This window comes from Malaclemys terrapin, chromosome 21 (assembly GCF_027887155.1).
Source record: "Malaclemys terrapin pileata isolate rMalTer1 chromosome 21, rMalTer1.hap1, whole genome shotgun sequence".
Lineage (NCBI taxonomy): Eukaryota > Metazoa > Chordata > Testudines > Emydidae > Malaclemys > Malaclemys terrapin.
Window position 1 is genome coordinate 20879239 of NC_071525.1, and position 273451 is coordinate 21152689.

Consider the following 273451-nt stretch of genomic DNA (forward strand, 5'->3'; position numbering starts at 1 on the left):
CAGAGCTCTGCCCCGCCCCAGCCCCATGCACCCCCCCGGCCCCACCTGTCCCTCCAGCCAGCCCCACTGTCCGGCCTCCCCAGAGACCCCCAGAGCTGTGCCCCGCCCCAGCCCCATGCACCCCCCGGCCCCATCTGTCCCTCCAGCCAGCCCCACTGCCCGGCCTCCCCAGACACCCCCAGAGCTCTGCCCCGCCCCAGCCCCATGCACCCCCCACCCAGCTCCACATCTCATGCCCATACTCCCTCCCCCCAGTCTGCTGCCACCCCATCCATCCGTCTACAGCCATTTATATCCCTCTCGCTGCCCCCATCCCGCACACACTCACGCCTCCGCCCCCCCCAGCCCAACTCCCCCCGCCCCCCAGGACGGAGCAGTTTGGCAAAGGTGTTTATTTCCTGGCCCCCTCCCTCGTTAGGGGGACATCCCCCCCCCCTCAGCGCAGGTTTAACGCTTTGCCCGGCGTTTAGGGCCGGCCCCGGCTGCCTCGCCAGGAGCCGGCGTTTGAATCGGGATCTGAGGGCTGAGATCAAAGCCCCTCGTGGCTCCGCATCGAACCTGGGCGGCGGGGCGGGCCCGGGGCTGCGCGCAGCCCGGCTGGCAAAGGGGCCGCGGCGGCCCCCGCCCCCCGCTTTTAGCCCCAGGTTATGAAACAATGAGAGACGGAGCCGAGCGCGGCTCATCCCGCCAACGCCGCCGCCAGATCCCGATCGATAATTAATGACAGTGAATAATTTACATAATCGCCTGGGCGGGGCCGGGGGGGGGCAGACCCCGCTCGAGTGAAAAAGAACTAAACCCTCGGCCCCCCCTTGCCTGCCCGCCGGGAGCGCCCGGCCCGGCCCGGCCCGGCCCTGGGACCGCAACCAGCCTCGCGCGGCAAAGCGTGTGTGTGTGTGAGTGTGTCTCTCTGCGTGTGTGTGTGTGTGTGTGCGTGTGTGAGAGAGTGAGTGAGTGTGTGTCTGTGTGTGAGAGTGAGTGTGTGTGTCTCTCTGTGTGTCTGCGTGTGTGAGAGTGAGTGTGAGTATGTGTGTGAGTGAGAGTATGAGAGTGTGAGTGTGTGTCTGTGTGTGTGTGAGTGTGTGTCTGTGTGTGTCACAGTGTGAGTGTGTGTGAGAGTGAGTGTGTCTGTGGGTGAGTGTGTGTGTCTCTGCGTGTGTGAGAGTGAGCGTGTGAGTCTGTGTGTGAGAGTGAGTGTGTGAGTGAGTGTGTGTGTCTGTGTGAGAGTGAGTGTGTGTGTCTCTGTGTGTGTGTGTGTGTGTGTGTGAGAGAGAGAGAGAGAGAGAGTGTATGTATCTGTGTGTGTGAGAGAGTGTGTGTGTAAGTGTGACAGAGAGTATGGATGTGTGTCTGTGTGTGTGTGTGTAAGTGTCTGTGTGAGAGAGTGTATGGGTGTGAGTGTGTGTGTGTGTGTGACTGTGTGTGTGACTGTGTCTGTATGTGTGAGACAGTGTGAGTGTGTGTCTCTGTGTGTGTGTGTGTTAGAGAGAGAGTGCGTGTGTGTCAGTGTGTGTGTGTGTGTGACAGAGAGAGTATGTGTGTGTCTCTGTGTGTCTGTATGTCTGTCAGTGTGTGTGTTTCCTTGTGCGTAGGTGTCTATAGACAGACTTGTGCGTCTCTATATTTGTGTGTGACGGTGTTTGTGTGTCTGTGTGTGTTTATAGTTGTGTCGATGAGAAGATAAGTTTGTATGGTTTTGATCCCGCACACGCACAGCTCTGTGTGCACACACAGGTGTGTTGGGATCTGGGCAGTGGTGCAATGCGAGGTGGCCCGTGCAGGGCTGTGTGGAGCCGGAGCCCGAGCCCGGCTCGAAGGAAAGCCGGGCAGAGAGGTCAGAGCTGGGGGGAACATGCCCCCCCCCCTTCTGGTTTTTGAACAGTTTGTTTAGCAGAAAAGTGACCTCGCGGGCTCGGGGCTAGTGAGCGAAGAAAGCGACAGGACAGGAGGGAGGGAGGGAGGGAGGGAGGGAGCTGCTGGCGGGCGGGGGCGCCCCAGTCTCTGCATTTGGGGGGCTTGACGCGGAGGTGGGGGGGAGGGAGGGCGAGAGGCAGCAGGCGGGGGGGGGGCGGACGGGGGAAGACAGGGGGAATTCCCTCGGCTACTTATTATAACGTTTCTCCAGGAGGTAGCCGGGAAGTTGAAAGCTTCGGTAACCGAAATCAAAACTAACAAGGAAATGATCCGGCCTCTCATCTGGGCCCGGCTCCTGGGGCCATGGGGCTGGCAGCTTCCGCTTTGATTGGTAAAAAATGCATTACCGCCCCAATCAAACGGAAAATTACTGCAACCCAAGGGGGGGCGGGGGGGGGGCGAGCCCACGGGCGGGGGGAGGGGGGGCAGGTCCTGGCTCGGCGCGGAGCTGTCCCTGGTGCTGACACAGACTCTCCTGTAAAAAGAAGAACAGGAGTACTTGTGGCACCTTAGAGACTAACAAATTTATTAGAGCATAAGCTTTCGTGGACTACAGCCCACTTCGAAAGCTTCTGCTCTAATAAATGTGTTAGTCTCTAAGGTGCCACAAGTACTCCTGTTCTTCTTCTTGCGGATACAGACTAATACGGCTGTTACTCTGAAACTCTCCTGTGAGACGGGTCAGCCCGTCCGTCCCCTACACAGCCCCCACCCCGCTCCCCCTCTCTCTGTACCCCCCCGGACACCCCTCCCTCCCTCTGAACCCCCCTGTACAGCCCCGGACACCCTCTCCTGCTCTCTGTACACCCCACCACCTCCTTCCTTCAGTACACCCCCACCTCCCTCTGTACCCCCTGTACCCCCCACCCCCACCTCCCTCTGTACCCCCTGTACACCCCCGGACACCCCCTCCTGCTCTCTGTACACCCTGTACACCCCGCCACCTCCCTCCTTCTGTACACTTCCCTACCTCCCTACAATCTATCTATCTATCTATCCCCACACACCCCCTCTATCTATCTATCTATCTATCTATCCCCATCTGCCCCATCCGCCCCATCTATCTATCTATCTATCTATCTATCTATCTATCTATCTATCTATCTATCTATCTATCCCCACACACCCCCTCTATCTATCTATCTATCTATCTATCCCCATCTGCCCCATCCGCCCCATCTATCTATCTATCTATCTATCTATCTATCTATCTATCTATCTATCTATCCCCATACACCCCATCTATCTATCTATCTATCTATCTATCTATCTATCTATCTATCTATCTATCCCCATACACCCCATCTATCTATCTATCTATCTATCTATCTATCTATCTATCTATCCCCATACACCCCATCTATCTATCTATCTATCTATCTATCTATCTATCTATCTATCTATCTATCCCCATACACCCCATCTATCTATCTATCTATCTATCTATCTATCTATCTATCTATCCCCATACACCCCATCTATCTATCTATCTATCTATCTATCTATCTATCTATCTATCTATCTATCCCCATCCACCCCCTCTATCTATCTATCTATCTATCTATCCCCATCCACCCCATCTATCTATCTATCCCCACACACCCCCTCTATCTATCTATCTATCCCCATCCGCCCCCTCTATCTATCTATCTATCTATCTATCTATCTATCTATCTATCTATCTATCTATCTATCTATCTATCTATCCCCATACACCCCTTCTATCTATCTATCTATCTATCTATCTATCTATCCCCATCCACCCCCTCTATCTATCTATCCCCACACCCCCCCTCTATCTATCTATCTATCTATCCCCATCCGCCCCCTCTATCTATCTATCCCCACACCCCCCCTCTATCTATCTATCCCCACACACCCCCTCTATCTATCTATCTATCTATCCCCATCCGCCCCCTCTATCTATCTATCTATCTATCGATCCCCATACACCCCATCTATCTATCTATCTATCTATCTATCTATCTATCTATCTATCCCCATCCGCCCCATCTATCTATCTATCTATCTATCTATCTATCTATCGATCCCCATCCACCCCCTCTATCTATCTATCTATCTATCCCCATCCACCCCCTCTATCTATCTATCTATCCCCATCCACCCCCTCTATCTATCTATCTATCTATCTATCTATCTATCTATCTATCCCCATACACCCCATCTATCTATCCCTACGCACCCCTAGTAACTAGCTGTGTATCCCCATAACCTTCTTTTCCCATCACTGTATTTTCTCCACGGCTCAGTTTCTAGCCCCCCACCCGCCACACGTCTGGTGAGCGTGCGTGTCTGTGTGCACGTGCCCGCGTGTGAGAGTTTATAACACACACAACCTGCCTGGTGCTCTCTACGTGTGGCCTTATCGCAGTCACCTGAGGCCAGCAGCGCCGGGGTGTTGTGGACATACACAGCCTGCGGGAGGGGGTTGGTTGTGTATGTAGCCAGGTGAGGAGGACACACGCACTGGGGCAATGACAATTTACACCAAGTGTGTGTCGGGGTGTGTGTGTTGTGTGTGTCGGGGTGTGTGTGTGTGTGTGTGTTGGGGTGTGTATGTGTTGGGGTGTGTTGGGGGGATGTGTGTGTTGGGATGTGTGTGTGTTGTGTGTGTCGGGATGTGTGTGTGTTGGGGGACGTGTGTGTGTGTGTGTTGGGGTATGTATGTTTTGGGGGTATGTGTGTGTTGGGGTGTGTTGGGGGGATGTGTGTGTTGGGATGTGTGTGTGTTGTGTGTGTCGGGATGTGTGTGTGTTGGGGGACGTGTGTGTGTGTGTGTTGGGGTATGTATGTGTTGGGGGTATGTGTGTGTGTTGGGATGTGTGTGTGTTGGTGTGTATGTGTGCGTGTGTTATGTTGGTGTGTATGTGTTAGGATGTGTCTGTGTTGGTGTGTGTGTGTTGTGTTGATGTGTATGTGTTAGGATGTGTGTGTTGTGTTGGTGTGTGCGCGCCCCCTTGACCCGCTGGACCTGGGCATGTCTGCGCCCATCCCGGCCCCCGCGGAACACGAGTCTCTACCGAGATTTGTCTTTATTCCCCGTGTCACTTTCTGTCTCTCCTGCCCAAAGTCACGCAGCGGCCGGGCCGCGTTTCCATCCCGGCTGTAGCGAGTGGGTCTGTCTCTGCCCCGCCCCCCCAGGCTGCGGGGGGGGGGAGCAGTTGGAGGAAATACACGCGCTCGCTCAGAGTTAATGAAGACAAAGTAAGTGGCTGCCAGGCCCGGCCGCTTCACAGAGCGGCTGAGAGCCCGGGAGAGACTCCGAGGCTGGCCGGGCGGGTCCCCAGCGACCCCGACCCCATCCGGGGGGGGGGGGGGGAGAGTTGATGGGGATAGATAGAGGGTGTGTGCGGGGATTAGATAGATAGATCGGGGGGGTGGGGTGGGGATAGATAGATAGATAGATAGATAGATAGATAGAGGGAGGGAGGGAGTTATGGGGATAGATAGATAGATAGATAGATAGATAGATAGATAGATAGATAGCGGGGGTGTATGAGGATAGATAGATAGAGGGGGTGTTTGGGGATAGATAGATAGATAGATAGATAGATAGATAGAGGGGGTGTATGGGGATAGATAGATAGATAGATAGATAGAGGGGGTGTTTGGGGATAGATAGATAGATAGATAGATAGATAGATAGAGGGGGTGTATGGGGATAGATAGATAGATAGATAGATAGATAGATAGATAGATAGAGGGGGTGTATGGGGATAGATAGATAGAGGGGGTGTATGGGGATAGATAGATAGATAGATAGATAGATAGATAGATAGATAGATGGGGTGTGTGGGGATAGATAGATAGAGGGGGTGTTTGGGGATAGATAGATAGATAGATAGATAGATAGATAGATAGCGGGGGTGTATGAGGATAGATAGATAGAGGGGGTGTTTGGGGATAGATAGATAGATAGATAGATAGATAGATAGATAGATAGATAGATAGATAGCGGGGGTGTATGAGGATAGATAGATAGAGGGGGTGTTTGGGGATAGATAGATAGATAGATAGATAGATAGATAGATAGATAGATAGAGAGGGTGTATGGGGATAGATAGATAGATAGATAGATAGATAGATAGATAGATAGAGGGGGTGTTTGGGGATAGATAGATAGATAGATAGATAGATAGATAGATAGATAGATAGAGGGGGTGTTTGGGGATAGATAGATAGATAGATAGATAGATAGAGGGGGTGTATGGGGATAGATAGATAGATAGATAGATAGATAGAGGGGGTGTATGGGGATAGATAGATAGAGGGGGTGTATGGGGATAGATAGATAGATAGATAGATAGATAGATAGATAGATAGATAGATAGATGGGGTGTGTGGGGATAGATAGATAGATAGAGGGGGTGTATGGGGATAGATAGATAGATAGATAGATAGATAGATAGATAGATAGATAGATAGATAGAGGGGGTGTATGGGGATAGATAGATAGAGGGGGTGTTTGGGGATAGATAGATAGATAGATAGATAGATAGATAGATAGATAGATAGATAGCGGGGGTGTATGAGGATAGATAGATAGATAGATAGATAGATAGATAGAGGGAGGGAGTTATGGGGATAGATAGATAGATAGATAGATAGATGTGTGGGGGTAGATAGATGGGGGAGAGAGGGAGGGAGGGAGTGTGAAGACACACGGAGCCATCCAGTGATGGGGACGGGGCGATAGAGGCTGGGAGGGGCAGAGGGGCTGGAAGGAGGGAGCGCGGCACAGCCGGCGGAGGAGGGAGCTCGCCTCTCTCTGGCTGGGGGGGCGAAGCCATGAAGGATGCAGCGGCCCCGCCCGGCTGACAGGCGCCCGGCACCTGCTCGGCAGCGGTAATTATCGCCGGCCGCGGTCTGCGCCCCGGGAGGATGCGGGGAGTGTGTGTGGGGGGGATGGGGGAGGGTCCTGCCCAGAGACAAATAGAAAACTGGGCGGGGAGAGGGGGCAGAATGGGGGGAGTTGGGGTCGGGGTGGAGAAGGGTCTGACTGGGATATTGGGGAAGCGGTGGGGAGGGGCAGATTTCGGGTCTCAGGGTACATGGGGGGCAGGGGAGAGGTTTTGGGGAAAAGGAAACGGGGCGAGGTGAGTTGGGGTAAATTGGCCAGACAGAGATGGGGAGGTCTATGGGGGATGCTGGGGGCGGGGGGTGGATGGTCCTTAATCCTGCCTAAAACTCAGCCAAACAGCTAGATATGGAGTGGGGGAGGTGTCCAGGAATGGGGGGTTGGGTGGAGGGGAACATGGGGGTGCTGGGTACAAGTAGGGGTTGGATGGGGAGAATATGGGGGTGCTGGGTACAAGTTGGGGTTGGGTGGGGGAGAATATGGGGGTGCTGGGTATAAGTGGGGGGTGCGTGGGGGAGAATATGGGGGTGCTGAGTATAAGTGGGGGTTGGGTGGAAGGGAACATGGGGGTGCTGGGTACAAGTGGGGGTTGGGGGGGAGAATATGGGAGTGCTGGGTACAAGTGGGGGTTGGGGGAGAATATGGGGGTGCTGGGTACAAGTGGGGGTTGGGTGGGAGAATATGGGGGTGCTGAGTATAAGTGGGGGTTGGGTGGAAGGGAACATGGGGGTGCTGGGTACAAGTGGGGGTTGGGTGGGAGAATATGGGGTGCTGGGTACAAGTGGGGGTTGGGGGGGGAGAATATGGGGGTGCTGAGTATAAGTGGGGGTTGGGTGGAAGGGAACATGGGGGTGCTGGGTACAAGTGGGGGTTGGGGGGAGAATATGGGGATGCTGGGTATAAGTGGGGGTTGCGGGAGCGAGATTGCTGATTTAAGACACATTAGATGGCAGGCGGGGGTATCTATTGGGGGAGGAAGTTTTGGGGAGGGGGTGATGGGGGAGGAAGTGTCTTTGCTCTAATTAACGAGTTGGGTTAATGTCTGTGGCAATAAAGCCCTCCGGCCCAGACCCCACCCCCACCCCCACCCCCACCCCCACCCCTTTGGTTTGAAGTTTACACTTTAAAATGCGGCCGGTGAGCGAAGGGGATGGCGGGGGCAGACGGGGGGGGGGGGGGCGGACCTGCTGCGTTTGGGTTTGGTCTCTTGGAAATGATTCATTGCTGGGGAGTTGAGGGGATTCATGGCGACCCCTGTTCGCTTCCCATGTTCCTGCCCCCCCTCCCATGGGAGCGATCGGGCGTCACTTTGGGGCTGCACAGGGGGTTGGGGGGGTACCAGAACCACAAATCCAATGAGCACTGGGAAGAAGGGCGCGGGGGGCTCTTAACTCCCCCCCCGACTGGAAAGGGGTCCCCGCTCTCTGCTCCGCGAGCCGGCCCCTCAGTGGGGTTCGGGGTGGGGGCTCCGCGGCCGCGGAAGCAGGAAACTTCCTGGAGTCCTGAACGCGGCCCTCACCGGGGCCTCCTGCCCGCCAGTCCCCCGCCTCGGTCTCTTTCTTTCTTTCTTTCATTCGCTCTCGGTCTTTTCCACCTAGCTTCACTTTCGCTGTTTCGCCCCTTCTCTCTTCCTATCCTTTTCCTTCCGATCCCCCCATCTCTAGCCCTCTTTCCCTCTGTCTCTCCACCGCCTCCGTTCGCCCCCTGGCCCGCTTCTCTCTCTCGATGTTCTCGGTCTCTCCAGCCCCCCACCCCCGCCCCGTATCGTTTGTTCGTATCCAGTGAGTCTCCCCCCTCCTCTCCCGCAGGTCCCACCTCTGCCCAGCATGGATTGTAATTGTGTGTCGGATTTACTGCTCAGCTCCCCGGTCCCGGCCCTCTGGGCTCCAGGTAAGGACCCTCCTTCCCTTCCCCACCTCCTCCTCCGCCCCTCGCCAGAGGACGCAGCCCATCCCCCAGCCGGGGCCGCAGGAATACCCCAAAGAGCGGGCAATGGACCCAGGAAAGGGGAGACTGGGGGTCCCTCAACTCCCGGCGAGTTTTAAACTCTTCATTTCATCCGCACAGAGGGGAAAAATCTCCCACCCCAGCCCGGCCGCCAGGGCCCGTTGGGTTGTGAGGTGGCACCGTGTGTAGAGGAGACACTTCTGAAAATGCGACTTAGCACTCGGCTGTCGGAGTTTGTGATTCTGTCTGTCCACCCCAGACCCCCCCCCTTTATCCATCCACCCATCCCCAGACACCCCCTTTATCCTTCCATTCACCCTATCCACCCCCTTTATCCCTCCATCCACCCATCCCCAGACACCTCTCTATCCCTCCATCCCTCCCCAGACACCCCCTTTATCCCTCCATCCACCCCCAGACACCTCTCTATCCCTCCATCCCTCCCCAGACCCCCCCTTTATCCTTCCATCCACCCCATCCACCCCCTTTATCCCTCCATCCACCCCCAGACACCTCTCTATCCCTCCATCCCTCCCCAGACCCCCCTTTATCCCTCCATCCACCCCCAGACACCTCTCTATCCCTCCATCCCTCCCCAGACCCCCCTTTATCCTTCCATCCACCCCATCCACCCCCTTTATCCCTCCATCCACCCCAGACACCTCTCTATCCCTCCATCCCTCCCCAGACCCCCCTTTATCCTTCCATCCACCCATCCCCAGACACCTCTCTATCCCTCCATCCCTCCCCAGACACCCCCTTTATCCTTCCATTCACCCTATCCACCCCCTTTATCCCTCCATCCACCCATCCCCAGACACCTCTCTATCCCTCCATCCCTCCCCAGACCCCCCTTTATCCTTCCATCCACCCCATCCACCCCCTTTATCCTTCCATCCACCCTATCCACCCCCTTTATCCCTCCATCCACCCCCAGACACCTCTCTATCCCTCCATCCCTCCCCAGACCCCCCTTTATCCTTCCATCCACCCCATCCACCCCCTTTATCCCTCCATCCACCCCCAGACACCTCTCTATCCCTCCATCCCTCCCCAGACCCCCCCTTATCCTTCCATCCACCCCATCCACCCCCTTTATCCCTCCATCCACCCCCAGACACCTCTCTATCCCTCCATCCCTCCCCAGACCCCCCTTTATCCTTCCATCCACCCCATCCACCCCCTTTATCCCTCCATCCACCCCCAGACACCTCTCTATCCCTCCATCCCTCCCCAGACCCCCCCTTTATCCTTCCATCCACCCCATCCACCCCCTTTATCCCTCCATCCACCCCCAGACACCTCTCTATCCCTCCATCCCTCCCCAGACCCCCCTTTATCCTTCCATCCACCCCATCCACCCCCTTTATCCCTCCATCCACCCCCAGACACCTCTCTATCCCTCCATCCCTCCCCAGACCCCCCTTTATCCTTCCATCCACCCCATCCACCCCCTTTATCCATCCACCCATCCCCAGACACCTCTCTATCCCTCCATCCCTCCCCAGACCCCCCCTTTATCCTTCCATCCACCCCCTTTATCCCTCCATCCACCCCCAGACACCTCTCTATCCCTCCATCCCTCCCCAGACCCCCCCTTTATCCTTCCATCCACCCCATCCACCCCCTTTATCCCTCCATCCACCCCCAGACACCTCTCTATCCCTCCATCCCTCCCCAGACCCCCCTTTATCCTTCCATCCACCCCATCCACCCCCTTTATCCCTCCATCCACCCCCAGACACCTCTCTATCCCTCCATCCCTCCCCAGACCCCCCTTTATCCTTCCATCCACCCCATCCACCCCCTTTATCCCTCCATCCACCCCCAGACACCTCTCTATCCCTCCATCCCTCCCCAGACCCCCCCTTTATCCTTCCATCCACCCCATTCACCCCCTTTATCCCTCCATCCACCCCCAGACACCTCTCTATCCCTCCATCCCTCCCCAGACCCCCCTTTATCCTTCCATCCACCCCATCCACCCCCTTTATCCCTCCATCCACCCCCAGACACCTCTCTATCCCTCCATCCCTCCCCAGACCCCCCCTTTATCCTTCCATCCACCCCATTCACCCCCTTTATCCCTCCATCCACCCCCAGACACCTCTCTATCCCTCCATCCCTCCCCAGACCCCCCTTTATCCTTCCATCCACCCCATCCACCCCCTTTATCCCTCCATCCCTCCCCAGACCCCCCTTTATCCCTCCATCCACCCCCAGACACCTCTCGCCATCCTGCCGTGTGTGTGTGTGTGTGTCATGGCATGTGAATTGACATGGACACGGAGCTGTCACGCAGGTGTGTTTGTATGTTTACACACACACACACACACGTTATATCCGTGTGTCCTCGCACTACAGACACTTACACACCAATACATATTGAGCTGGAGTTCGCTCGCTCTCTACACACACGCACACACATGTACACACGCACAGACACACACACACACACTCTCACTCTCTCACACACACGCGCACACACACACACGCGCGCGCGCACGCACACGCACACACACACACACACTTGAGATCACACACTCACCTGCTTGGCCACGTCTAACTGGCTGTCGGGCTGTGAGTCCCCTGGGGGATCTCAGCGGGTTATTGGGAAGGCGAGTCAGTTTCGGGCTGCGCCGGCCGGGCCGGAAAGGGGCTGAAACCTGGGCCCTGGATCCCGAGGGTCCCCCCGTCCCGTGGTGACGTCTCCCAGGGGAGCAGCGACACCCTAAGGCAGCCGAGCCCCACGCCACGGCAAGGACCGCAGGGCTGGTTCATACCCGCCGTGACACACGCTGGAGGTTTGAGAGCAGGTGGCACACGGCTGCCGGGGGGGGGGGGGCTTTCGGGAGGCTGAGGTGTCTCGTGCGCCCCCAAGTTTCACCTCACAAATCGCTGCCACAAACTACCAAAGCCAGGACCCGGGGCCTGACCAATGGGGACCGGCCGCGTCCCATCGCTTTCTTTTCCGCTCACTGGCGCCGGACACGTGTCAGTTCAGCCACACAGCGGCCGAGCCCCCTCGGCGGCTGTAGGAAGTTGTACTTGGAGCTGTCTTGGCTGGGGCTTGTCCTGCAGCCTGATGTAAAACGGGGCAAATCTCCAGGGGAGCCGATGTCCCCGGGTGTGTCCCCCCCCCGGCTGAGAACCAGGAGCTGGGGTTACTGGGCCTTGGCGGAGTGAGCTCGCAAGGGCCCGACCAGCCTGTCATTCCTCTAATGCTGTGTGTGTATGTGTGCGCGCGTGTGTGTGTGCCCGTATGTGCGCGCATGTGTGTGCCCGTGTGTGCGTGTGCGTGTGCCCGTGTGTGTGTGTATGTGTGTGTGCGTGCCCGTGTGTGTGTGCGCGTCTGTGTGCCCGTGCGTTGGGCGTCTGCATGTGTGTGTATGTGTGTGCGTGTGCGTGTGTGCCCGTATGTGCGCGCATGTGTGTGCCCGTGTGTGCGTGTGCGTGTGCCCGTGTGTGTGTGTGTGTATGTGTGTGTGCGTGCGCGTGCGTGCCCGTGTGTGTGTGCGCGTCTGTGTGCGTGTGTGTTGGGCGTGTGCATGTGTGTGTCTGTGTGAGTGTGTGTCTGTGTGAGAGACAGACGCTCTGTGTGTATGTATGTGTGAGTGTGTGTCTGTGTGTAGACATTCGCACAGCATCCACGCATATATGTGTGTGGTGTCTGCATGTGTATCTGTGAAGGGGGCCGTGTGGGTTTGTGATTTACACACCCGCTGTACATCTGTCTCCGGGTGTGTACATGTCACACACACACACGCAGGGCCTCTCTCACGCACGAGGCAGCGGTGAGCGGGTCTCTGGGGCAGCCCAGACCATCAAAGCCGCAGCGGCCTCCCCCCGCCGGGCGCCGCTTCCGGACCGCGGCCCCTGGCGCCCCCCGGCTGGTTCATTGCCGGGCTGCCAGAGTCCGCTTTTCTCTCCGGCCCCGCGGACAGCTCGGCCCGAGAGATCCCGGCCTAGGAGCTCGCAGCTCGCCCGAGCTCCGGCACCCAGGCCCGGGAGCGATTGACCCCCTGAGCGCTGCTGGAGACCCCGCTGTGCCCGGCCTTCGCTTGGGCGAAATGCCCCGGGACACAGCGAAGCCTCGGCGGCCCCGTGAGCGGTTAACACGTCCCGGTAGTGCCAGGGCCGGGCTAGAGAGGCGAGGCGGGAGGTGAGATCTGCCCCCCATGCCCGGACCCACACGCCCCCGCCGCCCTGCGGGAGCCCAGGCTCGGCCCGCGGGACCAGGGGGTTCTGCCGGGCCAGTGCCGGGAGCAGCGCCGCGGTGTGTCGGACCCGCTGCTTACCCCGGATAGCCCCGGCTGGACCCTGGGGGAGGTTCCGCTGTGAGCGGCGGGGACAGGCGGACCCGGGCCGGGCCGGAGCGGGTCACACCCGGGCTATGGGGTCCTTGAGACAAAGACCTTGTCGGACCCGGCACGTCCTGCCCTGCGCGGCTCGGCCCCGGTCTCGGGAAGAGCTGGGCAGAGGAGAGCAACAAACCGGAGGGGCGGATCCGAGCCCCCGAGCTCGGCGGGGGTTAACCCCCTGGCCTGGCTCGTCCTGCGAGGGGGAGTGACGGGAGCTGGACGCAGCCCGCAGCTGGGGCCCTTGGCCTGGCCTCAGGGCAGGGCCGGGGGCTCCCCAAGGCCCCTCCAGCCCCCTGGTTCGATACCCTGGGAGCGGCCACCCGGGAGCCGCCCCAGCCCCTTTGTCCCAGAGCCTCCCAGCACCGCTCAGCATCGGCCTGGTTCACAGCTGGGCAAAGCGAGGCGCAAGGCCATGGCGTGATTTGCCCAAGTTCACTCAGCAGCCGGGACGAGAACCCAGGAGTCCGGGCTCCCAGAGCCTCGCTCCGGGCCAGGGGCCTCCTTCCTGCCTCGAGTGCCGAGCGGTGCCCCCACAAGTGCCTGGCTCGGCCCCCTGGAGTCACTCAGAGCCCGGGGGACCGGGGGGCACTGAGAGGGGGCCGAAGCCGGTGTAATAACCCCGCGGGGCTCAGCCGGGGGTGCAGGGACCCGGGTACGCAGCGCTCTTCCCGGGGGGCCCCGCAACTCAGCGGGAGATTTGACACCAGGCTACGAGCCAAGCGCCGGCCAAGGCAGCCCCGGCTCCGGTGTCACCCTCCAGGGCCGTGTCCACCCGGCTCCGGGCGCTCGGGAATCCGGCGTAACAAGTCGCGATTGTCGGTGCCCGTTGCGGTGACGCGCGGGGGGGGGGGGGGTCTGGCGGAGGCTGTTAGCGAGCAGCTCTTCAGGGAGGGGGCACCGGGGGGGGGGGGGCACGAGAAATCCGCCTCCCGCCAAGGGCCCGGGGTCTGCAGTCTGCGAGCCGCCGGCCTGGAGCTCACCGAGCCGCCAGAGACGATCAGCAAGTGTGTGGGGAGAGGCGAGTGTGATTAAATCCCGACACACACACACACACAGTCTCTCTCTCTCTCTCTCTCTCACACACACACACACTCTCTCTCTCTCTCACACACACACACACACACACACACCGACACACACAGTCTCTCTCTCACACACACACCGACACACACAGTCTCTCTCTTTCTCTCTCTCACACACACAGTCTCTCTCTCTCTCTCTCTCACACACACCGACACACACAGTCTCTCTCTCACACACACACACACACACACCGACACACACAGTCTCTCTCTCTCTCACACACACACACACACACACACCGTCTCTCTCTCTCTCTCACACACACACACCGACACACACAGTCTCTCTCTCACACACACACACACACCGTCTCTCTCTCTCTCTCTCTCACACACACACACCGACACACACAATCTCTCTCTCACACACACACACACCCCGACACACACAGTCTCTCTCTCTCTCTCTCTCTCTCACACACACACACACACACACACACCGACACACACAGTCTCTCTCTCACACACACACACCGACACACACAGTCTCTCTCTCTCTCTCTCTCTCTCACACACACACACACGCAGGCCAAGAATTGCTCAGAGCTATATAAGGCAGTCTGAAGAATTGTGTGTCTGTCGGTGGCCAGCCCGGGCAGGGTTGGGACTCGAACTCTCCCAGCTGGAAGCGTTCTGGGGACTGGACGGCGCGAAATGGTCGGACTGTCCCGTGCTGGCGTTTGCAACAGGAACTGGGCTGCCGGTCGGTTGAGTTGACCGCACGCGGCGCGTTGCAATGTCGGTCCCTAAACAGCGCACAGGGGAGCAGAGACAGGCAGCGGGAAATCAAGGCAGCACATGCGCACTGAGCCCCACCGAAGGCCAATGGCCCCAAACGGACTTTGGTTCAGTTTGTTGGGTCATGAAAAGATTTTTGATTTTGTCTCAGTTTGGAGGAAGAAAAACTTTCAAAGCATCTCGAAAATTCCCACGGGACAGGAAACCCCCCGTCAGTGCACGCGCGCGCACGGACACGCGCACCCGCATGGACACAAAAACACACACACGGACACACGCACCCCCATGGACACACACACACACGCGCGCATCCGCATGGACACACAAACGGATACACACACACTCTGACACACACACGCATGGACACACACACACACACGGACACGGACACACGCACCCGCATGGACACACACACCCGCATGGACACACACGGACACACCCACCCGCATGGACACACACGGACACACGCACCCGCATGGACACACACACCCGCATGGACACACACGGACACACCCACCCGCATGGACACACACACGTACACACACACACTGGGACACACATCGCCGCATGGACACACACACACACACACACGGTCACACGCACCCGCATGGACACACACGGACACACACCCACATGGACACACACACCCGCATGGATTCACACACGAACACACACACGAGCCCGGGATTCCCCCCCCCACACACAGCCCGGGACCCCCCCACACACACACACACAGCCCGGGATTCCCCCCGCAAACACAGCCCGCCCCCGGGATCCCCCCCCCCACACACAGCCCGGGATACCCCCTCCCCCCCACACACAGACCGGGACCCCACACACACACACACAGCCCGGGACACCCCCTCCCCCCCACACACAGACCGGGACCCCCACACACACACACAGCCCGGGACACCCCCCACACACACACACACAGACCGGGATCCCCCCCCCCACACACACACAGCCTGGGACCCCCCCCACACACACACAGCCCGGGATTCCCCCCGCAAACACAGCCCGGGATTCCCCCCCACACACACACAGCCCGGGACACCCCTCCCCCCCACACACAGACCGGGACCCCCCCCCCCCACACACACACACAGCCCAGCTGGAAGGGACCCGTCTCCTCTGCCCCGTGCGCCCTGCGCCACGTCTCCACCGCAAGGCTACCCAAGGGCGCGCTCCGGGCGCTGACGGGTCCGCTTCTCCCACAGGGTTCGCCTTCCCCGACTGGGCCTACAAGCCCGAGTCGAGCCCCGGCTCGCGGCAGATCCAGCTGTGGCACTTCATCCTGGAGCTGCTGCAGAAGGAGGAGTACCAGGGCGTGATCGCCTGGCAGGGCGACTACGGCGAGTTCGTCATCAAGGACCCCGACGAGGTGGCGCGGCTGTGGGGCATCCGCAAGTGCAAACCCCACATGAACTACGACAAGCTGAGCCGGGCGCTGAGGTGAGGGGCTGGGGGGAGCCGGGGGGAGCCCCCCAAAGCGAGACGCACAACAACCGCCTGAGAGCCCACCCCAGCCCCCGGAGCGCCCAGGTCCCAGCTAGCGAAGGGTGGGGGGGCTGGTGGGACGGTAGTTAACGGCTCCAGAGCCGGGACTCCTGGGTTCTTTTCTCAGCCACGGGAAACCAGGCTGAGGCATTTGTCTGGACCCTGCCTCAGTTTCCCCACACATAAAATAAGCGGGGGAGGGGTTTATTTGAAGCCCCCCATGATTGGGGGGGTGGACTCAGCAGGACGGTGGGGGGGGTGGTAGCAGTGTTTGTAACGTCTGTAGCGATGAGTCCAGCCCTGGGCCCCCCCAGCTCCTGGCTGCCCCCCACCCCCCATTGAGAGACGTGATAGCGCATTGAGTCACTTCGGCCGGCCGGGCTCCCTGAGACTCCGCCTCCCGTATTAATATTCATGAGCCGCTAAATGCTATTGAGGGCCTCGGACCCGCCCCCTAGCTGGGAAATCAGTGCTGCCCCCAAGGGGCGCTAGGGGGCGCTGTGCTGCAGGGAGCGGGGTGGGGGGTCAACAGGGGGCGCTCCCCTCTCACTGTCCGTGCTGCCCCCAAGGGGCGCTAGGGGGCGCTGTGCTGCAGGGAGCCAGGGGTCATAGACTTTAAGGTCAGAAGGGACCATTATGATCATCTAGTCTGACCTCCTGCACAAGGCAGGCCACAGAATCTCACCCACCCACTCCTGTAACAAACCCCTGACCTATGTCTGAGTTACTGAAGTCCTCAAATCGTGGTTTAAAGACCTCAAGGTGCAGAGAATCCTCCAGCAAGTGACCCGTGCCCCACACTGCAGAGGAAGGGGAAAAACCCCCAGGGCCTCTGCCAATCTGCCCTGGAGGAAAATTCCTTCCTGACCCCAAATATGGTGATCAGCTAAACCCTGAGCATGTGGGCAAGACTCACCAGCCAGCACCCAGGAAAGAATTCTCTGTAGTAACTCAGATCCCACCCCAGCTAACATCCCATCACAGGCCATTGGGCAGATTTACCGCTAATAGTCAAAGACCAATTAATTGCCAAATACTCATCATACCATCCCCTCCATAAACTTATCAAGTTTAGTCTTGAAGCCAGATACGTCTTTTGCCCCCACTGCTCCCCTTGGAAGACTGTTCCAGAACTTCACTCCTCCGATGGTTAGAAACCTTCGTCTAATTTCAAGTCTAAACTTCCTAATGTCCAGTTTATATCCATTTGTTCTTGTGTCCACATTGGTACTGAGCTAAAATAATTCCTCTCCCTCCCTGGTATTTATCCCTCTGATATACACCTCTACCCCGATATAACGCGACCCGCTATAACACGAATTCTGATATAACGCGGTAAAGCAGCGCTCCGGGGGGGCGGGGCTGCGCACTCCAGTGGATCAAAGCAAGTTTGATATAACGCGGTTTCACTATAACGCGGTAAGATTTTTTGGCTCCCGAGGACAATGTTATATCGAGGTAGAGGTGTATTTATAAAGAGCAATCATCTCTCCCCTCAGCCTTCTTTTGGTTCGGTTAAACAAGCCAAGCTCTTTGATCTCCTTTCATAAGACAGGTTTTCCATTCCTCAGATCATCCTAGTAGCCCTTCTCTGCACCTGTTCCAGTCTGAATTCATCCTTCTTAAACATGGGAGACCAGAACTGCACCCAGTATTCCAGATGAGGTCTCACCAGTGCCTTGTATAACGGTACTAACACCTCCTTATCTCCACTGGAAATACCTCGCCTGATGCATCCCAAGACCGCATTCGCTTTTTTAACGGCTAGATCACATTGGGGGCTCATAGTCATCCTGTGATCAACCAATACTGCGAGGTCCTTCTCCTCCTCTGTCACTTCCAACTGATGTGTCCCCAATTTATAACCAAAATTCTTGTTATTAACTTTTCACTTGTCACTATTACATTTCATCCTATTACTGTGACTCCAGTTTACGAGGTCATCCAGATCTTCCTGTAGGATATCCCGGTCCTTCTCTGTATGGGCCCCCCAGCTTCAGGTCATCCACAGACTTTATTAGCACATTCCCACTTTTTGTGCCAAGGTCAGTAATAAAAAGATTAAATAAGATTGGTCCCAAAACCGATCCCTGAGGAACTCCACTAGTAACCTCCCTCCAGCCTGACAGTTTGCCCCCTTTAACCAGATCCTTATCCACCTTTCAATTTTCATATTGATCCCCATCTTTTCCAATTTAGCTAATAATTCCCCATGTGGAACTGTATCAAACGCCTTACTGAAATCCAGGTAAATTAGATCCACTGCGTTTCCTTTGTCTAAAAAATCTGTTACCTTCTCAAAGAAGGAGATCAGCAGGGGGCGCTCCCCTCTCTCTGTCTGTGCTGCCCCCAACGGGCGCTAGGGGGCGCTGTGCTGCAGGGAGCGGGGTGGGGGTCAGCAGGGGGCGCGCTCCCCGGCAGTCCGTGCTGCCCCCAAGGGGCGCTAGGGGGCGCTGTGCTGCAGGGAGTGGGGGGTCAGTAGGGGGCGCTCCCCTCTCTCTGTCCGAGCTGCCCCCAAGGGGCGCTAGGGGGCGCTGTGCTGCAGGGAGCAGGGGGTCAGTAGGGGGCGCGCTCCCCGGCACTCCGCGCTGCCCCCAAGGGGCGCTAGGGGGCGCTGTGCTGCAGGGAGCGGGGGTCAGTAGGGGGCGCTCCCCTCTCTCTGTCTGTGCTGCCCCCAAGGGGCGCTAGGGGGCGCTGTGCTGCAGGGAGCGGGGTGGGGGTCAGCAGGGGGCGCGCTCCCCGGCAGTCCGTGCTGCCCCCAAGGGGCGCTAGGGGGCGCTGTGCTGCAGGGAGAGGGGGTCAGTAGGGGGCGCTAGGGGGCGCTGTGCTGCAGGGAGCGGGGGGTCAGTAGGGGGCGCGCTCCCCGGCACTCCGTGCTGGCCCCAGGGCACGCGGGAACCACTGACACTCCCGCCCCCCCCCCCCCCCCCCCCCCCCCCAGGTACTACTACAACAAGCGGATCCTGCACAAGACGAAGGGGAAACGCTTCACCTACAAGTTCAACTTCAGCAAGGTGGTGCTGGTGAACTACCCGCTGCTGGAGCTGGGCAGCGCCCCCTTCCTGCTGGCCCCCTGCCCCGGGGGGGCGCACGGCCCGGACTGCCCGCCCCTCACCCCCGAGGTACTGCTGGGGGTGGGCAGCGCGATGGGGGGTGGCGGGTAATGCAGATGCGGGGGGGGGGCAGGGAGGTGTCTGGCCTCCCCCCCAGGACTCACTCTCTCTTTCTGCCCCCACCCCAGACCCTTCAGTCCCTCTTCTCCAGCCCCCGCCTGGGGGACCCCCCCGGGCGCAGCCCCCTCTTCGAGCGCCAGGCCGAGAGCGAGAAGCTGCGGCTGGACTCGGCCATTCCCTTCCTGGGCTCAGGTGAGAGCCGGGGTCCCGGGGCGGGGGGGAAAGCCCCGATGGGGAGGGGGCCCCTCAGCTGTGGGACAGGAAATGGGGGGTACAGAGCCCCCAGTCCCTCCTCGCTGCTGCTGTTCAGACGCAGGGACATGAGTTTGTCGGGTCTCAGCTCAAGGGCCCCAATTCCCCCAGCCCTTCCCCCCTCACAGCAGCTCCAGCAGGCAGGCCACGGGCTGGGGGGGCCACGAGTGACTGAGCCCCCCCCTCCCCTTGGGGTTCATGGGAAGGCGGGGGGAGGGCTGGCTGCTACCCCTGCACGTGCGGGGTGTGTGTGTCACACAGTTAAAAGCCTGATTCAGCCATAGCTGAGGACAGAACCCAGGAGTCCTGGCTCCCAGCCCCCCCCCCAACCCCTGCACCCCACTCCCCTCACAATCCCACAGCCAGGGAGAGAACCGAGGAGTTCTGGCTCCCAGCCCCCCCTGCTCTAACCCACCAGCCCCCACTCCCCTCCTAGAGCCAGGGAGAGAACCCAGGAGTCCTGGCTCCCAGCCCCCCCCCTCAACCCCTGCACCCCACTCCCCTCACAATCCCACAGCCAGGGAGAGAACCGAGGAGTCCTGGCTCCCAGCCCCCCCTGCTCTAACCCACCAGCCCCCACTCCCCTCCTAGAGCTAGGGAGAGAACCCAGGAGTCCTGGCTCCCAGCCCCCCTGCAACTCCTGCACTCCACTCCCCTCACAATCCCACAGCCAAGGAGAGTACCCAGGAGTTCTGGCTCCCAGCCCCCCCTGCTCTAACCCACCAGCCCCCACTCCCCTCCTAGAGCCAGGGAGAGAACCCAGGAGTCCTGGCGCCCAGCCCCCCCTGCACCCCACTCCCCTCGCAATCCCACAGCCAGGGAGAGAACCCCCCAGGAGTCCTGTTTCCCGCTGGGGCAGAGAGGGGGAGGGGAAGCTGAGGTGGGGAAGGGGTTGGCGGGGGTGGGGTGAGCCGGCTGGGGGGGAGGGGGGTGATGGGACCCTACTCTAGGCTGATTTCTCCTCCTCCCGTCCGAGGTGGGGGCTGGTCACTCATGTCTCCCCTTCTCTCCCCCCCAGGTGTCTCCGGCTATTCGAAGCCCCCCTTGCTGGCCCCCTACGGCAGGACGCCCCCCTTCCCCGAGTACCCCTGGAATTTAACCCCTACCTCTCCGGCGCCTTCCCCCTCAGCAGCTCCAAGCTCCCTGCCTCCCTCTACTCCCCCCATTTCTACCCCAACCCTCTGGCCCAGCTCCCGGCCCCCGTCTCCCTGCTGGCGGGGGAGGGGGCCGAGAGGGGGGCGCTGGGCCCAGCGGCCATGCCACGCCTGTGCCTGCCCCCCCACGGTGCCGCCCTGCCCCTGAGGGCGGAGGGCCATGGGCCGGGGGGGCGGGAGAGGGAGGCGATGGGGGACCGGGGGTCGAGCCCCACAGGGGGGCCCAAGGAGGATCCAGGCTCCGACTCGGAGCTGGAGATCACGGATCTGAGCGAATGCAGCTCGGAGAACGAATCCAGCCCGGAGAGCCCGGAGCTCAAACTGGGGGCGCCGGGGGCCGCCGGGGGCCCAGCCAAGGAGGGGAAGAGCCCGGCGGGGACCTGAGCCCCGGACCCCCCAGCACAGGGCAGCTGCAGCCAGAGCCCTCGGGGTCATCCAGCGAGTCCCGGCTCCGCCCTGCCTCTATTTTTATAGGAAAGTTTTATTCATAGAATCTGCCGGATCTGACCCAAACCGAGCCCTGATCCGCCCAACCCAGAACCCCCCCGGAGTCCCGGACACCCCCAGCGCACCCCTCCCCAATCCATGGTGGGTACTGGGGCGTGGCACCAGGGGGTGGCACCACACCTCCCAGCTATGCTGGTGCCCCTCTCTCCTGACACGCAGCCCCTGCTAGCCCAGCCCTGCCCAGCACCCCCAGCTCTGCCGGTGCCCCTCACTCCCGACCCGCAGCCCCTGCCAGCCCAGCCCTGCCCCCCCCGCCCTGCCAGTGCCCCTCACTCCCGACCCGCAGCCCCTGCCAGCCCAGCCCTGCCCCCCCCGCCCTGCCAGTGCCCCTCACTCCCGACCCGCAGCCCCTGCCAGCCCAGCCCTGCCCCCCCCAGCTCTGCCGGTGCCCCTCACTCCCGACCCGCAGCCCCTGCCAGCCCAGCCCTGCCCCCCCCAGCTCTGCCGGTGCCCCTCACTCCCGACCCGCAGCCCCTGCCAGCCCAGCCCTGCCCCCCCCCCCCCGCCCTCAGCCCCCCCGGAGCCCCCCCCCTCCCCCTCCCGCCCCCCCCCGCCAGCCCCCTCCCCAGCCCCCCCCCCGGCCCCGCCCCCCCCCCCCCCCCAGCTCTGCCGGTGCCCCTCACTCCCGACCCGCAGCCCCTGCCAGCCCGGCCCCCCCCCCCAGCTCTGCCGGTGCCCCTCACTCCCGACCCGCAGCCCCTGCCAGCCCAGCCCTGCCCCCCCCAGCTCTGCCGGTGCCCCTCACTCCCGACCCGCAGCCCCTGCCAGCCCAGCCCTGCCCCCCCCCAGCTCTGCCGGTGCCCCTCACTCCCGACCCGCAGCCCCTGCCAGCCCAGCCCTGCCCCCCCCCAGCTCTGCCGGTGCCCCTCACTCCCGACCCGCAGCCCCTGCCAGCCCAGCCCTGCCCCCCCCCAGCTCTGCCGGTGCCCCTCACTCCCGACCCGCAGCCCTGCCAGCCCAGCCCTGCCCCCCCCCCAGCTCTGCCGGTGCCCCTCACTCCCGACCCGCAGCCCCTGCCAGCCCGGCCCGCCCCCCCCAGCTCTGCCGGTGCCCCTCACTCCCGACCCGCAGCCCCTGCCAGCCCGGCCCGCCCCCCCCAGCTCTGCCGGTGCCCCTCACTCCCGACCCGCAGCCCCTGCCCAGCCCGGCCCGCCCCCCCCAGCTCTGCCGGTGCCCCTCACTCCCGACCCGCAGCCCCTGCCAGCCCAGCCCCCCCCCCACCAGCTCTGCCGGTGCTCCTCACTCCCGACCCGCAGCCCCTGCCAGCCCAGCCCGGCCCCCCCAGCTCTGCCGGTGCCCCTCACCTCCCGACCCGCAGCCCCTGCTAGCCCAGTCCTGGGACTAATCTGCCCTGGGCTGCTGCACATGCCACGTGGCAACGCAGCTCAGACATCCCTTCCGCAGCTTTGTTCCAAGCACTCTGTGGCCAGAGCCGGGGAGAGAACCCAGGAGTCCTAGCTCCCAGCCCGCCCCCCCGGCTCTAATCCACCAGACCCCACTCCCCTCACAGAGCTGGGGAGAGAACCCAGGCGTCCTGGCTCCCAGCCCCCCCTACTCTAACCACCAACCCCCGCTCCCCTCCCAGAGCTGGGGAGAGAACCCAGCGTCCTGGCTCCCAGCATCCCGTCTAACCCCCCACTCTCCTTCCAGAACAGGGGAGAGAACCCAGGCATCCTGGCTCCCGGCCCCCCCGCTCTACCTCCCCCTCTCCGGTCCCAGAGCGGGGGGGAGAACCCAGGAGTCCTGGCTCCAGTTTGCGGGGAGGGAGGGGCTATAGCCCAGGCTTTAGGGAACAGATCAGGGCATCAAAGTCTTTAACGTTTCCTGCCCTTCTCCGAACGCTCAAAGTGCAATATGTCTGTGCCCCCATCAGTGTAAAATAGCCCCCCCAGCCTGTGCCGGTCCCGGCCCTTGTCCCTGGGGTGAAATGAGACGAGATTTTAACCAGTAATTCCCCCTTTTTTGTAAATATTAATTTATGGAGTGTAAAAAAACCAACCAAACCCGGCCGATTTCTGGGGCCAGCGGTGAGCTGACGCCTCTCAAGCAATAAACTCCCCCCATGGCGCGTGGGGCCCGGACGCTTCGTTCGGGGAGAAGCCGGAGGAGAAATTCCTGTTTTCTGTCCACCCTCAAAGAGAAATTAACTTCAGGCGCTGGGGCGGGTGGGAAACATTTCTACACAGGCCTGAGCCGGGCCTGGAACCCAGGAGTCCGGGCCCCGAGCCCCTCCCCCGTTCTAACTCACATCTCCACAGGTGGGAGGGGAGTGGGACACGGGGTCAGTGGGGTGCCCTTGGGGTCAGTGGGTCACACAGGGTCAGTGGGGGGCCCTTGGGATAAATGGGGGGCCCATGGGGTCACACAGGGTCACACAGGGTCAGTGGGGGGCCCTTGGGATCACACAGGGTCACGCACACAGACAAACAGAGACACTCGGAGTCCTGAAGCAAGAGCGGTTTTTATTCGATATCTTTACAGTTTCTTTGGTTCAGTGACACCCTCCCGTACCTTAGCACCCCCCCGAAGTTATACTCAGAAGAGCCAGCTGGGGGGGGCACAGTGCCCCCCACTTCTCCCATCCCAGATTTCAGACATCCACCATCCATCATACCTACAAACAGCTCTCCCTTTGGGAGGGGGTGTCAGCCTTTGGCTCCTTGGGGGGGACATTTAAACCCAGATCTCCCCCCTCCATGTTGCCCCCCCACACAAACACCTAGTTAAAAAGCAGAATTGTAAAAATCTCACTGAGCGCGGGGGGGGGGCAGACAGAGAACTGGGGGGGCATGGAGGAGTCTCTGTGGGGACACCCCCCCCCCCAGAAATTCTCTAGGGAATTTCTACCTGCTTTTTAAAAGCAATGGAAGCCCCTGGAAAAAGCCCTATCTTGGGGGGGGACGCCCGTAGGGTACAAGGGAATTAGGGGGCCCATCCCCCATCCCACCTGCCCCCCCTTTTTTTGGTTCCAATGATTCTGTGCCAGCCCAGCTGCCATGTCGGCACAAACCAACCGCTGCCCCCCCCCCCCCACACTCCAGGTTCTGGGGTCCCCCCCTATAAATCATATATATAAAAATATCCCAGCAAAAGTAAAACATAGCTCTCTCTATATAAAAGCGGCTCTCGGGGGTCGGCCCCTAAGGCACATGGCAGGGGATGGGGGGCAGTGGAATGTAACCCCCCTCCCCCAAATACTGATCTCAAGGGGTGGGGAAAACCTTGCAGCTGCAGCGCCCCCTGCTGGCCGATCCCGCAAACAGCACTGGCCAGGCTCAGCCAAGGGAGGGGAATGGGACATTGGGCCGTTCCCCTCGAGGGGGCACTGGCCCCAGTCCGTCCCCAGGGCAGGGACTGGCTGGCTCGGAGGATGGGACAGATTGGGAGTGGAGGGGGACGTGCGTTTGCTGGAGGGAGTTTGGGGGTAACCCCCCCTGAGGGCGGCTAGCGGGGGAGGGGTGTCTCATCCCGGGGGGAGCCACACGGGCTGTGCCCCCGCTGGGGATTTCAGAGCGGGGCAATTCGGGGCCAGGCCTGGGGGAGATTCCCCCCGCCCCCGGATCCCATCTCTACGTGTACACGCCCCCGGCTCCTGGACACAGCACCACAGCGTGTCCTAGAGAACAGAGGTACCCAACCCACTCCAGCAGCGCCCCCCCAGGAGACCCCCGGCGGGAGGGCAAAGACCGCCCGGCCTCTTCCTCCGGGGCGAGGGGGCTGCAGAGACAAGACAACGGGAACAGGGTCAGAACCCCAAACTCAACGGTGGGCCCCCTGCCCCACACCCCCCAGCCCCCCTGCCCCACACCCCCCACAGGCTTCCCAGCGAGCCCCCTGCCCCACACCCCCCAGCGAGCCCCCTGCCACCCCCGGATTCCCTGCCCCACACCCCCCACGGGCCTCCCAGTGAGCCCCCTGCCCCACACCCCCCTGTGAGCCCCCTGCAACCCCCGACTCCCTGCCCCACACCCTCCACAGGCTTCCCAGCGAGCCCCCTGCCACCCCCGGACTCCCTGCCCCACACCCCCCACAGGCTTCCCAGCGAGCCCCCTGCCCCACACTCCCAGTGCCAGGCCTGACGGCCGGGGGGAGCCCCCGACTGGGCCCCTGGCCTCACCTGCAGCAGGGCTCCCCTCATGTGAAGCTGGGGGAGGGGGGGGAGCTGTACTTGGCCAGGAGCTGCTGCAGCTGGGAATAGTCGTCTTCCATGTCCTGGGGGGCCGGGGGGGGGATTACTCATGGGTGAAATGAAGAGAGTGGAGCCATCACAGCAGCCCCTCCCCCCACTGACCCCCTCAGCCCCCCATCTCCCCCCGACACTGACCCCCTCAGCCCCCCATCTCCCCTCGAACCCCCCCACTGACCCCCAGCCCTCACCACTGACCCCCCTAGACCACCATCTCCCCCCAGCCCCCCATCTCCCCAGACACTGACCCCCAGGCCCCCTTCTCCCCCCGATCCCGGACACTGAACCCCTGTCCCCATATCTCCTCGAACCCCCCACTGACCCCCTCAGCCCCCCATCTCTCCTCGAACCCCCCCACTGACCCCCAGCCCTCACCACTGACCTCCCTAGACTCCCATCTCCCCCCAGTCCCTGACACTCACCCCCAGCCCCCCATCTCCCCCCGACCCCGGACACTGAACCCCTGTCCCCATCTCCCCTCGAACCCCCCACTGACCCCCTAGACCCCCATCTCTCCTCGAACCCCCCACTGACCCCCAGCCCTCACCACTGACCACCCTAGACCCCCATCTCCCCCCAGCCCCACATCTCCCCCTGACACTGACCCCCTCAGCCCCCCATCTCCCCCCGATCTGGGACACTGAATCCCTGTCCCCATCTCTCCTCGAACCCCCCCACTGACCCCCAGCCCTCACCACTGACCCCCCTAGACCCCCATCTCCCCCCAGCCCTCCATCTCCCCCTGACACTGACCCCCTCAGCCCCCCATCTCCCCCCGACCCCGGACACTGAACCCCTGTCCCCATCTCCCCTTGAACCCCCCCACTGACCCCCTAGATCCCCATCTCCCCCAACCCCGGACCCTGACCCCCCATCCCCATCTCCCCTCGAACCCCACACTGACCCCCAGCCCTCACCACTGACCCCCAGCCCCCCATCTCCCCCCAGCCCCACATCTCCCCCCAACACTGACCCCCTCAGCCCCCCATCTCCCCTCGAACCCCCCAGCCCTCACCACTGACCACCCTAGACCCCCATCTCCCCCCAGCCCCCCCCCCAGTACCTTCAGCCTGAGAACAGCCTCCTCCAGGTGCTGGCAGCTGACCCGCACGTCCCCCGCCTGCCGGGGCGTCAGCACAATGGAGGAGCCGGGCCCCTCCCCGTCCGGGCACCGCGACCCCAAACCCGGAGAGCCGGGGCCGTTCGGGGCCCCCCCTTGTGGGAGACCAACGGAGTCGGGTCAGTCCAGCAACTCCCGCCCTGAGAGCATGTCCCAGCATGCCCCTCTCCACCCCCATCCCATCAGCCCCTGCTCCCATCGCCCCCATTTCCCAGCATGCCCCTCTCCACCCCCATCCCATCAGCCCCTGCTCCCATCGCCCCCATTTCCCAGCATGCCCCTCTCCTCCCCCATCCCATCAGCCCCTGCTCCCATCGCCCCCATTTCCCAGCATGCCCCTCTCCGCCCCCATGTCCCATCAGCCCCTGCTCCCATCGCCCCCATTTCCCAGCATGCCCCTCTCCACCCCCATCCCATCAGCCCCTGCTCCCATCGCCCCCATTTCCCAGCATGCCCCTCTCCGCCCCCATGTCCCATCAGCCCCTGCTCCCATCGCCCCCCATTTCCCAGCATGCCCCTCTCCGCCCCCATGTCCCATCAGCCCCTGCTCCCATCGCCCCCCATTTCCCAGCATGCCCCTCTCCGCCCCCATGTCCCATCAGCCCCTGCTCCCATCGCCCCCCATTTCCCAGCATGCCCCTCTCCGCCCCCATGTCCCATCAGCCCCTGCTCCCATCGCCCCCCATTTCCCAGCATGCCCCTCTCCGCCCCCATGTCCCATCAGCCCCTGCTCCCATCGCCCCCCATTTCCCAGCATGCCCCTCTCCGCCCCCATGTCCCATCAGCCCCTGCTCCCATCGCCCCCCATTTCCCAGCATGCCCCTCTCCGCCCCCATGTCCCATCAGCCCCTGCTCCCATCGCCCCCCATTTCCCAGCATGCCCCTCTCCGCCCCCATGTCCCATCAGCCCCTGCTCCCATCGCCCCCCATTTCCCAGCATGCCCCTCTCCGCCCCCATGTCCCATCAGCCCCTGCTCCCATCGCCCCCATTTCTCAGCATGCCCCTCTCCGCCCCCATGTCCCATCAGCCCCTGCTCCCATCGCCCCCATGTCCCATCAGCCCCTGCTCCCATCGCCCCCCGAATTTCCCAGCATGCCCCTCTCCACCCGCATGTCCCATCAGCCCCTGCTCCCATCGCCCCCCACCATTTCCCAGCATACTGTTCTCATACCTGGCGCCCCCCCCTCGCTCTCGGCGCCATCACCCGCGTCCCGTTCCTCATCCTCATCTCCGGCGCCCCTGTTCTCCGGCGCCCGCCGCCAGCCGTCCTCGGGGGAGCCGAGGTCCCTGTCCTCCGGCAGGGGGGACCCCCCGACCAGCAGCCTCTTCAGCGCAGACACTGGGGGGGGGGAGGGTCAGATGGGGGGATTCCCTCCACAGGCCCCCCCACCCAACGGGACCCAGCCCAACTTGGGGGTCAGACCCCAGCCCCAGGGGTCAGGCAGCTCACCCCAAGCCCCCTCAGGGAGTGGGATGGAGGGGTCAGCAGGGGGACAGGTTGGGAGGTTCGGGGGGTCTCACCTCTCTCCAGCGCGGCGGCTGCCAGCCCCCCCTCACACCCCACCGCCTGGGGTTTGTGGAGAGCCAGCAACTCCGCCAGGATCCGCTCCGAGTCCTTCTCCGGCTTCTCCAGGCTGCGCTCCTCAAACTCCATCCCCTCCAGCGCACCGTCCTTCTCCCGCTCTGGGGGGCAGGGGACAGTCAGCCCCCGTGGGACCCCCACGGAACCAGGAGTCCTGCCCCCCCCTCGGAGTCACCACGGAACCCAGGAGTCCTGCCCCCCCTCCCTCCAGAGCCACCACGGAACCCAGGAGTCCTGATCCCCACCACCACATAGCTGTCCCATCCCCCCACAAGTCCCCTGTCTCCCTGCCTTGGCCTGGGGGGCAGGGCAGTGGGTGCTGCCCATTATCCCCCCCCAGCTCCCCCTCACCGTCCGAGTGCAGCCTCTCCTTGGACGAGTTCCCGTTCTCCGAGGTGCTCAGCAGCGGCTCCCGGTAACTGCAGGAGGCGGAGAGGAGGGGGAGTGGGGGTGTCAGCAAAGAAAGGAAGAACAGTCCCCCCCACCAAAAAAATAACTCCGCATAGAACCACCCCCCCGGCCCCACCCCAGAGCCAGCCACATCCCATTGCCAGACAAGGGGTCCCGGCATAACCAGCCCCCAGCCCCGCCCCAGCCCCACACGCCCGCTGCACTCACTAGCTGGGGCTGTACGGGGCCGACAGACTCGGGGCAGCACGACGCGGTTTCTGGCGATTGGAACCCGGCAGCTTCAGAGACCCGGCCGTCTCGCTGATCAGAGCGCACCAGCTAGGGACCGGAGAGAGACAGAGCTCTGCCGGTGCCCCTCACTCCCCTGTTAACCCAGCCTTACCCTCCCCTGCCCCCAGCTCTGCCGGTGCCCCTCACTCCCCTGCTAACCCAGCCTTACCCTCCCCTGCCCCCAGCTCTGCCGGTGCCCCTCACTCCCGACCCGCAGCCCCTGCTAGCCCAGCCCTGGGCTCCCCCCAGCTCTGCTGGTGCCCCTCACTCCCGACCCGCAGCCCCCTGCTAGCCCAGCCCTGCCGGTGCCCCTCACTCCCGACCCGCAGCCCCTGCCAGTCCAGCCCTGGGCTCCCCACAGCTCTGCCGGTGCCCCTGTGATGAAGTGGGACTTATTAATGTTTTCACTGAATACTGTGTGTGTGCCTCAGTTTCCCCTATGCATTTCTTAGGTCTCTAGGTGGTGGGATAAGGGGTGTGATTGTTGCAGAGCCCTAGAGGGCAGATGTGATACTGTCTGCACACAGAATGGCCGACACCCTGTCTCCTGATGGCCTGGCCTCTGCAAAGGTGCCAACTGAAGGTGTTGGAGAACAAAGAGATCAGGTGACCTCCTGGCCTGGGAAAGAGACAAAGGCAGAGGAGGGACTGGAGGGGGTTGCAGTTGGGAGCTGGCTGGGGAGATGGGGGGAGGCCCAGCACCGGGGTCTGGGCTCCCTGGGGCCCCCCAGAATGGACCCGGCGGAGGGGTCCCGTTCACTGGACCTACAAGCTCTGTTTTAGACCGTGTTCCTGCCGTCTAATAAACCTCTGTGTTACTGGCTGGCCGAGAGTCCCAGGGAATCGTAGGAAGTGGGGGATGCAGGGCCCTGACTCCCCCAAACTGCATGACACCTGGGCTCCCCCCCCAGCTCTGCCGGTGCCCCTCACTCCCGACCCGCAGCCCGTTAGCCCAGCCCTGCCCCCCCAGCTCTCACTTCTTTCTCTCCGACACCGTCTGGGCCACCAGCTCGTAGATTTGGGCTCCGTTCTCCCAGCTGAAGATGACGTAAAAGGCATTGCGGTCTGGCAGGGGGAGGGGCCGATGAGTGGGGGGCTCCACAGTGCCCCCCCCAGGTTCACAGACCCCTCCGTCCCCCCTCCCTTCCAGGCCCCACCCAATGCCCCTCCCGCCCCCAGCACCATCCGCTCAGGCTGCCTGTGTGTGTGTGTGTGGGGGGGGGGGACTGGACTTCCCACAATGCACTGGGGCAGCCCCCCCGGAGCAATTGGCTTCGCCCTAGGATGACCAGATGTCCCAATTTTATAGGGACAGTCCCGATTTTTGGGTCTTTTTCTTATATAGGCTCCTATTACCCCCCCCATCCCGACTGTTCACACTTGCCGTCTGGTCCTCGCCCACAGTTGGAGCATCGCAGTAGGGGGGCAGGGAGCCCCCCAGGCTGCCCCCCCCAGAGCCCCCTGAACCCCGCAGAGCCCCCCTGGCTGCCGACCTGTGGCCACCTCGCGAGTCATGGCGGAGCTGAGTTTGATGATGGGGCTCAGGACCTGCCGGGGCTCGGGCGTGGGGCCGGGGGGGCGGCTGTGGCAGCGAAGAACCAGCCGCTCCTCTTGCCGTTGCAGCAGCACCAGGATGTCGTCCAGGAGCAGCACGTGCACGTCTGGGGGGTGGGGGGGTCAGCGGGGGGGACGCCTCCTGGCCCCCGGAGCCCCCCATCCACTTCCCGGCCCGAGCCCCCCACCCCCAGTGTCCTCACCCCCAGAACCCCCCATCCACTTCCCGGCCCGAGCCCCCCACCCCCAGTGTCCTCACCCCCAGAACCCCCCATCCACTTCCCGGCCCGAGCCCCCCACCCCCAGTGTCCTCACCCCCCCGTCCTGACCCCCGGAGCCCCCCATCCACTTCCCGGCCCGAGCCCCCCACCCCCAGTGTCCTCACCCCCCCCCCGTCCTGACCCCCAGAACCCCCCATCCACTTCCCGGCCCGAGCCCGCCACCCCCAGTGTCCTCACCCCCCTGTCCTGACTCCCAGAACCCCCCATCCACTTCCCGGCCCGAGCCCCCCACCCCCAGTGTCCTCACCCCCCCCATCCTGACCCCCGGAGCCCCCCATCCACTTCCCGGCCCGAGCCCCCCACCCCCAGTGTCCTCACCCCCAGAACCCCCCATCCACTTCCCGGCCCGAGCCCCCCACCCCCAGTGTCCTCACCCCCAGAACCCCCCATCCACTTCCCGGCCCGAGCCCCCCACCCCCAGTGTCCTCACCCCCAGAACCCCCCATCCACTTCCCGGCCCGAGCCCCCCACCCCCAGTGTCCTCACCCCCCCCGTCCTGACCCCCAGAACCCCCCATCCACTTCCTGGCCCGAGCCCCCCACCCCCAGTGTCCTCACCCCCAGAACCCCCCATCCACTTCCCGGCCCGAGCCCCCCACCCCCAGTGTCCTCACCCCCCCCGTCCTGACCCCCAGAACCCCCCATCCACTTCCCGGCCCCGAGCCCCCCACCCCCAGTGTCCTCACCCCCCCGTCCTAACCCCCAGAACCCCCCATCCACTTCCCGGCCCAAGCCCCCACCCCCAGTGTCCTCACCCCCCCCATCCTGACCCCAGAACCCCCCATCCACTTCCCGGCCCGAGCCCCCCACCCCCAGTGTCCTCACCCCCAGAACCCCCCATCCACTTCCCGGCCCCGAGCCCCCCACCCCCAGTGTCCTCACCCCCCCCGTCCTGACCCCCAGAACCCCCCATCCACTTCCCGGCCCCGAGCCCCCCACCCCCAGTGTCCTCACCCCCAGAACCCCCCATCCACTTCCCGGCCCGAGCCCCCCACCCCCAGTGTCCTCACCCCCCCCCGTCCTGACCCCCAGAACCCCCCATCCACTTCCCGGCCCGAGCCCCCCACCCCTCCCACCCCCAGTGTCCTCACCCCCCCAACTCCCCCAGTCCCAACCCCCAGAACCCCCCATCCACCTCCCGGCCCCGAGCCCCCCACCCCTCCCACCCCCAGTGTCCTCACCCCCCCCGTCCTGACCCCCAGAACCCCCCATCCACTTCCCGGCCCCGAGCCCCCACCCCTCCTGCCCACAGTGTCCTCACACCTCCCAACTCCCGCAGTCCCAACCCCCAGAACCCCCCATCCACCTCCCAGCCCCAAGCCCCCCACCCCTGACCCCCAGAACCCCCCATCCACCTCCCGGTCCCAAGCCCCCCCCCTGTCCCCAGTGTCCTCACCCCCCCAACTCCCCCAGTCCCAACCCCCAGAACCCCCCATCCACCTCTCAGCCCCGAGTCCCGCACCCCTCCTGCCCCTAGTGTCCTCCCACTCCCCGCTCCCCCAGTCCTCACGGCTCCCTGATGACCCCCAGCCCCCCCAACCCCCGTCACTCACCCACAGCCTTGTCCTTACTGACGCGCCAGGTCAGGCCGCCCTCGTGCACCAGGTTCCGCTTGCTGATATCTGTGTTCTGGGGGAGCGGGGGGGGGGGCGGTTAGATGGGAACAGACCTCCCCGATCCCATAGCCAGCCCCCCCGCCCCCAGTGTACCCCCTTACCCCATAGCCAGCCCCCCCGCCCCCAGTGCTCCCCCCAGGAGCCCCCCCCCATAGCCAGCGCCCCCACCGGGCGAGGCCCCACCTTGAACTCGCTGAGCAGTGGGTCCGTGCTCTGCTTCAGGCTGGAGAGATCCAGGCGCTTCTGATAGTCCTTCAGCTTCTGCAGGGGGCGGGGGGCGCATTAAAGCCGGCTGGATGGATGGGGCGGGGCGGGGGAGGCATTAAGGCCGGCTGGACAGGGGTGGAGGGTGGGGGTGTTAAGGCTGGCTGGACAGACAGGGTCGGGGGGGGGGGGAGGGCGTTAAGGTCGGTTGGGGTGGGCGGGGGGGGGGGCGTTAAGGCTGGCGGAGGGCTGTGGAGGGTGGCCGGGTACAGACGGACAGACAGTGCAGGGCGTTAAGGCCGGCTGGATGGACAGGGTCGGGGGGGGGCGTTAAGGCCGGCGCGGGGCTGTGGAGGGTGGCCGGGTACAGACGGACAGACAGTGCAGGGCGTTAAGGCCGGCTGGACGGACAGGGTCGGGGGGGGGGCGTTAAGTCCGGCGCGGGGCTGTGGAGGGTGGCCGGGTACAGATGGACAGACAGTGCAGGGCGTTAAGGCCGGCTGGACGGACGGGGTCGGGGGGGGGGGGGGGGGGGCGTTAAGGCCGGCGCGGGGCTGTGGAGGGTGGCCGGGTACCAGGGCCGGCTCCAGGCACCAGCCCACCAAGCTTGTGCTTGGGGCGGCACCTGGAGAGGGGTGGCACGGTGCTCCGGCTCCTGCCGCCAGGGAGAGTGGGGCCACGACCGGGGCTCGCCGCCTTCCCCCCCGGCACTCTGGCCGCCCTCCCCTGCTGCGCTGGCGGGGGGGGGGTGGCCAGAGGCTTTTTTGCCTGGGGCGGCAAAAAAGCCAGAGCCGGCCCTGCCGGGTACGGACGGACAGACAGTGCGGGGCGTTAAGGCCGGCTGGACGGACAGGGTCGGGGGGGGGGCGTTAAGGCCGGCTGGACCAACAGGGTGGGGGGGGCGTTAAGGTCGGCGGGGGGCTCACCATGAAGTTCTCCATGTGCCGCACCTCCTGGTTGACGTGGTTGAGGATCTGCCGGCAGCACTCGGCCGCCCGCTGCACCTTCGCCCGCTCCTCCTCCTCCTCTGGAGGGACAGGCTGGGTCAGTGCCCCCGCCCCGGCCCCCCAACCCCCAGCCCCCCTCTGGCTGCCAGTCCCTGGCCCACAAGCCAGCCCCCCCACCCCCCAGTGCCTGGCCCACCCCTCCCCTGGCCCCCAGCCAGGCCCCCTTCCTCTCCCCAACTCTTCCTCCCCCATGGCACCTCCTGCCCCCCGCGGCCCCTCACCCGTGTACTTGGCGATGTTCTCCAGCAGCAGCGGGTACTTGGTGAGACGCTGCATCTCGATGGGGATGATGTCCTTCAGCTGCAGCCGCCGGCAACGCGGCTGGCTCTCTGCCTCCTGCGGGAACAGGCCGCTGGGACGGGGGCAGGGCAGGCCGGGGTGGGAGGGCTGGGGGGCAGGCTGGGGGCGTGACGAAGTGGGGATTTTCCCTGGTTATGTTGTAGGTGAGCCTATGTGAGTCGTACTGTTTTGCATGGATGCAGTGTGTGCCTCAGTTTCCCTGTGTCCTGCACCAATGTCTGGGTGGTGGGAATAAGGGGGTGCGACTTGGGGGCTGCTCCAGCTGCCTGCAGGGGGGCTGTGGTTGCCCCCTCGTAACCTGAGCCCCAGGAGGGGGATGCGACCAGGTGACTCTGGCCAGGAAGCGAGATAAAGGCCGGAGGAGGAACAATGGGCCGGGCAGGGGCCGGGCAGCTGGAAGCGAGACTCTCGGCTGGCTTGGAACGGGGACCAGCCCTGGCTCTGGGCTCCCCTCCCCTCAAGATGGACTTGGCTGAAAGTCTCTGATTTGTGCTAACGAGCTCTGCCCTACACCGTGTTCCTGTCGCCTAATAAACCTCTGTGTTACTGGCTGGCCGAGAGTCACGTCTGAGTGTGAAGTGGGGGTGCAGGACCCTCTGGCTGCCCCAGGACCCCGCCTGGGCGGACTCGCTGTGGGAAGTGCACGGAGGGGCAGATGCTGAATGCTCCCAGGAGAGACCCAGGAGGTGAAGCCATGTGAGCTCCTTGCCCTGAAGACAGTCTGCTCCGAGGGAGAGGAGGCTCCCCAGAGTCCTGACTGGCTTTGTGGGGAGCAGGTCCAGAGCATCGCCCAGGGACTCCGTGACAGGAAGTAGGGCAGGCCAGGAGGCAGAGCCAGGAAGGCCAGGGGGCACAGGGCCGGGGTGCTGGAGGGAAGCGGGGCAGGCCAGGGGGCCGGGGGGTGCAGGGCCGGGGTGCTGGAGGGCTGGGGGGAAGCAGGGCAGGCCAGGGGGCCGGGGGGCACAGGGCCGGGGGCGCAGGGCCGGGGGGAAGCGGGGCAGGCCGTGGGGCGCAGGGCCGGGGGCCCCGGTACCTGAATGAACTGGCTGAAGCGCGTCTCCTTGCGCTGCTTGGCCTTGAGCTGCTCCAGCGCGAAGGACTGACGGCTGCAGAACCGGGCCGAGATCTTCTGGAACCAGCCGCCCTCGGTGCCGTCAAACTGGGGGGCGGGGGGGAGTATTCACCTGCCTGTGGCTCTGCCCCCCCCGCCCCTGGCCCCCCGCCCGCCCCCATCACGGGTTCCCTGCATCCAACCCCCTGCCCCACCCCCATCCCCGGGCTCCCCACCCCCACCCATCCTGGGGTCACCCCCTGTGACAGAGCAGGGAGCAGGGCAGATTTGACCTGGGAATGTTGCAGGGGGGTTGCAGTGGGGATGTGGGACTTCCCTTGAAGGAAGCTACCTGAGCTGTAACCTGAGCCAGGAACGGGGGTGGGGAGAATTAACACCTTCTGCCCGGGAGACTGAACAAAGGAGAGGAGCAGCGGGAGGAGTTGGGGAGTTTAGTTTGCGGTTGGGGCTGGGTGGTGCAACGCAGGGAACCCCAAGCTGGGGTCTAAGCTCCCTGAACCTCCCCGAGGGACCTAATTGAGGGGGTCTGGTCGTACCTACACGCTCTGCTTGAGACTGTGTTCCTGTCCTTAAATAAACCTTCTACTTTACTGGCTGGCTGAGAGTCGCAGTGAATCTCGGGAAGAGGGGTGCAGGGCCCTAACTCCCCCACAATCCGCAACAACTGGTGGCAGCGGCGGGATCTACTGCACCCCGTGGACGGCGCTTCCTGCAGTAAGTGACTGGGGAGCAGTAAAACGAAGGGGGATTGACGGGGACCAGGCCTGCTGAAGAGTGGGAGAGAGACGGTTATTACCCCTGGGAGTGTGTGACCAGCGAGAAGGACTTTTGCAGTAACAGGGTCCCCCGGGGGGATCGCAGCGAGTGGTCCCAGGGGCGGAGGAGTCTGCAGCTCGACCCTGGCAGAGAGGTGGTGACCTCGAGAAGGGCTGGCACACTAGGGGGCCCCCTGGGAAATGTGGGGAGCTGTGAGCACACAGGCCGGTGAGTGGCCAGCAGGAAGATGTATGCCAAGCGGCTTAAGAGCGACCTGGTGGAGCTGTGCAAGCAGAGGCGGCTGCGCATTGGGAGGCTCACCAAAGAACAGCTCATTGCCCAGCTGGAGGCGGAAGATCGCGCGAATGAACTGATCCCTGTGTCTCAGGGAAGCAGCCTGGCAAATGCAGCGCAGGCACCAGTGTCTGTCCCAGCTGGGAGTGGTCAGCCGGCTGCTGAGGGCTTCCCGAGACCCCTCCTCCCTATGCCTAGGGGAAGGGTGGGGAGGAGCCCAGCAAATACCGAAGGCGCCGTGACCCCCCCGGCCAGCAGGGGATCCCCCCGGCGAAGCTCGCCGGCCAGCAGAGGATCCTCCCGGCGACGTTCGGCATCCGGGGAGCGGAATTGGCTGGAATGGGAGAAAGAGCTAAAACTGAGAGAGCTGGAGGATCGTGAACAACAGAGACAGCATGAAGAGAGACAGCGTCAGCATGAACGGGAGGAGAATGAGAGACAGCGTCAGCATGACCTGGAACTGGCGAGATTGAAGGGCAGCGAACCCCCGGCTGCGGTGAGTGAGGGTGGACCCAGGACTGCACGGAGCTTTGATAAGTGCATCATGGCCCCATACAAGGAGGGGGAGGACATGGATGACTTCCTGGAGGCCTTTGAGACGGCCTGCGAGCTGCACCGGGTGGATCCCGCGGACAGACTCCGGGTCCTTACCCCCTTACTGGACCCCAAAGCCGTGGCATTGTACCGCCAACTGGGAGAGGCAGAGAAAGGGGACTACGAACTATTCAAAAAGGCCCTGCTACGAGAGTTTGGGCTGACTCCTGAGATGTACCGGGAAAGGTTCCGGAGTCAAGATAAAACCCCTGAGATCTCATATCTGCAACTAGCCGTCTGCATGGAAAGATACGCCAGCAAGTGGGCTGGTGGGGCCCAGACGAAGGAGGACCTGATTAAACTGCTGGTACTGGAGCAACTGTATGAGCGGTGCCCATCCGACCTGAGGCTGTGGTTGGTGGACAGAAAGCCAGAGAACCCGCGACACGCCGGGCAGCTGGCTGATGAGTTTGTAAAGAGCCGGTCAGGGGGTGGCAGGGAGGAGCCCCAAAGGAACAGGCCCGCCGCGATGCAGAGAGAGAGTCACCCTGGGACCTCCCAAAGGGGGAATATGGGGAATCCCCTCCCACGGGGAAGGCCCAGCATCAGGGACAACCGACCGGCTCGAGGGGACCCACGGGACCTGAGCTGCTATTACTGCGGCCGAAGAGGCCACGTTCGGGCCCAGTGCCCCAAGCTCAAAGACAGACTGAGCAGACCGAACCCGCACCGGGTTAACTTGGTAGAGGCCCAGACGGACGAGGGGCAGGCTTCCCACGCAAGAGTGGCTGGCAGCTTATCAACTGCTCAAGAGAGAGAAGGGCCCCCGGCCAGCTTCTCTGGGGGGCCAGATGCTCCGGATTCAAAGTTCTCCGTTTACAGGGTTGGCGCAGGGCTGTCCCTGCGGAGCGAGTGCCTTGTTCCCCTGGAGGTGGATGGGAAGAAAGTTTATGGATACTGGGACACGGGCGCAGAGGTGACACTGGCCCGGCCCGAGGTGGTGGCCCCAGATCGGGTGGTGCCCAACACCTTCCTGACCCTGACCGGGGTGGGCGGGACCCCATTCAAGGTTCCCGTAGCGAGGGTACACCTGAAATGGGGGGCCAAGGAGGGCCCCAAGGACGTGGGAGTGCACCACCATTTGCCCACTGAGGTGTTGATGGGGGGGGACCTAGAGGACTGGCCAAGCAGCCCCCAGACCGCCTTAGTCGTGACCCGTAGCCAGAGCCGGCGAGGGGCACTACGCCCTGACCTTGGGAAGGATGTCCCACCGGAGGCACCGAACCCTTCCCGGGTGGGGAGGGAACACCCAAGGACAGGCCGCGGGGTGGCTGGGGCTTCCGACCCAGCCGACGAGAGGGAGCAGGTCCCCATCCCTTCCCCAGCCGCCGAGTTCCAGGCCGAGTTGCAGAAGGACCCCTCCCTGCGGAAGCTAAGGGGCCTGGCTGACCTCAGTGTGGTACAGACCATGAGGAGAGGATGCAAGGAGAGGTTCCTGTGGGAGAAGGGGTTCCTGTACCGAGAGTGGGCTCCCCCAGGGGAAGTGGAGTCATGGGGGATCAGGAGGCAGCTGGTGGTTCCCCAGAAGTTTCGCCACAAGCTACTGTACCTGGCCCATGACATCCCTCTCGCAGGGCACCAGGGGATCCGGCGCACCAGGCAGAGGCTGCTACAGAACTTTTACTGGCCCGGGGTCTTCACCAACGTCCGGCAGTACTGCCGATCCTGTGACCCCTGCCAGAGGGTGGGGAAGGCCCGGGACAAGGGGAAGGCAGCATTGAGACCTTTGCCCATCATAGAGGAGCCTTTCCAGAAGGTGGCCATGGACATAGTGGGACCTCTCAGCAAGACGACCCGGTCTGGGAAGAAATACATCCTGGTGGTGGTCGATTTCGCCACCCGCTACCCCGAGGCAGTGCCCTTATCGTCCATTGAAGCAGACACTGTGGCGGATGCGCTGCTGACCATTTTCAGCCGAGTGGGGTTCCCCAAGGAAGTCTTGACGGACCAAGGGTCCAACTTCATGTCGGCCCTACTCCGGTGCTTGTGGGAGAGATGTGGGGTCCGGCACAACTGGGCCTCAGCATATCACCCCCAATCCAACGGGCTGGTGGAGAGGTTCAATGGGACGCTAAAAATGATGCTGAAAACATTTATGAATCAGCACCCGCAGGACTGGGACAAGTACTTACCTCACCTGCTGTTTGCGTACAGGGAGGTACCCCAGGAGTCTACCGGGTTTTCGCCTTTCGAACTGCTATATGGAAGGCGGGTAAGGGGGCCCCTGGACCTGATGAGAGACGAATGGGAGGGGAAGGCCACTCCTGACGGAGAGTCGGTGGTGGAGTATGTCCTGACCTTCCGGGAACGACTTGCCGAGCTCATGGGCCTGGCCAGGGAGAATCTGGCCAGAGCCCAGAGGAAGCAGAAGGTCTGGTATGACCGCACAGCACGGGCCCGCGCCTTCGCCACTGGGGATCAGGTGATGGTCCTCATCCCCGTGAGGAAAAACAAACTCCAGGCCGCCTGGGAAGGGCCCTTCAAGGTTGTCAAGCAACTAAACGAGGTAAACTATGTGGTGGAGCTGTCGAACCGGGCACACCACCACCGGGTGTACCATGTGAATATGATGAAGCCATATTATGACAGGGGGAATATGGTGTTGGCCGTGTGTGGACAGTGGGAGGGGCAGGGAGATGACCCTTTAGTAGATCTATTCCCTGGGACAAGAGTTGGCTTCCCCCTGGAAGCAATTCCCCTCTCTGATCGGCTAACCCCTGCCCAGCGAGCTGAGATCGGAGGGGTGCTGCATCTGTACCAGCAGCTGTTTTCCAACCAGCCTGGACGCACTAATCTGACTGTCCACCGGGTGCAGACAGGATCGCACCCGCCTATAAAATGCTCCCCCTTCCGAGCCACAGGGAAAACTGCTCAGGACCTGGAAAGAGAGGTCAGTGACATGCTGGCTTTGGGGGTGATCCAGCCGTCTTCCAGCCCTTGGGCCTCGCCGGTGGTGCTGGTCCCCAAAAAGGACGGGTCGATCCGGTTCTGTGTGGACTATCGGAAGCTCAATGCCATCACTGTAGCCGATGCCTACCCCATGCCCAGGCCGGACGAGCTCCTAGACAAGCTGGGAGGTGCTCGGTACCTTACCACCATGGATCTTACAAAGGGCTATTGGCAAGTGCCGCTGGATGCAGATGCCAGGCTGAAATCGGCCTTTGTCACCCCTCTGGGGCTCTATGAGTTCCTGACCCTGCCCTTCGGCCTCAAGGGAGCGCCGGCCACCTTCCAGCGCCTGGTGGATCAGCTACTGAGGGGGATGGAGAGTTTTGCCGTGGCGTATATCGATGACATCTGTGTCTTTAGCCAGACCTGGGAGGACCACATATCCCAGGTTAGACAAGTGCTGGACCGACTCCAGAAGGCTGGGCTGACCGTAAAACCGGAGAAGTGCAAGGTGGGGATGGCTGAGGTATCCTACCTAGGCCACCGGGTGGGAAGCGGCTGCCTAAAGCCGGAACCAGCCAAAGTGGAGGTGATCAGAGACTGGCCCGCTCCTCAAACCAAAAAGCAGGTCCAAGCCTTTATTGGGATGGCAGGGTACTATCGGAGGTTTGTGCCCCACTTTAGCGCCATAGCCGCCCCCATCACTGAGCTGTGCAAGAAGGGGAAGCCAGACAAAGTGGTCTGGACCGAGGAGTGCCAGGAGGCTCTCCGGGCGCTGAAGGAGGCTCTGGTCAGTGGCCCAGTTCTGGCAAACCCAGACTTTGACAAGCCCTTTATGGTGTTCACCGACGCCTCAGACACAGGACTGGGGGCGGTGTTAATGCAGGAGGATGAAAAGGGGGAGAGACACCCCATCGTGTACCTGAGCAAGAAGTTGCTACCCCGGGAGCAGAACTACGCGGCCATCGAGAAGGAATGCCTGGCCATGGTGTGGGCCCTCAAGAAACTAGAGCCATATCTCTTTGGGCGTCACTTCACCGTGCACACCGACCACTCTCCCCTGACCTGGCTGCACCAGATGAAAGGAGCCAACGCCAAGCTCCTGAGATGGAGCCTGCTCCTGCAGGATTATGACATGGACGTGGTCCATGTGAAGGGACGTGACAACCTGATAGCGGACGCATTGTCCCGGAGAGGGAGCCCTGAACTTCCCCAGGTCACTGGTCAGAGTGACCCCGCTCAGTTCAGTCTCGAAGGGGGGAGAGATGTGACGGAGCAGGGAGCAGGGCAGATTTGACCTGGGAATGTTGCAGGGGGATTGCAGTGAGGAGGTGGGACTTCCCTTGAAGGAAGCTACCTGAGCTGTAACCTGAGCCAGGAACGGGGGTGGGGAGAATTAACACCTTCTGCCCGGGAGACTGAACAAAGGAGAGGAGCAGCGGGAGGAGTTTGGAGTTTAGTTTCGGTTGGGGCTGGGTGGTGCAACGCAGGGAACCCCAAGCTGGGGTCTAAGCTCCCTGAACCTCCCCGAGGGACCTAATTGAGGGGGTCTGGTCGTACCTACACGCTCTGCTTGAGACTGTGTTCCTGTCCTTAAATAAACCTTCTGCTTTACTAGGGTTACCATTCGTCCGGATTTACCCGGACATGTCCTCCTTTTTGTGCTAAAAATAGCGTCCGGGGGGGAATTTGTAAAGCACTCACAATGTCCGGGATTTCCCCCCTCCCCCGGAGCGGCTGGGAGGGCTGCAGGAAAGTCCCGGGCTGGAGTCCGGAGCAGCTGGAGAGGAGCCGGATCCGCCCTGCATTCCAGCAAGTGTCTCAGCACAAAGTGCAGCCCTCCCCTTTTGCAACTGGGAGCGGTTTCTGCCATGCAGCGTAGCAAAACGGGAGGGAGAGCACTTTGTGCTGATACAAGGACAGCTCTCCCCTGCAACCCGGTCCGGGCCAGGGACCGGGTTTTGTTGTGCAGGGCCAGGGACCCGGTTTTGTTGTGCTGGGGAGCATAGCCACGTGTCCGGCTCGCACAGAGCCCAACACCCTGTTCTGAGCAGCAGGGTAAGGGGGGCAGGAGAAGGGGCAGGGAGGTTCTGGAGGGGGCAGTCAAGAAACGGGGGGGGGCTTTTTGGGGGGAGTGGAGAAAGTTTTGGGCAGTCAGGGTACAGGTAGGGGGTAGGGTCCTGGTGGGCAGTTGGGGGGGGGTCTTAGGAGGGGGCAGTTAGGGGACAAGGAACAGGGAGTCTTAGGTAGGGGGTGGGGTTCTGGAGGGAAGTTAGGAGCAGGGGTCCCAGGAGGGGGCAGTCAGGGGACAAGGAGCGGGGGGGTAGGGGGCTGGAAGTTCTGGGGGGGAGCTGTCAGGGGGCAGGAGTGGGGAGAGGGATCGGAGCAGTCAGGGGACAGGGAGCAGAGGGGTTTAGATGGGTTGGGAGTTCTGGGGGGGGCTGTCAGGGGGTGGGGAGTGGTTGGATGGGGCGTGGGAGTCCCAGGGGTCTGTCTGGGGGTGGGGGTGTGGATAAAGGTTGGGGCAGTCAGGGGACAAGAGGCAGGGAGGCTTAGATAGTCCTGGCGGGCAGTTAGGGGCAGGGGTCCCAGGAGGGGGTAGTCAGGGGACAAGGAACGGGGGAGGGTTGGGAGGTCAGGGGGGGCGGGAAGTGGGAGGGGCAGGGGCGGGGCTAGGGCGGGGCTTCTCCCGTCCTCTTTTTTGCTCGCTGAAATATGGTAACCCTAGCTTTACTGGCTGGCTGAGAGTCGCAGTGAATCTCGGGAAGAGGGGTGCAGGGCCCTAACTCCCCCACAATCCGCAACACCCCCCACTGTCCACCCCTTGGACACCCCGCCGGGTTACTAGCCCCCCCGTACCCGGGCCAGCAGCGTGTCCCCGATCTCGGCAATGATGCAGTCGCTCTTCTCCCGAAGCTTCTTCAGGCTCTCGAGGAACGTGGCTGGGGGGCAGGGGGGGTGTCAGAGCCAGCCAGCGCCCCCCAGCTCCCCCTGCCCCTCCCCCAGCCACACCCCCTGCCCTTCCCCCACGACACCCCCTGCCCCTCCCCAGCCACCAGCAACACCCCTGCCCCTCCCCCAGCGACACCCCCTGCCCATGCTCCCTGCCCCCCAGCCCCTTTGTATGTGCCCCCCCAAAGGCCCCCCGCCACTCACTGTGCACGTCCATCAGTTCGTCCAGGCCAGGGAAGATGTTGGCCAGTTCGGTCTCCTGGAAGAAACCTTCGCTGAGCAGCGGCTGGTAGAAAACCTCCAGAAGCACCCGCAGCATCCGCACGTGGGCGTGTTCGGTGAGGAACAGCTCTGGGGGGGCACAGGGGGGGTCAGGGGTGCACGGCTGGGGGCTCTCACTCCCCCTCCCCTGGCAGAGCTGTGGGAGGTTTGGGGGAGACTTGGAGGCTTATGGGGTCTCCACCCCATCTACCATTGGTGGTGGTCTGGGGGGGTGGGAGGCTGGGCAGTTGTTGGGGGACTGTGTGGGCAAACTGGGGGGCCGTGGGCAGGAGTTGGGGGTTGGGAGCTGGGGGGCTGGGGCAGAAGTTGGGGGGCAGGGGTGGGTGTAGGGGGTGGGAGGCGGGGGGACAAGGGTGGGAGCCAGGGTCGGGAACCGAGGGGAGGAGTTGGGGGACGGGAGTCAGGGGAGCAGGGGCAGGAATCGGGGTGCCAGGGGGGGAGTTGGGGGTTGGAGCTGGGGAGTGGGGGGGGCAGGAATCAGGGGACTGGGGGCGGGAGTTGGCGGGTGGGAGCTGGGGACTGGGGGGAAGTTGGGGGGCTGCGGGGATCTGGGGGGATTTGGGGGCCTAGGGGCAGGAGTTGGGGGCAGGAGCCGGGGAGTGGGGGGAAGTTGGAGGGCTGTGGGGATCTGCGGGGGATTTGGGGGACTGGGTGGGAGTTGGGGGGTGGGAGCTGGGGACTGGGGGGAAGTTGAGGGGCTGCGGGGATCTGGGGGGATTTGGGGGACTGGGGGTGGGAGTTGGCGGGTGGGAGCCAGAACCGGGGGGTTAGGGGGGAGCCGGGGGGCTGGGGACTAGGGGGTTGCAGTCTAGGGCCGAGGTCTCTCCCCACCCACCGTTGATGACCTCTTGCCGCTTGACTTCGCCTTTCTTCAGCCTGAGGAGGGTGTCGGGGGGGACCCGCTGGCGCCAGGTCGGCGGCTCCGGCTCCAGCTCCGAAACGCGCGGCTCAGTCTCCTCAGACTGGGGAAGCAGAAAGGACTGCGGGGGCTCCCCTCCCCCGGCCCCCCCGGGCTCCGGGCTGTGGGGAGAGGGTGCGTGAGAGCAGGGAGGGCTGCGCCCCAAGGCCCCCCCAGTCCCTCAGCTCCCCCCCACTTCGCCCCTGCCCCCAGCCCCCCGCCCCGCTGGCCTGCAAAGAGTGAATCCGTGGGCTGGGGGCTCCCCGACACCTACGTGACGCCGCCGGGCCTCGGGCGCCCCGGCCCCAGGGGGGGTCTCTCCTGCAGCTCCCCGGCGCGGGTGGCCGCCTCAAGGTCCACGTCGCTGCGGGAACGCAGCTGCTTCCCCTTGGCCGAGCCGCGCTGCGAGCGCTTCCGCTCGGTCACACGCAGGCTCTCCGATCGGCCCAGCCTCCCCGGCAGCCTGTGGGCGTGGACAGCCACGGACGGGGGGACACGGACCGGACCAGCCACGGACGGGGGGACAGGGACCAGACCGGACCAGCCACGGACGCGGGGACATGGACCAGACCGGACCAGCCACGGACGCGGGGACACGGACCAGACCAATCACAGACGGGATGACACACGGACCGGACCAGCCACGGACGGGGCGACAGGGACCGGACCAGCCACAGACACGGGGACACGGACCGGACCGGACCAGCCACGGATGGGGCGACACACGGACCAGACCAGCCACGGACAGGGCGACAGGGCCGGACCAGCCACGGACGGGGGGACACGGACCGGACCAGCCACGGACGGGGGGACATGGACCAGACCAGCCACGGACGGGGGGACATGAGATGGGTTGGGGCGTGGACAGGGGAGCCCCAGATGGGACCGGCCATGAAAGGGGAGGGGGAACCCACAAACCAACCAGACACAAGGGGGGCATCATAACAAGCCACGGGAGGCAGAATCATCCAATCACAGAGGAGGAGAAGCCACAGAGGGTACAAATGGACCAATGGGAGAAGCGAGGGGGGGATGGAACAGCCAATGGGAAGCAAGGATTGGAAGACAAGATCAGGCACAAGGTGTGAAGATGGGGGGGGCGGGGGGTGTTCATGCTTCAGACCAGGGCCCCACAGCCATGCACCAGGCTCCGGGAGGGGGTCGTGCTGCAGGGAGCGGGGGGCTCAGTAGGGGGCGTTCTCCCTGGCACTAGTGCTGACCCCAATGCAGCACTAGGGGGCGCTGCGGGGGGCTCAGGAGGGGGTGCTCTCCCCGCCAGTCAGGGCTGGCCTGATGCCCCAGAGCGGCGCTGGGGGGGGCAGTAGGGTGGTGCTCTCCCTGGTGCTAGCGCTGACCCCAATGCAGCGCTAGGGGGCGCTGTGGGGCGCAGCAGGGGGTGCTCTCCCCGCCAGTCAGGGCTGGCCCAATGCCCCAGTGTGGTGCTAGGGGGTGCTGGAGGGCAGTAGGGGGACGCTCTCCCTGGTGCTAGGGGGCGCTAGGGGGCCCGGCAGGATAAGAACCGGGTACTTAGCTCAGCCCGTGGGTGTCTCTAAATTATTTTCCCCGCGGAACCAGCCTGTCCCCACAAACATGCAAATTGGGGGGCTCCAGGGGGGTCACCGACCTTTTCCATTTTCTAGGAAGAAACAGCAGGAGAAGAGGAGCGTTAACTGGGGGGGGGGCTGCCTGGCCCAGAAGGGACCCCCCACACGATACAGACAGAGGCACTCTAACCACTAGACCCCACTCCCCCCCCCAAACCAGGGAGAGAATCCAGGAGTCCTGGCTCCCATCTCCCCCTGCCTCCAACCAGCAGCCCCCACTCCCCTCCCAGAGCCGGGGGGCCAGGAATGGGGCAGGGCAGTAGCTGGGGTGCTCCTGGGGTAGTCAAGGGGCCGAGTGAGAGCAGGAGCAGGGTCAAACCCCCCACCCCGCCCACCACTCGGGGGAGTCGGCCCCCCAGTGAGGTCCCCGGGGGAGGGGCATGCAGGGGCAGGAGTGAAGAGCAGGGAGGGGGACAGACAGACAGACAGGGAGGGGACTGCAGAGCATGGAGTGTGGGGGGGAGGCACCTCAGGGTGGCCCCCCTGTACCCCCAGGACTCACCTCTCGTTCTCAGCACTGTCCTCGGGGGGCTGCTCGCTGGGGGGGGCCTCCCCCTGCTCCACGGGGCACTGGGGCTCTGACCCTGTGGGGGAAAGGTGGGGAGAGCAGGAGATGGGGGCTGGGGAGGGGCAACAGCAACCCCCGCAATGCTGTAGCCCCTCCCCCCTTGGACCTTTCCCCAACCCCCCCCCCCATGTCCAGTCCCTTCTCCCCCATGTCCTCCCCCAGCCCCTCCCCCACCTCTTACCCAGCTCCCCATCGGTCCCCTCCCCCGGAGGGGGGTTCACGGTCACAGAAACTCCGGGGGGCTCAAGCCCTGGGGTCCCGGACACGGCCCCCTTGCCCCGACTCTCGCTGCGCTCCAACAACTTGAGACCCTTCCGCTCCGAGGCCACGGCCTTCTCCGCTGGGGGGAGACGTGGGGGTGGGTCAGTCACTGCCGGGCGGCAGCACTCAGAGACACCCCCGCAAATCAGCATGAGCCCCTGCTCTGACCACTAGACCCCACTCCCCTCCCAGAGCCGGGAAGAGAACCCAGGAGTCCTGGCGCCCAGCCCCCTGCTCTGACCACCAGCCCCCACTCCCCTCCCAGAGCCGGGAAGAGAACCCAGGAGTCCTGGCGCCCAGCCTCCCTGCTCTGACCACTAGACCCCACTCCCCTCCCAGAGCCGGGGAGAGAACCCAGGAGTCCTGGCTCCCAGCCCCCTGCTCTGACCACTAGACCCCACTCCCCTCCCAGAGCCGGGGAGAGAACCCAGGAGTCCTGGCGCCCAGCCCCCCTGCTCTGACCACTAGACACTGCTCCCCTCCCAAAGCCGAGGAGAGAACCCAGGAGTCCTGGCTCCCAGCCCCCCCGTTCTAACTACCAACCCCCATTCCCCTCCCAGAGCCGAGGAGAGAACCCAGGAGTCCTGGCTCCCAGCCCCCCCCATCTCTAACCACTAGGCAGCTGAACTCTACACACAGCCAAGTGGTGCTGGACACAGACGCGGGGGGGGGGCAGGCGGCTGCATGCTGGGGCGCTGGGGGGTGAGGTGGGGGGGGGTCAGTGATTCATGGTTGGGGTGACGGGGTTAGTGTATTAGGGGGGGCAGCCCAGACCCCTACCCCCCAGGTGAGAAGGACACACACTGGTTGTGGGGAGAGTTAATGGGGTTACAGGGGCAGGGGCCCGGGCTGGGGTGCCCCGGGGGGGCCATGCATGGGGCTGGTGGGGCCGGTACCTTCACCCTCGGGGACTTTGCTTTGTCTGAAATCAGAATCTGCAAGAGAGAAGAGCGAGTGAGAGCAACAGGCTGAGGGGGGGTAGAAATGGGGGGACCCCGCAGAGCCCCACAGCTCCCCTGGGACTAGTACCCCAGCAGGGCCCTCCCCGGGCCCTGAGCCTCCTCCCTGGGGAGCTGAGTGGGGCCCAGGGCATGGCCTGGCTCATAGAGAGTGGGGGGCGGAGGGAACAGAGTAGAAGTGGGGGGTGGACGAGTTACCCCACAACATCCCAGAAGTAGGGGATTTCAGATGCGCTCAGAGCTTCAAATCTGGGGGCACACGGGAGCCGGGGAGCTGCAGGGCACACAGGGAGTCGGGGAGGTCGGGGGATGCACAGGCAGTTGGGGAGTTTGGGGGGCACACAAGGAGCTGGGGGGTCAAAAAGGGAGCCGGGGGGCGCACAGGGAGCCGGGGGGGTCGGGGCAGGACAATCTGGGCTGGGAGACCCATGGGCACAGGGCAGATCCGGGGTGTGTGAAAGTCAGAGGACACGAGGGGCGGCAGGGGGAGTGATTTGGGGGTGTCGGGGGCGGGGCCAGGGGGTGCAGAGAGGTCCGTGGGGGCAGGGACCCCGGCACCCCCACGTACTGTGCGACTCCCCGCGGTTCCAGCGCGTGGCGTCCAACAGGCTGAAACCCTTCCGCGGCTTGGGGGGCTCCTCCGGCTTCCGGCTCCCCGACATCTGCAGAGTTGGGGGGAAGGTGAGTCTATGGGTCAGAGAGCAGGACTGGGGCTCGGTCCCAAACTGTCCCGTGCTATGCAGGGGACCACGGGGGGGACCAGGTGTGAGCCTCCTCCAGCCGGGGAGAGAACCCAGGAGTCCTAGCTCCCAGCCCCCCACCCCTCGCTCTAATCACCAGCCCCCCCTCCCCTCCCAGAACCAGAGAGAGAACCCAGGAGTCCTGGCTCTCAGCCCCACCCCCAGCATCTCACCTTCTTGCGGAAGAAATTCCCTTTCGATTTCTTGCTCTCGCACAGTTTGGTTTTAACCCCCAGGTACTTCATGTAGGTCACGATGGCGGCGAAAATCGCGGAGCTGGGGGGAGTGGGGCACATCAGTGGGGGCGTGGGGCGGAGGGTGCTGTTCTGGGGGGGTCAGGGCTCTATCTCAGACAACTTGGCTACACCCCAGTTCAGGCAGCTCCAGATTTCCCATGGGGTGTCAGGGCCCCCCGAGGCACTGCAGTGTGGGGCCAGGGGAGGCCGAGCTGCAGAATCCGACGTCACTGCCCAGACACCAAAGGGGTGAGAGGAACCTGTGATCCACCCCCCCACACACCACAACCCCTGTCCTGCTGGGGGGGGCGGGTTCATCCCCCCCCATCCAGAGACCTGGGTGCACGATGCCCCCCTCTTGTTTTACCTTTTTTCCTCGTCGGTGGAGATTGTGGGGCTGTAAAGAAACAGGGAAACAAACTCAGGCGTCCGGGTCAATTACGGGCTCCGGAGACCCCATCCTGACACCTGACCCCCCCTCGAGTCCTGTGCTCTGTGCAGGGCAGCCACCCCCCGCATAACACCCTCACTCCCCCAGCATAACCTGCCCCCCCATCTCCCCCAGATAATTGTCCCCCGCCCCCCCCGGATATCTACCCCCCGCCCTCCCCGCATAACCCGCCCCGCGCCTCCCCCACATAAGCCCCCCACTCCCCCAGCATAACCTGCCCCCACTCTCCCAGCATAACCCGCCCCCCTGGATAACTGACCCTGCCCTCCCTGCATAACCTGCCCCCCCCACATAACCCGCCCCCCGCCTCCCCCACATAACCCCCCACTCTCCCAGCATAACCCGCCCCCCGTCTGCCCCGGATAAGCCGCCCCCACCCCAGCAGGGACCCAGCACTACCTGGCTGCCCCACCCCCCATGATGGCATGGGGAGTTGACCCTGGGGCTGGCCATGGGGCAGGGAAGCCTGTTCCGGTAGCGGGAGGGGGCCGGGGGCGCGTCTGAGCCAGGCCGGGGGTGGGGAGAACAGCTGGTTCCCATCCACCCACATGGGGGGCCCGGAGCAGCCGAATCAGATGCTCTGGGGGGCCCTGGGCAGGCTGGCGGAGAGGGGCCGGGGGGGTCACTCACTGCATCTCGTCCAGCCGGGCCAGCAGCAGCTCGGCCAATTGCTTCTCCTTGGCCTCCCGGATCCCACGATCCCGCGTGTGATACGACTCCAGTTCCGCCAGCTCCTGCTCGCCCGGCGTCATCCCCATCAGCCGCTTCGACCTGGGGGGCGGGCGGGGGGCGGTGAGCCAGGCCCCTGCCTGCCCCCCAATCCAACCCCGCCGCGCCGCCCAGCCCCCCAACCCCGCCCCTCACGGCCGCCCAGCCCCGCCAACCGCACCGCCCAGCCCCCCAACCCCGCCCCCCACGGCCGCCCAGCCCCCCAACCCCGCCCCCGCCCTCCACGGCCGCCCAGCCCCTCCCAACCGCACCGACCAGCCCCCCCAACCCCGCCCCGCCCCCCCAACCGCACAGCCCCTCCCAACCCTGCCCCCGCTGCAGCCCCACCCCCCAACCCCGCCCCCGCCCCCCACAGCCGCCCAGCCCCCCCAACCGCACTGCCCAGCCCCCCAACCCTGCCCCCCACGGCCACCCAGCCCCCCAACCGCACTGCCCAGCCCCCACCCCCGCCCCCGCTGCACCCCCCACCCCCCAACTCCGCCCCGCCCCCCACGGCCGCCCAGCCCCCCCAACCGCACCACCAGCCCCCCCAACCCCGTCCCACCCCCCACGGCCGCCCAGCCACCCCAACCCCACCCCGCCCCCACAGCCGCCCCCCCCAACCCCGCCGCCCAGCCCCCCCAACCCCGCCTCCGCCCCCCACGGCCGCCCAGCCCCCCCAACCACGCCGCCCAGCCCCCCCAACCCCTCCCCCGCCCCCCCACGGCCGCCCAGCCCCCCCAACCCCGTCCCACCCCCCACGGCCGCCCAGCCACCCCAACCCCGTCCCGCCCCCCACAGCCGCCCCCCCCAACCACGCCTCCGCCCCCCACGGCCGCCCAGCCCCCCCAACCACGCCGCCCAGCCCCCCAACCCCTCCCCGCCCCCCCACGGCTGACCAGCCCCCCCAACCCCGCCCCCCCACGGCCGCCCAGCCCCCCCAACCCCTCCCCCGCCCCCAACGGCCGCCCAGCCCCCCCAACCACACCGCCCAGCCCCCCCCAACCCTGCCCCGCCTCCCCAACCGCACAGCCCCCAACCCTGCCCCGCCCCCCATGGCCACCCAGCCCCCCCAACTGCACAGTCCCTCCCAACCCCGCCCCCGCTGCACCCCCCACCCCCCAACCCCGCCCCCGCCCCCCACGGCTGCCCAGCCCCCCAACCGCCCAGCCCAGCCCCCCAACCCCGCCCCCCACGGCTGCCCAGCCCCCCCAACTGCACCACCCAGCCCCCCAATGCCGCCCCCACTGCACACCCCCACACCCCCCCGCCCCCGCCCCCCACGGCCGACCAGCCCCCCAACCCCGCCCCCGCCCCCACGGCTGCCCAGCACCCCCAACCGCACCATCCAGCCCCCCCAATGCTGCCCCCACTGCACCCTCCCCACCCCCCCAACCCCACTCCCGCCTGCTGCCCAGCCCCCCAACCGCCCAGCCCAGCCCCCAACCCCGCCCCCCACGGCTGCCCAGCCCCCCCAACTGCACCACCCAGCCCCCCCAATGCCGCCCCACTGCACCCTCCCCATCCCCCCAACCCCGCACCCACCACCACAGTACCCGACCCCCATTACCTCGCCCACTCCCTGTTCACCCCCCACATGGGAGCCCCCGGCAGGACCCACCTGAAATCCTCCAGCTGCCGGGAGATCTCGGGCTCCTGGCAGTTCTGGATGTCGTTCAGGAACTGGCGCAGGGTCTCATCCGGGAGCAGCTCCGGGCGGCTCCGGTCTGTGGGAAAAGAACAGGGCGCTGCGAGCTTCCCCACAGCAGTGCCTCCAGCCAGGGACCCTGGTGCTGTGAGCTCCCCCAGCAGTGCCCTCAGCTGGGACCCTGGTGCTGTGAGCTCCCACCAGCAGTGCCCTGAGCCGGGACCCTGGTGCTGCGAGCTCCCCCCAGCAGTGCCCTCAGCCAGGGATTGAGACTCTTTTCTGGCACCCAGTGAAGGATCCCGGTTCTGTATTTGGAGGAGGAGACTCCCAAAGCCCCCCAGGACCCGGCCTTTCCCCAACTCCCTGGCTACAACCCCACACAGGACCTGTCCCCAGCCACCCTCCGCCGGATCCGCATCCCCCTCCCCAGCCTGGCTTCTAAATGATTTCATGATCTCCACACACAAAGCAGGGGCGGGGCTGGATATATGGGGACCCCTCGCCCAGGGCTGGGACGTGGCCCCTCTGGGTGGGGACTGGGACCCAGCTCTGTGGCCGTTTGGGACAGGAAGTGAAGGTGAATCCTGGTTCTGAGCAGCAGCTTCAGCCCAGTAAAATCTGGGGCTCTCCTAGGAGATCGGGGGGTGGGGGGGAGTCCAGGGCCAGTGATGGGGGGGCTGTCACGGGGTGTGGGGAGTCAGGGCCCTGCAGCCCCACTTCCTGCGATTCCCGGGACTCTCAGCCAGCCAGTAACACAGCAGGTTTATTAGCCAACAGGGACACAGTCCAAGCAGGGCTTGTAGGTACAACCAGGACCCCTCAGCCAGGTCCCTCTGGGGGGCAGGGAGCTTAGACCCCAGTCCTGGGGGTTCCCTTCGTTACCCCAGCCAGCCCCAAACTGAAACCCAAAACCCTCCAGCCGGCTCTCTCCCTCCTTCTCCGCTCTCCCCTTCTTCTCCCCCTCTCCCTTTGTCTAGTGTCACCTGGCCCCACCCCCCTCCTGGCTCAGGTACCCCCTGCTCTCCCATCCCCCACGCCGACAGTCCAGTAACACTCCAGCCCAGCCGGCTGCAGTGCTGCGCGACGGCCACCAGGTGGCTCCCTGTGCCAGCTCGGCAGGGTCTGCCCCCCCCCCGCCACATCCGGCCTTTCCCACGGCCGCGCCCCAGCTCTGCCAGCCCCCCCCAGCCCTGCCGGTGCCCCCCACTCCCTACCAGTGCCCCCCACTCCTGACCTGCAGCCCCTGCCAGCCCAACCTGCCCCCCCAGCTCCACCGGTGCCCCCCACTCCCGACCCGCAGCCCCTGCCAGCCCAACCCTGCCCCCCCAGCTCCGCCGGTGCCCCCCACTCCCGACCCGCAGCCCCTGTCAGCCCAGCCCTGCCCCCCCCAGCTCCGCCGGTGCCCCTCACTCCCAACCTGCAGCCCCTGCCAGCCCAGCCCCCCCCCCCCAGCTCTGCCGGTGCCCCTCACTCCCAACCTGCAGCCCCTGCCAGCCCAGCCCAGCCCCCCCCCCCAGCTCTGCCAGTGCCCCTCACCCCCGACCTGCAGCCCCTGCTGGGCCAGCCCTGGGCTTCCCCACACCAGCTCTGCCGGTGCCCCTCACTCCTGACCCACAGCTCCGGCTGGGCCAGCCCTGCCCCCTCAGCTCTGCCGGTGCCCCCCACTCCCGACCCGCAGCCCCTGCCAGCCCAGCCCCCCCCCAGCTCTGCCGGTGCCCCCCACCCCCGACCCGCAGCCCCCGCCGGCCCAGCCCTGCCCCCCCCAGCTCTGCCGGTGCCCCCCACTCCCGACCCGCAGCCCCCGCCGGCCCAGCCCTGCCCCCCCAGCTCTGCCGGTGCCCCTCACTCCCGACCCGCAGCCCCTGCCAGCCCAGCCCTGCCCCCCCCCAGCTCTGCCGGTGCCCCTCACTCCCGACCCGCAGCCCCTGCTAGTCCATCCCCTGGATTCTCCTTGCTCCCTGGTCTAAGCTGCTGTAAACATCTACAGGGGTGGTTGGTGAGCCCAGGAGGGGACCCTGAGGACGCAATGGGGTTCAGGATCTCCACTGCCCCATCTGGCCCGAGGGACTCGGGGGGGGCTGGAGGCGGGTTATCTCCATTCACCCCAAGCTCCGAGTGCGACACTCACCCAGTTCAAACTGCACCTGGGCTGGGATGTGGACACGCAGGAGCTGGAGAGAGAGGGGGGGGGATTAGAACAAAGGGTCGATTTCCCCGGGGGGGGGGCACCAAGGGGACCCGGGGCCTGAGAACTGCAGCTGGGGGGGATGGTGAATGAGATCTGGGTGTGGGGGTCGTATGTCTGATGTCCCCATAGGGGGCCCCAATGAAGTCATGGGGGGGCGATGGCTTGGGGGGGGGACGGGTTCCTTGGGATGGCTCGGTCACCCTTGGGAGAAGGAATAGCCGGGGTGGGGGGTTGGGCTCATTCTATAGGGACAGGGGGGTCATTCTGGGGAGTGGGGAGGTCATGGGGGGTTCTCACCCCCGCCTTATCCAGGAACATGTGGTAGAAATCCAGGAAGAGTTTCTTGCCCTCCTTGGGGCTCGCCTTGCGGATCAGCTCCACGTGCAGGTAGCAGAGCTGGAGGGATTGGGGGGGGGGTCAGAACGGGGGGCACCTGGGAGCCAAGGGGGTGGCCAAGTCTCAGCCTGCCTCCCCCGCTGCCCCTCCCCCGCTGCCAGGTACCCCCCAGCCCGCCTCCCCCGCTGCCCCTCCCCCGCTGCCAGGTACCGCCCAGCCCGCCTCCCCCGCTGCCCCTCCCCCGCTGCCAGGTACCCCCCAGCCCGCGTCCCCCGCTGCCCCTCCCCCGCTGCCAGGTACCCCCCAGCCCGCCTCCCCCGCTGCCCCTCCCCCGCTGCCAGGTACCCCCCAGCCCGCGTCCCCCGCTGCCCTCCCCCGCTGCCAGGTACCTCCCAGCCTGCCTCCCCTGCTGCCCCTCCCCCCTGCCCCATACCCCCCCAGCCTGGGCTCCCCATGCCCCTCCCCTGCTGCCGGGATTCTGCCTCAACTCCCCGCCCCCCAGGAGCCCCCCTCCACCATTGCCTCTGCAACAGAGTGACCAGGCCACTGAATCAGCCTAGAGTCCTGGGGGGGGGGGGTCACCACGAGGTCAGTGACCTTTGACCTCCAGCCGGGGGGGGGGGCCCCTCAAACATCCCACCAGGTCTAGGGAGCTGATGCCCCCACCATCTCTGCCCCTCCCCCCTGGGGAGGGTTCACACCCGCCCCCCCCGCAAGCCGCTGTGCGAGAGCTTCCCCCCCTGACACCACCACCCCCCCCCCCCCCCCCCCCCCCCGTGCTCACCACGGGGCAGGAGTCGAACTGCAGAACCACGTGCTGGAGAAAGGCCATGAGATAGGCCGGGTGCGACTTCACCACCACCATGCTCTGGAACACGCTGCTGTGGTCCTCCGGCGTCTGGGGGGGGACGGCCTGGGAATGAGCCCCGCGGCGCCCCGCCCCCGGTCCCCTCCCCCCCACACCCCCTTCCCCACTTCCTCATCCCCTCCCACACACACCCTCCCCAGTCCCCCGGTCCCCTCCCCTAGTCCCCCGTCCCCCCAAACCCCCTTCCCCACTCCCTCATCCCCTCCCACACACAGCCTCCCCCCTCCCCTGGTCCCCTCCCTAGGCCCCTGTCCCCCCCACACCCCTTCCCCACTCCCTCATCCCCTCCCCCACACACCCTCCCCCAGTCCCCCGGTCCCCTATGCCCCCATCCCCTCCTCCATCCCCCACCACACCCCAAATCCCTCCCCCGTGCCCCCATCCCCTCCCCTACACCCCTGTCCCTCCACACAACCCCTCCCCCACTGCCACACACCCCCAATCCCCCCCATGCCCCATCCCCTCCCCTACACCCCTGTCCCTCCACACGCCCCATCCCCCACTCCCTCATCCCCTCCCCCACTCCCCAATGACACAGCCCCCATGGCCCCACCCCTGGGACCCCCCATCTCCCAGGCCCCCCCTCACCGGCTCGATGTCGTTCTCAAAATCCTCATCCTCAGCCCCAATGATTGCCACGCTGGACCCACTGTGGGCGCCCGGTGCCGGGCCCTGGGGGCAGAGAGAGAGGGTGGGATGGGCCCCATGGGGGAGGGGCAGGGGCCCAGAGAGGGCACCAGGGGGAACAGAAAGGCGGAGGGATTGAGGAGCCCAGGGGGGAAGACCCTTGGGGAGCCCCACCCCCAATTTTAACCCCCGACCTGCGTGCGGGAGGGGGCTGGGGCCAAGCAGGCCCTTCAGCAATAGGGTATCGGGGACCCCTCCCCTCCCCCCACCACTCACCCCGTTGTACGGCTCGTCCAGATCCATCCTGCCCTTGGGGGCTCCCAGCTGCCGGCTCGGGGGGGACCCACCTGCCAACAACACCAGGGTAGGTCACAGGGGCGCAGGCAGCAACCCCCGGCCCTGATCCCTCCCTGCCCATATCCCTCCCCGGCCCCGATCCCTCCCTGCCCCCACCAGCCCCAATCCCTCCCTGCCCCGATCCCTCCCGGCCCCCCCAGCCCCAATCCCTCCCTGCCCCCACCAGCCCCAATCCCTCCCTGCCCCGATCCCTCCCTGTCCCCCCCCGTCCCCGATCCCTCCCTGCCCCCCGAGCCCCGATCCCTCCCTGCCCCCCACAGGCCTCAATCCCTCCCTGCCCCCATCCCTCCCCGGCCCCGATCCCTCCCTGTCCCCCCCCCCGGTCCCGATCCCTCCCTGCCCCCCACGGGCCTCAATCCCTCCCTGCCCACATCCCTCCCCGGCCCCAATCCCCACCTGCCCACATATCCCTCCCCGGCCCCGATCCCTCCCTGCCCCCACCAGCCCCAATCCCTCCCTGTCCCCCCCTGGCCCAATCCCTCCCTGCCCCCATCCCTCCCTGCCCCCCCCGGCCCCGATCCCTCCCTGCCTCCCACTCCAGTTGAGCCTGTCTCAGCCCCCCATGGGAAAGGACACCCCCCACTGGTACAAACCACCCTCCCCCACAGGGGATGTGGGGGGGCTGCACATGCTTAGGGGATGTTTAGGTGTATTGGGGGATTTGGGTGTACTGGGGGCTGCGCGTGCTTGGGGGTGTTTGGGTGTACTCGGGATTTGGGTGTACTGGGGGGCTGGGTGTGGGGGGGCTGGGTGTGCTTGGGGGGTGTTTGGCTGTACTGGGGGGCTGGGTGTGGGGGACTGCGCGTGCTTGGGGGTGTTTGGGTGTACTGGGATGTTTGGCTGTACTAGGGGGGCTGGGTGTTTGGGTGTACTCGGGATTTGGGTGTACTGGGGGGCTGGGTGTGGGGCGGCAGCGTGTGCTTGGGAGGGTGTTTGGGTGTACTGGGTGTGGGGGGCTGCGCGTGCTTGGGGGTGTTTGGGTGTACTGGGGTGTTTGGCTGTACTGGGGGGCTGGGTGTGGGGGGGCTGTGGGGAGCAGCGGGGGCCAAGAGCTCCCTGTGTCTCCTGCACACCACACGCTCCTCGCCCGGCCCGACATTCCAGCGCGAGCTGGAGGTGAGCGCATGATGAATACAGGGTCTGTGTGGCACAAAGAGGCTCAGATCCCTGGCCGGGCGGGGGGGCTCCCGGCTGCCAGCTTGACTCACGCCCCACCCCCGGGACCGGGCGGGAGCCCAGAGATGGGCGGGGGCGTCTGCCGGAGCCTGCAGAGCACTAGCCCAGGCGTCGCTGCCCCCCGGTGGCCGGTTCCGGAATAGCGACTCCCCCCCAGCACCAGCCGGATCCTGTGGCGATCAGTTCCGCAGGTCTGGCTGAGCACAAGAGCAGCCAGGTGGGGGGTAATTTCATCCCCTCTTCTCTCTTGGGGGGGTGGAAATTGGACCCCTCGGCTGCTAGAAAATATCAGCTGAGCGGGGGGCAGAGGGAGCAGCAGGTGGGGGGAGCTAGGGGGAGGGGGCAGCAAGTCGGGAAGGAGGGGGATGGGGAGGTAAGGATCGGGGTGCACGGGAGGGGCAGGGAACAGCAGCCCCCCAGCCTCCCCATCTGGTACCTGCCTCCAGGCGATGCCGAGATGTGGTTACAAGCAGCAAATCCCCCCTCCCCGGGGGCTGCAGGGCCCGGATACCTGGGTTCCTCTGCGCGCCCCTCCCTCAACCGGAAAGGCGGCTCCGCTGCGCTGTAACACAGAGCCAAGGCCCCCGATTATTTACAGCGAGAGACTCGGAGCCTCGGCTTCCTGCAGGAAGTGATGAGCCCGGCCACATCCCCCCCGGCCCGACCGACCCACAACCCCCTGGTGCCAGCCACCAGCCGGGCCCCGACCCGCAGTCCCTGCTACCCCCACCCCCCGCTCTGCCGGTGCCCCCCACTCCCGACCCACAGCCCCTGCTACCCCCCACCCCCCGCTCTGCCGGTGCCCCCCACTCCCAACCCACAGCCCCTGCTACCCCCACCCCCCGCTCTGCCGGTGCCCACCAATCCCGACCCGCAGCCCCTGTTACCCACTCCACCACTCTGCCGGTGCCCCCCAATCCCGACCCGCACCCTCTGCTACCCCCACCCCCCGCTCTGCCGGTGCCCCCCACTCCCAACCCACAGCCCCTGCTATCCCCCACCCCCCGCTCTGCCGGTGCCCCCCAATCCCGACCCGCAGCCCCTGCTACCCACTCCACCACTCTGCCGGTGCCCCCCAATCCCGACCCGCACCCCCTGCTACTCCCACCCCCCGCTCTGCCGGTGCCCCCCACTCCCGACCCACAGCCCCTGCTACCCCCCACCCCCCGCTCTGCCGGTGCCCCCCACTCCCAACCCACAGCCCCTGCTACCCCCACCCCCCTGCTCTGCCGGTGCCCCCCACTCCCAACCCGCACCCCCTGCTACTCCCACCCCCCGCTCTGCCGGTGCCCCCCACTCCCGACCCACAGCCCCTGCTACCCCCCACCCCCCGCTCTGCCGGTGCCCCCCACTCCCAACCCACAGCCCCTGCTACCCCCACCCCCCTGCTCTGCCGGTGCCCCCCACTCCCAACCCGCAGCCCCTGCTACCCCCCACCCCCCGCTCTGCCGGTGCCCCTCACTGCCGACCCGGGATCGCTCGGGCTGTTCCTGACAGGTGGCGGGTGGGGGAGGGGTCTCTGTGTCCGCGGGATGGGGGGGGGGCCCCCTGCCCCGCCTGTCCGGGGGGGGGGGGTCAGAGATGGCGGGTAAAGTCCAGTGAAATATTTCACCAATTCCAGACATGGCAGGAATCGGGGGGGGGGGGGGAGGACGGTTGGGCATAACCTGGCCCCGACCCCCCCGGTACCCCCTCTCCATCTGTCCCCACAGGGGGCACCCTCGCAAACACCCCCCCCCCCCATGCAGGGTCTATGGCCCCGCCCCGTGGGGCACAGAGCACGTCCCCGGCAGCGGGGGGGGGGGGAGGGGGATTCCCCCGCTAGGGGGCGCCACCTCTGGAGGGGGGGGGTCAGGACTGGCCTGCGGGGGGCGGACACGGGGCCCTTCCCCTCGGGGGGGGCATCTCAGATCCAGCCCCCCTGGGCCCCCAGAGCCCTCACAGCCCCCAGGCTAGAGAACGGGGGGGTCCGGGGGCGCCCCCCCTCACAGTCCCCGAGAACCACCCCTGCCCCCCAGCGCCCCGCCCCCCAGGGCGCCTCCCGAACCCCCCCAGCCGCCTCCCGGCCACCTTCCGGGAGGGGGCGCGACGCGAGTCCGGGGGATTCCCACCGGAAACGCCACTTCCGCTCCGCGCCCCCTCCCCCCCGGGGCGGGTCTCACCCGCCGCTCGCTCCGCACCGGACCGGACCGGGACCGGTCAGGCCGCTCCGCTGCGCTCGGCTCCGGCGGCGGGACCAGGCCGGGGGGGCGGGAGCAGGAAGCCGCTGCCTTTTCCGGGCTCCCCCCCCCCGGCTCCGTGCAGCGCTTCCTGCCCCTTCCACGAGAGACCGGGACCCCCCCACCGCCCCCCCTGCACCGCCCCGAACATCCCCCAGCCCCCGCCAACTCCCCCCTGCACCGCCCCCAACATCCCACACTGCGCCCCAGCTCCCCCCTGCGCCGCCCCCAACATCCCACACTGCGCCCCTGCGCCCCCTGCACCGCCCCCAACATCCCCCAGCCCCCCTGCGCCCCCTGCACCGCCCCCAACGTCCCACACTGCGCCCCCAGCCCCCTTGTATCCCCCAGTCCCCTGCACCCCAGCTCCCCCCTGCGCCCCCAGCTCCCCTCTGAGTGCTCAACCCAGCTTCCCGCACCGCCCCCAGTCCCCCCACTGCGCCCCCAGCCGCCCGGCACCGCCCCCAATATCCCCCACCCCCCTGCACCACGCTCTGACTGCACCCCCCAGTTCCCCACTGCTCCCCGCACCGCCCCGAGTGCAGCCCCCACTGCTCCCCGCACTGCCCCAGCACCCACAACATCCCCACCCCCCTGAACCACCCCCAACCCCCCTGCACCGCCCCCAACATCCCCCTGCACCCCAGCTCCCCCCTGTGCCCCCAGCCCCCCTGCACCCCAGCTCCCCTCTGAGTGCTCCCCCCAGCTTCCCGCACCGCCCCAGTCCCCCCACTGTGCCCCCAGCCGCCTGGCACCGCCTCCAACATCCCCCACCCCCCTGCACCCCAGCTCCCACACTGCGCCCCCTGCACCGCCCCCAACATCCCCCAGCCCCCCTGCACCACGCTCTGACTGCACCCCCCAGCCCTCTGAACCTCCCCCCTGCACCCACTTCTGACTGCACACCCCGGCTTCCCCGCACTGCCCCCTGACTGCACCCCACTGCCCCCCAGCTTCCCCTGTCCCGGAGCCCCCTGAACCACCCCCAGCCCCCCACTACATCGCCCAGCCCCCAAACCTTCCTGCACCCCCTCTGACTGCACCCCCCAGTCCCCTGCTGCACTCCAACCCTGTACCCCCACTGACTGTATCCCCAGCTCCCCACTTTATTCCCTAGTCCCCCTGCACCACCTCCAGCCCCCCAATCCCACTGCACCCCCACCCTCCAACTCCACTGCAAACCCACTCACTGCACCCCCAGCCCCCCACTACAGCCCCTAGCCCCCCTAAACCTCCCACTGATTGCACCCAGCCCCCCACTACAGCCCCTGCATTCTGTCCAGCCCCCCACCTCTAGCCCTCCGAGTCCCCTGGGGACGCACCCCAGGCCCAGTGTGGGCACCCAAGGGTCGCCCCCGCGTGCCAGACCCGATTCCCCCGGGGGGGGGGTCTGAGCTAGAAATGGAGTCTGCGCCCCTCCCCCATCCTCGGCGTGAGCGCCCCCTGGCGGCGAACCCCGGGTGCTGCGACTCCTGCGCCAGCCCCCGTCTGAAATTACCGCGCAGGGAACTAGCCCTGCGGCCCAGAACAGCTGAGATTTCAAAGACGCGGCCCCTCGGGTTGGGGGCGGGTTATACAGGGACCCCTCGCCCGGCGCAGGACGCGGCCCCTGTGGGGTGGGGCGGGGGCAGGTTATACAGGGACCCCTCGGCCGGCGCAGGACGCGGCCCCTGTGGGGTGGGGCGGGGGCGGGTTATACAGGGACCCCTCGCCAGGCGCAGGACGTGGCCCCTGTGGGGTGGGGTGGGGGCAGGTTATACAGGGACCCCTCGCCGGCGCAGGGATGCGGCCCCTGTGGGGTGGGGCTGGGCGGGGACTGTTTATACAAGGACCCCTCGCCCGGTGCAGGGACGCAGCCCCTGTGGGGTGGGCCAGGGGGTGGGTTATATAGGGACCCCTCGCCCGGCGCAGGACGCAGCTCCGGTGGGGTGGGGTGGGGCGGGGACGGGTTATACAGGGACCCCCTGACCCGGCACAGGGACGCGGCTCCTGTGGAGTGGACCAGGGGGTGGGTTATATAGGGACCCCTCGCCCGGCGCAGGACGCGGCCCCTGTGGGGTGGACCAGGGGGTGGGTTATATAGGGACCCCTCGCCCGGCGCAGGACGCGGCCCCTGTGGGGTGGGGCGGGGGCGGGTTATACAGGGACCCCTCGCCCGGGGCAGGACGCGGCCCCTGTGGGGTGGGGCGGGGGCGGGTTATACAGGGACCCCTCGCCTGGCGCAGGACGTGGCTCCTGTGGGGTGGGGACGGGTTATACAGGGACCCCTTGCCCGGCGCAAGGACGCAGCCCCTGTGGGGTGGGCCGGGGGCTGGTTATACAGGGACCCCTCGCCCGGCGCAGGGACGCAGCCCCTGTGGGGTGGGGCAGGGGTGGGTTATATAGGGACCCCTCGCCCGGCGCAGGATGCGGCTCCTGTGGGGTGGGGTGGGGCAGGGGTGGGTTATACAGGGACCCCTCGCCCGGCGCAGGGACGCGGTCCCTGTGGGGTGGGTCGGGGGCGGGTTATACAGGGACCCCTCGCCCGGGGCAGGACGCGGCCCCTGTGGGGTGGGGCAGGGGTGGGTTATATAGGGACCCCTCGCCCGGGGCAGGACGCGGCCCCTGTGGGGTGGGGCGGGGGCGGGTTATACAGGGACCCCTCGCCCGGGGCAGGACGCGGCCCCTGTGGGGTGGGGCGGGGGCGGGTTATACAGGGACCCCTCGCCCGGGGCAGGACGCGGCCCCTGTGGGGTGGGTCGGGGGCGGGTTATACAGGGACCCCTCGCCCGGCGCAGGACGCGGCCCCTGTGGGGTGGGGCGGGGGCGGGTTATACAGGGACCCCTCGCCCGGCGCAGGACGCGGCCCCTGTGGGGTGGGCCAGGAGCTGGTTACAAATCTCCCCACACAGCAGTTTGCGAGAGACGCTGCAGAGGAAAAGCCTGTATCCCATTGACACGGCCGGGGCCAAGCGCAAGCAGCAAAGTGGCATTTGGCCAAGGGCCCAGGGGTCCCGCCCTGACCCCCCGGATCCCCCACCCCATGCCCGGCCGCACAGCGCCCCCTAGTGCCGCACTGGGGTCAGCACTGGCTGCCAGAGGACACGTACGCACCTGCAGTGCAGTTCCAGGCTGGACCAACAGGGGTCTCCCCTCTGGGCTTGGCCCAGGGGCCACACGGCTGGATCCGCACCCGGCGCTGGGCCCCGCGCTCTGGCCGGCTGGTGAGACGCTGAGGAGGGGCCGGAGCAGAGCCCCGAGGACCATTCGAGGGTTCGAAGCCCTGCCCCAGAGCCGCCAGGAGCTCCCTCCGCTCAGCGGGGCCAGGGAGGGTCGGGGGGATTCGGCCCCGGGGTCGGGGGCTCTTTGCTCCAGCAGCGAAAGGCCGGACGCACCCCCTGCTGGGAGGGGGAGCAGGGCCCAGGGAGGGTCGAGGGGACGCGCCCCCAGCCGCGAGGGAGCGGGGCCCGGTTGGTCGGGGCACTGGGAAGGTCGGGGGGACTCTGCCCCTGGCAGGAGGGGGAGCAGGACTCGGTCGGATGGGGCACTGGGAGGGTCGGGGGGACATGCCCCCGGATGGGAGGGGGAGCGGGGCCCGGTCGGACGGGGCATTGGGAGGGAATGGCCCGTTGGAGCCGCGGGTCCCCCGTCCCTGACCATGTTAAATCCCTGAGTGGCCATTTCTCAGAGATCTGCCCTGGGGATGGTTGGAGGGCCGGGCTGTGGCCTGTGGGGTGCACACAGATCCCTACTGGCCCAGAGTATTCCTGCCCCACTCCCTGCAACATGGACCCCCTCGGCCGGCCCTGGGGACCGGAGAGCCCCCCCCCGAATGCCCCATCCCAGTCTCCTAGCCAAGCGTGAAGCCATGCAGCAGATGTTCAGCGTGCACTGAGGCCGGAAGGCTGCAGGGCTGGGCAGCACCCTCGGGGGCGGGGGCGGGCGCGCAGTGGGGCGCATCTCCTGCTGATGGGCACCGCGGAGAAAAGCCAGGACCCGGACGGATGCTTTGCAAACGCAGAGCCGGCTGCAGCACACGGCTTCTCCTCCGCACCCTGGCACTAGGAGACGTGAACCCCGACCACCATGGAGACGGGGCCAGCGTGGGTCTGTGTCCTGCTCCCCCTCTGCCTCTTGCCGGGTAGGTTCCAGTCAGGGATCCAGGGGGCTGGGGAGCCCTTGGCAATGGGGCCGAATCGTGCCAGCAGCGCTGGGCCGAGAGAGATGGACTGGCTGGGTAGAGCTCTCAGTTCCCTGCCCCCCAAGCAGCCAGGCCCTGCCCTGGGGCAGATCAGCCAGTGCCCCCTAGAGGGGAAAGGCCCCGTGTCCCATCCCCCCCACCCCCAGAGCCAGCCAGTCCCTCCTGCTCTGACACCGGGTCAGGGCCAGTGCCCCCTAGAGGGGAAAGGCCCCGTGCCCCATCCCTGGAGCCAGCCAGTCCCCCCTGGTCTGGGACCAGATCGGGGCCAGCGCCCCCTAGAGTGGAAAGGCCCTGTGCCCCATCCCCCCCACCCCCGGAGCCAGCCAGTCCCCCCTGGTCTGGGACCAGATCGGGGCCAGGGCCCCCTAGAGTGGAAAGGCCCCGTGCCCCATCCCTGGAGCCAGCCAGTCCCCCCTGGTCTGGGACCAGATCGGGGCCAGCGCCCCCTAGAGTGGAAAGGCCCCGTGCCCCATCCCCCCCACCCCCGGAGCCAGCCAAGCCCCTAAACCCCCAGAACAGGGTCAGGGTTAGAATCTGGCCTTTTCTAGACTAGTTTCATTTCCTGTCAACAGAGACTGAAAGGAGGAACTGAAAGTGTCTGGGGGGGGAGGCTCCGGTATCAGGGGCTGCAGCTGAGTGATCCGAATGGGGGGGTGGCCTTCGGGTGCTGGGGGGGGGGGCGTCTCTGAGCCCCTGGCCCCATCCCCCCTGCGCAGGGTGGCCTGTCTCTGGTGCTGGCGGATTGTTCCTGGTGGTTTGGGGCTGAGGGTTAGTTCCTTTTTTTAAATCTCCGGGGTGGGGTCGGATGCAAATTTGTGATAAAACAGACAGAGGGACAGACAGCAACTCACTGATCCATCCGTCACAGAGCTACACCCACCCAGCCCTGCAATGCCTGGCAGCAAAGGGGGGGGCAGCCCGCCCTGCTCTAAACACCAGCCTCCACTCCCCTCCCAGAGCTGGGGAGAGAACCCAGGAGTCCTGGCTCCCAGCCCCCCCGTTCTAACCCACCAGCTCCCACTCCCCTCCCAGAGCTGGGGAGAGAACCCAGGAGTCCTGGCTGCCAGCCCCCCCGTTCTAACCCACCAGACCCCACTCCCCTCCCAGAGCTGGGGAGAGAACCCAGGAGTCCTGGCTGCCAGCCCCCCCGTTCTAACCCACCAGACCCCACTCCCCTCCCAGAGCTGGGGAGAGAACCCAGGAGTCCTGGCTCCCAGCCCCCTGCTTTAACCACTAGAAGTGAGCCCCATCTCACCCTGTGCCCACAATCTCCTTGCTCTGGGGGTGATCGGGAGCTGTGGCCGGCTGGGCGGGACTGTAGAAGCGGAATAGGTCCCCTCACCTGCAGTCTCTGCTGCCAGATTCTCGGGGGCCTGGAGTCAGCGAGGGCCTGGGGGGCCAGGGCAGCCTCCCTCCCACCCTGCTGGCCCCCCACTCTGGATAGCCTGGTATTCCCCCTAGGTCAGACCAGTCCCCCATCCGGCCCCGCATCCGCCTGCTCCCTGCTGCCCCCGATCGTTCCCCCAGGCCCGTCCTGCCCGGTATCCGCCCCAGGATGTTCCCCCCAGGCGGGTATCCCCCCCAATCACCCCCCCAAGCTGGTTCTGCCCATTCCCGCCCCCCGGATTCCCCAGGCTCGTCCCGTTCGTTTCCCCCCCACCCCGATTGTCACCCCAGGCTTGTCCCACCTGGTATCTCCCTCCTCCCGGAACTCCCCGGCCCATCCTGCCCGGCGCTCTCGGCTCCAGCTGCTGAGCCGTGGTGTGTTCCCACCCCCACAGGACACCTCTGCAGCAAGCCCACCACGAACATGACAACGCCGTGCAGCGGGACCACCTGGAACGTGAGCGAGGTCCCCCCGGCCCCCAGGATCCCTCGGCCCAGCTCCACCGTGGTCAAGATGGAGACCGCCCTGGCCGCCCAGCACCACGCGGAGAACAGCCTTGTGAAGGTGGAGGCCGGCCTCACCTCTGTGACTGTCCCTGAGGGGGGCCGGGTGACCCTGGAGTGCCGGTTCGAAGCCCCATCCGAGGCCCAGGTCATCTGGAGCCGATCCTGTTCTCGGAACTGCAGTGAGCCCATCCTGGTGGCCAATGGCACCGGCCCCCAGCGCAGTGTGGCAATCACCAGGGGCACTGGTGTCTCCGTCCTCGCCTTCCACCCCGCCAGGAAGGGCGACATCGGCCTGTATTTCTGCCAGGTGCACACGGACAAGGCCTGGGACCAGTCATGCGGCACCTACCTGCGAGTCCGCAGTGAGTGAGGGACGGGGGTCACCGGGGGCGTGCGGCAGAACAGAATCCACCAACCCCCAGTGGGGCAGTTCCCTCTGCCTCCCTCAGACCCCCGGGCTTCTGTGCTGGTAAACAGCTGCTTTGGGCGGGGGCTGTCTGTGCAGCTGGCCTGCCCTATGCCAGAGAGGGCTGCGTGGTGTGTGGGGGACCTCGCCCCGCCCCAGAGGAGGCTGCGTGGTGTGTGTGGGACCTCGCCCCGCCCCAGAGGGGGCTGCGTGGTGTGTGTGGGACCTCGCCCCGCCCCAGAGGAGGCTGCGTGGTGTGTGTGGGACCTCGCCCCGCCCCAGAGGGGGCTGCGTGGTGTGTGTGGGACCTCGCCCCGCCCCAGAGGAGGCTGTGTGGTGTGGGGGGTGGAGGGGGACCTCGCCCCACCCCACAGGAGGCTGCGTGGTGTGTGTGGGACCTCGCCCCACCCCAGAGGGGGCTGCGTGGTGTGTGTGGGACCTCGCCCCGCCCCAGAGGGGGCTGCGTGGTGTGTGTGGGACCTCGCCCAGCCCCAGAGGGGGCTGTGGGGGAGGGGGAGGCTCTGGGGAGTTTGGAGCGGAGCTGACCCCCTCCCCCCGGCATTGCAGAACCCGTCCCGGTTCCCTTCCTGAACATGCGGGAATCCACCAAGAACCAGCTGATCACCGCCGAGGGCATCCTGCTCCTATTCTGCGCTGTGGGGCCCGGAGTCTTCCTCCTCTTCAGGGTGAGCCCCTCGGGCCCGGGACCCCCAGACACTGACCGTGGGCCTGGGCCTGCCCCCCTGCCCTGGGGGAGCCTGCGTCCGGGGGGCAGTGTGACCCCCCAAGCAGGCTAATGCGGTGGGGTGGGGTGGGGTGAACGCCACTCGGCCCCTGCCTCACGCCTGCCCCCTTGGCTGTTGCAGAAGAGGTGGGAGAATGAGCGCCTCCTGCAGTCCAAGAAGAGCGAGTATGAAGAGGAGAATCTGTATGAGGTGAGCTGGGGGGGGGCACCGCAGGGGGGGGTTGTGTCAGTGAGGTTATGGGAACGGGGGGTCCCAGCCTTTGGCCCCCTCCCAGCACAGCCTGGATCTGCGCACGAAGAGGTCCTCCCAGTGCTGCAAAGTGCAGAGTGGGGTCACTTGGAGGCTGCCCTGGGGGCGCTGGGCTGCAGGGAGCGGGGTGGGGGGCGCTGTCCCCTGGCAGTCCATGTTGGCCCCAATGCAGCACTAGGGGTGCTGGGCTGCGGGGGCCGCGTGGGGGTCTCAGCGGGGGCACAGTCCCCTGGCTATCAGTGCCAGCCCCAATGCAGCCCTAGGGGGTCGCCCAGTGGTTCCGGACACCCCACCACTGCTGTGTGAGGTGCTTTGGGTCTGTGTGGGGCAGGAGGGGCTGGGGAAGCATCTGTCGCTGTGACTAGGACCCCGCCCTCCCCTCATGGCCCCTATGGGGTAGGTGCCGAGGGCTGAGCCCCTCCTTCGGCCTCCAGACGAGCAGCCCCTCTGCTTTGCCACACTAGGGCCTGAACCTGGACGAGTGCTCCATGTACGAGGACATCTCGCGGGGTCTGCAGGCCACCTACCAGGACGTGGCCAACCTCCGCGTGCTCGACATGCAGCTGGAGAAGCCGTGAGGGGGCACCGGCCGTGACCCGGGGCCTCTTGGTGTCAGCTGGGTTCCTGGGTCTGGTCTCTCCACGGCGGTTTGTCCCAGGGTGCTATGGGAGGCCTCTGCCACAAGCCTGCATCACCCTGATTGTCACCCTGCTGGGAAGTGCGTGTCCGGGGAGGGGAGGGGAGTTGTGTGTTTATAGTGACCATGTCGCTCTCAGGGCCTGGGCGCTGGGCTGTTCTGCACAAGGGGAGAGCGAGTTCCTCTCAGGCAGGAGACACTCATTTACCTGTCGGGCTAACATCACGTCGCAATGGCTGTGCCCCGCACTGAGCGAAGTCGCCGGGGAGATCCGGCAGAGCCCACGGCAGCAGCCCATGGCTGAAGGCGCTTGTCTTACGAGGGGGTGGGGGGGACTCAGCCAGCGGAGTTGTTAATTTGGGTGAGCTAAACTTCCTTAGCGCAGCAGCAGTCAGTTAACGGGGGGCTCTAGACAGCGTGTTCTGATTTGAGTTTACATGTAGCCGTTTCCATCTCTCTGCCTCTTGCTGTCACTCCAATCTCTGGTCTCTGTTCAATAAACGTGCCCCTCTTCTCTGGCTAAACCGGCGGCTCTCAAACTTCTGTGCTGGCGCCGCCTTCCACACAGCAAGTCTCGGCGCGCGACCCCCCTGATCGATTCAAAACACTGCTTGGTGTATTTAACACCCTGAGAAATGCCCGAGGCAAAGCGGGGTTGGGGGTGGAGGCTGACAGCTCGTGCCCCCCTGAGGGGTCCTACCCCATTTGAGAACCCCTGCTCCAAACAAAGGCCCGGCTGGGGGCTGAGCGGTGGCAAAGGGCAGCGGCTTCCCTGGGGGCTCTGCCGTTGGGGCTCCTCAGGGATTGGGAGGCGGAAAGACTCCATCATGCGCTGACCCGCTGCTAGCCAGGGTACTCCCCAGGGTCTGTTCACACAGGGCTCCGGCTTGAGTGGCTCCTGGCTTGGCCTCACTCCAGCCCCACGGGGGGTTTCTCTGGGTCAGACTCCGGGGGAGTTTGGCCCGGAGGGGGTTGTGCTGCCCTACCCAGACTAGGCAAGACACCCCCTCTCCCTGCCCCGTTCCCACACACAGCCGGGTCACCGGGGGGACAGTAGGGGCTGCTCCGCTCAGAGCGGTAGACAGGCCCTTAGGTGTGTGTGGGGGGTTCGTTTTTAGAGCTCTGTGGGGCTCAGATACAGAGCAATCGCTCTCACCCGCCTGTCAGTCAGGCTAGCCCCAGGGGCTGGTTCTGTGCCCAAACCATAGGCCTAACCCATCGGGACCTGCTCCAGCTGCCCCTGGCTACGCTGTCTGAACCGCCGGCCTCTCCCTGCCGCATGGGGCAACACCCATGACACCCCGAGCTTCACTACCTGGAATAGTTAATGCTCAATAACACAACAAGCTGTTTATTTCCCAGCGGGAGCAGTTGCTGCTGAACACCACAGGCTACGGCTGTGGCAGGCAGAGGGTGGAGGACGCTGGAGGTTCTGAGGGGTTGTGGGAATAGAGCGGTGTCTGTTCCACCCTCTCCAGCTTGGCTCCTTCCCCAGTTATTACAACAGTGACAGCTCAGGGAGGCTCCCGTCTCCGCTCAAAGTCCAACATTTTTGTGACCCCTCCCTCCCCCCAACTGTCCTAGTAACTGCAAGAGTAAAACGATGTGCGACAAGACTGATTAGAACAAGCACAGCTACTACGTTTTCATGCACTTTGCTTTAACTGTAATACAGTTTCCGTGCTGTGAGACACCCCCGTCTCTGGCGTAACATCTAGGAGTGCGAGTCAGAGCAGGAGCTGTGCTTGGGGGTGAGCTAGGGCCAGCCAAGCTCCACTCTACATTAACAATGTTTTGGGGAAGTTAATAGAAGTTGATGAGACGGCTGCTGCATTTGCTGGAGCAGATCCTTTAGATCAGGCACAGAGGGCTGTGCGTTGAGAGCCAGCTGTTTTGGGTTCAGTCACTGCCCCTGCTAGAGATCACTCTGCAGGATAAGATCAGTCTCAGAGAAGCTCATTTTATTAACACAGGCTTAAAGAAATTCTATACAGAAGGAACGTGGATGGAAAATATCATCTTCCCAAGAGGGAGAGAAGGAACTAATAGGAACAAAACATGAACAACAGAGTGTTAATAGGCAGGCAAGGCATTTCCAGCCTCATAAGCACATTGGTGAGAGTCAATCCCAGCCGGGAGTCTGAACCAAGCTCGAGGCGTTGCCCCCCAGTACCCATTCGGAGTTAGTCACCCCATCCTTGCCTTGCTCTCGTGTGAGAAGGACCTCCCCTCGCTGAAGTCTGACTAACCCAGGCCAGGTGCTTGGCTCCCCCTGCACTAGCCACGACCCATGGTGTGCGACAAACGGGAGGTGGCTCCTGCAGGCCTGCCTTGCTCCCACCCTGGCCTGGCTCCACCTCACACAGTAGCAAGGCTGCAGCAAAGTGTGGACAGGAGCACGAGGGGATTACGGGCTACTCAAGCCCAGCAGCTACAGTAACTGCTTTAATTCCTGCTGCTCCTGGCCCCCCTAGCTCCTGTGTGTCACAGGCCAAGTCTGCTGGAGAGGCAGACGCAGCAGGCTCCTCAGGACAGCAAAAGCCCAGCTTGAAGGACGCTGCTCTCCACTCAGCCCAGGAGCGGAAAGGTGAAGGGGGTTACACTGACCACCGCAGTCAGTATGAAGCAGAGGAGCAAACCAAAAGCCCGCCAAGAAGGTTAAGGAGTCTATCACTACAGCTCCCTGCTTTACCCAGAATCCCACAGGATTGACACAGAGCCCTCATGTCAGTCAGCTGCCAGCTCTGACAGTTGTTTCCCCTCTAGGCGTGAGTCCGTTGGTGGCAGGTCAGGTTTGATGGCTGCCTGAAACTCCTCCCACACTCCAGGCACTGGAAGGGCCTCTCTCCCGTGTGGGTGCGCTGGTGGGTGGCGAGGCTGGATGACCGGCTGAACCTCCTCCCACACTCCAGGCACTGGAAGGGCCTCTCTCCCGTGTGGGTGCGCTGGTGGGTGGCGAGGCTGGATGACTGGCTGAACCTCCTCCCACACTCCAGGCACTGGAAGGGCCTCTCTCCCGTGTGGATGCGCTGGTGGGTGGCGAGGCTGGATGACCGGCTGAACCTCCTCCCACACTCCAGGCACTGGAAGGGCCTCTCTCCCGTGTGGGTGCGCTGGTGTCTGGTGAGGTCTGATGACTGGCTGAACCTCCTCCCACACTCACCACAAGGATAGGACTTCTCTCCTGTGTGGCTCTGCTGATGTCTAACTAGGTGTGATGGCCTGTGGAAGTTCTGCCCACACTCGCCGCAGGAATACCACTTCTGTCTGCGACCGCCCCTTCCCTCCTCCCCTGTTTCGCTCTGTGCATGTGGCTCCCCTGTTGTGTCTCTCCACTGCTGTGGAGGCAGGTTTGACAGTAAGCCAAACGCCTCTCTACCTCCCACACCTTCCCTCTGCCCTTGCAAATGTGGTTTCTTTCCCCATGTGTCTTTGCAGAGGGAGCTGGGGTTTGGTGGCAGCTGCTGTGATGGTGGATCCCCCGGGAAGGAAAGACCTCTGGTTTTAGGGCAAGATTCCCCTCCCAGAGCACCTTCGTCTTCTTCAGTCTGCAATTCGGTAGGCAGGTGCTTATACTTCAAGTGTTGTCTGAGGTAATCTTTGCTGCTGAAAGCCAGCCTGCAGCAAGGGCATGGATAGCAGTGTAGATCCTGCCCACGCACTGTCCAAAAAACAAACCAGAATTCAGATAGGAAATGGCAATTGTTCCAACATGCTAGCCCTTCCAGAGGCTTTGCAATACGATCCTGCCACGTAGGAAGGGCCAAGAGCACCAGCCAATTAGTGACACTCAGACTTTAGTTTTAGGATACAAAGTGAACCATTCCCTGTAGTACCAGACCTAATGGTTGACTCCTCCCCAGGGTTCAGTTCTATCGACAGTCAGCCAGATTCAGACCTAAAGTTGGGACAACCATGCCTGATTGTTCTAGGTCCCTGCTAGGAGTGTCATTTTCTCTCTCTCCTCTGCCAGCTGTTGGGGGTTCTGGTCCCAGCCGACTCCGTTCTCCCAAGGCCAGTGGAGTAAGCCATGGCAAAGAGTTGTATCTATAAGTATTTCTGAGGCTATGTCTACACTGGCACTCAAACGACAAAAGTTTTGTCTTTCAGAAGTGTTACCCTCCCCCCCCCACCCCGGACAAAAGTTTTGCCGACGACAAGCACCAGTGAGAACAGCTCGCTCCTGCCGACAACGCTGCTCGTTGGGAGTGGAAGATTTTGTTGGCAGGAGAGCCGACAAACAGTGGCTACACTGCACGACTTTTAGTGGCACGGCTGTCGCAATGCAGGCACGTCCCTAAAAGCTGTGTAGTGTAGACATAGCCTGTATTGCACATCCCTGTAGTACTTAAGAGCTAAAGTCAGAGACCAGCTCCTCACATTGGTGACCCCCCAGAACCTCCTTCCCCACTCCTCTCACTGTGTGGGAGAGGCTGTAGGCACAACCCCTGCTGGTTGTTGCCCAGTGCTGGGAGTGCACTGATCAGTACTCTGCTAGCTTGGCCTAGACTGAGGATCATTGTGACACCCCAGAGGCTCTACCACAGATTTCAGTGGCAGTGGAGACATAGTGACTTTGACCAGCCCCTCGCTACACCCCATCCTCCAAAGCCTTCTCCCACCTTTAAGCTTGTTTTGAAGATACCAAAAAACACCTTGTATCGGATTAGTTTCTGAACTTTGGGATTCTATACAGTGAGGGCGATAGGTGGCTTTGCCCCCACAGGAACATTTAAGCAGCTTCTCGCCACCCTGTGCGGATCATGTGATAGCCAGTCAGAAACTCTAGCCTGGTTGCTTAGTTTAACTTTAAATACTGTTTTTAGTCCCAGCCTTCACCTCTTAATATAAAGCAGATGCTGGGGTCGGAGAGGGTTGGGTAATAAGTCACGGGCAGAGCAGGAGGGGCTGTTTCAGCTGTCAGACTGGGAACTGCTCAGCAGGTCAGTGCTTGTGTCTCCTCATGGAGACCAGCATTTTTCAACCATTTCCTGCTTGCTGCCTTCCTAAACTGTGTCAGGGAGACCACAGCGACTGGTGCCATTCCAGACTGGTCATTGAGAATCACTGAGCTAGGGGATTCCCCGCTATGTGCGTGTGTTGGAGGTGGTGCGAGTAGCTGAGCAGAAGGCAACTGAAGAGGGAGATTCAGGGCAGCAGGTGCTCTAAATCTGACCATCTCCTAGGGCAGGGGTAGTCAATAGGTGGACTGCGGGCCAAATCCGGACCACCAGATGCTTTTGAACGGATCATGAAATCTTTTTACTTATTGTCATTGTTACTGCAACATGAAAAAATGTTTCTCTGGAGTCTGGACCTCGACCAAGAAACATGGACTGTGACAAAAAACAATTGACTGCCCCTGTTCTAGGGATAGCAGGAAGCTCCCATAATTAGACTCATTCCGACCACTAGTGGCAGTGGTGGCTGCAGCATCTCCTTTCACCAGCTTCCCTCATCACATCTGCATTGAGACGGGCTCTCTAGCATAAGGATTTACTCGTGCGCATTCATGACAGATGTCGGGATAAGAAATGAAAGTTCCTGGTTATTAGAAATTGTGTCATCTCAAAACAAGCCAAGGGAAGCTTTTAGCCAGAGCGAGGCTGCAGCCTGGTACCTTTGGGTGGAGCTGTGCTTTTCCATCTCGTGCCCCACTTGATGCCCAGCTCCTTGCCATATTCATCCCCGTACCAGACCAGAAGCTCACTATGCGGCAGGATGGGCCTGCACACTCTATAGTAGATTTTCCCATGATACTGGAAAGCGACAAGGTTCTGCTCTTCCTCATCCCTAGCGCAGTTAACATACCTGGACATTCACAGTTAGGAAAGTGATTTGTTAAATACAATGGTCTTCAGTCAGGGAAGTGCCAATCTGAAATCTAGGCAATAGAACAGTGAAATAACCACAGTACTTCTAGATTTTCCTTAATGGGATTAATAGGTTATTGGTCCATGCCAGGAGATTTCAGAGCCTAGCCAGTAACATTTGAAAGCTACGTCCGGTGTTTTTGAAGCTCATCCACTCCCACTAAGTCTATGAAAGTGAGATGACTTAGAGAGCCAAAAATCTGTAAAACTTTTATAGAAAGGAAATTCTGGCAAATGAAGCTTCCTCAATATGCTACTCTGTGTTGGGTATTGGAGGGCTAATGCTGTCTCTCTCCCTAACCAGGTGGGCACTTTGTTTTGGGGTTTGTGTTGCAATCTTAATGCTGAGAATATCATGTTGTGAATGCTAACAGGACTGGGTAAATAACTGCATGCTTAGTGATGGATTGGGTGTGCCGCAGCCTGTAAAAATGAATCCTACGTCTTCATACACCTGAAACACTGACTGACTATCCCAGAGCTAACATTCTATGATCATACTGATGAGGATAGGAGTACAGGGACTTACCTCATCCAGTTGGCATTAGTTTCATCCTTTCCATCAATGTATACATACCAGTTTCTTCCCTTGGTGATCTGGAGTTAAATCAAACAAGACACACAGGAATCAATAAAGCACTCTCCATGCAGATGATATGATAAATAAGTGACAAATCTCATGCTTTGGGTTCATCGTGTCTTGAACACAGTTCAGAAGTAATCCTGCAAGTGTGAATACACACAGAACAGACAGGGCCAAATAGTGTTCACAGTGACAATCCCAATGAAATCAAGGAGGTTGCACAGAGTAACTGAAGCTTTGTCTACACTGGCACTTTGTCAGCAAAACTTTTGTCATTCAGGGATGTTAAAAAACATTCCGTCCCTTCCCCCCCTCCCCCCAGAAAGACAAAAGTTTTACTGACAAAAAGTGCCGGTGAGAACAGCACTTTGTCAGCAGGAGAGCTCTCTCCAGACCACAAACAACAGCTACAGTGGGTGACTTTTAGTGGCATGGCTGTAGCGGCACAGCTGTGTTGCTAAAAGGTGTGTAGTGTAGACAAAGCCTGAGAGCAGAACCTGGGCCTTCAGACAGGGTCTCCCAACAAAGCTGAACCTGCTACCACCATCAGGAAAGTTAAACCAGCTGCTCCCCCATAGGAGAGTGCCATGTGTTAAAGGCCAAAACACATTAATGAATACATTTCCCAAGCCCCTCAGCAAGCCCTTCATGCCACCTCCCCGACTGAGAAATGCTGATGTAGGGTGACCAGATGTCCTGATTTGATAGACCCAAAAATTGGGACTGTTCCTTTTTCTTATATAGGCTCCTATTACCCCCTACCCCCGTCCCGATTTTTCACACTTGCTGTCTGGTCACCCTATGCTGATAGAACGTCATACTAATAAAACATGAATTAATAAAACAGAGTGAGAGTTCAGTGCCAAGAAGCATACTTCCCCTCCTTCCTTTTGCACTTTGATAAGCTAGAACATAGCACACTGTTGTAATAGAAAAAAGTTTCATGGGCAATTCATACCAGCCAAGAATAACCATTGTGGGCTGCTTCCTCATCCTCGGTTATCCTTCCATCGTATGGGCCAAAATGAACTCCGATCGGCAGGGTGTCTGCCTCATTCCAGACTCCAAGCCCCGCCTGTGGGATACTCGAAAGCCCAATTCGCATCCCCGGGGGCAAAGTGAGAGCTGCTCTCCTTTCTTGTCCTGTTTCTACTATTGGGTCTTTGATGAAAACTGGAGGGCCATGAACCGAACACTCATCAATGAAGAATATCAGGCAAATCTCACAAACTAGAAGAGGAAGAGAAACAGAACACTGACTCCATCAGTTAATTTCTCTGCTCCATCTCCCCTAGCCCCTGTCTGCATACCAGACCATTAACCCCATCACACAGGCCCTAGTGCACACAGGCGGCTTGGTGACGTACTAGGTAGCTGCTCTCCAGCTGTTGCACGTTGGCTGAGTTGAAGAGTCTGAAGTTTTTCCTCATACCAGAGGCACATTTTCAGAGAATTTCTGTCAAGTGGTATATTGCCTCCAGCAAGCACTCAGTGGAAAGTGGACACTGCAGCCTGTTTAGCTATGCAGGTTGCTGTGAACATGTCACACAATGCTTAGCTCTCTGCACTGGCTCCTTATTGAATAGAGAGTCCAATTCCAGGTCTCTACTCATATTAAGAGCCCTCCATGAGAGAGTTACGTTCCATCAGAACAATTAAACTCTTGACCAAGAGGAGAGTTTCATGACTGCGGGAGACAGAACCATCACAGGAGCTAGACCAGGACTATGGAACTTTGCCACAAGAGATAAGGGTGACTTTCAGAATTAAATGCAAAACTTACATCTCAAACCACCCCTCCCCCCTGCTATTTCTCCTGCATGATTAAAAAGAATAAAGAGATACAGACTATTATTCCTATTCATAAATAGTTTTGAGGTGCTCAGATACTATAGTATATAGCATATAAGGAAAAACATTTGGGGCTCAAAGAGGAATACTGAAAGAAATTATGCGACTTACATAAATAATCATCATCTTGTGGTTCATTTATTTCAACGTACACTTTTTTCTCTCTCTTTCGTAAGCTGTATGTGTTAACTTGGGTGCTCTGCCCCTGGGTTTTAGAAACTGCTAACCTGGGTAGATCTAAAGGGGAATTATACTGGGTAGGTTAGTCTGTCCAGTACCAGAACTGATGGAAATAAATAGGCAATGGCATTTTCAGGCCTAAATCTCATTTATATGGAGGCTGTTTTACACAGCAAAGTGGCTACAGAATATGTAAGAATCAGGCCCCTTGCACATGAAAACATACATAAATATGAGCCATACCACAGTTTTTAGGAGCTGAACACTGAAAACCACGACTGACTCTGACACTTTCTGATTATAATTGATTAAGCAGTGACATTGTCTCCTTAAATCTGTGTCTAGCTCCCTGTCCTCTGCTCTCAGTGCCCACAGCCTCAGATGGGCTGGTATGCGAGAATTGAGACCCAAGCAAAACAGCAATACGAGGCCAGTGTGTGTCCTGATGACCATGCTTCACATGGCCAAGATGGACTCAAGCCAGGTTAGACGTCTAGTGCTGGTTTCTTATGGCAACAACAGGAGTGCCATGGAGGCTCACCCTGCCTTGCGTCACCCAACAGTACCCTAAGCAACCAGTTAAAGACCAGCAGGACAGGGATTTGAAGGGAATCCCATCGTGTTGGTGGCTGTGAGCTTACATGCTGAAGGATGAGCTCTCAGGGACTGAGAGCTCAAAGGGAAAAGCAGCAGTAAGAATAACTGTGGTATTGAATTAGACTTCACTATAATAATGAGAGATATTTCCATGTTTCTACAGATAATGAGAATTACATGTCCCACTAGAGCACCTCCCACCAAATCTCATAGGCTGCAGACCTAATAGTCCTCAGAGCTACCATGAAAATACAGAGGAAATTTCCCCACGTTCTGGGCTTACCAGTTTTCAGATCAACAACATTAGTGACAGGGATTCTGGTGCCTACATCGGAATTTTTGTCCAATTTCTCAGTGTCTGTCTGATTCTCAGAGGCCTTCTCCAGCACTGTCTTTTCATTCTGCACACAAAGTTGTTTTCCATTATAATAAGCATACTGTTCTGGTTCTCTCTACCCAGAGCCTGTCACGTGGAGAAACTAACATACAAAAGACTACAAGGAGCAGATGGCTATGTAAAACTAGGTTGACCACCACAGCAATGGAGTACCTTCGCCAGGTCAGACATGGCATAGCAGTTCTCCCCAAATAGCACCCCCTGCTGACAGTTGCTCCATCACTGCAGCGATCTCTCTTCCCATAACTTGGCCTTCTTGCCAGGTCACAATTTAGTCCACCCTTCCAGGGTAACAGAAAGCCCAACATCCTCACCAAAGGGTCTTTGGGCCGCCAACATGAGCCCTCTGGTCCTCACATCCTTTCCTCAAAGTTTTCTAATGTCCTTGTCCCCTTCTCTGGGCTCATGACACCTTGCCAGTGGCTGATAGGGGAGCCTAGGCCCTCCCACTACACCAGGTCCCAGCCCAGGAACCTTTAGCCCAGGGGTGGGGAAAAGACGGTTACTCACCGTTGTAACTGTTGTTCTTCAAGATGTGTTGCTCATATCCATTCCAATTAGGGGTGTGCGCACGCCGCGTGCACGATCACCGGAGAATTTTCTACCCTAGCAACACCCGGCGGGTCGACTGTGGAGCCCCCTAGAGTGGCGCCTTCATGGTGCTGGATATATACCCCAGCCGACCCGGCGCCCCCTCAGTTCCTTCTTGCCGGCTACTCCGACAGTGGGGAAGGGGGGTGGGTTTGGAATGGATATGAGCAACACATCTCGAAGAACAACAGTTACAACGGTGAGTAACCGTCTTTTCTTCTTCGAGTGCTTGCTCATATCGATTCCAATTAGGTGACTCCCAAGCCTTACCTAGGTGGTGGGGTCGGAGTGAGACATTGCTGTGTGCAAAACCGCTGATCCGAATGCAGCATCGTCCCTGGACTGCTGTACCTGTGCATAGTGAGCTGCAAATGTGTGGACTGATGACCAAACTGCAGCTCTACAAATGTCCTGGATCGGGACTTGAGCCAGGAAGGCAGTCGAGGAAGCTTGGGCCCTCGTGGAGTGAGCGGTGAGGTGCGGCGTCGGGACGCCAGCCAGGTCATAGCAAGCCCGAATGCAAGACGTGATCCAAGAGGACAGGCATTGTGAGGAGACCAGTAAGCCTTTCATCCGGTCGGCCACTGCAACGAAGAGTTGCGTCGTCTTTCTAAACTGCTTCGTGCAATCAATATAGAAAGCCAGGGCCCTGCGTACGTCCAAAGAATGCAAACGCTGGTCTTGGCGAGTAGCGTGTGGCTTAGGATGGAAGACCGGGAGAAATATATCCTGGTTCACGTGAAACGGTGAGACCACCTTGGGAAGAAAGGCAGGATGTGGGCGAAGCTGCACTTTGTCCTTATGGAAAACCGTGTATGGGGGCTCGGACGTAAGCGCCCTAAGTTCAGAAACGCGCCTCGCTGAGGTGATGGCCACAAGGAAGGCTGTCTTCCAGGATAGGTACAGGAGTGAACAGGTAGCCAGTGGCTCGAATGGGGGCCCTGTGAGCTTGGAGAGAACCAGGTTGAGATCCCACGTCAGAATGGGCTGACGTTGTTGTGGGTACATCCGGTCTAAGCCCTTGAGGAATCTAACGACCATCGGGTTAGAGAATACCAAGGAAGCGAGTTCTCCTGGGTGGAAGGCCGAAATAGCGGTGAGGTGAACTCTGATGGAAGATATCGCCAAGCCCTGCTGTTTTAGGGATAGGAGATATTCCAGTATGAAAGGAATAGGCGCCTGTAACGGGGACTTGGCTAAGTAAGTGGTCCGTGTCGAAGGTTTCCTACTGCCCAGCAGAATCTGTTGGACAGACTGCGAGCATTGTCGCTCCGCCTGGATCAGCCATGGAGCAACCACGCCGTGAGGTGGAGTGATTGTAGGTCAGGGTGACATAGTCGGCCGTGGTCCTGAGAGATGAGATCTGGACACAACGGAAGTGGGATCGGTGTTTGAATCGAGAGCTCCAACAGTGTGGTGTACCAGTGCTGCCTCGGCCAAGCTGGAGCGACTAGAATTACTCATGCCTGGTCTCTGCGCAATTTGAGCAGCACCTTGTGGACCAGAGGAAATGGAGGGAAAGCGTAAAACAGGTGGTCTTTCCAAGGTAGAAGAAACGCGTCCGACAGAGAGCCCAGAGCTCGCCCTTGTAGGGAGCAGAACGCGTGGCACTTCCTGTTGGCTCGAGATGCAACAGGTCTACCTGGGGAAATCCCCACCTCTGGAAAACGGAATAGATGATGTCTGGGCGAATTGACCACTCGTGCGTCTGAAAGGACCTGCTGAGTCGGTCCACTAGTGTGTTCTGGACTCCAGGAAGAAACGATGCTGTGAGATGAATCGAGTGGGTGATGCAGAAGTCCCACAGGCGAATGGCCTCTTGGCATAGAAGCGACGAACGTGCTCCTCCTTGCTTGTTGATGTAAAACATGGCCGCGGTGTTGTCGGTGAGAACTAACACACAGCGGCCACGTAGGAGATTGAGAAATGCCTGGCAAGCCAGGCGCACTGCCATCAGCTCTTGAACATTGATGTGCAGGGCTAGTTGGGGTGCGGTCCACAGGCCCTGGGTATGGTGTTCGCCGAGATGGGCACCTCAACCCAGAGATGAAGCGTCTGTGACCAGGTGCAGAGACGGTTGCGGGGCGTGAAACGGCACTCCCTCGCAAACCACACTGTGATCCAACCACCAGGTGAGGGAGGCCGAGACCGAGTTCGGAACAGTGATCACCATGTTCAGGCTGTCCCGATACGGGCGGTATACCGATGATACCCAGGCCTGAAGTGGGCGAAGCCAAAGTCTGGCATGCCTGGTTACGTACGTGCAAGAGGCCATGTGACCCAACAGGGCGAGGCACGTCCTCATTGTGGTAATCGGGAAGGCCCTGAGCCCTCGAATGAGGCTTGTGATGGTATGAAAGCGATTGTCTGGTAGAATAGCTCATGCACGTCTGGAGTCTAGGACTGCCCCAATAAATTCTATCCTTTGGGTAGGCTCTAGAGTGGATTTCAGCTTGTTGAGTAGAATGCCCAACTCGTGGAATGTGTGTACTATTATGCAGACGTGAGCTTGAACTTGCTCCCTGGTGCGGCCGCGTACCAGCCAGTCGTCTAGATACGGGAACACCTGTATCCCTTGCCGACGAAGGTATGCCGCCACGACGGCCATACATTTTGTGAACACTCTTGGGGCCGAGGATAGGCCGAAGGGAAGGACTGCAAATTGGTAATGCACCTTGTTTACCACGAATCGCAGGAAGCGCCTGTGAGGCGGGTAGATTGCTATATGAAAGTATGCGTCCTTCATGTCGAGGGCAGCGAACCAGTCTCCAGGATCCAGGGAAGGGATAATGGTCCCCAATGAGACCATGCGGAACTTCAACTTTACTACGAATTTGTTGAGTCCGCGTAAGTCTAAGATGGGTCGCAGACCCCCTTTGGACTTGGGGATCAGGAAGTAGCGGGAATAAAACCCCCTGCCCCTTAATTCTAGTGGAACCTCCTCTATGGCCCCCATAGATAGGAGCGTAGAAACCGCCTGTATAAGAAGTTGCTCGTGAGAAGGGTCCCTGAAGAGGGACGGGGAGGGGGGGTGAGAGGGAGGGAACGAAGAAAACTGGAGAGCGTATCCCCTCTCCACCATGCGAAGGACCCAACGGTCCGAGGTTATAAGGGACCAAGCACGGTGGAAATGGGAGAGGCGATCCTGAAAGGAGGGGGCTAGATCCTGGGTGATGACTGGGGCGCCGTCCTCGACCGCACCTTCAAAAGTTCTGCCTAGGGCCTGAAGGTGGCCTAGGTGGCCCCTGGTTCTGACCAGGTTGAGGGCCAGTCACCCTTCTCCTACCACCTCGTTCCCGCCTTCTGGCGGAGTCCTGTCTCAGATGAGGCGGGGGGGGGGGGTAGAACCTTTGAGGCTGGGGCCTAAAGGGTCTGCGCTGGGGTCCTGGAACATGCATCCCCAGGGAGCGCATGATTGTTCTCGAGTCCTTGAGGCTCTGCAGTCGAGAGTCTGTCTTGTCCGAGAACAACCCGTGCCCCTCAAAGGGTAAATCCTGCAGGGTTTGCTGCAGTTCCGGAGGCAAGCCCGAGACCTGGAGCCAGGAGACTCTCCACATGGCGATACCTGAGGCCAGCGTCCTCGCCGCCGAGTCCCCTATATCCAAGGAGGCCTGTAAGGAGGTCCGTGCCACCTTCTTACCCTCCTCCACTAAGGCCCCGAACTCTTCCCTGGAGTCTTGGGGGACCAACTCCTTGAACTTCCCCATAGAGTTCCAGGAATTAAAGTTATAGCGGCTCAAGAGCGCCTGCTGGTTAGCCGCTCTAAGTTGCAACCCTCCGGCTGAGTATACCTTACGCCCAAACAAATCGAAGCGCTTAGCGTCCTTCGATTTGGGCGCTGCAGCCTGCTGACCGTGGCGCTCCCTTGCGTTCACCGATGACACCACCAGTGAACACGATTGGGGATGAGTGTATAAGTACTCATAGTCCTTTGAGGGGATGAAGTACTTTCTTTCCACCCCTCTGGCTGTGGGTGGAATAGAGGCAGGAGTTTGCCATATCGCAGTGGCATTAGCCTGAATCGTGCGAATCAGGGGCAATGCCACCCTGGATGGGGCATCCGCAGAGAGAATGTTCACAATTGGGTCCTGTACCTCCACTATCTCCTCTGCCTGGAGGTCCATATTACGTGCCACCCTATGTAATAGGTCCTGGTGTGCACGAAGATCTATCGGGGGCGGACCTGTGGCTGTTGTGCCCGCCACCGCCTCATCTGGGGAAGATGAGGAGGATGCCTCAGGTGGCAAGGGATCTAATGGTGGGTCCTGCTCCAAAGGACCCTGAAGCGGAGCGTCGCCTGCCCCTGGGTCCAGGTCCTCTGGTGGTGCAGGCACGGGAGCCTCCATGCCCCCTGGGGGGGGGCGGGAGATGGTGGCCTCCGGAGCCCTGTGCTCAGAGCGTGCCGAGCGAGAGGCTGATGGTGGTGCCCCTTGCGCTTGGTGATACGCCTACGGGGTCCAGAACGACCAGTGCGCAGGTCCCTGAGCGGGATCCTCCGCTACCTCCTGCCAGTGGCCCATGTCAGCCTCAGCGGCCTGCCCCTGAGGGGGGTATGCCGATCTCGAGGCTCCATCAGAGGAATGAGACACCGATCTCGAGGGCCAGGGCGGTGCCGATCGCGCTGAAATCGGTTCCGGATGATACGGTGCCGCTCGGTGCCGGTCCGGAGATGATCGGTCCCTGTGCGTTGCCGGTGAGCGGTACCGAGATCGGGATCGGTGCCGATGACCACGTCGGTGCCGAGATCCTGATCTGGATCTGGATGAAGACAACCGCGAGTAGACACGGTGCCGGGAGCAGCCTCTCGAAGCCGAGCGTCGCTCGTACCGGTGCCGGGAACTACGTCTGGAGTTCGATCGGTACCGATGATCGTAACGGTGCCGAGACGTAGAGCGGTGCCGCGACGAGGATCTTGGCCGCGAGTACGACCGGTGCCGAGGTGATAGTCGGCGCCGGGACTGCGAGCGGCGTCGGGACCTGCTTCACGACCTGGAGCGGTGCCATGAGTCCACTCCCTGAGATGGCGGGCGCACCAGGGCAGGCTTGCCCCTGGATTGTACCGGGCGAGAAGCCAACGGTGCCGGTGGTTGGAGTGCCGGTTCCGTGAGAGCAATAAGATCTCTCGCCGTCGCGAAGGTTTCTGGGGTCGACGGAAGATAAGGCTCCGCCACCGACCGAGGTGGTGATCCAGTCCGCACCGGACTCAACGGCCGCGGAGCCGGAGTCGACGGCGTAGCAGGCACCTGCTTTTGGTGATCCAAAGGCGGACGCGGCTCTACCCCCGGCACCGGGGGAACCAGCGTCTTCAGGACGGCAGCATCCTGCGCCTTGCGGGCTTTCTTATGTCCCGGAGACAAGGATCGGCGCTGAGGCCCTTGTGGCGGGTGCGGTGCCAAAGGAGGCCGGTGCCGTGGAGGCTTGTCCGACTCTACCCACGGTGCAGAACCAGTTGGTGCCGCAGGGGCGCTGCGCACCGAGGCGCTCGGTGTCGGGGCCTGACGCGCCGATGGAGGGTCCGGGCTAAGCGCCGCCTCCATGAGGAGTTGCCGAAGACGAAAGTCCCGCTCCTTTTTGGTTCTCGGTCTGAAGGCCTTACAGATTTTGCACTTATCTGTCTGATGGGACTCTCCTAGGCACTTCAGACACGAGTCGTGCGGATCACTTGTGGGCATAGGCTTAGCACAGGACGTGCACTGCTTAAAACCGGGAGCCTTGGGCATAAGCCCAGCTATGCGCCGGGGGGAAAAAGGGGGGAGAACAACCCCCTTAATCCCCGCTAACTATCTACAACTATTAAAAAGTAAAATGAACAACTATCTAACACTATACAACAACTATAACTACAACTATCTACAGAATAACAGGATAAGCTAGGGAGAGTGGAGAACAGCTATGCCGCGCTCCACAGTTCCAACGACCGTCAGGGGCGGTAAGAAGGAACTGAGGGGGCGCCGGGTTGGCTGGGGTATATATCCAGCGCCATGAAGGTGCCACTCTAGGGGGCTAGACCCGCCGGGTGTTGCTAGGGTAGAAAATTCTCCGGCGATCGTGCACGCAGCGCGCGCACACCCCTAATTGGAATCGATATGAGCAAGCACTCGAAGAAGAAGCTACAGCCCGTGGGTCCGATCCAGCCCATTGCTTAATTTCCTCTGGCCCACGGCAAGTCTCGGCACCACAGGCTAGAAGCCCCGAGCCTCAGTGCCCCCCCACGAGTACCTGCTTGCCCCACCGGGGCCAGTAAGCTTTGGCACCCCCCCACAAGGCTGTATGTGGGCCATGACTATTTTTTCTGTGGGTCAATGACCCAAGATAGAAAAAGGGTTCCCTACCCCTGCTTTAGCCAGCAGTGCGGTTCCACTCCTTGATGCTGCTGTTTCCCTGGGCTCCTTCCTAGCCAGCCTCTCTCAGGCTTGGCTTTTTAAGGCTCTTACTCTGTTCTTTCACAGAACCTCATCCAAAGCACTCTCTCCTCTCCCTGGCAGTCTGACTCCAAATCTATCCCTGCTTTCAGGGCACAGTCCCAGTCCCATCTGCTTTCCATAGCTCCCTTCTCCCCAACTGCTTGCCAGCCTTCTCTACTCCTGCTAGGATACCAGGGCTTGGATTATTCTCCTGCCAAGCCTCTACCTCACCATCTCCTTAGTCCCCCGGAATGATTATAAACATTCTCTCTGCAGCCTGCTTCCTTTCTTTGTCCTGACCAACCTGCTCTGGCCCAGCTGGGCTTCATGATCAGCCACACCTGGCTTTCCCTCCAGGTGCACCAAGGTAATAGAACTCACCTCTCAGGCCCACATTAATCCATTCAGGGCCAGCGTGGGGTACACACGCCATCACAGGGCCTCATACAATTTGACTTGTATATTCTCTTTGGTGGTCTTTGGTAATTCAAAGAGGATATATGGTGGGTGAGAGGCAAGGAGCAAGTTATATACGAGCTTAAAATACAGACATTTACCTACTGATCTCTTCACTGAGGTGATTAGATATTTGCCTAATCTGATACTGCATCTTCTGTATAAAGCTAGTCAAAAGCTTTTAAATAAAATGTTTTACAATTGAAAAATGGTCTTTGTAAAAAAACAAAACAAATTGTTTCACAAAGTTGACTTTTTCTATTTTTGTTAAATTGTTCATAATGTTTTAATTTTTTTTAATTGTTACCTAAATAGTTAGTGAAATATTTCTATTTTTCAGGCAGCTCTACTTTGGAATATAAAATTCTGTGCTCTACCATTGTAAGAGGCTCTACCAAGCAGTAGGGGGCGTATCAGTCATACCAGGAAGCATTCTGACACAGTGTTACAATCATGATGTAGCTGTTGATGTTGCTATGGGCTCCTATTTGGCCAGAAAGTTTGTTACTTGCCTATATTAGACATCTCCCCTCTGAAATTTGCCCTGTTAGGAAGCCGCCTTGAAGTGAATTTGTTTCTATCTACAATGTATTTGAGTCCAGTGGCAGAAACTGAACAATTCCACTGAGATATTCTGCTTTTCTTGGCCTTTTATATAAATGCTTTTTTCTCCCCTCCCCCATCTTATATATGCATCCTATTGGTATATATAACTATTTTTACAATCATTTGATTGAGGTTCTGGGTTTTATTTAATATGAAAGTTATTATTTAATTGATAATTGTGGTCCAGGAACTTCTTTGTGTCAACTGGCAGAGGACAGAGGGGGCATAGAGTATTACAAGGATCCCTGCGACAAGTATATGCACCATAGTTCACAAAGAGTGGCATACTAGGTCTCTACCAGGTGCCAATACGTAGCTCATGAAAATCATTGTGAAAGATATGTAAGGATAATATTTAAGAAATTAGGTATCTATACTGGAAATTATGTTCTTAATGCCTTGAAGTGAAAGGCAGGTCACCGAGCGGTGAACGGCCTCAGATAGGTTTTGTTCAGGCAGGGTTGGAGGCGCTAATCTCTATGGCTGGTCCTGTGCGTCTCACAAGGTACATCTATTTGCATACAGAGCCACCAGCTAGTCAAGATTGTGAAAAAGACAAGGGATCCCGAAATCGAAGGGACACACAGCAGGAAAACATCTGGGTTATGAATAAAGATTAAAGAACTGTTTTGCTATATTTGGGGCTACATACCCTGCACCTGACAAGCTGATGGAGTGGCTTGTTTCATGAAAAGGGGATCCCAGCCGACCTGGTTGAAAAGCTCTGGTAATCAATACTTTATTAAAGCTGAGGGTATCTTGTTAATTAAGTCTAGGCCCTAAAAAGCATGTTATGATTTTATCTGTAACCATTTGTTTCCAATATTTCTACTTGCTATCATTTGAATGAACTTGGATTTGTTCTCACTATAACCTCTGCTGCGTGTTAAGTAGAGCGGTGATCTGAGGTGTAACTGGTAAACTGGGGTGTCCTGTGCCTTTGGGAACAGCGAATCTGTGACTACTGTGAGTGGCCAGTGGAACAGGGGCTGTGCGCTCCAGGGGGATACGCAGAGGGCTTGGAAAGTGCCTATCTCTGCGCCGCAGAGGGACAGCGAAGCCTGCATAGGCTGAGAGGGGAATGCTTGTGGTGCCTGGGGCTCCTGGAATCAGGGAGCTGATCCGCAGCAGGTACAGACAAGATTGCCTCATGCTAAGAGCAGGTAGTAGTGAGGTGCCCCACAGCCCTGGTACCCCTAGGAAGTGTCACAATAATTATTTAATTATTAGTTGAATCAGCAGCATAACTAGCACATAAAAAGCACTTTTCATGTCACTGTAGAGGCATCTGTTCATAAAAAACAGGGTTCATGTCCTCTATAAGATTCCTCATCTAAGCAAAAAGTACTTAGTAAGCTTACTTGACTGATGTTCTGCCTTTTCTTTTTTTCCTGTTTCAAACTGCCAGATTTACGTGGTGGCCTGAAGGTTTTAACTATAAGTGTAAAAAAAACAAACAAACTGAACACGTTCCCAAATGCTGCATGACCAACATTACTGAAATTGTAAGTGTCCCAGGCAGGAAGTTGGCAGCCGTTTCATGTTCTGACTGTCACAGAATCACAGAAATCAGAGATAGAGAAGCTCTAAGAAAGTCCTCTCAGCCCTCCCCAAGCTGTTACAATGGAACTGGTTTCACTGTGCAGGGTAACTATTTAACAAAGCAAGTTGTAAGGACAGAATGTGAGGCTAATGCTTTGTTATGTAAGAAACTGCTCTTCACTCATAAAAATTATTTAATATTTATAAATAACATACAGTTTGAGTGCTTGAAGCTGCCTTTGACGTAGCCGCAGTTTGATTCTATCTGAAACCATAAGCCCCAGGGTAAAGCAGGTGTCACAGAGTGGTTCAGACCCTTTGAACTTCCCTGTACATGTTCCACATTTCATGCTGCCTTGCTGCTGATACAGGATGTTTGTGAGTAAAAAATAAACTGTTCAGTTTTTAACCTGAATGCCCCAGATTAGAGCAAGGAGAGCCTCACGTTGCAACCCTTGTGGTGAATTAAAGTATCACGTTAAGGAGCTCCGAAGTGAATCTTCTCATTCTCCATGGCGGGAAGGGTGAAAAGTCAACATGAGCCCTTTGAGGCTGGGGACTATGTGGCAAGGAGCTGATTCCCCCAAGGATCTTTTAATCAGTGGAGATGCCCAGTAATGGTAGCTCAGTAAAATTAAGAGTCACTTCTTTGCTCTATTACCTAAAGGTTTTGGTGTCCAGTCTTCATCAGACTCAGAGTCGTATATGATGGGGTTCTGGGGCCGTCGACCACGACACATAAATGCGGGTTTCGGGGTAGGAAGCCCTAACAAAGAAAGCCATAATAAGCAATAACAGCTGACATGATCTGAGTCTTGCTCATGCAGTGAGACACCTTCCCAACACCTTGCACTGGGAATACAGGCACGGGAACCTGGTGGCAGTGCCACGTGCTCTAATCTGGAAGACCTGTGAGACTCGCCTGGCACCTTAGGACTCCTACTGCCCAGGCCACAGGGCTTGCAGCAACCTCAACTGCCTCCAAGGCTCATCACAGAAACAGCAAATGGAGAAGCCAGCACATTCACCTAAGGTCTGAAATGGGGGGTGCAGAGTGTGAGAGTGTTTTCTATACCGGATTTATACTCTGGCTTCTCTCTGCCCCAAGGACACAAACTCTCAATGTCTCCTCCCTCCCAAAACGAGGAAGTCTTAAAGGAGGACTAAATACAACATCTTCAACTATTCAGCTGCTTGTGGCACTTGGAGTTGCCTTTTCACCCCCAGCTGGCCCTCTCACCTAGTTCAACCATAAACTCATAGTTCCGCTTCATGTTCCTGTAGCGGGTTTTCTCCCAGGCTCCCATCTCTGCCCATTGCTCCTTAGGGAAGTAGATGGACAGTTCTTTGAATTCATCTTCCACCTAGTCAGGTGAAGAAAAGTGAAGAAGTGGGCTGTAATCCACGAAAGCTTATGCTCTAATAAATTTGTTAGTCTCTAAGGTGCCACAAGTACTCCTGTTCTTTTTGCGGATACAGACTAACACGGCTGCTACTCTGAAACCTGTCACAAGTGTGTTATGTTCACTAGTCACCATCCGAATTTTCTCAACAAAAGGGAACACTTCCTTCCCTCCCTGTCCATCCACCCTAGAATAGCAGCAAATCTCTTGGGCAGAGGGAGGTGTATGGAAATTGGCCCTGTGCAGCATCTCATCTCCTACCTTTTCCACTGACTGACCATTTGGAATGGAAACGTGAGGGTCTAATTTTAAATTAACCTCCTGGGCCTGATTATTATCTCTGGCCTGGAGACAGGGAGTGAGCAGCTTCCATTGGTGCTGGGGGTCTCAGCCCCATGGCTCTTGCCTCCCAAGGCCCAGCGGCATGTGCTCCTTCCCCGGCAGGTGGAATCCTAGCTGGCTCTGCTCCAGTCAACCATCACTCTGGTGCCCCAGATGCTCTCCCCTCCTGCAATGGGGAAGATGAGACAAATTTCCCAGGTCCCCCTGGGGGTCACCTGCTCCCAGCAGCTGCTCCCCTGGGCTCCTCACCTTGGAACTCTCGCCTGCTTTCCTGCCTTTCTGCTCTTTCCTCTTTTCTGATGCTCTCCCTTCTCCAGCATTGTCACTCATGGTGCCTGACAACTTGCCCTGCTGCCCCAGTAAACTCTGTAAGGGGACAATAAAATGAGGGCCCCACAGCCCAGGCAAGTTCCGCTTCTGGAGTTCAGCCCTTTTTGGGGTTTTTGGGGTTCAGCCTGAATAGGGGTCCTCCTGCCTCACAGGCTTAATCTAGTTTGGGGTCTACCCTCATCATCCCCTGAGGCTCAGCCCGGGTTGGCGTCTCTCCCCTCGGCCCCTGGGGCTCAGCCCGGGTTGGCGTCTCTCCCCTCGGCCCCTGGGGCTCAGCCCGGGTTGGGGTCACTCCCCTGGGCCCCTGGGGCTCAGCCCGGGTTGGCGTCTCTCCCCTCAGCCCTGAGGCTCAGCCCGGGTTGGGGTCACTCCCCTGGGGCTCAGCCCGGGTTGGGGTCTCTCCCCTGGGCCCCTGGGGCTCAGCCCGGGTTGGCGTCTCTCCCCTCAGCCCTGAGGCTCAGCCCGGGTTGGGGTCTCTCCCCTGGGCCCCTGGGGCTCAGCCCGGGTTGGGGTCACTCCCCTGGGGCTCAGCCCGGGTTGGGGTCACTCCCCTCGGCGCTGGGGTCTCCCCACACTGACTGGATTGGTCAGAATTGGGCTGCACCAGCCTCTACCCCAACAACCCTTCGCCTTCGTCTACCAGAGCCCGCCAAAACCTCTAGCCAATCATCGAGGGGCATTGGTACATTGTGGCCAATCAGCGTGGGGCGAAGGGACGGCAGCCGCCAATCAGCGGGCAGCGCGGGAAAGAGAGCCGCTGGTCTCGCGCCCGGCAGAAAGCGGCCAACGGCCGCGGCGCGAGGCGAGGAGAGAGGAGAGGGAAAGAAACAGCCCCGCCCCTAGACAAGAAGGGTGGGGCATTCCCGCCCCGAGGGGCCGGTCAGCCACGCCCACTCCGCGAGGGGCGGGGGAAGCCCTGCTCGGGCAGTTGGAGGAGGGGGCATGGAGGTGGGAGGGGCATTGGGGGAGGGGGTCTGTGGGGAGGGGTCTCTAGGGGGATTGAAGGGAGGTGTATAGGAGAGGGGTCTATAGGGTGGATTGAGAAGGGACCTGGGTGGAGGGGTCTCTGGGGGCATTGAAGGGAGTGGGATGGAGGGGTCTCTAGGGTCATTGAGGGGGGGTCTCTGGGTGGATTGAGAAGGGTCCTGGAGGGAGGGGTCTCTGGGGGCATTGAAGGGAGTGGGATGGAGGGGTCTCTAGGGTGGGATTGAGAAGGGACCTGGGGGGAGGGGTCTCTGGGGGCATTGAGGGGGGGGTCTCTGGGTGGATTGAGAAGGGTCCTGGAGGGAGGGGTCTCTGGGGGCATTGAAGGGAGTGGGATGGGGGGGTCTCTAGGGGCATTGAGGGGGGGTCTCTGGGTGGATTGAGAAGGGTCCTGGAGGGAGGGGTCTCTGGGGGCATTGAAGGGAGTGGGATGGGGGGGTCTCTAGGGTGGGATTGAGGAGAGGGGGTTGAGGGGAGAATCCCAGGGGGCCTGAAAATAGGGTGCTGGGTAAGAAACCCATAGGACGGGGTTCTCAACCTTTTTCTTTCTGAGCCCCCCCCCCCCCCATGCTATACAAACTTCACGGCCCAAAAGCCAGGGCCGGCGTTAGGGGGTAGCAAGCCGGGCAGTTGCCCTGGGCCCCACACCACAGGGGCCCCTGCCAAGCTAAGTTGCTCAGGCTTTGGCTTCAGCCCCAGGTAGTGGGACTCGGTGCCCCAGGCTCCAGTCCCATGTGGCAGGACTTTGGCTTTCTGCCCTGGGCCCTAGCGAGTCTAATGCTGGCCATGCTTGGTGGACCCCTGAGGGCCCTGGACCCCTGGTTGAGAACCACTGACATAGGGGATCTGGGCGCAGACCCAGACCCCCACCCATGGATTCAGTTCAGAGAAGTGGGGAGGGAGCTCACTGATCCCCCATTCCCTCCTGCCCCTTCCCCCCCACTTTAAGTGCAGCTCCCTCCACACACTGTGAACCGAGTTGCTGGGGTCTCAGCACAAGCTCCTGCCGGGTTAGGGCCTGTCACCCTTGGGTGAAGGCCTCCTTTCCTTCACACCTCCCCAGGGGTGCTACCTGGCCCCCTCACCAGCAGAGAGGCTGAGGGCTGAACAGGCCATGGGGCCTGCACCCCTGCCTCAGCCCTCGGGGGTTTCCCCGCAGGGTGGTATGAGGACGGGCTGTTCCCGTCCAGGCAGACCCAGCAGCGTGGAAGCCATGCCCGTCCAGCAATGCTAAAGCCAAGGACGCAGTTAAAGAGAAGAAGACCTGGGGGCTGGGAGGGAATAGATGATGGCTGGAGCCATGAACAAGCTCGTGTCCCCATGGTGCTTTGTGCGGTGTGTTTGTACAGCGCCTGGCGTGGGGGACGCCGAGCTGGACACTCTTTGCATTCCCCCAAACAGCCACTCGAGGGCGCGGTGGCTCCATTCCCCGTTAGCTGCGTGGCGTTGGGGAAGCAGGCAGGGGCAGAGCTGGGGCGGCTGGCACTGCAGGGCGGGTATTGAAAGCTCTTTGACTTTGCTCCTTGCAGCAGGAGCAGCAGCCGGCATGAATCCCTGCAGCAGCAGAAGGGCAGGCAATGACCCCGGCCTCGCCCCCTCTGCCCCCCAGCTGACAGCATCGCAGCCGGGACACCACGGTGCCGGGCAGAGACCCGGCCGAGTCAAGCGCCGCAAAACCAAACGGGAGCGCAACTCTGCCAAGTTCGGCAGGAACGCTGCGGTCGGAGGTGCGGAGCAGAGGTCTGGCTGCAGGATGCTTCAGAGGATGCCGGCCCCGGGCTGGAGCTTGCACTGTGCTGGGCACGCCAAGTCCACCCCTCTACCAGCCATCAGAAGGATCTCCGGCTCCATGCCGGTCATCATAACCCAGCACAGGCTCACCCAGCATCTGGGCATGTTTAACAGGGAGGTGAAATCCGCCAACATCGAGAGGCTGCTGGATCCCCGAAGCGAGCGAGAGACGGAGACCGAGACAAGTGCTGCGATCCCTGGCGCAATCAGCCAGGCTTGGGACCCCTGCGCCCCTGGCCAGACATGCACGCCAGACACACAGCATGGGACCAGCGCGCCTGCACCCCACGCAGCGGGCGAAGGGCCCCAACCTACAGCTGCGCCAAGTCACTCTGAAACCGCGGCGGTGGAGACAGGAGAGTCCCAGGCCGAGGTCCCTGCTCCCCGGGACGAGAAGGAGAACGTCCCTCCGAGTGGGGCCGAGCCAGGCGGTGTCACCGCCGCCATGAGGGAGCTGGCCCAGGAACTCCAAACCCATCTCGACCTGACGTCGACGTTCCCGGGACGCAACCTGATCAGCGAAAGACGCCAGACAATACTCAGCACCCTGCTGGACCGGCACCAAACCCTGCCCGATCTCTCTGCCCTGATGGTGCATAACAAGCCGGGCGGTGGCTCTGCCCAGGGAGGTAAGGGCCTGTGGCCAAGGGCGTGCGGCGGGGCGGGGGTCAGCACACTCATGCCATCACTACAGCGGTCATAAGCTAGGCAGGGACAGGCCGGCTTAGTCCTTGGAGGGGAGACTTCCGCTTGTCCCAGGGAGCGGGGTGTGGGGTTCAATAGGGGCCGCTCTCCCCTGGCAGCCAGTGCTCGCTCCAATGCCTCAGTGGGGCGCTAGGGGCCTGTGCTGCAGGGAGTGGGGCAGGGGCTCGGTAGGGGCCGCTCTCCCCTCTCACTGTCAGTGCTGGCCCCAGTGGGGCCCTACAGGGCCTGTGCTGCAGGGAGTGGGGCAGAGGCTCAGTAGGGGCCACTCTCCCCTCTCACTATCAGTGCTGGACCCAGTGGGGCCCTACAGGGCCTGTGCTGCAGGGAGTGGGGCAGAGGCTCAGTAGGGGCCGCTCTCCCCTCTCACTGTCAGTGCTGGACCCAGTGGGGCGCTAAGTCTTTCAGATGCACATCCGAGCCCCTGTACTTTAATTCAAGTTCTCTGGGGTCTGTCCCCCGGAGTTGGGGTGCTAGCCCTGCTGCCCTGGCTTCCATTCTGCCTTCTCATCTCCCCGTGGCAGTTTCCCTAGTTTGCATCCCAGGTCTCCCCCAGAGGCGGGTGCAGTGACTCTGCGGTTCGGGGCTGGGGGTGGGCGCGATTGGTGCATCCGCCCCAGAGGCAGGTGCAGTGACTCTGCAGTTCAGGGCTGGGGCGGGGGGGGCGATTAGTGCATCCCCCCCAGAGGCGGGTGCAGTGACTCTGCGGTTTGGGGCTGGGGGGGGCGATTGGTGCATCCCCCCCAGAGGCGGGTGCAGTGACTCTGCGGTTCAGGGCTGGGGGGGGGCGATTGGTGCATCCCCCCCAGAGGCGGGTGCAGTGACTCTGCTATACTAGCCCCCTGCGGTTCTGGGCCGGAGGAGGGGGGGCAGATTCATATTCTGCCCCGTCACTCTGAAGAGGCGTCTGGCCCACGCTGCGTTTGATTCCTGCGTTTGCCCAGACTCCTAATTTTCTGCTGCCCTCAGCTCTCAGGAGCCCAGGTGCCAGGGGGCAAGAGCTGCTGTTGGATACGGGATCAAGTGGCAGCGGGAACTCTGAACAGGGCATTTCAGGGAAGAGGAGAAGGGGACAGGACGTGCTGGCCTTCAGGAGCCCCAGCCCTGTGCACACGGTCATTAAAACGGTGAGTGCCCTGTGGTCCCTGGAAAGCCCCCTGCCCCCTACCCCAGAACCTAGTGGCTGGAGGGCCATAAAGACACCTTCCTCTATCTCTGGGGCAGCCAACCCCAGGCCCTACCACCTGCTGGGTTGTCAGTCCAAAGGCCTGTCACTAGGCCTGCCAGACCCATTTCCAGTGGGACTCCAGGGGACAGGGAGAGGACCCAGTGACTTTCCAAGGGGGGTGTCTTTGCCTGACTGACTCATGTGCATGGCAGCATGCATGCGGTACTGGTGAGGGACAGACCGCAGGACGAGAGCGAAGGTCCTCGGCCCATGGGGAGGTAGAGACGTCTGGTCAGGCAGAGCTGGCCTTGCCTCACAAGGACATGTGGGCCGGGACTCAGGAGCCACGGGGCTGGGCTGCAGTCGGTACAGACTCGCTAAGCCAGTTCCGTTGCAGAGCACCCCGGTGCGGAGCGCCCCAGCCCAGCCCCACATGCCCCATCGGAGCCAGGCACGCCGGAGCACACTGCCCACACAAGGGCGGAATCGGCAGATGGCCCCTGCCACCCCCAGCACTTGCCCTGTTTGCTGGCGTGCCGTCCTCCTGCTGGACAAGCCAGCCCCCTTCTCTTTCCATGCAGGGAGCGAGGAGAGCGACCCGAAGGGACGACCTGGAATCCCTTGGCGCATGCGAGCTGTTTGGCCAGCCCCCCACAGCAGCTCCGTCCCACCACGCGCTCCTGTCCGGCTCTGCCCTACACGCATGCACAATAGCCACCTTCGCCCCCCAAGCGCCAGGCCCCCTGCCCAGAGCTGCTCAGTGCTGTGGGAGATCCTGGGAAGCCATCTGGGAACCCAGGACCAGGCTAGAGAGAGCCAGCATGGCCTTTAGGCCAGCCCGAAAGGCGCGTGCCTCCGAGGGACACGGTCAGGGGCACTGGATGCCATTTGCAGCTGGGGATTCGGTGCGGACCTTGGGTCTGGGTCTGGACAGCAGGAGCCCTGCGGAGTGCCCCTTGGCTAAGCCCCCCCAGCATCCCTGTGCCCACTGGCTGAGCCCAGAGCTGTGGCAGGTGCTGCAGACCCAGACCCAGACCCAGACCCAGAGCAAGCGGCCCCCACCGGAGCTACACGCTTCCCAGCCCATGGCGAGAGCCGCCCCGGAGACACAGACCTCCTTTGATGTCCTGAAAAGCATCTGGAGCCCGAACCAGCCCAGCCAGGCAGCAGAGGTCCTGGCCCCCCGAGCGCTGGCGTGGCCTCGTCCGGGGCACAGGGCTGTCTCCTGGGAGCTGTGCTCAGAACCAGCGCTCCTCCCGCAGGCCTGCTCGCAGCACAGGCCGGGGCCTCACCTGGAACCGCTCCTGCCACCCGGAGAGGCTCGGAAGCCCAGGCATGCCAACGGGCTGCTGTCGGTGCTGGGGAAGCCCAGAGACCACTGCCAGAAGCCGGCATCCGTGGAGCCAGTGAGAGCCTCCACCTGCTACCAGCCATGGGACTCCAGAGCCGCCACCCCCAGAGCCTGGGAGCTGCCGGAAGCCATGGGGGAAGGCTGCCCCCGTGCTGGGGGGTGGGAGGGCAGGTTCCCCCTGGTGGGGGCCCAGCAGCTATGCACACTCCGGCAGTTGCCCATGTCCTTCTTCCCCCCCTCGGAGGCGCTGGAGCATGGCTGCTCGCCACCGCCCACTCTGCACGGATACCGGCTGGAGGAGGGCAGCCCTGAGGCCTGGGTCTTCCCCCGCATGAGGCTGTACTGAGAGAGCCTGGCACCTCCGGCTGGACTGGGGCGCTCGCTGCTCCCTCCGGCTCCCAGCTGCCTTTCCAGGAGCGCGGTACCGGGATCCAGTGTGTCATGGCCAGGGGATCCGCCCCCTTGGGTCCCCCAGGACACCTCCCCAGCAGGGGCCCCCCAGAGCTGAGCCCATGTTTAGAGGCTCCTCAATAAAGGCCAGTTGTCACTGAACGGCGCTGTGGGGGTTTCCTTGGATTCACAGCCACTTCCCCCTCTCGCCAGCCCCGTTCCCAGGCGCCCGCTTGGGATTAGCACGGGGCAGGCAAACTTTTTGGCCTGAGGGCCACATCGGGTTTCCGAAATTGTATGGAGGGCTGGTTAGGGGAGGCTGTGCCCCCCCCAAACAGACAGGCATAGCCTGGCCCCCACTCCCTAGCCAACCCCCCTACTTCTTGCCCCCTGACTCCCCCCCCCAAGACTCCTGCCCCATCCAACCCCCCCTGTTCCTGTCCCCTGACGGCCCCCCCCGGACCCCTGCCCCATCCACCCCTCCCTGTCCCCTGACCGCCCCCAGACCCCCTGCCCCTGACAGCCCCCCGCTGCCCCATCCAACCCCTCCTCTCATTCCTGACTGCCCCCCCCCCCGGACTCCTGCCCGCATTCAACCTCCCTGTTCCCCGCCATGTGACCACCCTGACCCCTATCCACACCCCCGCCCTCTGACCACCACCCCAAAGTCCTCTGCCCTCTATCCAATGCTCCCTGCCCACTTACCGCGCTGCCTGGAGCACCGGTGGTTGGTGGCGCTAGAGCTGTGCCGCCCGGCTGGAGCCAGCCACACCACCACGCAACACACAGACCGGGTCAGGCCGCGGCTCTGCCACTGCGCTGCCCCAGGAGCTCGCCGCCCTACTGCCCAGAGCATTGCGCCGGCAGCGGGGTGAACTGAGGCAGAGGGGGAGGTGAACAGCGGGGGAGGGGGCCGGGAGCTAGCCTCCCCGGTCAGGAGCTCAGGGGCCGGGCGGGAGGGTCCCACGGGCCGGATGTGGCCTGTGGGCCATAGTTTGCCCACCTCTGGATTAGCATCACTGCCCCCAGGAGCATGGGCCGTTCCCAGAGGCTCTGTGAGGCCAAGGCAGCCACGCATGCACTGTTCTTCAGAGCCGGAGCAAAGGCCTGGGGCCAGGAACCGTGGATGGACCCTGCCACTCCCCCTCCATGAGCCCCTCTCGCAGAGAATTGCCATTAAGAAAACTGTCCCCGAGATGCCCCCCCCCCCCCCCCCGCGAGGATCCGCAGAAGCCTCAGGCAGTGGGATTTCCATCCCTGATGCTTTGGTGCCGTAGGCGGCAGGACGTGTCCCCCTGCCCCCACAGGGAGATGGCTGGCTGAGCGCATCCCACTCTGCTCCTGCTCCAGGGCCACAAACTAAACTAGGGACCCAGATGGCCGGGGCTGGCTGGCTGGAGAGATGGAGGGATAGACAGACCGACAGCTCTCCCCCCAGGCTGACTGCACGGTTACGCCCCGGGACACAGCCTCGGTCGCTGAGTCCCCGTGGCCAGGCCGTCACGCTGTCAGTGCCAGAGCGCTCACGGCTTTCGTGGTGGCTGTTCCCCCCGCCGCCCCATTGCCCCCGGAGGGCATTAACTGGGAGTCGGGATTGCTCTGACCCTGGGAACTGTAATTTTCAATTCTGCTGCTCTGCCTTGTCCCCCCCCAGCCCCTAGACACCCCCCCCATGGATCCAGCCCCCTTCGCCCCCTCTCGCAGAGCTGCCATGGTTTTCCAGCCTGTGTCCTCTGGGTGCCCAGGCAGAGAGCAGATCTCGCCTGGGCCCTGGCCCACCTGCTCCTCCTGGGGACTTTGTCTCGGCATTAGTGGATGTCCTGCAGCAGCAGCCGTGTGGGTCCCAGGAGATTAGAGAGAGAGGGTGGGGGAGGGGATCTCTTTTATTGGACCAGCTTCTGTGGGGAGAGACAAGCCCGAGCCACGCAGCTCCTCTGCAGGGTCCATGTCCGTCCCCCACCCCGGCCTGGAAAGTGCGAGGGCAGGGTGAGGACTGCAGCAGCAGCTTAAGGGGCCCGGCTGAGGGAGACTGAATTCCCAGATGGAAGGAACAGAAGACAGGTTGTTCTGAGTCTGGGAGCCAGGACTCCTGGGTTCTCTCCCCGGCTCTGGGAGGGGAGTGGGGGCTGGTGGGTTAGAGCAGGGGGGGCTGGGAGCCAGGACTCCTGGGTTCTCTCCCCGGCTCTGGAACGGGAGTGGGGGCTGGTTGGTTAGAGCAGGGGGGGCTGGGAGCCAGGACTCCTGGGTTCTCTCCTGGCTCTGGGAGGGGAGTGGGGTCCAGTGGGTTAGAGCAGGAGGGTCCAGGAGTCCTCTGCCCCAGATTGGCTGCATGACCTCAAGTCACCTCCATAGAACAGGGACATAGACAGCTCCTGGGTGGGGGGAGGAGAAGTTAATTCGTTCCTGTGGGAAGCACACTGAAGATAATTCAGCTGTCTGAGGGAATTCTGTTCCCTTCCTCCCTGCAGGTCCTGGTTGTCCCCAATGGGCAGCTGCCACATCCCAGCTCAGAATTTACCTACAAGTTCCTCTAGTGCTGTTGCTTCCAGTGTCCCCCGAGATGAATTCAAACTGGGCTCGGGTCCCATTGCCCAGTTCTGTCGCTCACAGGGCTCATTCGACCACGAGGCCAGGTGGGGGCTGGAGGCTCCTACTCCCAGGGAAGCCAGTGGCAAAACTCCCGAGGGACAGGACCAGGCGGAGCCTCAGAGACAGAAACAGGCAGGCTCCTTGCTGTGGGCGCTAGAGGTTGTGAGGTGGGGAAGCTGCTGGTGATAGAGGAAGTAGTGGGCTGTAGGGGATGGGGATTGACAGGCGTATAGAACCACTGGAAACTCCCATTTCCTTAGCCAAGCTGGGATGTGGACTCTAGGAGCGGCTTATCTTCCTCGTCAAATGGATACAAGTCCTCCTCCTCCTCCTCCGTGTAGCTGCCTTTCAGAGCCTTCCGTAGCTTGGTCCAGAAGAGCCTCTGGGCCGCAGGCTCCGGGGGCCAGCTGATGTAGGTCTTCTTGAGCATCACCTTCCTCATGCGGTGGTAGGCGGACAGCTCCCTGTCGGGGATGGCCTCCAGGAGCACCATCACCAAGACGTCCTTGAGCTCCTCGAAGAGCCGGTAGCTGGCCAGCTGGATCTCCAGAGAGCACCACTCACTATGCAGGTAGCTGCGGCTGATGACACAGATGGTCTTGCGGCTGTTGTAGATGCTATCCACGATGTTGTCGACAATGCTCTTCCCCAGCTCGAAGTCCCGGTGGTGCAGGCAGAGGCGGAAGGAGCCCTTGCAGCTCTCCAGGCTCGGCACCAGCTGCTCCAGCACCCACCCCTCGTCGGCAGAGTTGTAGGAGACGAAGGCATCGTACTGGAAGTGCTCCCCATCCTGCCTTCTCCAGCGGTCGTTCACCCAGGAGCGCAGGATGTAGAAATGGTATTTGAGCCGCCAGTAGGCCCGGTGGTAGACCAGGGGGAGCAGCATGAGCAGCAGCAGCGCCGGGGTGGTGACGGAGAACAAGTACAGCCCCACGTCCAGGAAGCAGACGTGTGTGTCGAAACTGTACACGTAGCCCAGCTGCTGGCGGGAGTCACAGGAGTAATTGTAGAGATACACCACCTGCACCCACCTGTTGGTCAGCCAGTTCTGGAACCACAGGTTCTCGCAGGTGCAGCTCAGGGGGCATTTGCGTAGGTCCAGGTACCTGAGCAAGCCCAGTGCGTTGGCCACGCTCACGTTGACGGTCTGCAGCTGGTTCTTGGCCAGGAGCAGCGAGGTCAAGTTGCTGAGGTTCCCGAAGACCTCCAGCGTCAGCGAGTGGAGCCCCACGTTCTCCAGGTTCAGTTTCTGCAGGCGGCGGAGGTTTTTGAAGATCCCAGGCGGCAGATCTTGCATGCCATTGCAGCTGTCAGCCAAGCTCAAGTACTGCAGCTGAGCAAGGTCGTCAAAGGCATCTGGGGAGATGGAGAGCAGCTTGTTCTCTGACAGATAGAGGGAGCGCAGCGAGGCCAGGCCTTGGAAGAACTTGGCGGGGATTATTTTCATGCCGTACGGCTGCTGAGCCTGTAGCTTGAGATCATAGAGTTTGTGCAGGTGCCTGAAGGGTGGGCTCTTGTGCTGCGTCTTGGTGATGTATTGCAGTTTGTTGCCCGTCAAATCCAGCACCTCCAGCGTGGCCTGCACCGGGTAGAAAATGTCACTGCTGATCTTCTTGATGCAGTTGCCATCCAGGTAGAGTTTGGAGAGGCTGCTTAGCCCGCTGAATGACTTATTGGTCAAGTTGCGGATGTTGTTGCCCCCCAGGTCCAGGATCTGGAGCTGGCCGAGTTTCCCGAAGACCCAGGGGAAGAGGATGGAGACGCGGTTATTGCGGAGGTTGAGGGTCTGGAGACTGACCAGGTCGGCGAAGCTGGACTTGTAGAGGTCGGTCAACAGGTTGTTATCCAGCCGCAGCTCAGTGAGGTAGTACAACCCCTTCAGGGCGTGTTTGTCCAGGTAGGCGATGGTGTTGATGTTGAGGTGGAGGATGCGCAGATTGGGGGCGTATCTGAAGGCCCAGTATTTGACTGAGAGGATGCGATTGTAGCGGAAGCTGATATTCTGCAACGTCTTCAAAGAGGAGGAGCTTTGGCAGGTGCTGAGTCGATTCAGCAGGTTATGTTCCACCACCAGGCTCTCCAGAGGCTTGTGCTGCCACTTGTCCACGCAGTCCAACCACCTGAGCTTGTTCCACGAGAGGTCCAGAGTCCGGATCGGCGGGCACAGGGCGAGGGACACGTTCCTCAGCTCCCGGATGTTGTTGCTCTGCAGCCGGAGGTGCTTGAGTTGGTGCTTGCCCAAGCGTTGGCAGACCTTGCTCACGCCTTCGTTGCCTAAGTGCAGGCCGGAGTAGTCCAGCCTGCGAGGCCGCAGGCTGGACACATTTAGAAGATGGAAGACATCCAAGGGGTTCCCCTTCAGCAGCAGGTAACTGAGGTTCTGGAGCTCGGCGCCAGCAAAGGAAGTGACGTTGGAGATGTTGTTATAGGACAGGTCCAGGTTCCTGATGTGACGCAGGAGCTGCGGGCCGCCGCCGTCCACGGCCTGGAGTGAATTGTTGCACAGATGCAGGATGGAGAGGGAGACGGGGAGTGGACAGCTGGAACTGAGAGAATTCAGCCTATTGCAGGACAGGTTCAGCACCCGTAGTTTCATCAACCCCTGCAGGCTGCAGGCCACCTCGGCGAAGCTCACCAGGCGGCAGGAGTACAGGTCCAAGGTGCGGAGGTTGCCCAGGGGATGCAAGGCGTGGGGGTGAATCGTGCTCAGGGGGTTATTGCTCAGGGAGAGGTTGATGAGGTTACCCAGGCCTCGGAAGGCTCCTTCGGACAGGTTGGCCAGGTGATTGTTGGACAAGTTGAGCGTGTGCAAGGCGCCAAGGTTCTCGAAAGCCCAATCCTCTATCATCTCCAGGCGGTTACAGACCAGCTGCAGCTGCTGCAGGTGTGGCAGGTGGCGGAAACTGGCCGCAGGCAGGCGGCTGATGAAGTTGTGGGAGACGTTGACGAACGTGGCATTGGGCGGCAGGTCGCCCACAGCGCTGATTATGTCCTTCAGGAAGCGCTGGATGCACCGGAAGCTTTGTGGGTTCTCCATGGACTGGATACAGTTCCTGAAGCCGTAGGCAACCGCCCCGGGCATGAGGAGCAGCAGTAAGGCCAGGAGGGAAAATACGGGGCCCATCCTGCCTCCCCGGGGACTGGGGGCTCTCCACACTGGCACAGACCTAGAACCAGAGGGTCGGTATGAGTCTCTGCTCTGAACCGCCTGGGGCAGAGGGGCAGAGCTGAGCACAGGGCCCCGGGGGGCCTCAGAGACTGAATGAGGACTGCCTTGGGGTGGGGGGCAGGGTCTTGGCATCTATCCTGGCTCTAGGAGGGGAGCGGGGTCTGCTGGATTAGTGGGGGCTGGGAGCCAGGACTCCTGGGTTCTTGCCCCAGCTTTGGAAGGGGAGCGGGGGCTGGTAGTTAGAGGGGGGGGGGAGCCAGGACTCCTAGGTTCTTGCCCCAGCTTTGGAAGGGGAGGGGGGGGCTGGGAGCCAGGACTCCTGGGTTCTTGCCCCAGCTTTGGAAGGGGAATGGGGGCTGGTAGTTAGAGGGGGGGGGAGCCAGGACTGCTGGGTTCTCTCACCGGCTCTGGGAGAGGAATGTGATCTTGTGGGTTACAGCAGGGGGGCTGGGCTGGGACTCAGGACTGCTGGGTTCTAGCCCTGGCCTTGTATGTAGCTGCACCCCATTGCAAATTCCTGTCTTATTCCCAGCAGCCCTGGGTGGTTTGTGGTACCACTGGGGGATGGTTCTCACCTGGTGTGTCCCGGCGCAGGGATGGGGAATCGCTCAGGATCCCGGCAGGCTCTGAGCTGAGCTCCAAGGCACGGTCCGTCTCTCTTCCTTGCTGGAGGAGGCAGTGAGGGGTGCTGGGAGTTTTGCCAAGGAGGCGTCTGAGACTTTGAATGAGGAAGTGCTTGGGAGTATCATTTTCAGTCACATTTTGGGCGGACACTCAGTGGGGTTACAGCTGCACAGAGCTAGGGACAACTGCTGCAGAAAGGCCCACAGCAAGGGGGCAGGACTCCTGGGTTCTCTCCTGGCTGTGGAGGGCAGTGGGGTCTGGTGGGTTAGAGCAGGCGGAGCTGGGAGCCAGGACTCCTGGGTTCTCTACGTGGCTCTGGGAGGGGACGGTTGTTGCCGGGACTGAGGGGGAGAGGAAGCACTCGATAGAGCAGTGTCTGGGGCACAGACAGAAGAGGGGATCTGGCACGTGCGTTTGCCCCTGGGAGAGCTTCCTCCCCCACACCCGCTCCCTGCTGCGGTGGGCCCCACGGCTCCAGAGCCAAGGCCCACTCCTCCCTTGCCATCTCGCAGGGGGCCAGGTAGCGCCTGTTTGGAGGGGTGATGCGTCCCGGGAGCAGGCCAAGGGAATCCAGCTGAAGCCCCTTTCACTTCTCCTTTGCGGGGCCCTGCGATTCCGCTGACAGGACCCAGCACGCTGCAGGCAAGCAAACCGCAGCCCGTGTGCAGGGGCCACCTGCCCCCACAGCGGCTGATTCGGGGGCGGGGGGAACAAAGTGGGAATTTTCTGTCGTATTTTTGAGTCCTGGGTGTGCCTCAGTTTCCCCTGCACGGCTGCCCAGCCGGGGAGAGGGGTTCCGTCTGCACTCGGGCCAGACTCACAGACATGGGGGAAGTGAAGGGGCCTTAAGGAACTGGCTGCACCCAACCCAGATCAAGAGAGGATGCCAGCCCCTGGCTGAGCCCGAGGCCTGAGAGAGGTGGGGCGGGTCCTGGGATCTGACCGTGGAGATCAGACACACGGAGCCTGACCGTGGGGTCGTGGCAGGTTGGCCGGGCTCTGGCTGACCAGGCCGGACTCTGCATTGACCGTAGGGTGACCAGATGTCCGGTTTTTGACCGGAACCCCCTGCACTGCTGACCGGGCCCTTGACTGTCTGGTTGGCGTCACCGCGCAGCAGCTGGCATGTCCCCCCTCCGGCTCCTACACGTAGGGGTAGCCAGGGGGCTCCGAATGCTGCCCCCGCCCCAAGCGCCACCCCTGCAGCTCCCATTGGCCAGGAACCACAGCCTGGGAGCTGCAGGGGCGGTGCCTGCAGATGGGGCAGCGCGCAGAGCCGCCTGGCCGCGCCTCCATGTAGGAGCCAGGAGCTGCTTGAGGTAAGTGCCCCCTGGAGCCTGCACCCCAACCCCCTACCCCAGCCCTGATCCCCCTCCCGTCCTCCGAACCCCTCGATCCCAGCCCGGAGCACCCTCCTGCACCCCAACCCCCTGCCCCAGCCCTGATCCCCCTCCCGTCCTCCGAACCCCTCGATCCCAGCCCGGAGCACCCTCCTGCACCCCAACCCCCTGCCCCAGCTCTGATCCCCCTCCCGTCCTCCGAACCCCTCGATCCCAGCCCGGAGCACCCTCCTGCACCCCAACCCCCTGCCCCAGCCCTGATCCCCCTCCCGTCCTCCGAACCCCTCGATCCCAGCCCGGAGCAACCTCCCTGCACCCCAACCCCCGCCCCAGCCCTGATCCCCCTCCCGTCCTCCGAACCCCTCGATTCCAGCCCGGAGCACCCTCCTGCACCCCAACCCCCTGCCCCAGCCCTGATCCCCCTCCCGTCCTCCGAACCCCTCGATCCCAGCCCGGAGCACCCTCCTGCACCCCAACCCCCTGCCCCAGCCCTGATCCCCCTCCCGTCCTCCGAACCCCTCGATCCCAGCCCGGAGCACCCTCCTGCACCCCAACCCCCTGCCCCAGCCCTGATCCCCCTCCCGTCCTCCGAACCCCTCGATCCCAGCCCGGAGCACCCTCCTGCACCCCAACCCCCTACCCCAGCCCTGATCCCCCTCCCGTCCTCCGAACCCCTCGATCCCAGCCCGGAGCAACCTCCCTGCACCCCAACCCCCGCCCCAGCCCTGATCCCCCTCCCGTCCTCCGAACCCCTCGATCCCAGCCCGGAGCACCCTCCTGCACCCCAACCCCCGCCCCAGCCCTGATCCCCCTCCCGTCCTCCGAACCCCTCGATCCCAGCCCGGAGCACCCTCTGCACCCCAACCCCCGCCCCAGCCCTGATCCCCCTCCCGTCCTCCGAATCCCTCGATCCCAGCCCGGAGCACCCTCCTGCACCCCAAACCCCTCATCCCTGGCCCCACATCAGAGCCCGCACCCCTGCCGGAGCCCTCATGCCCCCCCACCCAACCCCCTGAGCCAACCTGGGAAAATGAGCGAGCGAGTGAGTGAGGGTGGGGAGAGCGAGCTGTGACGGAGCAGGGAGCAGGGCAGATTTGACCTGGGAATGTTGCAGGGGGGTTGCAGTGGGGATGTGGGACTTCCCTTGAAGGAAGCTACCTGAGCTGTAACCTGAGCCAGGAACGGGGGTGGGGAGAATTAACACCTTCTGCCCGGGAGACTGAACAAAGGAGAGGAGCAGCGGGAGGAGTTTGGAGTTTAGTTTTCGGTGGGGGCTGGGTGGTGCAACGCAGGGAACCCCAAGCTGGGGTCTAAGCTCCCTGAACCTCCCAGAGGGACCTAATTGAGGGGGTCTGGTCGTACCTACACGCTCTGCTTGAGACTGTGTTCCTGTCCTTAAATAAACCTTCTGCTTTACTGGCTGGTTGAGAGTCGCAGTGAATCTCGGGAAGAGGGGTGCAGGGCCCTAACTCCCCCACAATCCGCAACACGAGCAACGGGGGGGGGGTGTGTGGAGTGAGTGGGGGGCGGGGCCTCGAGAAGGGGCGGGGCATGGGTGTTCGGTTTTGTGGGAGTAGAAAGTTGGTGACCCTAACTGACCTTCCCAGTGTCAGCGCCCCGGGCTCAGGGCCCCCAGGCCACGGCCAGAGCCCGAGGAACCCGAGTGTTGCAGATGCTGCCCGGCGTCCCTGCCACGGGCACAACACCCCCAGGAGCCCGGCTCGGAGGTGTGGGGTCTCCCCAAGGGAAGGGGGGGATCCTTGGGGGTCCAGCACGTTCCCAAGCTGGGGGTGTAGCACAGGGCCGGTGGCTTTGTGCCAGGCAGACATTGGGGGGGGGCTGCAGATGTGGGTGTAGCGGGGTGCAGTGCCTGGGTGGGGGGAGGTTGGGTGATGGGGAGCAGTCCTGGGAGGGCTGGGTGCGGGGGGGGGGGCCTGAGGGGTGGTCCTTTCTGGGGCCGTTCTGCTCTGGAGAGGGCACCTTGTCTCTGCAGGGCAGGGGTGTGCCCAGTATTGGGGGGGCTGGATACTGGGGGGACAGTCCCAGGGAGGTTGGGTGATGGGGGCATTGCCTGACTGTGGGGGGACAGTCTGGGGAGGGACTGCGGGGCAGTCATTGGGTGGGGGGCTGGGTGCAGGGGGGCAGGTTGCGGGGGGACAGTCCCTTGGTGGGGGTGGGAGGGCAGTCCCTGGGTGCGGGGGGTGCGGTCCCTACCAGCCAGAGTCTGCACCAGCCCGGTATGGGTGGGAGGGGCAGTCCCTGGCTGAGGGGCAGTCCCTGGCTGGGGGTGGGTGCGAGGGGGGCAGTCCCAGGCTGGGGGGTGGGTGCGGGGGGCTGGGTTTGGGGGGGTCGGGGAGCAGTCCCTGGCTGGGGGGTGGGTGCGGGGGGCTGGGTTTGGAGGAGCCGGGGGGCAGTCCCTGGCTGGGGGGTGGGTGCGGGGGGCTGGGTTTGGGGGGGCCGGGGGGCAGTCCCTGGCTGGGGTTTGGTGCGGGGGGTCTGGGTTTGGGGGGGTCGGGGGGCAGTCCCTGGCTGGGGGTGGTTTTGGGGGACAGTCGCTGGCTGGGGGTGGTTGCGGGGGGGCTGGGGGGCAGTCCCTGGCTGGGGGTGGGTGCGGGGGGGGCTGGGTTTGGGGGGGCCGGGGGGCAGTCCCTGGCTGGGGGGTGGGTGCGGGGGGCTGGGTTTGGGGGGGTCGGGGGACAGTCCCTGGCTGGGGGGTGGGTGCGGGGGGCTGGGTTTGGGGGGGTCGGGGGACAGTCCCTGGCTGGGGGGTGGGTGCGGGGGGCTAGGTTTGGGGGGCCGGGGGGCAGTCCCTGGCTGGGGGGTGGTGCGGGGGGTCTGGGTTTGGGGGGGTCGGGGGGCAGTCCCTGGCTGGGGGTGGTTTTGGGGGACAGTCGCTGGCTGGGGGTGGTTGCGGGGGGGCTGGGGGGCAGTCCCTGGCTGGGGGGTGGGTGCGGGGGGGGCTGGGTTTGGGGGGTCCGGGGGGCAGTCCCTGGCTGGGGGGTGGGTGCGGGGGGCTGGGTTTGGGGGGGTCGGGGGACAGTCCCTGGCTGGGGGGTGGGTGCGGGGGGCTGGGTTTGGGGGGGTCGGGGGACAGTCCCTGGCTGGGGGGTGGGTGCGGGGGGCTAGGTTTGGGGGGCCGGGGGGCAGTCCCTGGCTGGGGGGTGGTGCGGGGGGTCTGGGTTTGGGGGGGTCGGGGGGCAGTCCCTGGCTGGGGGTGGTTTTGGGGGACAGTCGCTGGCTGGGGGTGGTTGCGGGGGGGCTGGGGGGCAGTCCCTGGCTGGGGGGTGGGTGCGGGGGGGGCTGGGTTTGGGGGGTCCGGGGGGCAGTCCCTGGCTGGGGGGTGGGTGCGGGGGGCTGGGTTTGGGGGGGTCGGGGGACAGTCCCTGGCTGGGGGGTGGGTGCGGGGGGCTAGGTTTGGGGGGCCGGGGGGCAGTCCCTGGCTGGGGGGTGGGTGCGGGGGGCCGGGTTTGAGGGGGCCGGGGGGCAGTCCCTGGCTGGGGGGTGGGTGCGGGGGACAGTCGCTGGCTGGGGGTGGTTGCGGGGGGCTGGGTTTGGGGGGGTCGGGGGACAGTCCCTGGCTGGGGGGTGGGTGTGGGGGGCCGGGTTTGGGGGGGTCGGGGGACAGTCCCTGGCTGGGGGGTGGGTGCGGGGGGGCCGGGTTTGGGGGGCCGGGGGGGCAGTCCCTGGCTGGGGGGTGGGTGCGGGGGGGTGGGTTTGGGGGGGCCGGGGGGCAGTCCCTGGCTGGGGGGTGGGTGCGGGGGGCCGGGTTTGGGGGGGTCGGGGGACAGTCCCTGGCTGGGGGGTGGGTGCGGGGGGCCGGGTTTGGGGGGGCCGGGGGGCAGTCCCTGGCTGGGGGGTGGGTGCGGGGGGCTAGGTTTGGGGGGCGGGGGCAGTCCCTGGCTGGGGGGTGGGTGCGGGGGGCTAGGTTTGGGGGGCCGGGGGGCAGTCCCTGGCTGGGGGGTGGGTGCGGGGGGGCCGGGTTTGGGGGGCCGGGGGGGCAGTCCCTGGCTGGGGGGTGGGTGCGGGGGGCTGGGTGCGGGGGGGTCGGGGGACAGTCCCTGGCTGGGGGGTGGGTGCGGGGGGCTAGGTTTGGGGGGCCGGGGGGCAGTCCCTGGCTGGGGGGTGGGTGCGGGGGGCCGGGTTTGAGGGGGCCGGGGGGCAGTCCCTGGCTGGGGGGTGGGTGCGGGGGACAGTCGCTGGCTGGGGGTGGTTGCGGGGGGCTGGGTTTGGGGGGGTCGGGGGACAGTCCCTGGCTGGGGGGTGGGTGCGGGGGGCCGGGTTTGGGGGGGTCGGGGGACAGTCCTTGGCTGGGGGGTGGGTGCGGGGGGGCCGGGTTTGGGGGGCCGGGGGGGCAGTCCCTGGCTGGGGGGTGAGTGCGGGGGGCTGGGTTTGGGGGGGCCGGGGGGCAGTCCCTGGCTGGGGGGTGGGTGCGGGGGGCTGGGTTTGGGGGGGTCGGGGGGCAGTCCCTGGCTGGGGGGTGGGTGCGGGGGGCCGGGTTTGGGGGGGCCGGGGGGCAGTCCCTGGCTGGGGGGTGGGTGCGGGGGGGCCGGGGGGCAGTCCCTGCCTGGGGGGTGGGTGCGGGGGGTAGGTTTGGGGGGCCGGGGGGCAGTCCCTGGCTGGGGGGTGGGTGCGGGGGGGCCGGGTTTGGGGGGCCGGGGGGGCAGTCCCTGGCTGGGGGGTGGGTGCGGGGGGCCGGGTTTGGGGGGGTCGGGGGGCAGTCCCTGGCTGGGGGGTGGGTGCGGGGGGCCGGGTTTGGGGGGGTCGGGGGGCAGTCCCTGGCTGGGGGGTGGGTGCGGGGGGCCGGGTTTGGGGGGCCGGGGGGCAGTCCCTGGCTGGGGGGTGGGTGCGGGGGGCTGGGTTTGGGGGGGTCGGGGGACAGTCCCTGGCTGGGGGGTGGGTGCGGGGGGGCCGGGTTTGGGGGGCCGGGGGGACAGTCCCTGGCTGGGGGGTGGGTGCGGGGGGCCGGGTTTGGGGGGGCCGGGGGGCAGTCCCTGGCTGGGGGGTGGGTTTGGGGGGCCGGGTTTGGGGGGGCCGGGGGGCAGTCCCTGGCTGGGGGGTGGGTGCGGGGGGCCGGGTTTGGGGGGGCCGGGGGGCAGTCCCTGGCTGGGGGGTGGGTGCGGGGGGCCGGGTTTGGGGGGGCCGGGGGGCAGTCTCTGGCTGGGGGGTGGGGGGGGCCGGGGGGCAGTCCCTGCCAGCCCGGCTCTGCACCAGCCCGGCATGGTGGTGGGGCGGGGGGGCTGTGTCTTGAATCGCAGCGCGCAGGGGCGAGCCGGCTGCTGGACCGGGCGGGCTGACATGGAGCGGGGCCGGTCCGGGGCCCGGTCCGGGGGGGCCCGGGGGCTCCTGGCCGCCCTCCCGCTGCTGCTGCTGCCCGCGGGCTGCGGGGCCAAGTACGTGACGGGGAACATCAGCACCAAGGAGGTGGGTGCGGGACCGACCCGGGCCCGGCTCCCCCGCGCCGCCCCTGCGGGACCGGGCCGATGGACCCTGTCCCCCCCCCGCACACAGCTGGGGGGCCGAGGGGGGGCGCAGCGCCGGGGGGCTGGTGCCTGGCGAGGGACCTGGCTGCAGTAAGGCGGGGAGGGGGCTTCACCCCCCCGCCCCGATCACTGCGTCAGTAACGGGGGGGGGGTCTCAGCAGAGCTGCCCCCAGCACGGGGGGCTCAGTCCTCCCCCGGCCCCCCCGGCCCGACCCCACCGGGGGAGTCACTGCTCATATCGCCTGCAAGAGGGTTTGCTGCTGCTGTGTCCGGGGGGGGGGGCAGGGGGGTACTTGGGCCAGAGAGGAGCTGGGGGGGTGGGGATGGGGGGGAGCTGGGCCACGGGAGGGGGTACTTGAGTCAGAGAGGAGGGGGGGCAGAGGAGGGGTGGGGATGGAGGTGAGGTGGCTGCGGGGGGGGGTACTTGGGCCAGAGAGGGGCTGGGGGGGCTAGAGGAGGGGTGGAGATGGGGACGGGGACGAGGTGGGCTCCGGGGGGGCGGGTACTTGAGCCAGAGAGGGGCGGGGGGGCAGAGGAGGGGAGGAGATGGGGGGAGGTGGGCTGCGGGGGGGGGGCTTGGACCTTGAGGGGGGGCTAGAGGAGGGATGGAGATGGGGGGGAGCTGGGCCAAAGGGGGGGCACTTGAGTCAGAGAGGAGGGGGGGCAGAGGAGGGGTGTGGATGGGGGGAGGTGGCTGCGGGGGGTACTTGGGCCAGAGAGGGGCTGGGGGGGCTAGAGGAGGGGTGGGGATGGGGGGAGCAGGGCCAAAGGGGGGTTATGGAGGGGGAATGGGGGGAGTGTGTGGGTTATAGGGGTGGGGAGCTGTGGGGTGTTATAGGAGGTGAGGGATTATGGGGGTGCAGGGCAGTGAGGGGATGGGCACCTGAGTTGGGGGTGAGGAGGCTATAGGGTGCAAGGCAGTGGGGGGATGGGCACCTGAGGTGGGGGGGAGGAGGCTATAGGGTGCAAGGCAGTGGGGGGATGGGCACCTGAGGTGGGGGTGAGGAGGCTATAGGGTGCAAGGCAGTGGGGGGATGGGATCCCCACCCCCCAATTCCCGGCTCATTCTTATTTTCTCTGCCTTCTTCAGCCTGCGGCGCAGTTGCCGTGGAAACCTGGAGCATGAGACTGAGTCGGGGTTGGGGGGGGCAGCGTAGCCGGGTCAAAAACAACCCCTCATGGCCCCCCCCTGTGATCCCCGCAGCCCATCACTCCCTGACCCCATCCCCTAGGAGCCCCCACCCCGGTCACTCCCTCTACCCCTTTTCCCCACACCCCGGCTGCCTGCCCCCAATCGTCCTGGGCCTAGGATGGCCTGTGCTGGGGGGCTGCGGGGAGGCCTGGTCGTCATGGTGATGCTATTGTCCTACTAAGCAGCACCTTGGTGACCTGATCCTGTACTGGGTGTCGGGTGACAGAGATTGGGTGGGGGAGGGGGCTGGCTGCTCGGACTCCTGGGTTCTACCAGGCTCTGGGAGGGGAGTGGGGGCTAGTGGTCAGAGCAGGGGGGGGCTGGGAGCCAGGACTCCTGGGTTCTCTCTCCGGCTCTGGGAAGGGAGTGGGGTCCAGAAGAGGAGAGAGGGGTGGAGGGGGCTAGGAGCCAGGACTCCTGGGTTCTGTGACCTTGGGTGAGTCCCTTCCCCTCTTTGCTCATGGGGGGGGCGGGCTTGGCCCTTCCCTGCCACCCCCTTACCAGGCCTCTCCCTGTCTTCCCAGGACTGGGTGTTCCTGACCCGGTTCTGCTTCCTCTCCGACTATGGACGCCTGGATTTCCGGTTCCGCTACCCAGAGGTGAGTGCCAGTCCAGTTGCCCGGATGCCTGGGTCCCTGCTGAGCCTGACTCCCCTATTTACCAGCCCCTTCTCTCTGGTTCCCCCCTGCAGGCCAAGTGCTGTGAGAATATTCTGCTGTATTTTGATGACCCCTCGCAATGGCCAGCCGTCTACAAGCAGGGGAACAAGGTCAGAGGACAGGGGGTGTCTGGGCTGTTTTTTGGGGGGGTGTCTAGGGAGACTTTCTAGCCTTCTGCAAGGCGTGAAAGCTAGAGAGATCTCAAATGAACGTGGCCCTGGGACGAAGTGGGACTTTTGTGTAAGATTTGTATGAAGCCCCTGAGTGCCTCATTTCCCCTCTGTGCTGCATTGGTACCTGGGGGGGTGGGGGGGTCTGTGTGTTCTCAGGCAGGGTCCCATGCGGATGCGGTGCTGCCCAGCCGTCTAGGCCTGAATCCCCATATCAGGAGAGCAGGGAGAAGACAACAGCAAATCCACTCGTCCGCACATGGACACCTGGCAACCAGGGCCCGGGAGAGAGACGGGCTTCCCGGCTCCCTGCCGGGGCTGAGCCGGGTCCCCCAGCTCGGGGACAAAGGCAGGGGGTGGGGGGGGGGTGAGGTGAGCGCTAGGCGAGGGAGCGACAGCTCTGGGCTCTGGTTGACCGGGACGGTTCTGCTGGAACGGGCACTGCTCTCTGCTAACCAAGCACCTCCTGCACAGGGCTCCAGGCAGCTAGCGACCCGGCTGTGGGGTCCCTGCAGCCCCGGCAGAGGGTGCGTTGCTCCCAAAGATGATACAAGCTGCTTGCGAGGTCCATCTCCCTGGGACTCCCTGCCCGGCGCTCACAGGGTGGAGCTGGGGGGCTGACGTCCCAGAGGTCCCATCAGAGGCGGTGAAGCAGGCGACCCCCCCCCCCCCCCGGGGCCTGGCGTGCAGACCCCCGAGACTGAAAGCCGGCTCTCAGGCGGTCTCAGCATGTGATGGTACATGGGGGGCCCACAGCGGCTGGCTCTCGGCCCTGCACTCGCTCACACCTGGAAAATCTCAAACACTGATGAAGTTTTCAGATGACACAAAAATGGGGTGATTGGTAATTTACAAAGCGGCCGTGCCACTGATTGAGTGCTGGGCTCCAGCGGACAGGAGGTGTTTGAATGCACACCTGTAACACCCCTACGGCCAGGAGCAAAGGGTGGAGGTGCAGAGTGCTTGGGGGAGTGGGCCTTAGGGCACGGTGCGTTTGGTCTGGGGGGTTGTTCTGGGTACGTGGGCCCAGAGTGAGCAGGGCCTCGCTAAAGGCTGCAAGCCACCGGAGCTTTGATCAGCCGCTGTTCGAAATCTCTGAGTGGTGAAGGGGTGCAGCTTAGGGAATCTGGAAGACTCGGTCACTTGCTCAGCGAACTCGAGAGCCGTGAACAGAGGCCGCTAATGGGAGCTTTGGAGGGAGCGTGGGAGGCAGGATCAGCCCTACATGTGATTGAGATGGCCACGCAACGGACCGGCCACGTTCTCTTCCCTGCCTGGAGCCCACAGGAAGCCCCTGGTGTGCTGGTGCATGGAGGGGTGAGCAGAGATGCGGCTGAGACTCAGAGGCGGAGGAGTTCCCAGGCAGCCAGGTTCAGGGTAGCCCAGGCTGGAGGAAGAAGGGAGCTGGCTGCCAAGGAGTTAGAGAGAGAGGAAGTCAGAGAGGCCTGGCGGGTTGTAGCCATGGGAGTCAGACGAGCGAGGGGGCAGGCGGTGGGCCCCAGAGAGAAGAGGACCAGGAAGAATTCCACACAGCCAGAACTTTCAAATCGACGCCAGGTCCTCAGCGTGGAATCTGCAGAAGACGCCTCTCGAGGCAACTTGTACCATCTTTGGGAGCACCTGTGTCATCTGCTTCCCTAGTGTGATTCGTGGTCTGTAGCAGAACCCAGTGACGGGCTCCTCCCACACGGATCTACAGCCTGGAGATCTCATGGTGCTGCTACCCAAATACCCTTGGAATCGCTAAACGTCACAGACAACAATTTCCGAACTTAAAAAGTGTTGCAGCCCACACGGGGGAATTCCATATTAGACCCTGGTGTGACAGACAGCACAGAACTAAGTGACTTGATCACTTTTATAATGTGCCAGCAGACCAGTAATATATACACTGGGTGAGTTAGGAGGGCCACTTTCACAAAGCTGAAAACTATTATGATCCAAATTAAGGGTAAGAATTTAATCAGAAAAATGTGACCGGTAATTGGGAATCACAAAACCCCACAGTCCCACAATGGAGGAGGAAGGCTGAGCTAGTTAGAAAACTGGCCAGGTTTAGAGGGGAGCTATTAAAAAAAATGTAATAAATAGAAGTGTGGGGATAATGAATATCAATCAGATGTTAGGAATTGTAGAAAATTGATAAGGGAAGCCAAGAGAGACGAGGAAAAATCTATGGCCAGCAGAGTTAAGGAAAATAAGGAGTTGCAATATCTTAGGAACAAAAAGAACCCTGACATTGGTATTAGTCCATCACTAGATGGAAATGGTACAATTAGCAGTACTAATGCAGAAAAGGCAGAAGTGTTCAATCAATATTTTTGTTCTGTATTGTGGGAAAAACATAAGAGTGGCCATACTCTGTCAGAGCAAAGGTCCATCCAGCCCAGTGTCCTGTCTGCCGACAGTGGCCAGTGCCGGGTGCCCCAGAGGGAATGAATAGAACAAGGAATCATCAAGTGATCCGTCCTGTTGCCTATTCCCAGTGTCCGGCAAACAGAGGCTAGGGACACCATAGTCTCATCATGCGGTGACTGTTCCATTAGTGTCCTGCTATTGACTTGTCACATGCCCCGACGTGACATTTACTGAGAAATTGTCTAGACACCCCAGTGGCTGCATCCTGGAGCAGCGAGGCTGGGACCGCAAGAGGAGAGGCAATTCCCGATTCACTCCTAAGTGGAGCGCAGGATCGGGTCCTAGAGGGCTGCTCAGTAACAGTGACCGGCCTGTAATTAAACTTTGCCTCCTCGTGCAGCGGTGAGAAAACACCAAAGAAACCTCCCAGCCGCGGTTAACGGCACAGAACCGAGGCTGCTGGTTAGACAGACACCGAAGAACAGCCACCAGGGTAAATGCCAGAAAGCAGCGTGGAGGCTCCGGAAAGACACCAGAGTAGAGGCTCCGGCTGCGGGTCTCCCCGAAAACAGAACAGACAGGAGGAGGCCCAAGAGACTGGCCCCATGGCGACCGCAGAGTGATGGAGGCAAAAAGCGCCCTGTAAAATGTGAGGCGATAGGAAGCAGCGCATCCACTGGCGAGTAAAATGTACCAGGCTAACGAGCTGGCCAGGAAGGAATTTGAGGAGCACCTTACAAAAGACGCAAATACTAACAGTAACTTTTTGTTAGTGCATCAGAAGCAGGGAGGCTGCAAACAGGCCATGGGGCGGCTGGCTCATCGAGGTGCCCAAGTAGCACTCAAGGAAGACCAGGCTGTTGCAGGGAAACTCACTGAATTCTTTCCATTGGTCTTCACTGCAGAGGATGCGAGGGAGATTCCCACACCTGAGCCATTCCTTCCCGGTGACAGAGCTGAGGGACTATCCTGGATTGAGGGGTCAGTAGAGGAGGTTTTGGAACAAATTGATCAATTGAACGGCAATAAGTCACACATGTAGTAGGAAGAGAGCCTGAGATATAAGCCCTTGTACCAGAGGCCCGAGCTAAAGTAGTGGGCAAGCGTTGCCGATATAAAACAAAGTGAGCAAAAGTCAGGCTGTGAGCGAATCCCTCCAACGTCGAGCGGTGCCAGGACCCCCCCTGACATCGAGCAGTGCCAGGACACCCCCCCCTGCTGATGTTGAGCAGTGCCAGAATCCCCCCCCCCCGACGTTGAGCGGTGTCAGGACCCCCTGATAATCAAGGATGGTACAAAACCATCCCCGAGGATAACAGGAACACACTGACCCCTCCTAAAGATCAGGTCAGGATGAAGGGGGATGAATAGAGATGTTTTGATCGAACCAACACATACAAACAGATGGTGATAACTAGCCACGTCAGGGGGCCGTAACTAGCTGCCAGGGGCCGTCCGTAACTTGTTTGTATTGGGATATAAAGATGTATCTCAGAGAGGGTCTCTTTGTCCAGCTGAGGGGGGGAATGGAAAAAGCTGTCACTGGCTGAGTTGTGTCCATGGTCGTGGGCAGACATTCTGAGTATCCTCGCAGAGTCGGCCAGGTGCTATTAACCGGGACTGGCGCCTTCGTATGGATCCTGCTGCCAGTGGGTGGGTTGCTCGAGGTCTGCTGTGCCGGGGCAGCGCACAGGGAGACACACACACGCAGCCGAACATCTATAAACAGCCAGGCCCAGATGGTATCACCCAAGAGTTCTGAAGGAAGTCAAAGGTGAAATTGCAGAACTACTAACTGTGGCATGTAAAATATCGCTTAAATCAGCCTCTGGACCAGATGACTGACAGATAACTAATGTAACACTGATTTAAAAAGAAAAAAAGATGGTGATCCCGGCAATTACAGGCCGTTAAGCCTGACTTCAGTACCAGACAAGCTGGTAGAAACTCTAGTAAAGAAGAGAACTGTCAGACACATGGATGAACATAATTTGTTGGGGAAGAATCAACATGGCTTTTGTGAAGGGAAATCACGCCTCACCAATCTACTAGAATTCTTTGAGGGGGTCGACAAGCACGTGGACAAGGGGGAGCCAGTGGCTGTCGCGTACATGGACTTTCAGAAAGCCTTTGACAAGGGCCCTCCCCGAAGGCTCTTAAGCAAACTAAGCAGTCATGGGATAAGAGGGAAGGTTCCTCTCCTGTATCCGTGTGACGGAGCAGGGAGCGGGGCGGATTTGACCTGGGAATGGAGCCTGGGAGTTACATTGAGCTACCCGAGCTGTAACCTGAGCCAGGAAGGGGGGTGGGAGAGGTGACACCTTCTGCCCGGGAGACGGACAAAGGAGAGGAGGAGCAGAGGGGAGGGGGAAGAAGGTGGCTGGAGGGATTTGGGAGATTCAGTTTGGGGCTGGGTGGTGCAACGCAGGGAACCCCAAGCAGGGGTCTAAGCTCCCTGAACCCCCCAAAAGGACTTGATTGGGGGGTCCTGGTTGTACCTACAAGCTCTGTTGTAGACTGCGTTCCTACTGTCCAATAAACCTTACGTTTTACTGGCTGGCTGAGAGTCACGGGGAATCGCAGGAAGAGGGGCGCAGGGCCCTGACTCCCCCACACTCCGCGACAATCGGTAACTGGTTAAAAGATAGGAAATAAAGGGGAGGAAGAAATGGTCAGTTTTCACAATGGAACAAGGTAAATACCAGGGTCCCCCAGGGGTCTGTACTGGGCCCAGGGCTGTTCAACATTCGTCAGTAATCTGGGAAAAGGGGTAAAAATCTGCAGCTGACACAAAACTACTCAAGAGAGTTCAGTCCCAGGCAGACTGCGAAGAGCTACAAAAGGGTCTCACAAAACTGGGTGACTGGGCAACAAAATGGCAGATGAAATTCACTGTTCATAAGTGCAAAGTAATGCTCATTGGAAACCATAATCCTCCCAACTACACATATAAAATGATGGGGTCTAAATTAGCTGTTATCTCTCAAGAAAGATCTTGGAGTCATTGTGGACAGTTCTCTGAAAACATCCACTCCATGTGCAGCAGCCGTCAAAAAAGCGAACAGAATGTTGGGAACTATTAGGAAATAAGACAAAATATTATCGTGCCCCTGTACTAATCCGTGGTGTGCCCACGCCTGCAATACTGTGTACGGATCTGGGCGCCCGATCTCAAAAACGGAAGCAGTGGAACTGGGAAAGGTTCAGAAAAGGGCAAGAAAGATGATAGAGGGGATGGAACGGCTTCCTCGTGAAGAGAGATTAAAAAGATGAGGGCGGTTCACCTCAGAAAAGAGAGGACAAAGCGGGGATGTGACAGAGGTCTATAAAATCATGAATGGCGTGGAGAAAATAAATAGGGAAGTCACGCCATACAAAAACCAGGGGTCACCCAATGAAATGAATAGGCAACAGGTTTAATACACACAAGAGGAAGTACTTTTTCATTGAGTGCACAATTAACCTGTGGAACTCCTTGCTATGGGATGTTGTAAAGGCCAAAAGTATAACCGGGTTCAAAAAAGAATTAGATAAGTTCATGGAGGGTTGGTCCATCAAGGGCTATTAGCCAAGATGGTCGGGGATGCAGCCCCGTGCTCTGGGGGTGTCCCTAAGCCGCCCACTGCCAGGAGCTGGGAGTGGAAGAAGGACAGTAATTGTCCTGTTCTGTTCATTCACCACTGTCAGAAACAGGATACGGCGCTAGACGGGCCATGGTCTGCGCCAGTGTGGCAGCTGTTCTGTTCTTATGTTAAACAGAAGCTTCTCATGTTAGACACGTTTCAATCGGCAGGTGCAGATCATTTGCATCCAAGAGTGTTAAAGGAGCTGGCTGAGGCCTTTGCTAGACCATTCATGTTGATTTTTGTTTTCAATCAGTCCTGGGGAAGTTCCAGACGGCTGCAAGAAAGCAAATGTTGTGCCACTGTTTTAAAAGGGTAAATGGGATAAACCAGGTAATTCTAGGCCTGCTGGCCTGACCTTCATCCTGGACAGCTAATGGGCGGCTGATATGGGACTCGATTAATGAAGAACAAAAGGAGCGAAATATAATTAATGCAAATCCACACGGGTTCGTGGGAAATCGACCTGCCCGGCTAATTGTACAGCTGCTGGGTGAGATGTCGGACTGTGGTGGAGAAAGTTAACAGTGTTGACATGATAGAGCCTGTCAGGCGTTCGACTTGGATTAAAAAACGAGACCGATATCAAACGAACCCAGCGCTCGTTAGCTGGGTTAAAAACGGTCTCAAAACGCCACTGTCAGAGAGTTGTCCTCGCGCAGGTGGGTTTCCAGTGGGGCCCGCGGGGGTCAGTTCTTGGCCCTGCGCCAGTTGGCATTGGTATCAGTGGCCGTGGCCTGGACCCCCCTCCCCCCACATCCTCCCGGCTGCAGCCGGCTAAAGCTCGGGGGAGGGGTAAATACAGACGAGGCGGGTGCGGGATCACTGCGATGTCCCGGGTGGGGCAGAGAATGAGCCGTACGTGGGGCTAGAGCCATCCGGACGGAAATAAGGCCTAGAACAAGGAGCCCCCCTTGGGGGCAGGCTTTCAGTCCAGCCTGCGTCCTACAGGAGGTCACACGAGATGGTCCCTTCTGGCCTTGGAGTCTGTGACACCCCCCCCACACACACGTTCATTAACGAGGAGGCACTCGTTAGCAACTTTCTTCACTGCAGTGGGTTTGCGGGGGGCTGGGGGTCTTCAGTGCTAACCCCTCTACCTCCCCCCAGGACTGCCTGATGAAAGAATCTGTGATCCGCCCGGAAAACAACCAGGTCATTAACCTCACCACGCAGTACGCCTGGTCGGGGTGCCAGGTAAGGGCCCCATAACCCCCAGGGTCCCCCCCACAGCCCCCCCTCCATACGCCTGGTCAGGGTGCCAGGTAAGGGCTCCATAACCCCCAGGGCCCCCCCAGAGCTCCCCCTCCGTACGCCTGGTCAGGGTGCCAGGTAAGGGCTCCATAACCCCCAGGGTCCCCCCACAGCCCCCCCCCCCCACTGAACGCCTGGTCAGGGTGCCGGGTAAGGGCTCCATAACCCCTAGGGCCCCCCCAGAGCCCCCCCTCCGTACGCCTGGTCAGGGTGCCAGGTAAGGGCCCCGTAATCCCCAGGGTCCCCCTGCATCCCGTTCACGCAGTGCGAGCAAGGGGGCAAGAAGGCCCCCAATCGCAGACTCGGACCCAGCTCAGCCCTGGGCCAGACCCCGGACCGGTCAGACCAGGCCCCTGTCCTGGCGCGAGGAGGAACCTGCGGCTGCCAACGCTTGTGGGAGGCGTCTGGCCTGACGGACCGGGGGGACAGACGGGCGCTCGGGTACCCCCCACTGGCTCTGATGCCCCCACCCCGTCTCGCCCCCAGGTGCTGACCCAGGACTCCGTGCGGTATCTGAGCTGCGCCAGTGGCCGGAGTTTCCGCTCGGTCCGCGAGCGCTGGTGGTACGTGGCCCTCAGCAAGTGCGGGGTGAGTTTGGCCGTGTCCCCCCCCCACACACACAGAGCCCCCTGGCCATGCCCCCCCGGCTGTGACCTCTGACCTCTCCCCGCAGGGTGATGGGCTGCAGCTGGAGTACGAGATGATCCTGACCAATGGCAAATCCTTCTGGACCCGGCACTTCTCTGCCGACGAGTTCGGTGGGTCCTCGGCCGGGGGCGGAGGGGGCAGAGCTTGCTGCCCCCCCAGGTCTGCCCTCTGCCCTCCATGTCCCCTGCCCAGGGAGCACAGGGGGGTCCAGCACTGCCAGCAGGGTGTGCACGCCAGGGCAGCGATACCACCGCAGTTACCGTCTCCCTGACAGGCCTTAAGCTGGAAGCGGGACGGCCCAGAGCTGGAGACCCTGTGGCGGCCCTTGCATTCAGGGCAGTGCGGCCCAGTGGCCAGAGTCAGTGTAACCAGTGTGGCCCAATGGCTAGTACCCCGGGGGAGGAAGGGGCCACCACAAGGGGGGGTGACAGCCCAGGTAGGGGGGCCCGGGCCCACCCAACTCCACCGGGCCTCGACCCAGGGCCTTGACAGTGGGGAGGGGGGAGGTACCGCTCGTGCACTGTCCCCGGGTCACTTGCTGCTGTCTGGGGGCACCTGGGTCTCCCGGCTACTCGGTGCGGGTGATTCGCTGGGCTCCGGCGGCCGCAGATCTCCAGTCCGGCTCTCAGGGTCTCCTGCTCCCTCTCCAGCAGCCTCCGCCCAGGGTTAACCCAGAATGAGCTGCCGGCCTGGGCTGCTCCCTTTTATACCCTGCCCAGCTGGGTCTGAGGGGCGGGACTTACGGCGCCCACCTCTGGGGTTAACCCCCTCTTGTCCGGGGCGGGATACAAGCACCCCGTCACACCCCCCTCTCCCCCCCAGGAATCCTGGAGACAGACATCACCTTCCTCCTCATCTTTCTCCTCATCCTCCTCATCTCCTGCTACTTCGGCTGTGAGTACTCGGGGGGGGGGGGGGTTGGGGAGTCACTGTCTTTGTCCCGGGGGGTAGGGGAGCTTTTACTGGGGGGCCATAACTGGGGGGGGGAGGGGGGATCAAGCCCTGAATGGGGGGCTCTGTTCCTGGGGCCCTTGTGTCTGTGGGAGGTGGGGGGGGCTCCTCCCCCTGGTGCCTCGTTGTAATCTGGGATGACCCCTCCCCCCCCAGAGGTGGAAGTGGGGGAGGGGCAGGAGCGGCGCCAGGGTTTTTGGTGCCCTAGGCGAGGGTCCTTCTGCGCTCCTGGTCGTTGTCGTCAATTCTGCGGCGAGGGGGGGGGTGTCCTTCCGCGCTGCTGGTCTTTGGGGCACTTCGGCAGCGGGTCTCGGAGCGAGTGATGGACCCGCCGCAGAATTGCCACCCCCCCAAATCCTGCTGCCCTGGTCACCTAAATGGAAATGCCAGCCCAGGGGAGGGGAGGAGAGGGGAAGGGGGGCACGTTGCAGGGAGAGGGAGCCACTTCCTGGGGGGAGGGTTCGGGGCCCCCAGCCCCTTGCTAACCCCTCCCCCCAACTCTCAGATCTGCTCAAGGGACGTCAGCTGCTCCACACCACCTACAAAATGTTCATGACGGCGGCCGGCGTGGAGGGTGAGTCTGAGCTGGGGCTGCGGGTTGGGGAGTGAGGGGCACTGGCAGAGCTGGGGGGGGAGGGGCTGCGGGTCGGGAGTGAGGGGCACTGGCAGAGCTGGGGGGGGGCAGGGGCTGCAGGTCAGGAGTGAGGGGCACCGGCAGGGTTGGGGGTTGATGCTGGGTTGGGGGCAGCGGGGTGAAGGGGGTGAGGGGGCGGCGGGGTGAGGGGGGCGGCGGGGCGAGGGGGTGACGGGGTGAGGGGGGCGGCGGGGTGAGGGGGGTGAGGGCGGCGGTGGGGTGAGGGGGTGGCGGGGTGACGGGGTGAGGGGGCGGCGGGGTGACGGGGCGGGGGGGGCGGCGGGGTGAGGGGGGTGAGGGGGGCGGCGGGGTGAGGGGGGTGAGGGCGGCGGCGGGGTGAGGGGGCTCCTCACTCTCTGTCTCTCCCCCCAGTGGTGAGCCTGCTGTTCTTCTGCATTTACTGGGGTCAATACGCCTGCGATGGCGTCGGGAACGGCAGCCTGAAGATCCTGGGTGGGTGCCGGGCGGGTGCAGCCGGGCTGGACGTGGCCCTGCTGGGGGAGCCGCGATGGGAGAGATGTGGGGGCTGTGGGGAGGCACCAGCCGCACACGACCCCCCAGCGACGGCAGAGGGGCTGGCGCTGTCCCGGGCTGGACCACCGGGGCCTGGGGCAGGGCAGGGAGGGGGCCTCCCCTCTGGGCTTGGGCTGAGGGCCGCGTGGCTGGATCCACACCCGCTGCTGGGCCCCCCCCCGATCCCCATGCCCAGAACTGGACCCCCCTGATCCCCACGCCTGGAGCTGGGCCCCCCTGACCCCCGCGCCTGGAGCTGTACCCTCCCGATCCCCGCGCCCCCTGCATCTGCATCTGGCCCCCCCGATTCCTGCATCCTCTGCTGGGCCCCCCCCCGATTCCCGCACCCGCTGCTGGGCCCCCCCCCGATCCCCGCGTCCGGAGCTGGATCCCCCCGATTCCCGCGTCCCCTGTTGGAGGCCCCCCCGTGCCCGGAGCTGGGCCCAGCGCCCCATGGTCGGACGGGGGACTGGGCCCAGGTTTCCCCCGGGGGAGCCCTTTCCCAGGGCAGTGGGGCTCCGGCCCGGTCCCTGGCCTGCGGTGTGGGTGGCGGGGTCCCGTCTGGCGGGGATGGGTGACTGAGTGCGGCTGGGGGGACGTGGGGGGCTCACGCCCGGCCCCCGGCTCACCCCCCCTCTCTCCCCAGCCAAGCTGCTCTTCTCCATCAGCTTCCTCGTCTTCCTCCTGATGCTGATCCTGTTGGGGAAGGGGTTCACGGTCACCAGGTACCGCCGGGGGGCATGGGGGCAGGGAGGGGGAGGGCTTGGGGGCAGGGAGGGGGGGCAGTGAATGGGGAGGGGTTGGGGGCAGGGAGGGGTGGGTGGCAGTGAGGAGGAGGGGCAGTGAAGGGGAGGGGTTGGGGGCAGTGAGTGGGGGTCCCAGCTCATGGTTCCCCCCCAGGGGTCGGATCAGCCACACGGGCTCCATCAAGCTCTCTGTGTACATGACGCTCTACACCATCACCCATGTGGTCCTGTTCATCTACGAGGCTGAGGTGAGACCCCCCCAGGGATTCCCCTCCCCCTCCCCGGACCCCCTCTGGGACCCCTCCCTGACCCTGGGACCCCCAGACCCCTCCCCGACCCCACCCCCGGATCCTCGGACCCCCTCTGGGATCCCTCTCCGACCCTGGGACCCCCAGACCCCCCCCTGACCCTGGGACCCCCTCCCCGAGCCCCCTCTGGGACCCCCAGATCCCCCCCACCCCAGGGACCCCCGACCCCACCCCCAGACTCCCTCTGGGACCCCTCCCTGACCCTGAGACCTCCCCTGACCCAGGGACCCCCTCCCTGACCCTGGGACCCCCAGACCCCCCCCCCGGACCCCTCTCCGACCCAGGGACCCCCTCCAGGACCCTCCTCCGAGCCTGTCCCCCTCTCCCTGGGACACCCCCCCCCCCCGCTCCCCAGGACTTCCTCCGCCCCAGGCCCATCTCCCTGTAGCCCCCGGGATGGGACAGGGCCCTGTCTCCCGTTGGCCCCACCCCAGAGCCCCACTCCCACGCTGGGCCCTGGGGTGCTGACCCGGGCGGGGGGCAGTTCTTCGACCCAGCGCAGGTGCTGTACACGTACGAGTCGCCGGCCGGCTACGGGCTGATCGCGCTGCAGTTCCTGGCCTACGTCTGGTTCTGCTACGCTGTGCTCACCACCCTCAAGCAGTGCCCCGAGAAACAGCCCTTCTACGTCCCCTTCTTCGCAGCCTACACCCTCTGGTGAGTGCACTGGGGCCAGGGCAGGGACCTGCTGCTGGGCCTGGCCAAGGAGGCAGTTAAAAGGGAAGGGGGGTCGGGCGGGGGGTCTCCAGGCCCTGGGGAGGGGGAGGGGACAGGTTTGGGGTGGGGGGAGCCAGAGGAGGGGACAGGTTTGGGGTGGGGGGAGCTGGGGGAGGGGGAGTTCTGTCCACTAACCCAACCCCCCACCTCCCCGCAGGTTCTTCGCGGTGCCGGTCACGGCGCTCATCGCCAACTTCGGCATCCCCCGCTGGGCCCGCGAGAAAATCGTCAACGGGATACAGCTAGGCATTCACCTGTACGCGCACGCCGTGTTCCTGGTGAGCCCCCGGTGACCCCCCTGTGCCCCCCCAACCACCTGTACGCGCACGCCGTGTTCCTGGTGAGCCCCTGGTGCACCCCTGTACGTGCACGCCGTGTTCCTGGTGAGCCCCCGGTGCCTCCCTGTACACGCATGCCATGTTCCTGGTGAGCCCCCGTGCCCCCCGGTGCCCCCTGTACGCGCACGCCGTGTTCCCGGTGAGCTCCCTGTGCCCCCCAACCCCCCCCCCCCCACCTGTACGCGCACGCTGTGTTCCTGGTGAGCCCCTGGTGCCCCCCAACCCCCCCACCCACCTGCATGCACACGCTGTGTTCCTGGTGAGCCCCCGGTGCCCCCCGCCAGCCCCCCAACCCTCCCAGGTGCACGCACACGCCGTGTTCGTCGAGTGGCTGCTCCTGCCCACGCGCGTTAGGGCTGTGCTCGCCACGTGCCGGTGCCGGGAGTTTCCTGGCTCTGGTGCCCCCTGGAGCGGCTCCCGCACAGCGCGGTATAAGGGGCACCGCCGGCTCCTCCCACCCTCGGTTCCAGTGCCGGTGCTGGACGGTTCCCTGCTCGGCAAAACTCCTTGTCCAGATCCATTCGGGGTGAACTTCACCTCTGCAGCTACTCGGTTGTTTGATCGTTTCCCTTTGATGTTCGTCCCAGTCGGGCCTTCGCCTGGGGCCGGGCCGGGCCTGTTTGCGGAGCACACGGACGCTGCGTACACAGCTGGATGGGCTTCGGCAGCCAGCCCGGCACGGAGCCCGGAGCAAAGCCGACAAGCGCCGTCAGAGCCAGCAGCCCTCGGGCTCGGCCCAGTCCAGCTCCATCAGGGCGAGCCTGAAGGCGGCCTTCCAGTTGGTGTCCTGGGTCCTGCTTCCCCCCGCTTCTCCAGCCGCCTGCCCCCTTCCCTGCCTGCCTGGCGCACCAATGAGTCCTCAGGCCTGTGGCTCAGAGTTAGTCATTTCTAACCCCCTGTCACGGAGTGTGGAGGGGGGACACAGGGCCCTGCCCCGCCCCCCCGGCTTCCTGCGATTCACCAGGACTCTCAGCCAGCCAGTAAAGCAGAAGGTTCATTTAGACGACAGGAACACAGTCCAAGACAGGTCTTGCAGGCGCAGACAACAGGACCCCCCCCAGTTAGGTCCATCTTGGGGTCCCAGGGCACCACAGCCCCATTGGGGGATCCGAGCCCCGTTTGGGCTCCCTCCATTCCACCAGCCAGCTCCTGAAACTCTCCCTTCAGCGACCCCTCCCACAGCCTTTGTTCAGTTTCCTGGGGCAGAGGTGTTACCTGACCTCTAACCCCTTCCTGGGTTGTTCTCGTGTTAGGTGCTCAGGTATCTTCCCTCAAGGCCAGTCTCCCATCCCCCAATGCGGACTATCCCAGCCAACACTCCCCTGTCAGCATTCAAAGACCACAGTAAGAACAGTCCCAGTTCGTCACAACCCCCCCCCCCCCCCCCGGACCCCTCCCGGGAGCTCCAGGACCTTCTGGGGGCGGGAGCTCCTCTACCCTACAGGGGCAAGGGGTTTTCCTTCCGTTACTTTCTGAGCCCAGCGGCCAAGGGGGTCTCAGACCCATCTGGCCCTGGGAGACCCCAGCAGGTATCCCAAGAGGTTGAAGTTGCACCTGGTCACCCTGGCACTGGTTCGTTGCCCTCGACTTGAAGGACGCGTATTTTCGCATAGCGACGTTTCACGTTTCACGACAGGCGCTGCTCACAGCCAGTGCGGTGTTCCTGTTTGCCAAGTGCCTGTTGGCGGAGGCAGCTTACCTCAGAGGTCGGGTATTCACATTTATCCGTAGCTCGGTGACCGGCTGCTCAAGGGCCATAGGGCAGTGCGAGGTGGCAGTACGGCAAACCACACGCCACGCCCTGGCCTGGTGATAAACAAGGGGAAATGAACATTGGTTCCGGCGCGGAGGACAGAGTTCGCCTGTGCCGAGCCTTCCTGCCACCCGCCAGGGTCCGGACGACGGTGGAGCTCATCGCCGGGCTCTGCGTGTTCCCCCTCACCACGGCCCGGGTCTGCCGCCGGCTACCAGGCCCCAGCGAGGCTCAGGCTGCGGCTCCTCCAGGAGTGACTCAACCGTCTGGTCCCCGTCCAGAGATCACCTGGACAAGCTCCTCGCGAGCCCACCAAGGGCTCTGACCTCTGTGCTGGTGCAGCGACCCGAGCGTGCAGCGTTTACCCCCTCGGTCTCCCTCATTCCCGGTGCCCCGAGCTCGGCGGGGGGGCGGCGCGGTACACGGCGGCCTTGACAGGAGCTGGCGTTACACGTAAACGTCGAGGAGCTCAGGACCGATTGGCCTGCGGGCTCTGCGTGCCGCACCTGCCGGGCAAAGTGCTGCGGGCGTCACGGACTCACAGATCGTGCCCACTCGTGACCCCGTGCGGTCCATGGGGGGTGCCCCTTTCAGTGCGACAGCCCTTCTCGGGGGTCCACTCTCTCTTGGGGTCAGGCCCCTCCACCTCCTGGAGCCGCACCTCTCTGAGCCTTAGCACGTCTGTCTCTGCCGTGGGCCCCCTCAGGGAGTCCACCCACTCTGGACCCCCGGGGCCGCCATCCCCGAAGGGGTTAATGCAACCCTGTTCTCTAGCCCAGAGCGACTCTCAGCCAGCGTCACACAGGAGGGTTTATTGAGCGTTGAACCCAGCACAGGAAACTCTCCGGCCTCAGGCCTGGCCTTCCTCAGCCCATCACATCCCAGTTTCCCTGCATCCAGGGGGGCTCTGCCTGCTCCCCCTCTCCAGCCAGAGCCCCCCTGCTCCCAGCTGGGCATCTGATACCCCTGGCCCCAAGTCCCACCTCTGTCCATTGTCTTCTTTCCAGGGAAACAGGGTCACCTGGGCCTCCTCTCCCCTTTTCTGTCCCTCTCTAGTCCTGTGTCCCAACGAACTCCCTCTCCCCTCACTTCGTTAAACCAGTAACACCAAGGGACACTGAGTCCCACCCCCCCCTGCATGCAAACCGTTGGAAAACCCAGGAAAACACAAGACAATCCCCCACTTGGTCACAGGGTACTGATGGACAACACGTCCGCGATGTTCTACATCAACAGACAAGAGGGAGCACGCTCGTCGGCTCTGCCATGAGGTGCATCGACCCACCTGGAGGCCTGGCACTTCGCCGGCATGAGGAACACGCCTCAGCAGGTCCCTCTCTCTCCACGAGTGGTCACTCCACCCGGAGGGTGCCCGGACGCTCGGCCAGAGGTGGGGAGCTCCCCGAGGGGACTTGTTGTCGCGGAGTGTGGGGGAGTCAGGGCCCTGCACCCCTCTTCCTGAGATTCACTGTGACTCTCAACCAGCCAGTAAAGCAGAAGGTTTATTTAAGGACAGGAACACAGTCTCAAGCAGAGCGTGTAGGTACGACCAGACCCCCTCAATTAGGTCCCTCTGGGAGGTTCAGGGAGCTTAGACCCCAGCTTGGGGTTCCCTGCGTTGCACCACCCAGCCCAAACTGAAACCAAACCAAAACTCCTCCTGCAGCTCCTCTCTTCCCCCTCCCCCCAGCTCCTCCTCTCCTTTGTCCAGTCTCCCAGGCAGAAAGTGTTAATTCTCCCCACCCCCGTTCCTGGCTCAGGTAGCTTCCTTCAAGGGAAGTCCCACATCCCCACTGCAACCCCCCTGCAACATTCCCAGGTCAAATCTGCCCTGCTCCCTGCTCCGTCACATCTCTCCCCCCTTCGAGACTGAACTGAGCGGGGTCACTCTGACCAGTGACCTGGGGAAGTTCAGGGCTCCCTCTCCGGGACAATGCGTCCGCTATCAGGTTGTCACGTCCCTTCACATGGACCACGTCCATGTCATAATCCTGCAGGAGCAGGCTCCATCTCAGGAGCTTGGCGTTGGCTCCTTTCATCTGGTGCAGCCAGGTCAGGGGAGAGTGGTCGGTGTGCACGGTGAAGTGTCGCCCAAAGAGATATGGCTCTAGTTTCTTGAGGGCCCACACCATGGCCAGGCATTCCTTCTCGATGGCCGCGTAGTTCTGCTCCCGGGGTAGCAACTTCTTGCTCAGGTACACGATGGGGTGTCTCTCCCCCTTTTCATCCTCCTGCATTAACACCGCCCCCAGTCCCGTGTCTGAGGCATCGGTGAACACCATAAAGGGCTTGTCAAAGTCTGGGTTTGCCAGAACTGGGCCACTGACCAGAGCCTCCTTCAGCGCCTGGAGAGCCTCCTGGCACTCCTCGGTCCAGACCACCTTGTCTGGCTTCCCCTTCTTGCACAGCTCAGTGATGGGGGCGGCTATGGCGCTAAAGTGGGGCACGAACCTCCGATAGTACCCTGCCATCCCAATAAAGGCTTGGACCTGCTTTTTGGTTTGAGGAGTGGGCCAGTCTCTGATCACCTCCACTTTGGCTGGTTCCGGCTTTAGGCAGCCGCTTCCCACCCGGTGGCCTAGGTAGGATACCTCAGCCATCCCCACCTTGCACTTCTCCGGTTTTACGGTCAGCCCAGCCTTCTGGAGTCGATCCAGCACTTGTCTAACCTGGGATATGTGGTCCTCCCAGGTCTGGCTAAAGACACAGATGTCATCGATATACGCCATGGCAAAACTCTCCATCCCCCTCAGTAGCTGATCCACCAGGCACTGGAAGGTGGCCGGCGCTCCCTTGAGGCCGAAGGGCAGGGTCAGGAACTCATAGAGCCCCAGAGGGGTGACAAAGGCCGATTTCAGCCTGGCATCTGCATCCAGCGGCACTTGCCAATAGCCCTTTGTAAGATCCATGGTGGTAAGGTACCGAGCACCTCCCAGCTTGTCTAGGAGCTCGTCCGGCCTGGGCATGGGGTAGGCATCGGCTACAGTGATGGCATTGAGCTTCCAATAGTCCACACAGAACCGGATCGACCCATCCTTTTTGGGGACCAGCACCACCGGCGAGGCCCAAGGGCTGGAAGACGGCTGGATCACCCCCAAAGCCAGCATGTCATTGACCTCTCTTTCCAGGTCCTGAGCAGTTTTCCCTGTGACTCGGAAGGGGGAGCATTTTATAGGCGGGTGCAATCCTGTCTGCACCCGGTGGACAGTCAGATTAGTGCGTCCAGGCTGGTTGGAAAACAGCTGTTGGTACAGATGCAGCACCCCTCCGATCTCAGCTTGCTGGGCAGGGGTTAGCCGATCAGAGAGGGGAATTGCTTCCAGGGGGAAGCCAGCTCTTGTCCCAGGGAATAGATCTACTAAAGGGTCATCTCCCTGCCCCTCCCAATGTCCACACACGGCCAACACCACATTCCCCCTGTCATAATATGGCTTCATCATATTCACATGGTACACCCGGTGGTGGTGTGCCCGGTTCGACAGCTCCACCACATAGTTTACCTCGTTTAGTTGCTTGACAACCTTGAAGGGCCCTTCCCAGGCGGCCTGGAGTTTGTTTTTCCTCACGGGGATGAGGACCATCACCTGATCCCCAGTGGCGAAGGCGCGGGCCCGTGCTGTGCAGTCATACCAGACCTTCTGCTTCCTCTGGGCTCTGGCCAGACTCTCCCTGGCCAGGCCCATGAGCTCGGCAAGTCGTTCCCGGAAGGTCAGGACATACTCCACCACCGACTCTCCATCAGGAGTGGCCTTCCCCTCCCATTCGTCTCTCATCAGGTCCAGGGGCCCCCTTACCCGCCTTCCATATATCAGTTCAAAAGGCGAAAACCCGGTAGACTCCTGGGGTACCTCCCTGTACGCAAACAGCAGGTGAGGTAGGTACTTGTCCCAGTCCTGCGGGTGCTGATTCATAAATGTTTTCAGCATCATTTTTAGTGTCCCATTGAACCTCTCCCCCAGCCCGTTGGATTGGGGGTGATATGCTGAGGCCCAGTTGTGCCGGACCCCACATCTCTCCCACAAGCACCGGAGTAGGGCCGACATGAAGTTGGACCCTTGGTCCGTCAAGACTTCCTTGGGGAACCCCACTCGGCTGAAAATGGTCAGCAGCGCATCCGCCACAGTGTCTGCTTCAATGGACGATAAGGGCATTGCCTCGGGGTAGCGGGTGGCGAAATCTACCACCACCAGGATGTATTTCTTCCCAGACCGGGTCGTCTTGCTGAGAGGTCCCACTATGTCCATGGCCACCTTCTGGAAAGGCTCCTCTATGATGGGCAAAGGTCTCAATGCTGCCTTCCCCTTGTCCCGGGCCTCCCCCACCCTCTGGCAGGGGTCACAGGATCGGCAGTACTGCCGGACGTTGGTGAAGACCCCGGGCCAGTAAAAGTTCTGTAGCAGCCTCTGCCTGGTGCGCCGGATCCCCTGGTGCCCTGCGAGAGGGATGTCATGGGCCAGGTACAGTAGCTTGTGGCGAAACTTCTGGGGAACCACCAGCTGCCTCCTGATCCCCCACGACTCCACTTCCCCCGGGGGAGCCCACTCTCGGTACAGGAACCCCTTCTCCCACAGGAACCTCTCCTTGCATCCTCTCCTCATGGTCTGTACCACACTGAGGTCAGCCAGGCCCCTTAGCTTCCGCAGGGAGGGGTCCTTCTGCAACTCGGCCTGGAACTCGGCGGCTGGGGAAGGGATGGGGACCTGCTCCCTCTCGTCGGCTGGGTCGGAAGCCCCAGCCACCCCGCGGCCTGTCCTTGGGTGTTCCCTCCCCACCCGGGAAGGGTTCGCTGCCTCCGGTGGGACATCCTTCCCAAGGTCAGGGCGTAGTGCCCCTCGCCGGCTCTGGCTACGGGTCACGACTAAGGCGGTCTGGGGGCTGCTTGGCCAGTCCTCTAGGTCCCCCCCCATCAACACCTCAGTGGGCAAATGGTGGTGCACTCCCACGTCCTTGGGGCCCTCCTTGGCCCCCCATTTCAGGTGTACCCTCGCTACGGGAACCTTGAATGGGGTCCCGCCCACCCCGGTCAGGGTCAGGAAGGTGTTGGGCACCACCCGATCTGGGGCCACCACCTCGGGCCGGGCCAGTGTCACCTCTGCGCCCGTGTCCCAGTATCCATAAACTTTCTTCCCATCCACCTCCAGGGGAACAAGGCACTCGCTCCGCAGGGACAGCCCCGCGCCAACCCTGTAAACGGAGAACTTTGAATCCGGAGCATCTGGCCCCCTAGAGAAGCTGGCCGGGGGCCCTTCTCTCTCTTGAGCAGTTGATAAGCTGCCAGCCCCTCTTGCGTGGGAAGCCTGCCCCTCGTCCGTCTGGGCCTCTACCAAGTTAACCCGGTGCGGGTTCGGTCTGCTCAGTCTGTCCTTGAGCTTGGGGCACTGGGCCCGAACGTGGCCTCTTCGGCCGCAGTAATAGCAGCTCATGTCCCGTGGGTCCCCTCGAGCCGGTCGGTTGTCCCTGATGCTGGGCATTCCCCGTGGGAGGGGATTCCCCATATTCCCCCTTTGGGAGGTCCCAGGGTGACTCTCTCTCTGCATCGCGGCGGGCCTGTTCCTTTGGGGCTCCTCCCTGCCACCCCCTGACCGGCTCTTTACAAACTCATCAGCCAGCTGCCCTGCGTGTCGCGGGTTCTCTGGCTTTCTGTCCACCAACCACAGCCTCAGGTCGGATGGGCACCGCTCATACAGTTGCTCCAGTACCAGCAGTTTAATCAGGTCCTCCTTCGTCTGGGCCCCACCAGCCCACTTGCTGGCGTATCTTTCCATGCGGACGGCTAGTTGCAGATATGAGATCTCAGGGGTTTTATCTTGACTCCGGAACCTTTCCCGGTACATCTCAGGAGTCAGCCCAAACTCATGTAGCAGGGCCTTTTTGAATAGTTCGTAGTCCCCTTTCTCTGCCTCTCCCAGTTGGCGGTACAATGCCACGGCTTTGGGGTCCAGTAAGGGGGTAAGGACCCGGAGTCTGTCCGCGGGATCAACCCGGTGCAGCTCGCAGACCGTCTCAAAGGCCTCCAGGAAGTCATCCATGTCCTCCCCCTCCTTGTATGGGGCCATGATGCACTTATCAAAGCTCCGTGCAGTCCTGGGTCCCCCCTCACTCACCGCAGCCGGGGGTTCGCTGCCCTTCAATCTCGCCAGTTCCAGGTCATGCTGACGCTGTCTCTCATTCTCCTCCCGTTCATGCTGTCTCTGTCTCTCTTCACGCTGATGCTGTCTCTCTTTCTCCTCCCGTTCATGCTGTCTCTGTCGTTCACGATCCTCCAGCTCTCTCAGTTTTAGCTCTTTCTCCCATTCCAGCCAATTCCGCTCCAACGTCGCCGGGAGGATCCTCTGCTGGCCGGCGAGCTTCGCCGGGAGGGTCCCCTGTTGGCCGGGGGGGTCACGGCGCCCTCGGTATTTGCTGGGCTCCTCCCCACCCTTCCCCTAGGCATAGGAAGGAGGGGTCTCGGGAAGCCCTCAGCAGCCGGCTGACCACTCCCAGCTGGGACAGACACTGGTGCCTGCGCTGCATTTGCCAGGCTGCTTCCCTGAGACACAGGGATCAGTTCATTCGCGCGATCTTCCTCCTCCAGCTGGGCAATGAGCTGTTCTTTGGTGAGCCTCCCAATGCACAGCCGCCTCTGCTTGCACAGCTCCACCAGGTCGCTCTTAAGCCGCTTGGCATACATCTTCCTGCTAGCCACTCACCGGCCTGTGTGCTCACAGCTCTCCACAGTTCCCAGGGGGACCCCTAGTGTGCCAGCCCTTCTCGAGGTCACCGCCTCTCTGCCAGGGTCGAGCTGCAGACTCCTCCGCCCCTGGGACCACTCGCTGCGATCCCCTCGGGGGACCCTGTTACTGCAAAAGTCCTTCTCGCTGGTCACACACTCCCAGGGGTAATAACCGTCTCTCTCCCACTCTTCAGCAGGCCTGGTCCCCGTCAATCCCCCTTCGTTTTACTGCTCCCCAGTCACTTACTGCAGGAAGCGCTGTCCACGGGGTGCAGTAGATCCCGCCCCTGCCACCAGTTGTTGCGGATTGTGGGGGAGTTAGGGCCCTGCACCCCTCTTCCCGAGATTCACTGCGACTCTCAACCAGCCAGTAAAGCAGAAGGTTTATTTAAGGACAGGAACACAGTCTCAAGCAGAGCGTGTAGGTACGACCAGACCCCCTCAATTAGGTCCCTCTGGGAGGTTCAGGGAGCTTAGACCCCAGCTTGGGGTTCCCTGCGTTGCACCACCCAGCCCCAACCGCAAACTAAACTCCCCAACTCCTCCCGCTGCTCCTCTCCTTTGTTCAGTCTCCCGGGCAGAAGGTGTTAATTCTCCCCACCCCCGTTCCTGGCTCAGGTTACAGCTCAGGTAGCTTCCTTCAAGGGAAGTCCCACATCCCCACTGCAACCCCCCTGCAACATTCCCAGGTCAAATCTGCCCTGCTCCCTGCTCCATCACAACCTTCCACTAGACCGACTTGCGCAGCGAAGTGCATGAGGTTCCCCCGCTGGGCATCAGCGCGGCGCATTGCCTCACCCCGCCCATCCTAGACGGCTGGCTGCACCCACAGAGCCAGGGCCCAGCCACGGATCGTCTAGCAGCCGTCTCGGCCTTTCACCCACGCGGCCGGGGAAATCGGGTCAGGTTCCTAAGGGGCCTCCAGAGGGTCCTCCCAGTGGTTCAGAACCTGGTCCCTCGGTCTGGTCCTCGCCGGGCTCCCAGGCCTCCCAGCCTACGGGCCCCACCTGACGTGGAAAGTCGCCTTCCCTGCGGCGGTGACGTCGGGAGACGAGGACCAGAGCCGAACGCCAGGACCTCGGAGCCGCCATATACGCTGTTCTACAGGGACACGGTGCGGCTGCCTCCCACCCGGCCTCCTGCCGAAGGAGGTGTCCTGTCTCCAAGCCAGCTCGGACGTCCTCCTCCCGGTGTTCTGGCCCAGCCGCACTCGGATGCTGAGGAGAGGCGGCTGCACGCCCTGGACGCCCGCCGTGCCCCGGAGCGTACCAAGCCCTTCCGCAGGCCGACCCTCTCTTCATCGCGACAGTGGGCGTCCTCGCAGAGGATCCCCAACTGGACCGTCATGGGCAAGTCCGTTGGCGAAAGGCCACTCGACCAGAGCACAGGCGTCCTCGGCGTCCTCCCTGGCGCACGTCCCCAGCCAGGACATGGGCAGGGCCACGATGTGGTCCTTGCTTCACACGTTCCTGGCGCGTTACGCCGTCACCCAGCAGGCCAGGGACGACGCTGGGCTCAGCAGGGGTGGGTTGCAATCCACATGTCCACACGAGCTCCTACCTGTCCGCTAACCGGGAACGGACACGAGCGAGCACTGGGGGAAGACAGGACGGTTACCTGTCCCATGACTGGTCCTTCGAGATGCTGCTCACGTCCATTCCCCGACCCGCCCGCTGTCCCCGCTGTCGGAGTTCTCGGCAGGAAGGAACCGAAAGTGTGGGGGGGGAGTCGGTGGTGCCCCTTATACCGCGCCGTGCGGGTGCCGCTCCAGAGGATGCCTGAGCCGGTCCCCTAGGGACACCGCGGAGAGAGGGGTGAGCGCACCCCTAACCCGGAGTGGCCGTGAGCGACACCTCTCGGAGAACACCGGTTACGGGACAGGTAAGTGTCCTTCCCTGGTGAGCCCCCCCCGGCCCCAGCATGCTCCGGGTTCCCGACTGGCGGGGGGTGGGGGTGTTGCGGATTGTGGGGGAGTTAGGGCCCTGCACCCCTCTTCCCGAGATTCACTGTGACTCTCAGCCAGCCAGTAAAGCAGAAGGTTTATTTAAGGACAGGAACACAGTCTCAAGCAGAGCGTGTAGGTACGACCGGACCCCCTCAATTAGGTCCCTCTGGGGGGCTCAGGGAGCTTAGACCCCAGCTTGGGGTTCCCTGCGTTGCACCCCCCAGCCCCAACCGAAACTAAACTCTCAGCCCCTCCCGCTGCTCCTCTCCTTTGTTCAGTCTCCCGGGCAGAAGGTGTTAATTCTCCCCACCCCCGTTCCTGGCTCAGGTTACAGCTCAGGTAGCTTCCTTCAAGGGAAGTCCCACATCCCCATTGCAACCCCCCTGCAACATTCCCAGGTCAAATCTGCCCTGCTCCGTCACATCTCTCCCCCCTTCGAGACTGAACTGAGCGAGGTCACTCTGACCAGTGACCTGGGGAAGTTCAGGGCTCCCTCTCCGGGACAACGCGTCCGCTATCAGGTTGTCACGTCCCTTCACATGGACCACGTCCATGTCATAATCCTGCAGGAGCAGGCTCCATCTCAGGAGCTTGGCGTTGGCTCCTTTCATCTGGTGCAGCCAGGTCAGGGGAGAGTGGTCGGTGTGCACGGTGAAGTGACGCCCAAAGAGATATGGCTCTAGTTTCTTGAGGGCCCACACCATGGCCAGGCATTCCTTCTCGATGGCCGCGTAGTTCTGCTCCCGGGGTAGCAACTTCTTGCTCAGGTACACGATGGGGTGTCTCTCCCCCTTTTCATCCTCCTGCATTAACACCGCCCCCAGTCCTGTGTCTGAGGCGTCGGTGAACACCATAAAGGGCTTGTCAAAGTCTGGGTTTGCCAGAACTGGGCCACTGACCAGAGCCTCCTTCAGCGCCTGGAGAGCCTCCTGGCACTCCTCGGTCCAGACCACTTTGTCTGGCTTCCCCTTCTTGCACAGCTCAGTGATGGGGGCGGTTATGGCGCTAAAGTGGGGCACGAACCTCCGATAGTACCCTGCCATCCCAATAAAGGCTTGGACCTGCTTTTTGGTTTGAGGAGCGGGCCAGTCTCTGATCACCTCCACTTTGGCTGGTTCCGGCTTTAGGCAGCCACTTCCCACCCGGTGGCCTAGGTAGGATACCTCAGCCATCCCCACCTTGCACTTCTCCGGTTTTACGGTCAGCCCAGCCTTCTGGAGTCGGTCCAGCACTTGTCTAACCTGGGATATGTGGTCCTCCCAGGTCTGGCTAAAGACACAGATGTCATCGATATACGCCACGGCAAAACTCTCCATCCCCCTCAGTAGCTGATCCACCAGGCGCTGGAAGGTGGCCGGCGCTCCCTTGAGGCCGAAGGGCAGGGTCAGGAACTCATAGAGCCCCAGAGGGGTGACAAAGGCCGATTTCAGCCTGGCATCTGCATCCAGCGGCACTTGCCAATAGCCCTTTGTAAGATCCATGGTGGTAAGGTACCGAGCACCTCCCAGCTTGTCTAGGAGCTCGTCCGGCCTGGGCATGGGGTAGGCATCGGCTACAGTGATGGCATTGAGCTTCCGATAGTCCACACAGAAACGGATCGACCCGTCCTTTTTGGGGACCAGCACCACCGGCGAGGCCCAAGGGCTGGAAGACGGCTGGATCACCCCCAAAGCCAGCATGTCATTGACCTCTCTTTCCAGGTCCTGAGCAGTTTTCCCTGTGGCTCGGAAGGGGGAGCATTTTATAGGCGGGTGCGATCCTGTCTGCACCCGGTGGACAGTCAGATTAGTGCGTCCAGGCTGGTTGGAAAACAGCTGCTGGTACAGATGCAGCACCCCTCCGATCTCAGCTCGCTGGGCAGGGGTTAGCCGATCAGAGAGAGGAATTGCTTCCAGGGGGAAGCCAACTCTTGTCCCAGGGAATAGATCTACTAAAGGGTCATCTCCCTGCCCCTCCCACTGTCCACACACGGCCAACACCATATTCCCCCTGTCATAATATGGCTTCATCATATTCACATGGTACACCCGGTGGTGGTGTGCCCGGTTCGACAGCTCCACCACATAGTTTACCTCGTTTAGTTGCTTGACAACCTTGAAGGGCCCTTCCCAGGCGGCCTGGAGTTTGTTTTTCCTCACGGGGATGAGGACCATCACCTGATCCCCAGTGGCGAAGGCGCGGGCCCGTGCTGTGCGGTCATACCAGACCTTCTGCTTCCTCTGGGCTCTGGCCAGATTCTCCCTGGCCAGGCCCATGAGCTCGGCAAGTCGTTCCCGGAAGGTCAGGACATACTCCACCACCGACTCTCCGTCAGGAGTGGCCTTCCCCTCCCATTCGTCTCTCATCAGGTCCAGGGGCCCCCTTACCCGCCTTCCATATAGCAGTTCGAAAGGCGAAAACCCGGTAGACTCCTGGGGTACCTCCCTGTACGCAAACAGCAGGTGAGGTAAGTACTTGTCCCAGTCCTGCGGGTGCTGATTCATAAATGTTTTCAGCATCATTTTTAGCGTCCCATTGAACCTCTCCACCAGCCCGTTGGATTGGGGGTGATATGCTGAGGCCCAGTTGTGCCGGACCCCACATCTCTCCCACAAGCACCGGAGTAGGGCCGACATGAAGTTGGACCCTTGGTCCGTCAAGACTTCCTTGGGGAACCCCACTCGGCTGAAAATGGTCAGCAGCGCATCCGCCACAGTGTCTGCTTCAATGGACGATAAGGGCACTGCCTCGGGGTAGCGGGTGGCGAAATCGACCACCACCAGGATGTATTTCTTCCCAGACCGGGTCGTCTTGCTGAGAGGTCCCACTATGTCCATGGCCACCTTCTGGAAAGGCTCCTCTATGATGGGCAAAGGTCTCAATGCTGCCTTCCCCTTGTCCCGGGCCTTCCCCACCCTCTGGCAGGGGTCACAGGATCGGCAGTACTGCCGGACGTTGGTGAAGACCCCGGGCCAGTAAAAGTTCTGTAGCAGCCTCTGCCTGGTGCGCCGGATCCCCTGGTGCCCTGCGAGAGGGATGTCATGGGCCAGGTACAGTAGCTTGTGGCGAAACTTCTGGGGAACCACCAGCTGCCTCCTGATCCCCCACGACTCCACTTCCCCCGGGGGAGCCCACTCTCGGTACAGGAACCCCTTCTCCCACAGGAACCTCTCCTTGCATCCTCTCCTCATGGTCTGTACCACACTGAGGTCAGCCAGGCCCCTTAGCTTCCGCAGGGAGGGGTCCTTCTGCAACTCGGCCTGGAACTCGGCGGCTGGGGAAGGGATGGGGACCTGCTCCCTCTCGTCGGCTGGGTCGGAAGCCCCAGCCACCCCGCGGCCTGTCCTTGGGTGTTCCCTCCCCACCCGGGAAGGGTTCGCTGCCTCCGGTGGGACATCCTTCCCAAGGTCAGGGCGTAGTGCCCCTCGCCGGCTCTGGCTACGGGTCACGACTAAGGCGGTCTGGGGGCTGCTTGGCCAGTCCTCTAGGTCCCCCCCCATCAACACCTCAGTGGGCAAATGGTGGTGCACTCCCACGTCCTTGGGGCCCTCCTTGGCCCCCCATTTCAGGTGTACCCTCGCTACGGGAACCTTGAATGGGGTCCCGCCCACCCCGGTCAGGGTCAGGAAGGTGTTGGGCACCATCCGATCTGGGGCCACCACCTCGGGCCGGGCCAGTGTCACCTCTGCGCCCGTGTCCCAGTATCCATAAACTTTCTTCCCATCCACCTCCAGGGGAACAAGGCACTCGCTCCGCAGGGACAGCCCCGCGCCAACCCTGTAAATGGAGAACTTTGAGTCCGGAGCATCTGGCCCCCCAGAGAAGCTGGCCGGGGGCCCTTCTCTCTCTTGAGCAGTTGATAAGCTGCCAGCCCCTCTTGCGTGGGAAGCCTGCCCCTCGTCCGTCTGGGCCTCTACCAAGTTAACCCGGTGCGGGTTCGGTCTGCTCAGTCTGTCCTTGAGCTTGGGGCACTGGGCCCGAACGTGGCCTCTTCGGCCGCAGTAATAGCAGCTCAGGTCCCGTGGGTCCCCTCGAGCCGGTCGGTTGTCCCTGATGCTGGGCCTTCCCCGTGGGAGGGGATTCCCCATATTCCCCCTTTGGGAGGTCCCAGGGTGACTCTCTCTCTGCATCGCGGCGGGCCTGTTCCTTTGGGGCTCCTCCCTGCCACCCCCTGACCGGCTCTTTACAAACTCATCAGCCAGCTGCCCGGCGTGTCGCGGGTTCTCTGGCTTTCTGTCCACCAACCACAGCCTCAGGTCGGATGGGCACCGCTCATACAGTTGCTCCAGTACCAGCAGTTTAATCAGGTCCTCCTTCGTCTGGGCCCCACCAGCCCACTTGCTGGCGTATCTTTCCATGCGGACGGCTAGTTGCAGATATGAGATCTCAGGGGTTTTATCTTGACTCCGGAACCTTTCCCGGTACATCTCAGGAGTCAGCCCAAACTCACGTAGCAGGGCCTTTTTGAATAGTTCGTAGTCCCCTTTCTCTGCCTCTCCCAGTTGGCGGTACAATGCCACGGATTTGGGGTCCAGTAAGGGGGTAAGGACCCGGAGTCTGTCCGCGGGATCCACCCGGTGCAGCTCGCAGGCCGTCTCAAAGGCCTCCAGGAAGTCATCCATGTCCTCCCCCTCCTTGTATGGGGCCATGATGCACTTATCAAAGCTCCGTGCAGTCCTGGGTCCCCCCTCACTCACCGCAGCCGGGGGTTCGCTGCCCTTCAATCTCGCCAGTTCCAGGTCATGCTGACGCTGTCTCTCATTCTCCTCCCGTTCATGCTGTCTCTGTCTCTCTTCACGCTGATGCTGTCTCTCTTTCTCCTCCCGTTCACGCTGATGCTGTCTCTCTTTCTCCTCCCGTTCATGCTGACGCTGTCTCTCTTTCTCCTCCCGTTCACGCTGATGCTGTCTCTCTTTCTCCTCCCGTTCATGCTGTCTCTGTTGTTCACGATCCTCCAGCTCTCTCAGTTTTAGCTCTTTCTCCCATTCCAGCCAATTCCGCTCCCCGGATGCCGAACGTCGCCGGGAGGATCCTCTGCTGGCCGGCGGGCTTCGCCGGGGGGATCCCCTGCTGGCCGGGGGGGTCACGGCGCCCTCGGTATTTGCTGGGCTCCTCCCCACCCTTCCCCTAGGCATAGGAAGGAGGGGTCTCGGGAAGCCCTCAGCAGCCGGCTGACCACTCCCAGCTGGGACAGACACTGGTGCCTGCGCTGCATTTGCCAGGCTGCTTCCCTGAGACACAGGGATCAGTTCATTCGCGCGATCTTCCGCCTCCAGCTGGGCAATGAGCTGTTCTTTGGTGAGCCTCCCAATGCGCAGCCGCCTCTGCTTGCACAGCTCCACCAGGTCGCTCTTAAGCCGCTTGGCATACATCTTCCTGCTGCCCACTCACCGGCCTGTGTGCTCACAGCTCCCCACAGTTCCCAGGGGGACCCCTAGTGTGCCAGCCCTTCTCGAGGTCACCGCCTCTCTGCCAGGGTCGAGCTGCAGACTCCTCCGCCCCTGGGACCACTCGCTGCGATCCCCTCGGGGGACCCTGTTACTGCAAAAGTCCTTCTCGCTGGTCACACACTCCCAGGGGTAATAACCGTCTCTCTCTCACTCTTCAGCACGCCTGGTCCCCGTCAATCCCCCTTCGTTTTACTGCTCCCCAGTCACTTACTGCAGGAAGCGCCGAGGAAGCGCCGTCCACGGGGTGCAGTAGATCCCGCCGCTGCCACCAGTTGTTGCGGATTGTGGGGGAGTTAGGGCCCTGCACCCCTCTTCCCGAGATTCACTGTGACTCTCAGCCAGCCAGTAAAGCAGAAGGTTTATTTAAGGACAGGAACACAGTCTCAAGCAGAGCGTGTAGGTACGACCGGACCCCCTCAATTAGGTCCCTCTGGGGGGCTCAGGGAGCTTAGACCCCAGCTTGGGGTTCCCTGCGTTGCACCCCCCAGCCCCAACCGAAACTAAACTCTCAGCCCCTCCCGCTGCTCCTCTCCTTTGTTCAGTCTCCCGGGCAGAAGGTGTTAATTCTCCCCACCCCCGTTCCTGGCTCAGGTTACAGCTCAGGTAGCTTCCTTCAAGGGAAGTCCCACATCCCCATTGCAACCCCCCTGCAACATTCCCAGGTCAAATCTGCCCTGCTCCGTCACAGGGGGTTCCGCCCCGCTCCCCAGCACTGACCCCTCCTCCCCCCACAGATCATGACGCGCCCCTCGGCGGCCAACAAGAACTTCCCGTACCACGTGCGCACCTCGCAGATCGGCATCATGGAGGAGGGGGCGCCTGGCACCAAGTTCCCCCACCACGTCTACGGCAACGTGACCTTCATCAGCGACTCCGTCCCCAACTTCACCGAGCTCTTCTCCATCCCCCAGGGCCCGGTGCGGGGCGCCACCAACGTGAGCGATGGGGCTGGGCAAACAGCCCCTGCCCTGCTTGTCCCTGTCCCTGTCTACCCAGCTCCCTGCCCCAGGGGTCCCCAGATAAACTGCCCCAAACCAGGGGGCCTGTGTGAACAGCCCCTGTCCGTGTCTACCCTGCCCGGGGGGTCCCTGGGTAACTGGCCCTCTGCCCTGCCCCAGAGGGGCCGCATGCCGGTGCCGGGTGAGAGGCGCCCCCATCATGGAGTCGCAGGCTGGGGGCTCTGGCATGGCTCCGGGTGAAGCCAGGCAGGGCTCTGGGGCAGCGTCTCCCCACAGGGTACCGGTCACCAAGGCCAGGAGCCTCCTGGGTCCGACCTCAGAGCGTTCGGCCCCCTGCTCACCCCGGGTTATTAGTGGGGGGAACCTGGCGTAGAACAGAGCTTGTGACCAGGGACCTGCAGCAAAGTCCAGTTCGGGGGGCGGGGGGGATACCAGAGCCCTGGGCTCCAACCCCCCCGCCCTCTAGTCCCAAGCCAGGAGACTGACCAGTTCCCCCAGCCCAGCCTCCCCCCCCGCCTCATAGCCCCTCTCGGCCTTTGTCCCTTTCCCTGGGAAAAGGTCACTGGTCTCTCTCTGCCCGAAACCTGTGGGGGGGGTCGGTTACTAGGTTACAGGGTGTTCGCCATTCTCTGTGCCCAACACCTGGGGGGGGTCGGTTACTAGATTACAGGGTGTTCCCCGTTCTCTGTGCCCCAGGTATTTACAGCTGTCCTCGAAGGGTCTCTGCAGGGCCACACACCCGTATCCCCCCCCCCGATACGTAAGCAACACATGGGGAAACTGAGGCACGCACAAAGTATTCAGAGAAAACATTAAGAACATTCACAGTTCGCCACACCCCTGTATAACCAGCCCCCTGCCCTACCCCATCGGGGTCCCCGGTAACCAACCCCCTGCTCTGCCCCAGACGGGCTGCGTCCCAGTGCTGGCCGAGGGGTCCCCGTATAACCAGCCCCCTGCCCCAAGGGAGGGGTCCCCGTATACCCAGGCTTGCACCCCCCAGCACTGACCCCCCGGCTCTCCCCCCAGGCGCGTAAGCAGGTGGAGGAGACGCCGGCTGAGCGGAGCACGACCCCGAGCTGTGTGGTGACGACGTCAGAACTGAGCAGGCCCCACGTGGTGCTGAAACCCCCCCCGGGGGGCGAGAGCCAGCCCCCCCCGTACCAGCTACAGGCCCCCCAGCTGCACCCCCCCAACGGCTACACCGAGTACTTCAGCATGCACACGGGGGGCGCACGGCCCGTCTAGGGGCCCATCCCCCATAGTCTGCCCCCAGCCCCCCCCATGCAGACCAAGGGGGCCGGACCCCTACATGTAACCCCTTCCTCCTGGGTAGTCCTTCACGCCTCCTTCATGGCCCCCAGCCTCCTGCCCCAGTGCCCCATGGGGGGCCCCCAGCACGGCTGCCCCCGGCCTGCACTGACTGGGCTGGAGTGGGGGGTGAATGGCCTCCCATGGGAGCGGCCCAGCTCCCCTTCACCCCCCAGTGCGGGAGGCCTGGGGCTGGGACTGAATGAACATGGGGATTGACCCCCCAGCAGGGCTAGGAGCCCCCCGCCCTGCCCCGCATCAGCATGGCCTGGGGACCCAACCCCCCTGTCCCTCCCCTGGCGCCTATCGAGTGGGGGGGGGGCAGTGTTCCCGTTACCACTCCCCACCGTGGTCATCTCCTCCCATGACCCAGGCTGCCTGTCCCCCCTCACCCGCCCAGGCTCCCCCCAGGGCCATTTCCCCCCAAGGCTCCCCCCCCAGAGACATTTCCCCCCCAGGCTCCCCCCCCCAGGGCCATTTCCCCCCCCAGGCTTCCCCCCGGGACATTTCCCCCCCAGGCTTCCCCCCAGGGCCATTTTCCCACCAGGGACATTTCCCCCCCAGGCTCCCCCCCGGGACATTTCCCCCCCAGGCTCCCCCCCCAGGGCCATTTCCCCCCCCAGGCTTCCCCCCGGGACATTTCCCCCCAGGGCCATTTTCCCACCCGGGACATTTCCCCTCCCCCCCTTCCCGTGTCACAGATTCTGGCGCCCGACGCTGGAGAATTGCTGGAGTTGTTTTTGCCAAAATAAAGAGGATTCGCGTGTTTCTATTGGACTATGGAGTGTGTGTGGGGAGGGGCGGGGGCGGGGCCCGGAGTGTGTGTGTTGGGGAGGGGGCGGGGCCTGGACTGTGTGCGTGTGTTGGGGAGGGGGCGGGGCCCGGAGTGTGTGTTCGGGGGGGCGGGGCCCGGAGTGTGTGTTGGGGAGGGGGCGGGGCCCGGAGTGTGTGTTCGGGGGGGCGGGGCCCGGAGTGTGTGTGTGTGTGTGTGTGTTGGGGAGGGGGCGGGGCCCGGAGAGTGCGGGGGGGCGGGGCCCGGAGAGTGCGGGGGGCGGGGCTGGAAGGGGCGGGGCCAGAGTAGCCGGGAGCCCCCCAGCCCGCCGTGTCGGTTCTGCGCAGGCGCGGCGCTGGTCCCGGCGCTGCCCGAGTCTCGGGCGCTCTGGGCTCTTTGTGCTGCCGGGCCGGAACCAGCGAGACGGGAGCCCAGAGCGGCCGGGCCGGGCCCCTCCCGCCGCGCAGCCCCGCCCACTCTATGGTCCCGCGCGCCGCTCTGGTCCCGCGTCTCGCTGCTCCCGGCCCGGAGTCCGCCACGGGCAGAGCGAGCGGGTGAGCGAGAGACCGGCCCCTATAGCGGCCCCTATAGCCCCCAACGGGCCCCTATAGCCCGGCCCGGCCCCCATAGCCCCACTGCCCCCACACACCAGCCCCGAGCCCCTATAGACCAGCCCAGACCGGCCCCTATAGACCCCCCCAGCCCCTATAGCCGCCCCTATAGCCTCCCCCAGCCCCTATAGACCCCCAGGCCCCCCAGCCCTGCCGGTCCCCGCTACAGCGCCCCCCACAGACCCCCCGAAGTGCCCCGCCCCCCGCTGGGCCCCCTGCGCTATAGGCCCCGCCCCCATAGCCCCCCCCATCGCTGCAGGGTCCCCCCCCCCCAGTGACCCACCCGCGGGGCTTTTGGGGGCTCCTGGGATCAGCCCCACGGCCGGGCCCGGGGGGTGGGTGGGGGGGAGTCGCCCCACGGCCGGGCCCGGGGGGTGGGTGGGGGGAGTCGCCCCACGGCCGGGCCCGGGGGGTGGGTTGGGGGGAGTCGCCCCACGGCCGGACCGGGGAGGTCATCGCACTGTCGCGCCCCTGACCCCCGTCTCCCCCGCACAGGTTGGCGCATGGAGCCCCCCGACCCCCGCTGAGCCGGCGATGGACGGCGCCCCGCCCCCCTCCCGCACCCCCGGCCTGCTGCTGGGGCTGGCGCTAGCGCTGAGTGGGGCCCGCTGGGCCGGCGCCGGCGACTGCAAGGGGCAGCGCCAGGTGCTGCGGGGCACCGAGGGCTTCGTCAGCGACGGGCCGGGCAACTACTCTGTGAACGGGAACTGCGAGTGGCTGATCGAAGGTGTGGGGCGTGGGGGGCACCGGCTGCACACGAGCCCCCAGCGGTGCCACAGGGGCTGGCGCCCTCCCGGGCTGCACAAATGGGGCCTCGAGCAGGACTGGGGGGGACCTCCCTTCTGGGCTCGGGCTGGAGGCCCCACACCCGGAGCTCCGTCCGGCCCGTGCTCCGTCCGGCTGGTGAGACGCTGAGGAGGGGCCGGAGCAGAGCCCCGAGGACCATTCGAGGGTTCGAAGCCCTGCCCCAGAGCCGCCAGGAGCTCCCGCCGCTCAGCGGGGCCAGGGAGAGTCAGGGGGACTCGGCCCCGGGGTCGGGGGCTCTTTGCTCCAGCAGCGAAAGGCCGGACGCGCCCCCGGCCGGGACGGGGAGTGGGACCTGGTCGGACGGGATACTGGGAGGGTCGGGGGCATGCGCCCCCGGGCGGGAGGGGGAGCAGGACCCGGTCGGACAGGGCCTAGGGAGGGGAATGGCCCCTTGGACCACAGATCCCGTCCCTGAGGCCGTTACAGTCCCGCCTGGCCGGCTGTGGGGCTCTGCCCGGGGGGATTCGGGGCAGGTCTCCGACGGGTCAGACGAGACAGGCACAGTGGTGCCTTCTGGCCTTGAAATCAATGAAAGCCTGAGGGGGGCATCAGAGCCCTGGGAGGCGCTGTGGTGCATGCTGGGAGCTGTGCTCCTGGTGTGGGGGGGGAGGGGGTCAGGGCCCTGGTGGGCACCGTGGTGCATGCTGGGAGCCATGCTCCCCGTGGAGGGGGTGTCAGGGCCCTGGGGGGCACCGTGGTGCATGCTGGGAGCTGTGCTCCCCGTGTGGGGGCGGGTCAGGGCCCCGGGGGACGCCGTGGTGCCTGTGGGGAGGGGGTCACAGCCCTGGGGGGTGACGTGGTGCTTGCTAGGAGCCATGCTCCCCGTGTGGGGGGGGTCAGGGCCCCGGGGGATGCCGTGGTGCATGCTGGGAGCTGTGCTCCCCGTGGGGGGGGGGGTCAGGGCCCCGGGGGACGCCGTGGTGCATGCTGGGAGCTGTGCTCCCCGTGGGGGGGGGGGTCAGGGCCCTGGGGGGTGCCATGGTGCCTGTGGGGAGGGGTCACAGCCCTGGGGGGCGATGTGGTGCATGCTGGGAGTTGTGCTCCCTGCGGGGCAGTGTTGGGGTCTCGTGTCTGACCCCCCCATGTCTCCCCAGCCCCCAGCAGCCGGCACCGGGTGCTCCTGACCTTCCTGTTCATGGACACGGAGTGCACCTACGACTACCTCTTCGTCTACGACGGCGACTCCCCGCGCTGCCCCCTGCTGGCCAGCTTGAGCGGCAGCACCCTGCCCCCCCCCCTCGAGGCCACCTCCGGCAAGGTGACACCCCCCCCCCCCCGGGGCTGGCGGGGCAGGGTGTGAGAAGGGGGGAGAGTCCGGGGGAGGGTAGTGGGATCAGTGTGGGGAGGGGTTGTTGGGAAAGTGGGGGGCTGGGGAGAGTTTGGAGGATGGGGGTTTACTGGGGGCTGTGGGGGGTAGATGGGGCTTACTGGGGGTTGTGGGGGGGTAGATGAGGGGTTGGGGTGACTGTGGTCTGTGGGGGGGTAGGTGGGTTGTGGGGGGTGACTGGGAGTTGTGGGGGGGTAGGTGGGAGGTTGGGGAGTGACTGGGGTCTGTGGGGGGTGACTGGGGGTAGGTGGGGGGTGACTGGGGTCTGTGGGGGGGTCTGTGGGGGATGACTGGGGGCTGTGGGGGGGTAGGTGGGGAGTTGAGGGGGTGACTGGGGGCTGTGGGGGGTAGGTGGGGCGTTGGGGGGTGACTGGGGGCTGTGGGGAGGTAGGTGGGGCGTTGGGGGGTGACTGGGGGTTGTGGGGGGGTAGGTGGGGGGTGACTGGGGTCTGTGGGGGGTAGGTGGGGTAGGGGGGCCTGTGTGTTTGACCCCGTCTCACACACCCCAGATGCTGCTGCACCTGTTCAGTGACGCCAACTACAACCTGCTGGGCTTCAACGCCAGCTACCGGGTCTCACTCTGCCCCTGCGGCTGCTCCGGCCACGGTGTCTGCGAGCCCCATGGCCAGTGCCAGTGTCAGCCTGGCTGGGGGGGGCCCGACTGCGCCGTGCCCCACTGCGACAGCTACTGCCTGGGCCACGGGGCCTGTGACCAGGTGAGACCCCTGAGCCCCACTGCCCCCACCACCAGGTGAGGGAGACTCTCCCCCCACGGCTCCCTCTCCCCTGTGACCGGAGGGACGGGCCAGGACCCGGGGCTGGGGGTCTGTGAGCCGGGACCCTCCGTCCATCTGTCTGTCTGTCCCCACAGGAGTCTGACCGGTGCCGGTGCCAGCCAGGCTTTGTGGGCGAGGCCTGTGACCTGGCGCTGGGCGAGAACCAGGGTGCCGGGCGCTGGTACAACATGAGCTCCGGGGATCCCCACTTCCGGCCCCGCACGGCTGCTGCTGGCGCCGTCCTGCCCCCCACCGGGGCGTTCTACATCTTCGGGGGTCAGAGACACCGCCGCCACGGGGGTTGGGGCACTGGGGGGTGCAGGGTGGGTAGGGGATGCAGTGGGGCAGGGTAGGGGTGGGGACGGGGGTACAGGGAGGTAGGGTGGGAGGAGTTGGGGTAGGGTTGGGGACAGGAGTGCAGGGGGGCAGGGTGGGTGGGGGGTGCAGTGGGGTTGAGGGGAGGTGGGGCAGGGTAGGGGTGGGGACGGGGGTACAGGGAGGTAGGGTGGGAGGAGTTGGGGTATGGTTGGGGGCAGGGGGGCAGGGTGGGTTGGGAGTGCAGTGGGGTTGAGGGGAGGTGGGGCAGGGTAGGGGTGGGGACGGGGGTACAGCGGGGTAGGGTGGGAGGAGTTGGGGTAGGGTTGGGGGCAGGGGGGCAGGGTGGGTGGGGGGTGCAGGAGAGCTGAGGGGAGGTGGGCTAGGGGTGGTGAAGGGGATGCAGGGGGGTGAGGCAGGTGTTTGGGGCCCCCCCTCACAGCTGCTCTGCTCCCTAAGGGCTGGATCTGAACACGGCGCTGGGCGACCTCGTCATCTACAACTTCACCTCCAACCTATGGCAGCGCCGGGTGCTGAGCCCCTCCCCGGTACGTGCCTCCCCCTTGTGCCCCCCCCCACGCCCCTCCTCCCCGGTACGTCCCCCCCGGGCCCCTCCTGTGCCCCTCCTCCCCGGTACGTCCCCCCCGGGCCCCTCCTGTGCCCCTCCTCCCCGGTACATGCTTCCCCCTTGAGCCCCCCCCACGCCCCTCCTCCCTGGTACGTCCCCCCTGGGCCCCTCCTGTGCCCCTCCTCCCCGGTACGTGCCTCCCCCTTGTGCCCCTCCTGTGCCCCTCCTCCCCGGTACGTCCCCCCCGGGCCCCTCCTGTGCCCCTCCTCCCAAGTACGTCGCCCCTCCTGTGCCCCTCCTCCCCGGTACGTCCCCCCCGGGCCCCTCCTGTGCCCCTCCTCCCAAGTACGTCGCCCCTCCTGTGCCCCTCCTCCCTGGTACGTCCTCCCCGTGCCCCTCCTGTGCCCCTCCTCCCCGGTACGTCCCCCCCACGCCCCTCCTCCCCGGTACGTCCCCCCCCAGGCCCCTCCTGTGCCCCTCCTCCCCGGTACGTCCCCCCTGTGCCCCTCCTGTGCCCCTCCTCCCCGGTACGTCCCCCCTGTGCCCCTCCTGTGCCCCTCCTCCCCGGTACGTCCCCCCTGTGCCCCTCCTGTGCCCCTCCTCCCCGGTACGTCCCCCCTGTGCCCCTCCTGTGCCCCTCCTCCCTGGTACGTCCCCCCATGCCCCTCCTGTGCCCCTCCTCCCCGGTATGTCCCCCCCTGCTGGGCCCAGCCGAGCGGCAGCCCAGCACCCTCCCCCACAGCCTGCGCCCGGCCTTGCCCGGCCCACTCCCGCGTGGCTCAGAGACGCAGCGTGTCAGCGCGCTGGGGTGAATCCGGCCCCGGCAGCTCAGCCGGGAGTTCCCGGATCCGCACGCGGGGCTGGTCAGACGGGTACGGCAAAGCCGGGGCCGTGTCTACACGGCAGAGTTTGGTTCACGAGTTACGCTGCGTCCCCACGAGCTCTCTGTGCCGGCAGAGTCCGGCGGGGACCTACCCACCGTGCGATGGGCCGCAGGGGCTTGTGGGGGTGGGGGGCTGCAAAGCCTCTCGGGGCAGGGCCAGCGTCACGGGCTGCATCGTCCTCTGGCGGCCGCTTGGCAACTAACGTGTGAGACGGGAGTGAGTGTTTGGGGGGGGGCGAGTGTGTCGACATGCCCTCTCTGTACGGTCACACAGCAGCCGGAACAGCCAGTCCTGGGGAGGGGGACCTCCCCCCCCACAGCACAGTGGTCTCGCCCCGCCGCTGTGCCAGGAGAGCAGGATCCCACATCCATGCTTCGCCGCGTTCTCCCGGCGTGCCCCCCGCAGCGACTCTGAGCTCTCCAGGCCGGGGCTCCGAGTGCAGGGAGGGGGCGTGTCTGCAGGGCACCGAGTTGCAAACGGAGCAGAGCGGTCAGGGTGGGCATTGTGGGATACTGGGGGAGGCCAGTCCCATGGGCGTCCCGAACGTGTGTGACTCTGCTGTGCTCTCCCTGGGCTGGTTCGATTTTCTCGGCAGAGCAGCTGTGCAGTTCTCTCGCCTGCTGCCTCCTCCCCAGCCACGGCCGGCTCTGCCCGCGCACCACACGCCGCCGGCCCCCCTCCTCCTCGCACAAGAGTCTTGCTAAGCCGGTCGTTTTCCACAGACTTTGGCCCCCCCCTTGGCGGAAGGACCCCCACACCTCCCTGGACCCTGCCCCCCAGGGAGCCCAGCTCCCAGCATGCACCGCGCTGCCCCCCAGGGCTCTGACCCCCACCCGCGGGGAGCCCAGCTCCCAGCATGCACCGCGCCGTCCCCCCAGGGCTCTGACCCCCACCCGCGGGGAGCACAGCTCCCAGCATGCACTGCGCCGCCCCCCAGGGCTCTGACCCCCACCCGCGGGGAGCACAGCTCCCAGCATGCATCACGCTGCCCCCCAGGGCTCTGACCCCCATTCTCGGCTGGACAGAGCTCTGGGCCCTGGCGTCCGTGCAGTGCAGGGGCCAAAGGGGACGTCCCGCCTTGCTTGTCTCCCCCAAGGCTCAGTGACCCTGGTCCCCGAGGCCGGGTGATCTCAGGCTGCCGGCCCCAGTTCCCGGCAGCCGGGGGGAAGCGTAACATCCGTGCGTCTCTAGCTCCTCAGGCAGAGGTAACGCCGGCACCTGAGTGCTGCTCGCTTTCCAGGACAGTCACGCTGGGCCGCGCCGGGGGTTTCCGTGCTCAGCCCTCTGCGGGGATCCGAGAAAGGGCAGAGCCAGCCCCGGCGTCTCTCTCTGGCTGGCTGGCTCCGTGGCTCTGTTCCCTGCCACCCCCGGCTGGGTCCTTTCCCCAGGGCAGACACCCCCCCCTCCCCCGCCTTGTCAGACAGACGCTAGTCATGGCCCCCCCCACACAGTGGCAGGGCAGAGCCCTCGGGACGGGGCAGCCCCACCAGCTTCGCATTCCCGCGTGTTCTCAACTGCCTCCCTGGGATGCTGGTGGCAGGTTTCAAACCACGTCCTACGTCCTGAGCTCCGTCCCCCGGCCCAGCGTGGGGTGTAGCAAGTGCGTCAGGCCGGGCGGCTGCTGGCGCAGGGCCATCAGCCACAGATTGTGCCCCCCCCCACCCCTGCGGTGGTGTGTCCCCTCCCCCTGCACTAACCCCCTCTCCCCCTGCAGGCGGCCCGTCACTCCCACGTGGCCGTGGCCTGGCAGGGCTGCCTGGTGCTGTGCGGTGGGGAGCTGGCCGACGGCTTCCTGGCCAGCGACGTCTGGATGTACCAACCCCACGATGGGTACTGGCTGGAGTTGGCCCCCCCCCAACGCCACGGGCTCTCTGCCCCCCGGCCTGGCCAGCCACGCCGCAGCCGTGGTCGACACGTGGCTGTACGTCTTTGGAGGTGAGATGTGGGCTGGGAACCAAGACGCCTGGGTTCCCTCCCTGCCTCCAGGAGGGGGTGGGGGCTGGTGGGTTAGCGCAGGGGCGGCTGGGAGCCAGGTGTCCCGGGGTCCCAGGCTGGGGGCTCTGGCACGGCTCCGGGTGAAGCTAGGCAGGGCTCTGGGGCAGTGTCTCCCCACAGGGCACCTGTCACCAGGGCCAGAAGCCTGCTTGGCTGTGGCCTCCTGGGTCCGACCTCGGAGTGTTCAGCCCCCTGGTGAACCCAGGATCTCCCCACAGCTTGTCCCGCTGGATGGGACCCCTGGGGAGCCTCCCGTGCCCCCAAAGGCCCCCCCCCAGCCAGCAGGGACTCCCAGCCAGCGTGTGACCAGACAGGTTATTAGTTGTGGGCACTGATCCTCTCTAACATTGCTCCCCTGCCGAGACGCCGAGCAACATCCCATGAAGCTCAGTGAATCCAGATGTCTCCGATCCATGCAGACCTTCACAACGTCCACACCCCCCCCCCCCCCGCCACGTCTGACGCCTCACAAGCCTTTCGGGCACGTCCGTTGCGCCTCGTGCAGTCGGCTGCGACCCGAAGGAGGCTGGGAAGCAGACTGGGCTAAACAAGACTTAACAAATAAGCACCTTGTGCCGGGTCCCAGGCAGAAGGTTCCTGGGTTTGACCTTCTGGGGGCATCGTGGTGACCTCTGAGCCGAATCCAAACCAGCCCTGGGGGATGGGGGCGTCTAACGCACACATGGGAAATCAGGGCCGCCCCGGCGTGCGAGCGGCTCCCGCGATGGGCCCACGAACGTCTCCGCACCGAGTACGCTGGAGCCGTTACTGCAATAGTTTCTGCTACCTCTGCGGGAGCCGCTGGGCTCAGCCAGGGTGCGGAAATGGCCGCTCTGCGCCTGGTCGTCGTCATGGGGAACCCAGCGCAGAACAGAGCTTGTCAGCGCAGGGAGCCCTGGGCTCCCCCCCGAGTCCCAAACCAGCAGCCCAGCCTCAGACCCGCCTGTCGCCTCCTTCGGCCTTTGTCTCCGTCCTGGGCCAGCAGGTCGACTGGGCTGCCCCAACTCCCTGGCTGGCTCCTGCAGGCGGCGGGCTCCGGCCATCAGTCGCAAGGATACAGGGTGTTGGCAGCGTCACACCTGCCCTCTAGGGGTCTCTGCAGCGATCACACCCCCTGATCCCTCCCACCTAGGTACTGGAGTAACACACGGGAAACTGAGGCACGCCCAGTATTCAGAACATTCCCATTTCCTCACACAGACACCTGGGCTGTGTCCCAGCTCTGGGACTGGAGTGGGGGCTAGTAGTTAGAGCTGGGGATGCGGTGGGGGTTGGAGCCAAGACACCTGGGTTCCATCCCTGCTATCCCTGCTCCCCCCCGCAGGCCGCACCGCCGTGGACGTCTTCTCCTCGCAGATGTTCCGCTTCCATCTGGAGAGGTGGCAGTGGGAGCGCGTGGTGCCTGCCGGGGGGAAGGCGCCCGCTGCTGCTGGGCACTCCATGGTCTTCCACCCGCCTTCCCGCGCCCTGCTGGTGTATGGGGGCCACCGGCCCTCCACAGCCCGGTGAGCAGGGCTGGGTGGCCCAGGGAGAGGCTGGAGGGCCCACGGAGAGGCGGGGGGCATGGCTGAGGGGCCCAGGGAGAGGCTGGGGGTGTGGCTGAGGCCTGGGGGGCCCAGGGAGAGGCTGGGGGGGCATGGCTGAGGGGCCCAGGGAGAGACTGGAGGGCCCAAGGAAAGGCGGGGGGGCATGGCTGAGGGGCCCAGGGAGAGGCTGGGGGTGTGGCTGAGGGGTGGGGGGCATGGCTGAGGGGCCCAAGGAGAGGCTGGGGGTGTGGCTGAGGCCTGGGGGGCCCAGGGAGAGGTGGGGGGCATGGCTGGGGGGGCCAGGGAGAGGCTGGGGGGGCGTGGTTGGGGGGGTCAGGGAGAGGCTGGAGGGCCCAAGGAAAGGCTGGGGGGGCATGGCTGAGGGGCCCAGGGAGAGGCAGGGGCATGGCTGAGCACTGTGGGGGGCTGGGGGTCACGCTCCCCGGCTGACTCGTCCCCCCCCCCCAGGTTCAGCATGCGGGTGAACAGTACGGACCTGTTCCATGTGGACCTGCGCCATTGGAGCCCCTTGCGCGGGCGCGACCCCCAGCATGGCCCCCGGGAGCGCGCCTTCCACAGCGCCAGTCTGCTGGGCAACTACATGGTGGTGTACGGTGAGCGACCGCGCCCCGCCGGGACCCCCCTCTGACCTCCCTGATCCACCTCGGACCCCCCCCCCGCAGGGCCCCCCCCGCCAGAACCCCCCTGACCACTCTGGGGACCCTCTCTCTGACCTTCCACCCCCCACCCCTACAAGGACTCTCCTGTGGTGACTGCCCCCACAGGGGCTGGGGAGCCCCTACTGGCCCCGCCTTAAGGCCCCCCCATGTCACTGGGCCCAGGTGGCAGTGTATGCTGAGTGACACCCCCTTATCCTTGTCCATCATTGGCGCCTATGTGCTCACCCCCCCAGAACCTCCCACGCCCCCATCCTGTTCCCTCCTTCATCATCAGCCCCCCGTGTGGGGTCTGTGGTGAGTGAGAATTAACCCACTGTGACGGTGCTGCCTGTTGGAGCCGGCTGAGGTCACTCAATCAGGGTGAAATGCAAACAAAACGGGGCAGAGAAACCCCAAACGCTGGGGGGTTTTCCAATACTTAGATTTACCAACCAGCACAAAACAGCTTCTGTAGAACCTCACTGGTTACTGAGAAGTCCCAACAACGCAGTTCCCTTAAAGTGCCCAGCGTCAGGCCTCCGTCCAGACACACCTGTCGGATATGATGATGATTACTGACAATCTGATCTCATCATATAAAAGAAAAGGCTCTTCCAACCCCAAAGGATCAGCCACACACCCAGGTTCAATTAAAACTTAGATCTTACCCAAAATACTCGCTATAGCCAATTCTTATGAACTAAGCTGAAATTCATTAAAAAAGAAAAGAGAGAGAGAGAGAGTGTGTTGGTTAAAAGATCAATGTACAGACAGACTTGAATTCAATGCTTGAGGTTCAGACACAGCAGAGATGAGCTTGTAGTTGCCAAAAGTCCTTTTAGAAATAGTCCAGAGGTTATAGTCCCATGTCCATATTCAGGGCGGCTCCAGTCAGTGACTGGGGATCTCAATCCTTGTGGCTTAAGGTTTCCCCCTCTTGAAACCCAAAGCAGATCTGAGATGAAGCAGGATCGTGGCCCAGGGTTCTTATACATTTCCAGCAGCCTTTCGGCCTGAGAAAACAATAGGCCTAACTCTCCTTCCAAACATCCTGGCAATTAGCACAGGGTAATTTATCCATTGAACAGTTCAGACACAGGTCACCACAACCTTCAAAGAGACATAGAGACCTCCAGTGTCTCCCTAACTGTTAATATTCCCTTTTTGATCTTTGAATCAAAGTTATAGCAATAGACAAGACTCGTTTGCTGACATCACAAGCCCTGAGCAAACATCTCCTTTCTGCCGCTAACAATGCAGACTTGCATTTCCCAGCTCTCTTCATTACAGATCTTCCTAACCAGTCTCTAAAGTTTGGCCCTGGGTCAGGTCAGTCTGTGAGTTAATTAACTCTTTCTGGCCCTGTCACCTTCAATGAGCTGTTATATTACACTCATAACGTCACACACACCCCGGGTCTGACCCCCCCGTCCCCCCTCGGCTGTGCTGCCCCCAGTCTGACCCCTCTCGCCCACAGGGGGTAACGTGCACATTCACTACCATGAGGAGAAGTGCTACGAGGACGAACTTTTCTTCTACCACCTGGGCTGCCACCAGTGGGTGCCCGGCCAGGCGCTGGCACGAAGCCTGCCCCATGGTGAGGGGCTCGGGTACCCTAGGGAGCAAGAGGGGCAGGTGTGGAGGGAGGGGGGATGCCCCAGGAGATGGGGGAGCAGGGGTGAGGATGGGGAGAGGCGGTCGTGGGGGGGAGCCCTGGTGGACAGGGGCGGGGCAAGGGTGAGGGGATGCCCCAAGAGATGGAGGGAGGGGCATGGGCAGCTCCCCAGTGGCTGGCAGGTGGGGGGGCACCCTGGCAGATGGAGGGGTTGGGGGGACGCCCGGCGGCCGGGGGGCCAGTGGGTCCCGGCGCTGCCTGATGCTCTCCTCTTGGCAGAGCGGGCCGGGCGGGCGGCCAGGGGGCGCTATTCCCACGTGGCGGCCGTGCTGCAGGACAACGTGCTGCTGGTGGCCGGGGGGTTCAGCGGGGCCCCCCGCGGGGACCTCGTGGCCTACAAGGTGCCCACCTTCGTCTTCCAGGTGCCTGCCCAGAACGTAAGTGACCCCCGGGGCCCTGCCACTCCCCCCAGCACCCCCTCCGCCACAGGGACCCTAACCTCTGCCAGGCCCCCCACCCCCTGCTGCCCCCCAGTACCCCCGGCTTCCCCTCCGCGCTCTGGGAGCTCACGGGAGCAGATCAGTGACCCCCCCCCCCTTTTCCGGCCCGTGGAGGGGATCTGGCTTGCGGGGTTCTGGCTGGGGCCCATTAACTCCCCCTCGTCCCCCCACCTGGGTGATTGCTGCCTCGACGTGGGGAGACAGCCAGCGGGCTCTCGGGTGTGGAGTTGGGGGGGTTGTCTCTGGCTGGTGGGGGAAGAGGGGTCGGGTTTGTGGCTGGGGCGGGGGAGGGGGATCCCTTGCTGCAGGTTGGGGGGCTGTTGGGGGGCAGCCCCTCCCTCACTGCCCTGCCCCCCTCCCCCCCAGTACCACCTGGATTACTGCTCCATGTACTCAGAGAGCAGCACCTGTGGGAAGGACCCCGAGTGCTCCTGGTGCCTGGATGCCTGCCAGAGCCCCGCGCCCCACAGCAACGTGAGTGACCCCCTGGCTCTGCCCCCCCGGCTACTCTGCGCCGCAGGGCCCCCGCCCCCTGGGACCGCTCTCCTGAGCCCCCAGCAGCCTGGCTCTGCCGTGGGCCCCTTGGGGAGTCCCCTCGCTCTGGGTCCCCGAGGCCCCCACCCCCAGAGGGAGCAACGCCCCCCCGATCTCTAGCTGCAGGGACTCTGCCAGCATCACACAGGAGATGTATTGACCGTCTGGACCCAGCCCAGGCAGTTCTCAGGGCCCTCGGGCCTGGCCAGTCTCAGCCCCGGCCAGCTGGGTCTGTCCGGTCCCCATGGGTCCGGCTGCTCCTTGTCCCCAGCCCAGCCCCCTCCTTCCAGCCCAGCCCCCTAAATCCCCTCCCCCACCTGCCCCTCCTCCGCCCTTTGTCTTCAGTCCCAGATGAACAGGCCGCTTGGCCCCTCTGCCGTCCTTTGTTCCCCCCTGGCTGGACCCGGCGGGTCAGGTCCCTGGGCCCCTCTCTCCTCAGCCCATTGGCCCCCCTGCCCCAGCCAGAACCGGCTGCTCCCGAGCTGGGCTGGGCCCCCCGGTCACCAGTCGCTGGGTTCCTGATCTCCAGGCCGGTGTCCGGGGTCCCGGCTGCTAGACGAGGTCACACCTGGTCCCCTGCAATTGCAAACCCCCTCCCACCTCCTCGTTACACACACAGCACATGGGGAAACAGAGGCACACACAGTGTTCATGCAAAACACTAAGAAAATCCCCCACTTCTTCACACCCCCGGGGGTGAGGTACAGACTCCTGGGTTCTCTCCCTGGCTCTGGGAGGGGGGTGGGGGCTGGTGGTTAGAGCAGGGGGCTGGGAGCCAGGACTCCTGGGTTCTCCCTGGTGAAGTGCAATGGGGGCGTTGGCCATGCTCCCCCGTTGATGTGTCTCTCTCTCTCTCAGTGTCCCAGCACAGGCTGCCTGGGCCTGGCCCGGCTCCTGGTGGACTGTGAGTCCTGCCTGGCGTTTGGGGGGGCCGGGCCCCCTCTGCCCCGCGCGCCGGGGCCCTTTGGATGGTGTGTGCAGAACGAGACCTGCATGCCTGTCGCTGGTGAGCCCCCCCGGCCCCTCCCCACCTGTCTCCTCTCCCCCCGGCCCCTCCCCCATCTACCTGCCTGTCGCTGGTGAGCCCCTCAAGCCCGCCCCCTCCCCCGGCTCCGCTCCCAGCCGCTCCCCTACCCCTCCCCACCCATCTCCTTTCCCCCTGGCCCCCTCTCCCATCTACCTCCATGCTGGTCGCTGGTGAGCCCCTAGGCCCCGCCCCCTCCCTGGCTCCGCCCCCAGCCCCCCTCCCCCATCTACCTGCATGCCTGTCCCTGGTGAGCCCCTCTGCCCCCGCCACTCCTGCCCCCCCACCTCCTCTCCCCCCGGCTCTCCCCCATCTACCCCACATACCTCTCCTTCCCCCCCGGCCCCCTCCCCCATCTACCCCACCTGCCTCTCCTTCCCCCCAGTCCCCTCCCCCATCTTCACACCCGCCTCTCCTCCCCCCCCGGCCCCCTCCCCATCTACCCCACCTGCCTCTCCTTCCCCCCCAGTCCCCTCCCCCATTTCCGCACCCACCTCTCCTTCCCCCCCTTCCTCTCCCTGCCCCAGCCCCTCCCCATCTACCCCACCCGCCTCTCCTTCCCCTGGCCCCTCCCACATCTACCCCACCCACCTCCTCTCCCCCCAGCCCCTCCCCAATCTGTCTCTCCTCCCTGCCCCCAACCTGAGGCTGGTCTGGGATCACTCTAAGAGAGGCGGGTGGCCTGGGGGGGATGGGCTGGGGGGTGCCAGGAGGGGGTGTTGGGGTTCGGGGCTGTATTTGCTGGGAGAGATGGGGCAGGGCGGGGGGCCTGCGTTCCTGGGGAAGAGATGGGGGGTGGGGAAAAGGGGTGGTGGTGGGGGCTGCGCTCCCCGAGGGGGGGCTGCATTCTCGGGGGCCTATGAGGGCTCAGCCTCTCCCCCCCCCCCCCCCCCAGAGCAGAGCCGGTGCCGTGTGGGGCAGATCTCGGGCACCTACGGCTGGTGGGGGCCGCGCCCCGTGTTCATCACCTCCCTGGAGAGCTGTCAGCGTCACAACTTCCTGCCCGGCCTGCACCTCATCACCTACCAGCACCCCCGCAACGACTCGCAGCCCGACAAGGTGGTGCAGCTCGGGCACCGGGTCCCCCGGCAGGGGCAGGGGGGTGCTGCTGGGGGGGCAGCTCGGGCACCGGGTCCCCCGGCAGGGGCAGGGGGGTGCTGCCGGGGGGGCAGCTCGGGCACCGGGTCCCCCAGCAGGGGCAGGGGGGTGCTGCTGGGGGGGGCAGCTCGGGCACCGGGTCCCCCGAGGAGGAAGGGGGGCGAGGGGGCACTGCTGGGGAAAGCTCACAACACCAGCGCGGGAGGGGCAGCTTGGGCACGGGGGGCAGGGGCACTGGCGGGGGTGGGGGCTGCAGCAGACTGACCCCGGTGCCCCCCCAGGTGTCCATCGTCCGCAGCACGACCATTACGCTGAGCCCCAGCTCGGAGATGGATGTCTCCCTGGTCTACAAGGGCTTCATCTACCCGCTGCTGGCCGGGCCCCCCCCCCGCCCCCCACATCTCCGTCTGGGCCCGTGTGCAGCGCCTCCACGTGGTCGCCAAGCTGGGCCGTGCCCCCAACGCCCCCGAGCTGGTAAGGGGGGAGCCGGGGCCATCGGGGCTGCCCCAACGCAGTGCCGGGGGTCTGTGCCAGGGAGCAGGGTGGGGTCAGCTGGGGGTGCTGTGGGGTGGGGGGTCAGCAGGGGGCGCTGGCTCGCCCTGACCCCCAGCCCGTGGCAGGAGGAGGTGGGGCGCTGTGGGGCGGGGGCGCTGTGGGGCAGGGGGGCAGCGGGGGGCTCTGGCTCCCCCTGACCCCCAGCCCGTGGCAGGAGGAGCGGGGGCGCTGTGGAGCGGGGGCGCTGTGGGGCGGGGGCGCTGTGGGGCAGGGGGGCAGCGGGGGGCTCTGGCTCCCCCTGACCCCCAGCCCGTGGCAGGAGGAGGTGGGGCGCTGTGAGGCGGGGGCGCTGTGGGGCAAAGGGGTCGGCAGGGAGGTCTGGCTCCCCCTGATCTCTGGCCCGTGGCAGGAGGAGGTGGGGCGCTGGGCCGTGCAGCAGGAGAAGGAGACGCGCCCCCTGCAGCGCCCGGGCACCCAGCGGCTCTTCGGCAGCCCCGAGCGCGGCAACAAATACCTGGTGCAGGTTGAGGGGCATCTCAACAGCTCGGGCACCGGGCAGAGCAGCGAACTCACCCTGGTGTGGGACCGCACTGGGGTGCCGGGCGGTAGTGTGAGTAACCCCCCGGTGTGCCCCCCACGTGTCCCCCTGTGTGCTCTCCACGTACCCCCCTGTGTTCCGTGTGCCCCCCACGTATCCCCCACGTACCCCCCGTGTGCCCCCACGTGTCCCCCTGTGTGCACCCCACGTACCCCCCCACCCTGTGTGTAACCCCCCCCCGTGAACCCCCCAGACCCTTCTCCCCCATCCCTCTGCCAGGTGGCAGTGTGTACCCCCCATCCCCCACACCATGTGTACCCCCGACCCTCTCCCCCTTGTGTACTCACCTGTACCCAGGTGCCGTGGGGGGATGATTGGGGTGAGGTGGGGAAAGGTGAGGGGCTGGTTGGGGTAGGGAGGGGTGCTGCAGGCTGATTGGGAGGTGCCCTGGGGGGCTGGCTGCTGGGGTTCCCTGGGAGTCTGGGGATGATTGGAGATGCCCTGGGAGGGCTGGCTGCCGGGGTTGCCCTGGGGGGTTGGGGATGATTGGAGGTTCCTTGGGGGGCTAGCTGCTGGGGATGCCCTGGGGGACTGGGGGTGATTGGGGGTGCCCTGGGGGGCTGGCTGCCGGGGGTGCCCCTGGTTCTCACTCGCCCACTCTCCCCCCAGGAGATCTCGTACTTCTTTCTGGAGCCGTTCCGCGCGGGGCCCTGCCCCTCCTATCCCTCCTGCCTGGCCTGCCTGGCCGACCAGGGCTGCGGCTGGTGCCCGCTCAGCGCCAGCTGCCACGCCCGGCTGGAGGGGCCGGGGGGCGGGGGGCCGTGCGGGGGGGGGCTCCGTGCGTCTCGTCCTCTCGCCCAGCAACTGCTTCCTGTGCGAGGAGTACCGGGACTGCCACGCCTGCAGCGCGGTGAGACGGGCACCGGGGCGGGGGGTGTGTGTGTGTGAGACATTCCCCAGGTTACGATGTGACGGCTGAACCGTGGCGCGCCCGACTCTGTGCCCGGGAACAGCGCCCCCTCCCGGCCGTGCCCCCCGCGCTCCGCCCGCCGCTCAGCTGCCCCCGGCCAGCGCAAAGTACGAGGAAGGTTCCCCGGTGATTACAAACCGGGATCTTGTCCCCAGACTCACCCAGCGGGTGACTCCTCCGGCCCCCAGGCCTCCCGCAGCCCCAGGGGGGGAACCCGGCCAGCCCCAGCCAGGGACGCCCCCAGTGGCCGTGGGCTGGACGACCCATCGGGGGGTCTAGAGACCAGCATCACGCACCGCGTGGGTACGCCCATGCTAACAGGACAACGATGTTCAGCACATTATGAGTTTCCAAGTGATCCCTCCCCAGGCAGGTGTAGTGCAGAACATAGCATGGCCGTGTGATAGTGGTGAATAAGGGGTACAGGGGGGCTCTGGGAGGCGCTGGCTCTGCAGGAAGGGACTCTGACCCCCTCCCCCCCCCGGTGCCCCCTCAGGACCCGTTCTGCGAGTGGCAGGTGAACAGTAGCAAGAAGGGGGATCTGCTGTGTAGCCGCCGGGGCCGGCAGCCCCACGGCATCCGCGCCCCCCACGCCTGCCCCGCGCTGTGCCGCCAGTGAGTCCTGGGGGCTGGGCTGGGGGGTGGGGAGGGCAGGGTGCCGGGGGGGGGGGTCAGTGCTGGGGGAGGCAGGACCTAGGGGGGGTCAGTGGGCAGGGTGCTGGGGGGGGTGTCGGTGCTGGGGGGGGCAGGACCTGGGGGGTCAGTGTGTGGGCAGGGTGCTGGGGGGGGTGTCGGTGCTGGGGGGGCAGGACCTGGGGGGTCAGTGTGTGGGCAGGGTGCCGGGGGGGGGGTCAGTGCTGGGGGGGGCAGGACCTGGGGGGGGTCAGTGTGTGGGCAGGGTGCTGGGGGGGGGTCGGTGCTGGGGGGGCAGGACCTGGGGGGTCAGTGTGTGGGCAGGGTGCCGGGGGGGTGTCGGTGCTGGGGGGGGCAGGACCTAGGGGGGGTCAGTGTGTGGGCAGGGTGCTGGGGGGGGGTCGGTGCTGGGGGGGCAGGACCTAGGGGGGGGTCAGTGTGTGGGCAGGGTGCTGGGGGGGTGTCGGTGCTGGGGGGGCAGGACCTGGGGGGTCAGTGTGTGGGCAGGGTGCCGGGGGGGGGTCAGTGCTGGGGGGGGCAGGACCTGGGGGGTCAGTGTGTGGGCAGGGTGCTGGGGGGGGGGGTCGGTGCTGGGGGGGCAGGACCTGGGGGGGTCAGTGTGTGGGCAGGGTGCCGGGGGGGGTCGGTGCTGGGGGGGCAGGACCTGGGGGGGTCAGTGTGTGGGCAGGGTGCCGGGGAGGGTCGTTGCTGGGGGGGGAAGGACCTGGGGGGGTCAGTGTGTGGGCAGGGTGCTGGGGGGGGGGTCGGTGCTGGGGGGGGCAGGACCTGGGGGGGTCAGTGTGTGGGCAGGGTGCCGGGGGGGGGGGTCGTTGCTGGGGGGGGGCAGGACCTGGGGGGGTCAGTGTGTGGGCAGGGTGCCGGGGGGGGGTCGGTGCTGGGGGGGGGGCAGGACCTAGGGGGTCAGTGTGTGGGCAGGGTGTCGGTGCTGGGGGGGGCAGGACCTGGGGGGGTCAGTCTGTGGGCAGGGTGCTGGGGCTGCGTGGGTGCTGTCTGGGGGGGAGGTGGGTGCTGGGTGGGGGGGGCAGCAGGGGGGCTCTGGGAAGCAGTAACCCCCCCTCTCCCCCCAGGCGGAGCACGTGCGCCGAGTGTCTGTCTAACTCCAGCCAGTGCGCCTGGTGCCAGTCCACCCACAGCTGCTTCTTCTTCGCCGCCTACCTGGCCAAGTACCCGTACGGGGACTGCCGGGGCTGGTACGACAGGTGAGGGGCGCGGGGACCCCGGGTTCTCTCCAGCTCTGGGAGGGGCTGGGGGCCAGGACTCCTGGGTTCTCTCCCGGCTCTGGGAGGGGGTGGGGCCGAGCTGGGGCTGACTCGTCTGTCTCCTGCCCCCAGTGTCCATTCGGTGCCCCAGTGCCTGGACTGCGCCCGGTTCAACACCGTGCAGGGACTGTCTGCAGCACTTTGAGTGCGGCTGGTGCGGGAACACGGACAACCCCACGCTGGGCAGGTAACAGGCTGGGGGGTGGGGCGTTCCTCTCGGGGGCTCCGGCTCCCACCCGGCCCCAGGGCAGGACTGGCTGGGGGGTGGGGGGGTGGGGAATGGGGCAGGGGCCTGTCCCCTCTGGGGGACGCCGGCTCCCACCCGGCCCAGGGCAGGGACTGGCTGGCTCGGGGGCAGGGAATGGGCAGGGGCCTGTCCCCTCTAGGGGGCGCCGGCTCCCACCCGACCCAGGCAGGGACTGGTTGGCTCAGTGTGTGGGGCGGGGGGGTTGCTGCCCTGTCTCTGCCGTGACTCCCCGTCTCCTTCCACCCCACCCCAGGTGCCTGCAGGGTGATTTCTCCGGCGTGGGCGGCTTCCCCAACTGCTCGGTGGCTCTGTGGGAGAGCCACGGGCTGCCCCTGCCCAGCCGGCCGCCTGGTCCTACGGGCAGTGCCCCGACGTGGACGAGTGCCGGCTGGGCCTGGCTCGCTGCCACCCCTTCGCCCGCTGCCACAACACGCCCGAGGCCTTACGAGTGCCACTGCCAGCGCGGCTACGCCGGCGACGGCACCAGCCACTGCAACCAGACGTGAGGCCATGGAAAGGGAGGCTGGGGAGGGGGCAGTGCAGGGCTCAGCAGGGCTGGGGAGGAGGTCCAGGGGGTCCGGGAAGGGGGTGGCACAAGGCTTGGGGGGTTGGGATTCAGGGGGGTTGGGATTCGGGGGAAGGGGGCGGGTGCAGGGTTGGGGGGGTTGGGATTCGGGGGATCTGGGGAGGGAAATGGTTGCAGGGTTGGGGGGGTGTTGGGATTTGGGCGGCTGGGAAGGAGGTGGTGCAGGGCTGGGGGGCGTCTGGGGAGGGGGTGGTGCAAGGCTCGGGGGGGTTGGGATTCAAGGGGGCTGGGGGAGGGGTGGTGCAGGTCTGGGGGGGTGGGACGGCGCTGGGCTGCCCCGCTCCACCCCCCCCCCCCGGCGTCTCCCCAGGTGCTACGAGAGTGCGGGCACGGCCGGTGCAGTGGCCCCCCCAGCTACGTGTGCGAGTGCGAGCTGGGCTGGACGTCGGAGCCGGGCGCCGGGGGCAACGGCAGCGCGGGGGGGGGCCCGGTGCAGCGTGGACTGCGGCTGCCACTTCCACAGCAGCTGCGAGGCCGGGGGGCCCGGGGTGTGCGATGAGTGCCAGGGTGAGTCTCCCGCGGCCCCCCACGTCACCCCCCTGGGGCCCCTGCACTCCCTCCCGTGCCCCACCCCCCGCGGCCTCTGCAGCCCCCACGGCCCCCTCCTCCTGCTCCGGCCCTGCATTCCCCCTATGCCCCTTCCACATCCCCCAACTCTCCCCCCGCTCACTCTGCCCCATCTCCGCAGACTGGACCCACGGCGAGCACTGCCACCTCTGCCGGCCCGGCAGCTTCGGCGACGCCACGAACCGGGCGGGTGCCAGGCGTGTGAGTGCAACGGGCACGGCCTGCCCGAGCGGGGCTACTGCCACGGGGCCACGGGGGCCTGCACTGCGCCCCCCCCGCCGAGGGGCCCCACTGTGAGCGCTGCGCCCCCCGGTTTCTACGGGGACCCCAGGTGAGACCCCCCTGTCTCCCCCAGAGACGCCTCCTTCCTCCTGCCCCCCAGACACCCCAACTCCCCCCGAGACGCCTCCTTCCTCCTGCTCCCCAGACACCCCAACTCCCTGCTGAGGGGCTGCACTGCGAGCGCTGCGCTGCAGGTTCTGTGGAGGACCCCAGGTAAGACCCCACCCCTGAAATCCCCGCATTCCTCCTGGCCCCAGAGACCCCCTGTCCCGGGTCCCAGACTGGGGGCTCTAGCAGGGCTCTGGGGCAGCGTCTCTCCGCAGGGCACCTGTCACCAGGGCGAGAGCCTGCTCGGCTTCGGGGGCTCCTGGGTCGAACCTCGGAGCGTTCAGCCCCCTGGCTGGGACCCTGGGGAGCCTCAGACCCCCCAAAGAGCCCCCCCCCCCCCACCCCCCCCCCCCCCCCCCCCCCGCCGCAGCCAGCAGCGACTCCCAGCCAGCGAGTGACCCCGGCGGGTTATTAGTTGTGGGGACCCAGCGTAGAACAGAGCTTGTGAGCACAGGGACCTGCAGCAAAGTCCGTCCGGGGGGCGGGGGTGTTATCCAGAGCCCTGGGCTCCCCTCGAGTCCAAACCAGGAGACTGACCTGCTTCCAGCAGCCCAGCCCCTGGTGACCTGGTCTCTGTTCTCCCCCACCTTGGGGGGAGGTGGGGGCCATCAGTGTCAGCCGGTCTCTGCAGCACTGCCCTCTAGGGGTCTCTGCGACCATTGCACACCCTGATCCCCCCCACCCCTGTGTGGGCCCCCCCCCCCCCCGTCGCTGACGCTCTCTCTCCCCCAGGAACATGGGCACCTGCTACCGGGCGTGCGAGGGGCGCTCGCTGCTGGCCAACCTCTCGGGTTCGGGGTCCCTGGGCTCCCGGCGGGCAGGGGGGGTGCCCGGGGACCTGGCCCACTGCCTGTGGGTGCTGTCGGCCTCGCCCGGCCTGGAGCCCTGCCCCCCTGCCCACCCCTGCCCCGCCATCAGCCTGACCCTGCAGCCCGACCTCAGCACCCCCTGCATGGTGAGTGGGGCTGGCTGGGGGGCGTTGGAGAGTGCAGGATCCGTGCTGGATGCTGTGGGGAGGCAGCGCTGGGGGGTGGAGCAGGGTCTGACCATGGGGGGCAGAGTGGGGTCCAGTTTGGGTGCTATAGGAGGTTCTCGGGGGGTACCAGGCTCCGGGTCTGTGGTGGCAGCTGTTATGCGGAGAGCAGGGCCCGGCTGGGTGCCGGGGGCGGGGAGAGCAGGGCCCGGGCCGTGGGGGGTGGGGAGCAGGGTGGGGGGGGTGCTGGGGGGAGAGCAGAGCCTGGGCCGGGTGCCAGGGAGCGGGGGGAGCAGGGCCTGGCCGGGTGCCGTGGAGGGGGGGAGCAGGACCCAGGCCGGGGGTGGGGGGTTGCTGGGGGGTGGGGGGGAAAGCAGGGCCCGTTCCGGGGGCTGGGGGGAGCAGGGCCGGGGGCAGGAGCAGGGCCCGGGCCCGGTGGGGTGCTGGGGGGGGGAGCAGTCAGGCCAGGGGTCCCATCTCCGCCTCCCCCCCCAGCACAGTTATGCCTACGCCTTCGACGGGCTGCCGGCCTTCCTGGACAGCGGGGAGATCCAGGCCGACCGGACCCTCATCGGTGCCTTCTGCGGGCAGGGCCGCGCCCAGCCCCTCACCGTGGAGGCCGCGTCAGGTGGGTACTGCCAGCGGGGGGGCTCGGGCCCCCTGGGGTCCTGGGCATGGCACGGGGTTGGGGGTGTCCCGGGGTCCCAGGCTGGAGGCTCTGGCACGGCTCCGGGTGAAGCCAGGCAGGGCTCTGGGGCAGCGTCTCCCTGCAGGGCTCCCACCAGGGCCAGGAGCCTCCTGGCTCCGACCTTGGAGCGTTCGGCTCCCCGCTCACCCCGGGCCCCCCCACAGCGAGTCCCCCTGGAAGGGGTGTGACAATGCGGTTCTGGCGGAACCCAACTGAGAGTGCCAACTCAGGACAAATTGCTCAAATAGGGCCGTTACAGCCCAAGGCTGGGGTTTTTCCACCTCTAAGGCACCAAACCAGCCAGACTAAGGGAACTTCGGTCTCACCCCACTGGCTAACCGCAAGTCTCTCAAGCAATCTCCTTAGACACTCCAGTTTCCCAGTATGACCACCAGTGCCACTCGTACGGGGACAAATGGTTATGAAAACCAGTACCCAAGTAACAGAAAAAGGTTCTCCTGATCCCAAAGGACCAAGCCCCAGACCCAGGTCAATATACAAATCAGATCTTAATATACAAATCAGATCTTACCCACAAATCACGCTGTTGCCAATCCTTTAGAATCTAAAATCTAAAGGTTTATTCATAAAAGGAAAAAGATAGAGATGGGAGTTAGAATTGGTTAAATGGAATCAATTACATACAGTAATGGCACAGTTCTTGGTTCAGGCTTGTAGCAGCGATAGAACAAACTGCAGGTTCAAATCAAGTCTCTGGAACATCCCCCGCTGGGATGGGTCCTCAGTCCTTTGTTCAGAGCTTCAGTTTGTAGCAAAGTCCCTCCAGAGGTAAGAAGCAGGACTGAAGACAAGATGGAGATGAGGCATCAGCCTTATATAGTCTTTTCCAGGTGTAAGAACACCTCTTTGTTCTTACTGTCGAAAATTACAGCAAAATGGAGTCTGGAGTCACATGGGCCAGTCCCTGCATACTTTGCTGAGGTACAAGGCGTATCTGCCTTCTCTCAATGGGTCCATTGTATAGCTGATGGTCCTTAATGGGCCATCGAGCAGGCTAGGCAGAGCTAATCTCAGCTTGTCTGGGATGTCACCCAGCAGCATAGCATAAGTTTGCCATACAGACAGTATAGAGCCAATATTCATAACTTCGACTACAAAACTGATACACACATATAGACAGCATCATCATAACCAGTAAACCATAACCTTGTCCTAGACACCCCATTTGACCCCCTTTACACAAGATTTGGGTGCCACTACAGGACCTTGGTTGCAACAATGATCTATACGGTCCCAGTTTATGTCAATAACGTCACACGGGGCCCCTGGGGAGCCTCACGTACCCCCAAAGGGTGCTGCCCCCCCCCCCCCAGCGACTCCCAGGCAGCTAATGACCCCGACGTGGGGACCCAGCGTAGAACAGAGCTTGTGAGACCAGGGACCTGCAGCAAAGTCCCCGACTGACCATTTCCTCCCACCCAGCCACTCTCAGCATTTGTCCCTTTCCTGGGCCAGCAGGTCCCCCAGGCTGCTGCCTCCGCCCCCCCCCCCCCCCCCCCCCCCGGCTGGCCCTGCAGGGGACAGGACGGGGCGTAGCCACAGATGGGCCGCGACCCACCCGTTAGCAGCCAGCCCCACCCCACAGCCCGGCCCAGCTCCGGCCCCTGCACCTGCCCCTGTCCCGCTCTGGCACCTGCCAGCCCCCGCGCCCCGACCCGCTCCGCCCACCCTGCGCTCCTGCACCCATTTTCCTGGGGGCCCCCAACTGGCCGGGGCCCCTGGCCATGGGCTCTGTTGGTCCAGGGGCTAATCCACCCGTGGGAGGAGGGCAGGTGAGCGATTTGGCGGCCCCAGAGGAGATCCTCAGGAGAGTTCGGGCTGCTGCCTTGGGGAGCCAGGCCTGCGTGGGGCTGGGGCTGGGGCGGGGACAGGTGTGAGAGGCACTGGGACAAGCTCCGGCCATCAGGAGCCAGGCTACAGGGTGTTGGCCGGTCTCTGAGCCCAGGCAGCCAGTCGCGGCCACACCTGCCCTCCGGGGGTCGCTGCACCGATCAACCCCCTGATCCCCCCGCCTAGGGACTGGAGTAACGGGAAACTGAGGCACACAAAGTATTCAGAGAAAACGTTGAGAACTCCATCACAGGGGGTGGGCCACACTGACGCTCCTGGTTCCGGCTGGGCACAGGGAGGACTGGGGGGGCACAGAGACACGCCCCCACACCTCCTCTGGCCATGCACGGGTGGGGGCACAGACCTCTCTAACCCCCTGTTTCTCCCCCTCCCCCCCCCCCCACCAGGGCTGCTGGTTCTGTACTACGAGGCAAACTCCAGCGAGGCGTCAGGCTTCAACGCCACCTTCGCAGTGCATCGCTGCTGGCCCGGCTGCCGGTCCACCCAGGAGTGCCGGGACGGGCGCTGCGTGTGCCGGGTGGGCTACGCGGGCCCCACTGCCAGCTGCGGGTCTGCCCCGGAACTGCTCGGCCCACGTCGGCCAGGGCGTCTGCAACACGGTGCGTGATGGGGGGCAGGGGGCTGAGACGGGGAAGGGGCCTGGGATGGGGGGACTGACAGGGGGGGGCAGGGGTCTGAGACAGGGGAGGGGCCTGGGATGGGTGGGCACAGGTAGGAGGTTGCAACGGGGAGGGACGGGGGCATGAAGGGGGAAGGCTGGGGCGTTCCGCTGGGGGACTGGACCAGGCGAGTGCTGGGGGTCCACAGTGGGGCCGGAGTCCAGGGCTGGGCCGAGGCACGTGGGGGGAGGAGGCGGGGTCGGTGCAGGCCCTGGGGGGCAGGGTGGGGGCCGTGCCCGTCTCACCCTTGTTGTACTTAAAGTCCTGCACAGGATCTTTTTGGGGGGATAAGGCAAACGCCACATTTATTAGTAATACATGTGTTCATTAACACTGTATTATATGCATATAATATATTACACTTACGCTCACACACACACACACACAAACACACTCCGTCTTGTTGTTACCAATTAGTTGCTCCCCTTAACTTCACTGGCCAGGTGAGTTAGATGGGGGAGGGGGTGGAGCCGGGCTTCTGCCGATCCGGATCGATGCTCCCATGTTGACAAGACGAGACCCGGGGTCCTCTGCAAGACACCTCACTTTTATAGCAGCTTTCCTCTTATGCAAATCTAGACCAGATTCAAACTCTGTGTCTGTGTCCATTGGTCCTTTGTGCTGCTTCCTTCTGGGTGTTGTCCCAATGCTGCAAAGAGGGTGTTTCCAAAAGAAGGTGCTTGCTTCTAACCCCCGAGGCCCTCGGTATGTCTGCTTGTCTTTAATGAGCCCACTTGACACGTTTTATTGTCCTTGGGTCTGGCTCCCAGCCCCTCTCCAACAGTTGAGGCTGTCTGGAGGTGCTGCCTTCCATGCCTTGCTCATCCACACCTCATTCATTCAACAGGGCAATTGATTAAGAGTGGGGGGCGGAGAGCTCTTGTTCTACTGCTAGCAAAAAGAAATTTTTCTTCTATCTTATTCTATCCTTAGGGGCTATAATATTATACCAAGGGCAATGCAAAGTTTCTAAATGAGGCTTTGATACAAAGTCCCATGAAAACAGAGGTCACACGTGGGTAGACCCACCACAAGGTTATATGAAGAGGCACAATGTAAAGTCATATGAAAATTATCAGAGATTTATCTACACCCTCCCTCCCCCTCCCCAGAGTCTGGGTCTCTGCATCTGTGGCGAGGGGTTCGGGGGCGCGGATTGTTCAGTGCTGCTGGACCCGGGGAAGCTCGTCTGGGAGACGCTGATTGACAGTCAGCTGACGCCCGTGAGTCCCCCCGTCAGGCCCCCCCTTTGCCCCCTGCCTGGGCACCACCTGCTCATGCACCCCCCCGCCCTGCCCCAACCCCACCGGGCCCCCCCAGCCCAGCCCCAGCCCCCCAACCTCACCGCCCCCCCCCTCGCCCCCTGCCTGGGCACCACCTGCTCATGCACCCCCCCGCCCTGCCCCAACCCCACCGGGCCCCCCCAGCCCAGCTCCAGCCCCCCAACCTCACCGCCCCCCCCCTCGCCCCCTGCCTGGGCACCACCTGCTCATGCACCCCCCAGCCCAGCCCCCCAACCCCACTGGGCCCCCCCTCGCCCCCTGCCTGGGCACCACCTGCTCATGCACCCCCCCCCGCCCTGCCCCAACCCCACCGGGCCCCCCCAGCCCAGCCTCAGCCCCCCAACCTCACCGGCCCCCCCCCCTCGCCCCCTGCCTGGGCACCACCTGCTCATGCACCCCCCCGCCCTGCCCCAACCCCCCCCCGGGTCCCCCCAGCCCAGCCCCCCAACCCCACTGGGCCCCCCCTCGCCCCCTGCCTGGGCACCACCTGCTCATGCACCCCCCTGCCCTGCCCTGCCCATCCCCCCAACCCTGCCAGGCCCTCCCCTCACCCCCAGCCCATCCCCCCAACCCTGGCAGGCCCTCCCCTCGTCCCCATCCTGGCACTCCCTGCCCAGCACCATCCCCCCAGCCCCTGCCCTGCCTGGCATGGGCACCCACCCCCTTGCATGTGCTGGGCACTGCCTCCTGCCCGTCCCCGTCCCCTGCCCCACACCCAACGCTGGCTTCCCAGCCCCGATCCCCGGCCCCGGGCGCTGACCCTGCCTCTGCGTCTGTCCCAGGACACGGCGAGCCGGTTCCTGCACCGCCTGGGCCACACCATGGTGGAGGGGCCGGAGGCCACACTCTGGATGTTCGGGGGCCTGTCCCTGCGCCAGGGGTTGCTGGGCAACGTCTACAGGTGAGCGGGGAGCCCCTGGGCCATGTCCCCTTCCCCAGGCCCGCCCCCGGGACCTGCTGGGCCCCGCCCCTGGGACCTGCTGGGCCCCGCCCCCTTCCTCAGGCTCCGCCCTTGTGACCTGCTGGGCTCCGCCCCCTTCCTCGGGCTCCACCCCGAGCTCTGGGGGTGGGGCTGTGGGTCTCTGCCCCCCCTCCCCGGCTCCGGGGGACTCTCTTGCTCTGGGTCTCTCCCCACAGGTACTCCATTCCGGAGCGCCGCTGGACCCAGATGCTGGCGGGGACGGAGGACGGGGGGCCAGGGCCCAGCCCCCGCTACTTCCACGCCGCGGCCTACGTGCCGGCGCGCCAGGCCATGGTGGTGCTGGGGGGGCTGGCGGCCGGCGGCGTCGCCAGCGACTGCTGGCTGCTGAACCTCACCACGCTGCAGTGGAGACAGGAGCAGGTACCCACAGCCCCCTCCCCCCACGGCGACCCCCGACCCCCCCCGCAGCCCCCACCCCCCACGGCGACTCCCGACCCCCCGCAGCCCCCTCCCCCCACGGCGACCCCCGACCCCCCCCCGCAGCCCGCTCCCCCCACGGCAACCCCCGACCCCCCGCAGACCCCTGACCCAGTGCCAACCCCACCCTGACCCCCAGCCCCTCGCTGACCCTGCATCGACCCCTGGCCCCACGCTGCCCCCAGCCCTGGGCTCCTGCTGACTCGGCCCGGATCGTCACAGCTGGGCTACCGGAGCCCCGTGACCTCTGACCCCCGTGCCCCCGACACTTCACTCATCCACCTCGGTGCCCTGTGACCCCTCTCCCTCCCCTGGGGGCCCCCAACCCGCTCTGAGCTCTGCTTCCCCCCAGGACCCCCTGCTCCCGGCTGTGGCGGGGCACACGCTGACCCCCCGGCGCGGCACCTCCCTGCTGCTCATCGGCGGCTACTCCCCGGCCGACGGCTTCAACAAGCAACTGCTGGAGTACGGCGTGGAGAGCGAGCGCTGGCAGGCGGGGCCGGCGGCCGGGACCCCCCCCACAGGTACAACCCCCCCCCCCCCCACGTACCCCCCGGTGTGGAGAGCGAGCGCTGGCAGGCGGGGCTGGCGGCCGAGACCCCCCCCACAGGAACGAAACCCCCCCTCAGGTACCCCCCGGCGTGTAGAGCAGGTGGGGCTGGCGGCCAGGACCCCCCCCACAGGTTCGAACCCCCCAGTGTGGAGAGCGAGCGCTGGCACGCGGGGCCGGCGGCCGGGACCCCCCCACAGGTATGAACCCCCCAGGTACCCCCCCAGTGTGGAGAGTGAGCGCTGGCGGCAGCTGAGACCCCAGTGTGGGGACAGAGCAGGGTGAAGGGGGGTTCAGAAACTGCCCCCCTGCTACCCCCAGGTGTGTTGTTTGGGGGCCTGACCCCTCTCTGTTGCCCCCAGGTCTGTACGGGCACTCGGCCGTGTACCACGAGGGCACAGACGCCGTCTATGTTTTCGGGGGGCAGCGTTTCCACGTGGAGACGGTGTCGGCCTCCCCCGAACTTTACAGCCTGCACTGCCCCACCCGGACCTGGAGCCTGCTGGCCCCCGCCCAGGGCCCCAAGGTGGGGCAGTGCCAGGGCAGGGGTGTGGGCATGGGGGGCAGGGGGTTTGGGGTGCAGCAGGGACATGGGGGTGAGGGGATAAAGTTGTGGGGGATGTGTTTTGGGGGTGCAGTGAGGTTTTGGGGAGTGGCAGGGATGTGGGGGTTTTGGGGTACAATGCAGTTGTGGGGTTTTTGGGGGTGCAGGGGTTTTGGGCTACAGCAGGGATGTGGGGGTGGGGGCCCAGTTTTGGGGTGCAGTGAGGTTATGGGGCTAGGGGGATGGGGTTTTGGGGTGCAGTGGGGTTATGGGGCTAGGGGGATGGGGTTTTGGGGTGCAGTGGGGTTATGGGGCTAGGGGGATGGGGTGCAGTGGGGTTATGGGGTTATGGGGTGCAGTGGGGTGCAGTGGGGTGCAGCGGGGATGTGGGGGTGGGGGCACAGTTTTGGGGTGCAGTGAGGTTATGGGGCTAGGGGATGTGGTTTTGGGGTGCAGCGGGGATGGGGTTATGGGGCTAGGGGGATGGGGTGCAGTGGGGTTTTGGGGCGCAGCGGGGATGTGGGGGGAGGGCTGACCCCACGTCTCGCTGACCCCGTGTGGTTCCCCAGCCGCTGTCTCACTTCTTCCACGCGGCGGCCGTGCTGAGGGACACCATGGTGGTGGTCGGGGGCCGCACGGAGACCCAGGACTTCACCAGCCACTTGCTGCTTTACCAGCTCAAGTGCAACACCTGGATCCTGCCCAACCAGACGGGTAACGGGAGGGCCGGGGGGGCAGGGAGGGAGACCCCCCCCAGCCACACAAAGGGGGGAGGGGACCCCAGCCACAGGCAATGGGGAGTGAGATTCCCCCTCCCCTCAGAGTTCCCCCCTCTGCCCCTCTCTGCCCCCATTTCCCATGATACTTCACTGACCCCGTTTCTCCCCCCAGGCCGGGGTGAGCGGGGTTACCCAGGGTCCTTTGCTTTCCCCAGGCCGGGGTGGGCGGGGTTACCCAGGGTCCTTTGCTCTCTCCAGGCTGGGGTGGGCGGGGTTACCCAGGGTCCTTTGCTCTCCCCAGGCCCGGCGGTGGTGGGCGTGCCCATGAACGAGTCGGTGGCCCACGCGGTGGCCGCGGTCGGGGGCCGGATCTACGTCTCCGGGGGGTTCAGCGGGGTGGCGCTGGGGCGCATGGCCGTGCTGACGGTGCCCTCCGACCCCTGCCTCGTCTTCCCCGGCCCCGACGCCTGCAACCGCTCGAGTGCCAGCTGCACCTGGTGCCGGGGCAGCTGCCTGTCCGCCGACGCCGCCGACAGGTGGGGGGCTGGGAGGGGGCGTGGCCACTGATGGGGAGGGGGCGTGGCTGTTGATGGATGGAGAAGGGCCAAGGCCAGGGGGAAAGAGATGGGCTGAAGCTATTGGTGGGGTGAGGAAGTAGGGGCGTGGCTACACTGAGGGCGTGGCCCTACCAGAAGGGGCGGGGTTGTTGTGGGGGGGAGTGGGGCGAGGTGTAGGGCAGAGTCACAGGGGGGTCTATGTTGGAGAGGGGCAGGCCTGTGGGCTCCAGGATTGCCCCCCCTCCCCCAGGGTCCCTGCCGGAGTCCAGCCCAGCAGGCCTTCCGGGGGGTCAGGGCGGGGAGCTGGGCCCCCCAGGGTGGTTCCAATGACCCCCTCACCCTCCCATGCAGCCCCAGGTCCTGGGTTCCCGCTGGGGCCGGCCGGGCTGCAGCGAGCCCTGGCCAGGCTCCGTCCGTCAGTGGCTGGGCTCCTTGGCCAGACCCCAGGGAGACCCCGGCCCCCTCGGCAGCTCCCCTGTGCCCCCCCCCGTGGCTCCCCCTCCCCCAGCCATTGTGCTCTGCAGGGCGAGGCGGGAAAAGCTCCGTCAGGACCCTGCTCCCAGCGGGTCCGTCCCTGACCCCTCTTGGCCACGCACGCCCCATGTCTCTCAGCCTGCCCTGAGAGCAGACAGTCCTCCCCACCCCATGCCAGGGAAACTGAGGCACACAAAGGGCCTGACAATGTTACAGTGACTCCCTGCTTTGTCACATGAAGTGAGTGGGCGGGGAGAGCTGTGGGCCCTGGTTCCCAGAGCAGACGGTGGCTACGGGCAGCTTGGGGGCGTTCGCCAGCGGTGGGGGCAGGGCTGCGGTCCCCCCGGTTCACTGGTCTCTCCCGCAGACTGGGCTGCCCGGCCGGGGCGGCCGCCTGCTTCCCCACACCGCGGTCGGCGGATGAGTGCCGACGTCTGAGGACCTGCAGTGAGTGTCTGGCCCGGCACCCCCGCACCATGAACCACGGGCTGGTCACCGCGGTGAGTGTGTGTCCAGCTGCTCCCCCGTCCTCTCCCAGAGGAGCTGGGGGGCACTGAGGGGAGCCCGGTGGGGCACTGGCTGGAGGGGGCGCTGGCCAGGGGTGCGGTGGGGACGGGGCTGGGGCACTGGTTGTAGGGTGTGGGGGAGTGCTGGCTGGAGGGGGCTGGGGTGCTGGCTGTGGGGTGTGGAGGGCAGTGGGGCACTGGCTGCAGGGGGCTGGGGCGCTGGCTGTGGGGTGCGGAGGGCAGTGGGGAGGGCACTGGCTGGAGGGGGCTGGGGAGCAGGCTGTGGGGTGGGGAGGGCAGTGGGGTGGGGGGCGCTGGCCAGGGGTGCGGTGGGGACGGGGCTGGGGCACTGGTTGTGGGGTGCGGAGGGCAGTGGGGGAGTGCTAGCTGGAGGGGGCTGGGGCACTGGTTGTGGGGTGCGGAGGGCAGTGGGGGAGTGCTGGCTGGAGGGGGCTGGGGTGCAGGCTGTGGGGTGTGGAGGGCAGTGGGGGTGGGGGGTGCAGGCTGTGGGGTGCGGAGGGCAGTGGGGTGGGGGGCCCTGGCTGTGGGGTGCGGAGGGCAGTGGGGAGGACACTGGCTGGAGGGGGCTGGGGCGCTGGCTGTGGGGTGCGGACGGCAGTGGGGTGGGGGGGCGCTGGCTGTGGGGTGCCCCTGGCCAGCCCTGACCCCCAGCTCCCAGGCGCCCCCGCAGTGCAAGTGGTGCACCAACTGCCCCGAGGGCGCCTGCATCGGCAGCGCTGGGAGCTGCACGTCGGAGAACGACTGTCGCATCAACCAGCGCGAGATCTTCGTGGCCAGCAACTGCTCGGAGATCTCGTGCGAGGCGGCCGACTGCCCGGCCTGCACCGCCTCGGGCAAGTGCATGTGGACGCGCCAGTTCAAACGCACTGGTACGGGATGGGGGGCGGGGAGCCGGGGGGGCTGCAGGGGGCCATTTGGGATGGGGTAGTGGGGCAGGTCTGTGGCCCAGGTCAGAGGGGGGCAGGGAGCTGGGACCCGGGGGGCAGCGGCTACCTGGGGGAGGGGGCGGCAGGATGGTGGGCGCCTGGGTGGATCCGGGGCAGAGGCTATGGGGGGCAGTGGGTGCCTGGGGAAGGGGGTGGCAGGGTGGTGGGGGCCGGGGCGGGCGGGGCAGAGGCTATGGGGGGCAGCGGGTGCCTGGGGAAGGGGGTGGCAGGGTGGTGGGGGCCGGGGCGGGCGGGGCATACGAGGGGGGGTCTCCCAGGGATCTCACCCTCCCCCCCGCCCCCAGGCGAGACGCGGCGCATCCTGAGCGTGCAGCCCACCTACGACTGGACGTGCTTCAGCCACTCGCTGCTCAACGTCTCCCCCATGCCCGTGGAGTCGTCACCCCCCCTGGCCTGCCCCACACCCTGCCACAACCACAGCTCCTGCCATGCCTGCCTGGGCTCCAAGGGGGCCGACGGGGGCTGGCAACGCTGCGTCTGGAGCGTCAGTCTGCGCCAGGTCCGCTGGGGGCCATGGGGCGAGGCTTGGGGGGGAACCCAGGGAGGGCTGGGGGAGGGGGAATCCCGGGGGGGACATGGGATCCCGGGGAGGGAGGTTTGGGGGGGCCCTTCCAGCCAAGGGGAGGGGGATCCACAGGAAGGGGCTGCGCCGGCCGTGGGGAGGGGGGATCCCGGGGAGGCTAGGGGGGAAATGGGATCCTGGGGGGGGGATTTTGGGGGGGCCATGCCGGCCGTGGGGAGGGGGGAACCCAGGGAGGGGAGGTTTCGGGGGGGCCGCGCCGGCCGAGGGCAGCAGTAACCCCCCCTCTCTCCCCGCAGTGCATGAGCCCCACCTACCTGCCCATGCGGTGCCTGGCGGGGCTGTGCGGGCGCGTGCTGAGCGGGACCGAGAGCTGCGCCCCCCCTTGCGCCCGCGCCCAGCAGTGCGCTCGCTGCACCCGCCAGCCCCGCTGCGGCTGGTGCGGCCGCCCCGGCGAGAACGGCCACGGGCGCTGCCTGGAGGGCGGGCTGGGCGGGCCCCGGCACGGTAGGTATTGGGGGGAGGGCGCTTTACCCACAATGCCTCGCTCCGCAGGGCCGGCCCCGGACTCGTCACGCAGTAGCTGCCTGGGGCGGTTCCCTGCAAGAGCCTTGTCTGCTCCTACCCATGAGGCTTTGCTTCATGGGGGTGGCCTGGGGGGCTTGTACCCACAATGCCCCTCTCCCCAGGGCTGGGGGGGCTTGTACCCACAATGCCCCTCTCCCCAGGGCGGGGTGTGTGTGTGTGTTTTACCCACAATGCCCCTCTCCCCAGGGCTGGGGGGGTTGTTACTCACAATGCCCCTCTCCCCAGGGCGGGGTGTGTGTGTTTTACCCACAATGCCCCTCTCCCCAGGGCTGGGGGGGCTTGTACCCACAATGCCCCTCCCCAGGGCTGGGTTTTTTTTACCCACAATGCCCCTCTCCCCAGGGATGGGGGGGGTTGTTACTCACAATGCCCCTCTCCCCAGGGATGGGGGGGGTTGTTACTCACAATGCCCCTCTCCCCAGGGCGGGGTGTGTGTGTGTCTTTTACCCACAATGCCCCTCTCCCCAGGGATGGGGGCGGTTGTTACTCACAATGCCCCTCTCCCCAGGGCTGGCGCAGGCCTGCGGGCCGGGGGCCACCTGGTCCTTCCTGTCATGCCCCCCGGAGAACGAGTGTCTGAACGGGCACCACGACTGCAACGAGACGCAGACCTGCCACGACCGGCCCCACGGCTACGAGTGCGCCTGCAAGGCCGGCTACACCCTGCACAAGTGAGCTGGGGGGGTGTGTGCCTGGGGCGGGGAGGGGTGCGGGGCTGAGACCCCAGGGGCGGGGGCTGGGACTGCGGGGGTGTGTGTGCCGGGGGGTGGGGCTGGGACCCTGGGGGTGGGGGGGGTGCCTGGGGACGGGGGGGGGCGCAGGGCTGAGGCCCTGTGGGGAGAGTACCTGGACCAGGCGGTGTCCCGGAGTCCCCGGGCGATGCTCTGGACCTGCTCCCCACAAAGCCAGTCAGGACTCTGGGGAGCCTCCTCTCCCTCGGAGCAGACCGTCTTCAGGGCAAGGAGCTCACACGGCTTCACCTCCTGGGTCTGACCTCGGAGCATTCACATCTGCCCCTCCGTGCGCTTCCCACAGCGAGTCCGCCCAGGCGGGGTCCTGGGGCAGCCAGAGGGTCCTGCACCCCCCACTTCGCAGTCAGACGTGACTCTCAGCCAGCCAGTAACACAGAGGTTTATTAGACGACAGGAACACAGTCTGAAACAGAACTTGTAGGTCCAGCGAACGGGACCCCTCGGCCGGGTCCATTCTGGGGCCCAGCGAGCCAGACCCCCGTCTGCCCTCCCTTTCAGTCCCCATCCAGCTCCAAACTTCAACCCCCGTCCAGCCCCTCCTCTCTGGGCTTTGTCTCTTTCCCAGGCCAGGAGGTCACCTGATCCCTTTGTCTCCAACACCTTTGCAGAGGAGGGGCCCAGGCCATCAGTTGCCAGGAGACAGTGTCATTTATGTACCCTCAAAAAGAACAGGAGTACTTGTGGCACCTTAGAGACTAACAAATGTGTTAGTCTCTAAGGTGCCACAAGTACTCCTGTTCTTTCTGCGGATACAGACTAACCCGGGTGCTACTCTGAAATCTGTCATTTATGTACCCTGGCCCTTTGCTCTGCAGCAACCATACTCCCTTATCCCACCCCCTAGAGACTTAAGAACTGCATAGGGGAAACTGAGGAAAACATTAAGAACAGTCCCACTTTGTCACAGGTGGTGTGGGGTAGGAGATCTGGGGGGGCTGCCTGGAGCGGGGGGCACAGGGGCACGCACAGCAGCTCGGCCCCAGCGCCCTGGGCAGGCGAGGGCTGTGGGCAGCTGGAGATCCCCCTTGTCCCCGCAGCGCCTCGGGGCTGTGCCGGCCGGTCTGCCAGCAGGGCTGTGTGAACGGGACGTGCGTGGAGCCCAACCGGTGCCGCTGCCACTTCGGCTACGTGGGCGAGAACTGCTCGGCGGAGTGTCGCTGCAACCGGCACAGCGACTGCGCCGGCGTCGGGGCGCGGGACCAGTGCCTGGAGTGCGCCAACAACACCATGGTGAGGGGGGGACCGGTGCCTGGAGTGCGCCAACAACACCATGGGGGGGAGGGACTGGTGCCTGGAGCGTGCCAACAACACCATGGGTGGGGGGGAACCGGTGCCTGGAGTGCGCCAACAACACCATGGTGATGGGGGGACCGGTGCCTGGAGTGTGCCAACAACACCATGGTGTGGGGGGGACCCAGTGCCTGGAGTGCGCCAACACCATGGTGGGGGGGGCATGGAGGGGTCTCTGGTCGCCCTGTGTGGTGGTGGGTGGTGACGGGTTTTAGGGGTTTCTGTTCATGGGGAGGCTCTGGGGTCACTGTGGGTGGGTGGGGGAGACGGGGTCGCTCTGCATTGGGGGGTGAAGGAAGGTCCCAGAGGGGGTCTCTGACATCCCAGGCCTAGCTGGCAGCTGCATTCCTTGCAGGGGGTGGGATCGTGGGGGGCAGGGGTCTCTGTGGGATTTAATCCCCCCTCTCCTGGCAGGGGCGCACTGTGGGGGATCGTGGGGGGCAGGGGTCTCTGTGGCGTTTAACCCCCCTCTTCCAGCAGGCGAGCACTGTGGGGGATCGTGGGGGGCAGGGGTCTCTGTGGCGTTTAACCCCCTCTCCTGGCAGGGGGTGCACTGTGGGGGATCGGGGGGCAGGGGTCTCTGTGGGGTTTAATCCCCCCTCTCCCGGCAGGGGGCGCACTGTGAGAAGTGCCAGCCGCTCTTTGTGGGCTCGGCGCTGAACGGGGGGACCTGCCGGCCCTGCCGCACCTTCTGCCGCGGGAACAGCGACGTCTGCATCTCCCGCGAGGAGCTGGGGGCCGCCCGGCGAGACCCCGCCCGCTTCCCGCTGGAGCCTGCCCTGGTGAGCCGGGCCCCTGGGGGGTGTCTCCCCGTTTCGCCCCCATTCCCTTAGTTCCCCCCCGTGTCCCAGGGTGGGGAGGGGCCGGGTCCCCCTGTCTTCCCCCCTCCCCTCCCCCAATCTGCAGCTGGGCCCCAGGGTGGGGAGGGGCCAGGTCCCCGTCTCACCCCTGTCGCCGCAGGTCCCAGGCTGGGCGGCCGAGGGGCCGGCCGAGGACGTGGCCGTCTGCGTGAACTGCCAGAACAACAGCTTTGGGGAGAAGTGCGAGAGCTGCCTGCACGGCTACTTCCTGCTGGAGGGCAGGTGCACCCGGTACGGAGCCGTGTGGGGGGGATGTACCCGGTACGGAGCCGCGGGGGGGGGGGGGCGTGCACCCGGTACGGAGCCGTGTGTGTGTGTGGGGTGCACCCAGTACGGAGCCGCGTGGGAGGGGATGTACCCGGTACGGAGCCGCGTGGGGGTGGGGGTGGGGGTGTGTGCACCCGGTACGGAGCCGCGTGGGGGGGGATGTACCCGTTACGGGGCGGGGGGGCGGGGTGTGCACCCGGTACGGAGCCATGCGGGGGCGTGAGGGGGGGTTGCACCTGGTACAGAGCCGCTGTTATCCGCCCACTCTAGGGCACCCCCTCACCCCGTTCCTGGGGCTCAGGCGTTGCCCTGTGGGTCTGTGGGGTCTTTTCCCAGTGAAAGAGCCTCACACACCAATACCCAAATCCTCTATTAACAGTCACCTGCTGCCCCCCACGCCCCGACGGCAGGGGCCCGTTCCCTGCTGGGTCCGTCGGGGGGATCGTCTAACAAGTCCGAGCCGAGTTCCATCTTGCACCATTCGTTAGGCAAGAGAGGGCCCACGCCGAGAAGCAGACAGACAATGGGGCTACGGGGACCATACACACAACTGGAATGCGGGTTTCACACCCAGCACGGGGGGGAAGCGGTTCCTTGCCAGCCAGACGCTCGGTTTCTGGGGGGAGCGGTGAGGACAGGGGCCTTCTGAGCAGCCCGACCTGATGTTGTTCTTCGAGCGCCTGCTCACATCCCTGCCGGCGCCCCCCGAGCTGTCGGGGGTTTCTCCCCCGTGGGGTCTATCGGCTCAGCCTGGCGCCCCGGTGTTGCTCCCAGCGCCGGTATAAGGGGCCCGGCCGAGCCTCTGCTCCCCTTCCCGCCCGGCCGAGCCTCTGCTCCCCTTCCCGCCCGGCCGAGCCTCTGCTCCCCTTCCTGCCCCGTCAGCCCCCGCTCCCCTTCTCGCCCGGCCGAGCCCCCGCTCCCCTTCCCGCCCGGCCGAGCCCCCGCTCCCCTTCCCGCCCGGCCGAGCCCCCGCTCCCCTTCCCGCCCGGCCGAGCCCCCGCTCCCCTTCCCGCCCCGTCAGCCCCCACTCGGCCTTGCAAAGTGTGTTCGCGGGTTTCTGTAAATGGCTCATGGGGTTCGAGTACCTCGGACTCCCCTGTGTGGGGCGGGGAGCCCGTCTCAGTCACCGGGGTTTAGCAGGGCTCTTCCCGGGCACGGCCTGCGCCAGCCAGCGCCGCACTTGAGTTGTCTGAAGTGTCTGGGGGAGGGGCGCGGGCCGGGCCGGGGGAGAACAGACAAACGGGCAGATGGGTAGAGCGAGACCCCTCCTCGGCAGCCTCCGGCGCTGCCAGCAGCACCACCAACCAGCCGGTTCGCCTGGGGGCGTTCATCATCGCACGTTCCATCGCAATCGACGGTGGGTTTCTACTGGGGTGCAGCGAATCGGCTCCGCGGGCCCCTCGCACTGCTCGGAAGAGGGAACCGAGGGGCGGGGCCTCTGCAGGCCCCCTATACCAGCGCTAGGAGTGCCTGACACCGGGGCGCCGGCGGGGCAGGGTGGGTGCAGCGCTCGAAGCGCAGGTCACGAGAGGCAGGGAGCCGGTTTTGTAACGATTTAGAGGGAACGTGAGGATGACTTTCGGCTTCCTGCCCCATGGCTGCTGGTCCCCTCAGCGCGGCTGTGGGGCCGGGCAGGAGCTGGGGGGCTGCGCCCCCAGGGCCAGCGAGCCCAGCCCAACATCTCCTCGTGCAATGAGCCCCCCCTTGCGGTGGGGGTGGGGCCGGCCCCCACACGCTCTGACCCCCCCGCCCCCCAGGTGCCAGTGTAACGGCCACGCGGACACGTGTAACGAACTGGATGGGACGGGCTGCCCCTGCCAGAACAACACGGAGACGGGCCCCTGCCAGAACAGCGCCCAGGCTGACAAGAAAGACTGCTACAAGTACCAGGTGGGGGCGGGGCCTGGGGCCGGGGGCGGGGCCAGCCAGGGCTGCTACACGTACCAGGTGGGGGCGGGGCCGGGGGCGGGGCCAGCCAGGGCTGCTACAAGTACTCTGGGTTGGGTGGGGCTGAGCCAGCGGGAGGGGGTGCTCAAAGGGAGCTGTGTGGGGTAGGGGTGGGGCTGCAGCTGGGGAGAGGGGGAGGGGTGCTCAGAGGAAGCACTGTGGGGCAGGGGTGTGGGGGCGGGAGACCTGTGTGGGGCAGGGGCTGAGCCAGCAGGGGGTGCTCTCACTGACCCCGTTCCCCTCCCCCCTCCAGTGTGCCAAGTGCCGGGACTCGTTCCATGGGGCGCCGGTCGGGGGGCTCCAGTGCTACCGGCTCATCTCGGTGGAGCAGGAGTTCTGCTTTGACCCCACCTCGCAGAGCAACTGCTTCCACCAGCCCAACCTGCAGCACCTGGCGCGCGGCCGCACCGTGCTCTTCGGCGTGCAGCCCAAGTTCACCAACGTCGACATCCGCATCACCGTGGACGTCACCTTCGGCGCCGTCGACCTCTTCGTCTCGCCCGCCTACGACACCTTCGCCGTGGACGTGGACCGGGCCACGGGGGTGCACGGCGTGCGGGTGCTGGCGCCGGGCGGGGCCGAGGGGGGACCCAACGGCACGGCCCCGCCCCGGCTGCGGGAGGAGCGCCCCCGCGGGCTCATCACCTACCTGACGGTGTGGGAGCCGCAGGCCGTGCTGGTGGTGCGGGGCGTGCGGGACCGGGTGGTGGTGACCTACCCCCATGAGCTACACGCCCTCAAGTCGAGTCGCTTCTACCTGCTGCTGCTGGGGGTGGGCGCCGGCCCCAACGCCAGCGACTCCCAGGGGCTGCTCTTCTTCCGGCAGGACCAGGCCCACATCGACCTCTTCGTCTTCTTCTCCGTCTTCTTCTCCTGCTTCTTCCTCTTCCTCTCGGCCTGCGTCCTGCTCTGGAAGGCGAAGCAGTTCCTGGACTTGCGGCACGAGCAGCACCGCCAGCTGCAGGAGATGACCAAGATGGCCAGTCGCCCCTTCGCCAAGGTCACGGTCTGCTTCGAGCCGGAGGCCGGGCCCCAGGCCGCCGACCTGGTCTTCCTGCCGGCCCGGCCCCACAAGCCGCCGCCGCTGCCTGTCCCCCCGGCCCTGCCCAGCCGCCTCAAGCCCTACCCCGAGGCCCCCTACTCGGCCCACTTCCACCGCTCCGAGCCCTTCCTCTCCCACCTGCTGGGCTACTCCTACTGCACCTTCCGCGTGGGCCCCGTCACGCTGGAGCCCACGGACGACGGCATGGCCGGCGTGGCCACCGTGCTCCTCCAGCTGCCCGGCGGCACCCAGGCCCCCAACCGCACCTGCCTGGGCTCCGCCCTGGTCACCCTGCGCCACAACCTGCAGGACTATTGCAGCGGCAGCCACGGGGCCGGGGGCGCCCGCAAGGGGCTGCTGAGCCACGACAACCTCACCAGCATGTCGCTGTGACACCCCCCCCCCATGGTGCTATGACCGGCTACGCCGACCCCCCCCATGGTGCTGTGACCAGCCACGACCCCACCCCCCAGCATGTCACTGGGGGCTGCCACAGATGCTACCCCTCTCCCCCCCCCCCCCCCCCATGTGGACATTGGGCCTGGCAGCGTGGACAGCCTCCCGTGGACATTGGGTCGCAGCAGCTGCCTGGAGAAGGATTCACCTTGGACGGGGGCACCTGGACCCCCCATCCCATGAATGGGGGACTGTGTCCAACCTGCTCTGACCCCCTTCCACGAGAGCCCCCCCTGGCTCCAGGGGGCTGCTGGGGGCGTTTGATCCTACAGTCGTCTGTGTTCAGTTAATTCCTGTATTGAAGGGGGAAAGAGCCCCCCCCCCCCCGTGGGGAATAAAGAGACCAGCCGGCTCTGCCTGCCCCTCGTCTGCGTGTGTGTGTGTGGGGGGGGAGATGGGGGGGATTGTGCTGCTGTGGAGCCAGTCCCACCCCCACCCAAGGGGCTGCGTCCCCGTTGAACCAGCCCCACACTGGACACAGCACCCCCCTCCAAAGTCCATGGCTCTGGCAGCGGGCTGGGGGGGAAGGAGACTCCAGGCCCAGAGGAGGGGCCCTGGCTGGGGGGGACTCCCAGGCCAGCTGGCCCAGGGGCAGGAACCAGAGGGGTCAGAGCTGGGCTCCTCCCACATCCCCCCCCCCACTCCTGACCTGCAGCCCCCCGCTAGCCCAGCCTGGCCCCATAGTGACAGTGGGTCCCAGCAACCCAACCCCCCCCCCCCCCCCCGGCACAAACGCAAGGAGCTAGTGTGAAAAGGCAAAACTTTATAGGAATAAAGTGTGTGAGATTTCCCCGCCCCAAGGACCGGAGCTGGGGGGAGGGGGAGGTGCCCCTGGTGCTGGGGGTGAATAAACAGGTTTACAAGAGGGATTCACCCTAGGGCTGCTACCGCTCTCCCATCCCACCCACCACCAGAGAACCCAGGCGTCCTGGATTCCCCCCCAAGTCTTTTGGATCCTAGAGAATTTGGGGGTCATAAGAATGAATATTCTCCCCACCCCCAGCGAATGGTTTGGGCTGAGAGCGTCACCCTCAGCAGAGAATGGGCTAGTCCTCTCCTGGGCAGACCCCCTTCCCGCCAGGAGGGAATGGTCAGGCCCATTAGCCCATCTCTCCCTCTCCCCCCCCAGGAGGGAATGGAACAGTCCGTAGTATCCCTGTAACTCCAGGAAGGGTGTGGCTGTGCCAAGCGCCCTGCGAGCCCCCATGGCTCACCCCATGCAGGGGAAGCTGTGGGTCCCTGACCCCTCCCCAGGGGAGGCCGTGGGTCTGCGAGCCCCCGTGGCTCGGTCCGTGGCCCCTCCCCAGGGCGTCCCGTGGCTTGGCCCCGCGCTCAGCCGCAGGTCCCGGCGCTGATCTCCTCGCTCTCCTCGTGGCTGTTCTGCAGCGTGCTCTTGCCGTGCAGCTCCTTGAGGTGGCGCCGCAGGCCCGGCTTGTGGGTGAAGTGCACGGCGCAGTAGTTGCAGCGGTGGGGCTTGCGGCCGCTGTGCAGGTTGAGGTGGTCCTGCAGCGTGGCGTTCTGCGTGAAGCACTTGCGGCACACGGGGCACTGGAAGGGCTTGAAGCCGGTGTGCACGCGCAGGTGCCGGGTCAGGTTGCTCTTCTGGGAGAAGACCTTGGCGCAGCGCAGACACAGGAACAGCTTGTGCTCCCGCACGTGGCTCACGAAGCCGGCCAGCTGCGGGAACAGCCCGTCGCAGCGCGGGCACCGGTAGGGCCGCTCCAGCTCCGGCGCCTTCCTGCCCGCCCCCAGCCCCGCCGGCCTGTCCTTCCGGGCCGGCTCCAGGTGGCGCCGGCGCAGGGGACAGCCCCGCCACGGCCCCCCCAGCTGGGCGGGGGGTGGGGGGCAGGGGAAGGGGCCCCCCGGCGCCGCCTCGTCCTCGTAGCAGCCCTGCAGGTAGCTGCGGGTGATCTCCACGGCCGAGTTGAGGAGGGGTAGGGAGATCTCCGGGGACGGGGGGCTGCTGTGGGAGCGGCACGCCAGGAAATCCCCGGCCCCCTCCGCCCCGTCCTGCTGCCGTGCGGGCAGGGGGCTGGGGGAGGCCCCCTCCTCCTCCCTCACGCCTGGCGCCGCCTCGGCCTTGGGCACCAGGTAGCGGGAGACGGCCTGGGTGCAGCGCTCCACCACGTGGCCCATCTGCAGGAAGGAGGCGGCCGTCAGGTAGTTGACCAGCTCGGGCAGCGGCACCTCGAGGCTGCCGGTGTAGCAGGAGAGCAGCAGCTGGCGGCCGATCTCGGGGCTCTGCAGGAGCGAGACGGACACCTCGGGCGAGTCGCTGAGCAGGAACTGGTCCCGCAGGAAGGGGGAGCAGGCGGCGAAGACCACGCGGTGCCCCGGCACCCGCAGCTCGTTCACCTGCACCGTCACGTCGCAGAACCGCCGCTGCGCCCGCAGCTGGTCCATGCGCCGCAGCACCCCGTCCCCGTAGCTGGGGAAGCGGAAGTGCAGGCGCTCGCCGGCCGGGGCCATCCTGGCACAGCTGGGGAGAGATGGGGGTCAGACACCCCACAGCACAGATCCAGGGGGGCGGGAGTGGGTGACGGGGGCTGGTTATTTTGGGGGTTTATGGGGTGGGTGGGGGAGGGGTGTTGTGATGGGGAGGGAAAGGGCAGGGAATTATAGGGTGGGGGAGGGGTTGTGGTGGGTGGGGTATTGTGGGGGAGGGGCAGGGTATTATAGGGTGGGGGAGGGGTGTCATTACAGTGGTTGGGGGGAGTATTATGGGGTGGTGGGTGGGGGAGGGGCGGGGTACTAGATTCCTCGGGTCTCTGCCCCGCTCTCACCCTGGGAGCCCCCCGCCCGGTGTTATTCCCGACCCGTCTTTACGCCATTTGCGTAGCCACCTCCAGTCTCGGCGGCGGCCGCTCTTCCACGCCCGCGTACTTCGCGCTCCGCCGTTTGCGCAGCGGCCCGGCTGTTCTACGCAACGTGCGCAGCCGTCCCCGCACCTGTCAGCTGGTCACGTGACGCCCACTGGGGCTGCAGCCGGCGGTCCTTACGCCAATTGCGTAAAGTCAGCGCTTGCTTACGGTGTTTGCGCAGCGCCTTTCCTAACAGCTATTCCCGAACAAGGCTTACGCGCTTGACGTAGCGCAGCGCGCTTCTCCCCGGCGCTACTACGTACTTTGCGTAATCCCTGCCCCTCTCCCCTCCGCGTCCCCGCCCTCACCTGGGCCGCCTCCCGTCCCGGCTCCGGGGCCGCCTCGGCCTCGCCCCGCCCCGCGGGCCGCTCACCGGCCCCGCCCGGCCGCCGCGCGCCGCGCCAGCGCCGCCATCTTGGCCCGTCTGCGGCCGCCGGCCGGGCCTTCTTCCCGCGGATCCCTCCGCCCAGCCCCCGCCGGGCAGGAGCTGCGCGCGCGGGATCCCTGCGAGGGGAGGAGAAATAGTCCCACCCCATAACCCGCTTCTCCCAGGCTCTGCCCACATCCCATAATAACCCGCCTCACCCCTACCCATCCCCCACACCACAGCCCCCCAGAGCCCCCCATCCCCCGGTACATGCCCCCATTACCCCCTGTAACAACCCCCCACTTCTCCCCCATTCACACCCCAACCCTGCCAGAGCCCCCCCATAGCCCCCCCATACCCTCACAGGCAACCCCACAACTCCCCAGTAGAAAACCCCACTACTCCCCACACCACATGCCCCAACATCCACTTGAACCCCCACAATCCCCATTTAACCCTATAGCCCCCCCCAATGTTCCCTGCCCCACTGGGAAGGGGGGGGCTGCCCCCACAGGGGCCCAGCCCCTGTAGGGGGAGGGGGTGGCTCAGAGGGGCAGGGTATGGGGCCCAAGGCCCGGCCCCTGTACGGAGAAGGGGTGGCTCAGAGGGGCAGGGTATGGGGCCTGGACCCTGTAGGGGGAGGGGGTGGCTCAGAGGGGCAGGGTATGGGGCCCGAGGCCCGGCCCCTGTAAGGGGAGGGGGTGGCTCAGAGGGGCAGGGTATGGGGCCCAAGGCCCGGCCCCTGTACAGAGAAGGGGTGGCTCAGAGGGGCAGGGTATGGGGCCTGGACCCTGTAGGGGGAGGGGGTGGCTCAGAGGGGCAGGGTATGGGGCCCGAGGCCCGGCCCCTGTAAGGGGAGGGGGTGGCTCAGAGGGGCAGGGTATGGGGCCCAAGGCCCGGCCCCTGTACGGAGAGGGGGTGGCTCAGAGGGGTAGAGAATGGGGCCTGGCCCCTGTAAGGGGAGGGGGTGGCTCAGAGGGGCAGGGTATGGGGCCCGAGGCCCGGCCCCTGTAAGGGGAGGGGGTGGCTCAGAGGGGCAGGGTATGGGGCCCAAGGCCCGGCCCCTGTACGGAGAGGGGGTGGCTCAGAGGGGTAGAGAATGGGGCCTGGCCCCTGTAGGGGGGGGGTGGCTCAGAGGGACAGGGTATGGGGCCTAGACCCTGTAGGGAGAGGGGGTAGCTCAGAGGGGCAGGGAATGGGGCCTGGGGCCTGGGCCCTCTAGGGCGCTGGCCCTGCTATGAGCTGGCAGGACAGATGCTACAATTTGCTCAATGTCAAACTCTTTTATTTACAAAACTGAAGGTTGTGGATGGGGGTCCCCAGCGCCCCCCAGAAGGGAGCGCACCCCCAACCCTTCATTTGGTTCACAGCAGCAGCAGGCGGGGGTGAGTCGTTGGGGGGGGCAGATGGGCTGGAGTGCCCCCCCAGTGCACATAGGGAAAGGAGGGGGGCAGAGAGCTCCCACCCTACCCCCACCCCCGGTGTATGGAAGGGCAGCCCAGCTCCTCTGCCCCACCCCTGGAGTCAGCATGGGGGGGGGGGGGCTGGGGCTGCACCCTCAGCTCAGGCCTGGCACGTGGGGCGTTCCTTGGAGCGCAGGGGGTCCCATCCAGAGCAGCGCTGGAGTGTGGGAGCCCAGGAAGGGCTGGGGGAGGGGGACAGGAGACACCCCCTTCTCCTCAGGCCACAGGATACAGACAGCAGCAAACGCCCTCCAGCATAAACCACTACAAACCGGTCCCCGGGGGTGGGGGCTGGGGGGGACATCCAGGCTCTCGGGGGGGACCCCCCTTTTCCCCCTAACCGGGAGCCACAGAGAGAAAAGCACCAAGGGGCTCCCAGGAAATCCCGGACCACGGCCGGGGGCTCAGGCCCCCACCTCCCTGCCTGCCGGGCCGCCCTGGGGCCCCGGCTCTCGCCTCTGGGGGGTTTCCCCTGGGGCCCGACCCCCCGGGCCGGGCGTGGTCTCCAAGGCAGCTGTGGTGGGACTCTTGAGGGTGGGCGTGGCTAGGCCCGTGGCAGCCCCCGAGTGCGGCGTCCGCTCCAGCTTGCGGTGCTTGTGGGGCGAGGGCGGGGCGGTGGGCGGCGTGGGCTCCGGGGGCAGCAGGATCTCACGGATGACGCGGGTGCAGAGCGCGGCCGCCTGGCGGGTCTCACGGCACAGCTGGGACAGGCTCAGGAAGCCGTGCGGCAAGTCCTGCACGATCCGCAGCGTCACCGGCCGGCCCAGCTCCCGCAGCCGCCGGGCGAACATCACCGAGTCGTCCAGCATGGGGTCCAGGGCGCAGGCCTGCCGGGGGGGAGGAGGGGGGGGAAGTGGGGGACAAATGTCAATGGGGGCTATGACACTTCCCAGGCCCCTCCCTGTGGGGCTCTCACTGCTATACGGACCAGTGCCCCCTCCCTGTGGGGCTCTCACTGCTATATGGACCAGCCGACCCCCCCGTGGGGCTCTCACTGCTATATGGACCAGCCGACCCCCCCGTGGGGCTCTCACTGCTATATGGACCAGAGCTCCCCCCCGTGGGGTTCTCACTCCTATATGGACCAGTGCCCCCTCCCTGTGGGGCTCTCACTGCTATACGGACCAGTGCCCCCTCCCTGTGGGGCTCTCACTGCTATATTGACCAGCCGACCCCCCAGGCTCCCCTGCACAATCTGGCTGGCCGCCCGCCCAGGCTCTCACCACGATATGGACTGGCGGCAGTCCTCGCAGCATGCTGTCCGGGGCCAGCAGGGGCGACATGAAGGGGTTCTTGACCACGGGCGATGCCTCCAGGGTGATGCTGGCGGAGGGCTGGTCCGAGCGCAGCGGCTCAAAGCCGTCGGGATACTGCAGCCCCTCGTCCCCGGGGGCCTCTTCCTCCAGCTGCCCCCCACTCAGGAAGAAGCTGGGGGGGCTGCCCTGGGGAGGGGGGGCAGGTGCAGGGGCCAGGGGGGCTGACACCCCGCATGATAGATCCTGGCAGGTCTGGCTCTTGCGGGAGCCCCTGGATTTGACAGCTGAGTCGTCGTCCAGCGCTGCCTCCGAGACGCTCGTCCGCATGGCCTCTGTGAGCCAGGGGAGACGTGAGAGCCTGGGGACCCCCCATCGCCCTCCCCTCTCCCCTGCTGGGCCTCCCGCCCCCCCATCGCCCTCCCCTCTCCCCTATCGGGCCTCCCCCCCCCCAATCGCCCTCCCCTCTCCCCTGCCAGGAGCCCCCCCCATCGCCCTCCCCTCTCCCCTACTGGGACTCCCCCCCCCCCCCCCCCCCGCCCTCACCTCTCCCCTGCCGGGTCCTTGCCCCCTCCCTTCCAACTGGTGCAGTGTCTGTGCCATGCTGGATTCTGTTCTGTGTGCGCCTGGGTCACCCCACACCTACGTGCCACGCAGCCCGGCCCCCCTGCCCTCTGCCAGCCCAGCCCCCCTGCCCCCGGCCCCCCCGCCAGCCCGGCCACCCTGCCCCACACCTACGTGCCACACAGCCCTGCCCCCGGCCCCCCCGTCAGCCCAGTCAGCCCCGCCCCCGGCCAGCCCTGCCCCCGGCCCCCCTGCCCTCTGCCAGCCCAGCCCCCCTGCCAGGCCCTCCTGCCCCCCGCCACAGGCCGCCCTGCCCCACACCTATGTGCCATGCGGTGCCAGGCTCTCCCTGGCTGCCCCCGATGCTGAGGGGCAGCACTGTGGAAGCTCCCCCGACCCCTGGGAGGCCCGTGTGGTTACGGGCTGGCGGGGCAGTGCTACCAGCAGATGGGTTAGTGAGGGTGGGGATCCTGGCTGCCAAGAGACACGCCGGGGCAGCAGCAGGAGCGGGGGCGGGGGGGAGGCTGGCACCAGACATGCCCTGTGTGAGAGGGGGCGGGGAGAGAGCAGGGGTGGGGGCCCCACCCAGCTCTTACCTGCGCCAGCCCCGTTGCTGCGCCCCGGGCTGTCCAGCAGCGCCCCCAGCCAGGCCGAGGCGCTCTGCCGCAGCTCCTGCAACAGCAGCGCCGTGTCCCGCCGCACCATGTTCACCGGGCCCAGCTTCTCCAGCCCGGGGGGCTCCCCCTCCGCCGGTTCCGTGCCTGGGGGGCAGGGACAGAGAGCACCGGGGTTCCCCTGCACCCCACCAGCCCCCCCTCCCTGCTTGCCCTCCGCCGGCTCTGTGCCTGGGGGGCAGGGACAGAGAGCACCGGGGTTCCCCTGCACCCCACCAACCCCCCCTCCCTGCTCGCCCTCCACTGGCTCCATGCCTGGGGGGCAGGGACAGAGAGCACCGGGGTCCCCCTGCACCCAGATCCCCCTGCACCCCACCAGCTCCCCCTCTCCGCTCGCCCTCTGCCGGCTCCGTGCCTGGGGGGCAGCGACAGAGAGCACCGGGGTTCCCCTGCACCCCACCAGCCCCCCCTCCGCCGGTTCCGTGCCTGGGGGGCAGGGACAGAGAGCAACGGGGTCCCCCTGCATCTCACCCCCCGCCCCCGCTCACCCTCCACTGGCTGTGTCGGGGGGGGGCAGGGGGAGAGAGCACCAGGGTCCCTGCTCTTCGCCCCCACACCCATCAGCTCCCTGCTTTTGCCCACCCGTCTCCCCATCTTTGCCCCCTGCCCCCTCTCCCATCCTGCCCCTCTCCATAGGACCCCCCCGTACCGGCGTAGGCGCTGAGGCACTTGCAGAGTACGCTGAGGGGCAGCAGGGGGTCGAGCAGGGTAAGCAGGCGGGAGGGCGAGGCCGCGGCCCGCACCAGGGTGACGGGATAGGCCGCCATGATGCCATCGGGCAGCTGGATGCCGAAGGCGGCCGCCCGCATGGTCACGGTGAGGCAGAGGTTCCCGCCGGCGCTGTCCCCAGCCAGGCAGACCCGCTGCGCTGTGGAGCCTGCGGGGAGACGAGGTGAGTGCGGGGGGGTCAGCAGGGAACCCGGGGGAGGCCACCAGGGGTGGGGGCTCTGTTCATGCCCCACACTCTCCAGCCCCTGCCCGTCCCACCCAGCGAACAGTGTGAGGGTGCTGCCCCCCCACGTGCCCATCACACCCAACAAGGGTGCTGGGGTCCCCCCGTCCCATCCCGTCTCACCCAGCAGGGGGAGCGGGAGTCCCCCCATCCCAGCCCCCCCCCCCAGGGGGTGCTGGGGTTCCCGGGCTCACCCAGCAGGCGGCAGTGACGCAGGGCCCAGCAGTAGGCGTAGAAACACTCCTCCAGGGCGCGGGGGAAGGGGGCCTCGGGCGCCAGGGCGTAGTCGACGGAGAGCACAGGGGCGCCGAGCTCCTGCGCCCAGCCCCGCAGGTACGGCTCGTGCGACTTTGACGTCTGCGCCACGAACCCGCCGCCGTGGAAGTGAACCAGCAGCAGGGGCGAGGGGGGCGCAGGCGCTGCCTTGCGCCACAGCTCCAGCCCCAGTGGGCCTTCGGCCGGGGCCAGTGCGGAGAGTGCCTCGCTGTCCTGGGGAGAGCAGGAGGGACGGTGTGAGGGACCCCCCGACTGTCCCCCCCGCCCCAGCACACCCTGCCAGGGACCGCCCGACTGTCTGTCCCCCCGCCGCACACCCTGCCCAGAACCCCCCCGACTGTCCCCCCCCAGCACACCCTGCCCGGGACCCCCCAACTGTCCCCCCCACACACACACCCTGCCAGGGGACCCCCGCTGCCTGTACCCCCTACCCCCTGCACACCCTGCCAGGGACCCCCTGCCATCCCCCAATGTGTGCCCCACCCAGGACACCCCTAGCGATCCCCAGCAGGGGTGCTGGGGTCCCCCTGTCCCATCCCGTCTCACCCAGCAGGGGGTGCTGGGGTCCCCTGCCCATCTCCCCCATGCACGCCCTGCCTGGAACCCACCACCTCACCCAGTCCCCGTAGCCCTCCCCGGAACTCCCCCAGGACCCAACTCCCCAGTCCTGCCGGGACACAACCTGGTTCTGCTCACTCCCCTCCCAGAGCTCCCAGCCCTCCGCCCAGCAGCCCCTCACCTGCCCCTCACGCAGCTCATGGGAGATGAGGCGCATGTGGACAGGCCCAGGGCCAGTGTGCGCCACCGGGGGGCTGATGGTGATGCTCAATGAGGGGTCGGCAGCCAGCGGCAGCTCGAAGGGCTCGGGGGGCACCGTCAGCGCCCGGATCACCCGCACTGGTGTGGACGCCATGCTGGCCACGGACTGCGGGGGAGGGGGAGGGTGAGAGGAGCCTCCAGGCAGGTTCTACCCTGCACTTCCACCCCGACCCCTGCCCCACAGCGCCTTGCACCGCTCCAACCCCTCCTGCCCCACAGCGCCCTGCGCCAGGCACTGCTCCCACCCCCCTGCCCCACAGCGCCCTGCTCCTATCCCGACCCGAGCCCCACAGTGGCCTGCTCCAGGCCCCGCTCCCAGCCCCCACTCCAGCCCCCCTGTGCCAGGCACCACTCCAAACCCCTGCCCCCACCCCACAGTGCCCTGCGCCGGGTCCCGCTCCTACCCCAGCCCCAGCCCCACAGTGCCCTATGCCGGGTCCCGCTCCTACCCCAGCCCCAGCCCCACAGCGCCCTATGCCGGGGACAGCCCCCGCACTCACAGCCAGCAGCTCGGTCTCTGTCAGGTTCCAGAAGCTCTTCCAGAAATGCACGTCGAGGTTCTGCGTGATCCTCTCGAACTCGGCTCCCCGCAGCTCTGGGTCGATGGCGAACTTCCCCGACGTGAACAGCGAGCCAGCCGCCATGCCTGGGGAGACGGGAGATCGGGGGTGGGGTGCTGCCCCCCGGTCCTGCCCTCCCGCCCTGTGGGGCTCCCACAGCCCCCCCCTGCCTCCCCCGGCAGTGCTCCCTCACGCTGCCCCCCGGCCCTGTGGGGCTCCCCTGGCCCCCGCCTGCCCCCCCCCCGGCAGTGCTCCCTCACGCCCACAAGCTTCTTCCACAGCGAGGCTCCATAGGCAGCCAGGCATGGGGCCCAGCCCCCAATGGGCAGGGCAGGGGCAAAGCAGTGCATTGTGGGTAGCAGCCAGGCCGGACGGGTTCCCTGGGCCGCAGGCTGGGCTGAGTGGGCCCAGAAGGGAATTGTGGGTTCAGCCAGCCCGTGGCTGCAGTGCATCATGGGAGCACACCCCCGGGGGCTGCAGTGCATCATGGGAGCAGAATCCCACCCCGGGGGCTGCAGTGCATCATGGGAGCAGAAGCCCCACCACCCGCCAGGCACCCCACTCACTGAGGCCGGAGTCGTGGCGTCTGTAGTTCTCTCCGAAGGAGACCAGGCTGATGGCGATGGTCTGGAGGAAGGGCCTGATGGAGGGGGCAAACTGCAGGGCAAAGGGCAAAGGTCACCGTTCTGCACCCCCAGACCAGGTCGGAGGCTCTGAGGAACACCCCTGCCCGGGTGCTGTGCAGGGAGCACCCTGGGGGCATGATACTGGCTCACCCTCCCCATGGGTGTTCAGTGGGGGGGGGGGGGCAGAGTGACGGGCGTGGCCGGGGCGTGGGGGGGTGTGAGCAATTGCGGGGCCCTGGAGGGGGGCCCTGCACCAGGCCAGCAGGGCCCAGAGCGAGGGGCACAGCAGAATCCCTGAGCATGTCTGGCTGCCAGGGACTCAGATGCGTTTCCTTCTGCCCCGGGTCGCCCCTCCCCGACTCGCTGCTCCCCCTAAATCCCCCTCCGCACGGCCCCCTCCATTCCCGCCCCGGCCCCCACCTGGAAGCCCAGGCAGCGCCCGTAGAAGCAGCCCTTGTGCAGGGTGCCGTACTCCCGCAGCACCAACTCGGTCAGGCCGCGCTCCTCGTGGTGGAAGAGGCAGCCGGGGCGGTTGTGGGTCAGCAGGCGCTGCGCCAGGTACAGCAGGGCCCGCAGCTGGCTCAGGGCGGCGCAATAGGCCTCCAGCTCGGCCGCGTTGTGGCCCGTGCGGAAGAAGATGCTGCGGCGGTTGGCGGCCACGTAGCGGCTCTTGTGCAGGACGTGGGCCAGGCAGCAGCGCGTCGTCTGCGCCAGGCTGCGGTACCCGTTGGCCGGCGTGGCCTCGTCCAGGTCGAAGACGTGGTAGACGCTGGCAAAGTGGCGCAGAATCGGCTCCAGGCGGCGGGCGTGCTCCCCGATGGCCGTGAAGGCCGCCACGAACCGGCGCCCCGTCTCCGAAGCGCTCTGCCGGAAGAAGGCCACGTTGTCCTCAGCCACCACGTGCAGGGCCTGGAACAGGGGCCGGGAGTCCATGGCGCGGGGCCTGCGGGGAGATGGGGTTAGCTGGGTGACTTGGGAGGGGGGCTTGCAATGGGAGAGACGGGGGGTATGGTGGAGTAAGTACCCCCCACACTCACCCCTCCCAGTGCCCCAGCTGGGCCCCCCATACCTAAAACCCCCAGCCAGCCCCCAGTATTCAGCCCCAGTTAGGGCCCCCCATATCACCCCAGGTATTTATCCCACACATCCTAGCCAGGACCCCTTGTACTTACTCCCTGAGAACCCCGTCAAAGCTCCCCCAGTCACCCCCAGCACCGCAGCTGGGACCCGCTTTGCACTCATCCCTCAGCATCCCCTGAGAGCAACCCCGCCCTGTGCTCATCCCCCCAGCCGGGACCCCGGCCCCCCCTCACCCTCAGCCGGTGCCTGCTCCCCTGGCCGTGGCCCTGCGGCTCTTTATAGCCCAGCTGGGAGCCGGCTCCACCCCCGGGGAGGGGTTGAGCCCATGGAAGGGAGGGGGTGAGAGGCACTGACAGGGAGTGGGGAGAGTGGTTAGAGCAGGGGGGGCGGGAGCAAGGACTCCTGGGTTCTCTCCCCAGCTCTGGGAGGGGAGTGGGGGCTAGTGGTTAGAGCAGGGGAGCTGCTCCCATCCGCTTCCCACCCAGGGCAGGCTCACAGCCAGGCCCCCATCTCACCCCACACCCCAGGGCCCTTTCACCCAGACCCGGCGTCCCCACAGCTGGGAGCCTCCATTTGCGCCGCTCCCCAGAACCCCCCCCTCCAGCAGGGGCTGCGGCTCCTGCCAAACAGGGCCTCACCCATGGGTCCCTGGGGCCCGGCTCGGAGCAAACAACAGCCAGGGGTACTGCAGGGCACTGACCTCCAGAGAGAGCCCCACAGCCAGGCCAGCCAGCCCCGGATCAGCCCCCTGGGCCCGTGGGTCAGCCCCCCGGGCCCGTCCTGCCCAGACACGGGGTGTGTTATCCTGCGGGGGAGGGGGGCCCCTCTGATGCCAGAGCTGATGGGGTTAATGAGATGGGGGGCTGGCTCTGCTTGGCAGCTGCGAAAGCTCTGGGGACGGGGCAGGAATGTGCACAAACAGCTGGACTGGGGCAGGGGGGACTGGGGCAGGGGGTGCTGGGGGGGGCGCGGGGTCCGGAAGGCCTGGGGAGCGCAGGGGCAGAGGACGCTGGGTGGCTGGACAGGGGGTACTAAGGGGCTGGGGTCTCTCTCTCTAGTGTCTATCCCCCCAGGAAGGGGGTGTCAGAGGGGGAGGGGTTCCTATCCTAGGGGGTTCCAGTAATTGGCACCTGCCCACAAGCAGACATAAGCTGCTACACCCCCCACCCCCAAAACACACACTACCTTGGTCAGCCCCACAGCCTGCCCCCTCACACACACTACCTTGGCCAGCCCCCGCCCCAGAGCTGAGATACCCACAGGCCTGGACCAGAAGCTCACATCCCCATCGCTGGCTGGCCTCCCATCCCCCCATTCACTGCCCCCCCAGGGGACAACTGCCCCCCGCAGCTCCCCAGGCACTGCCCCCCCCAAGGGAAGGCTCCCCCCCCCCGGTGTGCTGTTGACGGCTGCTGTGCCCCCCAAGGCTGTCAGCAGGGGGGCGGGGGGGCACCGTGAGCGGCTGCTGGCCTTGTGACTCCCAGGGACAGAGGCCCGCGCAGGGAGCTGGGAGCTGTCGGTACCAGGGCGGGATGGTGCACACAGCGCTCATTGTACCACCTGCCCGCTCGAGGGGCAGCCCCCGCCCCACAGCTCCGTGGGGGAGGGGACCTTGGGTGAGTCCTGCCCAGGGCCGGGAGTCCCAGTCCTGCCCCCCCAGGATCCCAGACTTGGGGGGCAGAAAAACGTCACACGGACAGGTGCGTCTATGCCCAGCGTGCCTGTCTGCGGCCACAGAGCATAGATCATGGGGCAACAAAGGGACCTGGCGCCCCAAGGGAGGCAGGAAGGGGTCACCCCCCCCAGTGCACCGACCAGGGAGAGCTAGTAACCCCTCCCCCCACCATAATAAAGAAAGGCCCATGCTCCACACCTCCCCCCAAGCTTACCCACTGTGGCGTGCCCCACTCCCCCCATGGCAGCACCCGGCGTGCCACGCCCCATGCCCCTTTTGCCCCCCCACATTCCCCAGCATGATACGCTCCCTTCCCCAGCACCACAACACTTCGAGGTCAGAGACACCCAGCAGAGCCAGCTATATCCACCCATGCAGCACCAGAACACCTCCAGGGTCAGAGACACCCGGCTGTACTCACCCACACAGCACCACAACACCTCGAGGGTCACGAGACACCCGGCTGTACCCACCCACACAGCACCACAACACCTCGAGGGTCACGAGACACCCGGCTGTACCCACCCACACAGCACCACAACACCTCGAGGGTCACGAGACACCCGGCTGTACCCACCCACACAGCACCACAACACCTCGAGGGTCACGAGACACCCGGCTGTACCCACCCACACAGCACTACAACACCTCGAGGGTCACGAGACACCTGTCAGACGTGGCTGTACACCCCATGCAGCCCCAGAAGGAAGAATTTTAGGCCCGATAAAAGAAACCCAACAGAGGCGTCGATGAGGATTTAAGAAGCTACATGGGAACGTCAGGCTCCGAACGCTCTGCCACGGGCCCCTTCGGACCGAGGCCGTCGTGTTGCCGGAGCAGCTGGAATTGGAGGGACACGGCAGATAGCTCAGTCCAGGCGGACTGAGTGGACAGAAGCGCCATCGGGCGGGAATATATCGGACGCGTCTTGCACGGCGCACCGGGCTGGTCTTTTCACGAAAGAGAACGCTCAGGCCACAGAGCTAAGTAACCGGCAGCCAAGGCACCATCGCTTAGACAAGCCGCTCCAGTAACCATGCGCCCCGTGCCTGCACACACAACTCTCCTACCCACCTTCTTGCGGGGGCGCAGGGCATAATCCGGCACCGGGACAGGCGCCGCGTGCCGCTCCCGGCACCGGGCGATCTCATTCACTTCTCTCTGGCCGGCGTCGGAGCAAGCGAACGAGTCGAACGACTCGACGTCAGCGTGACGAGCTGCCAGAGGACAGAGCCCTGCGAGAGTGGGATGGGACTAGCCAATGGCTCCCGCTGCCAGCTGAGCGCGCTGACGGACCGGGTGGGCCCGGCTGGCCAGAGGAGCCCAGCGAAGAGGGGCCTGTGGAAGTCACTCGCTGACTGAAGAGAAGCCACCGGCAGTAAAAGTGAGTCTTACACAAACGCTGTTGCCCAACGTGTCTTACACCAGCGGGGATGGCACAAGACGACTTGTGCAGAGAGACAATGTTGCAAGAAGCCGCGAAGACGACACCTCGTTTCCTGCTGGCTGATGACGAAGGACCTGGGTCGCTTGGACTGGCCCATGCCAGCGTAGACACAGTGTGGAATGCCCCATGCCGCGTGGCAGGCAATGGAGAGGGGGGGTAGGGTCTGCTGCTGTCTGAACTTACAAGACAGTATGATGACATGCTCTCAGCCCCCCAAAAACCCACTCTCTCCCCCCCCCGTCACACTTCACCCCACCCACTTGCATGCTGGGATAGCTGCCCATAATGCACCGCTCCTAATGCCACTGCAAGTGCTGCAAATGTGGCCATGCCAGTGCGCTGTCAGCGGTCAGTGTGGACAGACTGCAGCACTTTCCCTACTGCGCTCTCCGAAGGCGGGTTTAACTCTCAGCGCTCTACAGCTGCAAGTGTAGCCATGCCCTTAAGAACACCGACATCCAGACAAATGGAGGTACAGAGGCGAAAGGTGACACAGTCTGTGAATATTGTACCAAAACTAGCAGGCTCCCAAAGATGAGGATGGAGCCACTGCAAATCATGCAAGATGGACTACCCAGAAGGAAAGGCAAAGAGAATTTAAAAACGTGCACACGAATTTCACCGAGTACCCGGCTTTAGTGAGATCTCTCTCATACACGAGCTAGAAGATGCAATAGAGAAGCTCAAACCAAGAATCCCGTGGGCTGGACCTCCCCTACGGTTCTATGGTGAAGCACTTTGCTCAAGAAATTCCCAGCTACAGTACGGGAACAAATCTACGTGGACACACCCCCAGAACCCCGACCAGGGGTATTCTATCTGCTACCCAAGATCCATAAACCCGGAAACCCTGGACGCCCCATCATCTCAGGCAAACCTGCCTCTGGAGATTTCCATTACTTGCATCTGAAGAAGTGAGGTTCTTACCCACAAAAGCTTATGCTCCCAATACTTCTGTTAGTCTTAAAGGTGCCACAGGACCCTCTGTTGCTTTTTACAGATTCAGACTAACACGGCTCCCCCTCTGATATATCTCAGGCATTGGCACTCTTACAGCAGGATTATCTGGCTGTTTGGCCTCTCTCCTCAGACCCTACGCTACCAGCACTCCCAGCTATCTTCGAGACACCACCGACTTCCTGAGGAAACTACAATGCATTGATGTTCTTCCTGGAAACACCATCCTGGCCACCATGGATGTAGAAGCACTTTATACCAATATTCCACATGAGGATGGACTACAAGCTGTCAGGAACAGTATCCCTGATGAGGCCACAGCAAGCCTGGTGGCTGAGCTTTGTGACTTTGTCCTCACCCACAACCACTTCAGATTTGGGGACAACTTATACCTTCAAGTCAGCGGCACTGCTATGGGTACCCGCATGGCCCCACAGTATGCCAACATTTTTATGGCTGACTTAGAACAACGCTTCCTCAGCTCTCGTCCCCTAGTGCCCCTCCTCTACTTGCGCTACATTGATGACATCTTCATCATATGGACCCACGGAAAGGAGGCCCTTGAAGAATTCCACCTGGACTTCAACAATTTCCACCCCACCATCAACCTCAGCCTGGACCAGTCCACACAAGAGATCCACTTCCTGGACACTACAGTGCAAATAAGTGATGGTCACATAAACACCATCCTATACCGGAAACCTACTGACCGCTATACGTACCTACATGCCTCCAGCTTCCATCCAGGACACACCACACGATCAATTGTCTACAGCCAAGCTCTAAGATACAACCCAATTTGCTCCAACTCCTCAGACAAACACCTACAAGATCTTTATCAAGCATTCGTAAAACTACAATACCCACCTGGGGAAGTGAGGAAACAGATTGACAGAGCAAGACGGGTACCCAGAAATCACCTACTACAGGACAGGCCAACAAGGACAATAACAGAACACCACTGGCCATCACAAACAACCCCCAGCTAAAACCTCTCCAGCGCATTATCCATGATCTACAACCTATCCTGGAAAATGATCCCTCACTCTCACAGACCTAGGGAGGCAGGCCAGTCCTCGCTTACAGACAACCCCCCAACCTGAAGCAAATACTCACCAGCAACTACACACCACACCACAGAAACACCAACCCAGGAACCAATCCCGGTAGCAAACCTAGTTGCCTACTCTGTCCCCATATCTACTCTGGCGACACCATCAGAGGACCCAACCACATCAGGGAGATAATCCTGCTGTAAGAGTGCCAATGCCTGATGGTTTATGTGACCATCAAGGGCTCGTTCACTTGCACATCCACTAATGTTATATATGCCATCATGTGCCAGCAATGCCCCTCTGCCATGTACATTGGCCAAACCGGACAGTCCCTCCGCAAAAGAATAAATGGACACAAATCAGACATCAGGAATGGTAACATACATAAGCCAGTAAGTGAACACTTCAATCTCCCTGGTCATTCTATTACAGATTTAAAAGTCACTATCATTGAACAAAAAAACTTCAAAAACAGACTTCAAAGAGACACAGCAGAACTAAAATTAATTTGCAAATTCAACACCATTAATCTGGGCTTGAATAGGGACTGGGAGTGGCTGGCTCATTACAGAAACAGCTTTTCCTCTCCTGGAATTGACACCTCCTCATCTATTATTGGGAGTGGACTACTGTGACGAACTGGGACTGTTCTTGCTGGGGTGTGGAAATGCTGAGAGGGGAGTGTGACTAGGATGGTCTGCATCGGAGGATGGGAGTCGGCCCGAGGGAACATACCTGAGCTTGTAACATGAGAACCCAGGAGAGGGTTGGAGGTCAGGTGACTCCGGGGCCCGGGAAACTGAACAAAGGCTGTGGGAGGGGTCGCTGAAAGCAGAGTGCTGGAAGCAGGCTGGATAGATGGCTGGGAGGAGAGATGGCTCTGACCCCCCAAGGGGGGTGGGCTGGCATGCCCTGGAACCCCAAGCTGGACCTAACTGAGGGGGGCCCTGTTGTCTGTGCCTGCAAGACCTGTCTTGGACTGTATTCCTGTCATCCAAATAAACCTTCTGCTTTACTGGCTGGCTAAGAGTCATGGTAAATCGCAGGAAGCCGGGGGTGCAGGGCCCTGAGTCCCCCAATACTCCGTAACAACTGGTGGCAGCGGTGGGATCTACTGCACCCCGTGGACGGCGCTTCCTGCAGTAAGTGACTGGGGAGCAGTAAAACGAAGGGGAATTGACGGGGACCAGGCGTGCTGAAAAGTGGGAGAGAGACGGTTATTACCCCTGGAAGTGTGTGACCAGCGAGAAGAACTTTTGCAGTAACAGGGTCCCCCGGGGGGATCGCAGCGAGTGGTCCCAGGGGCGGAGGAGTCTGCAGCTCGACCCTGGCAGAGAGGCGGTGACCTCAAGAAGGGCTGGCACACTAGGGGTCCCCCTGGGAACTGTGAGCACACAGGCCGGTGAGTGGCCAGCAGAAAGATGTATGCCAAGCGGCTTAAGAGCGACCTGGTGGAGCTGTGCAAGCAGAGGCGGCTGCGCATTGGGAGGCTCACCAAAGAACAGCTCATTGCCCAGCTGGAGGTGGAAGATCGCGCGAATGAACTAATCCCTGTGTCTCAGGGAAGCAGCCTGGCAAATGCAGCGCAGGCACCAGTGTCTGTCCCAGCTGGGAGTGGTCAGCCGGCTGCTGAGGGCTTCCCGAAACCCCTCCTTCCTATGCCTAGGGGAAGGGTGGGGAGGAGCCCAGCAAATACCGAAGGCGCCGTGACCCCCCTGGCCAGCAGGGGATCCCCCCGGCGAAGCCCGCCGGCCAACAGAGGATCCTCCCGGCGACGTTCGGCATCCGTGGAGCGGAATTGGCTAAAATGGAAGAAAGAGCTAAAACTGAGAGAGCTGGAGGATCGTAAACAACAAAGACAGCATGAACGGGAGGAGAAAGAGAGACAGAGACAGCATGAACGGGAGGAGAATGAGAGACAGAAACAGCATGAAGAGAAACAAAGACAGGAAAATAAGAGACAGCGTCAGCATAACCTAAAACTGGCAAAATTGAAGGGCAGCGAACCCCCGGCTGCGGTGAGTGAGGGGGGACCCAGAACTGCACGGAGCTTTGATAAGTGCATCATGGCCTCATACAAGGAGGGGGAGGACATGAATAACTTCCTGGAGGCCTTTGAGACGGCCTGCAAGCTGCACCGGGTTGATCCCGCGGACAGACTCCGGGTCCTTACCCCCTTACTGGACCCCAAAGCCGTGGCATTGTACCGCCAACTGGAAGAGGCAGAAAAAGGGGACTACAAACTATTCAAAAAGGCCCTGCTACGTAAGTTTGGGCTGACTCCTGAAATGTACCGGGAAAGGTTCCGGAGTCAAGATAAAACCCCTGAGATCTCATATCTGCAACTAGCCGTCCGCATGGAAAAATACGCCAGCAAGTGGGCTGGTGGGGCCCAGACAAAGGAGAACCTAATTAAACTGCTGGTACTGGAGCAACTGTATGAGCGGTGCCCATCCAACCTAAGGCTGTGGTTGGTGGACAGAAAGCCAGAGAACCTGCAACACGCCGGGCAGCTGGCTGATAAGTTTGTAAAGAGCCGGTCAGGGGGTGGCAGGGAGGAGCCCCAAAGAAACAGGCCCGCCGCGATGCAGAGAGAGAGTCACCCTGGGACCTCCCAAAGGGGGAATATGGGAAATCCCCTCCCACGGGGAATGACCAGCGTCAGGGACAACCGACCGGCTCGAGGGAACCCACAGGACATGAGCTGCTATTACTGCGGCCAAAGAGGCCACGTTCGGGCCCAGTGCCCCAAGCTCAAGGACAGACTGAGCAGACCGAACCCGCATAGGGTTAACTTGGTAGAGGCCCAGACGGACGAGGGGCAGGCTTCTCACGCAAGAGGGGCTGGCAGCTTATCAACTGCTCAAGAGAGAAAAGGGCCCCAGGCCAGCTCCTCTAGGGGGCTGGATGCCCCAGACTCAGGGTTTTTGGTTTATACGGTGGGCGCGGGGCTGTCCCTCCGGAAAGAGTACCTTGTTCCCCTGGAGGTGGATGGGAGGAAGGTCAATGGATACTGGGATACGGGCGCAGAGGTGACGCTGGCCCGGCCCGAGGTGGTGGCCCCAGATCAGGTGGTGCCCAACTCCTACCTGACCCTGACGGGGGTGGGCGGAACACCAGTCAAAGTGCCCGTGGCAAGGGTACACCTGAAGTGGGGGGCCAAGGAGGGCCCCAAGGATGTGGGGGTACACCCGTATTTGCCCACTGAGGTATTGATGGGGGGGGACCTGGAGAACTGGCCAAGCAACCCCCAGAGGGCACTGGTTGTGACCCGCAGTCAGAGCCGGCGAGGGGCACTGCGCCCTGGCCTTGGGGGGGGTGCCTTGCCTGAGGCGCGGGACCCTAACCTGGTGGGGAGGGAACGCCCAGGGACACGGCGCAGGGAGGCTGCAGCTTCAGACCCAGCGGGCAAGAAAGAGCAGGTGGCCATCCCTGTCCCAGCTGCTGAGTTCCAGGACGAGTTGCAGAAAGATCCCTCCTTGCGGAAGATAAGGGACCTGGCCGACCTCAATGCGGTACAGACCATGGGACGAGGTGGCCGGAAAAGGTTCCTGTGGGAGAAGGGGTTCCTGTACCGAGAATGGGCTCCCCCAGGAAAAATGGAGTCAGGGGGGATCAGGAGGCAGCTGGTGGTACCCCAGAAGTATCGCCGCCAGCTGCTGTGCCGGGCCCATGACATTCCCCTCTCAGGGCACCAGGGAACCTGGCGTACCCAGCAGAGGCTGCTACGGAGCTTTTACTGGCCTGGGGTCTTTGTTACTGTCCGACAGTACTGCGGTTCCTGTGACCCCTGTCAGAGGGGGAGAAAGGCCTGGGACAAGGGGAAAACAGCTTTAGGACCCTTGCCCAGCAATAAGGAGCCTTTCCAAAGGGTGGCCAAGGTTAAAAGGGCGGCTCTAAACCAAGAGAGCCCAAAGCACAGACCTCCAGACTGGAGCGCTGGGAGAAGACCACAGCCCAGTTGGAACCCCAGAGGTATGGGGGTGGAAAAAGGGCACAGGCCGCATAAACCTTCCCACATGCGAACTGCGAGTGCCATCAAGCACCCCCAACCTAAGGGGGGGCGTGAAACTGGAGGGGCCTGGTGTTATTCTCACCAAGGAATGGGAGGGATGCGGGGGCATCCATGGGAACGGGGGTAGGTTCGAACTTCCCCAGGTCACTGGCTGAAGTGACCCCGCTCAGTTCGGTCTCGAAGGGGGGAGAGATGTGACGAACTGGGACTGTTCTTGGTGTGGAAATGCTGAGAGGGGAGTGTGACTAGGATGGTCTGCATCGGAGGATGGGAGTCGGCCCGAGGGAACATACCTGAGCTTGTAACATGAGAACCCAGGAGGGGGTTGGAGGTCAGGTGACTCCGGGGCCCGGGAAACTGAACAAAGGCTGTGGGAGGGGTCGCTGAAAGCAGAGTGCTGGAAGCAGGCTGGATAGATGGCTGGGAGGAGAGATGGCTCTGACCCCCCAAGGGGGGTGGGCTGGCATGCCCTGGAACCCCAAGCTGGATCTAACTGAGGGGGGCCCTGTTGTCTGTGCCTGCAAGACCTGTCTTGGACTGTATTCCTGTCATCCAAATAAACCTTCTGCTTTACTGGCTGGCTAAGAGTCATGGTAAATCGCAGGAAGCCGGGGGTGCAGGGCCCTGAGTCATAGAATCATAGAATCATAGAATATCAGAGTTGGAAGGGACCTCAAGAGGTCATCTAGTCCAACCCCCTGCTCAAAGCAGGACCAATTCCCAGCTAAATCATCCCCCAATACTCCGTAACAACTACACCCACCCTGATTGAATTGGCCCTGTCAACACTGGTTCTCCACTTGCGAAGTAACTCCCTGCTCTCCATGTGTCAGTATATAATGCCTGAATCTGTAAATTTCAGTTTATGCATCCGAAGATGTGATGTTTTTACCGACGAAAGCTTATGCCCAAATAAATCTGTTAGTCTTTAAGTTGCCACCAGACTCCTTGTTGTTTTTGTAGATACAGACTAACACGGCTACCCCCTGATACTTGACACTTTGGGAAGAAGGCTAAAGCCGGGTTGTTGGAGTTCATCGACAAATCATGGAGAAAAGGGACGGTCCCTGATCAGTGGAACTCAGCAGTTACTGTTCTTAAGTCTGGCCTGGATCCGTCTTCTCCAAGCTGCTACCAGCCTGTATCCTCAGCCAGTCACCTCGACAGATAACGGGGCACACGGTCCAATCACGGCTTCTGCGGAGGCTTCCAACAGGAGGGAAGATGAAACTCATCCCAAAGGCAGACGGGCCTCGCACTCAGTTCCAGGTTCCCTGGGAGCCTTCTGCCAGCCTCTCATTGACGGATTCCCATCCCAGCCACCCCAATGACCAAGAGGAGTCTGTTTGGATCTCAACGCGGTGTGTGATAGTGTCTCAGTGAAACTCAGCGAGAGGGGAATCTGTGGCACAACGTACCTCGGGATAGGAGATTTCCTGCAGTACAGGACAATAACAGGAAGACTAAAAGGTACTATTTCGAAGGCAAGGCCTCAGCGCAGGAGTTCCTTTGGGCTCAGTGTTAAGTCCTCTTTTCCTGCTGGACTCCTCTGGACTGTCCGGCCGCGTGACATCACCTGTATGCCTCCGTGCAGGCGAGATCATGCTGTGTGTCAGGGTTGGACATAGAGATAGTGGAGAATGAACTGAATGAGGACTTGGTACTGTAACCAGATGAGCAAACAAACAAACTTTAGCTGAATCCAACAAAACCGTAAGAGGTTCAACGACAGTCTGCAACGGACACTGGATGGAGAACGTGTTAGCGTTGAGGGCGAGCCAGGATACCTTGCAATGACCTTGGACACGGAGCGAAGGTTTGGGCCACAAGTCAGAAGATGGCAGCCGAAGCCAAGAAGAGACTAGACCAGGGGTAGGCAGCCTATGGCACGCGTGCTGAAGACGGCACGCGAGCTGATTTTCAGTGGCACTCACACTGCCCGGGTCCTGGCCACCGGTCCGGGGGGCTCTGCGTTTTAATTTAATGTTAAATGAAGCTTCTTCAACATGTTAAAAACCTTTACATACAATAGTTTAGTTCTATATTCTAGACTTATAGAAAGAGACCTTCTAAAAACGTTAAAATGTATGACTGGCACGCGACACCTTAAACCCGAGTGACTGAATGAAGACTCGCACAGCACTTCTGAACGGTGGCCGACCCCTGGACTAAACCGTCTGCGGTGTGTTGCCGACACCAACTGGGCTCACGCGTCAGGACTCTGAGAAGGACCCAGGGCCGGAGAGTTCGCCCAACACGGGAATGTGCCGCTCGGGCTGGTGCCAGTCACCCGCCAGCGGGGAGTTGTGCAGGTGCCCAGCTCGCACACAGCACCCGGGGCTGGTGGCCAGGAGTCCGATGTCCCCTCTCGGGAGCCGCAGGGAGCAGCAGCTAATTCCCTACGGAACTCGCCTCCTTCCCCCCGTTGACCCGGGCGCCAGGGCGGGGGGGGGCGAGAGAGCAGAGCCTGTGGGGGGGGATCGGGGCAGAATCGGGCCCCAGGACCTGTCTCCCCGGAGCCGGGACCGGGACCGGGGCACGTGGCCCCGCCCGGAGCGTCCGTCACACGCGGCTCGCGGGGGGGGGGGACAGACCCCGAGGGACCCGCGCGCGGCGCCCGGACGCCTGGGTCCATTCCCGGCCCCGCCCCCCCCCCGTGCCTCAGTTTACCCGCCGCTGGCCCGCGCCCACCTGTGGCTCCGGCTCCGACCGGCTCCCGCTTCCGCCTGCCCCCGGCCCGGGTCGGGCACGTGACGCGCGCCGGCCAATCCGCGGCCACGCCGGTGGCGCCACGTCTGTTGCCGGGGTAACCGGCTCGAGCCCTCCGCCTCCCACCCCCCCGCGCGCGGCGCCGCCCTCGCGCGGTGACCTCTGACCCCGCCGGAGCCGTGACCCCGACCCCGACCACGGCCGCGACCTTTGACCTTTAACCCCATTGACAAAACCGCCACGTGGCAGTGTCACCTCCTCTGGCCCCACCCCTAGGGCCGCCCCCCCCCGACCCTGTGCTGGGAGTGGGGGGCTCCCCTCCCCCTCTCCCCCAGCCCCCCGGTCGGGACACCCCAGGCCTCTCCCGCCTCCTGCCCTCGGGTGACCCCAGCCGCCATCACTAGGCTCCAGGGTTAACGCCCCCCCCGTGCTGCTGCCCCAGGAGCGGGGGAGGGGTCGGTGTAGGGCCCCGGGGGGAGGGGTCAGGGGGCGATTTTGACCCCGGCCGTGGGGTCAGAGGTCAGGGGTGAAGGAGCCGCACACGGACACCAGACGGGCGCGTCCCCTCGAGCTGGGTTTTTATTGACGGGGCGAAAGGCGACGCCCCCCACTGGCTCCGCTCAGGGCCCCGGGGACGGGGAGCTAGAGGGGCAGCAGCAGCCCCTTGGCCAGGCCCGTCTGCCGGCATCGGCTCGGGATCTCGCGGCACCGCTGCCGTCTGCGCCTGTGGTGCTGGGTCCGTCTGCCCCGGCCCCGGGGGTGACGCCCTGCGGGAGAGACGGGGGGGGGGGCTTAGCAGGGGTGTCTCCTGCCCTTCCCCCAGCTAGACCCCAGACCCCCTCTCAATGCCAGACCCCAATCCCTGCACCCATCCCAATCTCAAACCTCCTCTCTGCCCCCCATTACCAGACCCCAATCCATCCTCTCTTCCCCTCAGTGTCAGATCCCAATCCCTGCATCCCACCTCAATCTCAAACCTCCTCTCTGCCCCCCATTACCAGACCCCAATCCATCCTCTCTTCCCCTCAGTGTCAGACCCCAATCCCTGCATCCATCCCAATCTCAAACCTCCTCTCTGCCCCCCATTACCAGACCCCAATCCATCCTCTCTTCCCCTCAGTGTCAGATCCCAATCTCAACCCCTACCTCATCCCCAACCCCATTCTCTGCATCCCCTTACCAGACCCCAATCCATCCTCTCTTCCCCTCAGTGTCAGACCCCAATCCCTGCACCCATCCCATTCTCAAACCTCCTCTCTGCCCCCCATTACCAGACCCCAATCCATCCTCTCTTCCCCTCAGTGTCAGATCCCAATCCCTGCACCCATCCCATTCTCAAACCTCCTCTCTGCATCCCCTTACCAGACCCCAATCCATCCTCTCTTCCCCTCAGTGTCAGATCCCAATCCCTGCACCCATCCCATTCTCAAACCTCCTCTCTGCCCCCCATTACCAGACCCCAATCCATCCTCTCTTCCCCTCAGTGTCAGATCCCAATCCCTGCATGTGACGGAGCAGGGAGCGGGGCAGATTTGACCTGGGAATGTTGCAGGGGGGTTGCAGTGGGGATGTGGGACTTCCCTTGAAGGAAGCTACCTGTGCTGTAACCTGAGCCAGGAATGGGGGTGGGGAGAATTAACACCTTCTGCCCGGGAGACTGAACAAAGGAGAGGAGGAGCTGGGGGGAGGGGGAAGAGAGGAGCTGCAGGAGGAGTTTTGGTTTGGTTTCAGTTTGGGCTGGGTGGTGCAACGCAGGGAACCCCAAGCTGGGGTCTAAGCTCCCTGAACCTCCCAGAGGGACCTAATTGAGGGGGTCTGGTCGTACCTACACGCTCTGCTTGAGACTGTGTTCCTGTCCTTAAATAAACCTTCTGCTTTACTGGCTGGTTGAGAGTCGCAGTGAATCTCAGGAAGAGGGGTGCAGGGCCCTGACTCCCCCACACTCCGCAACACTGCACCCACCTCAATCTCAAACCTCCTCTCTGCCCCCCATTACCAGACCCCAATCCATCTTCTCTTCCCCTCAGTGTCAGACCCCAATCTCAACCCCTACCTCATCCCCAACCCTATTCTCTGCACTTTTACCAGACCCCAATCCATCCCCTCTTCCCCTCGATGTCAGACCCCAATCTCAACCCCTACCTCATCCCCAATCCCATTCTCTGCACCCTTTACCAGACCCCATTTGGTCCTCTCTACCCCTCAATCCCATCCCCCAATCCTTGCCCCCCTCCACCTCAGTCCTAAACCCCATTCCTTGCACCCTGTGATGAGACTCAAATCCCCTTCCCTCGTTCCCTGATGCCACTCTGCCCCTGTCATTACTAGCCCCTAACCCTGACCCCGCCCCGTTAGCAGATCCCATTCTCTGGCCTTGCTCCCCTACCCCCGATGCTGGGCTCTCACCCCTGCCTTGGCCATGGGGGACGATGCCATCACAGGGGCACAGCCCATTGTGTCTGGCCCCATCCCCGAGGTCTCCGAGCTGGCGCTTGGATCCCGACCAACCTGAAATGACAGGAGACATCACATGTGTGTGTGTGTGTGGGGGGGTGTCTCCTCTCTCACCCAACTTCACCCCATGGCAGGGACACTGACCTGGGCACTCACAGAGCCCTGCTCCGGTCACGCGCCGTCTGACTGGGTTCAGCTCCCCGTCCGCTCCGTGTCCACCACCTGCATCAGACAGGAGAAGGGAAGCTAAACGCCCGGTGCTGAGATGCGGCCCCTCTGGGGTGGGGCGCAGGGGCTGTTTATATAGGGACCCCTTGCCCGGTGCTGAGGTGCAGCTGGCTCGGGGTGGGGTGTGGGGGCGGTTATACAGGTACCCCCATCCCCTCTCACCTGGCACACGGGGCGAGCAGGTTGTGATTGTTACAGACAGCAGCAGGAACAGGCACAGGAGTTGGTCCATTTCCGCAGCGCTGTCTTGGGGCTGCCGCAGCCTTTATACCCCAGCGGCTGCCAGCCCGGTGCCCATTGGCTGCGGTTTGGCCCAGCGGGGGGGGGGGGGGGACCCATTGTCCTGTCACCCTGATGACTCTGACGGGAACCGAGCAGGAAGGATTAGTGGAGAACGGTGACTTTTGGGCCGATTCCCAGAGTGTGGAGTGCCCCAGGGCTTCCCCATTCCAGAGCCTTCCTGGCACCCCAGGCACCCCCCAGCTACATGAAATGAAACCGAGAGCTGGAATAGAACCCAGGAGTCCTGGTCCCCACACCCACCTGGGTCTAAGCCACCAGACCCCACTCCCCTCCCAGAGCCGGGGACAGAACCCAGGAGTCCTGGCCCCCAGACTCACCTGGGTCTAACCCACCAGACCGCACTTCCCTCCCAGAGCCGGGGATAGAACCCAGGAGTCCTGGCCCTCCAGCCCCCCGGGTCTAACCCACCAGCCCCCACTCCCTTCCCAGATCTGGGGACAGAACCCAGGAGTCCTGGCTCCCAGACCTACCTGGGTCTAACCCACTGGAGCCCACTCCCCTCCCAGAGCTGGGGATGGTCCCAGGACACCCTGTTCCCCAGGAGTTGCATTGTGGGAACACAGGACCTGCTCTGGGGTGAGTGGGGAACCCCACTAGATGATGCAGGAGGGACACAGCATGAACCCCATGCCCTGGGTGCTGCCATCCCCCCTCGTGCCCATTCCCCCTCTGGCCGCGGGGTGGCGCTGTGGGACTGTGAGCTCCGGGTGCCCCAGCAGCAGCAGGTTCAGGGGGGATTCAGGGGGGTTCCCAGACTAGGGGTCAGCTGTGCTCCCTGCAGGGGAGCGGTGGGGTGAATCTGAACCCCTGTTCCCCCCTCCCCAGGGCGGGGGACACAGAGCAAATACCCCCCCCACACACACACACACATTGTCCCAGTGCCACCCGGAGTCTGGGGCCAGCCCCCAGCTGGCGCAGGCTGCTTCAGCGAGGGGTGGGACGACTGCAGGGGGCATGAGGGGCAGTGGGTGCCCCACGGCTGCACTCAGGGGCTAAGGGGGCACCCAGGGGGGCTGGGCTGCCCAGGTGGGGTCTGCAGAGCTGGGGACACCCAGAGGGCTGGGGGGGGGTGGCAGGGGCACCCGGGGGTTGGGGCAGGATCCTATTTGGAGCGGGTGAGGTTTGGGCTCAGAGATGTCACGCATTGGGGGTGGGGGGGCAGTGCGTGGGAACTGAAATGGGAGGAAACCCCCCACCCCTCCGGTTCCCTGGAAACAAAACCCCAGGGCCCCCAGCCGGGGGAGGGGGGAAGATTCTCCCCCCCGCCCGGGGCAGGGCCCCTCCCACCCCGACAGCACCGTGCCCGCGTGTGACTCAGCACAGAACCATCCCAGGCGAGTCTGGGCCTGGGCAGCCTCTGGGCGTCGCTGGAGCACGGGGGCTGCCAGGGACAACACGAATGTGTGTGTCACAGAGCGCCTAGAGACCCCCCGGATCGGGGCCCAGCGCGCCATCGGTGCCCAGACCCCGAGCGAGATCAGGGCCCCGTCACGCCTGGCGCTGCTCAGCCCCCGTGATTGAGATCGGGGCCCCGTCGCACCAGGCCCTGCCCTGCCCAGCCCCCCAGACTGAGATCAGGGCCCCATCGCACCAGGCCCTGCCCTGCCCGGCCCCCGAGACTGAGATCAGGGCCCCATCGCACCAGGCCCTGCCCTGCCCGGCCCCCGAGACTGAGATCGAGGCCCCGTGGTGCCGGGCGCTGCACAGACCCCGACCGAGATCAGGGCCCCGTCACACCTGGCGCTGCCCAGACCCTGATGGAGATCTGGCTCCCCGTTGTACTGACCCCGTCTAAGGTCAGGCCCCATCACTCGGTCACTGCACAGAGATCGCCCCCCCATTGTACGGTTGCTGCACAGACCCAGACTGGGCGAGTGTCTCTGTGAGTGTGGCCCCCCGTGCTGACACACCTGTGCTGAGTGTGACACTCTGCCGGTCCCATCTGGGTGTGTTTGCACTGGTGCCAGTGCCTGCGCCAGCCACAGCGTGCGGGGTCCCCTGAGGGATCCCCGAGCCCCAGGACTGAACATCAGAGCGGCTATATCAGGTGCCCCAGAGGGAATTAGGGTGACCAGACAGCAAATGTGAAAAATCAGGACGGAGGTGGGGGCTGTGAGTCCATCACAGGGGCTAATAGGAGCCTATATAAGAAAAAGACCCCAAAATCTGGACTGTCCCTATAAAATTGGGACATCTGGTCACCGTAGAGGGAATGAACAGAACAGGGAACCATCAATTGATCCATCCCCTGTTGCCCATTCCCAGCTCCTGGCAAACAGAGGCTAGGGACAGCAGGGGCAGGGATAGCTCAGTGGTTTGAGCATTGGCCTGCTAAACCCAGGGTTGTGAGTTCAGTCCTTGAGGGGGCCACTTAGGGATCTGGGGCAAAATCAGTACTTGGTCCTGCTAGTGAAGGCAGGGGGCTGGACTCAATGACCTTTCAAGGTCCCTTCCAGTTCTAGGAGATGGGCTATTCCTGCCCAGCCTGGCTAATAGCTCTTGACACGCCTAGCCTCCAGGAACTGGGCTGGTTCTCTTTTTGAGCCCTGTTCTAGTCTTGGCCTTCAGAACATCCTCTGGCAAGGAGTTCCACAGGTTGGCTGTGCATTGTGTGAAAAAGAACTTCCTTTTGTTTTAAACCTGCTGCCCATTAATTTCATTTGGTGGCTCCTAGTTCTTATGTTAGGAGAAGGAGTAAATAACACTTCCTTATTTACTTTCTCCACACCACTCATGATTTTATAGACCTCAATCATATCCCCCCTTAGTCGTCTCTTTTCCAAGCTGGACAGTCCCAGTCTTATTAATCTCCCCTCATATGGGACCCATTCCACACACCTAATCATTTATGTCACACTTTTCTGAACCTTTTCCGATCTCAATAGATCTTTTTTGAGATGTGGCGACCACATCTGCCCGGCTCCCAGCTGCCCCTGCCCTAGAGCGGGACTCACAGGTGCAGGGAGCAAACATCTGGGCAGGTGGGGGGGGGGGGAGCCCAGACAGAGGGGCTGGCTCGGAGTTAGCTCTGCCCCCGGAGAGGGGGAGGGACCGGGGCTGTCTAGTCCCCACCCCGCCCGGCCAGAGTCTCAGTCAGGGAGTCCCGGCAGCTGGCACAGCTGCTCCAGAGAACCCAGGCGTCCGGCCGGGCACCGCACTCGGCTCTCTGCAAGGCCAGGGCAGGCAGCGACCTCCTGGGGAGGGGCAGGGCCATGGGGCGTTTGCCCGGGAGCTGGGACCCCCCCGCATGGGGCGGCCCCTGGAAAGGGCTGCTGCTGGCAGGTGAGAGCAGGGCACGGGCGGGGGGGGGGGGCTGGGCAGCTTTGGGGCGGAGGGTGGGGACGGGGTTCACCCCCTCGGTAGTCCCAGGATGGGGTCCCCTGCGGCCCCCCCGGGATCCTGCACCCACCCCCAGAGTTATCCCGTCTGCCGGACAGCTGGGGCCGGGGGTGGGGGTGGGGGGGGGCGAGTGTGAATTGTTCTTTGGTGACTGGTCGGATCCCGGCCTCAGGGACACCAACAACCCGACTGTACCTGCCTCCTGCCTGTCCCTATACCAGCCCCCCCCCATCCCCAGTGGTGTCCGTGGGGGGATATTGTGTCCCATGGAGCAGCTCCGATTTACAGCCTCCGGGCTCTGGCCCGGGGCGTTTTCTCACCAGACTTCCCTGCCCGTAGCTGCGTCCCAGGGGGCTCCCCCCCCCCGCTGATCCCCTCTCTTTCCTGTCCCAGTGGGATGGGGGGGCCGCCAGCCCCCACTCAGCCCCCGCTCTAACCCCACCCTGACCTGGGGGTGTCAGAGCCGGGGGAGGTCACAGGTTTGACTCTCTCAGCGGCTTTGGGGATCCACCTGTCTCCATGGGGAGCGACAGCTGGAGCTCGGCTCAGACCGGCCCAGAGTCTGCCCCGTACCCCGCGCTCTCTGGCTGGGTGTAGCCGGGAGGTTGGTCCCCCCGGGCCCCGACTGACCCCCCACGCCCCGGCCTCTCGCTGCCCAACTGAGACTCTCCTTCCCCCGCAGCCTCCGTCCTGGGCTCCTGCCTCCAGCCGGCGCCGGCCCAGACCCAGACCCCAGTGACCATCGTCATCACCTCGCAGAGCCCCGCGGTGGGAGGGGACGTCAGTCTGGCCCCACAGCCACTGCCACAGGACGTCGTGTCCTGCACCTGGTACCGATCAGCGACCAGCACTGATGGAACCAAAGAGATCTTCACCTACTACCCACAAACACCCGCTCAGACCCCCGGCCCGGCTCACACGGGGCGGGAGACAGCGGGGCCGGGCTGCGTCCTGAACATCGCGGGGTTAACGCTCAGCGACACCGGGAACTACACGGTGAAGATAGATATCCCTCCTAACCGTGTCCTCGCCACGGTGGTTCTGTGCGTCTATGGTAAGTGCCCACCCCCCCCCCCCGGAGCTGCGCTGATCCCATCTGTGCCCCCCCCAACCGCCATCCCCGTCCCAGCGATGGGGCTCTGGGCGTCTCCCCCGGGGATGAGCCTGGCTGGGACATGGGGGAACCCGCCCCCAAACACAGACACTGTGGGGTAGCCTGGGACTCCCTGCCCCCTGCTTCTCCTGGGAGATGGTGCCCCCAGAAATGTGGGGCCCTGGGTCCCCCCGTCCTGCCATTACCCCCACGGCTCTGGCTGTCCCTGGCAGTGCCAGCAGTGTGGGATTGAGCCTGACTGTGCATAGGGGGATCCCTGGGCTTCCCAGCACCCACCAGAGCCGCCGTTCCCACCAGTGCCCGTTCAGGGTCTGGGGTGACATGGATTTGCTGGGTCCCAGCTCGGTTCCTGGCCCCGGAGTGGGATCCAGCCCCTCTCTGGCAGCCGCAGCAAAGGGGCCAAGGGCTGGGCCAGAAACCCTGAGATCCCCTGGGGTTTGGGGCACACACTGGTGAGGGGGGCTGTGTGTTGTGGGGGGAGCTCTCCCTCATGCCGCCTGCATCGACCCTGCTCTGGGCACGGAGGAGTCAGGCTCCGGGGGCCCAGTCCCCCCAGGGTCTCTGGTGCCCCCAGGGTCTCTGGTGCCCCCAGCCTGTCCTGGTGTCTGCAGTGTCCCCTGCCTGTCCCAGCCCCTCCAGCTCCCCCGGGTGTCCCTGGCACCCCGTCATGCCATCCTGGTATCCTAGTGCCCTCCCACCCCACTGCCTCCTGCCCACCACAGCCACTCCGGGCCCCGCTAGTGTCTCCCCCCATCCCGGCATCTCTGCCTTGCCAGCCCGAGTGAGCATTAACCGGCCTGGGGAGAAGCGTCTCCATGGCAGAGCTGGGTCGTGCTGCCCCGGGGAGCTGGCACTGGTGGCTCTGCCCGGGGAAGGACGGGCTGTAGGGAAGCTGGGGGCCTGAGGCATGGCCCCCACCCCTTGGGGGGAAAGGGAAACATCTGGTGCTGGGGGGAAGTGGAGGGAGGCCTGCTCCAGGGCATGGGGAGAGGTACCTATGCTGGGTGTGTTTGTGTGGGGGTTGATTCAGGGGGTGGGGATGGGATATCCCATGTTGGGGGGGTCAGAGGGTGTGTATATTGGGGGGATTGGGAAGGGGTGTCAGTGCTGGGGCCCCTCCCTCTCTCCCCATGTGCAATCAGTGCGGCTGTGACACCCGTTCTTGAGCGCTGGGGTATTTGGGGGGCAGATTCACCCCGTCTCCCTCTGGCTCCATTGGGAGCTGGGCCTCTCCGGGACGCTCCCCCAGCCCCATCCGTGTGTTCTCACCTGGGGCCAGGATCGGGCCCCCGGGGCTCGAGATCTAGGTTCTGTATTCGGCTGGTGGTTCCCTCCCCAGACTCTGGGGCCCCCCACGCCTGCAGCTCCCCCTATCAGCTGCTGTCTCCTCGGGGGGGGGGGGATTCTCTAGCACACCCTGCCCCCCCCGCCCCTGGTCTTGCATACATGTGATTCTCAGCCTCAGTTCCTCTCTCTGTTTGCGGCAGGAGCACGCTCACTGGACCTGATCCTGGTCCCACTTGCCCCAGTCCAGCGCTGCTGCCCAATCTCCAGTGGGAGTGCGGGTGGGATCAGGAGATTGACGGAGGCTGTGGGGCAGGGATCTGGGGGGCAGGAGTCCGTTGCCCCCCCCGGTCTCCCATAGAGCCAGTGCCCGTCACTGTTGGGACTCCAGGAGCTGCGGTCACCTTGTGCCTCAATTTCCAGGGGCGCGTGGGGCCTGTTTGTGTTTCCCCCCCCACACACACACACGGTAACTGGGGGCAGAGGGACCCTGCTGCTGTGGATGACAGGGGACCCCTGGGAGCTCTGGGGGGTGTCTGCCAGGCCGCCCCGTCCCTGGCTAATCACCCTGAGGCCCGTTCCCAGCGGCTCCTTGCCCAGGGCAGTGGCTGCAGAAGGAAGATGTGTCTGCGCTGTCGGCCCAGCTCCCTTCAGAGGGGGGCGGGGGGGGTGAAGGCTCTTGCGTGTCCCTGTGCGGCTCCTGAGATGGTGCGAGGGCGGCTGGACTCCTCATGCCAGGTGCTGGAGGGGGGAGAGCGCTGCCCCCCCCCAGCCACCTGTCCCGTCCACCCCTTCTGCCCGCAGAGGAGCTGGTGCTGCCCGAGGTGGGGTGCGCAGCCCCTGCCCAGTGGAGTTCGCTAACACTGTAGCTCTCGCCTGCGTGACCTCCCCTGGCACCGGCGCCATCCGCTGGCTGAGGGCCGGGCAGCCCCTGGCTGGGCGAGTGCCTGGCGCGGGTCCCTGATAGCCGCACCCTCACCCTGGCCAGCGTCACTGCAGTGACACCAGGGTCTGGTAGTGCGAAGCCTCCAGTTGGGTCAGCATCAGCGACCTCACCTCCATCGACTCGCTCTGAGAGTATCCCCAGCTGCGCCTCAGCCTCCCAGCTCCCCCGGCTCCGTCGGGCCCCTCACCGGGGCATCTGGGCTCCAGCCTCCTCTGGCCTGGTCTGCTTTCCCCTGGGTAACCCCAGAGATCTCTGTGCGCCGCCGCCCTGGGAGGGAACCTTGCTGCTCTCTGTGCCCATCCACTGCCCCCTGGGCCTGCTGCCCCGTGGGACTCAGCAGAGAACCTGGAGTTTCATCTGTCTGTGGCTGTGAGGCCCGGACTCCTGGGTTCAGTTCCCAGCTCTGCCGCTGACTCTCTGGGTGCCCTTGGGCCAGTCCCTGCCCCTCTCCAGGCCTCGGTTCCCAGCTGTAACGGGGAGAGTGATCCTGCCTTTGGCCTCTTAGACTGGGAGCCCTTCAGGGCAGGGGCCGTCTCGCTGTGTGTGTGCAGTGCCCGGCGCGACGGGGCCCTGATCCGGGTTGGGGTCTGGGCAGCGCCCGGCGCAATGGGGCCCTGATCTCGGCCAGGGTCTGGGCAGCGCCCGGCGCGATGGGGCCCTGATCTAGGTCTGGATCTGGGCAGCGCCCGGCGCGATGGGGCCCTGATAGGTCTGGGTCTGGGCAGCACCCGGAACAATCTCTGTGTTACCATAATCCACATAACAGATCAACCTGCTGAAACACAATGGACCAAATCCATCCCTGGTGTAGGTAGCTCGACCCCTGGCTCTCGTGCTCTGCCCCAGGGCAGTTCTCCAGCACAGGCCACGCAGCCCTGCCAGCCCCACAACCAAAGCACATCTGGCTGAAGGCTGACAGCCCCTCTCTGCCCCCAGAGCCCCCCAGTCCCACCCCCGGCCCGTAGCACAGACGCCCTGCAGCACGGCCAGGGCTGGGAAGCTGCAAACACGTGTTTTCCTTGGGAGCGACTGGCCGGATGCAGGGAGGGAGTGTGGGGCGCCCCCAACGGGCAGAGTCTGGGATAGGAACCCCAGGGAGGAGGGGGGTCTGATGGGAAGAGCTGGGAGAGCAGCAGAGGGGTGGGGTCCTTCCCCCGTAGCAGAGACGCACCAGGCCTGGCTGTTCGCTGCCCTCGGCCTCCCGCCCCCATTCACCTGGCAGGGGTGCTTGGCTGACGGCACCAGGGGAGGGGCGGCTGGCGAAGTCACCCTCAGCGTGTCACCCTGGGGTGGGGGTGGGGGCGGCAGGGTCCTTGGTGCCTGGCTAGACTCACCCTGGGTCCCAGAGTGAGATACTCTGGGGGGAAAAGGGGGGTGGCACTGCCGCCCCACAGCGTCTCCAAGCCCCCCCCATCACCCTGGGGAACTTTCTCCTCCATGTTTCGTGGGCCCCCACCCTGGTCACCAGGGAGCCGGGAGCCCCTCCCTCTGTGAGCCCTGCTCCCGCCTCCCCCCATGTCGGGGTCTGGAGGGTTGTAGGAAAGTCCCTGATAAGCAGGCAGGCGGTTAATGGGTAACTTGCTGGGGGAAGCAGGAGCTCAGAGCCGAGAATCTCTGCACCCAGCAGTGACGCTGGTGGATCTATTGTCCTGGGCAGAGCGGCAGGGCGTGGGTGCCAATAACCACCTAGAACAGCTCCTGCCACGTCCTTTGTCCCCCGTGTGCCTGTCACCCCGAACCCGTCTGCTAATGCCCCCTCCCCTTGTGCGCCTTGTCAGTAACCTTCGGCCAGCGCCAGCTGATTCGGTGACGGGAAGGGGAAGGCGCCGTCAGAGTTGCTGTAAACAGTTAATAATTAACAGACTTGGTGCGTTTGAGGCCAGCAGGGGCGGTTCGACCAACTAGTCCGGCTTCCTGCACAGGGCAGGCCAGAGAATCCCCTGTTAGCGCAGTATGGAGCCCAGACACTCGTGTTGGCTGGACAGGCCCCAGCCTGGATCCGAGATGGAGGGTCCACCCCTGCCCTCGGGCATTCGTCCCAGCGGCTGGTCACCCAGCCTGGTACAAGCCTGGGCCTTTGTCTAACTGGGACGTGTCTGCCTGGAACTTCCAGCCGTTCCCTCTGGCTTGGCCTGGGAGCTCCCACGCCCGTTATCTCCCCGCGGAGGGGCTGACCCACTGGTATCAGACAGACACACCCCAGGGATCTGACAGGCTGAACAGATCCAGCTCTGCCAGTCGCTGCTCCAAGGCCCGGGCCGGCTCTAGGCACCAGCGCTCCAGGCATGTGCTTGGGGCAGCACTTTCCAAGGGGCGGCACTCCGCCCCCCCCCCTTTTTTTTTGCTTGGGGCGGCAAAAAGCCGGGAGCCGGGAGCCGGCCCTGGCCAGAGCCCCGCCGCTGGAGAGCCAGAGCATCGTCCCCTGGAGCGGAGCCCGGGCTGCGGTGGCGAGAGGGGCTCCCGGAGTGTGTGAGGAGCCGGGGAGGGAGGGAAGTGGGGCCCGGGATGCAGGGAGTGGGAAGGGTCCTGCTGCCGCCACCGCTGCTGCTCTGAGTCTCCCCAGGGTGGCGCGGCGTTTCCCCGCCCGAGGGGGCTGTGCAGGGCACCGCCGGGCTGGGCAGGGGGCGCAGATCCTGGCTCGCGCACTGATGGGGCGAGTGGCTGGGCAGCCCGAGCTGCCCCCTCCTGCCCCCGGACCCAGCCCATCATGCACCTCCCCCGCCTTAGCCCTGCACTGCTTGCCCCGGGCCCCCCCAGCGCCAGGGGTGGGGAGAGGCAGAGCCTGGCTCCGAGCGAGGCGGTGGGGGATACTGCCCTGCCAGGGGACCCCCGCGACTTGGGCACCTGGGGGTCAATGTCCGTCCTCTCGGCTCTGCCTGCACGGGGCTGGGGAAGCACCTGTCAGTGCCTGCCCCTCTCAGCCCCTGCACCCCCCATCCCGCTCGCAGCCCCTCCACTTGTACCTCCCCCCCTCGCCGCACCCCTTCCCCTTGTACTCTCCCTTCACCTGCCCCTCTCAGCCCCTGCACCCCCCATCCCGCTCGCAGCCCCTCCACTTGTACCTCCCCCCCTCGCCACACCCCTTCCCCTTGTACTCTCCCTTCACCTGCCCCTCTCAGCCCCTGCACCTCCCATCCCGCTCGCTGCCTCTCCACTTGTACCTCCCCCATCACTCCTTCGCCGCACCCCTTCCCCTTGTACTCTCCCTTCATCCGCACCTCTCTCCCAGGCCTCTGCTCCCGCACCTCCCCCTTCCCCTGCACCTCTTCGCCCGCAACCCTCCTGATACCCCCTCTCCTCCTCCCCCCTCCTCCGCGAATACATCACACCCCGCCTCTCTGCCAGTGTAGAGCCCCCAAGCACCCCCACACCCGCTCCTCTGCCTGAACCCTCTTTACTAGATCCCCATCCCTTTCTGGGGACAAGGTTTGAGGGTTAGTCCCTATGCCTTCCATGTGCACTTGGAGCACTGAAGATGGGGTTGCGGGAGATGGGGGGGGCGAGATTTATACTAAAGTGAAATAAAAATAGGAGAAACGGTTTGATCCCCACTGCAAGTGTGAACGGGGATTGCTGTGGTGAACGAGGAGGTCACGTTTGGTTCTGTCAGTTTGATTCATCCTCAGCCCCTTCTCCACCAATGAGCACATTTTCTAAAACCCTAAACCAGAACTTGCGTCCGACGAAGTGGGTATTCACCCACGAAAGCTTATGCTCCAATACACCTGTTAGTCTTAAAGGTGTCACAGGACTCTCTGTTGCTTAAAACAGAACCGTTTCATGTGGCTTGACTTTCTGAATTTCTCTTTGATATGTTTAGCTAATGAAGTGCTAACCTCACTCCTCCCTCTTGTCTCTATGGCCTTGGCTACACTGGCGCTGTCCAGCGCTGCAACGTGCTGCGCTCAGGGGTGTGAAAACGCCCCCCCCCCCGAGTGCAGCGCTGTAAAGCACCAGCGTAATCAGAGCCTGCAGCGCTGCACGCTCGCTCGCAGTGCTGCAAGCTACTCCCCTCGGAGAGGTGGAGTTCTTACAGTGCTGCGAGAGCTCCCGCAGTGCTGGCGGCGCGACTACACTCGCGCTTCACAGCGCTGTCGCGGCAGCGCTGGGAAGTCCTGAGTGTAGCCCAGGTCTAAGAAAGGGCTGGTCTACATTGTGTGGGGGAGAGGGTCGACGTAAGATATGCAACTTCAGCTACAGGACTTACCTCGGGTCCTCATGGCGCGGGATCGACTCCACTACCGCCGCTCGCCCTGGTGGAGTTCCGGAGTCGACAGGAGCGCGTTCAGGGATCGATCTATTGCATCTAGACAAGACGCGATAGATCGATCCCCGATAGATCGATTACTACCCACCGAATTGGCGGGTAGTCTGGACATACCCAAAGGGAGTAGAACCAGCATTGGAAGGCAGAATGGCAGATTTTTATTTAGAATCATAGAATCATAGAAGATCAGGGTTGGAAGGGACCTCAGGAGGTATCTAGTCCAACCCCCTGCTCAAAGCAGGACCAACCCCAACTAAATCATCCCAGCCAGGACTTTGTCAAGCCGGGTCTTAAACACCTCTAAGGAAGGAGATTCCACCACCTCCCTAGGGAACCCATTCCAGTGCTTCACCACCCTGCTAGTGAAAAAGTTTTTCCTAATATCCAACCTGGACCTCCCCCACTGCAACTTGAGACCATTGCTCCTTGTTCTGTCATCTGCCACCACTGAGAACAGCCGAGCTCCATCCTCTTTGGAACCCCCCTTCAGGTAGTTGAAAGCAGCTATCAAATCCCCCCTCATTCTTCTCTTCTGCAGACTAAATAATCCCAGTTCCCTCAGCCTCTCCTCATAAGTCATGTGCTCCAGACCCCTAATCATTTTTGTTGCCCTCCGCTGGACTCTTTCCAATTTTTCCACATCCTTCTTGTAGTGCGGGGCCCAAAACTGGACCCAGTACTCCAAATGAGGCCTCACCAATGTCGAATAGAGGGGAACGATCACGTTCCTCGATCTGCTGGCAATGCCCCTACTTATACAGCCCAAAATGCCGTTAGCCTTCTTGGCAACAAGAGCACACTGCTGACTCGTATCCAGCTTCTCGTCCACTGTGACCCCTAGGTCCTTTTCTGCAGAACTGCTGCCTAGCCACTTGGTCCCTAGTCTGTAACAGTGCATGGGATTCTTTCGTCCTAAGTGCAGGACTCTGCACTTGTCCTTGTTGAACCTCATCAGGTTTCTTTTGGCCCAATCCTCTAATTTGTCTAGGTCCCTCTGTATCCTATCCCTACCCTCCAGCGTATCTACCATTCCTCCCAGTTTAGTGTCATCTGCAAACTTGCTGAGGGTGCAGTCCACGCCATCCTCCAGATCATTAATGAAGATATTGAACAAAACCGGCCCCAAGACCGACCCTTGGGGCACTCCGCTTGAAACTGACTGCCAACTAGACATGGAGCCATTGATCACTACCCGTTGAGCCCGACGATCTAGCCAGCTTTCTATCCACCTTATAGTCCATTCTTCCAGCCCATACTTCTTTAACTTGCTGGCAATTTTATATGGGGTTTTTGCATTTCTGTACAATATGTGATGCCAGTCAAATTCTTTAGGTTCTCCACAAATGCATGCAATTTCTTCCTAACACTGGGGTTTGTTAAAAAGGGGGGCAGCCAAAATTCTTTTGCTTGGGGCAGCAAAAAACCTAGAGCTGGCCCTGGGTGGGGGGAGCCCAGGGCTGGGGTGGCAGGGGGTGCGGGTGGGAGAGGGCACTGGTGTGGGGAGGGAAGCCCAGGGCTGGGGGGGGGCAGCCAAAATTTTTTTTTGCGTGGGGCGGCAAAAAGCCGGGAGCCGTCCCTGCCCAAGGCATTTCCTCCCGCCCTGGAATCGCTTCTGTGGCTCTTCTCTGCCCCTGATTTAGTGACCAGGGCTCAGTCCAGCAGTTCAGCGGGGGGCTTAGACCCACCTGTCCCAGCCTCCGGAGACGGGCTTCAAACCTCCCTCGCACGGGCCTGACAGGAGCTTGAGCCAGCTCCCGGGTCAGCCCCGTGTTCGCCCTCGATCGAGGGTCTCCCTACGGAGCGGGAGCTGGGGTCCTGGGAGCCCATCCCGTCCGTGTTCCTTGGGGGCTGCTAGAACGCGGGTTTGCTGGGTCTAGGCCCGGCCCCGTGCACCGGAAACTCCGACTCCTTTGGAAAACCGAGCGCGGCGTCTCCCGGGAGCTGGGGGGCCAGATGTGGGGACACTGGCACTAACACCACCGGGACGCTGGGCACGGCTCTGGGGGTGTATCTGATGGGTGGCGGGGTTCAGCCTGGAGCCAGCTACTGGGTCCCGTGTCCCATCAGCAGCTCCAAGGAGAGTCTAGGCCCAGTCGAGCCCCTCGGGGGTTTTGTCCTGTGCGTTAGCAGGGCAGGGGGTGGCCGAGCTGGTCCCACAGCGCGTCAGTTCCCAGCAGGCCCCTTTGCGCCCCTGCGGGGGGGTGGGGTTAGACCCGGGTGGCTGCAGCACGGCCCAGTCTGGTCCCAGCAGCGCCTGGGCGGGAGACTTTGCATCAGTTGCCGCAGCCCCTGGGGGTGTCTGGAGGACGCTGTCCCTTGGGTTTGTTATCTGGGGTGGGGTTGTGTGTGGAGTCCCCTGACTGGGTCCCCACAGTGCTGGGGTGGCACAGAGACCCCGTCCCTGCCCTGGGTTGCTGCCGGTCTCGCCCAGCAGGGCGAGCATAGGGGCACCGTGTGTGAATGAGCCCCAGTCACGGCTCTCCTGCAGGTCGAAATAACGGGGGTGGCCGTCGTCCCTGGGAGACATGGGGCTCTCCTGACACAGCCGCAGCGGGCAGCGTCCTGAGATCGGTGCCGCCTCAGGGAGTCGAGATCCCCTTGGCTCCTCTCCTAGTCTGAGGCACTCCCAGGGAGGCCGGGTCCCGGTGCCCCGGGGCAGCCCTGTGCATTGGCGCCAGCTCTGGGTAGTTGTCGCCGGGTGCTGGGGCTCTCCCTGCCCTGTCGAGGTGTGTGACCATCCTGGGTTTGCTCCATTTGAGCCTGACCCCTGTGATCAGCCCGATCAGCTGCTCTATGCCGCAGGCTCTAACCTGAGCCTGTCCTGGGTCGCAGACACTGACCTGTCCGTGGGGTGCACGTGGCGTCATGGTGGGATGCAGACCCGGGAAGAGGGGCCGTCGTCCGAGTTCCTGGTCCTCGGTCTCTCTATGAACCACTCGGGCACATAAACCTGCAGAGCCGACAGCGTCCTCATGCGCCATCACTACAGCGCCGACCCGGAGATCGCGGGGCTGGGTGAGCAGCCGGGCACCACGCCCCTCACCTGCCTCTGTCTTGGGCACGTGGGGCGCTGGGGACTCTGTCAGTCTGGCCAGCCGGCGCTCAGCTGCCCTGGGTCTGTCCTGTCTCCAGCCAGGCTCCCTGTCTGCATGGGATGTCCCCCGTCACTCCCTGCACCGACCCCATGGGTCTGCATTGTTACCGTGGTGGGAGCTCCCTGTCTTTGCAGCCAGGGCTCTGGGTCTGGCCTGGATCCACCCCTCAGGCTCTGTTCTCCGGGGGATGCTCCCGTCTGTCTCCAGTCTGGATCCAACGCTGCTCTGTCACCATCTACCAACCCTGCTGCCCTTTCAGCATCCGGGGCCGGGGGCTCCAGTCTGAGATTCGGTCCCATGGCGCTGGCCCCGTCTCTCTTGAAACTGGATCTGAAGCCGAACTGTTGCCCGTTGATGAATGACCCCATCGCTCTGCACTGCAGAGCTGCGCCTTGGCCCCCAACACCCCGTCTGCCATCAGCCGGGTCTGTGCGGCTCCGTCCTGCCCCCTCACCACCCCACGGGGACGTCCTCTCTGTCACTCACTGCGCCGATATCGCCCATCCCCGCAGGGTGTGCCGGCTCTCTTGAGGTCTCCCCAGCACCTGCTCTTCCCTCCCGGGCAGGCCTGGTTCAACCCCAGAGCATCTGTGCTTCGCCCGAGCTGCATCAGCCGGTCACTTGTTCCACCAGCCGCTCCCATCAGCGCCTCATGCGCCCGCTCTCGCCGGCTCTGCACCCAGTGCCTGCTCTCTCGGTGCCTGGGCAGTTCTGGTTTCACCCCTGTGGGGTCTATTCTCTGTGGGCTGTTCCCACATGTCCTGAATCTGGATCATCCATCACTCTGGATTCCTTTCCCCAGCACAGCCCGCGCTGCCGTCTCTGCCTGTCTGTGCCCAGCGCCTGGTCACTTGTGACCCGCCCTGCCTGCCCTCGGCTCCCTGTCTTTGCCCTGCGCGGGAATCGGACATCGGCCTCGTGCGCGTCTCTCACCCACCCTCTGCCCTCAGCGCAGCCCGTGCTCCCTGCTCTGTCTCTACCCCATGTCCTGTCCGTCGGACTCTGGGGCCATCCCGGTTTCACCCCACAGCCCCTGTGTGATGGGTTGGGTCACAGAAACCCCCTTGGGAACTGTCACCTGATGTGCCTAGACTACCTCTGAGACTGGTTTCCCTGCCAGCTTGGGACTTCAGTGCCCTGCCTGGTTGTGCCAGACCCACTAGCCTGCTGCAACACAGACCCAGGGTCTGAACCACGTCCCCCAAAAGCTGCAGGCTTAATTGAAAGCAGCTTAAGAAGTGTTCCTGTCTCCAGCACTCAGATGCCCAACTCCCAATAGGGTCCAAACCCCAAATAAATCCGCTTTACCCTGTATAAAACTTATACAGGATAAACTCATAAATTGTTTGCCCTCTATAACACTGCTAGAGAGATATGCACAGCTGTTGCCCCCCCCCCCAGGTATTAATATATACTCTGGATTAATTAATAAGTAAAAAGTGATTTTATTAAATACAAAAAGTAGCATTTAAGTGGTTCCAAGTAATAGGAGACAGAACAAAGTGAATTACCAAACAAAATAAAATAAAACCTGCAAGTCTAAGCCTAATACAGTAGAAAACTGAATACAGACAAAATCTCACCCTCAGAGAAGTTCTAATCAGCTTCTTTCACAGACTAGCCTCCTTCTAGTCTGAGCCCAATTCTTTCCCCTGGTACAGCCCTTGTTCCAGCTCAGGTGGTGGCTAGGGGATTCCTCATGATGGCTCCTCCCTTTCGTTCTGTTCCACCCACTTATATATCTTTTGCATAAGGCGGGAACCCTTTGTCCCTCTGGGTTTCCACCCCCCCTCACTGGAAAAGCATCAGGTTAAAGATGGATTCCAGTTCAGGTGACATGATCACATGTCACTGCAAGACTTCATTGCCCACTTGCCAGCACACACGTGTATAGGGAGACTCACAGGTAAAACACAGCCATCTGCAGACAATGGTCCTGGTTAATGGGAGTCATCAAGATTCCAAACCATCCTTAATGACCCACACTTTACATAATTACAATAGGCCCTCAGAGTTATATTTCATATTTCTAGTTTCAGATACAAGAGTGGTACATACATACAAATAGGATGACCACACATAGTAGATTATAAGCTTTGTAATGATACCTTACAAGAGACCTTTTCATGACGCATATTCCCGTTACATCATATTCACACTTATTAGCATATTTTCATAAAATCATATGGAGTGCACCGTCACACCCTGTGTCCGTGGGACGCTCCCCCTGCCCCCAGCAGGATCAGGGTCAGCCTGGCTCACTCCCCAATGCGGGGGTGGGGGGCGCCTGTAACGATGCTGGCTTTGGTGGGACCCAAAGGAGCGTGTCAATTCAGGACAAATTGCTTAGAGCAGGGCAGTTACAGCCCAAGGCTGGGGTCTTTCCACCTCCAAGGCACCAAACCAGCCAGCCAGACCGAGGAGAACTAACACGGCTCCTACTCTGAAACCAGCCAGCCAGAGAGGACTTCGGTCTCACCCCACTGGCTAACCACAAGTCACACAAGCAAGTCCCTCAGACACTCCAGTGTCCCAGTATCAGCATCAGTGCCACTCGTAATGGGGACGAATGGTTATGAAACCCAATACCCCAGTAAAAGAGAAAAGGTTCTCCCGATCCCAAAGTACCAAGCCCCAGTCCCAGGTCAATATACAAGTCAGATCTTACCCACAAATCACGCTGTTGCCAATCCTTTAGAATCTAAAAGCTAAAGGTTTATTCATAAAAGGAAAAAGATCTGGATGAGAGCTAGAATTGGTTACATGGAATCAATGACATCCAGAAATGGCCAAGTTCTTGGTTCAGGCTTGTAGCAGCGATAGAACAAACTGCAGGTTCAAATCAAGTCTCTGGAACATCCCCAGCTGGGATGGGTCCTTCAGTCCTTTGTTCAGAGTTTCCGTCTGTAGCAAAGTCCCTCCAGAGGTCAGAAGCAGGATTGAAGACAAGATGGAGATGAGGCATAAGCCTTTTATAGTCTCTTCCAGGTGTAAGGACACCTCTTTGTTCTCACTGGAAAATTACAGCAGCAAAATGGAGTCTGGAGTCACATGGGCAGGTCACATGTCCACGTATGACTCAGTTCTTTACAGGCGGCAGCCATTGCTCACACCCCCAGGGAGACTTCGTATGTGGATTGGAGTCTTCCAAAGTCCATTGTCAGTTACGTGTTTCTTGATGGGGCTCTTAATTTACAAATCCCTTTCTCAAGAAGCTGACCAAATGCTTCACTAATGCTATTTAGAATTAAACACATTGAGATACAAGGACAGAACCAATATTCAGAACTTCAACTACACAAGTGATACACACCTACAGACAGCATCATCATATCCAGCAGATCATAACCTTTTCATAGACACCTCCCATGACAACCTTTGTACAAGATTTGCTGCAAATATAGAACAGTGGTTGCAACAATGATCCATATGGTCACAAGTTATGTCAGTAACGTCACAGGGCCAGGCCGGAGCTCCAGGGGCAGGAGAATGTTACCCCATCCTGGGACATACGCCCCCCCTTGGCTGCTCCCCTGTGCCTCAGATAACTGCCTGCCCCTTTCTGTCTCACAGAGGGGGTGTCTGGGGTCAATCTCCATCTCCCGCTCCATCCCCATTGAACCCGAGGCCGTGACCCTGAGCTGTGAGGCCGGGGCAGCCTGGTTTCCTACAGCTGGTTAAGGGATAACGAGATCGTTAAGGCTACAAGCCGCGTCCCTCTGAGCAGCGACAACTAGACCCTGACGCTGGATCCTGGCAGCAGGAATGACTCGGGCAGTTCCACCTGCCTGGCCACCAACGCTGCCAGTTCCCAGAACGCCACCGTCCGGCTGGACGTGCTCTGGAAGTGTGAGCCCCGGCGGCCAAGGGTCCTTCCCCACTTCCCGGGGGAGCTTCGGCCGGTGGGTCAGAGATCGGGGACCCCGGGGGGCAGGAGATGGAGGATCTGTGAGACGCAGACAGACAGACGTGGGGCCGGGGTCTGGGGGAGCAGAGAGCTCTAACCCCTCAGGCCAACGTGGAGCAAGACCCCGCAGCCAGGAGCTGCGGTGAGTCAGAGCCCGCCTGGGTGGTATGGGGCCACTTCCCCGCAGGGAGGGGACCCCAGGGGAGCAGCCATGGGGAGGGGGGGGATCTCCATCACTCGGGGACTTTGGATCCAGACAGGGCGTCTCTCTCCAAACCACCCATCTCCTCCCTGGGCTGGATGAAGTGGGGGGATCCTCCCAAGCTACACAGCAGCACCGGCTGGACAGTGTCAGGGGTGCCGGCTGGCTTTTGGATCTACGCCCCTTGGGTGCTGAAGTCTCTGCAGCCGGAGCAGCCCCCCCCACCCCTCCCCAACATGCGGCTCTCCTGTGTTTGCTCCAGATGGGCCCGATGCCCCCACGATCACCCCCCGCCAGGAGGTTTATGCTGAGGGCTCCACTCTCCAGCTGTCCTGTACATTTGGGGCTCTGTTGGCCTCCTCTGGCTCTGAGCTCCTGGTCCCCAATCTCTCCATGAGCCAGTCTGGGACTGTGACGGAGCAGGGAGCAGGGCAGATTTGACCTGGGAATGTTGCAGGGGGGTTGCAGTGGGGATGTGGGACTTCCCTTGAAGGAAGCTACCTGAGCTGTAACCTGAGCCAGGAACGGGGGTGGGGAGAATTAACACCTTCTGCCCGGGAGACTGGACAAAGGAGAGGAGCAGCGGGAGGAGTTTGGAGTTTAGTTTCGGTTTGGGCTGGGTGGTGCAACGCAGGGAACCCCAAGCTGGGGTCTAAGCTCCCTGAACCTCCCAGAGGGACCTAATTGAGGGGGTCTGGTCGTACCTACACGCTCTGCTTGAGACTGTGTTCCTGTCCTTAAATAAACCTTCTGCTTTACTGGCTGGTTGAGAGTCGCAGTGAATCTCGGGAAGAGGGGTGCAGGGCCCTAACTCCCCCACAATCCGCAACAGGGACTTACACCTGTGTGGTGATAATTGTCTTTGATGGCCACTCGAGCTACATCACCCTGGAGATTGGGTGAGTAACCGGGGACCGCGCCCCACGCCCACCTCTGTCTGAGGCCCACAGAGCACCAGGGGCTCCGTTACTGTCTGTCCAGCGGGCGCCCCGGCCACTCCGGATCTGTCCTGTCTCCAGCCGGGCTCCCTGTCTGCCTGGGACGTCCCCTGTCGCCTGTTACTCTGTGCACCAACCCCGCGGGTCAGTGCCGTTCCAGTGCTCTCTCTGGCTCTGGAGCCGGGTCTGGGGTTGTCAGCTCAGTTCTGGATTCACCCCTCAAGCTCTGTTCTCCAGGGGACGCTCCCGTCTGTCTCCAGTCTGGATCAGACACGGCTCTATCACCTGTCACTGCCTGCACCGATCCTGCTCCCCGTGCTGGGCGCTCTCGGCTAGTTCACTGTCAGTCCAGCCACATCCCCCTGCGCTCCGGTACTGTCCAGATTCCTGATTGTCTCCTGCCACTCACTTGACCAACCTGGCAGCCAGCGCAGCTCACAGCCCTCAGAACTGGACCCGAACTATCATGAGATAAATCTCTTCTCTGTGTGAACCCAGGGTCCTGTCAGGTTGCGATTTCCACCTTTTCTACCCAGTCATGTGGGCCTCACAGTGCTGAATGTCACCCAGGGTGACGCCGGCCCCTAGCAGTGTGAGATCACAACCCCCATCAGCACCAACCGCAGCGAGTCCAGCACCGTGACGGTGGCCTGTGAGTAACTGCAGCCCTGTCCCCCGGCCACACTGCCCCTGGCCCTGCCGGCATCACCCAGCCACGGAGATACGGCTGCCTCTGGGGTGGGGCACAGCATCTATTTATATGTTGTCCTGCTGGTGCCATCCCTCCCTCTCTGTGTAGACAGGCCAGACTCCACCAGGATGGACCTTCCAGGACCCATCACCCTGACCCTTAGCGTCCCGCTGACCCTGACATGCATCTTGTGCTCCATCCCAGTCCCGAACTATCACTGGCTTTTCAATGGAACCAACTTATACAAGACTGGGAGCAGCTTGACCTTTAACCCCACGACCTTGGATCAGCTGGGCACGTACAAGTGCCAGGCTCACAACCCCGTCACCGGCCTCACAGCTAGCACAGAGATCGTGGTGCTGGGTGAACAGCTGGGCACTGCGCCCCACGCCCACCTCTGTCACAAGCTCACAGAGCGCTGGGGGCTCCATCACTGACTCACCAGCTGGCTCCAGCCACTCCAGATGTGTTCTGTCTCCACTTGGGCTCCCTGTTTGCCTGGGACATCCCCTGTCACCTGTCACTCTGTGCACCAACCCCGCGGGTCAGCACCGTGCCTGTCTCTGCAGCCGGGTCTGTGGTCTTTGGGTGTGTTCTGGATTCACCCCTCGGGCTCTGTTCTCCAGGGGACGCTCCCGTCTGTCTGGATCAGACACGGCTCTATCACCTGTCACTGCCTGCGCCGATCCCGCTCCCCGTGCTGGGCGCTCTCGGCTAGTTCACTGTCTGTCCAGCCACATCCCCCTGCGCTCTGGTCCTGTCCAGCATCCTGATACACTCCTGTCACTTCACCAACTCGGCAGCCAGCGCAGCTCACAGACCTTAAGCAATCACAAGATTTAAATCTGCTTCTGGTTGGGGACATCTCTTTGCTGTCTGGACCCGGGGTCTTGTCGGGTCATGATTTCCACCTTTTTTCCCCAGTTGTATGGGCCAGAAACTTGCTCTTTATTAAATGAAAGTGAAGATTCTCCTGAAAATCACAGGACTCCAAGAGCCGAGGATTTAAAAGGGGGCAACCAACATGGCAGGAGTTGGCCGACGCCTCCATCTGAGACCCCATCGTTACTTGCCTGAGATGGTCTGCGGTGGAAACGGTCAAAAGACCCTTCCCAGAATCCCGCAGGACTGCAGCCCTGATCCAAGGCGGATGGAGGGTCAGGACACACAGTAATGCTCTCTCTGTTCCCTGCACAGAAAAGCTTGTCAAGCCCACAGTGATGCTCAACCAAATTGAGGTCTGGGAAAATGGGAACCTCACCCTCAGCTGCAAAACTTCCCCCGGCACCGAAACTGTGCTCTGGTTCCAAGACGGGGCATCCCTCGCACCCAGTCACTGGCTGGGGCTGTCCCCTGACAACCGGACCCTCACGGTGCTGGGTGTCACCCGGGGCGACGCCGGCGCCTACCAGTGCGAGGTCGGGAACCCCGGCAGCACCAACCGCAGCGAGCCCAGCACTGTTACGGTGGCCTGTGAGTAACTGCAGCCCCATCCCCCGGCCATGCTGCCCCTGGTCCTGCCGGCATCACCCAGCCACAGAGATGCAGCTGCCCATAGAGTTGGATGTGGGGCTGTTTATACAAGGAGCCCTTTCTGATGTTGTCCTCTCCTCTGATCTCCTCCCTCTCTGATGGGCCAGACTCCGCCAGGATAGCGCCACCAGAACTCCTCCCCCGGCCCTTGGGGTCCCTTGTGAGCCTGACGTGCATCTCTGAGTCCGTCCCAGCCCCGCGCTATCGCTGGGTTCTCAACAGCACTGAATTAAAGGAGACCGGGAGCAGCTTGACCCTTAATCTGACGAGCTTGGATCAGCAGGGCACGTACATGTGCCAGGCACAGAACCCCATCACCAACCTGACCAAGAACAGCACCACCCGGGTGATCGAGGTGCTGGATGAGTAGCCAGGCACCGTGCGCCACGCCCGCTTCTGTCTCGGGTGCCCAGAGAAACTGGGGCTCCGTCATTGTCTGTCCAGCCAGCGCCCCAGCCACTCCGGATCTATCCTGTCTCCAGCCGGGCTCCCTGTCTGCGTGGGACGTCCCCTGTCCCCTGTTACTCTGTGCACCAACCCCGCGGGTCAGCACCGTTCCTGCGCCCTAGGCTCTGCAGCCAGGTATGGGGTCTTTTACTCTGTTCTGGATTCACCCCTCGGGCTCTGTGTCACGGAGTACCCGGGCGATGCTCTGGAACTGCTCCCCACAAAGCCAGGCAGGACTCTGGGGAGCCTCCTCTCCCTCGGAGCAGACTGTCTTCAGGGCAAGAAGCTCACACGGCTTCACCTCCTGGGTCTGACCTTGGAGCATTCAGCATCTGCCCCTCCGTGCGCTTCCCACAGCGAGTCCACCCAGGCGGGGTCCTGGGGCAGCCAGAGGGTCCTGCACCCCCACTTCGCAGTCAGACGTGACTCTCAGCCAGCCAGTAACACAGAGGTTTATTAGATGACAGGAACACGGTCTAAACCAGAGCTTGTAGGGACAGAGAATGAGACCCCCTCAGCCAGGTCCATTCTCGGGTCCAGCGAGCCAGACCCCCACCCCCCGTCTGCCCTCACTTCCCATCCCCAGCTATCTCCAAACTGAAATCCCCTCCAGCCCCTCCTTTCTGGCCTTTGTCTCTTTCCCTGGCCAGGAGATCACTTGACCTCTTTGTTCTCCAACACCTTTAGCTATCCCCTTGCAGGGGGGAAGGACCTGGCCATTAGTTGCCAGGAGACAGAGTGTCAGTGATTTATGCACACTGGCCTTTATCCCACCTCCTAGAGACTTAAGAAATGTATAGGGGAAACTGAGGCACCCACACAGTATTCAGAGGAAACATTAAGAACATTCCCACTTCCTCACACTCTGTTCTACAGGGGATGCTCCCAACCCTCTCTAGTCTGGATCAGACACCCACTGTCACCATCTGTACACTCCCTGTGCTGGGCGCTCTCGGCTAGTTCACTGTCAGTCCAGCCACATCCCCCTGCGCTCTGGTCCTGTCCAGGGCCCAGCTCCACCCCGTGGGCTCTGTCCTGTGGGGGCTGCTCCCAGCCATGCTGCAGCTGGGCCGGACGCTCCCTGTCGCTTTCCAAGCGGTGCCCGACCCGTCCGATCAGCGCGTTGAGTGCCCTGCTCTGTGCCCGTCTCTCCCTCCCGGCTCCGTCCTGTCTCTGCCCCCCACCCCTCCGGGGCATCTGTCCCCTGTGGGACGCCCCACTGCAGCTCCAACAGCAGATTCCTGTCCACCTGGCGCCTCCGGCTGGTTCCCACCTGGGCCGGGCGTGTGGCCATGGCTCTGGCGGGGGTGTCGGTCTGTACCCGCTATGAGGCTATGGGCTGGCACCAGGCCCCCAGCCACACACCGGGTCTGTGTCCCCGCCTGAGATCTGGGCGCTGCTGGCCCCGGCGCTGCCTCCTGGGGGTGGGTAGCAAATGGGGCAGATTGGGGCGGGGGGGAGGCACCATCTCTCTGAGCCGCTATTTCCTTCTTCGCTCTCTTGATTCTCTCCTGGGACTTACCGGCTCCTTCCTGGTGCGCCTGCCCCCCACGGCCCCGCGCTGCTTGGTGCCCCCCAGCAAGGGGTGCTGGAGAGTGAATTAGCCAGTGGGCAGGACAGGGAGCTCAGAGGGGGACAGGCGGATGGGGGGGCTGCCCTGAGGGAACAGACGGGAGGGGACGTTCCCAGCCCCCCGGGGAAGGGGGTACAGACTGGAGGAGTTTCCTTGGCCCTGCCGCTGGAATCCGGATGCCCCCTCCCCATTTGGACTCTCATGGGTCGTGGGTAGAACCCAGGGGGCCTGGGCTGTGAGGCCCTTGCTGATCTATGGGGCTGGATAGGAATGGGGGACAGTGCTAGGCTGGGCAGCTGTCCCCCACCACGACATCACCCCGATCTCCCCGGGGACAGTGAGCGTGGCTGTGGCTGACTGCCCATGATGCACCAGCGAGGTCACCCCCACCCCCGGCCTCGGTCTGGGATGGGCAGCGCCGTCCGGGTCAGAGGGATGGCAAGGAACTGGCACAGGGCTGTGCCCACAGGGCAATGCCAGCAGTACCAAGCGACCTGTGGGGTCGTGACCCTTGAATTGGGCCCAAACAGTCACGGGATCGGCTTGAAAATCCTGCTGTCAGGACAGAGTCTGGGATATGGTGCAACGACAGCCGAGAGTCTTCTGAAAATCACAGGACTCCGGGAGCCAGAGCCTCAGGGAGGCATCAATAACTGTGAGACTCAACGCCGGCGAGAGGGACCCTCTCCCGGAGCCCAGAAAGCGACCGCCTGTCTCCACAGCTCTGAGGGGCAAAGGGCGAAGGACCCTTCCCATGACACCGCAGGGCAGTGAGAACAGGACACTTCCCCCAGTCCCGCAGGGTGGTGGCCCTGATCCCAGGTGAATGGAGGGGCAGGACTCACGGTGACGCTCTCTCTGTTCCCTGCACAGAAAAGCTTGCCAAGCCCACGGTGACGCCCGGCCAAACCCAGGTGCCTGAGAATGGGACCCTCACCCTCACGTGCAACACTTCCCCCCGCGCCGATGCCGTGCTCTGGCTCCAGAACGGGTCGTACCTCACACCCAACACGCGGCTGGAGCTGTCCTCGGAGAACCGGACCCTCACGGTGCTGAATTTCACCTGGGGCGACACCGGGACCTACCAGTGCGAGGTCGGGAACCCCATCAGCACCAACCGCAGCGAGCCCAGCACCGTGACGCTGGCCTGTGAGTAACTGCAGCCCCGTCCCCTGGCCGCGCTGCCCCTGGCCCTGCCGGCATCACCCAGCCACGGAGATGCGGCTGCCTCTGGGGTGGGGTGCGCCACCTATTTATACCTTGTTCTGCTGGTCCCCTCCTTCCCAACGATCCTCTCCCATTCTGTGTAGATGGGCCAGAATCCGCCAGGATAGACCCTCCAGGACCCGTCAACCTGACTCTTGGGTCCCGTCTGACCCTGACGTGCATCGCCGACTCTGTCCCAGCCCCGAGCTATTCCTGGTTTCTCAACGGCACCAAATTACCCCAGACCGGGAGCAGCTTCACCTTTGACCTGACAACATTAAATCTGGGCACGTACAAGTGCCAGGCTCACAACCCTGTCACTGGCCTCACGGCTAGCGCGGAGATCGAGGTGCTGGGTGAGTAGCCGGGCACTGCGCCCCACGCCCACCTCTGCCTGAGGCCCACAGAGCACCAGGGGCTCCGTCATTTTGTGTCCAGCGGGCGCCCCGGCCACTCCGGATCTGTCCTGTCTCCAGCCAGGCTCCCTGTCTGCCTGGGATGTTCTCTGTGCACCAACCCCGCGGGTCAGCGCCGTTCCTGTGCTCTCCCTGGCTCTGGAGCCGGGTCTGGGGTCTTCAGCTCAGTTCTGGATTCACCCCTCAGGCTCTGTTCCCCAGGGGACGCTCCCGTCTGTCTCCAGTCTGGATCAGACACTGCTCTATCACCTGTCACTGCCTGCGCCGATCCCGCTCCCCGTGCTGGGCGCTCTCGGCTAGTTCACTGTCAGTCCAGCCACATCCCCCTGCGCTCTGGTCCTGTCCAGGGCCCAGCTCCACCCCGTGGGCTCTGTCCTGTGGGGGCTGCTCCCAGCCGTTCTGCAGCTGGGCCGGATGCTACCTGTTCATAGAATCAAGAACTGGAAGGGACCTTGAGAGGTCTTCTAGTCCAGTCCCTTGCACTCAAGGCAGGACTAAGTATTTTCTAGACCATCCCTGACAGGGGTTTGTCCAACTTGCTCTTAAAAATCTCCAATGATGGAGCTTCCACAACCTCCCTAGGCAATTTATTCCAGTGCTTAACCACCCTGACAGTTAGGAAGTTTCTCCTAATGTCCAACCTAAACCGTCCTTGCTGCAATTTAAGCCCATTGCTTCTTGTCCTGTCCTCAGAGATTAAGAAGAACAATTTTTCTCCCTCCTCCTTGTAACAATCTTTTATGTACTTGAAAACCGTTATCATGTCCCCTCTCAGGCTTCTCTTCTCCAGACTAAACAAAACCAGTTTTTTCCATCTTCCTTCATAGGTCATGTTTTCTAGACCTTTTATCATTTTTGTTCCTCTTCTCTGGACTTTCTCCAATTTGTCCACATCTTTCCTGAAATGTGGGGCCCAGAACTGAACACAATACTCCAGTTGAGGCCTAATCAGCACGGAGTAGAGCGGGAGAATGACTTCTCGTGTCTTGCTCACAACACTCCTGTTAATACATCCCAGAATCATGTTTGCTTTTTTTGCAACAGCATCACACTGTTGACTCATATTTAGCTTGTGATCCACTATGACCCCCAGATCCCTTTCCGCAGTTCTGCTTCCTGGGCCGTCATTGCCCATTTTGTACATGTGCAACTGGTTGTTCCTTCCTAAGTGAAGTGACTTTGCATTTGTCTTTATTGAATTTCATCCTATTTACTTCAGACCATTTCTCTGGTTTGCCCAGATCATTTTGAATTTTCATCCTATCCTCCAAAACACTTGCAACCCCTTCTGGCTTGGTATCGTCCACAAACTTTATAACTGTACTCTCTATGCCATTATCTAAATCATTGATGAAGATATTGAACAGAACCAGACCCAGAACCGATCCCTGCGGGACCCCACTCGTTATGCCCTTCCGGCCTGACTGTGAACCACTGTTAACTACTCTCTGGGAACGGTTTTCCAACGAATTTTGCACCCACCTTATAGTAGCTCCATCTAGCTTGTATTTTCCTAGTTTGTTTATGAGGTGGTCATGCGAGACAGTATCAAAAGTCTTACTAAAGTCAAGATATACCACATCTACCACTTCCCCCCATCTACAAGGCTTGTTACCCTGTCAAAGGAAGCTATGAGATTGGTTTGATACGATTTGTTCTTGACAACTCCATGCTGACTGTTACTTATCACCTCATTATCTTCTAGATGTTTGCAAATATATTGCTTAATTATTTGCTCCATTATCTTTCTGGGTACAGAAGTTAAGCTGACTGGTCTGTAATTCCCCTGGTTGTCCTTATATCCCTTTTTATAAACGGGCATTAGATTTGCCCTTTTCTAGTCTTCTGGAATCTCTCCTGTCTTCCATGACTTTTCAAAGATAATCACTAATGGCTCAGATCTCTCCTCAGTCAGCTCCTTGAGTATTCTAGGATGCATTTCATCAGGCCCTGGTGACTTGAAGACATCTAGCTTGTCTGAGTAATTTTTGACTTGTTCTTTCCCTATTTTAGACTCTGATCCTACCTCATTTTCACTGACATTCACTATGTTAGACGTCCAATCGCCACCAACCTTCTTGGTGAAAACCGAAACAAAGAAGTCATTAAGCACCTCTGCCATTTCCACATTTTCTGTTACTGTTGTGGAAGTAGAGATACTGTCTTTTCCCCCTTCATTGAGTAACGGAACTACTCTGTCCTTGATCTTCCTCTTACTTCTAATGTATTTGTAGAATGTTTTCTTGTTTTCTTTTATGTCTCTAGCTAGTATGATCTCAGTTTGTGCCTTGGCTTTTCTAATTTTGTCCCTACAGACTTGTGTTATTTATTTATATTCATCCTTTGTAATTTGACCGAGTTTCCACTTTTTGTAGGACTCTTTTTGGAGTTTTAGATCATTGAAGATCTCCTGGGTAAGCCAGGGTGATCTTTTGCCGTACTTCTTGTCTTTCCTACGCAGTGGGATAGTTTGCTCTTGTGCCCTTAATAGTGTCTCTTTGAAAAACTGCCAACTGTCTTCAATTGTTTCTCCCCTTGGACTTGTTTCCCATGGGATTTTACCTACCAACTCCCTGAGTTTGCTAACGTCTGCCTTCTTGCAATCCATTGTCTTTATTGTGCTGTTCTCCCTCCTACCAGTCCTTGATGTTGTCTTCCAAGCAACTTCCCGACCTGTGATCAGTGCGTTGTGCACCCTGCGCTCTGACTGTCTCTCCCTCCCAGTTCTGTTTTGTCTCTGCTCCCACCCCTGCGGCCTTTGCCGTCTGTGGGCGCCCACCCCAACACGCCCCACTGCAGCTCAGACAGCAGACTCCTGCCCAAGGCTCACCTGGCGCTTCTGGCTGATTCCCACCCGGGCCCAGCTTTTCCCACGGCTCTGGCTGGGGGGTGTCAGTCTGTACCCGCTATCAGCCTACGGGCTGGCTCCAGGCCCCCAGCTGCACACCAGATCTGTGTGCCTGCCTGAGATCTGGGTACTGCTGGTCCCAGTGTTAACTGCTGAGGGGTGGGTAGCTTATGGGGCAGATGGGGAGGCACCGTCTCTCTGAGCTGCTGTTTCCGACTTCACTTTCTTGATTCTCTCCTGGGATTTACCGGCTCCTTCCTTGTGCACCCCCCAGCCCCCCACGGCCCCTGTGCTGCTCGGTGCCCCCCTAGCAAGATGCACTGGAGAGCGCGTTAGCCAGAAGGCAGGACAGGGAGCTCGGAGGGGGACAGAGCGATGAGGGGGTGCCCTGAGGGAAGAGACTGGAGGGGACGATCCCCCCCCCCCCCCCAAGGGAAGGGGGTTGTGACCTGGTGTGCCTGGGGCAGCCCTCACTGAAAATGCCAAGGTCAGGGCAGGCTGCAGAAGGGAGAGCAGAGACTCCCAAGACTGGTGGGTAACACTGGAGTTAAACTCCCCAACCAGTCACACACTGTGCTCCTGATCCCCCTCACTGGTTATCGAGAATCTGAAAAAGGGAATCCTGCAGCTCCCACTCAGCACCTAGATCCGTGCAGTGAGAAGTTATTTAAAAACTCTGCTCACAATACAAAAGGTTCTTCTGACCCCAAAGGGCCAGCCACATTCCCAGGGCAGTATAAGTTTGGATCTTACTCAAAATCCCACGCTGCCAGCCAATCTTTAGTGTCTAAAACTAAAGGTTTATTATAAAGAAAGAACAAGGAGAGAGATGTTAAATGGTAAAACAATCACATACATACAGAGACTTCAAAGCCCATAGATCAAGTTCTTAGCAGTGCTGGTGAGTTTGCTGGCTTGAAAGTCCCTCTGGAACATCCACAGTTTGGATGGGTCATTCAGATCTTTGTTCAGCGCTTCAGTTTCTAGAAAAGTTGCTTCAGAGGTAAGAAGCAGGAATGAAGACGATGCAGCTGCCCTTTATATTCCTTTTCCATGTGGCTTGTACTTCCTGTGTCCGAAACACAAGCTGCCCAGCACATGGCATGGAAAAGCCGTAGAGTTCTGTCCATAGACATGCCCCTACATGGCTTGCTGACCCATCAGGTGTATCCCCGGCTCATTTCCATGGGCTCATTGTAACGCTGATGACCCTTGATGGGCCGTCAAGCAGGCTAGGCAGTGCTGACGCCAATCTGTCTGGGGGTGTCACCCAGAAACAGCACAAGTTTGGAAATACAGATATAGCCTGTGTATCTATAACTCACAGTACAAAGGTGATACAAACATAGAAACAAGATCATCACACTTGGCAAATCATAACATTGTCACAGATACCTCACACGACAGATCTAGCATGAGTCACTGCAATTTTATAATATTGGTGTTAACGATATCATAAAGTGTTCCAGATATTCCATACAGCATCACAGAGGGAACAGACTGGAAGAGTTTCCTTGGCCCTGCAGCTGAAGTCTGGATGCCCCCTCCCCAGTCAGACTCTCAAGGGTCGTGGGGAGAACCCAGGGGGCCTGGGGCTGTGAGGCCCTTGGTGAGATATAGGGCTGGGTAGGAATGGGGGGCAGTGCTAGGCTGGGGAGCTGCCCCCCTCACCCCACTGGGTCTCCCCGATCTCCCTGGGGTCAGTGAGAGTGGCTGTGGCTGACTGCCCATGATGCACCAGCGGGGTCACCCCCACCCCTGGCCTGGGTCTGGGATGGGCAGCGCCGTCCGGGTCGGAAGGGACGGCAAGGAACCAGCACAGGGCCGTGCCCACGGGGTAATGCCAGCAGCACCAAGCGACCTGTGAGGTCGTGACCCTTGAGTAGGGCCCAAATGTCACGGGATCGGTTTGAAAATCCTGCTGTCAGGACGGAGCCTGGGAAATGGTGCAACGACAGCTGAGAGTCTTCTGAAAATTACGGGGCTCCGGAAGCCAGAGCTTCAGGGAGGCACCAATAACTGTGAGACTCAACGCCGGGAAGAGGGACCCTCTGCCGGAGCCCAGAAGGCGACTGCCCATTTCCGCAGCTCTGAGGGGCAAAGGGCGAAGGACCCTTCCCACGACACCGCAGGGCAGTGAGAACAGGACACTTCCCCCAATCCCACGGGGTAGTGGCCCTGATCCCAGGTGAATGGAGGGGCAGGACTCACGGTGACGCTCTCTCTGTTCCCTGCACAGAAAAGCTTGCCAAGCCCACAGTGACGCCCGGCCAAACCCAGGTGCCTGAGAATGGGACCCTCACCCTCACGTGCAACACTTCCCCCAGCGCCGACACCGTGCTCTGGCTCCGGAACGGGTCGTACCTCACACCCAACACGCGGCTGGAGCTGTCCTCGGAGAACCGGACCCTCACGGTGCTGAATTTCACCTGGGGCGACACCGGGACCTACCAGTGCGAGGTCGGGAACCCCGTCAGCACCAACCGCAGCGAGCCCAGCACCGTGACACTGGCCTGTGAGTAACTGCAGCCCCGTCCCCCGGCCGCGCTGCCCCTGGGGTGGGGTGTGGCACCTATTTATACCTTGTTCTGCTGGTCCCCTCCTTCCCAACAATCCTCTCCCATTCTGTGTAGATGGGCCACAATCCGCCAGGATAGACCCTCCAGGACCCGTCAACCTGACTCTTGGGTCCCGTCTGACCCTGACGTGCATCACCGACTCTGTCCCAGCCCCGAGCTATTCCTGGTTTCTCAACGGCACCAAATTACCCCAGACCGGGAGCAGCTTCACCTTTGACCTGACAACATTAAATCTGGGCACGTACAAGTGCCAGGCTCACAACCCTGTCACTGGCCTCACGGCTAGTGCAGAGATCGAGGTGCTGGGTGAGTAGCCGGGCACCGCGCCCCACACCCACCTCTGCCTGAGGCCCACAGAGCACAGGTGCTCCATCATTGTGTGTCCAACCAGTGTCCTGGCCACACCGGGTCTGTTCTGTCTCCAGCCGGGCTCCCTGTCTGCATGGGACGTCCCCTGTCGCCTGTTACTCCGTGCACCAACCCCGCGGGTCAGCACCGTTCCTGCGCCCTGGGCTCTGCCTGTCTCTGGAGCTGGGTTTGGGGTCTTCAGCTCAGTTCTGGATTCACCCCTTGGGTTCTGTTCCCCAGGGGACACTCCCATCTGTCTCCAGTCTGGATCAGACACGGCTCTATCACCTGTCACTGCCTGCGCCGATCCCGCTCCCCGTGCTGGGCGCTCTCGGCTAGTTCACTGTCAGTCCAGCCACATCCCCCTGCGCTCGGGTCCTGTCCAGGGCCCAGCTCCACCACGTGAGCTCTGTCCTGTGGGGGCTGCTCCCAGCCGTGCTGCAGCTGGGCCAGACGCTACCTGTCGCTTTCCAAGCGGTGCCCGACCCGTCCGATCTGTGCATCGAGTGCCCTGCTCTGTGCCCGTCTCTCCCTCCCGGCTCCGTCCTGTCCCTGCCCTCCATGGTCTTTGTCCTCTGTGGACCCCCCCCCCGACATGCCCCACTGCAGCTCTGACAGCTCACCCTCCATCTGCCTAGCGCCACTGGCTGATTCCCACCCGGGCCCAGCTTTTCCTGTGATTCTGGGGGTGCAATGTCGCTCTGTACCCGCTATGAGGCTACGGACTGGCTCCAGGCCCCCAGCCGCGCACTGGGTCTGTGTCCCCGCCTGAGATCTGGGTAGATGGGCCAGATTCTGCTTAGATAGACCGACCAGGACCCCTCACCCACCCCCTGGGGTCTCCTCTGACTGTGTCCAGCCCTTGAACCATCGCTGGTTTCTCAATGGTAATGACACTAACGAGACCAGGAGCAGCTTGACCTTTCACCCCACGACCTGGGCTCAGCAGGGCCCGTCTGCGTCCCAGTCTCACAACCACGGCACTAGCCGCACTGCCTGGGAATCAGTCGTCGGGCGGTTAAGAGAGTCCCTGGGGATCAGACCCAGCGCTGCCTCCCTGTCCGGCACCCTGCTGGGGGCGAGATGCCAGTGGGATTGGGTATGGGGGCAAAGTGCAGGGGGAGCAGTGGCTGGGGTGGGCGATCCGAGGGCTGCCAGCGGTGCTTGGGGGACCCTTTGCTGATGGTGTCTCAGTACATGGTTCCTCCCCATCCTGCTTAGCCTTGCTCCTCTGCAGAGCCAGGTGCTGGGGGCCTGGACTGGGGCTAGGCTAGGGTTACCATACGTCCAGATTTCCCAGACATGTCCGGCTTTTTGGTCCTCAAATCCCCGTCCGGGGGGAAATTCCAAAAAGCCGGACATGTCCGGGAAAATAGGGAGGGGTCGTGGGGCTTGAGTCCGGGCTGGAGCCGGAGCCGCTGGGGCTGGCGGTGCTCGGCCAGGGCCGGTGCTGGTGCCGGGCCGGAGCCGCTCGGCCAGAACCAGGGCCCAAGCCGAGCCGGGCCGGAGACGCCGGGGCTAGAGCCTCTTTACCAGGGCCGGCCGGCCACCGGAAGGAGCCACTCGGCTGGGGGGCTGGACTGGGCCGCGCCTCCTCGCGCCACCGCCCCAGCTTACCTGCTGCCTCCCTGTTTCAGGCTTCCTGCGAACATTTGATTGGCGGGAGGCAGGGGAGGGGGAGGAGCAGGGGGCAGAGCATTCAGGGGAGGGGGCAGAGTTGGGGCAGGGACTTTGGGGAAGGGCTGGGGGGGAAGGGGCGGAGTTGGGGCAGGGCCGGGACCCCGTGGAGTGTCCTCCTTTTTTTTAATTAAAATATGGTAACCCTAGGCTAGGCTGGGGGTCTGTCTCCCCTAGGGTGACCAGATAGCAAATGTGAAAAATTGGGACATGGGGTGGGGGGTAATAGGAGCCTGTGTAAGAAAAAGACCCAAAAATTGGGACGTCTGGTCACCCTAGTCTCCCCCATGGCTCCAGCCCCCAGGGCCTCACGTTGGGCACCAAGAGGGAGCAGCATTGGGAAGTGTGGGGCTGGGGCGGGGGGTCGTGACTGAACTTCCTGATACACCCCCCCCTTCTTTTCCATTAGCTAAAGTATCGGCTGCAGACTCCAACGGAGGCCTGCCACCCGGAGCCATCGCCGGGATCGTCATCGGGTCGCTGGCCGGGGCGGCGCTGCTCGGGGGCCTGCTCTACTTCCTGCTCCGCAAAACTGGAGGGTAACGGCTCGGGGGACAGGGGGTCCTGGGGCTGGGGGCTGCCCCGAGCGCTGGTGAGTAGGGGGGTTGGGAGCTGCCCCTGGATGCTGGAGGGGGTCAATCTCTCTGCCCCCCAGCCCCAAGTCTCTGCACTTTGGGGTCTCTGCTTATCACTCGCTCTGTGGTGAAGGGTCCTTCCACCTCTCTACCCCCCAGGATGGGATCTCGCCCCACACGCCTCTTGGAAACAGTGTCACGTCTCCTAGGAAACAATCCCTGCCCAGGCTGGCACCCAGCGCCCGGAGCCACCCCAGAGCTACCCATCCCCACAGGGAGAGCCAGGGGCTGAGTGTGGGGCACATGGTGCATGTAGGGGGTGGATGGATAGAGAGGTGGGGGGGATGGATGGCTGTGGGGTTCGGTAGGTGTGTGTGGGGGTGGATGGTCCGTGGGGAGGCGAGAGGAGGGGGGACAGGTCTGCAGTTTTGGGGAAGCCGGCTGGTTGCTGCCCCCGTCCCTGGCGTGGGGGACGGCCCAATCCCTCTCCCCCCGGCGTCACGCAGAGTCTGCTGTTTCCCCAGGGGGCCCAAGCAGCGCCCGCCCGTCGGAGGCCAGGCCGCCCCTACCCCCAGTAAGTAGCAGCCCCGCCCCTCGCAGCTGCATGCCATGTGCCGCGTGGTCGGGGCCTGTGAGCTGTGTGGGCGGGGGCTGTGAGCCGTGTGGGCGGGGCCTGCGAGCCATGTGGGCGGGGCCTGCAAGCCACATGCCTGCACCGCTGTTAGTGCCGCTGCCGCTCCCCCATGCCAAAGAGTGATGGACAGCCAAGCCCAGGGGCATGATGGGAAACTCCCCAGCCAGACAGGAAGTGACATCACGGCCGCGCCAGCCCGTTTCCAAGAGCCCGTCTGGGATTCACTTCCGCCGGGGCTGGGTCCCGGATCTCCCGTCGCTGCTCTGGGCTGTGGGTGTCACGGGCTCCGGGTGCCCCCCACCCCTGGTGCTGGGAACTCTGGGGGCAACAGCAGATATGGGGCAAGGAGTCACTTGGGTCTGGGGTTCCCTGCTTATCCCATCCCACCACCCCCTTCCCTCCCTCAAGCCCCCCTTGCTCCCCTCCCTCCCCCCAAACCCAGCCCAACCCGTGTGGCTGGTGCTGGGAACCTGGGGCAGCACTGCGGAGACACAGGCTGGGGGTCACATGGCCAAGGGGTTCCCTGCTTATTCCCTCCCCATCCCCCCCCGCTCCCCCTTCCCTTCCCTTGCCCTCCCCCCGCAGGTTCACCATCCTGGTGCAAGGAGCCCCCCACACTGAGGATCCCTGCTGAGCCCTTAGGGGCCACGCCGGCTGCAGCCACTAACCCACGTGGTGCTTCGCCTGCTGCCACTAACTCCGCACGGGCCCTGTTGCCCCTGGGGAGGGGTCACTGCTTGGCTGGGGGGGGGCGGGGCTGCACCCCGGGACTGTTGTGTTTCTAACCCCGTCTGTCTTCTGTCTCTGTCCTTCAGATCAGGGCGTCTGTGACAACAAACCTACCTTGGTAAGGAGCCTTCGTGTCCGGCCGCAGGACTCCTGGGTTCTATCCTGCTGCTGGGAGGGCAGGGGAGCGGGGGGGGGGCTGGGAGCCAGGACTCCTGGGTTCTATCTCTGACCCAGGCAGGGGAGTGGGGTCTGGTGGGTTAGAGCAGCGGGGGCTGGGAGCCAGGACTCCTGGGTTCTCTGCCTGTTGCAGTCCTTGATCTGGCTTTCCTGTCTTCCAGGGTGACGAAGACATTCAGTATTCTACACTCGCTTTCACCGCAGGAGACCAGAAGCCGCCGCCCGGGCCCGAGCCCCCCCGGGAGAGCGGCACTGTCTACTCGGAAATCAGAAAGAAATGACTGTGATTTGCTTGGGACCTCGGGAATCACTGCACACCCCCCCACCCCACCGCCCAGGAGAGCTTCTGCAGCACCCCCCCCCCAATGCAGCACTCGCTGGGGGGCAGCTCTGGTCCCACCTACCCCCTGCTCACACCTACCCCCTCCCCACCATGCAGGGTCACTGCCCACTGAGCACGTGTGTGATACCCTCCCCGGGTGAGGGCTGTCAGGACTGAGGGGCTCTGGGAGGGGAGGGGGGTCTAGTGGTTAGAGCAGGGAGCTGGGAGCTGGGAACCAGGACTCCTGGGTTAATCTCTGCTTTGCACAGGGGTCGGGGCTGGGGGGGGGTGCTGTGCAGAGGGGGATAGTCTGTGTGTGGGGCTGAAGGATAACAGCGACACCCCCACCCCAGGCCGCGCTGTTGGTGCTGCCTGGGGGTGAGGTGTGGATCTGGGCAGCCCCGGTGCAGGGGTGAGGCAGTGCAGTCACCCCATAGCATCTCAGCCCAGAGCCCTGTGCCCCCCAGCTCCACCCCCAGCTCTCCGCATCCCCATCCCCGAGCCTCCCGCTGTCAGACAGTATCCGAGGTGCAGGGCGGTTGTGCTGCTCAGGGGGGGGTGGGATGATGATTGTGAGGGGCGGGGGGGGTGTCGCTCACAGCGGGTGGGACTGGCTGATCGGGGTTTGTACCGTGATTGACGCTGTTTGTAATAAAACTAAATGTCAAAACTGCCCCCACGACTGCCGGGTGCGAGGGGGGAGGGCGGGGACGGGCCAACGCTGGGGGCAGGGACCCGGGGACATGGGACATGCAGACATGGACATGGGGACACGCAGACACTGGGTGTGGGGGGACACAGATGGACACAGGGATGGGAGGACACGGGGACGACAGACACACACACGGACAGCGAGATGGGACAGGCAGATCCCTGGGCACAGGACGGGCTGGTCGCTGGGTCCCCGGGGCTCGTGTCCGGCTGGACTCAGGGGCTCGGCCGGCCGGAGCCGGCGCTTGGGGCTGACGGGGAGACTTTCCCTGGCAGCAGGGATGAGCTCAGTGCGCTCACGCCCCAGCAAGCGCCGAATGGGGGAGAACCGGGGGCTGGTTCCAGGTGTGACCCCAACACCCCCCCCCAGCGCTGCCCGAGCTCGGTGCAGGCCGGCTGGGTGGGTCTCTGTGAACGCCCCTTGGACTGCTGCAGGGCTGTGACCTGGCGCTCCAGGGACCCGCTGAGGAAGGGCCCTGGGCAGAGTCTCTCCAGCAGCAGCGAGGTCAGGACAAGACCCCCGCCCGGTCACTTTGGGCCAAGCACACCCCCCCCCCACCCCCAGGAAGCCAAGGGTCTGGCTGGGCCCATATTGATGTGACGGGAAGGGGGGGGGGTGTCAGCCAAGGTGCAAATGGGCGTCGGGAGGGGAGGGTTGGAGTTGGGGGTTAGGGTTCCCCCCCCAGGAAGCCAAGGGCCTGGCTGGGCCCATATTGATGTGACCGGGGGGGGGGGCGTCAGCCAAGGTGCAAATCGGCGTCGGGGGGGGGGGGAGGGTTGGGGTTGGGGGTTAGGGTTCCCTCCCCTCAGGAAGGGTCGCTCTGCTGAGGACGTTTCCCCTGCTGTGACCCCGAGTGGGGCAGGGCAGGGGAAGGCCCCACCCAGCCCCACACCAGGGACTGAGTCCCGGGGGCCCGGGGTGAACTCCCAGGAGTCTGGGGCTGCGACAGAGGGAGCCGATCGGCCTGTTCGCACCGGGCAGGGCTGGGCCCGGGGGTGGCTGGGCCCCCGCTGGGTGAGGGGGAGATGGGCAGGGCAGGACAATGCCCAGCGGGTTCACCCTGCCAGGGGCGAGGGACACCCCAGGGAAGGGGGAAGCCGCTGGACGGCTGGTGCTGGTAACAGAGACCTGGGCAGAGGGTGGCCGTGGCCAGGGCGGGTTCCCCTGACTCAGAGACCCCGGATCACAGCCCACCATGGGGGGGGGTGTGGCTCTGCCCTGGGGGTCGGAGCAGCAGGTTCACCCCCAGAGGGGAACTGGGGTCCTGGCACACGCACAGCCTGGGGGAGACAATTCCAGCGGGAGCCGGGCAGTGTGGGGGGGCCCCCAGCTGCACCAGACCGCGGGACACCAGAGCTGTGACCAGCCTCCAAGGGGGCAACCCGACACCCAGCCCCCAAACAGTGACAGGGTCACCTTCCGCCCCAGCCTAGGACACCCCGGCCTGCAGCCGCCGTGGCTGGCGCATGGAGGCAGGGGGTCAATGCCCCCCTCAAACTCCCTGCCAGCGTCGAACCCACAGGATGGGGGTGTGACCTCCCCATGTGCCCCTGCTTGTGTGCTCAGAGGGGAAGGCACTGGGCGGGCGCGACGCTGCTCCACGGGGTTCGGTTATCGGGGTGGGTGGGAATCATGTCGTTGCTCAGCGGCCGAGGAGACAGGCGGAAACGCGCTGGCTGTGGTGGTGTCAGCCACGCCTGGGAGGCGCGCGTGACCCAGGCTAGGAGGGGCCTTGACCTTCCCCAGATCGGGGTGGGGGCAGAGAATCCTGCTGTTGTCATATTTTGCTGGCCACCGGCTGTGACTCGGTTTCCCCACTCGCTGAGCACGGCCACCTGCTGCGGTGAAAGGGTTAATCTCTCCAGGTCAGGGCGGTGAGGGGGTGCAAGGCGGGCAGTGGCCTGACCCTGGCGCCCCGGGGACTTGGACGCGCCGGCTGGTCGTCACAGGCTGCCCGGAGCCGCTCCCTGGGGGCGGGGGGGCGCGTCTCTGCCAGGGCTGGGGCTCAGCTGGGGAACCCTGGCGAGCAGTGGGGGCTGCAAGGCCTAGCTCAGAGCAGTGGGGCCCTGCCAGACGGGCTGGGTGACAGCCCGGGCCTGGGGAGCCGAGACCAACACACTCACGGCTTGCCCCCGGTACGGGGACGGGGATCAGTTCCCTGCGCTGCAGCAACATTTGCTTTGCAAATACTACGAGGGGGCGTCCCGCTGGGGGAAGCAGCTGCGCAGAGCCATGGCCCTGGGCTGGGGGGCGAAGGCAGCGCAGAAGGCCAGGGAGCCAGGGGGGCTGGGAGCCAGGACTCCTGGGTTCTCTCCCAGCTCTGGGAGGGGAGTGGGGCCCAGTGGGTTGGGGCTGGGAGCCAGGACTCATGGGTCCCCCGGCTGGCAGTGGGCGCTGGCTGATGGGTGGTTTGCTGGCCAGGCGGCTGAACACAGATGTTTGGTTTCTCTGGTTCCTCTTTATGGAGATTCACTAGAAAGATCCCAGCCGAACAAGCCGCACCTGGGGGGTCGGGGGGGGGGGGACGACTACGAGCAGAAGCAGAAGTTGTTACATCAGATACCTGGAAATCCGCTCACCGCCAGAACCTGCACGTCACCCCCACCCTGCCCATCTTCCCCTCGCACAGCTGGGAGAGAACCCAGGAGTCCTGGCTCCTACCCACCCCCCACCCTGACCAGGAATTCCCTCCCCCCACACACACACCCTGTGACACCCTCAGCTGCTTCAGACAGGAATAAAAACTCTTTTGTGCCGCGTGTTTGTTTAGCTTCAATAGCAGGAAATTGGGAAAAAAAAACAAATGAAACCAGGCGGCCGCGCCCAAGGCAGCCGCCCTGCCCCACAAGTGTGTAATCATCCCCCTCACTCCTCTCCCCACCCCACAAGTGTGTAATCACCCCCGTCGCTCCTCCCCCTGCCCCACAAGTGTGTAATCAGCCCCTCCCGCCTCCCCCCACCCCACAAGTGTGTAATCACCCCCCTCCCGCCTCCCCCCCGCCCCACAAGTGTGTAATCACCCCCTTCCCGCCTCCCCCCGCCCCACAAGTGTGTAATCACCCCCTCCTGCCTCCCCCCACCCCACAAGTGTGTAATCACCCCCCTCATGCCTCCCCCCACGTTGCACCCAGACCCCTCACACCTCCCCCTGCTCGCCCCCCCCCCCCCCCCAGCGCTGATTCACCCGCAAGGCCCCATTCCAGCCGGGCAAGTCCGGGCTGCAGCGTTTGCTGCTGTCTGCCCCCCAGGCCCCGTCTGCCCCCCCAGGTCCTGTCTGCCCCCCCAGGTCCTGTCTGCCCCCCAGCCCTGTTAGCCCCCTCCCCCCAGGGCAGAGACACCGGCCCATCCGTCCGTGCCTGGCTGGGAGCTTGGGGGACCAGGCCCTGATAGGGGGCCCGGGGGGCACCAGGGAGCTGGGCCCTGGGGAAGCTGCCTCGGGCTGGGCATTAACCCCCCCGGCACCCCCTGACTGACTAACACCCCCAGGCAGAGGGGGCGCAGGACGGGGTCGCTGGGCAGGTCCCGTTTCACTCGCTTTGCAGGGGTGTGAACAGCAGCCGGCCCAGAGCCAGCCGGACAGACAGACGCCCCTGCCCCCCCAGACAGACGGACGGACGGACAGACACGCCCCTGCCCCCCCTGACAGACGGACGGACGGACAGACACGCCCCTGCCCCCCGGACGGATGGACAAACATGCCTCTGCCCCCCAGACAGACGGACGGATTGACAGACACGCCCCTGCCCCCCAGACAGACGGACAGACAGACACACCCCTTCCCCCTGGACGGATGGACAAACATGCCCCTGCCCCCCAGACAGACAGACGGACAGACAGACACGCCCCTGCCCCCCAGACGGACGGACGTGCAGACCAGGTCGTTGGGGGAGGGGAGGTTTCCAGTTGTGAAACTGGCAGCAAGGAGCCAAACCCCAATTTCCCTCCCGGCTCACGCCAGCCGGCTCTTCCGAGACCGGGGGTGGGTTGCCTGGATTCCCACACGATTCTGCCCCCCCCCCCCCCCCACTAGTGACTCCTGTCCACACACACACACACACAAAACCCCTGCCTGGGGGGACGGGCTACAGGGGAATGTGACAGGGGGGGGGGGGGCCGCAGGGCCCGGACACCTGGGTCCCCAAGATGAAGAGCCACCTAGTGACCCCTCCCCCAATTCCGGGAATAGGCCATAGAGGGAATGTGACTGGGGGAGGGGTGCCTGCACGCCACGCCCCGGATGCCTGGGTCCCCTGGCAGTGCCACCCTGGAACAGACATCACCCTGCTCCACCCCCCAACCACGGGGACTCTGACCGGTTAATGGCCTTGGGCTGTTTCCTTATTGCAAAGTAATTACCCCCCTGTGCCCCCACCTCGCCTGGGGCTGGGACAGACAGATGGGGGGGGGGGTAGACAGAGGCCCAGGCTGCATGGGGCACCTAGGGGGGCACCAGCTCAGTACAGTCCTGGAGAGCTGGGGGGGGGGCAGGTTTGGCTACTACATGCCCCCATGGGGGGGACACCTAACACCGGGGCTGAGAGATTCCCTGCCCCCCCTCCAGCCCCAGACATGGCCAGTCTGGGTGAGTTGGTGCCCTCAGGCCCGAGTGGGAAGTGGAGAGCTGGATGGCGAAGGGGATGTGGGGGACTGGATGGGGGAGGGAAGGGGGTGGATGTGGAGTGGATGTGGGGAGGGGTGTAGCTGGCCCATGTGATAACAGAGGGGAAGGGGAAGTGCGGGGTGGATGGAGGAGGAAAGGGGGTGGATGTGGGGAGGGGTGTAGCTGGCCCATGTGATAAAGGAGGCGAAGGGGAAGTGGGGGGCTGGATGGAGGAGGGAAGTGGGGTGGATGGGGGGAGGGGAGTGGTCAGCCCGTGTGATAACGGCAGGGAAGTGGTTGAGTTTCGCAGGCCTGGGGGGCCGGGGTGGGGGCTGATGGGAACCTGTGGGGTGGGTTGGACAAGGCTGGGACGTGCTGTGGGGCCTGCAGGGGAAGGCAAAGGGGGGCTGGGCAGAGGGGTATTGGCCGCCCCTCACTTCCCAGCCTCTCTGGTGCCCCCCAGTCCTGCCCCCTCCCCCATCTCTAGGGCAGAGATTCCCCCCCACCACCCATCACCTCCTTCCCTGGGGCTGTTTACAGGGCAGGTTGCACCCTGGGGAGGGACAGAAAGGAGAAGTCACGGGTGTGTGTGTGGAGGGGGTTCCCTGGACTCTGATTTATGGGGCGCACACACACACACCCCCCCCCGTCCCGGCTGGAAGGACGCCTCTTCAAACTTCATCCATCCGGTGCTCGCCTGTGCCAGAAACAACGTCACGGGCCCTTCGCACACACAGGGTGCCCTGGTGCTGAGAGGGTGTGACGAAGTGGGAGATTTTCTTGTTTGTTTTCTTGTTTTCTGTGGAGTTTCAATGCTTTGCATACGGAGGGGGTGGGACTCAGTTTCCCTGGGTGTTACTGGTTTAACCAGGTGAGGGGAGAGGGAGTGTGTTTTGCAGAAGACAGGAGAGAGGACGTGGGGACCCAGCCGATGGCCTGGAGGACGGATACCCCAGTGACCAGTGACCTGACACCCTGACCCAGAGGCCCAGCTGAGGAGACGCAGCCGGTTCTGGCCAGTGGGTGGACAATGGGCTGCAGAGTGAGGACCCAGTGACCTGACCAGCTGGTTCCAGCCAGAGGACAGAAGCAGGAGCGGAGGGCCCGGTTTACGACCCTGTTTCCCTGGAGAGAAGACAATGGACAGAGGCGGGGCTTGGGGCCGGGGATCTCAGAGGCCCAGCTGGGAAGCAGGGGGGCTCTGGGCTGGAGAGGGGGAGCAGGCAGAGCCCACCTGGATGCAGGGAGACTGGGATGTGCTGGGCTGAGGGAGGCCAGGCCTGAGGCCTTGAGAGTTTCCTGTGCTGGGTTCAGACGCTCAATAAACCCTCCTGTGTTACGCTGGCTGAGTGTCACTCCGGGCTAGAGAACAGGGTGGCATCAACCCCTTCGGGGGCGGAGGCCGCGAGGGTCTAGAGCGAGTGGACTCCCTGAGGGGGCCCACGGCAGAGACAGACGTGCTAAGGCTCAGAGAAGTGCGGCTCCAGGAGGTGGAGGGGCCTGACCCCGAGAGAGAGTGGACCCCCGAGAAGGGCTGTCGCACTGAAAGGGGTTCCCCCCATGGACCACACGGGGCCAAGAGTGGGCACGATCTGTGAGTCCGTGACAGAGGGCACTGCTGGGGGGAAGCTCACAGCCCTGGGATCCCTGGCTGGCGGCACTGCTGAGGAAGGGGTGCGCACACACACACACACACACGCACACAAACCTCAACTGACAGGGTAGAACCCCCCCCCCTCCCCCCCAGCCCGGTTATTGCAAAACCAGCCATTGCCGCATTTCCTGACGCGGTCTCCGGAGCTGTCAGAGATGGGAGGCCGCGCTGGATGGGCCCGTTGGTCAGAGCCAGCGGGGTGGGGGCCTCCCCGAGCCAGCCAGTGCCCCGCCCTGGGGCCGGATCAGGGTCAGCGCCCCCTGGAGGGGAAAGGCCCCGGGTCCCGTTCAGGGCAGCCCCACACAGCGCTCGAGGTCGCTGGTCTCAGCTGGACCCATTCAGACGAGTTGCGTTTGAACCCGGCTCAGGGCAGGGTCCCACTTAGGGCCCCCGGCGTCCCTGCAGGCTGGGCCGTGTCCTGGACACGCTGGGGCCGAGGACTAGTGGGTGGCTGGGACGTGTGAACGGGGGAGCAGAGGGCGGCTGCAGGGAGGCGATTTTACCTCTGTCTCCGGCATTGGTGAGGGGGATCCTGGAATCCTGCGTCCCGTTCTGGGGGCGCATGTGGAAAAGCTGAAGAGGGGACAGAGAAGAGCTCCAGAAACAATCTAAGGCTGGAGAAAAAGGCCTGACGGGGAGAGATGGACGCAGCCTCGTACCCCATTCCCTACCCCCCTGAGCCAGCCAGTCCCTATGCTGGGGGCAGATCGGGGCCAGGGGCCCCTAGAGGGGAAAGGCCCCGTGTCCCATTCTCCCCCTGCTAGCCCCATCCCTGTTGGAGTTTGTGGGAGGCTCTGGGGGAGGCACTTTGGAATCTGCTGTGAACAAAGAGTTGGAACAAACCCAACAGCAGGGCCTTAAATACCAGCATGGGGAGGGTTTATGTGTGGGGAGCCGCGGGGGAGCCCTGGGTTGGGCTAGCAGGGGCTGCGGGTCGGGAGTGAGGGCCACCGGCAGATCTGGGGGGTGGGGTTGGGTGGGGAGGGAAGCCCAGGACTAGGATAACAGGGGGCTGCGGGTGGGGAGTGTGGGGCACCGGCACAGCTGGGGGGGGGCAGGGCTGGGCTAGCAGGGGCTGCGGGTCGGGAGTGAGGGGCACCGGCAGAGCTGGGGGGGCAGGGCTGGGCTGGCAGGGGCTGCGGGTCGGGAGTGAGGGGCACCAGCAGAGCTGGGGGGGCAGGGATGGGCTGGCAGGGGCTGCGGGTCGGGAGTGAGGGGCACCAGCAGAGCTGGGGGGCGGGGGGGGGCAGGACTCTCCCATGAGGCTCAGTCCTGGGCAGAATCATCCCATCTTGGTCTCTGGCTCCCCCTGGTGGCTGCCCAGGCACCGTCCCCCCCCCCCCCCCCCCGGGGTTCTTACCCCGTGAGAGACCCGGGGGGCATTGGCACCGTGTGGAACTGGGGGGGGGGCATTTCCTCTCCCCCTCCAGCCAACCCCTCCTGCCCTGGGGATCTGGGCCCTGCCCCTGGGGGGGGCCACCCACAAATTCACTCACTCCACCTGTCTCTGTGGTGCGATTGCCAGCCCCACACTCAGCCATGGGCCCATATGTGGGGCAGCTCCTCCCCCACCCCCTGGGATTCAATCCCCCTGCGCGGGTAACAGCACCGGGGGCCGGTGCCCAGAGATTAATTTGTGCCAGGGCATGTCTGGGCCTGGCAGCTCAGAGCCCGGCACCACTGGGCCCGGCACGTAATTTATAAATGTAAATGTTGTTTGCGTCCCGGCTCCTGGTGTGGAGGCTTAGCCGGGATCAGCTATTTGTGACTGGGTGGGGTGGGGTGGGGGAAGTGAACACACCCAGCCCCCCCCCCAAGCTCCTCATAGTGACCCCCCCCAAATCACCAGGGAGAACCCACCCCCAGGGGAAGGGCAGAATCCGCTCCCCCCATCTGTCCCTTCCACCATGGCCACGGTCCTTAACAACTAGTGACAGCCTGGTCCCCAGACCGAGCCGCACGGACGCCTGTAGCCACCTCCCTGCGGGCCAGTGAGTCTCCGCTCAGCACCGCCCGCGGCCTTCGCCCCGTCGCCGGCTCCTGACCCAGCGCACGCAGCGTGGGGGGTCCCCAGCGCCCCGTCGCCGGCTCCTGACCCAGAGCACGCAGCGTGGGGGGTCCCCAGCGCCCCGTCGCCGGCTCCTGACCCAGCGCACGCAGCGTGGGGGGTCCCCAGCGCCCCGTCGCCGGCTCCTGACCCAGCGCACGCAGCGTGGGGGGGTCCCCAGCGCCCCGTCGCCGGCTCCTGACCCAGCGCACGCAGCGTGGGGGGGTCCCCAGCGCCCCGTCGCTGGCTCCTGACCCAGCGCACGCAGCGTGGGGGGTCCCCAGCGCCCCGTCGCCGGCTCCTGACCCAGCGCACGCAGCGTGGGGGGATCCCCCCACCCCGATGGCAGCAGGGAATTCCCCACGGGCTCCGGGGCAGACGCTTTACTGAACGCCAGGTGTGTGAGCCCCGCGGCTCGTCCCTTCGCTGACCAGTCGGTTATTGGCCCAAAGCAGAACCCGGGTGAGTCTGGGCACCTGCGTCGTGTCACGGCCCCGTTCCCAGGTACCGCCAGGACTGCGATTACTCTGCCGTGCACGGTGTGGGGGCAGCCCGGCCGCTCGGTACTGGCCAGAGCCCGTTTTCCCCTTTCTGCACCGAGAGTGTGTGTCCTGAGAGCTCCAACTCGGCAAGTACTGGGGCCCAACGCCAGCCTGGGGTGTGTCCACCCGGCTGTGACAGGAGCTGTGGGAGCGCGAATAAAGACCCAGAGTCAGGCCAAGGAGAGCCCGGTGCATGCTGGGAGCCCAGTGCATGCTGGGAGGCCTCACAAAAAACGCTGAAAATGTGACCCAGATATGACCAGTGCTGCCTGAGTCTGCAGAGAGCCTGAGAGCCAACAGCTGCCCCATCCCTGTCTCTGTGATGTTAACTCTGGTCCCTACTGACAACAGGGGCTGTGCTGGTAACACTTTGGTTTCTGGTGACTTGGGAACATCCAGCCAATGGGTCAACCTCCCAGCTCTGCCCCACCCCCAATTCCCAGCTGAGGGCGGTGCGGAGAACGGGCAGGAAATGCTGCAATCGGCTGGTTCAGCGATACCCGGTGGGAGGGGCCGAGGGTAACCAGCAGGAACAGGAGCGGGTGGGGGACCTGTGAAGGAGCGTGAGACCCAGTGACAGACACCCCCAGAAAGTCACCCCCCCCCAGACCACACACACACACACACTGTTCCCTAGCAGCCGAAGGGGAAGTGGGCGGGTGCAGCTGGGAGGGACAGTCTCAGCCAGGAGGGGCCCTGTGGGGCTGCCCTGCCTGTGGGTCCAGGCTCACAGCACAGACACCCCCCCCCACTGGATCGAGACGGGTCCTGGGTGCTGGAATTAGGGGGCTGCCGCACCCCCGGCCGGACGTGGTTTCCATCATACGCAGGGTTTGCAGTTTGGGTCAATGGCTCTCAGCCCCCCATTGTCCATATGGCTCCAGTGCCCCTGGGTCCTGCTGCACCGAAGGGCAAAGCCCAGAGGGTCCCAGCCCAGGGGTGCAAATCAGGCCTGTCCCAGCAGGGTGGCCCCCCGGCTCACCAGGAGGGGGGCCGAGAGCTCCCTCCCGGGGCAGCCCCTGTCCGGCTGAGCCCTGCGGGGGGCTGGGCCGCGCATCGCCAGCAGGGAGAAGCAGCGATTAGCGGAGAAGTGGGGCATCACATCCCCACATTCCAGCGAAATGACATTAAACCGCTGACATCTCGGGCTGGTGAGGAGACCCCGTCCCAATGCCCCCACCTCCCCCAGGGAAAGACACCGACCGTCAACTGGGTACAGAAAACTGAGCCTGACGGCATCTGTCTGGCAAGAAACCACTTCTCAATAGCTGTGGCTGTGAAATCCTCATTTCTTCATTGTTTTATCTGTATGGTCCCCACTTCCCTACTGCGTCTCTGTCTCTGGCTGGTCTTTGATTGTTTCTGGCTGTTCCAGAATTAAAGTTGCTGGGTGTAAATGAATGAAGGTGTGGGGGGTGGGATTGGTTAGAGGATTTTGTGACACTGCCTTAGGATACAATCAATTTAGGCTTGAACAGAGACTGGGAATGGCTGAGCCGTTACAAACATTGACTCTATCTCCCCTTGTAAGTATTCTCACACTTCTTATCAACCTGTCTGTACTGGGCTATCTTGATTAGCACTTCAAAAGTTTTTTTTCTCTTACATAATTGGTCTCTCAGAGTTGGTAAACAACTCCCAGCTTTTCATGCTCTCTGTACGTGTATATAGATCTCCTCAATATATGTTCCATTCTATGCATCCAAAGAAGTGGGTTGTAGCCCACGAAATCTTATGCTCCAATAAATTTGTTAGTCTCTAAGGTGCCACAAGTACTCCTGTTCTTTTTGCGGATACAGACTAACACGGCTGCTACTCTGAAACCTGCGTTAGGATTGGGTAGGTGGGGGCGGGTGAGGTGACACCTGACTCCAGTGCCATCTGTCGGAAAGGGTCGCTGCCTACCTGGCATAATGACCCCCCAGAGCTACAAGAGAGAACGGGAAGGAAGACAAGGGACCAGGAGGGGTGGGGACTAGTTGAGGAGACCCCCCTCTTGCTAAATGGTTAGTGGGACAAAGCCTGGGCGCATGGGAAGGGACGGTTCAGCGAGGAAAGCAGGATCAGGCCCAAACACGCAGGCAGGCAACAGATAAAGAGATTGAGCAGGTCCTCAAGGAATCCACTTTGAAGCACTTGGAGGAGAGGAAAGTGATCAGGAACAGTCAGGATGGATTCACCAAGGGGAAGTCGTGCCTGACTAACCAAATTGCCTTCTATGATGAGATAACTGCCTCTGTGGATGAGGGGAAAGCAGTGGATGTGTTATTCCTTGACTTTAGCAAAGCTTTTGATACGGTCTCCCACAGTATTCTTGCCGGCAAGTTAAAGAAGTCTGGGCTGGATGAATGGGTGATATCTGGGGTGATGAAGGTGTCATTTTGGGAGATAAGCGAGTGATTGAAGGAAAGCGAGTGAGAAGTTAACCCTGCAGAGGCTGGAGGGAATTGAACAGTTGATAGATGTGAAAATGTTTAGAAAAAGGAAAAGTGTGAGAGGAAGAGAATTCTTGGTTTCTTTGCAGCCATTCTGAAGGGAAAACGAGCCCTTTTCCAAAGCAATGTCTGCAAATAATCCAGGCAAAGAGACAATCTGATTGAAATCATTGGACTCTGGACAATTTAGTCAGATTTGCTAAGAGAGCATAAGGGGTTTCTACTGGAACTTACCTGTCCTGGTTGGACCCGTTCTGGACCATCCCTAGCCATTATGGTGCCCTGTGCAGCCCCCCCACCCATGGGGGAGCTGTGTGGGGCCCTAGGCCTCAGCGTGGGGGCAGGAGCAGGCTTAGGGGGGCAGGGGGGAAACCGCCCCCCAGCACGAGCCGGTGGAGTGGAGGGGGTTGGGTTGCTCCACTTCCTGCCCTCTGGTGAGTGCAGGGTGGAGCAGGGGCTTTGGGGAAGGGGTGGAGGGGGGTGGGAAAAGACGGGGCTGGGGTGAGCAGAGACGGGGCCCTGGGGAAGAGGCGGGGCAGGGGCTGGAGCAGCACAGGGCACCAGGAAATGTGGTGCCCTGCGCAGCTCCGTACTTTGCGTATGGGTAGGGATGGCCCTGGAACTGTTCTCGGCACCACCAGAAATTATACAAACCTGCCCCCCTGTGTGGTCAGACAGGGCACAGCCAGGAGGAAAGTTGGGCTCACTGAAAAGAGAAGCAGCCGAGGGCGAGAGACGGGGCACGTGGGGAACAGGAACCAGCAGAAACAGGCAACAGACCCCCCCAGCCTGACACAGACCCCCCCAGCCCGACAGACAAGCTGGGGTCACAAAGCCCAAACCAGCGCTGCCCGTCGGATCCAAACACCCACTAAACCCGTCTCCTGCGGCACCGTAACCAGACACGGCTCCCTGGGCCCCACCCAGCCCGGCCCCCCCTGCAGCGAGGGGGCAAAGCCCAAAGGGTCCCAGCACAGATGTTGTACGAAGTGTGACGAAGTGGGGGATTTTCTTGTTTTTTCTGTGGTTTTCCAATGGTTTGCTGTTACTGGTTTAACGAGGGGAGAGGAGAGGGAGTTTGTTGTTACAGAGGACTGGAGAGGGAACTTGGGACCACCGCCGATGGCCTGGAGGATGGATACCCCAGTGACTGGTGACCTGACACCCCGACCCAGAGACCCAGCTGAGGAGACGCAGCCAGTTCTGGCCAGTGGGCGGACAATGGGCTGCAGAGTGAGGACCCAGTGACCTAACCAGCCAGTTCCAGCCAGAGGACAGAAGCGAGGAGAGGAGGCCCCGGTTTACGACCCTGTTTACCTGGAGAGAAGACAATGGACAGATGGGGGGCTTGGGCCTGGGGGTATCAGCTGCCCAGCTGGGAGCAGGGGGGCTCTGGGCTGGAGAGGGGGAGCAGGCAGAGCCCGCCCTGGATGCAGGGAGACTGGGATGTGCTGGGCTGAGGGAGGCCAGGCCTGAGGCCCTGAGAGTTTCCTGTGCTATGTTCAACACTCAATAAACCTCCTGTGTTACGCTGGCTGAGTGTCGTTCTGGGCTAGAGAACAGGGGGGGAATTGACCTCTTCGTGGGGGTGGAGGCCACGGAGGTCCAGAGGGGACTTCCTGAGGGGGTGTCACGGAACGTGGGGGGACACAAGGCCCTGCACCCCCCCCCCCCGGCTTCCTGCGATTCACCATGACTCTCAGCCAGCCAGTAAAGCAGAAGGTTTATTTAGAAGACAGGAACACAGTCCAAGACAGGTTTCAGAATAGCAGCCGTGTTAGTCTGTATCCGCAAAAACAGGAGTACTTGTGGCACCTTAGAGACTAACACATTTATCTGAGCATAAGCTTTCGTGGACTACAGCCCACTTCATCGGATGCATATAGAGTGAAACATATATTACACACACACACACACGAGTTGTCTTACCAACTCTGAGAGGCCAATTAAGTAAGAGGAAAAACTTTTTGAAGTGATAATCAAGCTAGCCCAGTACAGACAGGTTGATAAGAAGTGTGAGAATACTTACAAGGGGAGAGGGGGGAGGGATAGCTCAGTGGTTTGAGCATTGGCCTGCTAAACCCAGGGTTGTGAGTTCAATCCTTGAGGGGGCCACTTTGGGATCTGGGGCAAAATCAATGTTTGTAATGGCTCAACCATTCCCAGTCCTTATTCAATCCTGAGTTGATTGTATCTAGTTTGCATATCAATTCCAGCGCAGTCCAAGACAGGTCTTGCAGGCACAGACAACAAGATCCCCTCAGTTAGGTGCATCTTGAGTCCCAGGGGCACCACAGCCCCATTGGGGGGGTCAGAGCCAAATCTGGTCTCCCCTTCATTACACCAGCCATCTCCTGAAAACCCCCCACTCTCTCCAGCGTCTCTCACCCCACCTCTCCCCAGCTCCTCCCATAACCTTTGTCCAGTTTCCGGAGCAGAGGTGTTACCTGGCCTGCAACCCCCCTCCTGGGTTCTCATGTTACATGCTCAGGTATCTTCCCTCAAGTCTCCCATCCCCCAATGCAGAGCGTCCCAGCCAACCTCCCCACTCAGCATTCAAAGACCACATTAAGAACAATCCCAGTTCATCACAGGGGCCCACGGCAGAGACAGACGTGCTAAGGCTCAGAGAGGTGCGGCTCCAGGAGGTGGAGGGGCCTGACCCCGGGAGAGAGTGGACCCCCGAGAAGGGCTGTCTCACTGAAAGGGGCACCCCCCACGGACCACACGGGGCCAAGAGTGGGCATGATCTGTGAGTCCGTGACATAAGGCAAAGCGCCACATTTATTGGTAATACATGTATCAATCAATTAATATATATATTACACTCACACACTCACACAAGCACACTCTGTCTTGTTGTTGTTACCAATTAGTTGCTCCCCTTCACTGCAATGGCCAGGTGAGTTAGATGGGGGAGGGGGTGGAGCCAGGCTTCTGCCGATCCGGATCGATGCTCCCTGTCACCGAGTATTGGGGGACTCAGGGCCCTGCACCACCGGCCTCCTGCGATTCACCATGACTCTCAGCCAGCCAGTAAAGCAGAAGGTTTATTTGGATGACAGGAACACAGTCCAAGACAGGTCTTGCAGGCACAGACAACAGGGGCCCCCTCAGTTAGGTCCAGCTTGGGGTCCCAGGGCATCCCAGCCCACCCCCCTTTGGGGGGGTCAGAGCAATCTCTGCCTCTCAGCCATCTCTCCAGCCCGCTTCCAGCACTCTGCCTTCAGCGACCCCTCCCACAGCCTTTGTTCAGTTTCCAGGGCTAAGGTGTCACCTGGCCTCCAACCCCTTCCTGGGTTCTCATGTTACACGCTCAGGTAGTCTCCGGTCAGTCTCCCATCCCCCAATGCAGACTATCCCAGCCACACTCCCCTGTCAGCATTCACAGACCACAGTAAGAACAGGCCCAGTTCGTCACATCTCCCCCCTTCGAGACCGAACTGAGCAGGGTCACTTTAGCCAGTGACCCGGGGAAGTTCGAACCTACCCCCGTTCCCATGGATGCCCCCGCATCCCTCCAGTTCCTTGGTGAGAATTACACCAGGCCCCTCCAGTTTCACGCCCCCCCTTAGGGGGTCGGGGGTGCTTGATGGCCCTCGCAGTTCGCATGTGGGAAGGTTTATGCGGCCTGTGCCCTTTTCCCACCCCCATACCTCTGGGGTTCCAACTGGGCTGTGGTCTTCTCCCAGCACTCCAGTCTGGAGGTCTGTGCTTTGGGCTCTCTTGGTTTAGAGCCGCCCTTTTAACCTTGGCCACCCTCCGGAAAGGATCCCTTATGCTGGGCAAGGGTCCTAAAGCTGTTTTCCCCTTGTCCCAGGCCTTCCTCCCCCTCTGACAGGGGTCACAGGATCCGCAGTACTGTCGGACAGTAACAAAGACCCCAGGCCAGTAAAAGCTCCGTAGCAGCCTCTGCTGGGTACGCCAGGTTCCCTGGTGCCCTGAGAGGGGAATGTCATGGGCCCGGCACAGCAGCTGGCGGCGATACTTCTGGGGTACCACCAGCTGCCTCCTGATCCCCCCTGACTCCATTTTCCCTGGGGGAGCCCATTCTCGGTACAGGAACCCCTTCTCCCACAGGAACCTTTTCCGGCCACCTCGTCCCATGGTCTGTACCGCACTGAGGTCGGCTAGGTCCCTTATCTTCCGCAAGGAGGGATCTCTCTGTAACTCGGCCTGGAACTCAGCAGCTGGGACAGGGATGGCCACCTGCTCTTTCTCGCCCGCTGGGTCTGAAGCTGCAGCCTCCCTGAGCCGTGTCCCTGGGCGTTCCCTCCCCACCAGGTTAGGGTCCTGCGCCTCAGGCAAGGCACCCCCCCCAAGGCCAGGGCGCAGTGCCCCTCGCCGGCTCTGACTGCAGGTCACAACCATTGCCCTCTGGGGGTTGCTTGGCCAGTTCTACAGGTCCCCCCCCATCAATACCTCAGTGGGCAAATACGGGTGTACCCCCACATCCTTGGGGCCCTCCTTGGCCCCCCACTTCAGGTGTACCCTTGCCACGGGCACTTTGACTGGTGTTCCGCCCACCCCCGTCAGGGTCAGGTAGGTGTTGGGCACCACCTGATCTGGGGCCACCACCTCGGGCCGGGCCAGCGTCACCTCGGCGCCCGTATCCCAGTATCCATTGACCTTTCTCCCATCCACCTCCAGGGGAACAAGGTACTCTCTCCGGAGGGACAGCCCCGCGCCCACCGTATAAACCAAAAACCCTGAGTCTGGAGCATCCAGCCCCCTAGAGGAGCTGGCCTGGAGCTCTCCTCCCTCCTTAGCAGGTGGTACTCTGCCAGCCCCCCTTCCCTGGGAATGCTGCCTCTCGCCGGGCTGGGTCTCTACCCAGTCAACCCTCTGTGGGTTCGGTCTGCTCAGTCTGTCCCTGAGCCTGGAGCACTGGGCCCGTATGTGGCCTTTTTGGCCACAGTGGTAGCAGCCCATGTCCCATGGGTCCCCCCGAGTGGGTCGGATGGTCCTGACGCCGGATGTTCCCCTTTGAAGTGGTTTTCCTGTATTTTCCCACGGGGAGGTCCCATGGTGACTCTCTCTCTGCGTTGTGGTGGGACTGTTCCTTTGGGACTCCTCCCTGTTATCTCCTGACCGGCTCTTTACAAACTCATCAGCCAGCCGGCCTGCATGTCGCGGGTTCTCTGGCTTTCTGTCCACCAACCACAGCCTCAGGTCGGATGGGCACCGCTCATACAGTTGCTCCAGTACCAGCAGTTTGACCAGGTCCTCCTTCGTCTGGGCCCCATCAGCCCACTTGCTGGCGTATCCTTCCATACGGACGGCTAGTTGCAGATATGAGATCTCAGGGGTTTTATCCTGACTCCGGAACCTTTCCCGGTACATCTCAGGAGTCAGCCCAAACTCACGTAGCAGGGCCTTTTTGAATAGTTCGTAGTCCCCTTTCTCTGCCTCTTCCAGTTGGCGGTACAATGCCATGGCTTTGGGGTCCAGTAAGGGGGTAAGGACCCGGAGTCTGTCTGCGGGATCAACCCGGTGCAGCTCGCAGGCCATCTCAAAGGCCTCCAGGAAGTCATCCATGTCCTCCCCCTCCTTGTGTGGGACCAGGATGCACTTATCAAAGCTCCGTGCAGTCCTGGGTCCCCCCTCACTCACCGCAGCCGGGAGTTCGCTGCCCCTCAGTCTCGCCAGTTCCAGTTCACGCTGACGCTGTCTCTCATTCTCCTCCCGTTCATGCTGACGCTGTCTCTCTTCATGCTGTCTCTGTCGTTCATGATCCTCCAGCTCTCTCAGTTTTAGCTCTTTCTCCCATTCCAGCCAATTCTGCTCCACGGATGCCGAACGTCGCCGGGAGGATCCTCTGCTGGCCGGCGAGCTTCGCTGGGAGGATCCCCTGCTGGCCGGGGGGGTCACGGCGCCCTTGGTATTTGCTGGGCTCCTCCCCACCCTTCCCCTAGGCATAGGAAGGAGGGGTCCCGGGAAGCCCTCCGCAGCCGGCTGACCACTCCCAGCTGGGACAGACACTGGTGCCTGCGCTGCATTTGCCAGGCTGCTTCCCTGAGACACAGGGATCCGTTCATTCGCGCGATCTTCCGCCTCCAGCCGGGCAATGAGCTGTTCTTTGGTGAGCCTCCCACTGCGCAGCCCCCTCTGCCTGCACAGCTCCACCAGGTCGCTCTTAAGCCGCTTGGCATACATCTTCCTGCTGGCCACTCACCGGCCTGTGTGCTCACAGCTCCCCACAGTTCCCAGGGGGCCCCCTAGTGTGCCAGCCCTTCTCGAGGTCACCACCTCTCTGCCAGGGTCGAGCTGGAGACTCCTCCACCCCTGGGACCACTCGCTGTGATCCCCCCGGGGGACCCTGTTATTGCAAAAGTCCTTCTCGCTGGTCACACACTCCCAGGGGTAATAACCGTCTCTCTCTCACTCTTCAGCACGCCTGGTCCCCGTCAATCCCCCTTCGTTTTACTGCTTCCCAGTCACTTACTGCAGGAAGCGCCGTCCACGGGGTGCAGTAGATCCCGCCGCTGCCACCAGTTGTCACGGAGTATTGGGGGACTCAGGGCCCTGCACCCCCGGCCTCCTGCGATTCACCATGACTCTCAGCCAGCCAGTAAAGCAGAAGGTTTATTTGGATGACAGGAACACAGTCCAAGACAGGTCTTGCAGGCACAGACAACAGGGTCCCCCTCAGTTAGGTCCAGCTTGGGGTCCCAGGGCATCCCAGCCCACCCCCCTTTGGGGGGTCAGAGCAATCTCTGCCTCCCAGCCATCTCTCCAGCCCACTTCCAGCACTCTGCCTTCAGCGACCCCTCCCACAGCCTTTGTTCAGTTTCCCGGGCCAAGGTGTCACCTGGCCTCCAACCCCTTCCTGGGTTCTGATGTTACACGCTCAGGTATTCTCCCCCCCCGGGCAGTCTACCATCCCCCAATGCAGACTATCCTAGCCACACTCCCGTCAGCATTCACAGACCACAGTAAGAACAGGCCCAGTTCGTCACACTCCCGTGTTGACAAGACGAGACCCAGGGTCCTCTGCAAGCCACCTCACATTTATAGCAGCTTCCCTCTTATGCAAATCTATACCAGCTTCAAAATCCGTGTCCGTGTCTGTTGGTCCTTTGTGCTGCTTCTCTCTGGGGGTTGTCCCAATGCTGTTCAAAGAGGGTGTTTTCAAAAGAAGGTGCTCGCTTCTAACGCCCCTCCCCTCCACCCGAGGCCGTCAATATGTCTGATCTTCTTTAGTGAGCCCACTTGACACGTTTTATTGTCCTTGGGTCTGGCTCCCAGCCCCTCTCCAAGAGTTGCAGCTGTCTGGAGGTGCTGCCTCCCACCTTCCTCATCCACACCTCCTTCATTCAACAGGGCAATTGATTACAAAGTGTGGGTGGATGGGGGGCCCGGGGGAAGAGATCTTGTTCTACTGCTAGCAAAAAGACATTTTTCTTTTATCTTATTCTATCCTTATGGGCTATAACATTATAGCAAGGCTCATCAGAACAAGGTTTCTAAATGAGGCTTTGATACAAAGTCTCATGAAAACAGAGGTCCCATGTGGGTAGATCCACTACAAGGTTACATGAAGAGGCACAATGTAAAGTCATATGAAAATTATCAGAGATTTATCTACACAGGGGTGCAAATCAGGCCTGGCCCAGTGGGGCCGACCCCCGGCTCACCAGGAGGGGGGCTGAGAGCTCCCTCCCAGGGCAGCCCCTGTCCGGCTGAGCCCTGCGGGGGGGCTGGGCCGCGCGTCGCCAGCAGGGGGCAGCAGTGAGTGTCCAGCCCAGCCAGGCTCCGGGCCAGACGCACCCGGGTCCCCTTGGCCCTGCTGGGGCCGGATCGCGCCGGGGGCTCCCGCAGTCTGGCTCCTTCACGGGTGGGGCCTTTGCTCCCGCTCTGCTCCCCCTGCACCGGCAGGCCCCTTGTGACCCTCTGCCCCACTGGGAGGAGCCTTGTCTGGCCCTGCTGGGGGTCAGACCCCCGACCCCTCTCCGCAGGCAGCACAACCCCCCGCTCAGCCCTCGACAGGTCAGCGATCGCCCCCCAATCACCCACTGGCTGAGTTCCCAGCTGCCCCCCAAGGCCCAGAACCCCCAGCTGAGCAGTGACCCCTCCCCCAGCCAGCGCCCCGCTCAGCCCCGGCACGGCCAGGCCTTACAGAGCAAACCAGGCTGCGTGTATGGACCAGCCAGAGCCCAGAGCTGGGAGAAGGAGCCGCTGGAGGCTCCTGTTATTTACTCCTCATAACACAAGAACTAGGGGTCAGCAAATGAAATTACTTCACAAAACACACAGTCAACCCGTGGAACTCCTTGCCAGAGAATGTTGTGAAGGCCAAACTATAACAGGGTTCAGAAAAGAACTAGATAAGTTCATGGAGGACAGGTCCATCAATGGCTATTAGCCAGGATGGGCAGGGATGGTGTCCCTAGCCTCTGTTTGCCAGGAGCTGGGAATGGGCGACAGGGGATGGATCACTTGATGATTCCCTGTTCTGTTCATTCCCTCTGGGGCACCTGGCACTGGCCACTGTCGGCAGACAGGACACTGGGCTAGATGGACCCTTGGTCTGACCCAGTATCACCTTCTTATGGAGTTAACGGGACAATGGGTGACATGGAGAATAAAATGGGAACGTGCTTCCCAGAGCCCCGACATCCAGAACCCGCTCCTAGCAGCTCCTGTGGGGTTCAGCTCCCCCAGAGTCAGGCACAGAGAGAATGGCCCAGTGCCTCCTGCCTGCCAGGGATGGGCCTGGAGCCTCCCACTGCCCGGCTGGAACCAGCCGCTGGGACTCAGGCCAGACACAGCTCTGGCCGTGCCTCCGGCACACAGCTCACCACGGTCACCGCGCCCAGCACTTCCGGCCCTGGGCAGGGACCTCCCGAGCCCCTTTGGGGGCTGGTCTGGAGACGTTAGAGCCGGGGGCCCCGTGAGACCCTGGTGCCCTGTGCCCTCCGCCAGGGACCCCGGGTCCCAGCCAGGCAGGTTGGATTCGCTGCTCACAGCTCTGCAGGGGAGAACTGCCCCAGGGAGGGGAAGACGCGGGGCCAGGCGCTGGGGGAGGGTTGGGGGAAGCCCTGGGCAGGGACCCCGGCCCTGGTTTGGGCACCAGCCAGGCACTGGGGAGTCCCAGGTCTGAGTCCCTGCAGCCCCACAGACTCCCTGTGGGACCCAGGCCAGTCACTGAGCCGCCCGGGCCCCTCTGTGCAGTGGGGAGCTCCCGCGGCCTGGTGCGGGACACAGAGTGCCAGGCTCAGGTCAGGCGGGCAGAGAACAGGGCACGTGCCCAGGCTGGGGGTGTTTGGTCGTGAGACGTCACCAAGCCAAATCCTGTGCTGGGCACAATGGAGCCGGAGCCAGTCACAGGCGCCGACTTTCTGATCTCCTCGCAGGGGCCCAGACGCTGCGGTGATGGGTCCCAGGGAAGCAGCATGGACAGACAGACGGACCCCTCCGGGCCGGGCGGTGACTGTTCCTGCCCTCTAACGCTTCATCGACAGGACATCCCCGGGGCGGCAGGACCCAGGCTCAGGGACTCGCCTTTCCCAGCATGCCCTGGGCCCCTCCCAGCATGCACGGGGGGAAGGAGGGGGCGTCACTTCTTCAGCTCCTCGTACACGTCCGGCTGTCGGGGCTGCAGCGTCTGGGGGAAACGGGAACAATTCAGCCAGAGACGCCACAGGGGAGAGCTGGGGACCCCGCCCTGCAGGACACAGCCCCTCAGCTCCCCGCACTGGCCCCAAAGCCCCTCCCATCCTGGAGGCCCATCCCTCCCCCTCAGTGCTGGGTCCCCCGCTCAGCCCTGGGGCTCCCAGCTGGTCCCCCTGTGGCTCACTCTGCCCCTCCCCCAGCTCTGGGATGTGATAACCAGCCCCGTTCCCAGCCATAGGGCTTGGGGGGGGGGCATCTCCTCCCCTCCCCCCACTGGGTCCAACCACCCCTCACGGGGAGGATACAGCACAAGGGGCCGGTGCTCACCTGGTATGTGGGGCTGGGGTCAAGGGGGCTCCCGGGCTTGGCCTGCAGGAGGCAAAGGCAAGAGGGTTGTTACCACCAGACCCCAGAGGACCCCCCCCTCCCTCCAGCTGAGCTTGGGGGACTGAGTGGCACCTGCAGAGGAGGGGGCGGAACTGGAATAGCAGAGGGAGGGGCTGAGCCCTTGTCACTCACCGCAGACCCCACCCAGGCTGTCGGGGGCAGGTTCTTATACACCAGGATGGGTGCCCCGTTCTCCTTGGGGGTTTCATTCCGGCAGCGAGCATCTGGAGGAATCAGAGACGCTGGAATTGGGGTCTGTCACTGTGACGTTATTGATATAATCTGGGACCATATAGATCATTGTTGCAACCAAGGTCCTGTAGTGGCACGCAAATCTTGTATAAAGGGGGTCAAATGGGGTGTCTAAGACAAGGTTGTGGTTTACTGGTTATGATTATGCTGTCTATATGTGTGTATCAGTGTTGTAGTCGAAGTTATGAATATTGGCTCTATACTGTCTGTATGGCAAACTTATGCTATGCTTCTGGGTGACATCCCAGACAAGCTGAGATGAGCTCTGCCTAGCCTGCTTGATGGCCCATTAAGGACAATCAGCTATACAATGGACCCATTGAGAGAAGGCAGATACGCCTTGTAACTCAGCAAAGTATGCAGGGACTGGCCCATGTGACTCCAGACTCCATTTTGCTGTAATTTTCCACAGTAAGAACAAAGAGGTGTTCTTACACCTGGGAAAGACTATATAAGGCTGATGCCTCATCTCCATCTTGTCTTCAATCCTGCTTCATACCTCTGGAGGAACTTTGCTACAAACTGAAGCTCTGAACAAAGGACTGAATGACCCATCCCAGCGGGGGATGTTCCAGAGACTTGATTTGAACCTGCAGTTTATTCTATCGCTGCTGCAAGCCTGATCCAAGAACTTTGCCATTACTGTATGTCATTGATTCCATTTAACCAATTCTAACTCTCATCTCTATCTTTTTCCTTTTATGAATAAACCTTTAGATTTTAGATTGTAAAGGATTGGCAACAGCGTGATTTGTGGGTAAGATCTGATTTGTATATTGACCTGGGTCTGGGGCTGGGTCCTTTGGGATCAGGAGAACCTTTTTCTTTTACTGGGGTATTGGTTTTCATAACCCTTTGTCCCCATAACGAGTGGCACTGGTGATAATACTGGGAAACTGGAGTGTCTAACGGAATTGCTTGTGAGACTTGTGGTTAGCCAGTGGGGTAAGACCGAAGTCCTCCTAGTCTGGCTGGTTTGGTTTGGTTTGGCTTAGAGGTGGAAAAACCCCAGCCTTGGGCTGTAACTGCCCTGTTTGAGCAATTTGTCCTGAGTTGGCACTCTCAGTTGGGTTCCACCAGAACCGCATAGTCACAGTCTCCCAGCCCCACTGCTCTAACCACTAGACCCCACTCCCCTCCCAGAGCCAGGGATAGAACCTAGGAGTCCTGGCTCCCCGGGGGATGGGGGGCTGTTACTCACAGAGGAGATAGACCCCGGCTCCGATGAGTGCCGCCCCCACCAGTGACCCAATGACGATCCCAGCGACGGCCCCGGGAGAGAGACCTGAAGGAGCACCTGGGCGATGGGCGGCTGGAGGAGAGACGGGGGGGAGGGGATTTGGATCAGATGGTTCAGCCACAATCCCCCCACCCCACTCCCTGCAGCCCAGCACCCCCTAGCACCCATTGGGGACAGCACTGACTGCCAGGGGAGAGCACCCAGTACTAAGCCCGCTGGGGCGTTGGTGCCAGCACTGGGATCCGTGTGTCTGCAGCGCATTGCTCCATCCCAGGGACTCACCCGTCCCTGTCACCCACACGGCGACAGACACCCAGGCAGTGCGGCTGGTGACGGGGTTGTGAGCCCGGCACTCGTACGTGCCCTGCTGAGCCCAGGTCATGGGGTTAAAGGTCAAGCTGCTGCCAGTCTCGTTAAGTGTCGGTGCCGTTGAGAACCCAGCGATAGCTCGGGGCTGGGACGGAGTCGGCGACGCACGTCAGGGTGAGCGGGGACCCGAGGGCAGTACCCTCGAGTGCAAAGAACCGGCAAGAGATTTTTAGTGGGTTGGGGCACCGGAAAGACTTGGGGCTCGACTCCCCCCCCCCCCCAGAGTGGGGGGTGGGGCTGCGCTCTGCTCCTTTAAGGAGCAGAACAGGGCTAGGGGGAGCATTCATTCTTTATAGGGCTTTGAAAGCACAATACACATGCTAACAAACTTAAACAAAAGCTTTGTTTGTTAGCATATGTATTGTGCTGTTAAGTTGGTCAGGAGTCCTCTCCTCCCCCATCCCCTCTTGAGGGGGGGTGGAAGGTGTTTAAATAAAATAGTGTTTTTTATTCTGTTTCTCTCCATTGGACTGAATTATCCATGACGTCCATACTGCATCAGAGAATATCAGGGTTGGAAGGGACCTCAGGAGTAGGGTGACCCAGATCACAAGAGTGAAATATCAGGACACATTGGGTGAGCAGGGCGGCGGGGGGGAGGGGAGAGGATGACAATGACAGACAGATGCACAGAGCCATGACAGGGGGCCCTAGGAAGCTAAGAGAGGGGTTGTATGGCCCCTGCTGCAGCCCGCACCACAAGCCACAGGGCAAGGACACCTATTGAATTCAATGAGAATTTTGCATGTGAATTGATGTACCTAGTTCTGAGATTATAAAGCCAGAAGGGATCCGGTGATCACCTGGTCTCACCGCCTGTATAGCACAGACATAGAACTTTCCCAAAATAATTCCTAGAGGATAGCTTTTAGAAAAAGCTTTTAGAAAAACACCATAACCCTCTCACCATTGAAAAGCTATGCCTTATACCCAGTCTGAATTTGTCTAGCTGCAACTTCCAACCCTTGGCTCATGCTTTACCTTTCTCTGCTAGACTGAAGTGCCCATTATTAACTATTTGTTCCCCATGTAGATTCTTACAGTCTATAACCAAGTCACTTCTTAATCTTCTTTTTGTTAAGCTAAATAGATTGAGGTCCTTGAGTCGATCACTATAAGGCATGTTTTATAATCCTTTAATCAGTCTTGTGACTCTTCTCTGAACACTCTCCAATTTATCAATATCCTTCTTAAATTGTGCACCCCAGAACTGGACACAGGATTCCAGCAGTGGTTGCACCAGTGCCAAATACAGAGATAAAATAACCTCTCTACTCCTGCTTGAGATTCCCCTATTCAGGCATCTGGTCACCCTATTTCTGTATGCATTTCCCCAGGGTTTTTTTTTTTTTTTTTTTTGTAAAAATCAAAACTGAACTGCCCCAGAAATTCTGGCCTGTGGAATCATTATGACAGGTTTCAGAGTAACAGCCGTGTTAGTCTGTATCCGCAAAAAGAAGAACAGGAGTACTTGTGGCACCTTAGAGACTAACAAATTTATTAGAGCATAAGCTTTCGTGGACTTGAGGCACGTTCCAAACCTTTGCAAGCGTGTTCATCTTGGAGTTCATCTATGTTCATCTATGCATCCGAAGAAGTGGGCTGTAATCCACGAAAGCTTATGCTCTAATAAATTTGTTAGTCTCTAAGGTGCCACAAGTACTCCTGTTCTTCTTTTTGTGGAATCATTATGAAACTCGCATGGCTCCAACCCTGCCGATGAACCTTTAGATCCACTGCACAGACTTCTGCCACGTGAGCTAATGGAGTAAGTGATGGCAGAGGCAGTAGGTTGTCATCCTATATGTGATAGATCAGCTCTATAGGGGGATGAGACACTTTTTTTGACACTGGGTTTCACAGATACCTGCTGACAGAAGAGGAACTGTGAAACTCAGGAATCCTGGGTCTATTCCAGGCTCCTGAATGGAGTGATCTCTAGTAGTCAAAGACCCTTCTTCCCCATCCCCTCCAGTCTATGTCTATTCTATTGCTGTCTAACCCGCCCCAGCTCCTCATCTGATTTCAACTGCCCCCCCACTACCGCTCTGGATTCCTTGTCCCAGTTTCCTGGTCCTGTCTCACTGTCCTCTCTCCCCGCCCCCATCCCTCAGATGGGATGTTCGTTCCAGACTGGCAAAATTATAAGGCTTCCCAACATTTCAACACTTCCCATTCTAAATTTTCGGTTGCTTAACTATAGGCTAGCTCTGCTACAACAAAGCCTATTCAGAACCTCTGATTAAAGGGATGATAAGTGTAGCAACCTCCATCATAGCTAGTCACCAAAGATTGAACCCGAGCCATCCAGACTTAAAAGCATGAGCTTCTACTACTTGAGTTCAAGATATAACTCCCTTAGCTGGTAGCTATACAGTTATCCTCTAAAAATCCACCAGAGGAGGGCACAAAACACGTTGGACAGTGAATTACAAAAGTGACAAATATTAGTATTAGACCTGCAATACTTTTCACAATGAACGTCAGCGGGGGATAAACTGGGAGTTTAAGAATATTTGGAAAACAATTTTAGAATAACATTCAGTGCTGTGGTTTAAAAGAAAAAAAAACTGTTAAAACTCGTAACTTCGCAGTATTCAGTGTTTGAAAAAAACAACTTCTAGGAGCTATGGAAGAATGTTGAAACAGGAAGATGTTCTGCTTAGTTACCACTTGGGCAAGGCGGCGTGCTATGGAACACTTGCAAGATTTCACTGGAATGTTTTACAATATAGAGCAGCGCAATGCTGATTCCATTGATAGTGTTGAGCAATTCATTCTGATTTTATTTATTTCAGCCCCCATCTTAATAGTTTTGAATACTGTAGATCACAATTTTCAGCTCAGTTGGTCTGAACAGGCAGGGCTTTAAAACTGCTATGCTCTAAACTGTATATTAACTACAATTTTATAAACCGGCATGTCTGAGAACTGTGTGCCACTACTACTAGACAGTGGCACAAGGCAATTCAGTGTGAATCACAGAAATGTAGGACTGGAAGGGACATCAACAGGTCATCTAGTCAAACCCCTGCACTGAGGCAGGACTGAGTAACAACAACTATACCATCCTTGACAGGTGTTTGTCTAACCTCTTAAAAAACTCCAATGACTGCTATTCCATAACCTCTCTAGGTAATTTGTCCAGTGCTTAACTACCTCTACAGTTAGGAAGTTTTTCCTAATGTCTAACCTAAATCTCCCTTGCTACAATTTAAGCCCATTGCTTCTTTTTCCTGCATGTCCTGAGTGGCACGGGGGTGAGTCCAGGCAGTGGGATTCAGGGGAGGGAGGTCGAGGAAGTCGGTGGGTGTGTGGGGATGGACCAGGGGAAGCAGGGTGGAGGAAATGAGGGGGACAGGACTGGGGGAGTCAGGGGGGCTGAGGGGGATGGGACAGGACTGGGATGGGGAGAGCAGGGTAGGGGCTGAGGGGAGCATGAATGGGACAGGGTAGAGAGCTGTGTAGAGTGGGGCAGGGCAGAGGAGACAATGGGGCTGGGGAGGGTCGGGGAGTTGGGGAGAGGGGATGAGAGAGGGGAGCAGGACTGGAATGGGGGGAAGTTGAGGGGATGGGACAGCAGGGGGAGTGATGGGGTGGGATGATGGGGGAGGCTGAAGAAGAGATTTGGGGTAGGGCAAGGCTGAGGGCAAGGGGAAGCAGGGGGACTGCGGGGGAGGCTGAGGGAACAGGGTCAGGAGGACTGAGGGCAGTGGGTTTGGGGTGGGAGGTACAGAGGGGACTGCGGGGGAGGCTGAGGGAACAGGGTCAGGGCAGGGACTGAGGGCAGTGGGTTTGGGGTGGGAGGTACAGAGGGGACTGCGGGGGAGGCTGAGGGAACAGGGTCAGGGTGGGGGCCGAGGGCAGTGGGTTTGGGGTGGGAGGTACAGGGAGCACTGCGGGGGAGGCTGAGGGAACAGGGTCAGGGTGGGGGCTGAGGGCAGTGGGTCGGGTCTACACTGGCACCTCTCAGCATTGCTGTGCCGGGCGGCAGACCTGCGCCAGCGCTCCCCTGGCGATGGAAGAGTCCTCAGTGGAAATGCAGACTTCATGACACAGACCCTCCTCGTCACTTCAAACCTGGCACTGCTCTGGTCAGTCACTAGGCTCTTGTCACTTTCAAACCCATGCAGGGGATCTGGCTCTTTTCCAGTTCTCAGGTTAAGAAAAGCCTCTGCATTTTGTGAGGGCTTCAGCATTCACATTCCTACTTCACAAACTGTCTGCTTGACACATTGCTCCCAGGGCATTCATTTCCATTCCTTATCGGCAGGTCCATCAGATTAACGAGCAACACAGGGGGAAGGAACACAATGGTGTCAAGGATTTTTAATTTTTCAAACCACTTTGGCCTCAACAGGGATAACAGCAAATCTGGACAGAGCAGATGGGTGTCAGGATGGGTTTGGGTATTTATTTATTTATTTTTTTAAGTGAAAATGTTTGGGTCTGAGCAAAGGCTGCAAACTTCCCTTTGGAAACCTCTGCTGATCTTTTGCCCCAGGGGCTAACGACAGCCTGGAATCCGGGACAGATTTCCACATCCATGCAGGGTGAGATAATGGGGGGAGGGGAGGGACTGTGGGGGAGGCAGAGGGAACAGGGTCGGGGGGCTGAGGGCAGTGGATTGAGGGTGGGGGGCACAGGGTGGACATTGCAGGGGAAGCAGAGGGAACAGGGTCGAGGTGGGGGCTGAGGACAGTGGATTGAGGGTGGGGGGCACAGGGGGGACTGCGGGGGAGGCAGATGGAACAGGGTCAGGGTGGGGGCTGAGGGCAGTGGATTGAGGGTGGGGGGCACAGGGGGGACTGCGGGGGAGGCTGAGGGAACAGGGTCGGGGTGGGGGCTGAGGGCAGTGGATTGAGGGTGGGGGGCACAGGGGGGACACTGCAGGGGAGGCAGAGGGAACAGGGTCGGGGGGCTGAGGGCAGTGGATTGAGGGTGGGGGGCACAGGGGGGACTGCGGGGGAGGCAGATGGAACAGGGTCAGGGTGGGGGCTGAGGGGAGCCCCCCCAGAGGGACCTCCCAGGGGGCCAGGTGAGCCCAGCAGTGCTTACCTGGAGCGGCTCCCAGGAAGCATCCAGCAGGCAGGTCCCTCCCAGTCCCTCTGGCCCCTTCCTAGGGTTGGGTCGAGGGGAGGGGGGCAAGGACGGGGGGGGGCTCTCTGCCCTGCGACCACTGCCTGCTGCCCGAGTCTACAGGCCCCACCCCACTGCAGCACGCAGGGGAGTGAGACCTCCTCGCTGCCTCTCTGTGTGCTGGGGCAGGGGCTGGGCTGCGCTCTGCAGGGTCCTGCCAGCCAGGTGGGGGGCCCGTGGGCTGGCACTGCCGCGCCGGGAGCTCAGCTGCGCGCTGCCCCAGGGCCCAGGGAGGGAAAGTGAGTGGCGCCGGCTTGCCGCGGTCCCCCTCATATAGGGCGACCAGACGTCCCGACCAATGTAAGGTCGGGACGCGGGACAAGTCCCCTAAAATCGGGACTGTCCCGACGTCTGGTCACCCTACTCAGGAAGTATCTAGTCCAACCCCCTGCTCAAAGCAGGACCAATTCCCAACTAAATCATCCCAGCCAGGACTTTGTCAAGCCGGGTCTTAAACACCTCTAAGGAAGGAGATTCCACCACCTCCCTAGGGAACCCATTCCAGTGCTTCACCACCCTCCTAGGGAAATAGTGTTTCCTAATATCCAACCTAGACCTCCCCCACTGCAACTTGAGACCATTGCTCCTTGTTCTGTCATCTGCCACCACTGAGAACAGCCGAGCTCCATCCTCTTTGGAACCCCCCTTCAGGTAGTTGAAAGCAGCTATCAAATCCCCCCTCACTCTTCTCTTCTGCAGACTAAACAATCCCAGTTCCCTCAGCCTCTCCTCATAAGTCATGTGCTTCAGCCCCCTAATCATTTTTGTTGCCCTCCGCTGCACTCCTTCCAATTTTTCCACATCCTTCTTGTAGTGTGGGGCCCAAAACTGGACACAGTACTCCAGATGAGGCCTCACCAATGTCGAATAGAGGGGAACGATCACGTTCCTCGATCTGCTGGCAATGCCCCTACTTATACAGCCCAAAATGCCGTTAGCCTTCTTGGCAACAAGGGCACACTGTTGACTCATATCCAGCTTCTCGTCCACTGTGACCCCTAGGTCCTTTTCTGCAGAACTGCTGCCTAGCCACTCGGTCCCTAGTCTGTAGCAGTGCATGGGATTCTGCCCTCCTAAGTGCAGGACTCTGCACTTGTCTTTGTTGAACCTCATCAGTTTCTTTTGGCCCAATCCTCTAATTTGTCTAGTATCCCTGTATCCTATCCCTACCCTCCAGCGTATCTACCACTGCAAGTCCAAATCATTAGAGGAATGCCTCTGCTTGCACTGACCAGAGGATGTTTGGATTCTGATGTCAGCCCAGTTCTGCAGCCTGACAGGAATCACGTATATTCCCCAGTGTACAGAGAATTCTTCTTTGCAGCCAAACTAGTCTAACATGCATTTTGTTAACTGGAACTGGAGCAGCAAAACAAAGAAAACAAACGCCTCATTTTCCAGTTTTGTGGGTGGGAGAACTTTTAGTGAAGATTATGATGCCAGACACTGATGGCCTTAAACCAGCCACCTCAGGAATCTGCCAGGAACTTTGCTGAAAATATGTTCCTCATCTTAGCAACGGAGCTAAGAGTTATCACACATCTGCCCACCTTTATTCGAATGAAGCTCCTTGTGATCCGACAGCTCCGGCATTGTCAGTTTCATCCAGAACAACTTACAAACTTGGAACCTAAACCTGTAAACCCTCAATCATTTGATCAATCCCATTGAAGACAATGGGACTATCTGCATGACTATGGACCCCTTTTGTGGGCTGGTAAGAGTTTCAGGAGTCTGTTCTGGTCCTATAAAGGAAGTTGCAGTGTTTGGGTACAATACCGTAAAGCAGTTTAGGATACAGTTCTACTTAAAATTTGTCTTTTAATAAGTCCTACATAGGCTGAAACGGCTCCTCACCCAACTCCCATATTCCATGTAAACAGACTGAATACATCATCTTTGGGGGAAAGTGAGTAGTTAAGCAAGTTGATGTTTGTCTATACAAACACCCATTTCATCCCTGTACTGGGAAATGTAGCTGAACTGAATTTTCTATGGGATTTGAAGAACGTTTAACAGCCCCAGGTGTTTTCGGTGTTAATCAGTGTGAGCCTGAAAAAATGACAGGCCTTCAAAGAGAAAAGAATCAGTCCACACTTACTGGGAAAAAAAAAAAAATCCTTCCAATTGGTGTGCAGAAGAGCGCTACAAGACACATATAACCTTGTGAGCAGAGGGCGGAGAGGAGACCCTCCCACATTATGACCAGCAAAATAAATCAATCATAATAATAAAATCTCAGCGAGGCCAGGGTCACAGATTTGCAAACCTGTGTTATACTTTAACCCACCTCAGCACATACCAGGTTTATAAACATTAAAACGTTACCTGCTGACTCACCCCGGCGGCGCCTCCTGCTGGTGTCTCAGGGAATTAGCTCATTCCAGCACCAGAGCGCCCTCTGCAGGCCGGGATCCGCCTGTCCTCTGGCCCCCAAGTCCCTCCCTGGACCCCGGTGCCCTTGTACCTGGGGTGCTGCCCCCTGGCAGTAACCCCTCAGTCTTAGGGTCTCCCCTCCCTGGGGAACCCCCACCCGCTACTCCCACCTCACCTCAGTATACGGCTACTGCCCGTTATCATCTAGCCCCGCGCCCTGGGGCAGACGGCAGTATCAGCCACTCATCACCGGCAAGGGGGGTTTGGACCTGCTGCCTTGGCCTAGCCCTGGGCTGCCCTCTGCAACCCCCAGTACCCCTTGGCCTTCTGCTAGGCCGCAGCCTGGGGCTATCCAGGCTGGAGCTCCCCAGCCTGTCCCCAGCCCTGCCCCACTCAGGTACCCTGTCTCTGCTCCCTGCAGCCCGGCCCTTCTCCCTCTGATTGCAGAGAGAGACTCCTGAGCTCCTGGCTCCCAGCCTCTTATAGGGGCCAGCTGGGCTCTGATTGGGGCATGGCCACAGCTGAGCCCCAAACAGCCCGGGCTTCTTGCCCCAGCCACAGCCCTCCCCTGGGCTGTTTTAAGCTAGGGTTACCATACGTCCTCTCTTTCCCGGACATGTCCGGCTTTTCGGCAGTCAAACCCCCGTCCAGGGGGAATTGCCAAAAAGCCGAACATGTCCGGGAAAATGGCGGCTCTGTTCCTCCCCGACTCTTCGGCTCTGTTTAAGAGCCGGGCTGCCCGAGCGCTACCGGCTTCGGGCAGCCCCGTGCCTCCGGACCCTGCGCCGCCGGAGCATGGGAGGGGAAGTGCCCGGCTGGGGGCGCAGGGTCCGGAGGCATAGGGGCTGCCCAAAGCCCGAGCGCTACCAGCTTCATGGTTTGCCGGGCAGCCTCCAGACCCTGCGCCCCTGGCTGGGCGCTTCCCCTCCCGGGCTCCAGCTGCACTGGGGAAGCGCCGGCCGGGGGCGCAGGGTCTGGGGGCTGCCCGGCAAACTGTGACGCCGGTAGCGCTGGGGCAGCCCTTTCCCCGTGGCTGGGAGTGGGAGGGAGGAGGGGCGGAGTTAGGGCTGAGAAGGGGCGGAGTTGGGGCGGGGCTAGGGGTGGGGAAATGGGCGGGCCCAGGGCCCATGGAGGGTCCTCTTTTTTTATTGATTAGATATGGTAACCCTATTTAAGCCCTTTAGGGCAGGAGCGGGGAACCACCCCGCTACACCTGCAAAGGAACCCTGAAGCCCATTAACCGGAATGTGTGCCAGCCAGTGCCCTCCCTGACTAAAGGCTCAGTCACACCCAAACAGCTACAATTATCCTGGCCCTTTTAGGCTAAACGACCAGGTGCTTCTAACAGGGAGTTTCGCAAGGGAGTTGGGAAGGGGAGTGGGAAGGGAGCGCGGGTCCCTTGCTGGTTCTATCTTATACCCTTTATTCCCCTTAAAACCTATAAACCAAACTACATTCAAAACTTCTTGCTT

At 62.9% G+C, this 273451-nt stretch overlaps 10 protein-coding genes across 21 annotated transcripts; 5 read left to right on the forward strand and 5 right to left on the reverse strand.

Annotated features, from left to right (window-relative positions):
* The first annotated feature begins 8619 nt into the window (after positions 1-8619).
* On the forward strand, positions 8620-21384 carry ERFL (ETS repressor factor like). The gene is given in 7 exon segments (XM_054011250.1): positions 8620-8683; positions 16142-16376; positions 19363-19543; positions 19663-19786; positions 20865-20936; positions 20939-21130; positions 21218-21384. Coding segments are annotated over 7 exon segments (1035 nt in total).
* Positions 21385-23949: 2565 nt separating this feature from the next.
* On the reverse strand, positions 23950-58795 carry ARHGEF1 (Rho guanine nucleotide exchange factor 1). 4 transcript variants are annotated; one of them, XM_054010562.1, is made up of 32 exons: positions 58665-58773; positions 57014-57064; positions 55246-55316; positions 54931-55014; positions 54259-54372; positions 53436-53534; positions 53079-53121; positions 50924-51029; positions 49225-49365; positions 48511-48540; positions 48081-48183; positions 47736-47829; positions 47105-47143; positions 46129-46287; positions 45882-45963; positions 43713-43897; positions 42800-42946; positions 42503-42585; positions 35072-35197; positions 33960-34074; positions 33658-33758; positions 32711-32788; positions 32465-32540; positions 30571-30738; positions 30055-30142; positions 29015-29125; positions 28748-28815; positions 28336-28497; positions 27986-28153; positions 26757-26908; positions 25625-25719; positions 23950-25224 (listed from the first exon to the last, which is right to left on the reverse strand). In XM_054010562.1, the coding sequence occupies exons 3-31, from the start codon at positions 55270-55272 to the stop codon at positions 25642-25644; spliced, it is 3027 nt and encodes a 1008-aa protein (XP_053866537.1). In that variant the 5' UTR covers positions 55273-55316; positions 57014-57064; positions 58665-58773; the 3' UTR covers positions 23950-25224; positions 25625-25641. The 4 variants fall into 4 exon arrangements, with proteins under 4 accessions (XP_053866537.1, XP_053866535.1, XP_053866536.1 ...); XM_054010560.1 differs by having other exon boundaries at positions 56943-57064; XM_054010561.1 differs by having other exon boundaries at positions 56939-57064.
* A 3583-nt stretch (positions 58796-62378) lies between these two features.
* On the forward strand, positions 62379-67356 carry CD79A (CD79a molecule). Of its 2 annotated transcripts, none has more exons than XM_054010901.1 (5): positions 62379-62841; positions 64683-65156; positions 65768-65886; positions 66070-66135; positions 66660-67356. In XM_054010901.1, the coding sequence occupies exons 1-5, from the start codon at positions 62787-62789 to the stop codon at positions 66771-66773; spliced, it is 828 nt and encodes a 275-aa protein (XP_053866876.1). In that variant the 5' UTR covers positions 62379-62786; the 3' UTR covers positions 66774-67356. The 2 variants fall into 2 exon arrangements, with proteins under 2 accessions (XP_053866876.1, XP_053866875.1); XM_054010900.1 differs by having other exon boundaries at positions 62382-62841; positions 66067-66135.
* A 1978-nt stretch (positions 67357-69334) lies between these two features.
* On the reverse strand, positions 69335-76484 carry LOC128827405 (histone-lysine N-methyltransferase PRDM9-like). The gene is made up of 7 exons (XM_054011251.1): positions 76467-76484; positions 76200-76317; positions 75251-75376; positions 74247-74518; positions 73235-73302; positions 72453-72643; positions 69335-70493 (listed from the first exon to the last, which is right to left on the reverse strand). The coding sequence occupies exons 1-7, from the start codon at positions 76482-76484 to the stop codon at positions 69595-69597; spliced, it is 1692 nt and encodes a 563-aa protein (XP_053867226.1). The 3' UTR covers positions 69335-69594.
* Positions 76485-96259: 19775 nt separating this feature from the next.
* Positions 96260-100780, reverse strand: LOC128827198 (toll-like receptor 13). The gene is made up of 2 exons (XM_054011007.1): positions 100707-100780; positions 96260-100129 (listed from the first exon to the last, which is right to left on the reverse strand). The coding sequence occupies exon 2, from the start codon at positions 100084-100086 to the stop codon at positions 97219-97221; it is 2868 nt and encodes a 955-aa protein (XP_053866982.1). The 5' UTR covers positions 100087-100129; positions 100707-100780; the 3' UTR covers positions 96260-97218.
* Positions 100781-107363: 6583 nt separating this feature from the next.
* Positions 107364-140277, forward strand: TMEM145 (transmembrane protein 145). Its single transcript, XM_054011371.1, has 15 exons — positions 107364-107516; positions 109292-109366; positions 109459-109536; positions 116688-116774; positions 117318-117419; positions 117505-117589; positions 118302-118373; positions 118936-119004; positions 119437-119517; positions 120224-120302; positions 120478-120571; positions 121116-121288; positions 121506-121626; positions 138260-138460; positions 139514-140277. The coding sequence occupies exons 1-15, from the start codon at positions 107391-107393 to the stop codon at positions 139730-139732; spliced, it is 1662 nt and encodes a 553-aa protein (XP_053867346.1). The 5' UTR covers positions 107364-107390; the 3' UTR covers positions 139733-140277.
* A 761-nt stretch (positions 140278-141038) lies between these two features.
* MEGF8 (multiple EGF like domains 8) lies at positions 141039-179786 on the forward strand. Its single transcript, XM_054010623.1, is given in 54 exon segments — positions 141039-141121; positions 141674-141905; positions 143080-143243; positions 143822-144028; positions 144184-144364; positions 144863-144951; positions 147570-147713; positions 147715-147790; positions 149175-149355; positions 149845-149990; positions 151513-151632; positions 151930-152087; positions 152517-152624; positions 153543-153690; positions 154604-154767; positions 155088-155179; positions 155181-155280; positions 155711-155911; positions 156509-156666; positions 156668-156749; positions 157306-157424; positions 158531-158662; positions 158795-158840; positions 158842-158909; positions 159223-159299; positions 159302-159411; positions 159413-159471; position 159624; positions 159866-159946; positions 159948-160062; positions 160244-160306; positions 160309-160453; positions 161245-161467; positions 161981-162113; positions 164432-164545; positions 164548-164601; positions 164604-164644; positions 165817-165927; positions 166770-166888; positions 167125-167329; positions 167739-167910; positions 168299-168462; positions 169050-169194; positions 169501-169735; positions 170598-170730; positions 171416-171626; positions 171989-172203; positions 172524-172731; positions 173321-173483; positions 174602-174794; positions 175466-175636; positions 175815-175945; positions 177739-177871; positions 178182-179786. Coding segments are annotated over 53 exon segments (8184 nt in total). The 5' UTR covers positions 141039-141121; positions 141674-141712; the 3' UTR covers positions 179364-179786.
* Positions 179787-180169: 383 nt separating this feature from the next.
* LOC128826988 (zinc finger and BTB domain-containing protein 26-like) lies at positions 180170-182677 on the reverse strand. Of its 2 annotated transcripts, none has more exons than XM_054010609.1 (2): positions 182596-182677; positions 180170-181905 (listed from the first exon to the last, which is right to left on the reverse strand). In XM_054010609.1, the coding sequence occupies exon 2, from the start codon at positions 181893-181895 to the stop codon at positions 180759-180761; it is 1137 nt and encodes a 378-aa protein (XP_053866584.1). In that variant the 5' UTR covers positions 181896-181905; positions 182596-182677; the 3' UTR covers positions 180170-180758. The 2 variants fall into 2 exon arrangements, with proteins under 2 accessions (XP_053866584.1, XP_053866585.1); XM_054010610.1 differs by lacking the exon at positions 182596-182677 and adding an exon at positions 182270-182550.
* Positions 182678-183923: 1246 nt separating this feature from the next.
* LIPE (lipase E, hormone sensitive type) lies at positions 183924-202855 on the reverse strand. 4 transcript variants are annotated; one of them, XM_054011274.1, is made up of 11 exons: positions 202762-202807; positions 200834-202038; positions 190262-190784; positions 189782-189872; positions 189156-189301; positions 188576-188761; positions 187755-188049; positions 187258-187485; positions 186531-186695; positions 185341-185705; positions 183924-184944 (listed from the first exon to the last, which is right to left on the reverse strand). In XM_054011274.1, exons 3-11 carry the CDS (start codon positions 190772-190774, stop codon positions 184522-184524), a joined length of 2412 nt encoding a protein of 803 aa, XP_053867249.1. In that variant the 5' UTR covers positions 190775-190784; positions 200834-202038; positions 202762-202807; the 3' UTR covers positions 183924-184521. The 4 variants fall into 4 exon arrangements, with proteins under 4 accessions (XP_053867249.1, XP_053867250.1, XP_053867248.1 ...); XM_054011275.1 differs by lacking the exon at positions 200834-202038 and having other exon boundaries at positions 202762-202855; XM_054011273.1 differs by lacking the exon at positions 202762-202807 and having other exon boundaries at positions 200834-202738.
* Positions 202856-208851: 5996 nt separating this feature from the next.
* Positions 208852-241285, forward strand: LOC128827115 (carcinoembryonic antigen-related cell adhesion molecule 6-like). 4 transcript variants are annotated; one of them, XM_054010853.1, is made up of 10 exons: positions 208852-209046; positions 209786-210157; positions 229974-230249; positions 230411-230662; positions 235810-236085; positions 236204-236455; positions 238584-238713; positions 239274-239323; positions 240199-240230; positions 240451-241285. In XM_054010853.1, the coding sequence occupies exons 1-10, from the start codon at positions 208977-208979 to the stop codon at positions 240568-240570; spliced, it is 1830 nt and encodes a 609-aa protein (XP_053866828.1). In that variant the 5' UTR covers positions 208852-208976; the 3' UTR covers positions 240571-241285. The 4 variants fall into 4 exon arrangements, 3 of the variants coding, with proteins under 3 accessions (XP_053866828.1, XP_053866830.1, XP_053866829.1); XR_008442937.1 differs by lacking the exon at positions 239274-239323 and having other exon boundaries at positions 238584-238766; positions 240451-240508; XM_054010855.1 differs by lacking the exon at positions 236204-236455.
* The last annotated feature ends 32166 nt before the right edge of the window (positions 241286-273451 follow it).

Bases quoted from the DNA above. Each gene is read 5' to 3' on its own strand.
- ARHGEF1 (XM_054010562.1), bottom strand. From the start codon at position 55,272: ATGGATCTGGACGAGCCGTACAACGGG. The intron at 30,143-30,570 runs GTCGGCAGCCAG...TCCCCCTGCCAG, and splicing joins GACTCGCGAGGTGGCCACAG to ACCGCAATGCCTTTTACGTC. The intron at 28,154-28,335 runs GTGAGACCCCCC...CCCCCCCCCCAG, and splicing joins AGCCGCCGCGCTGGAGAGAG to TGTCTGCGCTGAAGAGGCTG.
- CD79A (XM_054010900.1), top strand. From the start codon at position 62,787: ATGGAGACGGGGCCAGCGTGGGTCTGTGTCCTGCTCCCCCTCTGCCTC. The intron at 65,157-65,767 runs GTGAGTGAGGGA...CCGGCATTGCAG, and splicing joins CACCTACCTGCGAGTCCGCA to AACCCGTCCCGGTTCCCTTC. The intron at 65,887-66,066 runs GTGAGCCCCTCG...TGGCTGTTGCAG, and splicing joins GAGTCTTCCTCCTCTTCAGG to AAGAGGTGGGAGAATGAGCG.
- LOC128827405 (XM_054011251.1), bottom strand. The intron at 75,377-76,199 runs GTAAGCCCAGAA...ATTCCCCTTTAG, and splicing joins TGTTGTTGATCTGAAAACTG to ATCTACCCAGGTTAGCAGTT. The intron at 72,644-73,234 runs GTAAGTCCCTGT...GTGAATGTCCAG, and splicing joins ACTAATGCCAACTGGATGAG to GTATGTTAACTGCGCTAGGG.
- LOC128827198 (XM_054011007.1), bottom strand. From the start codon at position 100,086: ATGGGCCCCGTATTTTCCCTCCTGGCCTTACTGCTGCTCCTCATGCCC.
- TMEM145 (XM_054011371.1), top strand. From the start codon at position 107,391: ATGGAGCGGGGCCGGTCCGGGGCCCGGTCCGGGGGGGCCCGGGGGCTC. The intron at 116,775-117,317 runs GTAAGGGCCCCA...TCTCGCCCCCAG, and splicing joins ACGCCTGGTCGGGGTGCCAG to GTGCTGACCCAGGACTCCGT. The intron at 117,420-117,504 runs GTGAGTTTGGCC...CTCTCCCCGCAG, and splicing joins TGGCCCTCAGCAAGTGCGGG to GGTGATGGGCTGCAGCTGGA.
- LOC128826988 (XM_054010609.1), bottom strand. From the start codon at position 181,895: ATGGCCCCGGCCGGCGAGCGCCTGCACTTCCGCTTCCCCAGCTACGGG.
- LIPE (XM_054011272.1), bottom strand. From the start codon at position 193,747: ATGAGATCGCCCGGTGCCGGGAGCGGCACGCGGCGCCTGTCCCGGTGC. The intron at 187,486-187,754 runs GTGAGCCCGGGA...GTCTCCCCGCAG, and splicing joins GCGTCACTGCCGCCTGCTGG to GCTCCACAGCGCAGCGGGTC. The intron at 185,706-186,530 runs GTAAGAGCTGGG...CCTGGCTCACAG, and splicing joins CAGCAACGGGGCTGGCGCAG to AGGCCATGCGGACGAGCGTC.
- LOC128827115 (XM_054010853.1), top strand. From the start codon at position 208,977: ATGGGGCGTTTGCCCGGGAGCTGGGACCCCCCCGCATGGGGCGGCCCC. The intron at 239,324-240,198 runs GTAAGTAGCAGC...TCTGTCCTTCAG, and splicing joins CCAGGCCGCCCCTACCCCCA to ATCAGGGCGTCTGTGACAAC. The intron at 240,231-240,450 runs GTAAGGAGCCTT...CCTGTCTTCCAG, and splicing joins GTGACAACAAACCTACCTTG to GGTGACGAAGACATTCAGTA.